Consider the following 260,701-nt stretch of genomic DNA (forward strand, 5'->3'; position numbering starts at 1 on the left):
GGAGCCATGTATCGTGAGATTTTGAGTGCAAACCTCCTTCCATCAGCAAGGGCATTGAAGATGAAACGTGGCTGGGTCTTTCAACATGACAATGATCCAAAGCACACTGCCAGGGCAACGAAGGAGTGGCTTCGTAAGAAGCATTTCAAGTTCCTGGAGTGGCCTAGCCAGTCTCCAGATCTCAACCCTATAGAAAACCTTTGGAGGGAGTTGAAAGTCCGTGTTGCCAAGCGAAAAGCCAAAAACATCACTGCTCTAGAGGAGATCTGCATGGAGGAATGGGCCAACATACCAACAACAGTGTGTGGCAACCTTGTGAAGACTTACAGAAAACGTTTGACCTCTGTCATTGCCAACAAAGGATATATTACAAAGTATTGAGATGAAATTTTGTTTCTGACCAAATACTTATTTTCCACCATATTATGCTAATAAATTGTTAAAAAAACAGACAATGTGATTTTCTGGATTTTTTTTTCTCAGTTTGTCTCCCATAGTTGAGGTCTACCTATGATGTAAATTACAGACGCCTCTCATCTTTTTAAGTGGTGGAACTTGCACTATTGCTGACTGACTAAATACTTTTTTGCCCCACTGTATATATATACATACACAGCTCCTGCACTTATCCCCATTAGCATGCCTCCTTTATTTGCAGAAATCGCTCTGATTCCTATCTTCCTTACAATTACTTTTTGCGTGGCTGCACAACGCGCCTGCTCTGTCTTCATCCTTATTGCGCATGCGCACTATTCATCACGCCGGTCAGGCTTCTGTGCCTGCGCCCCCTGCCTTTACAGGCACTTCTGGTCTGCCGGCTGGATTATCACACACTGCTGTTTCATTGGCTAATCACCACCGCTATTTAGAGCGGTCTCCTTGCCCTGGAGAATCATCCTCCCTGACGAAGCTGCATAGCTGCAGCAATACACGTGGGATTCTCCCACACCTTCTCCCTCTTCGCCCACTGACCTGCCAGCATGGGGTCTTCTTTATGGTGGCTGCTCTCACGTAACTATCTGAGTCTCCATTCCTTGTGAGCGTTTTTTCATATGGCTCAGCTACATTTACAGTGGGTATGCCATTTGGCTGTGTTTGCATAGTGATCTCATACAGCATTATGCTTGACACTATCTCACAGGTTGCGTATGCAAGCACACTTTGTGCTGGTGCTCCCTGAACTTTCGCTGTAGGGACTTATCCAGTCATTATCCCCTAGCACCGGGTCTGGTGTGTGCATTTTGCAACAACTTTGGGGACGCCCTCATGTTGTCATTACTTGTGGTTGCATATATCTATAATATAACGCTGGGAGCGTCACTCTGTCCGAAGCCTTTATAGACTGCGCAAGCGCAAGTGCCGGCGCAGTCTGGACCCCACAGAGTGACGCTCCCAGGAGATCGCGGTATGCGTAAGCACTGAACGCACACCGCGATCTCCAACGGAGAGGAAGGGACGTGCCAGGAGGGTGAGTATGCTATATTCACCTGTCTGTCCCGTTCCAGCACTGCGCGCCGCTCCATCTTCTGGGTCCTCTGCCTGTGACTTTCACAGTTCAGAGGGCACGATGACGCGCTTAATGCGCGCCGCCCTCTGACTGAACAGTCACAGCCAGAGGACCCGGAACACGGAGCGGCGCGCAGCACTGGAACGGGACAGACAGGTGAATATAGCAAGTGCTGGGGAGCCTGAGCTAGCGGCAACTCCGGCACCTGACCCCCACAGCGCGCCGGTGTCCCCGCCTGCTCAGGCCCCCCAGCACTCGGCGCCCAGCGACGATAGGTGAGTATGGTATTTTTTTTTTATATATCGCAGCAGCATACGGGGCATATACTGTGGAGCATCTTATGGGGCCATCAACCATAATGGAGCAGTGTATGGGGGCATATACTATGGAGCATCTTATGGGGGCCATAAACCATAATGGAGCACTGTACGGGGCATATAATATGGAGCATCTTATGGGGGCCATAAACCTTTATGGAGCACTGTACGGGGGCATATACTATGGAGCATCTTATGGGGGCCATAAACCTTTATGGAGCAGTGTACGGGGCATATAATATGGAGCATCTTATGGGGGCCATAAACCTTTATGGAGCAGTGTACGGGCATATACTATGGAGCATCTTATGGGGGCCATAAACCTTTATGGAGCAGCGTATGGGTCATATGGATGGGAGCAGCAAATTACAGAACGGTGGCGCAGGATGGGAGCAGCACATGACAGAACGGGGGAGCAGGATGGGAGCAGCACATGACAGAATGGGGGCGCAGGATGGCAGCAGCACATGACAGAACGGGGGTGCAGGATGGAAGCAGCACATGACAGAACGGGGGTGCAGGATGGCAGCAGCACATGACAGAATGGGGGTGCAGGATGGAAGCAGCACATGACAGAACGGGGGTGCAGGATGGCAGCAGCACATGACAGAACGGGGGTGCAGGATGGGAGCAGCACATGACAGAACGGGGGCGCAGGATGGCAGCAGCACATGACAGGATAGGGGCGCAGGATGGGAGCAGCAAATGACAGAATGGAGGCGCAGGATGGCTGCAGCACATGTCAGAATGGAGGCGCAGGATGGGTGCAGCACATGTCAGAATGGGGGCGCAGGATGGGAGCAGCACATGTCAAAATGGGGGAGCAGGATGGGAGCAGCACATGACAGAATGGGGGTGCAGGATGGGTGCAGCATATGACAGAATGGGGGCGCAGGATGGCTGCAGCACATGTCAGAATGGAGGCGCAGGATGGGTGCAGCACATGTCAGAATGGGGGCGCAGGATGGGAGCAGCACATGTCAAAATGGGGGAGCAGGATGGGAGCAGCACATGACAGAATGGGGGTGCAGGATGGGTGCAGCATATGACAGAATGGGGGCGCAGGATGGGAGCAGCACATGACAGAATGGGGGCGCAGGATGGGTGCAGCATATGACAGGATGGGGGCGCAGGATGGAGCAGCTCATGACAGGATTGGAACACAGGATGGAGCAGCACATGACAGGATGGGGGCGCAGGATGGAGCAGCACATACCAGGATGGAGACCATATACCAATATAAATGCTCGCCACCCAGGCGTAGAAAGGGTTCAATAGCTAGTACATATGTATGGTACCAGGAATTTTATTTCAGGCAAAAGTGTGTACTTTATATTGCATTTAATTTTTCTGTATTTGCATATACATTTGTCATCGCACTAGTATTTTACTTTCTGTCTTTTTCTGGTCCAGTATCATATTAGGGGAATGGTGTGTTTGTTTTTGATCCTCATGGGTCATGTTTTAAATGGTTTTATATTTTGTATGTCCTTTGTTTCCATTTAATAAAGTTGTATTTCATATCTGGGTATATACAGGTGTGCACACATCTATGCAGTGTCTTTTTCTTCTTTTTTGAGTATTTGCATTTCCATGCATTGTGTAGCACCCTGATTTATGTTTTGAATTTGGCAATAGTAGTGCTCCTGACAATCCTTTTTTGACTATGTTGTGCATAAATATGTGATTCTACAGAATTTGTTTTAGTCTTTGCCTGAGGAAGAGACCTGTGTAGTCTCGAAAGCTTGCAATTTGTTACCATCTTTTCAGTTAGCCATTAAAAGGTATCAACCACTGAGGACTCTCAATTCTAAATATTTTTCTATCTACTGGCTAACACGGTACCAATATATATTTCTTTCCTGCATCTTTTTTTTGTTTTTCTGTATATATATTATGGCAGAGCATATATTTTGCTTGCCCTCATAGTCGGTTTATTAATAGATCACAGATTGCAAATGAGTCAACAGTGCAATGCAAAAGCAAAAAAGGCAAACACAATTCTGGGATGTATTAAAAGAAGCATAGACTCTGGATCACGTGAAGTAATTATCACCCTCTATACCTCTTTGGTCAGACTTCATCTGGAATACTGTGTCCAGATCTATGCACCACATTTAAAAAAACATAAAAAACTGGTGCAAGATTAGTGAAGAGCAACCAGGATGGTGAGGAAACTGCACATGAGTCAAGAGTGTAATGCAGCAGCAAAAAAGGCAAACACAATATTGGGATGTATTACGAGAAGCATAGACTCTGGATCACGTGAAGTAATTATCCCCCTCTACACCTCTTTGGTCAGACTACATCTGGAATACTGTGTCCAGTTCTGGGCACCACATTAAAAAAAAAAAAACTGGAGCAAAATCAGAGAAGAAGAGCAACCAGGATGGTGTGGAAACTGCAAACTGTGTCCTATGAGGAGTGGTTAAAGGATATGGGAATGTTTAGCTTTAGCAAAAAAGTGGGATCATCCTTATTCTCATTTGCACAAGGAAACACAAGTTGCAATAGAATGAAACTGAAAGGGAGAAGATATAGATAATATATTAGAAAAAACTTCTTGACATGGATGGTGTTTAATGAGTGAAACAGGCTGCCATGAGAGATGGTGAATTCTCCTTCAATGGAAGTCTTGAAACAGAGTCGGGACAAACATCTGTCTGAGATGGTTTAGTGAATCCTGCATTGAGCAGGGGGTTGGATCAGATGATCCAGGAGGTCCCTTTCAACTCTAACATTTAAATCCTATGATCTATGTACGCAAAATGTACGTCAGGGTAGCATGCTCGTGTTGCTTTTTGGTAGCAGCAACCAGTTGATAGTCATGATGGGTAAGAGCATAATTTCTATATACCTTTGACAAATTTAATTCATGTATAGGCACTGATATGTTCTGTGCTTTGTGCTCTCAGTACTTTGACCACTGTGTCCACTATTAATGACTTGTTGTTTATTACATCATATGTACTGCTTAGGCTACGTTCACATTAGCGTTGTGCGGGGCAGCGTCAGCAACGCAACGCACAACGCATGCAAAAACGCATGCACAACGCAGCTTTTTGTGATGCATGTGTTCACTTTTGCATGATTTTTGGCGCAGAAAAAACTGCATCATGCAGCATCCTCTGCGCCCTGACAGTTGCGCCACAGTGACGCATGCGTCACAAAACGCAAGAGCAACGCATGTCCATGCGCCCCCCATGTTAAATATAGGGGCGCATGACGCACGCGTCACCGCAGCTGCCCCCGACGCAACGCTAATGTGAACGTAGCCTTAGTTAGTAAAAACTCTATTTGTAGTCGGCTCATATGTATTTAATTATTCTGTTCAATATATGCATATTTGCAATACAGCAATCATTTAAGCTATAAAAACTCCTTCCTTTTTGTTTAATGTTCTCAGTTTGCATAGAAAAAAATGATGATAAATTACCTTTAAACGGTCCACCATAATAGTTTAGTGAGATCTCAAGAAGACTTTTATGCATGCCATTCGAATATGCTGTTCTCAAAGGGTTAAACAATTCAAAGCCAGGACAAAAGTGTTTTGTTTCATCCATGTGAAATCTCTCCAAAACCATTGGCTGACCAATCAGTGGTTAACAAATATTTGATGTGCCTGTTCCCTGTACAATGTCCATCTTGTATGTTCAACTACAAGACTATTCGGGAGTGTGAAGATAAAACTCTCTTAGCTTTTTTACAATGGGACACTGGATATTCTGTTTGGGGATAGTCATATTGCAAATCTTAGCAGTGTTTGAAGCAAAACTGTAAGTGAAATTTATTTTACTTTGTATTGTAAAAATATGATACTTCATAGAGCACATGCAGATTAGGCAGATTTCTCAGTGGTAAAGCTTCTGCATATTTAGCTATAACATTGCATGCAGTTATTGTCAATGATTTGCCACAGATTTCACCTGTTGGATGGCAAATGTTGAAACTCGCAATGCATTCTACACAAAATCCTTTCAATCTACAAATCTCATGCTGTAATTTCAGAAAAGCATTTGCCCATTTCTTTTTTACAAAATACTCTAGTGAGCTATATGCCAAATAGGATTGTCATAGGGGTACATAACTACTTTCCTGGTACCTCTGTATGACTCCAATTTGATATCTAGGTGTAGAAGGGTTCAAAAAGGAACTATTGCCATCTTCCAGATAGGACTTAGGTTGCAAAAATCTGACTTTTGTGTTTTGGATTGTCAAAGACTGCGTTAAAATTTATTAGGCTACTTTCACACTAGCGTCGTACGACGCATGTCGCAATGCGTAGTTTTGGTGAAAAAACGCATCCTGCAAAATTGCTTGCAGGATGCATTTTTCTCCATAGACTAACATTAGCGACGCATTGCGACGCTTTGCCACACGTCGCAACCGTCGTGCGACGGTTGCGTCGTGTTGCGTCGGACCGTCGAAACCAAAAAACGTTGCATGTAATGTTTTTTGGTGCGTCATGTCCGCCATTTCCAACCGCGCATGTGCGGCCGGAACACCGCCCCTCCTCCCCGCAGCTCAGAATGGGGCAGCAGATGCGTTGAAAAACTGCATCCGCTGTCCCCGTTGTGCAGCGTTGTACGTTGTGCGTCGTACGATGCTAGTGTGAAAGTAGCCTTAGTTGCTTTTCGGGTGCTGTGACCCTGTTTTGATTGCTACCTGACTATCTACAGTAAGTTGCCTAATTATTATGAAAATTTCTTATTTGTGCAGTATTTTGATACGCAAAGTAATAATATATATTGGGTTTTCCCTACGACTTTTCGGGAGAAGTATGCACTATTGCTAGGAAAAAACTTGGGGGAAAAGTGGATATAAATCTGCGTTGTCAGAGGTCAAATGTGGCTTGTCCTGATGAAGAGTCTTGAACGCCTCGAAACATGCTGACAAATAAAAACCGCATCCATACTATTTTGGACCTCATGGACCTTTCCCTCCAAGTTTGTATCTCATCTTATTGGTGGATCTGCGGCATCCTTTTCTAACAAGCCAGGATAGGAGTTGTGACTGTTACAACCCCATCATGTTAGCAAATTATTTTTTATTATTTCATTTGTAAACTGGATGAGACCTTATTTTGCTCTTTGCCATTCCAGTTTTTAATTTATTCACTCTATTGCTAGGTAGCATGATGCTCATACTGTTCTAAATGCACTGTAATTCTTATTTGTAATACTCACTACTGCTTTATGTGTGTTTTTATGCAAAAGTACAACAGATACACTGTACAATAAACGATGCAGTAATTTACAGAAAAGCCGCATGAGCTTCAATAAAGCCCTGTCAAGATACTATTGGTAGTGGTTACGAGGTGTAGGTGCTTCTGAGTAGGATTAATGACTGCATTATAAGAATTAATTAAATGAGCTGCTAGTGAGACATCTGTGTTAGAGGACTTGGTAAGGTCAGCCCCATTAGCACATCTACACCTCTATAAAATGTTGCAGAGGCCAGAAAGGGCTTATGTTTCCCACTGGCAATGGTCAGACACACACATATGGTGCCGCATGGTAGGAGGAGAAGTATCTGCCTCCTAGCTACCTAGCTGGCAAATGGGGGAGAGTAGAAGGCACCATATTAGTCGCCAATCAATAAGTGATCAATTAATCTGTGGAAAGGTGATTACTTTTTTCCCTGGAGAACCCTTGTAAGTGCAACTCTACTGCGGCATTCCAAGAATTTAATCTCTAATGGAAATAAAGAATCTTCTCCTGATTAATATAAGAGAGAACAAATGACTGCTATTTACAACAAAATCCACCAGACCAAGACCAATAAAACTACATATAAGGGAGAAATACCCCAACACACTGATCAGACCAAATAGTGACCGAATAATGCCACATATAAGGAACAAATACCATCACACCATGACCAGACCACATATTACTAGTGCATAGTGACAAAATAATACCACATACAGGAGATAAATATCACCTCATCTTGGCCAAACCACATATTACGAGCATATAGTGACCAAATAATACCACATACAAGGAACAAATACCATCACACCATGGCCAGACCACATATTACCACCACATAGTGAGCAAATACAACCACATACGGGGGATAAATATAGCAACACAATGACCTGACCACATATTATCAGCATATAGTGATCAAATAATGCCACATACAAGGGAGAAATGCCACCGCACCATGACTGGATTACATATTCCATCACATAGGGACCAAATAATACCACATACTATACAAGGGAGAAATACCATCATACCATGACAGGACCACAAATTACCACCTCATAGTGAACAAATACTAGAATACTGATTCTGAATAAAAACCACAATATTAACAACACTGTTATTACCACCAGTGACATTATACTCTTTGCTTTGTACATAGTATACAGAGTATAGTGAGCATGTATATGTGATACACTGACTTACCAGTTACTTCTCTAGGTGAAGTCCTTCATCTTGGCTTTTCTTCTTCATCTGGCACAGACCACCATCACTTCTTCTAACCAGGACTCATCTCTTCAGATAATAGCACACAGTTATCAATAGCTGATCACCGCTAGAGCACATTCTCCACTTATTATCCAACTTATACTGTCTTCCAGATGAATTAAAAAGGTGACATGGTGCTGCCTTGCACAGTAACAAGACCTCCCTTTTGTTCCCCCATGGAAAACAGTCTCCTAAAAAATAAATTGTATTACAGCAGTAATTTTCCCTAATTGTCCCCTACAGTAATTAAGCCCATCCACTTGCCACCATAAACTAATAATGCATGATCCTCATTATGACCCCATAAAGTAATTCAGTCCCTTATCCTTGTCCCTTTTATATAATAATGTGCTCCATCCTAGACCCCTATGTTGTTCCATCTTTGGCCACTATGTCCCTTGGCCATCCTGGTCCCAACATATCCCTTGGTTATCCTGGCCCCCATATGTCACTTGTTCATCCTGGCCCCATATGTCCCTTGTCCATCCTGGCCCCCATATGTCCCTTGTCCACCTTGGCCCCCATATGTCCATCCTGGCTCCTCATATATCCATCCTGGTCCCTATATGTACCTTTTCCTGGCCCTACATCATGCCGCATCCACAGAAGAAAAAAATATTCTCTTACCTGCCTGCTCTCCCATGCCTCCCTTGGAAAACAGTCACACTGGTGTTAATATGGCTGCTGATCTAGTAGAGGCCAGCGTTTGATGTGAGTGCCCCTGGAGCAGATGGCACATGACAGTGACATCATACACCAGAGACGTAATACGCACCAACTTCAGAGTTCATTGTGACGTGCGATGCAGCTGATCAAGTAATGAATGCCATGTGTGTGTGCCCCTGCGCATACTCTACCTGCGCTTTTAAAGGGCCCATGCCCTCAATCTCTCTTCTCCACAGCAATGGCCCTTCAGGGATTTCCCCGATACCCCACTAGGCCAATCCGACCACATCCGCCTCCTCCTCCACTTGGACCAGTTCTTATTTTTTATTTCTACTCTGCTTAGCGTAGGGATAGGACACAGCTGTAGTGAGGGACAGTATTAGGGGTTGCATGTGTGCAATTTTCTAAAAACACTCTCTATGTATACTGTGCACCCTGTGTCTGTGATAGTATCGTGCGTAAAGAAAAAGTTTTTATAATCTTCAACTATGTTGGTGGGAGTGATGTACATCTAAACATATTTTCTACTCTTATGCAAGCATTTTTTGATCCTACAAAGTAAATGGAGCAATTTGCTCTCAATAACTGTGGTGAGCCAATTGTATTATCCAAAATCTATCATTTTTATTAGTAACTCACTCACAAATATAAAATACAGTAACAACATCCAAGTACATTGCCAAGTGAAGAGGAAGGGAAGAGATCCAGATCCAACACGTCTCCAACAAATTCAATAAATGCCACAAATGATGGCACACAATCTCAATACATCAGTATAGTTAACTGTTGTGAATTCTGTGGCAGAGCTCCCTCCTGTGGTCACAAGTGGTACTTCGGCTGATTCTCTCTGGGAGCTTCCGTTTGTGGAGGAAACTGGTACTGCTGCTTCTGAGTTTCCTTCCTCAGGTCATCTGGTGAGGTCGTTAGGTGCTTCTCTACTTAACCCCACCTAATGCTTTGATTCATGCTTCCTGTCAATGTTCCAGTGTTGGACTTGTGTTTCTCTGGATCATTCCTGTGGCCTGCTGCTCTGCATAGCTAAGTGCTTCTTTGCTATTTGTTGCTATTTTTTCTGTCCAGCTTGTCTATTTGTTTTGCTGGAAGCTCTGGGACGCAAAGGGTGTACCTCCGTGCCGTTAGTTCGGTACGGAGGGTCTTTTTGCCCCTTTGCGTGGTTTTCTTTAGGGTTTTGTGTAGACCGCAAAGTTATCTTTCCTATCCTCGTTCTGTCTAGAATATCGGGCCTCACTTTGCTGAATCTATTTCATCCCTACGTTTGTCTTTTCATCTTACTCACAGTCATTATATGTGGGGGGCTGCCTTTTCCTTTGGGGTATTTCTCTGAGGCAAGGTAGGCTTATTTTTTCTATCTTCAGGCTAGTTAGTTTCTCAGGCTGTGCCGAGTTGCATAGGGAGCTTTAGGCGCAATCCACGGCTGCCTCTAGTTGTGTTTGGAGAGGATCAGGGATTGCGGTCTGCAGAGTTCCCACGTCTCAGAGCTCGTTCTATTATTTTGGGTTATTGTCAGATCACTGTATGTGCTCTGACCTCCATGTCCATTGTGATACTGAATTGCCTTTCATAACAGTTAACTACCATAGGGGACAACACCAGTCTAACCGTAGCATAGGTATAAATATAAACACAATGAGGCTTAGTAATATCTACATACCAGTGTTACTCCACTATCTACATATCAATATATATATGTAAACTCAAAGGGGTATGGTAAGTACCTGCATGCAAATGTTGCTGCCTTGTCTACATAGAAAGTGCCGATCATAGTGCAAAACACAAAAAATTCTTACCCATGTGGGGGGAAAAAAACGTGGATAGATGACCCAGGAAGTGTATATCGATAGCCCCGACATGCGTTTTGCGTTTTCGGGCTTCTTCGGGAGGCAGGCATGTCTGTGATAGTAGTGTGCCAAAAGCTACTGTGAGTATTCTCAAACCCATATCTGTGGGATTACTTTCCCAAAAGATGCTATGTATTCTTTAAACTATATCTGTGGGAGTACTTTGCCAAAAGCCACTGTGTGTATTCTTTAACCCATATCTGTGGGAGTACTGTGCTTGTAAGCCGCTGAGTGTACTTTGTAACCTGGCATGTGGGGGTACTGTGCCCTATTGTCTGGGTGTGAAATTTTTAATCAGCTTCTCTGTATGAAATGTGGAAACATGCTTTGCGGGTGAAATTTGTTATCAGCTTCTGTGGGGGAAATGTGAAAACTTGCTATGTTGGTAAAATTTGTTATTACCTTCTGTGTGGGTACTGTGGCCAAAAGCCTCTGTGTGGTGATGAGCGAGTATACTCATTGCTCGGGTTTTCCCGAGCACACTCGAGTGGTCTCCGAGTATTTGTGACTGCCTGCTTGGAGATTTAGTTTTTGTTGACGCAGCTGCATGATTTACAGCTTATAGCCAACCTGAGTACATGTGGGGGTTGCCTGGTTGCTAGGGAATCCCCACATGTAATCAAGCTGTCTAGTAGCTGCAAATCGTGCAGCTGCGGCAAGGAAAGCTAAATCTCCGAGCAGTCACAAATACTCGGAGACCACCCGAGTGTGCTCGTGAAAACCCGAGCAACGAGTACACTCGCTCATCACTACCTCTGTGTACTCTGCAGCCATGTCTGTATGAGTAGTGTGCCTAAAAATATGTTTCTCTACTTTTGTGGCCAGGCCTAATGCTTGGTAAAAGATTTAACTACTCAATTACAGAACCTCTAAATTGTCATGGATGGCTATTCTGTCTCACTACATCAGTTGCTGACTCAGTTGAGAAGCGGTTAATTTTGCTTGATTGCTGCCTTCCTTGGATGTGGTTCATGTTTATCAGGTCGTCTCTCCAGAATAGAACCCAAATTCTCCCTACTGTGTGTACTCTGCAACTCTACCTGTGGGCGATTTGTCATTGAATGGCTAATAAGAGTGCCTCCAGTTCCTTCACTTATAAGAGTGCCTCCAGTTCCTTCACTTTGTGTTCCACTCGATCCCCTCTTAATCATGGCACCAGTTCGAATAAACAAGAAAATAGAAACTGAGTATAATTTAATTATCCCTAGCTGAAGTATTCAGGCTTGGTTGCCTGCTTTGAACACAATTTTTTTCAAGTGAAACACTTCTGGCACCTGGGACCAAAAGGCAACATCGTTGGAGAGGCGACCCAAGGCAATGGGGCTGGAACTGTTGGTGGCAAGCCTCGAGGCAGACCGCCAGCTGTAACCAGAGTCAAACTACGAGCTTTTTATCTGTGGTTGCTCTATTGTACATTACTGAAGATAGAAGTTTGGCTCTGTGGGTGAAATTTGTAATCTGCCTCTGCAGGGGTTCTCTGCCCCATGCTCTGTGGGTGAAATTCTTAACAGGACTGTTAGTTGCAAGTCTCAACTGCGGACTGTCAGTTCGATCCAAGATCATGCTACCAGATTTTCATTGACGGCATTTGTAATGTACACAACTGGAGCTGAAATTTTGAAGCTCTGGGGAAATGTGAAAACATTAATTTGTAAAGCGCTGCGGAATATGTTGGCGCTATATAAATAAAATTATTTTTATTATTATTATTATTACTATTAAAACATGCTATGTTGGTGAAATATTTAAGAAGATTCTGTATGGGTACTGTGCCCCATGGTCTATGGGTGAAATTTGTTACCTGCTTCTGAAGGGGTACTCTGCCCCATGTTCTGTGGGTGAAATTTTTAACTGGACTGCCAGTGTCATGCATTGTGGCGGACCGCCAGTTCGATCCAAGATCATACTACCAGCTTTTTGTTAGCGGCTGCTGGTAAAATTTAGGAGCTGTGGGAGAAATGTGAAAACATGCTCTGTGGGTGAAATTTGTAATAAGATTCTGTGGGGGTACTCTGCACCATGCTCTGTGGATAACATTTTTAAGAAGATTCTATGGGGGTACTCTGTCCCATGATTGGTGGGTGAAATTTGCAATCAGCTAATGTAGGGGCACTCTGCCCCATGCTCTGTGGGTGAAATTTGTAAGAAGATTCTGTGGGGATACTCTGCATCATGCTGTCGGTGAAATTTGTAAGCTGCTTCTGTGGGGGTACTCTGTCCCAGGTCTTGTTAATTACATTTTTAAGAAGATTCTTTAAGGGTACTGTGCCCCATGGTCTGTGGATGAAATTTGTAAGCTGCTTGTGTGAGGGTAATCTGACCCATACTCTGTGGTTGAATTTTTTAACTGGACTGGTGGTGGCAAGCCTCAGTCTCTGTGAGGGCACTGTTAAAATATTTCTGTTGTTCATTTACATCCTATTTTAACATGATTGCTATTGGTGACAGCCATTTTCCTATCCGCATTTGGTTACAGGACAATTGTCCTGCTTTTACCCCTATTTGTCTTCCTTTTGCAGCCCTCTAGCCCTTACTCCGATCATTTTACATCCATTTTACAGCACTGAAGTACAGGTCCTCATTGACTTGAATGAGGTTCAGAGTCTGAGGTCAAGTTCGAGTCCCAAACCGTACTTTTGAGTCTAAGAGAACTAGAACATCCACAAGTTTACTCATCACTATTGACCCATATATCCTGAAATATAACCTTTCCTGCTGCTTCCTGTCTCCTCATTTTCTTTATAACAATATCTAATCTTATATGTCTTCCTTGCCAGGCACTATGCCGTCCTCTTCCCATCAGAGTTGCATAGCCAGCAGATAGAAAACATCTGTCTACAATTGCAGAATGCTGAAGGAGAGAGCAACTTGAAAATATCTCTAAATCTGAGTAACAAGGACACCATACTCTTAGAAAAAATATTCCAGCAAGACACCACATTCACTTGCTTCAGCCTTCAGGTAAAAGTGGTCACTGTGGACTTTAAAGGTACCTTCACACTCAGCAACTTTACAACGAGAACGACAGCGATCCGTGACATTGCAGCGTCCTGGATAGCGATCTCGTTGTGTTTGACATGCAGCAGCGATCAGGATCCTGCTGTGATATCGCTGGTCGGAGCTAGAAGGCCAGAACTTTATTTGGTCGTCAGGTCGGCGTGTATCGTCGTGTTTGACAGCAAAAGCAACGATACCAGCAATGTTTTAACATGGAGCTAACAACCAGCGAGAACGAGAAGTGAGTCGCCGTTACGTCACTGGATCGCTCCTGCATCGTTCTGGAGCTGCTGTGTTTGACGTCTCTACAGCGACCTAAACAGCGACGCTGCAGCAATCGGCTCATTGTCTATATCGCTGCAGTGTCGCTGAGTGTGACAGTACCTTAAGAGGTCACTGATTATCTTTCGAAATTCCATAAGAAAAATGCATATAATACAGTACAGGGTGGCCCAACAAGAGGTATGCAGATTACATGAGGAAACATTCACACTGACACACAACAAAAGAAGTTTATTTGCATTTTATTACATTGTTTGATGGTTATATTTACATATGTTTAACACTGTTTAATCTGGTCAGCACTCGAAATGTCCTCCATCAACTTGCAACATTCTGTATCTGTACCTATCTTTGAGCCACCCTGTATATAAGCTATGTGATATATATTTTCTGAACTGCTATTTTAGACAACTAAAGGAGAAGACCTAAAGCATGAACACCCTCGATGCAATCCAAAATCTCCAGCAAAACATGTTTTTTTTCCATGAGACAAACCCTTCAAATTAAAAACAGCAGAAAAAAAGCTTAATAGCTAAAAAAGTTATAAAGATGATTCTAGAGACTAGTTAATGTCATAAACCATTAAGCTGCTTCATACATTAGTAATTGTGAATGTTTGAAGTTACATTATCATTGATTCATTTTTTTCTTTAGCCTTACATATTTGTACTATTTTATTTCTGTAGGTTCCCATTGCTGAAGAAGATGTGTCGGTTGGCATATTAACGATCTCTATTGAGAGTTCAGGGGAATTAATTAATAAAAGTAGTAAAGTTCTAGTTAAGAAGCAACTCTACAAAACTCTTGTCCAGACAGACAAACCTGTGTACAAACCAGGACAAACTGGTAAGAAAAATTTAAAGTACGTTAAAAGCGTGTAGTGGGTCTCTTGTATCAGAATGACTAGATAAATGTGTTTAGTGTGCAGCCTTACTTTTTTTTATTTGGTGAACTACTTGACACACACAGCACACCACAAAATGGACATGGTGGTAGCCGTACTGAGGGATTGCTGCTGCTTCCTCATCACACCCTGACGTTCCTGTTTGGACCTTAAGTCCCGGACATCACGGGAGGTAACCCACAGACAAGCCACCGACCCTTGCAGACTGCCTCGCTTTTCACGTGCTTCAAGATCTAACATCTCCACACCTGCTTCCCTCAGTGCTTCTTCTGTCTCTTTTATCTGTAACTCACCACACAACTACTACCACTCCTTCTAGAACAATTCCTCTCACTCTGCTCTAGCTCCTCCCACTACCTCAGAAAGGCACTCTCCCTGCCACTACACTGGCTCCGCCCCCTTTCTCAACCGTCACTACTCTGACTGAAACCAGTTGTCATCACAATCTAATCTCCTACTCTACAGCGCCCCCTAGCACTAACCCACAACTACACTGCCATAACCCTTACCAATGCTGACCTACCACTGCCACTGACTGTCCTTATTCCTGTCCCTAACACACAGATATCAGAACAGTGTCAGCCATTATCATATTAAACAGTGTCAGCTTTCATAAACTGGGCACACAGCAAACACAAAACGTACCCAGTTTCATTAGGTAGGCATGCACAGGAATGCAGGGCTCAAACCAATGGCCTGCACACCCCCTTACAGACTCAAATTAGTTAATGCAAAAATGTGTACACCCCCCATTAAAAGCAACATCTAGCATTTTGTACGATCTCAATGATTTTTAATGACACCGCCAAGTTTTTTAGGCATGGAATGAACGAGTTGGCAACATATTGCAACAGCTACCGTTTTCCATTCTTCAAGAATGAGCTCTGAGTCTGGATGCAGGATGGAGAGTGATGCTCATTTTTCTAAAATCATTTTTTCTAAATGCATACTGCCTACAGTGAAACATGGTGGTGGCAGTGTCCTTATGTTGGGCGACATGAGTGCTGCTGATGTCGGGGAACTATATGTCATTGATGATACCAAGAATTCAGAGATGTGCTGCTGTATATTAAAAGATTAGGTCTGGGCTAGAGATGAACAAATGAATTCGAGTGAAAATCAATTCGAATAAAATTTTCAAAAATTCACATTTATCAAAATGTATAGTTTTTGTAATACACCTCCGCTTGGATTCAGAAACATGGTGGGGCTGGCTGCCATTTTGCAAAATCATAAAGGTCCATCAAAAATAAAAATATAAAACACTTATTCTAACCTTACCACTCCCCTATCTAGCCTCTCACTGTTCCCCTTCAATCTCTGTCGTATCTTCTTATCACCACCACTCATGCTGAAATCCCATGTGCACACAAGATCACATTGTCAAGACATGCGGAGTGACCTTTTGTACGCAGAAATGTACTAGAGCCAGAAGTTGCTGCCTTAAGGTACCGTCACATTTAGCGACGCTGCAGCGATCTAGACAATGATGCCGATCGCTGCAGCGTCGCTGTGTGGTCACTGGAGAGCTGTCACACAGACAGCTCTCCAGCGACCAATGATGCCGAAGTCCCCAGGTAACCAGGGTAAACATCAGGTTACTAAGCGCAGGGCCGCGCTTAGTAACCCAATGTTTACCCTGGTTACCAGCGTAAACATAAAAAAAAAAAAACACTACATACTTACATTCCGGTGTCTGTCCCACGGCGCTCTGCTTCTCTGCACTGACTGTGAGCGCCGGCCGGAAAACACAGCGGTGACGTCACCGCTGTAATCTGCTTTCCGGCCGGCGCTTACGCTGGTAACCAGGGTAAACATCGGGTTACTAAGCGCGGCCCTGCGCTTAGTAACCCGATGTTTACCCTGGTTAACAGTGAAGACATCACTGAATCGGCGTCACACACGCCGATTCAGCGATGTTTGCGGGAGATCCAGCGACGAAATAAAGTTCTGGACTTTCTGCTCCGACCAACGATGGCACAACAGGATCCTGATCGCTGCTGCCTGTCAAACTCAACGATATCGCTATCCAAGACGCTGCAACGTCACGGATCGCTAGCGATATTGTTCAGTGTGACGGTACCTTAACATAAACAGGCAGGGATTTCGGTGCATGCAGTGGTGATAGGAAGATGCAACGATGATGGTAAGTACAGTAGCACAGAGGCCAGAGAAGGGAACAATTTGATGAATATAAGGAGTTTTTTAAATTTACATATTAAGTCTTGGGTTTGGAAAGACTACAGAGCATAATAAGACATTCCATAACTTCTTTCCAAATCAAGTTTCCTTGGAAAATTTGCACATGTCTGATATGCTCATCTCCAGTCTGCGCCACTGAAAAAAACCATTATGTTGGCTACTAGATCAAAATGTTTCCTAAAAGACAGTAAGGGGTTTTATTTATCACAAGATTTGGTACCATCCTTTTTCCAATTAATTCGAGGGCAGCTGCTCTGTAAGGTTTACATAGCCTGCTGGTTGTCCTGCTGAGCATCGGGGGTACTGTATCATCACATTTACAGATGTATCTGCCAGCATAAACACTATAGGGACTTTCAAGAAATATTTGGTCAACCTTTATTTAAAGGATTTTTCAGTGATGATGATTTTTTTTTTCTTGTCATAGTAAACTTCAGAATTCTGTCCATTAATGAAGATTTTAAACCAGAAAATATTTCGGTAAGTCACAAATAAAAGTGAAAAAAAATGTTTTTGGCTGGTGTTAGGTCTTATGAGCGCAGACAAAGTAGTGGTCCACACAGTGCCAGGTACCAATGCTCCAAATGTACGTACAATATATAAAAATAAATAAGTAAAATAGCAACATTTTGCATTTCTGGAATATTTTAAAACAAAAAAAAACTGTGTTTTTTTCCTTAGATCCCTGTGATAGAAGTACAGGTAAGAAAATATATCAAGAAATAATAGCAACAACAATAATGTAAGGCATCATATTGGATGCGTAGATCAAATGATTAGAAACTGAAACTTCATTAATCTTTTTGATTTGTGTAATTTTTTTAACGATTTTTTTTTCAGAATTAGTTATTTTTGTTAACATTTTTTAAAAAATGTTAATTTATAAGTTTGATCATTGTCTAAATTGAGTTTGATACTTTCAGGACCCAGAAAAAAACAGGATTGGTCAATGGTTAAATGTGAACCTCCATCAAGGGATTGCTGAGTTCTCTCTCGTCCTCTCCTCTGAGCCCACCCTGGGGGAATATTCCATTAAACTGAAAGGCAAATCCTATACCTTCACTGTAGAGGAATATGGTGAGGAAATCGTTTGTCCAATATCTAACATGTGTTTTCTCAAAGGGGCCATCCGGGTTTAATGTTTGATTGCCCATGGCAGAAAATAACAAACTGACCACTTTTCAGATGCAGCTCCCCATGGCTGCCAGGGAGGGTGAATATTGGCACGTTTGTTATTTTCTGATTCTGCAATCCTACTGGGAATTAAAACTTAAAACCAAAACAACCTCTTTCATGGTTTTCAACTTGTGTCTATTATGTCTCTTCAGTTCTTCCAAAATTTGAGGTCGATATCCAGTTTCCTAAGTATGTTATGTTTAACAGTAAAGAGTTTCCAGTTCAAGTTTGTGGCAAGTAAGTAAAAAAAACTGGGACCTTGCTCCATACAATTGTATTGAGCGATTCCACGGTCACTAGGTGGTCACACCCACTGGGCAGCATCACTAGACGCTCGATGCAAGTGTATGGAGCGAGGCCGCACTCACCAGATGGGCTCTGGCTGTGAGTGTGTATAACGTATACGTACCCAATGGTCCTGGCTCTGAAACTGCAAATCCTCTTAGTGCACAGTGCGTGCGCTGTGGGTTTTCATAAGTCTGCAGTCATACTGAGTGACTGCAGACTTATTAATTTGGACCAGACAACCATTTTCAGTCATAGGTCAGGGTGAGTAATATAGATCAAAGGTGATGGTGCAGAGGAGCGGGCCTTGATGGTCGGCACGTGTATTAGTGGGGCCTAGTCCAGTAGGTCATACAGAAGGGCAGATAGACAAGCGGAGCAAGGAACCATACATAAAGTGGACCACAATGTGTAGATACATACAGGAACATTATATCTATAGGCAATCCTTGACTTCCCACGGGCAAATGGTTAATAGCAGAGCCGTATTCAGGGACTTGAAATAGGCAGATTGTTAATGGCAGAAATATATGCAAGAACACACAACAGCCGCCCTTCAAACCTGAGACAACTGGAGAACTTTGCTCAACAAGAGTGGGCCAAAAGGCCTGTGTACTGATGTAGAAGTTTCAGTGAGAGTTACAGAAATCGTTTGTTTGTGGTTATTGTAATTGTGCAACAAAATATTGAGTTAACTTCGGTTAAAGTAAGACAAACCCTCAATGGTCACTGAATTAACTTGAATCTGACACAAGTAATTTTCCATTTAAGCTTACTGAATATCAGCTAATGAAAATCTGACATTACTTTTGAATTTTGGTTCAAAAGAAAAATGTAAAAAAAAACTAATAAAAATGACCTTAATTTTGTTTGTGTGTATGAATAAATATAACCACCATACCAAAACTTAGCTATCACTTAGTACAAAATTTAAACATAGAAGCAATCCCTTGCCTAATATATTTATGTAGAATGCCTAATCATGCTTTCGTACTTTACATCTGGCATGATAGGATGCGATAATTTTCATTTGAAACATTTTTTGCAACAACGATCTTACTTTTATATCTTTTATATCTTTTTTGAGGGGTCATAAAAGTAGAGAAAACCAGAATTTCTGAAATAATCTTTTAGTGAGTAAATTATATAACAATAAAATATTTCTTGTCAAAGCTTCTAATAGCAGTTTTTCTTTTTTCATAACATGATGTATTTGCCATTTATTTCTTATTTTCCAGTTATGTATCTTTATATGAGTTGTTGTGTGGTATCAATGCCTATAATTTTATTCTAATCTTTCTAATATCTTAGATACACATATGGGAAACCAGTCCAGGGAAATTTTAACGCTTCTATTTGTCGTGAAGCTTTTTTATACCGTTATTGGAGGGTGCAACCAAAGGTGCAAACTTTATGTGCTAATTTCAGAGGAAAGGTGAGGTCATATTTTTTATGTCATCAACTTTAAGGCATCAAAGAAGTAAAAAACAAATTCTCCCCAAATCATAGGGTCATAGAATGTAAGAGTTGGAAGGCACCTCCAGGCTCATCATCCCAACTCCCTGCTCAATGCAGGATTCACTAAACCATCTCAGACAGATGTCCGTTCAGCCTCTGTTTGAAGACTTCCATTGAAGGAGAACTCACCACCTCTCGTGGCAGCATATTCCACTCATTGATCCCCCTCACTGTCAAAAAGTTTTTTCTAATATCTAATCTGTATCTAATCTGTATCTTCTCCCTTTCAGTTTCCATTACTTCTCATATATCCATGTGCAAATAAGAATAAGGATGATCCCTCTACATACTGTGACATCCCATCAGATATTTGTAGACAACTATTGTCTTCTCTTAGCTCTCTTTGTTTGCAAGCTAAACATTCCCAGATCCTTTAACCATTCCTTGTAGGACATAGTTTGCAGTCCGCTCACCATCCTGGAAGCTCTTCTCTGAACTTTCTCTAGTTTTCCAATGTCTTTTTTAAAATGTGGTGCCCACACAGTATTCCAGATGAGGTCTGACCAAGGAAGAGTAGAGGGGGATAATTATTTCACGTGATCTAGACTCTGTGCTTCACTTACATCCCAAAACTGTGTTTGCCTTTTTTGCTGTTGCATCAGATTGTTGACTCATGTGCAGTCTGTGATCTATTAGTATACCTAAGTCTTTTTCATTCTTGCTGTTGCTTAGTTCTATTCCTCACATTCTTTAGCTGTAATTTTCATTTTTCTTGCCCAGAATCTTGCATTTCTCCCAATTAAATACCATTCTGTTAGTCGCTGCTTATTGTTCAAGTTTATCTAGATCCTTCTGAATCCTTTCTCTGTCTTCTCTAGTGTTAGCTATCTCTCCTAGCTTTGGATCATCTGCAAATTTGATTAGTTTACCTTCAGTTGCCTAATCAAGATCATTTTTTAAAAATGTTGAACAACACTGGGGCCAGCACAGAGCCTTGTGGTACCCCACTTAAAACACTCTTCTAATTAGATGTACCACCATTTGTCACCACTCTTTGAGTACAATTACTGAGCCAGTTATGAATCCACCTAAACATAGCCTTGTCATGAGATACTTTATCAAATGCTTTGCTGAAGTCGAAATATACTATATGTACCGCTTTTCCCTGATCCACCCAGCCAGTGATTCCATCACTGAAGGAATTTAGATTAGTCTGTGGCATGACTTGTTTGCTACAAACCCCAGCTTGCTCTGGTTAATTACTGTATTCTTATCCAAGTACTTACATACGTGTTGTTTAATAATTTGTTCAAACTTCTTTCTTGGTATAGACGTAAGGCTCACTGGCCTGTAATTTCCTGGCTCCATCTTCTTTCCTTTTTTGAATATGGGGACAACATTTGCTCTTCTCCTAACTTCTGGGACTTCTGTTCTCCAGGAATTTTCAAAGATTTTAATACTACACTGATACTAAAGATATCTGATACTTCTTATTCAATCTTCAATCAAACTAGTTGATTGCCCCATCTTGACCTTGTCCAGACCATAAGCTCTATTGAGCCAAATGGGCATCACATAAATTGGTGATACAACTTTGGAGGTCTTGGTATGACTTTTCTCCTACTCTTGTAATCTGGTTCGAGGGGAGCAGATTAACCTTAATTATATACTAAGTTTTTACATTACTTCCCAAATATTTTTCAGTAGGGATAAAAATTAATGTCTATGTTTCTCCATAGTAAGGTGATTTTTATGCATTATTACTTTGAGATCAAAATAAGTTTTTTTAAACTTTAAAGTATTTTCCTAGAGAGATCCTAATCTACTTTAAAATTAACTTACGTATTTATAGATGCTAGAAAAGGAAAAATTGTAAGAATCAAAAGGAAAAATAGAATTTTTCTGAAGGTTTCATACTTAATTTTGCCAAAACTTATTTACCATGATTCAGAAAGTGTTAATATATCTATAGATTAGATATTTTCCAAAAAGATTCACAGGACCAAGCTCAAGTAGTCACGTCCGTACTCTGTAGCTACCGGACAAAACCTCATACTTGCTAGAATCTTTGGCATCTCTTCACATTGGGCTTACAATCAGCAGATTACAGCAGGTATGATGCACTTTGAGGGCTTTGGACCAGGCTCTTCACATCTTTTTGAAAATCTCTCTACCAGAGATCTGTTAGTAAATAGAATTTTGTAGGAAACATTATCTGTTATGTGTTATATTATGTTTCTGTCTGATATGTTTTATCTGACCTTTCATAATACAATAAATACAGAATAGAGTTCCTGTTTAGAATATTTACAATAGCCATCAGCTAATGTTTTTTGCTTTGGAGAACCCAGCACATCTGAACATTACTTTTGGAATCCAAATGATTTCAATTGACTATGTGTAAAGCTTTAACTTTCTTGTGGTGGCGCTATTGAGGAAGTTATGCTTAAATACCTTTGATTGCTGAGGTTTCTTAATGTAGAATACTCAATCTTCAGAATATATATTTTTCTAACATGATAAAGGACCAAATTCATAATTTGAATATTTTCAAGTCACTTTTCCTTTTTTGTATTGCGGTATTTATTGACGTATTTTGTACCAAATATTTCAAAAAGGCTCATACAATTTATGAATTCTATGCAATATAAGAAAAAGCTCTTTATTTTTGTGTTTTAACCTGTGTTATAACTTTAATTAAAATGTCTCAAAATTTTGCATCAAAATGTCGGGCATACCAAAAATTACTCCAGGCATGGATTGGAGAATATTTCCGTCAAAATTTTGCAACTTTTTAGAAAGTTTTGCAAGTTTTTAGAAAGTTATACATGATGAATTAACCAAAAACATCAGGAAAATCCAAATCATAACCACAATGGCAAATTTTAAAAACAAACAGAAAACAAGTGATCACATATTTAATAGATTTTTATTTTTTTTTTAGAAACGTGCAAATCAAAAGAATAAAAGGGCGCAAATAAAAAACAGATGCAGAGCAAAAACTAGATAAGAATAAAAGAAGTGTAATTATATAGAAAATATGGTACACAAGAACCAAAATATGCACAAAAAAGCGATGAGAAAATAGAAATGTTTTCAGTCTTTGACAATACGGAAAAGATAAAAAACATAAACACTAAAAAGTGAGAAACCACAAGACGGTGCCACAGTCCCAAAGATTATAATTGCGGGCATTGAAATATATACAGTCTAAACATAGTAGTAAGGTTATTTGTGGAAAAAAACACTAAGGCTATGTGCACACGTTCAGGATTTCTTGCAGAAATTTCCTGAGCAAAACCGGACATTTTCTGCAAGAAATCTGCATGCATTTTTTGTGCGTTTTTGAGGCATTGTTTTTCGGTGCTTCCCAATGCATTAAATAACGGGAAAAACGCGAAAAATCTGCAAAATTAATGAACATGCTGCGTTTCTTACCGCAATGCGTTTTTTTTGCACAAAAATTGCGGAATGCATTCTAAATGATGGGATGCATAATGTATGCGTTTTTTATGCGTTTTTATAGTGAAAAGACGCGAAAAAAACGCAACGTATGCACACAGCCTAATAACAGTATTAACTGACACTGAAAAAACAACCCCATATGTGATCCCATATGGAACAAATCCTAAGGAAGTAAACAATAAATTAGATGTCTAGAGTCATGTTATAACAAGGAGCCATGGAATAGAGGGTAAATAGATTCCTGCTTAGGGTCTTAGAAGGCACACATGAAATAATGAATCGGGATGCTTTTTTACATTTACCCTGAAAGGGGTTGTCCACTTTCAAGACAGCCCCTTTTTTAAGTCTAATAGTCCCCCTTGCAAAAATAAAAAAAAACAATATACTAACATCCCACACCAGGATTTGTCCCCAGAGGCATTGTTATGACATATGAGCCAAGTATGCAACCAGCAGGCGCCATTTTCGGCTGAGCTATCACTTCTTCCGCTTGTCCAAAATAGTTCTTCTGCTTGTTCGCTCTAAGTAGTAAGAACGCAGTGGCCCAATCGTGACATAACAATGTTACGTCAGCCCCTGGAGACACGGTGTCATTACAGGAAGCAGGCATGTGGTATTTTATTTTATTTTTGTTTGTGTTTTTTTTATAAATGAGACTATTTATTTTAAGGATAGGTTGTCCAGGTAATAAATTGAAGGGCTGAAATGAACAGATGTGTTAAATATATGGTGCTCTGGATTCATATGTCTTCAATATACTATTATCTGATGCAGATTACCTGCAATGATGCTGGTGTTCTTATTTCTTAAGGGTTGCCTCATTCAGGCACCCTGTTTTTATTGTTGAAGCCAGTAGACCCATCTTTGTTTCCAACTGGCTTTGATGCATCCGACATTGTTTAAATCATTATATCTCCTGAAACCTGGTTCTTCATGAGGAGATGCAGCTGGTCTGGCAGACAATGCTTCGTAAGTATCTGAAATGTTCACTAGCTTGGTTTATTGTAACTCTTATAGACTTGAATGGAGAACCGTGCACATGCAAAGCTACCTGCCCGTTTATTCTCAGCCTGAATAGGAACCTTGTGGCTGCCATTAAAACATTGGAAAGGAATCCAAGGTTCCTTATGAGAAATAAAATGTAAAGGGGCAATAATTGTCTATATTGTGAGAAATACTTGCTTATTGAATACCAAGTGATCACAAGAACAATGAGAGCCATATTCACAGCTGGTGTCATTGCATAGTTCAGATGTTTCTGTCTGGTCTTTTTAGCATTTCCTATAGCTATATTAATTTAATGGCTGTTGAATCCGAGTTTTGCTATTCTACACAGTTGGACAGATCTGGCTGCCATACGATTGTTGTCAATTCTGGATTTTTTAAGCTCAATGAAACTGGTCTGAAAAAAGAACTGAAAGGTGCTGCTTCTGTTACAGAGGAAGGGACTGGTAAGTCTTAGTCTAGACTGTTAGATGCTTCCTAACATGCTATTAGATTGCAAACAGACTGTGCTCTTTTATGTTTTTTGTTTTATGACATTGATGTAGAGTATAATTTTATGTAACCAGTGACAGCAGTTTAGTTGAACTTTAAGAGGGTGCAGAAAAAGCAGTCATACCTGGGCTTGGGTATCTTAAATGGCCCATAATTTAATCAAACACAAGTTCTCTCACAAAATGTTAAAATGGCTTATGGTACACATACCAGAGTAATATATCCAGGAGCTTTCCTGAATTTCATGCTCTTTAACATGTAATCCAATCTGTTTCACTGGGCAGTTCCTCATAATCATAATTTTGCCAGGAGCTGAAACTTACTTTCCATTACCTCCCACACTACATTGCTCCTATCATTGTCTAATATCTGTCCTGAACTGAAAGTCCGCCTATGTGTTATGACTCTATGTAGTGTTACAGACTGGAGAAAAGGAACAGAGAGAAAAAGACCCACACCCACTTCCTGTAGAGAGACAAAGCCCCAACCCCACTTCCTGTAGATCAGGGGTAGAGATCCTCAGGCCCGTAGGCTGTTTACAGCCCTCGATGAACTTTTAAACAGCCCCCAGGTAGGTTCTTGGGAATCACAGTGAGTGGGCTGGCAGCTGAATTTTGATGGCTGCTGGCTCATTTATTTCTTCTTGTTCTGTGAACACACACACGCAATGCTCACTACTGAACGCTGAGGCGCATGCAATGAAAGATTACATCCTGACACCAGTGCCAGTGTTAGGTGGTACTTTGGGCAGAGTTAGTATGCAATTTGTACAGTCCCCGAAGAAAAGAATGGTATGAATATCCGAATCGCCCTTGGTAGAAAAATGATTCCTCACTAGTTTTGTAGAGAAATATAGCACCGATCCTGCTTCCTATAATGTTGACAAGTGTAAGAGATGGATTACACTTGACGACAATCAATGAAAAATCACTCAAAATTGCGGGCCACCAGTTGGCTTGCAATTTTGAGTGATTTTTCAGGCCAAAATTAATTTTGGATAAATATAGTACTTTGCAATTTGTTAGTTATTGACTTGAGCATCAGATAAGCTTAAGGTTATTGATCTGACCTTGAACATTTAAGCTACAAGGGTGGTCAGAAACTTCACTTGTATGGCCCAACGCAAAAATATTCTTGTTGTAGCCCATTAAACAGGTTTTTAAAAACATAATATACTGTATATGAAAACTAATAAAGTGTGTCATACCAATACTACATAGAATACTCTTATATTCTGAACTGTTTGTAATAGTTATAAAGTAAGCTCGGAGATAGCGGTCAGATGCACAGTTCTTAAGTAGACAGCAATCAACCTTGATAGATTCAGTAGGTTGCACGTTTGGCTATGATGAGCATGTACTGTATATTGTGAATTGTCCACGCCTGCAATGTTTGCGCATGTAACATCCATGGATATATGTATAGCTGTGGCATCCTGCCTTATTAATACTCAGACTCACTCAGTTTGACTGCATAGGGAGGTTCAAATGCAGAGTTATAATATTTTTTTTTAATAAAAACAATGCAAATGAAAGATACATCATAAGACGTTTTTCCCAATATTCCCCCTTGATGTAGGAGTGGAGTTGTCATCAACCGGTCAAACAATCATAAGCAATGTCATCAATAAAATATCTTTTGTTAATGCTGACACTAACTACAAGGCTGGCATTCTATACAGCGGTTTGGTGAGTCATTTTTTCCCCATGTACCATGTTTTGAAGGTCAAACTCAGTTTTTATGCAATATCATATCCTTTTGCAGATTAAAGTGGAGGATGCTGGAGGTGTTCCTAAATCAAACACAACGGTATATCTAAAACATAGATATGATTCGGAGGGCCAAATCTTAGTGACCGAAGAGAATGGCCAAGTATGGTTTACTCTGAACACAACCAACTGGAAGGACAACATATACTTGACGGTATGAGTATGTTCATCAGCTGTAGGTGAAACTCATATTTAACATTAATTTTTATGAAAAGAGTGCAGATGACAATACAGAAATACAATACATAAGAGAATATTACATTTCAAGTAACAGCAATGCAAAATGTCAAGAACATATTGTACAATCTTTTATATGACCCTTTTCCTTTATCTTATTTGATGTTTTTCGCTAAGAAGGAGAAAAAATCAAAAGGGTCACAGACCCTAAATGGCATTTTTTTTAAATCACTTTTCTTTTTTGCCTTAGCACAGCTGTTAATACTATTTGGAGCAAAACTTTTCAAAATAGTGTAAGGTGCTTTACAAATTTTGCACAAAATCAAAACTGCTCTTTTATTTGTCTTCCACCACTGCAAAATTTGCTTAAAAAAATTACTCTAAGAGTGGACTGGAGTCTATTTTCGAACAAAATTATTTTGCAGCTTTTTGAAAAGTCTCAGTTGATGAATCAGCAGCATCTAGAACACCCCAAACCCTGTTCGTAATGACAAATGTAAAAAAAAAGTAACAAGCTACAACATGTAAGATAGATTTTGAAAAAAGTATAAATAGGCATAAAATACTAAAAAGGAGGCTAAAAAAAAGGCACAAGTGAAATAATGAATTAGGCCCTAAGACTATTAATGCAACTAAAGACACCAGTTCAGTTTGGAAATGTATTCATAGAATTAATGTTTGTCATGCTAAATATTGAAAACTCAATGGTAATTGTGAAATTACATGATATTTTGGATTTTTGCAGAAGATCTAAAAATATATATATATATTTTAAAGGCTCGAACAGACTTGAAGAAGAATATATATGTTTATGGTAAATATCAGCCTGATTTTGGTGAAGCTTCAATACGTATCGTCCCCTTCTACTCTCGGAGCAAGAGCTACTTGAAACTCAGTTCACAGGATCGTGTTCTCCCATGTCAGGGGCATCAAGATGTCCATGTGGAATACATCATTAGTCGCACAGAACTGAATGAGGTCAAGAATTTATCCCTGCATTACCTGGTGAGACATGTAAACTATAAGGTCCTAATTAGTGATGAGCGAGTGCACTCACTGCTCGGATTTTCCTGAGCATGCCCGGGTGACCTCCGAGTATTTGTTAGTGTTCAGAGATTTAGTTTTCATCACCTCAGCTGAATGATTTACAGCTATTAGCCAGCCTGAGTACATGTGGGGGTTGCCTGGTTGCTAGGGAATTCCCACATGTAATCAAACTGTCTAACAGTCGCAAACCATCCAGCTGCTGGGAGGAAAACTAAATCTCCGAGCAGTCATAAATACTCGGAGACCACCCTAGCGTGCTCAGGAAAACCCGAGCAATGAGTATACTCGCTCATCACTAGTCTTAATTAATACTTTAATCAGGACATCAATGTTGCTAGTGATGATTGGATGAATCAAATATAAGCCGGGATACGGAATTTATTGGTGAGAAAACAATTATTCTATTGTTCAGTGCTGTGGTGTAAGAATAACAACTTCACATTGGAATTCCTCTTCAATAAGTTTATTGGATGCACAATCACAAAAGCATGCACACAGCACTAGACCACACAAGTCCCTTTGGCAGATTGATGTTCTTCACCGTATTTTCTAATATATATAGTCCATATAGACCATTATAGGTTCCATGTAATCCTATAAGGTCTACAATTCTGATCCCATCGGTGATTGCTATTTCATCATGTGCCTTGCTACTTTCTCTGGGGTCAGATTTTTTTAATATTCAGGTCTTCCTTGGGTCATTGGAGCCTTCTGAATGTTCCTGATAGATGGATTATGGACATAATGATTCAGCATGTCCGATTTTGGACTGCTGATCCTTTTGTTTTCAAAGAGATAAGCTGCTGCCAGAGATGACTGGCAGCGGCTCTCTCATAGAGAACACAAAAGTGTTCCATCAGCTGAGTGCTCCTACATAAGGGGGAGTTGGGGAAGGCAGCTGCTGGCCAAATGGTGGTTTTGCCAACAGCCACCTAAAGTGTATGGGGAGCTTTTCTGATGGAATTGCTGGAATATGCTATAAATGTCCAATCTACTAAAATAAAGTAGCAACAAAAGGGGCATAAGCAACAAGCAAAGTAGTGACTTTTTCTAGAATTTTTTTAAATGTAATTTTAGCCCATTGTAATATCACCAAATAGTGTCAAGATAATGTTGCTACAGTATGTGTGTGCAGTGTACATAATATCACCATTTAGTGGCTAAATGATGATAAAGTAAAGACTAATTATGACGTGCTTTCAGACATCTAGCCCACAAGAAAGTTGGCCGGAAAAGTAAAATTAAGCTAAATGTATCTTCTTGAAACTATAACCCTGGGTCATCGAAGCTTTTATGCCAGAATTCTGGTTGAAAAAGTCTTGTGATGTTGCAAAATTTTTGCCCAACTAATTTTTGGTCTTCTACAACAAAATGGGTGGAGCTCAGGCACAGCAGGGCATGACAACCCCCACTTGTTAAAAGATTTGTGGGGAGGTGCACCCAGAGGTACAAGTCACTTTTCGTCTTGCCTGATTCACTAAGAAGGATGAATCATGCTCTTTATAATCCTCCCGATCCCCTCATCGAGACTGGCATGAAAAATGCCAGTCTTAATGAATTGGGACCTATATGTTTAATAAATGATACAATAAGTGGACACGAGAAATGTTTTATATTCTTAGATCCATCAATTAACCCCTTCATGACCCAGCCTATTTTGACCTTAAAGACCTTGCCGTTTTTTGCAATTCTGACCAGTGTCCCTTTATGAGGTAATAACTCAGGAACGCTTCAACGGATCCTAGCGGTTCTGAGATTGTTTTTTCGTGACATATTGGGCTTCATGTTAGTGGTAAATTTAGGTCAATAAATTCTGCGTTTATTTGTGATAAAAACGGAAATTTGGCGAAAATTTTGAAAATTTCGCAATTTTCACATTTTGAATTTTTATTCTGTTTAACCAGAGAGATATGTGACACAAAATAGTTAATAAATAACATTTCCCACATGTTTACTTTACATCAGCACAATTTTGGAAACAAAATTTTTTTTTGTTAGGAAGTTATAAGGGTTAAAATTTGACCAGCGATTTGTCATTTTTACAACGAAATTTACAAAACCATTTTTTTAGGGACCACCTCACATTTGAAGTCAGTTTGAGGGGTCTATATGGCTGAAAATACCCAAAAGTGACACCATTCTAAAAACTGCACCCCTCAAGGTACTGAAAACCACATTCAAGAAGTTTATTAACCCTTCAGGTGCTTCACAGCAGCAGAAGCAACATGGAAGGAAAAAATGAACATTTAACTTTTTAGTCACAAAAATTATCTTTTAGCAACAATTTTTTTATTTTCCCAATTGTAAAAGGAGAAACTGAACCACAAAAGTTGTTGTCCAATTTGTCCTGAGTACGCTGATACCTCATATGTGGGGGTAAACCACTGTTTGGGCACATGGTAAGGCTCGGAAGGGAAGGAGCGCCATTTGACTTTTTGAATGAAAAATTATTTCCATCGTTAGCGGACACCATGTCGCGTTTGGATAGCTCCTGTGTGCCTAAACATTGGCGCTCCCCCACAAGTGACCCCATTTTGGAAACTAGACCCCCCAAGGAACTTATTTAGATGCCTAGTGAGCACTTTAAACCCTCAGGTGCTTCACAAATTGATCTGTAAAAATGAAAAAGTACTTTTTTTCACAAAAAAATTCTTTTCGCCTCAATTTTTTCATTTTCACATGGGCAGTAGGATAAAATGGATCATAAAATTTGTTGGGCAATTTCTCCCGAGTACGCCGATACCTCATATGTGGGGGTAAACCACTGGTTGGGCACTCGGCAGGGCTCGGAAGGGAAGGCGCGCCATTTGACTTTTTGAATGGAAAATTAGCTCCAATTGTTAGCGGACACCATGTCGCGTTTGGAGAGCCCCTGTGTGCCTAAACATTGGAGCTCCCCCACAAGTGACCCCATTTTGGAAACTAGACCCCCCATGGAACTTATCTAGATGCATATTGAGCACTTTAAACCCCCAGGTGCTTCACAGAAGTTTATAACGCAGAGCCATGAAAATAAAAAATAATTTTTCTTTCCTCAAAAATGATTTTTTAGCCTGGAATTTCCTATTTTGCCAAGGATAATAGGAGAAATTGGACCCCAAATATTGTTGTCCAGTTTGTCCTGAGTACGCTGATACCCCATATGTGGGGGTAAACCACTGTTTGGGCGCATGGCAGGGCTTGGAAGGGATGGCACGCCATTTGGTTTTTAAATGGAAAATTAGCTCCAATCATCAGCGGACGCCATGTCACGTTTGGAGAGCCCCTGTGTGCCTAAACATTGGAGATCCCCCAGAAATGACCCCATTTTGGAAACTAGACCCCCAAAGGAACTAATCTAGATGTGTGGTGAGGACTTTGAACCCCCAAGTGCTTCAGAGAAGTTTATAACGCAGAGCCATGAAAATAAAATAAAAAAATTATTTTCTCAAAAATGATCTTTTAGCCTGCAATTTTTTATTTTCCCAACGGTAACAGGAGAAATTTGACCCCAAAAGTTGTTATCCAGTCTCTCCTGAGTACGCTGATACCCCATATGTGGGGGTAAATCACTGTTTGGGCACATGCCGGGGCTCGGAAGTGAAGTAGTGACGTTTTGAAATGCAGACTTTGATGGAATGCTCTGTGGGCGTCACGTTGCGTTTGCAGAGCCCCTGATGTGGCTTAACAGTAGAAACCCCCCACAAGTGACCCCATTTTGGAAACTAGACCCCTAAAGGAACTTATCTAGATGTGTGGTGAGCACTTTGAAACCCCAAGTGCTTCATAGAAGTTTATAATGCAGAGCCGTGAAAATAATAAATACGTTTTCTTTCCTCAAAAATAATTATTTAGCCCAGAATTTTTTATTTTCCCAAGGGTTACAGGAGAAATTGGACCCCAATATTTGTTGTCCAGTTTCTCCTGAGTACGCTGATACCCCATATGTGGGGGTAAACCACTGTTTGGGCACATGCCGAGGCTCGGAAGTGAAGTAGTGACGTTTTGAAATGCAGACTTTGATGGAATGCTCTGTGGGCGTCACGTTGCGTTTGCAGAGCCCCTGATGTGGCTTAATAGTAAAAACCCCCCACATGTGACCCTATTTTGGAAACTAGACCCCGAAAGGAACTTATCTAGATGTGTGGTGAGCACTTTGAACCCCCAAGTGCTTCATAGAAGTTTATAATGCAGAGCCGTGAAAATAATAAATACGTTTTCTTTCCTCAAAAATAATTATTTAGCCCAGAATTTTTTATTTTCCCAAGGGTAACAGGAGAAATTGGACCCCAATAGTTGTTGTCCAGTTTCTCCTGAGTACGCTGATACCCCATGTGTGGGGGTAAACCACTGTTTGGGCACACGTCGGGGCTCAGAAGGGAAGTAGTGACTTTTGAAATGCAGACTTTGATGGAATGGTCTGCGGGCGTCACATTGCGTTTGCAGAGCCCCTGGTGTGCCTAAACAGTAGAAACCCCCCACAAGTGACCACATTTTAGAAACTAGACCCCCCAAGGAACTTATCTAGATATGTGGTGAGCACTTTGAACCCCCAAGTGCTTCACAGACGTTTACAACGCAGAGCTGTGAAAATAAAAAATCATTTTTCTTTCCTCAAAAATGATGTTTTAGCAAGCATTTTTTTAGATTCACAAGGGTAACAGGAGAAATTGGACCCCAGTAATTGTTGCGCAGTTTATCCTGAGTACACTGATACCCCATATGTGGGGGTAAACCACTGTTTGGGCACACGTCAGGGCTCGGAAGTGAGGGAGCACCATTTGACTTTTTGAATACGAGATTGGCTGGAATCAATGGTGGCGCCATGTTGCGTTTGGAGACCCCTGATGTGCCTAAACAGTGGTAACCCCTCAATTCTACCTCCAACACTAACCCCAACACACCCCTAACTCTAATCCCAACTGTAGCCATAACCCTAATCACAACCCTAACCACAACCCTAATTCCAACCCTAACCCTAAGGCTATGTGCCCACGTTGCGGATTCGTGTGAGATATTTCCGCACCATTTTTGAAAAATCCGCGGGTAAAAGGCACTGCGTTTTACCTGCGGATTTTCCACGGATTTCCAGTGTTTTTTGTGCGGATTTCACCTGCGGATTCCTATTGAGGAACAGGTGTAAAACGCCGCGGAATCCGCACAAAGAATTGACATGCTGCGGAAAATACAACGCAGCGTTTCCGTGCGGTATTTTCTGCACCATGGGCACAGCGGATTTGGTTTTTCATATGTTTAAATGGTACTGTAAACCTGATGGAACACTGCTGCGGATCCGCAGCCAAATCCGCACCGTGTGCACATAGCCTAATTCTAAAGGTATGTGCACACGCTGCGGAAAACGCTGCAGATCCGCAGCAGTTTCCCATGAGTTTACAGTTCAATGTAAACCTATGGGAAACAAAAATCGCTGTACACATGCTGCGGAAAAACTGCACGGAAACGCAGCGGTTTACATTCCACAGCATGTCACTTTTTTGTGCGGATTCCGCAGCGGTTTTACAACTGCTCAAATAGAAAATCGCAATTGTAAAACCGCAGTGAAATGCGCAGAAAAAAACGCGGTAAATCCGCCATCAATCTGCAGCGGTTTAGCACTGCGGATTTATCAAATCCGCAGCGGAAAAATCCGCAGAGGACCAGATTACGTGTGCACATACCGAAACCCTAGCCCTAACCCTACCCCTAGCCCTAACCCTGGCCCTAACCCTACCCCTAACCCTAGCCCTACCCCTAACCCTAACCCTACCCCTATTCTAACCTTAGTGGAAAAAAAAAATGTCTTTATTTTTTTATTGTCCCTACCTATGGGCGTGACAAAGGGGGGGGGGGGTCATTTATTATTTTTTTTATTTTGATCACTGAGATATAATCTATCTCAGTGATCAAAATGCACTTTGGAACGAATCTGCCGGCCGGCAGATTCGGCGGGCGCACTGCGCATGCGCCCGCCATTTTGGAAGATGGCGGCGCCCAGGGAGAAGACGGACGGGACCCCGGCAGGATCGGTAAGTATGATGGGGTGGGGGGGGATCGGAGCACGGGGGGGGGGGGGAATCGGAGCGCGGCAGGCGTGGAACGGAGCACGGGGGGCTGGAACGGAGCACGGGGGGTGGAACGGAGCACGGGGGGTGGATCGGAATGCAGGGGGGGTGATTGGAGCACGGGGGGGGTGATTGGAGCACGGGGGGAGCGGACAAGAGCACGGGGGGAGCGGAGCACTGGATGGAGGGGAGCCGGAGCAGTGTACCGGCCAGATCAGGGGGCGATCGGTGGGGTGGGGTGGGGGCACATTAGTATTTCCAGCCATGGCCGATGATATTGCAGCATCGGCCATGGCTGGATTGTAATATTTCACCAGTTATAATAGGTGAAATATTACAAATCGCTCTGATTGGCAGTTTCACTTTCAACAGCCAATCAGAGCGATCGTAGCCACGAGGGGGTTAAGCCACCCCCCCTGGGCTAAACTACCACTCCCCCTGTCCCTGCAGATCGGGTGAAATGGGAGTTAACCCTTTCACCCGATCTGCAGGGACGCGATCTTTCCATGACGCCACATAGGCGTCATGGGTCGGATTGGCACCGACTTTCATGACGCCTACGTGGCGTCATGGGTCGGGAAGGGGTTAATAGCACTTTATAGATTGGTTAAATTAACCCAACCTGTGTATTGCTATATGCAATGTTATAATCAGGACTGATTAGCGTGTTTCAGTAGAAGCATTTTGGAAGCTCCCTTGAAGAAGCCAAATATTCCTGCATTATTATTCGTATGTTTATCACCATCATACTGTGACTATTACTTTTTATAGTTGGTCTCCAAAGTTAAAATTAAAGACTCTGGAACTGTGGAAATTGAAACTGACAGCACAAATGAAGGTAAGGAAGAAATTATTGTCTGGCAAGGGCCGCAAATTTTGGCAATTTTTTTGATTTCTGGCTAAGGGTCTATGCATATGGCATTGCCACATGAGAGCTGGAATTTGTATGGTTGATGCCTTGAATAAGCCATTGTGTGGAAATTTCTTCAGTGGCATGCGCTTTCCATATGCCATGTTCACACATTCAGTATTTTACATCAGTATTTGTAAGGCTAGGTTCCCATTGCGTTAATGGGACAGCGCTAACGGACAGCGTTGTACGGCGAAATTAATGCCGTGCAACGGGTCCGTTAGCGCACCCATTGACAGCAATGTTATTTGTTTTTGTAGCGCATCGCTAGCGCGTGCCATTTTCGGCACACGCTAGCAATGTGCCGTTCTTTTGTGACGCGCATCCGAGGTCCGTTCCTCGCTATCGCAGATCGGGGATCTGCGCTAGCGGGGACGGCGAACGTGGCCCCTAAATTAACCTTGCACTAGCGCAATCCACTAGCGCTATGCGCTTAACGGATTGCCCTAACGCAATGGGAACCTAGCCTAAGCCAAAACCAAGAGTCGGTGATATATACAGAAGTGGTGACGTGTTTCTATTATACTTTTCCACTGATTGTACCACTCCTGATTTTGGCTTACAAATACTGATGTAAAACACTGACCAAATACTGAATGTGTGAATGTGGCCTTATGGTGTATCATATAGTGCTCAAATTATGCAATTATACTGAACCAAATTAACTCAGGTATACACAGTTGCCTAAATAACACGTTCCAATCAATGTCATCAAAACATTTTGGATAAGTATGGTATCAAGGTTCCCAGGTTGGAAGTGCTCTCCCAGTAATGACAACAACCTCTGTGAGGTTTCCATTTGCCTCTTAACAGTTTTTCCTTTTGAGAATAGCAACATAATAAGAAATGCAATTAAGCCTTACACACATTCTTACATGAAACCTATAAGAATTAGGAAATTCTGTAGAGAATTAGGGTAATGTGACTGTTATTTATTTAATTATACATATATATATATATATATATATATATATATATATGTATGTATGTATATACTTTTTTATATCATAGATCTCTATGGAAGAGTCACTTTAAACCTCCCTTTGAGTGCTGGTACTTCTAAGATTGTCCATGTCCTTGTGTACATCTTTCTGCCTAATGGAGAAATGTTAGCCGATACTGCGAAATTCAACATTCTTAAATGTTTCAAGAATAAAGTAAGTAGACTTTGGTGTATAAATTGTGTTAAAATATATAATGTTTTCATTGGCCACATCACATGTGATGAATAGCGTGAATTTATGCTCAATAAATGGGACAGTTGTCTATTTGTTATAATATAAATCTTTAAAGAGAACCTGTCATTAACGTTAACCCTCATAAGATAGCTACATGGCTAAGTGGGAATTAAAGGGTTATTTTCATAATAGCATTCTTTTTCACAAAGTACAGTAACTGCATACCTGTTGTTACTATACAGACTAAGCCAAAGATAAAGATTATTTCTTGTACCATTGTGTCTTTTTCCATATTCATCTATCTTTGTGTATCCAGGTTCACAAACCTGAATGTGCCTTTTCTTAAATTCTACTAAAACTACATTTGCCAGCAGCACACTGCTTTTCTTCAGTGCAGCAGAGCCCTCCCTTGATCTCTTGTGTGCTTATGATTATCCCAATATCACGAGATTGTCGTGACAGAGAGAAGCCAGAAGACAGCAGCATCTGATTTCTCCTACTCCTGCACTAATTAGAAGCACTTCACCTTCATATTAAACTGTGTAAATTTCTTTCGGCAGTTCAGGGGTTAATGTGCTTAGTTGAGGGCTCCTGGAAGCTTTCCTGCGTTAAGGCTTGCAGCTGTGCACTGATAGCCACGCACGTCTCCTATATAATTGAGGTCCTGGTTAGCACTCATTGTCAGAGCTAGCTTATGCTGCATGGCTGTAGGTTGTTGTTGGTTATTACTGGAAAAGGGATTTAGTGGATTTATCTGTGACTGTAGCTATTTTTTGGGGGTGTGACAATTCCCTTTCTTCTCCTACTTTGGTATTACTCAATCCTTCACTCCCGGTGCATTCCTCTGTTATATGTGTGAGTTTGGTATTTTTTGTTACCCCTGTTCATATTACCTTGTTAGTCTGGTTGGTCTCCTACGGTACACTACTGCTTCCTTTTCCCTTGGTGGGTGAAGGGTAGAGACTGAGGGCGGATTCAGCAGCTAATGCAAGGAACGTGGCCAAAGCATCTTCACCATCAGAAGTAATCTAGGTGAGCAGGGCAAGCTAGGGTGCCCCTATCAGTAGGGACAGGGAAGGAGCTCCTGGTACCGGGACTCCCGATAACAGAGCTGTGACACACAATGTCTTAAAGATAATGTGCTCAAAGCAGACTGACTGATGAATATATAAAGATAACACAGGCTTCTAACACAGCTCTACTATGCTGAGTTTAGTTCAGATGTATCTACACCACAAATATTTGGCACATTAATCTACATTTAGAAGACACTCTATTCTTCTACACAATTAATAGTACTGTACACTAGTCTGCAATACTGATTTTTTCTCCAGGTGTCAACTGAGTTTTCTCCAGGTGAAGTTCTTCCGGGATCAGATGTGTATCTCCAGGTCCAGGCTGCCCCTGGATCCCTCTGTGGTCTGAGGGTGGTAGATGAGAGTGTAGTACTGATGAAGCCAGATAAAGAACTGACTGCTGAAAAGGTGAGTGATTATGTCGTTTACAGGATGGCAAGTGTTTATACTAAAGATGAGCAAATTATTTGAAATTCGAGCTTGCCGAAAAGCTGAAAAGCTTCTATTTGCTTGGAAAATGCATGTCTTAGGCCGGGGTCACACTGAGCGTAGGAAAATACGCAAGGTTGCGAGAAAAAAATGCAGTATGGATGCCATACGGATTACATACGGAGGATGCCATGCGTAAAATACGCAGCCACACCCTGCCTACGGATGACATACGGATCACTGTTTTGGGCTCATTTCTGCGTATTACGCCTGTAAAAAACGGACCGTATTTTCCCTACGGCAATTGAATTACCAGCTTTTATGCTATCTAGCTCTGTATTAAATATAAATATATATATATATATATATATATATGTGTGTGTCTCACTGACATACTGTATATATATATATATATATATATATACCTATACTATGTGTAGACATTTATTTTAGCTATTCTATTCTAACCTGTCAGTGTGATTTTACTGTACACCGCACTGAATTACTGGCTTTTCTCTCTAACACCGCTGCGAATTTCTCGCAAGTCACACTGATGGTCTGTGAGTAGGGTTGAGCGACTTTTGTTTTTATAGGATCGGGTCGGATTTCACGAAACCCGACTTTTTCAAAAGTCGGGTCGAGTGAAATCGGCCGATCCTATAAAAAAGTCGGAGTCGGGGTCGGCCGAAACACGAAACCCAATGCAGTGCATTGGGTTTCTAATGGTTCCCAGGGTTTGAAAGAGAGGAAACTCTCCTTCAGGCCCTGCGATCCATATTAATGTGTAAAATAAAGAATAAAAAAAAAAATATTGCTATACTCACCCTCGGACGCGCCCTGGTTGTAACCGGGAGCTTTCCTTCTTAAGAATCAGTGCTTGAAGGACCTTTTGATGACGTTGCGGCTTGTGATTGGTCGCGTGAGCGGTCACATGGGCGTCACGTGACCAATCACAAGCCGCGACGTAATCGAAAGGTCCTTCAAGCGCTGATTCTTAGGAAGAAAGGCTGCGGGTTACAACCAGGGCGCGTCTGAGGGTGAGTATATACCTATTAGGAATATACTCACCCTCGGACGCGCCCTGGTTGTAACCCGCAGCCTTCCTTCCTAAGAATCAGCGCTTGAAGGACCTTAGATAACGTTGCGGCTTGTGATTGGTCGCGTGACCGCCCATGTGACCGCTCACGCGACCAATCACAAGCCGCGACGTCATCGAAGGCCCTTCAGGCGCTGATTCTTAGGAAGGAAGGCTCCCGGTTACAACCAGGGCGCGTCCGAGGGTGAGTATAGCAAGATTTTTTTATTTTTATTCTTTATTTTACACTTAAATCTGAATTCCGATACCGATTCCCGATATCTTAAACATATCGGGAATCGGTATCGGAATTCCGATACCAGATTCAGAAGATCGCCGACTTCATGGCCGACCCCACACAGGGGTCGGGTCGGGTTTCATGAAACCCGACTTTGCCAAAAGTCATCGACTTCTGAAAATGGCTGACCCGTTTCGCTCAACCCTATCTGTGAGTAATCCGTATTTTTCTCGCCCCCATAGAATTTAATTGGCGGATTTTTTGCACAATACGCTGACAAACGCAGCATGCTGCAATTTTCTACGCACATAAAATACAGCTGTGAAATATACGGCAGATAGGAGCTGCCCCATAGAGAATCATTGGTCCGTGTGCAATGCGTAGTTTTTGCGCCTCTCATACGTCTGTAAAACTCTCTAGTGTGACCCCGGCCTATCACTAATTTTTTTTGTAAAGAGTGAGAGGAAAGAGGGAAATAAATAGAAAGAATTTTGATAGAGAGTATTTATCATAAAAATCCCTGGTTTTCTTCTGCAATTCTGGAGTCCTCTTCCATGAAGAGCACGTGCTGTTGAGATCCCATATTTATGAACTTTATGACCCTTTGCCCACCACTTGTTGATTGAAAGCTATCACCCTATACATAGAAACGGTAAGCTGCAAATCATTAATACAAAGATTTTAGCACTGCAGATAAATCCCAGTGATTTTATGAAAATGTCTGCAGGACAGAAAGGTAAATAATATAGAGTTGGAATCATGGTCTCTATCACTAGTTTACAATATGTCAACCTCTAAAGCAGAATCACTCAATTTAAGGAAAGGGTTGAGATTCCCTTGACATCAAATAAATTGGATGCAAATGGAATCTACTGGGAAGGGGTTAAAAAATTTTAAATGTTGTACTTACCTCTCCTTGGCCAATCCCGGACTTCAGAATCCAGCAAAATTACGCATGGCTGTAAACCTTTCTAGTGGATTTGTGTGCATCCAATCCTGAAAAATTTGTATTTTGGTGATCTAAATTTTTCAGAAAAGTGGTAATAAATTCAATCCATTAGAAAACAATTTGCTCATTTCTACTGACCTCAGAAATAACAGCATAATCCTAATTACAGATTATCTTTAACTTAAAAGGGGTATACTATATGATATTAGAATCAAATCCACAACTGTCTATGAGATGTTTGGCATTGCGGTTCACACCAATTTAGGTGAATGTGTAAAGGGATATTTGGTATCAAGATACAGACATAGATAAATGTGTTCATGCAATAGGTACCTATTCTGGATGCCTTTCAAACATCTAAAATTTTCTTTCCATTTTTTTTACCAAGGTTTTTGACCTCTTCCCTTTGGTTGACCTTAAACGATATGATTATCGCATCCAGGAACATGAAGACAGATGTAGTTATAAACCTTTTCGCCAATCTTCTCCTTTTGTGGTTCAATCCATTACAAGACCAAGAAGACCAAGGTTCCATGAAGATGACAGTGTGGATATAGACAGTTTGTTCGAGGTAAATCATAGGATCAAATGAATGCAAAATTACATGTAGCTTCATTATGCTCAGCTATATGAATTCAAGAAGAAAAAGCGATCCAGCTTCTGATCCAGGTATCATTTAAAAAAATGTCCTTTATTATAAATGAGTAAAACAAATAAAATACATAAAAAAGTTGTCTTGAGGAATCAATTATTTTTTACTAAAAATAAATAAATTTAAAGGGAACCTGACACTGTGTTGGGCCGATATGAGATGCGGCCACCACCTTTCTGGACTGATAAACAGCATTCCATAATGCTGTATATACGCCCCCAACCCGACCCGGAAGAAGTGAAAAATAAGTTTTATTATACTAAACTTGTGGGGCAGTCCGGTCTGAGGGGTGTCGCTCTTGGTTCGGCGCCTCCCATCTTCTTGCGATACCGCCCTCCTGCTTGCTTCATGTGGATGACGTGTCCCTGTATCATCCACACAGTCTGCTCAGCATCGCGCTCCTGCGCAGGTGTACATCTGCCGAGGAGACTGTATGGATGATGCAGGGATCAACATGAACCAAGAAAGAGGGCGGCATCGCCAGAAAAAGGGAGGCACCGGAAAGTGACACCCCTCAGACCAGACCGCCCTGCAGGTGAGTATAATAAAAGTTATTTTTCTTCTCTTACAGGCCAGTTTGGGGGCAGATATATAGCATTATAAAATGCTGTATATCAGCCCTGAAAGGCGGTGTCCGTAACATGTATAGGCCAAAACTGGTGACAGGCTCCCTTTAATTGTGACTCCTTAGCTTAACATAAAGATCAGGTATATGAATGGGGTTATTGGGAGCATTAGCATATTCCCCTCAGATCCATTCTTTAATACAGCACTAGATCAGAACCTGATGGTTCTTGTAAAACCCAGATGACTTTTTCATTGCCTGACATTAATTCTTCAGATGTATCAACAGTAGAGTTGAGCGACCTTGACCTTTTTAGAGTCGAGCCGGGTTTCGCGAAACCCGACTATCTCAAAAGTCGGGTCGAGTGAAATCGGCCGATTATGACGTAAAGTCGGGATCGACCGAAACACGAAACCCAATGCAAGTCAATGGGGCAGCATAGTCGGCAGTGAGTGGGGGCCAGGAAAACACCTAGAGAGCCCATTTTAATGTCAAAACCATCCATTCTTCTTAATGAAGCTTGTCAAGCGTAATTTACCTTATAATAATTGGAAGGCATTTGAAATTGGGGGTCATTTGGCTAAAGTTGTGGTGGGTAGGGCTGGTTCAAGTAATTAGTGGGCCCAGGAAATCTGGACCACGTCATGGCAGTGGAGCAGGGAGAGGTAAGTATTTCAACTTTGCAAGTGCTGTGAACCTGAGCAAGCAGGGGGGGCCCACTCGTTGGCATTGGCACTGGCACAGGGCCCCTCAAAGTACAGCGGTGTGTTTGCACGGCGGGGGCGCCTCCCACCGGCAGCAACACTTTTGCGTACCATGAGAAGCCCTGTGCCAGTGACGTCGCAAACTAGTATTCCTCCCCCCACCTGATGAAGGAACCTGCACTTTCATCTGCACCTTCCTGTTTGTCCCCGTGTAAGGTGGTATGGTATGCGGGAAGGGGGACCTGACTTTCAGCAGGGTCACAATCTTGCAGTGTAGCGTGCACGGGAAATGTTGCGTTATGGGTCAATGTACCAGCAGACTCATCTATCACTGGCTGGGCAATGGGCAGGATGAGGAGGAAACACAGATATAGGCCCAAAGAATAAAGTGGGCTAAATGCAGTTCAAAATTGGTAACACAGGACTAATCAGGGGGCATTGCAGTGGAGGACAACTGGAATGAGAGGCTGACACAGAGAGTAGGCCCAAATCAGTAAGTAGTCGAAATGCAGTTCAAAATTGGCAACAGTAGTAAACAGGCGGCACAGCTTTGTTCAGTGGAGGAGAACAGCAAGGAGTGGCAGACACCGATAGTAGGCCCCAACCCAACTAGTAGGCCAAATGCAGTCTAACATTAACAACTACTTAACGAGCGCCTGAAAACGGAATTTCAGGACAGGAAACCAGGAGAACAGCAAGGAGCGGCAGACACCGATAGTAGGCCCCAAACCAACTAGTACGCCAAATGCAGTTGTTCCGTTTAACCACAATTTAATGAGAGCCTGAAGATAGAAGTTCAGGAAAGGCAACCTGGAGAACACCTTGGAGTGGAACACACCATCTCTCTACACCCCATACCCAATTTGTAGGTCTAATGCAGCGTAGTTTCCAACAACTACTAAACGAGAGCATGATGATCGAAGCATTGGCGAGGAAACCTGGGGAACACCTTGGAGTGGAACACACCATCTCTCTACACCCCATACCCAATTTGTAGGCCTAATGCAGCGTAGTTTCCAACAACTACTAAACGAGAGCATGATGATCGAAGCATTGGCGAGGAAACCTGGGGAACACCTTGGAGTGGAACACACCATCTCTCTACAGTGGAACACACCATCTCTCTACACCCCATACCCAATTTGTAGGCCTAATGCAGCGTAGTTTCCAACAACTACTAAACGAGAGCCGGAAGATCGAAGCTCAGGAAAGGCAACCTGGAGAACACCTTGGAGTGGAACACACCATCTCTCTACACCCCATACCCAATTTGTAGGCCCAATGCAGCGTAGTTTCCAACAACTACTAAACGAGAGCCGGAAGATCGAAGCAATGGAGAGGAAACCTGGGGAACACCTTGGAGTGTAACACACCATTTCTCTACACCCCATACCCAATTTGTAGGCCTAATGCAGCGTAGTTTCCAACAACTACTAAACGAGAGCCGGAAGATCGAAGCAATGGAGAGGAAACCTGGGGAACACCTTGGAGTGTAACACACCATCTCTCTACACCCCATACCCAATTTGTAGGCCTAATGCAGCGTAGTTTCCAACAACTACTAAACGAGAGCCGGAAGATCGAAGCAATGGAGAGGAAACCTGAGGAACACCTTGGAGTGTAACACACCATCTCTCTACACCCCATACCCAATTTGTAGGCCTAATGCAGCGTAGTTTCCAACAACTACTAAACGAGAGCCGGAAGATCGAAGCAATGGAGAGGAAACCTGGGGAACACCTTGGAGTGGAACACACCATCTCTCTACACCCCATACCCAATTTGTAGGCCTAATGCAGCGTAGTTTCCAACAACTACTAAACGAGAGCATGATGATCGAAGCATTGGCGAGGAAACCTGGGGAACACCTTGGAGTGGAACACACCATCTCTCTACAGTGGAACACACCATCTCTCTACACCCCATACCCAATTTGTAGGCCTAATGCAGCGTAGTTTCCAACAACTACTAAACGAGAGCCGGAAGATCGAAGCTCAGGAAAGGCAACCTGGGGAACACCTTGGAGTGGAACACACCATCTCTCTACACCCCATACCCAATTTGTAGGCCCAATGCAGCGTAGTTTCCAACAACTACTAAACGAGAGCCGGAAGATCGAAGCTCAGGAAAGGCAACCTGGGGAACACCTTGGAGTGTAACAAACCCTCTCTCTACACCACGGAAGGGCTGATTCTTAGGAAGGAAGGCTGTCGGAAAGAAGCAGGGCGCGTCCGAGGGTGATTATATTCTTATTAGGTATATACTCACCCTCGGACGCGCCCTGCTTCTTTATTTGTAATGAATGTTTATTTGCAATGTGGTTTTGACTTACTCTATTTTTTTGGTAAATAATGATTTTATTATTTTCATTGTTTTGCATCTTCTTGGCAATAATATAAAGAAGACGCGACAGGACAACACTCGGTGGATGCCATATCTGTGTTTAAAATTGAAAAAACCTTTCAGTTAACTACTTGCAGGAGAAAGTTATTGTAGCTGGTGGCCATTTTTAGTACTGTACCAGATTTTTGTTGTATGTGTTTGTTTTTAATGTTAAAATGTCTGCATTTGATATCTCTCCAGTATTTTCTTTTTTATAAGCAAAATACTTATTTTTATATTTTCTGATGTTGGTTCCAGGGGTACACGGGCAGCAGTGGTGTGGTCAGTGGAGGCCTAGTGGAAGGAGTGACCGCAGACAGGCATCGAAGGCCTAAAATAATAACACATGGCTGTAGGCAATTTTAAATTGGTTACAGGGGTACACGGGCAGCAGTGGTGTGGTCAGTGGAGGCCTAGTGGAAGGAGTGACCGCAGACAGGCATCGAAGGCCTAAAATAATAACACATGGCTGTAGGCAATTTTAAATTGGTTCCAGGGGTACACGGGCAGCAGTGGTGTGGTCAGTGGAGGCCTAGTGGAAGGAGTCACCGCAGACAGGCATCGAAGGCCTAAAATAATAACACATGGCTGTAGGCAATTTTAAATTGGTTCCAGGGGTACACGGGCAGCAGTGGTGTGGTCAGTGGAGGCCTAGTGGAAGGAGTGACCGCAGACAGGCATCGAAGGCCTAAAATAATAACACATGGCTGTAGGCAATTTTAAATTGGTTCCAGGGGTACACGGGCAGCAGTGGTGTGGTCAGTGGAGGCCTAGTGGAAGGAGTCACCGCAGACAGGCATCGAAGGCCTAAAATAATAACACATGGCTGTAGGCAATTTTAAATTGGTTCCAGGGGTACACGGGCAGCAGTGGTGTGGTCAGTGGAGGCCTAGTGGAAGGAGTGACCGCAGACAGGCATCGAAGGCCTAAAATAATAACACATGGCTGTAGGCAATTTTAAATTGGTTCCAGGGGTACACGGGCAGCAGTGGTGTGGTCAGTGGAGGCCTAGTGGAAGGAGTGACCGCAGACAGGCATCGAAGGCCTAAAATAATAACACATGGCTGTAGGCAATTTTAAATTGGTTCCAGGGGTACACGGGCAGCAGTGGTGTGGTCAGTGGAGGCCTAGTGGAAGGAGTCACCGCAGACAGGCATCGAAGGCCTAAAATAATAACACATGGCTGTAGGCAATTTTAAATTGGTTCCAGGGGTACACGGGCAGCAGTGGTGTGGTCAGTGGAGGCCTAGTGGAAGGAGTGACCGCAGACAGGCATCGAAGGCCTAAAATAATAACACATGGCTGTAGGCAATTTTAAATTGGTTCCAGGGGTACACGGGCAGCAGTGGTGTGGTCAGTGGAGGCCTAGTGGAAGGAGTGACCGCAGACAGGCATCGAAGGCCTAAAATAATAACACATGGCTGTAGGCAATTTTAAATTGGTTCCAGGGGTACATGGGCAGCAGTGGTGTGGTCAGTGGAGGCCTAGTGGAAGGAGTCACCGCAGACAGGCATCGAAGGCCTAAAATAATAACACATGGCTGTAGGCAATTTTAAATTGGTTACAGGGGTACACGGGCAGCAGTGGTGTGGTCAGTGGAGGCCTAGTGGAAGGAGTGACCGCAGACAGGCATCGAAGGCCTAAAATAATAACACATGGCTGTCGGCAATTTTAAATTGGTTCCAGGGGTACACGGGTAGCAGTGGTGTGGTCAGTGGAGGCCTAGTGGAAGGAGTCACCGCAGACAGGCATCGAAGGCCTAAAATAATAACACATGGCTGTAGGCAATTTTAAATTGGTTACAGGGGTACACGGGCAGCAGTGGTGTGGTCAGTGGAGGCCTAGTGGAAGGAGTGACCGCAGACAGGCATCGAAGGCCTAAAATAATAACACATGGCTGTAGGCAATTTTAAATTGGTTCCAGGGGTACATGGGCAGCAGTGGTGTGGTCAGTGGAGGACTAGTGGAAGGAGTGACCGCAGACAGGCATCGAAGGCCTAAAATAATAACACATGGCTGTTGGCAATTTTAAATTGGTTACAGGGGTACACGGGCAGCAGTGGTGTGGTCAGTGGAGGCCTAGTGGAAGGAGTCACCGCAGACAGGCATCGAAGGCCTAAAATAATAACACATGGCTGTAGGCAATTTTAAATTGGTTACAGGGGTACACGGGCAGCAGTGGTGTGGTCAGTGGAGGCCTAGTGGAAGGAGTGACCACAGACAGGCATCGAAGGCCTAACATAACAAAAATGTCAATACAATGGTATTGTCAGTGGCAGGCATTGAAGGATGTCAGCGCATAGACTAAACATTGGTGGAGCTGTGAGATAATTTTGCAAGTGGTAGAGCACTGTTTGACCTGGGGTGGGGGGAAACTGTCTTGTGGCCGGCGGTACAGGCCCAGGGCCCCTCATATTACAACGGTGTGTCTGACGTTGGGTGCGCACCACCACCGCCAGAGACACTTTATTGTACTAGGAGGGACCCAGTGGCAGTGCCGTCGACCAAAAGCGGGCTCACCCACCTCTTCAGACAAACTGCACTCTCACGGGTGCTGTCGCCAAGTGTCGATACCACGGCCCCGTGTGGGGAGTTTGGCCATTTAGTGAGGTGTAAACATGTCGTATGCTGGACAATCAGGTGCAGAAAATTACGAGATTAGAAAAGGCATTCAGAATAGTCCACAGGCAAGACCTTTTCATAGGAAAGCTAGGTGTCAGCCGGGCAAGGTGGGGCAAAAGATTTTGAAATCCAGTTGTGGTTCATTTTAATGAAGGTTAGATCATCTACATTTTGGGTAGCCAGACGAGTCCTTTTTTCTGTTAGTATTGAACCTGCAGCACTGAATACTCTTTCTGATAGGACACTAGCTGCCGGGCAAGCAAGCTCCTGCAATGCATATTCTGCCAATTCTGGCCAGGTGTCTAATTTTGATGCCCAGTAATCAAATGGGAATGACGGTTGAGGGAGAACATCGATAAGGGATGAAAAATAGTTTGTAACCATACTGGACAAATGTTGTCTCCTGTCACTTTGAATTGATGCTGCAGTACCTGTCCTGTCTGCGGTCATAGCAAAATCACTCCACAACCTGGTCAGAAAACCCCTCTGGCCAACGCCACTTCTGATTTCTGCCCCTCTAACTCCTCTGGTCTGCTGGCCCCTGCAGCTCGTGTGAGAACGATCACGGGCGCTGTGTGCAGGGAATGCCAGAAGCAAACGGTCAACAAGAGTTGATTGTTTGGTTGCTAATATTAGTTCCAAGTTCTCATGTGGCATTATATTTTGCAATTTGCCTTTATAGCGAGGATCAAGGAGGCAGGCCAACCAGTAATCGTCATCATTCATCATTTTAGTTATGCGTGTGTCCCTTTTAAGGATACGTAAGGCATAATCCGCCATGTGGGCCAAAGTTCCAGTTCTCAAATCTGCGGTTGTGCTTGGTTGAGGGGCAGTTTCAGGCAAATCCACGTCACTTGTGTCCCTCAAAAAACCAGAACCCGGCCTTGCCGCGCCACCAATTTCCAGTGGCCCCGGAAAAGCTTCCTCATTAAAAATATAATCATCCCCATCATCCTCCTCGTCCTCCTCCTCCTCTTCGCCCGCTACCTCGTCCTGTACACTGCCCTGGCCAGACAATGGCTGACTGTCATCAAGGCTTTCCTCTTCCTCAGCTGCAGACGCCTGATCCTTTATGTGCGTCAAACTTTGCATCAGCAGACGCATTAGGGGGATGCTCATGCTTATTATGGCGTTGTCTGCACTAACCAGCCGTGTGCATTTCTCAAAACACTGAAGGACTTGACACATGTCTTGAATCTTCGACCACTGCACACCTGACAACTCCATGTCTGCCATCCTACTGCCTGCCCGTGTATGTGTATCCTCCCACAAAAACATAACAGCCCGCCTCTGTTCACACAGTCTCTGAAGCATGTGCAGTGTTGAGTTCCACCTTGTTGCAACGTCTATGATTAGGCGATGCTGGGGAAGGTTCAAAGAACGCTGATAGGTCTGCATACGGCTGGAGTGTACGGGCGAACGGCGGATATGTGAGCAAAGTCCACGCACTTTGAGGAGCAGGTCGGATAACCCCGGATAACTTTTCAGGAAGCACTGCACCACCAGGTTTAAGGTGTGAGCCAGGCAAGGAATGTGTTTCAGTTGGGAAAGGGAGATGGCAGCCATGAAATTCCTTCCGTTATCACTCACTACCTTGCCTGCCTCAAGATCTACAGTGCCCAGCCACGACTGCATTTCTTTCTGCAAGAACTCGGACAGAACTTCCGCTGTGTGTCTGTTGTCGCCCAAACACTTCATAGCCAATACAGCCTGCTGACGTTTGCCAGTAGCTGCCCCATAATGGGAGACCTGGTGTGCAACAGTGGCAGCTGCGGATGGAGTGGTTGTGCGACTGCGGTCTGTGGACGAGCTCTCGCTTCTGCAGGAGGACGAAGAGGAGGAGGAGGGGGTGCGAACGGCTACAGCCAATTGTTTCCTAGACCGTGGGCTAGGCAGAACTGTCGCAAACTTGCTGTCCCCTGTGGACCCTGCATCCACCACATTTACCCAGTGTGCCGTGATGGACACGTAACGTCCCTGGCCATGCCTACTGGTCCATGCATCTGTTGTCAGGTGCACCTTTGTGCTCACAGATTGCCTGAGTGCATGGACGATGCGCTCTTTAACATGCTGGTGGAGGGCTGGGATGGCTTTTCTGGAAAAAAAGTGTCGACTGGGTAGCTCGTAGCGTGGTACAGCGTAGTCCATCAGGGCTTTGAAAGCTTTGCTTTCAACTAACCGGTAGGGCATCATCTCTAACGAGATTAGTCTAGCTATGTGTGCGTTCAAACCCTGTGTACGCGGATGCGAGGCTAAGTACTTCCTTTTTCTAACCATAGTCTCATGTAGGGTGAGCTGGACTGGAGAGCTGGAGATCGTGGAACTAGCGGGGGTGCCGGTGGACATGGCAGACTGAGAGACGGTGGGAGATGGTATTGTTGCCACCGGTGCCCTAGATGCAGTGTTTCCTACTACGAAACTGGTGATTCCCTGACCCTGACTGCTTTGGCCTGGCAAAGAAACCTGCACAGATACTGCAGGTGGTGCGGAAAATGGTGGCCCTACACTGCCGGAAGGGATGTTGCGTTGCTGACTAGCTTCATTGGCCGAGGGTGCTACAACCTTAAGGGACGTTTGGTAGTTAGTCCAGGCTTGCAAATGCATGGTGGTTAAATGTCTATGCATGCAACTTGTATTGAGACTTTTCAGATTCTGTCCTCTGCTTAAGGTAGTTGAACATTTTTGACAGATGACTTTGCGCTGATCAATTGGATGTTGTTTAAAAAAATGTCAGACTGCACTCTTTCTAGCATCGGATACCTTTTCAGGCATTGCAGACTGAGCTTTAACCGGATGGCCACGCTGTCCTCCAACAGGTTTTGGCTTTGCCACGCGTTTTGGGCAAGATACGGGCCCGGCAGATGGAACCTGTTGCGATGTTGATGCCTGCTGCGGCCCCTCCTCCTCCGCTTCAGAACTGCTGCCGCCTGCACCCTGTTCCCCCAATGGCTGCCAATCGGGGTCAAGAACTGGGTCATCTATTACCTCTTCTTGTAGCTCGTGTGCAACTTCGTCTGTGTCACCGTGTCGGTCGGTGGTATAGCGTTCGTGATGGGGCAACATAGTCTCATCAGGGTCTGATTCTTGATCAGCACCCTGCGAGGGCAATGTTGTGGTCTGAGTCAAAGGACCAGCATAGTAGTCTGGCTGTGGCTGTGCATCAGTGCACTCCATGTCAGATTCAACTTGTAATGGGCATGGACTGTTAACTGCTTCACTTTCTAAGCCAGGGACGGTATGTGTAAAGAGCTCCATGGAGTAACCCGTTGTGTCGCCTGCTGCATTCTTCTCTGTTGTTGTTTTTGCTGAAGAGGACAAGGAAGCGACTTGTCCCTGACCGTGAACATCCACTAACGACGCGCTGCTTTGACATTTACCAGTTTCACGAGAGGAGGCAAAAGAGCTAGAGGCTGAGTCAGCAAGATAAGCCAAAACTTGCTCTTGCTGCTCCGGCTTTAAAAGCGGATTTCCTACTCCCAGAAAAGGGAGCGTTCGAGGCCTTGTGTAGCCGGTGGACATGGCAGACTGAGAGACGGTGGGAGATGGTATTGTTGCCACCGGTGCCCTAGATGCAGTGTTTCCTACTACGAAACTGGTGATTCCCTGACCCTGACTGCTTTGGCCTGGCAAAGAAACCTGCACAGATACTGCAGGTGGTGCGGAAAATGGTGGCCCTACACTGCCGGAAGGGATGTTGCGTTGCTGACTAGCTTCATTGGCCGAGGGTGCTACAACCTTAAGGGATGTTTGGTAGTTAGTCCAGGCTTGCAAATGCATGGTGGTTAAATGTCTATGCATGCAACTTGTATTGAGACTTTTCAGATTCTGTCCTCTGCTTAAGGTAGTTGAACATTTTTGACAGATGACTTTGCGCTGATCAATTGGATGTTGTTTAAAAAAATGTCAGACTGCACTCTTTCTAGCATCGGATACCTTTTCAGGCATTGCAGACTGAGCTTTAACCGGATGGCCACGCTGTCCTCCAACAGGTTTTGGCTTTGCCACGCGTTTTGGGCAAGATACGGGCCCGGCAGATGGAACCTGTTGCGATGTTGATGCCTGCTGCGGCCCCTCCTCCTCCGCTTCAGAACTGCTGCCGCCTGCACCCTGTTCCCCCAATGGCTGCCAATCGGGGTCAAGAACTGGGTCATCTATTACCTCTTCTTGTAGCTCGTGTGCAACTTCGTCTGTGTCACCGTGTCGGTCGGTGGTATAGCGTTCGTGATGGGGCAACATAGTCTCATCAGGGTCTGATTCTTGATCAGCACCCTGCGAGGGCAATGTTGTGGTCTGAGTCAAAGGACCAGCATAGTAGTCTGGCTGTGGCTGTGCATCAGTGCACTCCATGTCAGATTCAACTTGTAATGGGCATGGACTGTTAACTGCTTCACTTTCTAAGCCAGGGACGGTATGTGTAAAGAGCTCCATGGAGTAACCCGTTGTGTCGCCTGCTGCATTCTTCTCTGTTGTTGTTTTTGCTGAAGAGGACAAGGAAGCGACTTGTCCCTGACCGTGAACATCCACTAACGACGCGCTGCTTTGACATTTACCAGTTTCACGAGAGGAGGCAAAAGAGCTAGAGGCTGAGTCAGCAAGATATGCCAAAACTTGCTCTTGCTGCTCCGGCTTCAAAAGCGGATTTCCTACTCCCAGAAAAGGGAGCGTTCGAGGCCTTGTGTAGCCAGACGACGAACCTGGCTCCACAGCTCCAGACTTAGGTGCAATATTTTTTTTCCCACGACCAGCTGATGCTCCACCACTACCACTACCCTCATTACCAGCTGACAATGAACGCCCCCGGCCACGACCTCTTCCACCATACTTCCTCATTGTTTTAAAAACGTAAACAAACTAACGGTATTTGTTGCTGTCACACAAATTACACGGTGAGCTATAACTTCAGTATGATTTAGCTACCCCTTTACATGTGAGTGAGACCACAACGAAAATCAGGCACAATGTTACACACTCTGTTGTTGGTGGCAACAAATGAGAGAGATGCCACACACGCAGGACTGTCACTGAAGCACAAATGTAAATATTAATCTCCCACTGATTTGATTTTTTTTTTTTTTAAGGGAGACTTTAGGAAAAAAAAATAATAGAATAAAATGATTTTTTCAGGAAGAATTTAGAAACCAAATAAAATAAAATGATTTTTTCAGGGAGAATTTAGAAAACAAATAAAACAAAAAAAGACTTTCTATGGCCCACTGAGTGAGAGATGACGCACACAGGAGTCAGGAGTGGCACACAAGCCCAGAGGCCAATATTTATCTCCCACTGATTGATGTAGTGATTTTTTCAGGTAGATTTTGGAACCCAAATCAAGCTAAAAAAATAATAGGCTTTCTATGGCCCACAATTGGAGAGAGAGAGAGAGATGGCACACCCAGGAGTCAAGACTGGCACACAAGCAGAAAGGGCAATATTAATCTCCCACTGATTTGTTTTTTTTTGTTTTTTTTCAGGGAGACTTTAGGAAAAAAAAAAATAGAATAAAATGATTTTTTGAGGAAGAATTTAGAAACCAAATAAAATAAAATGATTTTTTCAGGGAGAATTTAGAAAACAAATAAAACAAAAAAAGGCTTTCTATGGCCCACTGAGTGAGAGATGACGCACACAGGAGTCAGGAGTGGCACACAAGCCCAGAGGCCAATATTTATCTCCCACTGATTGATGTAGTGATTTTTTCAGGTAGATTTTGGAACCCAAATCAAGCTAAAAAAATAATAGGCTTTCTATGGCCCACAATTGGAGAGAGAGAGAGAGATGGCACACCCAGGAGTCAAGACTGGCACACAAGCAGAAAGGGCAATATTAATCTCCCACTGATTTGTTTTTTTTTTGTTTTTTTTCAGGGAGACTTTAGGAAAAAAAAAAAATAGAATAAAATGATTTTTTCAGGAAGAATTTAGAAACCAAAGAAAATAAAATGATTTTTTCAGGGAGAATTTAGAAAACAAATAAAACAAAAAAAGGCTTTCTATGGCCCACTGAGTGAGAGATGACGCACACAGGAGTCAGGAGTGGCACACAAGCCCAGAGGCCAATATTTATCTCCCACTTTTTTTTTTTTGTTCCAGGGAAAATTTATAAACCCAATAAAAAAAATAATAAATAGGCTTTCTATGGCCCACTATCTGAGAGACAGAGAGAGATGGCACGCTTAGGACTGGCACACAAGCCCAAAGGCCAATATTAATCTCCCTTTTTTTTTTTAAGGGAGAATTTATAAAACAAAAAAAAAATAAATAAATAGGCTTTCTATGGCCCACTATTTGTGAGAGAGATGGCACGCTTAGGACTGGCACACAAGCCCAAAGGCCAATATTAATCTCCCACTGATTTGTTTTTTTTTTTGTTTTTTTTCAGGGAGACTTTAGGAAAAAAAAAATAGAATAAAATGATTTTTTGAGGAAGAATTTAGAAACCAAATAAAATAAAATGATTTTTTCAGGGAGAATTTAGAAAACAAATAAAACAAAAAAAGGCTTTCTATGGCCCACTGAGTGAGAGATGACGCACACAGGAGTCAGGAGTGGCACACAAGCCCAGAGGCCAATATTTATCTCCCACTGATTGATGTAGTGATTTTTTCAGGTAGAATTTAGAACCCAAATAAAGCAAAAAAAAAAAAAATGGGCTTTCTATGGCCCACTGAGTGAGTGATGATGCACACAGGAGTCAGGAGTGGCACACAAGCCCTGAGGCCAATATTTTTCTCCCACTGATTGATGTAGTGATTTTTTCAGGTAGATTTTAGAACCAAAATCAAGCAAAAAAATAAATAGGCTTTCTATGGCCCACTGAGTGAGTGATGATGCACACAGGAGTCAAGAGTGGCACACAAGCCCTGAGGCCAATATTTTTCTCCCACTGATTGATGTAGTGATTTTTTCAGGTAGATTTTATAACCCAAATCAAGCAAAAAAATAAATAGGCTTTCTATGGCCCACTGAGTGAGAGATGACACAGACAGGGATGGCACTCTAGCAGAAATGTCAATCTTAATCTCCCACAAAAAAAAAAAAAAAACAGGGAGTGTCCTTCAATTACTATCTCCCTGCAGTAATCTCAGCCAGGTATGGCAGGCAGCAATAAGGAGTGGACTGATGCAGAAATTAAATAAAAAGTGTGTACAAACCAAAAAGATAGCTGTGCAGAAAGGAAGGAACAAGAGGATTTGTGCTTTGAAAAAAGCAGTTGGTTTGCACAGCGGCGTACACACAGCAATGCAGCTATCAGGGAGCCTTCTAGGGCAGCCCAATGAGCTACAGCGCTGAGGGGAAAAAAAAAAAAATGTAGCTTCCACTGTCCCTGCACACCGAAGGTGGTGTTGGGCAGTGGAAATCGCTACAGCACAAGCGGTTTGGTGGTTAATGGACCCTGCCTAACGCTATCCCTGCTTCTGACGAAGCGGCAGCAACCTCTCCCTAAGCTCAGATCAGCAGCAGTAACATGGCGGTCGGCGGGAACGCCCCTTTATAGCCCCTGTGACGCCGCAGACAGCAAGCCAATCACTGCAATGCCCTTCTCTAAGATGGTGGGGACCAGGACCTATGTCATCACGCTGCCCACACTCTGCGTTTACCTTCATTGGCTGAGAAATGGCGCTTTTCGCGTCATTGAAACGCGACTTTGGCGCGAAAGTCGCGTACCGCATGGCCGACCCCGCACAGGGGTCGGATCGGGTTTCATGAAACCCGACTTTGCCAAAAGTCGGCGACTTTTGAAAATGAACGACCCGTTTCGCTCAACCCTAATCAACAGAATGTTCTTAAGGTGACCAAACCTCTAACAATTTACAGTCCCATTATTATAAAAAGTCACATTCGAATCCTGTGTCATTGAAAAATACCCCTAGATTTCATCAATCTTTCTTCTATTTCCCTTACTGAGGCTAAACGGAGTTTGTTATCATGAGGTCTAAATTTTGCCTTACAGACAACACACTGGGCATTTTTTCTGTTATCAAGGATATAAACCGGTGCGTCTGAGACCTCACTATCAGGAAACACTTTTGGTTTTCAAAGGAATGAACTTCAAGGAGCAAATGAACCTTACGTGCCTCATGTATCTCACTCAACAAGAGACACCTTTACAGGACGTTAATACGATTATTACTTTTCCAGCAAAAAAATCTTCATTTTTACTCTATTCAAACATTGACGCAGGCATGGACTGACCCACAGGAGAACAGGATAATCCTCCGGTGGTCCACTGTGCAGGAGTGGGCCACCACCCTCTTTTATAAGCAGTACTTGAATATACTTGAATCTTGGTGTACAGACAAAGGCAGCAACCTATTCATTTAATAGTCTACCTAGTTCATTGTTATATTAACTTGTGACTGAGGATGCCACATTTGCATGTAGTTGAATAATGCAACCCTGGAGTTAGTTATTGGTGTGGGCCTTGGCACCCCAGTCCGACACTACACGGATACCCGGTTACAGGATAAAATGGAGAGGGACCATAAGAAATTACAACTGGATCCAGGGTTTTCTCCAAAAAAAAGTCAATTTGTCTAAACCTGGATATGACGTTTTGGAGAATTTATGTGCCAGAATACACATAACCGTTTTTATTTTTGTAGCAATATGGCCATATGAGGGTGTTGTATTTTTAAATAACACCATTGATTTTACTATATAATGTATTGGAAAACGTGAACAAAATTCCAAGTGCAGTGAAATTGCAAAAAAGGGTGCAATTCCACAATTTTTTGTGTTTTTTTTTTAACCATTTTCCTATATGGTAAAACTGACCTGACAATATAAATTTCTGGCCGGTCTGATCCTGGTCAGATTTATATGGTCACCTGTCTGCGCCCTAATAAGAATCAGCTTTGTAAAGCCACATCTGATGGTACATACCTCCGGGTGAAAAGGAGAAATACAGAGATACAGCAGAACCAGATAGACGGTATATTGATGTTCTATTTTGACTTTGTTAGAAGATTTAAATTATAGAGTTAACTAATGATCAAAAATATATGAATAGTCTCATGCACATCTGCTAACCTTCCCTTATTAATAATTTCATGGTTGGTTGCCTACCTTCCTGTTTGAGATTCTTGTCATTTATAAATCAATGGACCATAGGAATATAGACAAGCTGACCAAAGAGCATTCTGATAAAGTATGTGTTAAGAGATCTAAGAGGTCAGCAACATTGGAAAATTTTAAATATCTTTAAGATTGTAAGTGATATATGGCTAAAGACCATAGTTCTGATATGAAGACATCAGCTGCATTAATTGTGAACTTAAAAATGTACAGATTATTGTGACTGTAATTATCATCAAGTTTACCAAAAATCAAAGACCCATAAAAAATGTTACAGAATCGGGGAAAAAGTGTCCTATTTTTACAAGATATCCAGAAATTTCTAAACGGTTGGTGTCCCTAGATACTTTGCTTCCTAGTACATGAAGGAAAGGTACATTTTAAAGAGTTGTCTGCTATTGTACAATTTCAGTTTAATAAATTCAGTGCCCTATGTATGCATATATATGTATGCACTGTATAGTCACCCTTCACAATGGCACCATTCCAGTTGCTATTCCTGGCATTTACATTACATTCTTGAATCACGTTCCTGCTTTAGTCAATGAGTGGCTACTTTTCAGCTGCTGCCGTTAATGTTACGTCAGAGTGCATGTTCATGAGGATACAATATTGATGAGCTGTAGCTGATGAGCAGCCACTCTCTGGTGGCAGTCGGCACGTGATACAATAGAGTTATATCTAGTGTTGAGCGATACCTTCCGATATTTGAAAGTATCAGTATCGGATGGTATCGGCCGATACCGGCAAAATATTGGATCTCACCGATACCCGATACCAACACAAGTCAATGGGACACAAATATCGGAATGTATCCTCGATGGTTCCCAGGGTCTGAAGGAGAGGAAACTCTCCTTCAGGCTCTGGGATCCATATTAATGTAAAAAATAAAGAATAAAAATAATAAATATGGCTATACTCACCCCTCCAAAGAACCCTGGCTGTCACCGCTGCAAGCGTCCGCCTCCGTTCCTGAGAATTGCAGAGAGTGAAGGACCTTCGATGACGTCGCGACCTGACCGCTCACGTGACCGCTCACCTGACCGCGACGTCATCGAAGGTCCTTCACTCACTACATTCTCAGGAACGGAGGCGGACGCTTGCAGCGGTGACAGCCAGGGTTCTTCGGAGAGGTGAGTATAGTCATATTTTTTATTTTTATTCTTTATTTTTTACATTAATATGGATCCCAGGGCCTGAAGGAGAGTTTCCTCTCCTCCAGACCCTTGGAACCATACGCACCGCACACTCCGATACCGATTTCCGATATCACAAAAATATCGGAACTCGGTATCGGAATTCTGATACAGCAAGTATCGGCCGATACCCGATACTTGCAGTATCGGAATGCTCAACACTAGTTATATCACTTTCCGGAAATAGTGGCGCTGACATTGCTGGAATGATGCCGCTACATGAAGTGAGTATACAGTGCATTTATTTTAGAGGGAACCTGTCACTAGAAATAACTCTGTTAACCTGCAGGTTTGGGGTTAATCTACAGGTTAACAGCATTTTGTGGCTGTCCGTTGCCTGCACTCAGCAGAATGCAGCGAGGAGAAAATAATCTTTATTCTCCCCACCAGCATTCGTTATTCAGTCATAGGGCCGGGGGCAGCGCCGTTTCAGTCACCGCTCTGACTGTACAGAGCAGCCAACCATTCTCCCGGCCCTGACTGACAGCCAGCTGCAATGTAGAGCAAGTTTCAGTCTGGCCCAGGGGTGCGGTTACAGCGGCCGCTTTGAGTAAACAAAGCAGTAACTAAACCAACGCTGCCGCCTTTAAGACTGAATACTGAATGCTGGCGGGGAGAATAAAGATAATTTTCTCCATGCTGCATTCGGTTACGTGCAGGCACCGGACAGCATAGTTACGCTATTAACCAGCAGATTAACCTGCAGATTAACCAAATATCTGCAGGTTAACAGCATTAATCCTGCTGACAGGTTCCCTTTATTAAGTAGGGCAATGAATTGTGTAACCTGGGGTTGTCCATTAGTGGATAACCCCTTTAAATTGCTTTTTTAATCCAAGAAAATACATGTAATAATAAAAGTAATTGCATTGTTGAAAAGATCCTTTCACATATCTCTATCTGTGCATGTATACAACCAACTCACATAACTTTGCATTTCTTTATAGGCCATTCGTCTAAAGATAGTAACAAGTGCAGACATTAAAAAGCCTTTGAATTGTTCTGAACTTGAAATGGTGGAAAGAAAAGTTAAGTTAAGTAAATTAAGGACACTTACCAGTGGTAAGTTATAGTAACTCTATATAAAATTGAACAAAGGAGAAATGTAGAATATACAGTATTTTTGTGGGTATATATGATAAATTTCACCGATCATTGTAAAATCCAAATACTCATGTTCACAATTTTCAAGATTTCTGTCATTGAATGAAATCATGGTTTTATAACTATTGCTGAAAAAGACTGATGGGTGGTCTAGGATTTATATATGAGGGGAAGGAGGGTGGGATAGTGGCTCGCAACTTGTTGCAGCAGATTTTGCTTTACTTGGTCATGACTAGAAATGAGCTAACTTGTTCAGAAAACATTCGAACAGTCAGAAATTTGGCACAAACGTAGCTCATTTGGATTCGTGTTTGGATTCCTGAGCATTTTCCTAAAAATCGTCAAAAGACGGCCAAAGTTCGGTAAATGACCAAGTTCCCTAAGGGCTCTTTCAGAAGTCAGTGTTTCCGGTACCAACAAAACGTCCAGCACACATGCACAGTGATGAAACATGGAGGAAATCCCAGTGTCATCATTGTAACATATACCGGCGCCAGGGAATTAGCAGCACTGTTCTCTGGTGCCAATTGTTGAAGTGAAGACAGCCCACATCAGGGTCCCCTGCTCGCGCTGCGATCAGCACTAGCAGGGGACGATGTTAAGAGTTGTATTCAACTGCTAACAGCGAGAGCAAGTGGCAGCTGATGGGAGTATTCATCAGCCTCCAGGTGTGCTATAAATAAATAAATAATAATAAAAAATGGTGCGGGGTTCCCCTTTATCTTTGCTAACCAGCCAGGCATAACTGACAGCTGTGGGCTGCAATCCTCAACTGTCAGCTTCAGCACGGCTGGTTATCAAGAATAGAGGTGTCCCCATTCTGTATTTTTAAATTATTTAATAATTTAATTTAATGGTGTGGGGTCCCCCCATTTTTGACAACCAGCCAAGCTAAAGCAGACAGCAGGGGGCTGGTATTCCCAGGTTGGTAAGGGGCCATGGATATTGGCCTCCTCCAGCCTAAAAATAGCAGCCCAATTCTGGTACTTTACCAGGCTCTTCCAACTTGCCCTGAGGCAACAGAATGTGGGGTTCATATTTGTGGGGTTGATGTCCCCTTTGTATTGTCAGGTGACATCAAGCGCATGGGTTAGTAATGGAGAGGCATCTATTGTTCAACTCTATGAATACAGCACTCAAAAATGTATAAATGATAAAAAATTATGTCTGCCTTTCTGCAGGGAGTCTAGCTCTGAGTTACAGCTGGCTTGCAGCCCCCACAGTTGCAGAATGTGTGCCTCAGCTCTGTTGTGCGTTCATGTCTTAGAACTGGCTAAACAACAAAGGGCAGGGTGCACCACAGTATATATTTCAAATGCAATTATAATAGTCATAAAAAGGAGGAGCAATAACTGGAGGAAAGACTAATGCGTATGTAGAAAGTGCACAACCAAGGTACAGAAAATATCAAAAACTACTTTATTGTCAACAAAGCACAAACATGATTAACCCCTTAGCGACCGCCGATACGCCTTTTAACGGCGGCCGTTAAGGGTACTTAAACCACAGCGCCGTTAAAGTGAATAGCGCCCCCCAGAGTCGGATTTTCTCCGGGGTCTCGGTTGCCGGGGGTAGCCGAGACCCCAGAGAACATGATTCGGGTTTTTTTTTACTGAAACCGCTTTTGCGATCGCCGGTAATTAACCGTTTACCGGCGATCGCAAAAAAAAACAAAAACGCGATTTCTTTTTAATTTCTCTGTCCTCCGATGTGATCGCACATCGGAGGACAGAGAAAAGGGGTCCCCGATCGCCCCCCAATACTTACCTATCTCCCCCGGTGCTCTTCGTGTCTCCCGGTGGGCGCCGCCATCTTCAAAATGGCGGGCGCATGCGTAGTGCACCCGCCGGCCGGCCCCGGGAGAATCTTTGGGGTCTCGGCTGCCGGGGGTAGCTGAGACCCCAAAGAACATGATCGGGGTCGGTTTTACCGACCCCTGTTTTGCGATCGCCGGTAATTAACTGTTTACCGGCGACCGCAAAAAAAAAAAAAAAAAGTTAAGTGTAATTCTCTGTCCTCTGATGTGATCGCACATCAGAGGACAGAGAAATATGGGGATTCGGGGACCCTATCATACTCACCTGTGTCCCTGGATCCTCCTGCTGCTCCTCCTGGCTGCCGGGGAAAACAAAATGGCGGGCGCATGCGCAGTGTGCCCGCCATCTATCGCCATCTGCCGGCCGGCAGGAGAAGAGCAGTTGGGGCTAAAATTAGGGTTAGGGCTAGGGTTAGGGCTAGGGTTAGGACTAGGGTTAGGGTTAGGGCTAGGGTTAGGGTTAGGGTTAGGGCTAGGGCTAGGGTTAGGGCTAGGACTAGGGCTAGGGTTAGGGCTAGGGTTAGGGTTAGGGCTAGGGTTAGGGCTAGGGTTAGGGCTAGGGCTAAATTTAGGGTTAGGGTTGGGGCTAAATTTAGGGTTAGGGTTGGGGCTAAATTTAGGGTTGGGGTTGGCGCTAAATTTAGGGTTAGGCTTCTTTCACACTTACGTCGGCACGGGGCCGTCGCAATGCATCAGCCCGACATACCGACGCACGTTGTGAAAATTGTGCACAACGTGGGCAGTGGATGTAGTTTTTCAACGCATCCGCTGCCCAATCTATGTCCTGGGGAGGAGGGGGCGGAGTTACGGCCATGAATTCGCGGTCAGAATTAGTGGATGCGACATACAAAAAAAGTTACATTGAAAGTTTTTTTGTGCCGCCGGTCCGCCAAAACACAACTGATCCAGTGCACGACGGACGCGACGTGTGGCCATCCGTCACGATCCGTCGGCCATACAAGTCTATGGGCAAAAAACGCATCCTGTGGGCACATTTGCAGGATCCGTTTCTTGTCCAAAATGACGGATTGCGACGGATGCCAAACAACGCAAGTGTGAAAGTAGCCTTAGGGCTAGGGTTAGGGTTGGGGCTAAAGTTAGGGCTAGGGTTGTGGCTAAAGTTAGGGTTAGAGTTGGGATTAGGGTTAGGGTTTGGATTAGGGTTGGTATTAGGGTTAGGGTTTGCATTAGGATTACACTTGGGATTAGGGTTAGGTTTGGGATTAGGGTTAAGGTTAGGGTTGTGATTAGGGGTGTATTGGGATTAGGGTTAGGTTTGAGGTTAGGGTTGAGATTAGGATTAGGGGTGTGTTGGATTTAGGGTTTTGATTAGGGTTATGGTTAGGGTTGACATTAGGGTTGTTTTGGGGTAAGGGTTGTGATTATCGTTAGGGTTAGTGACTAGGATTATGGATCAGGTTGGGATTAGGGTTAGGGGTGTGTTGGGGTTAGGGTTGGAGCTAGAATTGGGGGGTTTCCAATGTTGGTACATCAGGGGGTCTCCAAACACGACAGCCAATTTTGCGCTCAAAAAGTCAAATGGTGCTCCCTCCCTTCTGAGCTCTGCCGTGCGCCCAAACAGTGGGTTACCCCCACATATGGGGCATCAGCGTACTCGGGATAAATTGGACAACAACTGCTGGGGTCCAATTTCTCCTGTTACCCTTGTGAAAATAAAAACTTGGGGGCTACAATATCTTTTTTGTGGAAAAAAAAAATATTTTTTATTTTTATGACTCTGCATTGTAAACTTCTGTGAAGCTCTTGGGCATTCAAAGTTCTCACCACACATCTAGATAAGTTCCTTGGGGGGTCTAGTTTCCAAAACGGAGTCACTTGTGGGGAGTTACTACTGTTTAGGTACATCAGGGGCTCTGCAAACGCAACATAACGCCCACAGACCATTCTGTCTAAGTCTGCATTCCAAATCCGCGCTCTTCCCTTCCGAGCTCTGCCGTGCGCTCAAACAGTGGTTTACCCCCACATATGGGGCATCAGCGTACTCAGGATAAATTGGACAACAACTTTAGCAGTCCAATTTCTCCTGTTACCCCTGTGAAAATAAAAACTTGAAGGCTACAATATCTTTTTTGTGGAAAAAAAATATTTTTTTATTTTCACGACTCTGCATTCTAAACTTCTGTGAAGCACTTGGGCATTCAAAGTTCTCACCACACATCTAGATAAGTTCCTTGGGGGGTCTAGTTTCAAAAATGGGGTCACTTTTGGGGGGTTACTACTGTTTAGGAACATCAGGGGCTCTGCAATCGCAACATAATTCCCACAGACCATTCTATCAAAGTCTGCATTCCAAAACGGCGCTCCTTCCCTTCTGAGCTCTGCCGTGCGCCCAAACAGTGGTTTACCCCCACATATGGCACATCAACGTACTTGGGATAAATTGGACAACAACTATTGCAGTCCAATTTCTCCTGTTACCCTTGTGAAAATAAAAACTTGGGGGCTACAATATCTTTTTGTGGAAAAAAAATATATTTTATTTTCACCACTCTGCATTCTAAACTTCTGTGAAGCACTTGGGCATTCAAAGTTCTCACCACACATCTAGATAAGTTCCTTGGGGGGTCTAGTTTCCAAAATGGGGTCACTTGTGGAGGGTTTCTACTGGTTAGGTACATCAGGGGCTCTGCAATCGCAACATAACGCCCACAGACCATTCTATCAAAGTCTGCATTCCAAAACGGCGCTCCTTCCTTCCGAGCTCTGCCGTGCACCCAAACAGTGGTTTACCCCCACATATTGGGTATCGACGTACTCAGGAGAAATTGCACAACAACTTTTGTGGTCTAATTTCTCCTGTTACCCTTGTGAAATTAAAAATTTGGGGGCAAAAATATCATTTTTGTAGAAAAAATGCGATTTTTTTTTTTTTTCACGGCTCTACGTTATAAACTTCTGTGAAGCACATGGGGGTTCAAAGTGCTCACCACACATCTAGATAAGTTCCTTAAGGGGTCTAGTTTCCAAAATGGTGTCACTTGTGGGGGGTTTCCACTGTTTAGGCACATCAGGGGCTCTCCAAACGCGACATGGCGTCCAATCTCAATTCCAGCCAATTCTACATTGAAAAAGTAAAACGGCACTCCTTCTCTTCCAAGCTCTGCGGTGCGCCCAAACAGTGGTTTACCCTCACATATGGGGTATCGACATATTCAGGAGAAATCGCACAACAACTTTTGTGGTCTAATTTCTCCTGTTACCCTTGTGAAAATAAGAATTTGTGGGCGAAAAGATCATTTTTGTGTAAACAAAAGCGATTTTTTATTTTCACGGCTTTACGTTATGAACTTCTGTGAAGCACTTGGGGGTTCAAAGTGCTCACCACACATCTAGATAAGTTCCTTAAGGGGTCTAGTTTCCAAAATGGTGTCACTTGTGGGGGGTGTCCACTGTTTAGGCACATCAGGGGCTCTCTAAACGTGACATGGCGTCCGATCTCAATTCCAGCCAATTCTGCATTGAAAAAGTCAAACGGCGCTCCTTCACTTCCAAGTTCTGCGGTGCGCCCAAAAAGTGGTTTACCCCCACATATGGGGTATTGGCGTATTCAGGAGAAATTGCATAACAAAATTTATGGTTACATTTCTGTTTTTACACATGTGAAAATAAAAAAAATGGTTCTGAATTAGGATGTTTGCAAAAAAAAGTTAAATGTTCATTTTTTCCTTCCACATTGTTTCAGTTCCTGTGAAGCCCGTAAAGGGTTAATAAACTTCTTGAATGTGGTTTTGAGAACCTTGAGGGGTGCAGTTTTTAGAATGGTTTCACAATTCGTTATTTTCTATCATATAGACCCCTCAAAATGACTTCAAATGTGATGTGGTCCATAAAAAAAAATGGTGTTGTAAAAATGAGAAATTGCTGGTTACCTTTTAACCCTTATAACTCCCTAACAAAAAAAAATTTTGGTTCCAAAATTGTGCTGATGTAAAGTAGACATGTGGGAAATGTTATTTATTAACTATTTTTCATGGCATATCTCTCTGATTTAAGGGCATAAAAATACTAAGTTTGAAAATTGCAAAATTTTAAAAATTTTCGCCATATTTCCGCTTTTTTCATAAATAATCGCAAGTAATATCAAAGAAATGTTACCACTAACATGAAGTACAATATGTCACGAAAAAACAATCTCAGAATCAGCGGGATCCGTTGAAGCGTTTCAGAGTTATAACCTCATAAAGTGACAGTGGTCAGAATTGTAAAAATTGGCTCAGTCATTAAGTACCAAATTGGCTCTGTCACTAAGGGGTTAAAAACATTAAAAAACAACAATGATAACACCACCATCCCTGTACTATAATACATCTATGTGACCCTAGGACATGATACCACAGCAACATAGGCACTCATAATAGAAGTGCAATATGCATGAATAATGTAAACACCAAAAAGTTATCATAAGGTCATAACAATCCAGCCGTAAATAATAAAATAACAATCAATTAAGTCAATATAGTTGGCTGAGTGCACATACCATGGACCCTGGAATGTGGGCGTCCCCACAGGTGTAAGCTCTGTGTCTGAGAAAGCTAAACCAATTGTCCAAAGAAGAGGGTCACATACTGTGGGATTTAGGATGGCTTCCTGTCACAGTATGTGACCCCCCTTCTTTGGACAATTGCTTTATCTTTCTCAGACACCGAGCTTACACCTGCGGGGACCCCCACATTCCAGGGTCCATGGTATGTGCACTCAGCCAACTATATTGACTTAATTGATTGTTATTTTATTATTTACGACTGGATTGTTATGACCTTATGATAACTTTTTGGTGTTTACATTATTCATGCATATTGCACTTCCATTATGAGTGCCTATGTTGCTATGGTATCATGTCCTAGGGTCACATAGATGTATTATTGTACATGGATGGGGGTGTTATCATTGTTGTTTTTAATCATGTTTGTGCTTTGGTGATAATAAAGTAGTTTTTGATATGTTCCATACCTCGGGTGTGCACTTCCTACATACGCATTAGTCTTTCCTCCAGTTATTTCATGTCTTAGAACATCGCCGCAGAATATTAGGGCGGTCCTGAAGAAGTCAAAGGGGTTATCCAGAACTATACTATTTGTTCACTTTGAGTGTAAAAGATGTTCTACTCGCTGCCAGCTCAGACTTGAATCCTCATGCTGGCAATTTCATGGCATTATGTGCACTGATGCTTACGGTATTCAGTTTTTGGATAGCTCTAGTACCTTGTGCAGGGGCTTCAGGAGGGAAAAGAGAGCCTGGGATTGAAAGAGGTAAATGTAAAGAGAAGGTTAGTTAGGGGTCTAAATGTGTAGTTCAGGATTGGCCATTCAATGGGGACGCAGCACCCCCACTGTATAGCTGAAAACCACTACAACAGAAGCCAGAACTACGTGATGTGTGGGATGGCACACACCAGCCTTGCACATTGCTTAGTGGTCCCTAATAACTTTGGAATCTCCCATTCTAGTGAAGAACCTAAGTTCCCGATAATGGTTACTTAGTTGCTGTGTTCATCATTTAGTTCCAACCACTACTGGAGCTGCTTTCTAATGAGCAGTATTCAAATGAATGGAGATAAAGTGCAATACTCGGCTGCTAGAGCTGGTGGCAGTTGATCAGTAAGGGAGTCAAGGGTTGGACTCCAAACAAACTCATATTGATGGCAAATCTGATATCTTGCTTTTTAAAAAATGTTTATGTTTTTATTTCTAAGACAGTGACCATAGTGGACGTAGACGTGGATCTAAAACTGTAACTAAAGTCATATCTTCAGAAAATGATCCACCACCAGAGCCATCGCAACAGCCAGAAGAAACTGAAAAAGTAAGAGCATATTTTCCTGAGACCTGGATTTGGGAACTCGTTGCCCTTGGGTAAGTTGTAGTCTAAAGTCTCTATAGAAATATACTTTTAGTAACATACCCGGTCTGTCTCCCAATAAGTAAACCACACAGACAGTTATTGCTTTATACCTTCTTTGATATTTCTTTAAGTTCAAGGGGTTTTCCAGGCTAGATAAGGGACTGTGCAAGAAAAACTCAATTTGACTAGTTGTACATGATTTTGTAGCTCTGAACTATTCACTTCAACTGATTGCAATAATGTCAATTTACATGCAATCATGAGAAAAACTAAGTACACTCTCCTTGAATTCTGTGGCATTACATATCAGGACATAACAAAAAAAAACCTCATGGTTCTTAGAAGGCCTTAAAATTAGGGAAACACCACATCGGATGAACAGCAACACATGAAAAATTATACTGTGTCATTATTTATTTGCCAAAAACTGGGTCAAAATGCAAAAGCAGTGTGAAAAATTAAGTACACCCTTACTGTTTCCATTGAAATTAAGAGGATAAGAAGCAGCTAAACAAATGCACTTGTTCATCGTGGTGAAGTCAGTAACACCCCCAGCTTTACAGTAGGTAAGAGTGTTTGTGCTCATATGCTGTCTTTGGTTTTCGCCAAACCTAGTGCAGGGCAAATGCCAAACATCTCCACTTTGGCCAGTACAAAGGATATTGCTCCAGAAGTTTTGTGGTTAGTTCAGATGCAACTTTGCATTCAAGCATGTACCTTTATGGATATTCCTGGAGGATCTATTTTCTGAAAAGTGTCCCTTCACATTTCCCTCCCTATACTGCAGGTAGGTGAAAACTTGACATCTTGGCACAACCCTTTAAAAGTGATGCTGAAATGGGTCAGCCTAGGTACATTGACGATTCTGCAGCTGTACTGCAAGCTGCAAATTGCAATGTTCTGCATCTTTCTATCATAACCAGCATTAAATTGTCATCAATTTGCACTAAAATAGCTCTACCGTAAGGACAATCGTGGTGGGCTAGTCTTCATTCCCATCAATAGTCTTTGAGAGCATTAGTGATGAGCGAATATACTCGTTACTCGAGATTTCCTGAGCACGCTGGGGTGTCCTCCTAGTATTTTTTAGTGCCCAGAGATTTAGTTTTTAGCGCCGCAGCTGAATGATTTACATCTGTTATCCAGCATAAGTACATGTGGGGGTTGCCTGGGTGCTAGGGAATCCCCACATGTACTTATGCTGGCTAACAGATGTAAATCATTCAGCTGCAGCAAGAAAAACTAAAACTCTGAGCACTAAAAAACACTCGAAGGACACCCGAGCGTGCTCGGGAAATCTCGAGTAACGAGTATATTCGCTCATCACTAGGTAGTACTTAAATATAGACTGTGCTCTGTAGTTTGTTTTTTAAAAAGAGCTCAGTGCGAGCACAAAGCTCGTAAAAATAAAAACTACAAAATTGCTATCTCACTCTCGAATTGCTTCCTTCATACAGCACAGCGGTTTATTCTGAAATGCCAAACTCCTTTTTCTACTTTAAGAGCACATAACTTAGATCATGTGTTGTCCTTTTTTGGATCACTTTTTGTATATACTAACTACTTTGTACCAGGAACACCTAACAAGTCCCGTCATTTCGACATTCTCTAATGTTCTCTTAACATCTTAAAGTTGATACTCGTAACTTTCGTCAAACAACATAGCAAGTTCACAACTTGCATTGTCACATCAGAAGTCTCGGAGAAGAATAAAATTGTTCTAAAAGCCAGAGAGGACATTATGCATACAGACTCATAAGAGAGCTTGGAGAGAGGGGGCTCCTGGAATAAAAAGAAAAATAAATTCAGGAGAATAAAACATTTTTGTAACATTTGAGGCAAATTCCATTTCTCTAATGTTGACACTTGGAACTCAAATTCATATGCTTGCCTAGTTTTCCTGCTTCCAACACCAAAACTTCAAAAACTGACTGTTGACTTGCTACCTAATATATCCTACCATAAGATAATCTGTCATTCATTTCACCTGTTAGTGGTTTTACTGAATTCTACAGCTTTTTTTAATAACAAATTTAGCTTTTATTCATATGAAACCAAAGAAACTTTTAGACAATGTTAATGGATCTGTGGATTTATATTAAATTATGACATCATGCTAGGATATGTCATTACTTCATGACTGGTAGATGTCTGACCCCAGGGAATCACATTGATCCCATGAATGAAGACATAAAAGCCCCTTCAGTAATGTCTCTGTACATCGCTGTTTTATTTATAATGAGGAATGCTGGGGTTCTTCTTGCTCGAAGCACTATCAGTTAGGACATTGCACTTCGTTATATGCTTCTTCTGATAGGGAAACCCCTTTAAATCAATTGCTACACTATTACTGGAAAATAAGGCAATCTTCTTGTTTAATTTAGAGAATCTGGAAAAATTGACATCCAACATAAGGTTCCGGATACCATCACTGACTGGAATGCAGGAGCCATATGTATGGGACCCAATGGATTTGGTCTTTCTCCTTCATCATCCCTACGGGTTTTCCAACCATTCTTCGTGGATCTTACCCTCCCATACTCTGTTGTCCGTGGAGAGACATTTACCCTCAAAGCTTCAGTCTTTAACTACCTGAAACAATGTATAAAGGTAAATACTTGTACAATGTGTAAGGTATAACTTTTTATCTCCAAGTTTGAGTGCACATGTTGCAGATTTGGTGCATTTTTGTTGGGTTATTTTCTGCGCAGATATGTGACAAAATCTGATGTCAGCAAAGTGAATGACAAAGCTGAACCATTATGCAAACATTGAGTATTTTTGACTTGTAGATTTGGTGCAGAAAATAATCAGTATCAGTTTTCAGGAAGACCTAAGGGACATTTCAAGACCTGGCTCAATCCTGTAAGTGCTGACAATCTGATACTGCTAAAAATTCTCAGATGCAGCGCAAATCTGAGACTCTGGAAATTCCCCAGCCGACATCTCCTAAAAGAGACTTCAATATCCTACATCTGACTCAACTTAGTTATCTAATCAAGAAGATGAGTCCTGACTTCCTCCCAATGATTTAAGGTACCGTCTCACAGTGGCACTTTGGTCGCTACGACGGCACGATCCGTGACGCTCCAGCATCGCTCCAATATCGCTCCAGCGTCGTAGACTTCGGTCACACTTCGCAATGCACGACGCTGGAGCGATAACTTCACGACGTATTTGCGATGTAGAACCTGTTGGTTACTATGCGCACATCGTATACAATATCGTGCACACCTTTGTTACACCATGCGATCATGCCGCCACAGCGGGACACCAGACGATGAAAGAAAGTTTCAAACGATCTGCTACGACGTACGATTCTCAGCGGGGTCCCTGATCGCAGGAGCGTGTCAGACACAGTGAGATCGTAAATATATCGCTGGAACTTACACCTGAATACTACATTTGTTAGCAAATATATTGTGAGCAGCTTGTCTGCCTGACATAGTCTGCCCAGTACATCACATACATGTATTATACAAGTGTGATGCCCATAATTAGCCCAGAATTTAACCAGAAGGGAACTGAAGGTAACTGGCTAGACAGTCACAGAAAACAATGTTTCTGTTTGTTTTCACTCTCACCCCACAAGTCTTCTACTTTCAACAAACCTCCCTAGTCCCTACACCTAATTAAGAAATGGCCATCTCTCCCTCCATCCTCCCCATCCATCTCACTTCCTCTTCAGAAGTGTTCCTCAACATGCAATCGTCAGTCACCAAACACAGACAGCCACCTCATGCCCTCTCCTGCTCCCACCTTCTAACAATTTGGCTGCTCCTCCTCACTGCCATATAAATAATATGAACAGAGCCACATGCAAGTCCAAGGGCGGACAGAAAAGACTCCCAGGCAATACATATATAATCAGAAAAGGAGTCACCAAACTGCTATTAAAGGTATATAAAAATCCATCATTTATTAATAAACATAACAGTAAAATACTAAGATAACATACAGAAAACTCAAAGTCATAATCGGATAATCACGTGAATAACGGACATAGGTAACAGGCACCAAATACCACACCTAGAGTCTACGACTAGAGGTCACAAGTTCACTGACCAAGTTCTCCCATACATGGTAACACATAGACAATCCCTATGAAAGATGTAAGTCTACAGCAGTATATAGGACTGGACCTCACCCATGTTAGTCGTGGTGTGTATATGGCAGCGCCAGCCCCTACGCGCGTTTCACATAGGCTTCTTCGGGGGGCATGTAGCCAAATCAGTTCTCATGCTTCGTCCTGACAAGGGCCAACAGCCCGAAACACTGTGTCTACGAATTGAGATACTGATTTGGCTTTTATCTTAAGTCATATTGCAAAACTCGTTAAAGGGTTGTAGGATCGCTACTACCAACAGGTGGCGCCATAGAGTTCAAGTCCTCTTTTTCTCTGAAGAGGCAATTTGCACACTAACGGAGAATAATTGCAGATCTCACAGAGGGAAACCACATCAACAAATGTCCTCCCAAAAAGCTTCCCCAAATTAAAAGGATACAGTAAAATGTCTAAGTTTCCCAGGGTCTATTTCCAGAGGAAAAAAAGAGACAGGGCTCATAGCAGAGAATAAAGAGGAAACCTCTACCCACATTAAAGAAATTAATGAGGATAAGGAGGTAAAAGATGTTAAAGATGCATCCAACTTGACTTTTACTCACATGTCAATGGGTAACAGGCAGAAATAGTTTTAATTCTCCAGATTTCAACCCATTCTCAATTGGAGTTTTGAATACTTCAGAAATGGAAAGAGTGTGTATTTTTGCTTGATTGTTTAAAAGTGTTAAAATTAATAAAAATGATTGGAACAAAAAATAAATCACTAATTTATCAGATTGTATACTCCAACAATTGCAAAACAAAACTACATGTACCCAATTATGACAGGCTCATTGCAGGAGCTTCTGCTAGGTCAGTTCAACCCAGCCTTTGTTAAAGATTGTTAACAACTAGTGATGAGCGAGTGTGCTCGTTACTTGAGTTTTACGAGCATGTGCGGGGGTTCTCCGAGTATCTTGGACGTGCTCGTAGATTATCTTTGTGTCGCCGCAGCTGTATGATTTGCAGCTGCTAGACAACCTGAACACACGTGGGGATTCCCTAACAAACAGAAACTCCCTGCATGTGTTCAGGTTGTCTAACAGCCACAAATCATGCAGCTGCGGCGACACAAACATAATCTACGAGCATGCCCATGATACTCGGAGAACACCCGAGCATGCTCGGAAAACTCCATTAACGTGCACACTCGCTCATCACTATTAACAACAAAAGCTGAAAACTGGAGCTTTAGTTAGTTGTGTCAGAATGTGTGGTTTTTACACCTTTATTTTTCAGGTGCGCACCACCCTGCAGACCACTGATGAGTTAGAAGAAACGCATTGTGCTGACTGTGAATATAACAGCTGTATCTGTGCGGATGAGAGCAAAACCTTCTACTGGAGCCTAAAAGCCTCTAAACTGGGTATGATTGGGCCTTGTAATCTATGCTTGCTGTGATGTCTTCTCACAACTGACCTACGGATGTATTTCAGCACCTCTCATATGGTTGCAACACTTGCCTTCAAAGCTTTTACAGATCTAAAGTTAGGTCACTGGAGGGTTACACTCTGGCTAGTTGCATTAGATATCAAGTTTGGAATTTATTTTGTCATTGAGTACTTAATCAACTTAAATGGACTCAGTAGGGCAACCTCATGTCCTAATACGGCATATAAACAATGGACATCATAGAGCAGCACCCAATCTGGTTGTCACTTCAGTAATATACAAATCAATTAAATTTAAAAAAAAGTTTGCACTTAATGCAACTTGCTTATGACTAGTCTTCTGGAAGCAGTTTGGGAAGGTTCAGTCCGGGGTCCAGACTTATTCTTTTAAGTCTTGATTTAGATTTCCTGACCGCTCTATATTAGCCTTCTACTATTCTTGGGTATGTGCTGTTGGCTTATGATCCCCAGTTATGCATTATATAACGATGTGTACTGTATCTGGCTTCATTTTTTTGAATATGGAATTTCTCCACTGACAGATCCATTTAAATCAATACAGCGATGAAGCCAGGCACACTACACTGTGCTGCAATGTGCATCCATGGTGAGTGTAAGACAGCCTCTGAGAATTCAAATACCGTAGGCTGGAAGTAACATTGGACACACCGGGGTTATCCGCCAAAACTAGCCTGGCAGGTCTATACACTAGAGTGCCGACTCTTCCTATAAGTGGAAACAACCAGATGACTCTATGCTTGTAATTAAAGGGCGTGCTCTTTTAAAACTTGATATTATTGGTTTGCTGCACCTGAAATAATTTCCTGGGATTTTATCGGAATGTTTTCCTTTTAAAGGGGTTGTCCACTATTCTGATAACCCTTTCTCAATCACTATGTTTCTCCTAATTAAAATAAAAACACTTATGCTCACTTCTGGTGCATGTGCTGTGCCAGCATTGTCGGCACTGGCTCTTTCAGGGCTCAATGTCAAGTGATCCTTGCAGCCAATCAGCGACCATTTCTGCCCTTCTTTGAACACATCTGACATTCCGAGGTAGTGGAAGAGCAGCCGCAGTGCTAACTTCCTCCGGATGTCAGTTTTGTCCAAAGGCGGTAGCATTGAATCGGCCGCTGTTTGGCTGCATAGAACAATACGCGAGCCCCGGGAGGATATGACTATAGCTGTTAATATTTTAATAGGTGGAAGTACAGTATGTGAGAAGGGGTTGCCCCAGTAGTGGACAACCCTTTTAAGCTCCTATTTTCTATTACAAATGTAAATTCTAAACCCAATTGTTACAACTTTAGTTATTCAATTTTGACACACTTTTTTTTGCAACCCTACTTCTAAAAAAGTTGGACAAAAAGAATGCAATGATTTTGAAATCTCTTATAGCCATAGTTTATTCTTAACAGAACATTGAACATATTTCAGAAGGTAAAGGTTAGACATTTTTCAATTCATTTAGTTTGTAAAAATGAACTACTTTAGAAATTGATGGCCGCAACACATCTCAAAAAAGTTGGGACAGCATTAACAAAATGCTGGAAAAGTAATTTGTACTGATCAAAACAGTTGTCGAATCAACATTCAAGTAAGTCATATGACTCTGTATAGAAAAAAGCATGTTAGAGAGGCAGGGTCTCTCAGAAGCAAAGATAGTCAGAGGTTCACCAATCTGTCAACAACTTCATCTTAAAACTGTGGAAAATTTTCAGATAATATATTCCTTAATGTAAAGTTGCAAATACTTATGTAATGAAAAATCCAGCAAAGTCCCCAAACTGTGGAGCAGCGAGAAACCTACATAAGATGAGAGTGGGACAACATTCCACTCCCAAATCTCCAGCAATTGGTCTCTTCAATAACCAGACATTTAAAGACAGTTGTTAAAAAAAAGGATAATACATAATGATTGATATGGCTCTGTCCCAACTTTTTTTTAGATGTTTTGCTGCCATCAATTTTAAAATGAGTTCACTTCTTCAAGTGAAATTGAAAAATGTCCAACATTGAACTTCTGATCTGTGTTCTACGTGCTGCTGCGAGTAAAATATGGCTATAAAATATTTACAAATCATTGCATTCTTGTTTTCTTTAAATTTTAGCCAGCATCCCAAAGTTTTTAGAAATGGCATTGTACACAATTTACTATATGAATCCCATTTCAGGAGATGTGAACATTACTGTAAAGACAGAAGCTCTCGACACAGAAGAATTTTGTGGAAATGAGATCCCGGTTGTTCCTAAACAAGGCAAAACTGACACCATTGTAAAGACAGTACTAGTACAGGTAAGTGTAGAAAATGAGTTTAAAAATAATTAAATTATTTCTACTATACTATTTTGTGCATTTGATCTAGATTTTCCTTTACTGGGTTTAAGATTTAGTTCTTTAGTCCTGCATTTTATTAATCTAGCCCTGGAGGATTGTCTTGTTAGTGACCCCTTTGCTCCCATCAGCAAATACCCTGCCAGACGCCTTGAGCTTTGCTCCTGTTTACTCTATTTTAGCAATGGGAATTTTTTTTTTTATAATGTTCAAGTACCTTGTTTATATTTAAAGGGAGTCTAAAGATTTGCTTAATATCTAAATAAAAATCAACTTTTATTTTATATGAACATGAGGACACTTTGGTGCACCCTTGACATGGTCTATGCCTTTGTGCATCATCACGCCCTCCTAATTGCATAATAAAGTCGGTACCTTACATTAGTTGTCTTGTTTCTAATGCTCAGACCGAATACTGTGTCTTCTGTCTGCGCCTGCGCACTGACACTGTATGGTCGAGACAGCATGCTAATAGTGTCAATGTGGGCATGCACACGATGGCTGCAGGCACATACTATCTCCTTGGATGAGAAATTAGAGTGCACCCAACCATTGTGTGGAGAAGCCTTGATCATCCAGTGTCAGTGGGCAGGTGCAGACAGGAGACAGTGTTTGCTCTGGGCAATAAAGACAAATCAATCAATGTAGGGTACCAGCTTTATTATGCAAATAGGAGGGCGTGACGGTGCATCAAGGCATAGGCCACACCAAGGGTGCGCCGAAACAACTTAATTTGCATATCAAATAACATTTTATTTTTAAGTAAATAAATCAATCAATCTATACTTGCCTAATATAATATAAATAGGGGCTAGGTGCCCATTATGAATGTTTAGACAGCTTTAATTGCCATTTCAGGGGTAAAAGACATCCTTTGTTTGAAAAATATTCTAGATTTTAGTCAAGATGAACATATATAAATAGTTAACTAAAGAAATGCTAAGAATAATATCATTACTAGTAAAAAATATATACAATACCAATGCATACCACAGTATTTTACCATCCAGTATACCTTTGTAAGGAGAGCAATGCATGATAGAAGACAATAAGACCATGTTCAGAGTGGGAAGATTTGTTGCTGATTTCCAGTTGGAATTCTGTCTTGAAACTCTATTATAAAAAATGAAAATACTATATATATAGGGAGGAAAAAAAGTGCAACTTCCACGGTAACTTTCAGGGCATACTGTAGATTCCATAGCATGCTTATTATCTTGCAAAATTGTCAATGGAGTTTTACTCTGAGTTTAAATACCTGACAAATCTGCAGTGAAATCTGTAGCAAAAATTGCATTTACCAAGTGCATTTTTTTTTATTGATTAGCGGCAGAATGACAGAAAAACTCTTAAAAAAACTTCTGTTGTGTTTGAACTTACCAATAAAAGAGTTGGTTTCTTTATATGATAGAAGTGGGAATGACTCTTTTATAAACGCTGATGTGGCGGTATGACCCTTGGTATCAGTATTGTTCCTCCACTCAAGAATGGTACAATGAATGCAGCTATACACAGGAAACCCTTCAACAACTTTACTCACAATCGTGTACTTGAGGGTTACAGTCTTTCATGAGCCAACACACTTGAACAGTTTGCATTACAATATTGATCTCGCACATGAGAAAACATAACTTCTGCTTGCCTCAGATTGCAGGCAATTTCCTCAGCAGCTCCTCCTTCACACTGGCTCAGTGTCTCTGTCTCTCACATTGTAGCCCAACACATCCACATTGTTGGTCATATCCCCTCCTCACAGTCACCTGTCTTGGCAGTAATGTCCTGCAGTAGCTCTTGTTTGGCAGTTTGCACATTCTTGCAGAATACATTTTTAGTTATCATGTATCTGTCCCTCATAGACAGGCACTAGTGATGAGCGAATATACTCATTACTCAAGATTTCCCGCGCATGCTCGGGGGTCCTCTGAGTATTTGTATGTGCTCAGAGATTTAGTTTTCCTCACCTCAGCTGAATGATTTACATCTGTTAGCCAGCTTGATTGCATGCGGGGATTCCCTAGCAACCAGGCAACCCCCACATATACTTATGCTGGCTAATAGCTGTAAATCATTCAGATGCGGCGATGAAAACTGAATCTCCGAACACTAAAAAATACTCGGAGGACCCCCGAGCGTGCTCGAGAAATCTCGAGTAACGAGTATATTCGCTCATCACTAACAGGCACCAGTCCCTGGGTTATTGTGACGTGACAATCCTCTTCACACACTTTGGCATCAGCACTTAGACTTCTCTGTTTTGACAATTTTGCTCCCTTTTGCTTTGCAGATCTTTGCCCTATGAACAGATTCACTCCTCACTTACAGTAATAAGACTCTAAAGACTCATAGATCCCCTTAGCTGTGACAATTCTTGCCCTTTCTTGGGAACCGTGATACTCCAGCTAGCTGGACAGGTGTTCTTAACCTGGGACATACTATATCAACAGGGTGGAGGTCATTACATGTTCCCCTTTTACTCTCCCAAAAGCCCTAGGTTAGCACATATTAATAAAGCATGCTGCTCATACCTACTTGCTAGCTAGCATTAAATATAGCATCATTGTGCAAACTCAACTGAAATGCCATTTATTCTGAAAAGCAAGCAATAGTACATTACTGGAGGTATACAGCAGGTGCAGTATAACATGTTATATCATGTGGCATTAGGCATCACATATAATAGCATAAAAAAGATACCGTATTTGCATAAAGAAAATGCAACATAGGTAGCTAGTTGGTATTTTAGCTGCAGCAGGTTCAATAGGGAATTTTGATAGGGTCAATAGCTACGAATAATTGTTTATGAGCCCTGTGCAGTTCCCAACATAACAGACTCAGACCCATGCTTAACCCTCTTTCATACAGATCTAAAATTGTAATAATGTCCATTATGCTGAATTATTTAATAACTTATTGGTATTCTTAGCCTGGAGGTGTCCTGGAAAAGAAATCACACAGCTCTCTAATCTGCATCAAAGAAGAAGGTAAGAACACATTTTATTACCTAGTGATGCTTTGGGGGAGATTTATGGAGCAAAGTGTAAAATAATTCTGGTGAAAATTACTCTGAAAAACGAAACACTAAAAATAGAGTAAAGAAAATGTGGTAAAGTTATTTCTCCCTTTTTAAAAGTGTCTTAGAAAGGGGTGTACTATAGAGAAGTTGCAAAAGGTGCAATAAGTATTAAGTAGTGATGAGCGAGTATACTCGTTGCTTGGGTTTGCCCGAGCACGCTCGGGTGGTCTCCGCGTATTTGTGACTGCTCAGAGATTTAGTATTTGTCGGCATAGCTGCATGATTTACGGCTGCTAGCCAGGCTGAGTACATGTGGGGGTTGCCTGGTTGCTAGGGAATCCCCACATGTATTCAGCCTGTCTAGCAGCCGTAAATCAAGCAGCTGTGTCAACAAAAACTAAACCTCCGAGCATTAACAAACACTCTGAGACCACCAGAGCATGCTTAGGAAAACCCGAGCAACAAGTATACTCGCTCATCACTAGTATTAAGATTATGAGTTGGCATAGCAAACCTCGAAATTACTTAAAATAATACATTCATTTATATTTTGTAGGCTAGTGCTCCTTGGCGACATGGGTTGTGCGACACTGAAATCGCAGTGACACATTGCAACTTTGGATGTGATGATTTCCCATTATGTCACATTGCGACTTGCAAAATGCTGTGACAGAATCGCATATGGTTCCAAAAGTGTTGGATTATCGGTCTCTAATTGCAAGTCGCACGCGACACACTTGCCGTAGTCATGTCTGTGAGTTGCAGCAAGCAGCTTGCATGTGACTTATCTGCTTGGCTGTTTTATTTAGAGCAAAATCAGAGTGCTAAAATACACATGCAACAGCAAGCTGCACAGATCTTTTTATCACGCAACTTTTCAGAAAACTGCAATCATGCAACGCACGTCGCCATGTAGCCCCAAGCCAAGCTTTGACTTACATTTCTGGCTTTCAAATCAGTCTTTCTACTTCTTAACAACTTCCATATACAGCATATTTTTATAATAATTAGCAGATTATTCAAATGTTAATTAGCTTAGAAAAAGAAAACTCAGGTGAGAAAATAATCATTATTATATTTGTGAATTCCCACCTGTAACCCTGACGCTTGATCTCACGGTTGTCAATTTTAAGGTCTTGTGTAAAAATCTGCTTCTGTTTCATGAGGTTCTACCAGCAAATCCTCTTATTCTGTATTTGGCTATTGTCTCTGTATATTAATTATTAACCAGATTGTTTCTTGTTTCTTGTATATGATGTAAGGCTGTTAACAACTATATCACTGTCTGTGACGTGTACGCTACTGCGCATGGTGCAGCCTGTAGCCTCCCCCATGTCTTACTTTAGGCTGGTATTTGTTGCTCTCCAGTATCCTGCCCACATTTAGGAGTAATCTTTGGAAATTTAGCTCCTGTCTCATATGATCTAAGAAAAAAATTAAGGGACAGAACTATTGCCCCTGCCTCCAGTCATCTTTGCAAGTTAGAAGTGATATCCAGGGAATAGACAGAAACTATTATGTGCCTGCTGTCTTTATGGATCTCAATGTGAATAATTATAGTCTTCTAGCAAATTATTTGTCAATTGTTAATGGGTTTCAATTATATTCACCTTATTCATTCCCTTCTTCTCCTCTTCTTATACTGCAAAGGTCTCGGTGCTTATTAATTTCAACATGTCACTGCTGTGGCCAGTAATTGGCATATTTCCATTTCAGAGCAAAAGGATACACACAGCCAATGATTGGCTGCAGTGGTTACATGATTGCCCAACATGGCAGTTTTAGAAGAGCTGTTCCAGGACATTTTAAGGATATATATATATATATATATATATATATATATATACATATATATATATACCTATATATATATATATATATATATATATATATATATATATATATCGGTATATATCGGTATATTAATTTTTTTTCATTTGGGTGAACATGTTGGGTGGGCTTACAAAAACAAAAAAATCAGATGTTACGATGCGTTTTAAGCTTTTGATATGTAATTTTTAGTTGTTAATGTTGTACTATAAATCCTTTTATATTTCAGACCAATCTAAAGTAGAGGATATATATTTGAGGATCCCAGATAATATTCTGGAGGATTCTGCAAGAGCCCATATAACAGTGTTGGGTAAGATGAACAGTGTATGAATCTCCTTAACCGGAAGCCATCGGAAAGATCTTGGACCCATGTCGGCACAAAGTGCCCCTAATCCTCCTACTATATCTATTAGCCCAAATCGTTTACAGTATTTTCTAGGTACCTGAGGCAGTTAGATGAGTTTTGTCAGTTATATGTAAATCAAGCTCAATAATCTGTAGCATAGCTGGTTTGGCCATGATTAAATTCCAGCTCTGCTGTGTTTGATTAAAGCACCTGCAGTGTTTCTCTAAGAAGTAGGAAGTAGGTTCATTGTGTGCAGTCTCCTGTAGGAGTGTCCTTCTGTTGAATTAATCAGAGGCGAATGTGTTAGCTGGTGAATGCACAGACCTTCTGCACTAGAATGGATGTGTCTTGGAGCTGAAGAGAGAGCCAGGCCAGAATCCTTCTGAAGAGTCTGCACAGGCCGTTTGCCAAGAAGCGCAAGTATCAGTGGTTACTATAGACAATAGCTGTTTTGCTTGACCAAGCTGTGGCTAGCTCATTCGTGTATGAATAGCCAGGGCCTGGACAAGGCTAGGGATTTATACTTATGATTTTATTTTGGTGTTACGCAACCTGTAGAAAGCAATAAAAATTGCTCATGTTTGGACCACATTGCCTGTGTGAATGCAGCATAAGGCCTGATGCCTACTGTATAAATGAGACGTTTTGCAAATTTCCAAAATACTTTTGGACTAGAGTTGAGCGACCTTGACCTTTTTAGAGTCGAGCCGGGTTTCGCGAAACCCGACTAACTCAAAAGTCGGGTCGAGTGAAATCGGCCGATTATGACGTAAAGTCGGGATCGACCGAAACACGAAACCCAATGCAAGTCAATGGGGCAGCATAGTCGGCAGTGAGTGGGGGCCAGGAAAACACCTAGAGTGCCCATTTTAATGCCAAAACCATCCATTCTTCTTAATTAAGCTTGTCAAGCGTAATTTACCTTATAATAATTGGAAGGCATTTGAAATTGGGGTTCATTTGGCTAAAGTTGTGGTGGGTAGGGCTGGTTCAAGTAATTAGTGGGCCCAGGAAATCTGGACCACGTCATGGCAGTGGAGCAGGGAGAGGTAAGTATTTCAGCTTTGCAAGTGCTGTGAACCTGAGCAAGCAGGGGGGGCCCACTCGTTGGCATTGGCACTGGCACAGGGCCCCTCAAAGTACAGCGGTGTGTTTGCACGGCGGGGGCGCCTCCCACCGGCAGCAACACTTTTGCGTACCATGAGAGGCCCTGTGCCAGTGACGTCGCCAACTAGTATTCCTCCCCCCACCTGATGAAGGAACCTGCACTTTCATCTGCACCTTCCTCTTTGTCCCCGTGTAACGTGGTATGGTATGCGGGAAGGGGGACCTGACTTTCAGCAGGGTCACAATCTTGCAGTGTAGCGTGCACGGGAAATGTTGCGTTATGGGTCAATGTACCAGCAGACTCATCTATCACTGGCTGGGCAATGGGCAGGATGAGGAGGAAACACAGATATAGGCCCAAAGAATAAAGTGGGCTAAATGCAGTTCAAAATTGGTAACACAGGAGTAACCAGGGGGCATTGCAGTGGAGGACAACTGGAATGAGAGGCTGACACAGAGAGTAGGCCCAAATCAGTAAGTAGTCGAAATGCAGTTCAAAATTGGCAACAGTAGTAAACAGGCGGCACAGCTTTGTTCAGTGGAGGAGAACAGCAAGGAGTGGCAGACACCGATAGTAGGCCCCAACCCAACTAGTAGGCCAAATGCAGTCTAACATTAACAACTACTTAACGAGCGCCTGAAAACGGAATTTCAGGACAGGAAACCAGGAGAACAGCAAGGAGCGGCAGACACCGATAGTAGGCCCCAAACCAACTAGTACGCCAAATGCAGTTGTTCCGTTTAACCACAATTTAATGAGAGCCTGAAGATAGAAGTTCAGGAAAGGCAACCTGGAGAACACCTTGGAGTGGAACACACCATCTCTCTACACCCCATACCCAATTTGTAGGTCTAATGCAGCGTAGTTTCCAACAACTACTAAACGAGAGCATGATGATCGAAGCATTGGCGAGGAAACCTGGGGAACACCTTGGAGTGGAACACACCATCTCTCTACACCCCATACCCAATTTGTAGGCCTAATACAGCGTAGTTTCCAACAACTACTAAACGAGAGCATGATGATCGAAGCATTGGCGAGGAAACCTGGGGAACACCTTGGAGTGGAACACACCATCTCTCTACAGTGGAACACACCATCTCTCTACACCCCATGCCCAATTTGTAGGCCTAATGCAGCGTAGTTTCCAACAACTACTAAACGAGAGCCGGAAGATCGAAGCTCAGGAAAGGCAACCTGGAGAACACCTTGGAGTGGAACACACCATCTCTCTACACCCCATACCCAATTTGTAGGCCCAATGCAGCGTAGTTTCCAACAACTACTAAACGAGAGCCGGAAGATCGAAGCAATGGAGAGGAAACCTGGGGAACACCTTGGAGTGTAACACACCATCTCTCTACACCCCATACCCAATTTGTAGGCCTAATGCAGCGCAGTTTCCAACAACTACTAAACGAGAGCATGAAGATCAAAGCAATGGAGAGGAAACCTGGGGAACACCTTGGAGTGGAACACACCATCTCTCTACACCCCATACCCAATTTGTAGGCCTAATGCAGCGTAGTTTCCAACAACTACTAAACGAGAGCATGATGATCGAAGCATTGGTGAGGAAACCTGGGGAACACCTTGGAGTGGAACACACCATCTCTCTACAGTGGAACACACCATCTCTCTACACCCCATACCCAATTTGTAGGCCTAATGCAGCGTAGTTTCCAACAACTACTAAACGAGAGCCGGAAGATCGAAGCAATGGAGAGGAAACCTGGGGAACACCTTGGAGTGTAACACACCATCTCTCTACACCCCATACCCAATTTGTAGGCCTAATGCAGCGTAGTTTCCAACAACTACTAAACGAGAGCCGGAAGATCGAAGCAATGGAGAGGAAACCTGGGGAACACCTTGGAGTGTAACACACCATCTCTCTACACCCCATACCCAATTTGTAGGCCTAATGCAGCGTAGTTTCCAACAACTACTAAACGAGAGCATGAAGATCGAAGCAATGGAGAGGAAACCTGGGGAACACCTTGGAGTGGAAGACACCATCTCTCTACACCCCATACCCAATTTGTAGGCCTAATGCAGCGTAGTTTCCAACAACTACTAAACGAGAGCATGATGATCGAAGCATTGGCGAGGAAACCTGGGGAACACCTTGGAGTGGAACACACCATCTCTCTTCAGTGGAACACACCATCTCTCTACACCCCATACCCAATTTGTAGGCCCAATGCAGCGTAGTCTCCAACAACTACTAAACGAGAGCCGGAAGATCGAAGCTCAGGAAAGGCAACCTGGGGAACACCTTGGAGTGTAACAAACCCTCTCTCTACACCACGGAAGGGCTGATTCTTAGGAAGGAAGGCTGTCGGAAAGAAGCAGGGCGCGTCCGAGGGTGATTATATTCTTGTTAGGTATATACTCACCCTCGGACGCGCCCTGCTTCTTTATTTGTAATGAATGTTTATTTGCAATGTGGTTTTGACTTACTCTATTTTTTTGGTAAATAATGATTTTATTATTTTCATTGTTTTGCATCTTCTTGGCAATAATATAAAGAAGACGCGACAGGACAACACTCGATGGATGCCATATCTGTGTTTAAAATTGAAAAAACCTTTCAGTTAACTACTTGCAGGAGAAAGTTATTGTAGCTGGTGGCCATTTTTAGTACTGTACCAGATTTTTGTTGTATGTGTTTGTTTTTAATGTTAAAATGTCTGCATTTGATATCTCTCCAGTATTTTCTTTTTTATAAGCAAAATACTTATTTTTATATTTTCTGATGTTGGTTCCAGGGGTACACGGGCAGCAGTGGTGTGGTCAGTGGAGGACTAGTGGAAGGAGTGACCGCAGACAGGCATCGAAGGCCTAAAATAATAACACATGGCTGTAGGCAATTTTAAATTGGTTCCAGGGGTACACGGGCAGCAGTGGTGTGGTCAGTGGAGGCCTAGTGGAAGGAGTGACCACAGACAGGCATCGAAGGCCTAAAATAATAACACATGGCTGTAGGCAATTTTAAATTGGTTCCAGGGGTACACGGGCAGCAGTGGTGTGGTCAGTGGAGGCCTAGTGGAAGGAGTGACCGCAGACAGGCATCGAAGGCCTAAAATAATAACACATGGCTGTAGGCAATTTTAAATTGGTTCCAGGGGTACACGGGCAGCAGTGGTGTGGTCAGTGGAGGCCTAGTGGAAGGAGTGACCGCAGACAGGCATCGAAGGCCTAAAATAATAACACATGGCTGTAGGCAATTTTAAATTGGTTCCAGGGGTACACGGGCAGCAGTGGTGTGGTCAGTGGAGGCCTAGTGGAAGGAGTGACCGCAGACAGGCATCGAAGGCCTAAAATAATAACACATGGCTGTAGGCAATTTTAAATTGGTTCCAGGGGTACACGGGCAGCAGTGGTGTGGTCAGTGGAGGCCTAGTGGAAGGAGTGACCGCAGACAGGCATCGAAGGCCTAAAATAATAACACATGGCTGTAGGCAATTTTAAATTGGTTCCAGGGGTACACGGGCAGCAGTGGTGTGGTCAGTGGAGGCCTAGTGGAAGGAGGGACCGCAGACAGGCTTCGAAGCCCTAACATAATAAATTGGGCTGGCTGTAGGCAATTTTAAATTGGTTCCAGGGGTACACGGGCAGCAGTGGTGTGGTCAGTGGAGGCCTAGTGGAAGGAGTGACCACAGACAGGCATCGAAGGCCTAACATAACAAAAATGTCAATACAATGGTATTGTCAGTGGCAGGCATTGAAGGATGTCAGCGCATAGACTAAACATTGGTGGAGCTGTGAGATAATTTTGCAAGTGGTAGAGCACTGTTTGAGCTGGGGGGGGAACTGTCTTGTGGCCGGCGGTACAGGCCCAGGGCCCCTTATATTACAACGGTGTGTCTGACGTTGGGTGCGCACCACCACCGCCAGAGACACTTTATTGTACTAGGAGGGACCGAGTGGCAGTGCCGTTGACCAAAAGCGGGCTCACCCACCTCTTCAGACAAACTGCACTCTCACGGGTGCTGTCGCCAAGTGTCGATACCACGGCCCCGTGTGGGGAGTTTGGCCATTTAGTGAGGTGTAAACATGTCGTATGCTGGACAATCAGGTGCAGAAAATTACGAGATTGGAAAAGGCATTCAGAATAGTCCACAGGCAAGACCTTTTCATAGGAAAGCTAGGTGTCAGCCGGGCAAGGTGGGGCAAAAGATTTCGAAATCCAGTTGTGGTTCATTTTAATGAAGGTTAGATCATCTACATTTTGGGTAGCCAGACGAGTCCTTTTTTCTGTTAGTATTGAACCTGCAGCACTGAATACTCTTTCTGATAGGACACTAGCTGCCAGGCAAGCAAGCTCCTGCAATGCATATTCTGCCAATTCTGGCCAAGTGTCTAATTTTGATGCGCAGTAATCAAATGGGAATGACGGTTGAGGGAGAACATCGATAAGGGATGAAAAATAGTTTGTAACCATACTGGACAAATGTTGTCTCCTGTCACTTTGAATTGATGCTGCAGTACCTGTCCTGTCTGCGGTCATAGCAAAATCACTCCACAACCTGGGCAGAAAACCCCTCTGGCCAACGCCACTTCTGATTTCTGCCCCTCTAACTCCTCTGGTCTGCTGGCCCCTGCAGCTCGTGTGAGAACGATCACGGGCGCTGTGTGCAGGGAATGCCAGAAGCAAACGGTCAACAAGAGTTGATTGTTTGGTTGCTAATATTAGTTCCAAGTTCTCATGTGGCATTATATTTTGCAATTTGCCTTTATAGCGAGGATCAAGGAGGCAGGCCAACCAGTAATCGTCATCATTCATCATTTTAGTTATGCGTGTGTCCCTTTTGAGGATACGTAAGGCATAATCCGCCATGTGGGCCAAAGTTCCAGTTCTCAAATCTGCGGTTGTGCTTGGTTGAGGGGCAGTTTCAGGCAAATCCACGTCACTTGTGTCCCTCAAAAAACCAGAACCCGGCCTTGCCGCGCCACCAATTTCCAGTGGCCCCGGAAAAGCTTCCTCATTAAAAATATAATCATCCCCATCATCCTCCTCGTCCTCCTCCTCCTCTTCGCCCGCTACCTCGTCCTGTACACTGCCCTGGCCAGACAATGGCTGACTGTCATCAAGGCTTTCCTCTTCCTCAGCTGCAGACGCCTGATCCTTTATGTGCGTCAAACTTTGCATCAGCAGACGCATTAGGGGGATGCTCATGCTTATTATGGCGTTGTCTGCACTAACCAGCCGTGTGCATTCCTCAAAACACTGAAGGACTTGACACATGTCTTGAATCTTCGACCACTGCACACCTGACAACTCCATGTCTGCCATCCTACTGCCTGCCCGTGTATGTGTATCCTCCCACAAAAACATAACAGCCTGCCTCTGTTCACACAGTCTCTGAAGCATGTGCAGTGTTGAGTTCCACCTTGTTGCAACGTCTATGATTAGGCGATGCTGGGGAAGGTTCAAAGAACGCTGATAGGTCTGCATACGGCTGGAGTGTACGGGCGAACGGCGGATATGTGAGCAAAGTCCACGCACTTTGAGGAGCAGGTCGGATAACCCCGGATAACTTTTCAGGAAGCACTGCACCACCAGGTTTAAGGTGTGAGCCAGGCAAGGAATGTGTTTCAGTTGGGAAAGGGAGATGGCAGCCATGAAATTCCTTCCGTTATCACTCACTACCTTGCCTGCCTCAAGATCTACAGTGCCCAGCCACGACTGCGTTTCTTTCTGGAAGAACTCGGACAGAACTTCCGCGGTGTGTCTGTTGTCGCCCAAACACTTCATAGCCAATACAGCCTGCTGACATTTGCCAGTAGCTGCCCCATAATGGGAGACCTGGTGTGCAACAGTGGCAGCTGCGGATGGAGTGGTTGTGCGACTGCGGTCTGTGGACGAGCTCTCGCTTCTGCAGGAGGACGAAGAGGAGGAGGAGGGGGTGCGAACGGCTACAGCCAATTGTTTCCTAGACCGTGGGCTAGGCAGAACTGTCCCAAACTTGCTGTCCCCTGTGGACCCTGCATCCACCACATTTACCCAGTGTGCCGTGATGGACACGTAACGTCCCTGGCCATGCCTACTGGTCCATGCATCTGTTGTCAGGTGCACCTTTGTGCTCACAGATTGCCTGAGTGCATGGACGATGCGCTCTTTAACATGCTGGTGGAGGGCTGGGATGGCTTTTCTGGAAAAAAAGTGTTGACTGGGTAGCTCGTAGCATGGTACAGCGTAGTCCATCAGGGCTTTGAAAGCTTCGCTTTCAACTAACCGGTAGGGCATCATCTCTAACGAGATTAGTCTATCTATGTGTGCGTTCAAACCCTGTGTACGCGGATGCGAGGCTAAGTACTTCCTTTTTCTAACCATAGTCTCATGTAGGGTGAGCTGGACTGGAGAGCTGGAGATCGTGGAACTAGCGGGGGTGCCGGTGGACATGGCAGACTGAGAGACGGTGGGAGATGGTATTGTTGCCGCCGGTGCCCTAGATGCAGTGTTTCCTACTACGAAACTGGTGATTCCCTGACCCTGACTGCTTTGGCCTGGCAAAGAAACCTGCACAGATACTGCAGGTGGTGCGGAAAATGGTGGCCCTACACTGCCGGAAGGGATGTTGCGTTGCTGACTAGCTTCATTGGCCGAGGGTGCTACAACCTTAAGGGACGTTTGGTAGTTAGTCCAGGCTTGCAAATGCATGGTGGTTAAATGTCTATGCATGCAACTTGTATTGAGACTTTTCAGATTCTGTCCTCTGCTTAAGGTAGTTGAACATTTTAGACAGATGACTTTGCGCTGATCAATTGGATGTTGTTTAAAAAAATGCCAGACTGCACTCTTTCTAGCATCGGATACCTTTTCAGGCATTGCAGACTGAGCTTTAACCGGATGGCCATGCTGTCCTCCAACAGGTTTTGGCTTTGCCACGCGTTTTGGGCAAGATACGGGCCCGGCAGATGGAACCTGTTGCGATGTTGATGCCTGCTGCGGCCCCTCCTCCTCCGCTTCAGAACTGCTGCCGCCTGCACCCTGTTCCCCCAATGGCTGCCAATCGGGGTCAAGAACTGGGTCATCTATTACCTCTTCTTGTAGCTCGTGTGCAACTTCGTCTGTGTCACCGTGTCGGTCGGTGGTATAGCGTTCGTGATGGGGCAACATAGTCTCATCAGGGTCTGATTCTTGATCAGCACCCTGCGAGGGCAATGTTGTGGTCTGAGTCAAAGGACCAGCATAGTAGTCTGGCTGTGGCTGTGCATCAGTGCACTCCATGTCAGATTCAACTTGTAATGGGCATGGACTGTTAACTGCTTCACTTTCTAAGCCAGGGACGGTATGTGTAAAGAGCTCCATGGAGTAACCCGTTGTGTCGCCTGCTGCATTCTTCTCTGTTGTTGTTTTTGCTGAAGAGGACAAGGAAGCGACTTGTCCCTGACCGTGAACATCCACTAACGACGCGCTGCTTTGACATTTACCAGTTTCACGAGAGGAGGCAAAAGAGCTAGAGGCTGAGTCAGCAAGATAAGCCAAAACTTGCTCTTGCTGCTCCGGCTTTAAAAGCGGTTTTCCTACTCCCAGAAAAGGGAGCGTTCGAGGCCTTGTGTAGCCTGACGACGAACCTGGCTCCACAGCTCCAGACTTAGGTGCAATATTTTTTTTCCCACGACCAGCTGATGCTCCACCACTACCACTACCCTCATTACCAGCTGACAATGAACGCCCCCGGCCACGACCTCTTCCACCATACTTCCTCATTGTTTTAAAAACGTAAACAAACTAACGGTATTTGTTGCTGTCACACAAATTACACGGTGAGCTATAACTTCAGTATGATTTCTACCCCTTTACAGGTGAGTGAGACCACAACGAAAATCAGGCACAATGTTACACACTCTGTTGTTGGTGGCAACAAATGAGAGAGATGCCACACACGCAGGACTGTCACTGAAGCACAAATGTAAATATTAATCTCCCACTGATTTGATTTTTTTTTTGTTTAAGGGAGACTTTAGGAAAAAAAAAATAGAATAAAATGATTTTTTCAGGAAGAATTTAGAAACCAAATAAAATAAAATGATTTTTTCAGGGAGAATTTAGAAAACAAATAAAACAAAAAAAGCCTTTCTATGGCCCACTGAGTGAGAGATGACGCACACAGGAGTCAGGAGTGGCACACAAGCCCAGAGGCCAATATTTATCTCCCACTGATTGATGTAGTGATTTTTTCAGGTAGATTTTGGAACCCAAATCAAGCTAAAAAAAATAATAGGCTTTCTATGGCCCACATTTGGAGAGAGAGAGAGAGAGATGGCACACCCAGGAGTCAAGACTGGCACACAAGCAGAAAGGGCAATATTAATCTCCCACTGATTTGTTTTTTTTTGTTTTTTTTTCAGGGAGACTTTAGGAAAAAAAAAATAGAATAAAATGATTTTTTCAGGAAGAATTTAGAAACCAAAGAAAATAAAATGATTTTTTCAGGGAGAATTTAGAAAACAAATAAAACAAAAAAAGGCTTTCTATGGCCCACTGAGTGAGAGATGACGCACACAGGAGTCAGGAGTGGCACACAAGCCCAGAGGCCAATATTTATCTCCCACTGATTGATGTAGTGATTTTTTCAGGTAGATTTTGGAACCCAAATCAAGCTAAAAAAATAATAGGCTTTCTATGGCCCACAATTGGAGAGAGAGAGAGAGATGGCACACCCAGGAGTCAAGACTGGCACACAAGCAGAAAGGGCAATATTAATCTCCCACTGATTTTTTTTTTTTTTTTTTTTCAGGGAGACTTTAGGAAAAAAAATAATAGAATAAAATGATTTTTTCAGGAAGAATTTAGAAACCAAATAAAATAAAATGATTTTTTCAGGGAGAATTTAGAAAACAAATAAAACAAAAAAAGGCTTTCTATGCCCCACTGAGTGAGAGATGACGCACACAGGAGTGTTATGGCTGGCAATCAGGCAACACAGCGTGCAGTAATCAGCGCACATACAGAGATCTGGCAATAACCAAAAACAATAGGACGAGCTCTGAGACGTGGAATCTCTGTAGACTGCAGTACCTGATCTATCCTCACACAACTATAAGCAGCAGTGGATTGCGCCTATCACTACCTATGCAACTCGGCACTGCCTGAGGAGCTGACTAGCCTGAAGATAGAAATACAAGCCTGACTTACCTCAGAGAAATACCCCAAAGGAATAGGCAGCCCCCCACATATAATGACTGTTAGCAAGATGAAAAGACAAACGTAGGAATGAAATAGATTCAGCAAAGTGAGGCCCGATATTCTAGACAGAGCGAGGATAGCAAAGAGAACTATGCAGTCTACAAAAAACCCTAAAACGAAAACCACGCAAAGGGGCAAAAAGACCCACCGTGCCGAACTAACAGCACGGCGGTGCACCCCTTTGCTTCTCAGAGCTTCCAGCAAACGTTAATAGCAAGCTGGACAGAAAAAACAGAAAACAAACTAGAAGCACTTATCTAGCAGAGCAGCAGGCCCAAGGAAAGATGCAGTAGCTCAGATCCAACACTGGAACATTGACAAGGAGCAAGGAAGACAGACTCAGGTGGAGCTAAATAGCAAGGCAGCCAACGAGCTCACCAAAACACCTGAGGGAGGAAGCCCAGAGACTGCAATACCACTTGTGACCACAGAAGTGAACTCAGCCACAGAATTCACAACAGTACCCCCCCCTTGAGGAGGGGTCACCGAACCCTCACCAGAACCCCCAGGCCGACCAGGATGAGCCACATGAAAGGCACGAACAAGATCTGGGGCATGGACATCAGAGGCAAAAACCCAGGAATTATCTTCCTGAGCATAACCCTTCCATTTGACCAGATACTGGAGTTTCCGTCTAGAGATACGAGAATCCAAAATCTTCTCCACAATATACTCCAATTCCCCCTCCACCAAAACAGGGGCAGGAGGCTCCACAGATGGAACCATAGGTGCCACGTATCTCCTCAACAACGACCTATGGAATACATTATGTATGGAAAAGGAGTCTGGGAGGGTCAGACGAAAAGAAACCGGATTGAGAATCTCAGAAATCCTATACGGACCAATAAAACGAGGTTTAAATTTAGGAGAGGAAACCTTCATAGGAATATGACGAGAAGATAACCAAACCAGATCCCCAACACGAAGTCGGGGTCCCACACGGCGTCTGCGATTAGCGAAAAGCTGAGCCTTCTCCTGGGACAAGGTCAAATTGTCCACTACCTGAGTCCAGATCTGCTGCAACCTGTCCACCACAGAATCCACACCAGGACAGTCCGAAGACTCAACCTGTCCTGAAGAGAAACGAGGATGGAACCCAGAATTGCAGAAAAATGGAGAGACCAAGGTGGCCGAGCTGGCCCGATTATTAAGGGCGAACTCAGCCAACGGCAAAAATGACACCCAATCATCCTGGTCAGCGGAAACAAAACATCTCAGATATGTTTCCAAGGTCTGATTGGTTCGTTCGGTCTGGCCATTAGTCTGAGGATGGAAGGCCGAGGAGAAAGATAGGTCAATGCCCATCCTACCACAAAAGGCTCGCCAGAACCTCGAGACAAACTGGGAACCTCTGTCAGAAACAATATTCTCAGGAATGCCATGTAAACGAACCACATGCTGGAAGAACAAAGGCACCAAATCAGAGGAGGAAGGCAATTTAACCAAGGGCACCAGATGGACCATTTTAGAAAAGCGATCACAGACCACCCAAATGACCGACATTTTTTGAGAAACGGGAAGGTCAGAAATGAAATCCATCGAAATATGTGTCCAAGGCCTCTTCGGGACCGGCAAGGGCAAAAGCAACCCACTGGCACGTGAACAGCAGGGCTTAGCCCTAGCACAAATTCCACAGGACTGCACAAAAGCACGCACATCCCGTGACAGAGATGGCCACCAGAAGGATCTAGCAACCAACTCCCTGGTACCAAAGATTCCTGGATGACCGGCCAGCACCGAACAATGAAATTCAGAGATAACTTTACTAGTCCACCTATCAGGGACGAACAGTTTCTCGGCCGGACAACGATCAGGTTTATTAGCCTGAAATTTCTGCAACACTCTCCGCAAATCAGGGGAGATGGCAGACACAATGACTCCTTCCTTGAGGATACTCGCCGGCTCAGATAACCCCGGAGAGTCGGGCACAAAACTCCTAGACAGAGCATCCGCCTTCACATTTTTAGAGCCCGGAAGGTATGAAATCACAAAATCAAAACGAGCAAAAAATAACGACCAACGGGCCTGTCTAGGATTCAAGCGCTTGGCAGACTCAAGATAAGTAAGGTTCTTATAATCAGTCAAAACCACCACGCGATGCTTAGCACCCTCAAGCCAATGACGCCACTCCTCGAATGCCCACTTCATGGCCAGCAACTCTCGGTTGCCCACATCATAATTACGCTCAGCAGCAGAAAATTTCCTGGAAAAGAAAGCACATGGTTTGAACACTGAGCAACCAGAACCTCTCTGTGACAAAACCGCCCCTGCACCAATCTCAGAAGCATCAACCTCGACCTGGAACGGAAGAGAAACATCAGGTTGACACAACACAGGGGCACAGCAAAAACGACGCTTCAACTCCTGAAAAGCTTCCACGGCAGCAGAAGACCAATTAACCAAATCAGCACCCTTCTTGGTCAAATCGGTCAATGGTCTGGCAATGCTAGAAAAATTACAGATGAAGCGACGATAAAAATTAGCAAAGCCCAGGAATTTCTGCAGACTTTTTAGAGATGTCGGCTGAGTCCAATCCTGGATGGCCTGAACCTTAACCGGATCCATCTCGATAGTAGAAGGGGAAAAGATGAACCCCAAAAATGAAACTTTCTGCACACCGAAGAGACACTTTGATCCCTTCACGAACAAGGAATTAGCACGCAGTACCTGGAAAACCATTCTGACTTGCTTCACATGAGACTCCCAATCATCTGAGAAGATCAAAATGTCATCCAAGTAAACAATCAAGAATTTATCCAGATACTCACGGAAAATGTCATGCATAAAAGACTGAAAAACAGATGGAGCATTGGCAAGTCCGAACGGCATCACCAGATACTCAAAATGACCCTCGGGCGTATTAAATGCCGTTTTCCATTCATCTCCCTGCCTGATTCTCACCAGATTATACGCACCACGAAGATCAATCTTAGTAAACCAACTAGCCCCCTTAATCCGAGCAAACAAGTCAGAAATCAATGGCAAGGGATACTGAAACTTAACAGTGATCTTATTAAGAAGGCGGTAATCAATACACGGTCTTAGCGAACCATCCTTCTTGGCTACAAAAAAGAACCCTGCTCCCAATGGTGACGACGATGGGCGAATATGTCCCTTCTCCAGGGACTCCTTCACATAACTGCGCATAGCGGTGTGTTCAGGTACGGACAAATTAAATAAACGACCCTTAGGGAATTTACTACCAGGAATCAAATCGATAGCACAATCACAATTCCTATGCGGAGGTAGGGCATCAGACTTGGACTCTTCAAATACATCCTGAAAGTCCGACAAGAACTCTGGGATGTCAGAAGGAATGGATGACGAAATAGACAAAAATGGAACATCACCATGTACTCCCTGACAACCCCAGCTGGTTACCGACATAGAGTTCCAATCCAATACTGGATTATGGGTTTGTAGCCATGGCAACCCCAACACGACCACATCATGCAAATTATGCAATACCAGAAAGCGAATAACTTCCTGATGTGCAGGAGCCATGCACATGGTCAGCTGGGCCCAGTACTGAGGCTTATTCTTGGCCAAAGGTGTAGCATCAATTCCTCTCAACGGAATAGGACACCGCAAAGGCTCCAAGAAAAATCCACAACGTTTAGCATAATCCAAATCCATCAGATTCAGGGCAGCGCCTGAATCCACAAACGCCATGACAGAATACGATGACAAAGAGCACATTAAGGTAATGGACAAAAGGAATTTGGACTGTACAGTACCAATAACGGCAGAGCTATCGAACCGCCTAGTGCGTTTAGGACAATTAGAAATAGCATGAGTAGAATCACCACAATAGAAACACAGTCTGTTCAGACGTCTGTGTTCTTGCCGTTCTACTTTAGTCATAGTCCTGTCGCACTGCATAGGCTCAGGTTTACTCTCAGACAATACCGCCAGATGGTGCACAGATTTACGCTCGCGCAAGCGACGACCGATCTGAATGGCCAAGGACATAGACTCATTCAAACCAGCAGGCATAGGAAATCCCACCATTACATCCTTAAGAGCTTCAGAGAGACCCTTTCTGAACAAAGCCGCTAGTGCAGATTCATTCCACAGAGTGAGTACTGACCACTTCCTAAATTTCTGACAATATACTTCTACATCATCCTGACCCTGGCATAAAGCCAGCAGATTTTTCTCAGCCTGATCCACTGAATTAGGCTCATCGTAAAGCAATCCCAGCGCCTGGAAAAATGCATCAACATTACTCAATGCAGAATCTCCTGGTGCAAGAGAAAACGCCCAGTCCTGTGGGTCGCCGCGCAAAAAAGAAATAATAATCAAAACCTGTTGAATAGGATTACCAGAAGAATGAGGTTTCAAGGCCAAAAATAGCTTACAATTATTTCTGAAGCTCAGGAACTTAGTTCTGTCACCAAAAAACAAATCAGGAATCGGAATTCTTGGTTCTAGCATCGATTTCTGATCAATTGTATCTTGAATCTTTTGTACATTTACAACGAGATTATCCATTGAGGAGCACAGAGCCTGAATATCCATGTCCACAGCTGTGTCCTGAAGCACTCTAATGTCTAGGGGAAAAAAAAGACTGAAGACAGAGCTAAGAAAAAAAAATGATGTCAGGATTTCTTTTTTCCCTCTATTGGGAATCATTGGTGTGGCTCCTTGTACTGTTATGGCTGGCAATCAGGCAACACAGCGTGCAGTAATCAGCGCACATACAGAGATCTGGCAATAACCAAAAACAATAGGACGAGCTCTGAGACGTGGAATCTCTGTAGACTGCAGTACCTGATCTATCCTCACACAACTATAAGCAGCAGTGGATTGCGCCTATCACTACCTATGCAACTCGGCACTGCCTGAGGAGCTGACTAGCCTGAAGATAGAAATACAGGCCTGACTTACCTCAGAGAAATACCCCAAAGGAATAGGCAGCCCCCCACATATAATGACTGTTAGCAAGATGAAAAGACAAACGTAGGAATGAAATAGATTCAGCAAAGTGAGGCCCGATATTCTAGACAGAGCGAGGATAGCAAAGAGAACTATGCAGTCTACAAAAAACCCTAAAACGAAAACCACGCAAAGGGGCAAAAAGACCCACCGTGCCGAACTAACAGCACGGCGGTGCACCCCTTTGCTTCTCAGAGCTTCCAGCAAAAGTTAATAGCAAGCTGGACAGAAAAAACAGAAAACAAACTAGAAGCACTTATCTAGCAGAGCAGCAGGCCCAAGGAAAGATGCAGTAGCTCAGATCCAACACTGGAACATTGACAAGGAGCAAGGAAGACAGACTCAGGTGGAGCTAAATAGCAAGGCAGCCAACGAGCTCACCAAAACACCTGAGGGAGGAAGCCCAGAGACTGCAATACCACTTGTGACCACAGAAGTGAACTCAGCCACAGAATTCACAACACAGGAGTCAGGAGTGGCACACAAGCCCAGAGGCCAATATTAATCTCCCACTTTTTTTTTTTTGGTTCCAGGGAAAATTTATAAACCCAATAAAAAAAAAAAAATAGGCTTTCTATGGCCCACTATCTGAGAGAGAGAGATGGCACGCTTAGGACTGGCACACAAGCCCAAAGGCCAATATTAATCTCCCACTGATTGATTTATTGATTTTTTCAGGTAGAATTTAGAACCCAAATAAAGCAAAAAAAAAAAAAATGGGCTTTCTATGGCCCACTGAGTGAGTGATGATGCACACAGGAGTCAGGAGTGGCACACAAGCCCTGAGGCCAATATTTTTCTCCCACTGATTGATGTAGTGATTTTTTCAGGTAGATCTTAGAACCAAAATCAAGCAAAAAAATAAATAGGCTTTCTATGGCCCACTGAGTGAGTGATGATGCACACAGGAGTCAAGAGTGGCACACAAGCCCTGAGGCCAATATTTTTCTCCCACTGATTGATGTAGTGATTTTTTCAGGTAGATTTTATAACCCAAATCAAGCAAAAAAATAAATAGGCTTTCTATGGCCCACTGAGTGAGAGATGACACAGACAGGGATGGCACTCTAGCAGAAATGCCAATCTTAACCCCTCTGTGACCTTAGACGTACTATCCCGTCGAGGTGCCCTGGGCTTATCTGACCCTGGACGGGATAGTACGTCATAGCCGATCGGCCGCGCTCACGGGGGGAGCGCAGCCGATCGCGGCCGGGTGTCAGCTGCTTATCGCAGCTGACATCCGGCACTATGTGCCAGGAGCGGTCACGGACCGCCCCGGCACATTAACCCCTGGCACACCGCGATCAAAGATGATCGCGATGTGCCGGCGGTGCAGGGAAGCACCGCGCAGGGAGGGGGCTCCCTGCGGGCTTCCCTGAGCCCCCCGCAGCAACGCGATGTGATCGCGTTGCTGCGAGGGTCTCCTCACCTCCCTCCCTGCTCGAGCCCCGGATCCAAGATGGCCGCGGATCCGGGTCCTGCAGGGAGGGAGGTGGCTTCACAGAGCCTGCTTAGAGCAGGCACTGTGAAGGCTGCAGCGCTGCATGTCAGATCAGTGATCTGACAGAGTGCTGTGCAACCTGTCAGATCACTGATCTGTGATGTCCCCCCCTGGGACAAAGTAAAAAAGTAAAAAAAAAATTTTCCAAATGTGTAAAAAAAATAAAAAAAATATTCCAAAATAATGAAAAAAAAATAAATATATTATTCCCATAAATACATTTCTTCATCTAAATAAAAAAAAAAAACCAATAAAAGTACACATATTTAGTATCGCCGCGTCCGTAACGACCCGACCTATAAAACTGTCCCACTAGTTAACCCCTTCAGTAAACACCGTAAGAAAAAAAAAAAAAAAACGAGGCAAAAAACAACGCTTTATTATCATACCGCCGAACAAAAAGTTGAATAACACGCGATCAAAAGGACAGATATAAATAACCATGGTACCGCTGAAAGCGTCATATTGTCCCGCAAAAAAAGAGCCGCCATACAGCATCATCAGCAAAAAAATAAAAAAGTTATAGTCCTGAGAATAAAGCGATGCAAAAATAATTATTTTTTCTGTAAAATAGTTTTTATCGTATAAAAGCACCAAACCATAAAAAAATGATATAAATGAGGTATCGCTGTAATCGTACTGACCCGAAGAATAAAACTGATTTATCAATTTTACCAAACGCGGAACGGTATAAACGCCTCCCCCAATAGAAATTCATGAATAGCTGGCTTTTGGTCATTCTTCCTCACAAAAATCGGAATAAAAAGCGATAAAAAAATGTCACGTGCCCAAAAATGTTTTCAATAAAAACGTCAACTCGTCCCGCAAAAAACAAGACCTCACATGACTCTGTGGACCAAAATATGGAAAAATTATAGCTCTCAAAATGTGGTATTGCAAAAAATATTTTTTGCAATAAAAAGGGTCTTTCAGTGTGTGACGGCTGCCAATCATAAAAATCCGCTAAAAAACTCGCTATAAAAGTAAATCAAACCCCCCTTCATCACCCCCTTAGTTAGGGAAAAATAAAAAAAATGTATTTATTTCCATTTTCCCATTAGGGCTAGGGTTAGGGCTAGGGCTAGGGTTAGGGCTAGGGTTAGGGCTAGGGTTAGGGCTAGGGTTAGGGCTAGGGCTAGGATTAGGGCTAGGGTTAGGGCTAGGGTTAGGGTTAGGGTTAGGGCTAGGGTTAGGGCTAGGGTTAGGGCTAGGGCTAGGGTTAGGGCTAGGGTTAGGGCTAGGGTTAGGGTTAGGGCTAGGGTTAGGGCTAGGGTTAGGGTTAGGGTTAGGGCTAGGGTTAGGGCTAGGGTTAGGGTTAGGGCTAGGGTTAGGGCTAGGGTTAGGGCTAGGGTTAGGGTTAGGGTTGGGGCTACAGTTAGGGTTGGGGCTAAAGTTAGGGTTAGGGTTTAGATTACATTTACAGTTGGGAATAGGGTTGGGATTAGGGTTAGGGGTGTGTCAGGGTTAGAGGTGTGGTTAGGGTTACCGTTGGAATTAGGGTTAGGGGTGTGTTTAGATTAGGGTTTCAGTTATAATTGGGGGGTTTCCACTGTTTCGGCACATCAGGGGCTCTCCAAACACGACATGGCGTCCGATCTCAATTCCAGCCAATTCTGCGTTGAAAAAGTAAAACAGTGCTCCTTCCCTTCCGAGCTCTCCTGTGTGCCCAAACAGGGGTTTACCCCAACATATGGGGTATCAGCGTACTCAGGACAAATTGGACAACAACTTTTGTGGACCAATTTCTCCTGTTACCCTTGGGAAAATACAAAACTGGGGGCTAAAAAATAATTTTTGTGGGAAAACAAAAAGATTTTTTATTTTCACGGCTCTGCGTTATAAACTGTAGTGAAACACTTGGGGGTTCAAAGTTCTCACAACACATCTAGATAAGTTCATTGAGGGGTCTAGTTTCCAATATGGGGTCACTTGTGGGGGGTTTCTACTGTTTAGGTACATTAGGGGCTCTGCAAACGCAATGTGACGCCTGCAGACCAATCCATCTAAGTCTGCATTCCAAATGATGCTCCTTCCCTTCCGAGCCCTCCCATGCGCCCAAACGGTGGTTCCCCCCCACATATCGGGTATCAGCGTACTCAGGACAAATTGGACAACAACATTTAGGGTCCAATTTCTCCTGCTAACCTTGGAAAAATACAAAACTGGGGGCTAAAATATAATTTTTGTGGAGAAAAAAAATATTTTTTATTTGCACGGCTCTGCGTTATAAACTGTAGTGAAATACTTGGGGGTTCAAAGCTCTCACAACACATCAAGATGAGTTCCTTAGGGGGTCTACTTTCCAAAATGGTGTCACTTGTGGGGGGTTTCTACTGTTTAGGTACATTAGGGGCTCTGCAAACGCAATGTGACGCCTGCAGACCATTCCATCTAAGTCTGCATTCCAAATGGCGCTCCTTCCCTTCCGAACCCTCCCATGCGCCCAAACGGTGGTTCCCCCCCACATATGGGGTATCAGCGTACTCAGGACAAATTGGACAACAACTTTTGGGGTCCAATTTCTCCTGTTACCCTAGGGAAAATACAAAACTGGGGGCTAAAAAATAATTTTTGTGGGAAAAAAATTTTGTTTTATTTTTATGGCTCTGCATTATAAACTTCTGTGAAGCCCTTGGTGGGTCAAAGTGCTCACCACACATCCAGATAAGTTCCTTAGGGGGTCTACTTTCCAAAATGGTGTCACTTGTGGGGGGTTTCAATGTTTAGGCACATCAGTGGCTCTCCAAACGCAACATGGCGTCCCATCTCAATTCCTGTCAATTTTGCATTGAAAAGTCAAACGGCGCTCCTTCCCTTCCGAGCTCTCCCATGCGCCCAAACAGTGGTTTACTGCCACATATGGGGTATCAGCGTGCTCGGGACAAATTGGACAACAACTTTTGAGGTCCAATTTCTTCTCTTACCCTTGGAAAAATAAAAAATTGGGGGCAAAAATATAATTTTTGTGAAAAAATATGATTTTTTATTTTTACGGTTCTGCATTATAAACTTCTGTGAAGCACTTGGTGGGTCAAAGTGCTCACCACACCTCTAGATAAGTTCCTTAGGGGGTCTACTTTCCAAAATGGTGTCACTTGTGGGGGGTTTCAATGTTTAGGCACATCAGTGGCTCTCCAAACGCAACATGGCGTCCCATCTCAATTTCTGTCAATTTTGCATTGAAAAGTCAAACTGCGCTCCTTCCCTTCCGAGCTCTCCCATGCGCCCAAACAGTGGTTTACTGCCACATATGGGGTATCAGCGTACTCAGGACAAATTGGACAACAACTTTTGAGGTCCAATTTCTTCTCTTACCCTTGGAAAAATAAAAAATTGGGGGCAAAAATATAATTTTTGTGAAAAAATATGATTTTTTATTTTTACGGTTCTGCATTATAAACTTCTGTGAAGCACTTGGTGGGTCAAAGTGCTCACCACACATCCAGATAAGTTCCTTAGGGGGTCTACTTTCCAAAATGGTGTCACTTGTGGGGGGTTTCAATGTTTAGGCACATCAGTGGCTCTCCAAACGCAACATGGCGTCCCATCTCAATTCCTGTCAATTTTGCATTGAAAAGTCAAATAGCGCTCCTTCCCTTCCGAGCTCTCCCATGCGCCCAAACAGTGGTTTACTGCCACATATGGGGTATCAGCGTACTCAGGACAAATTGGACAACAACTTTTTGGGTCCAATTTCTCCTGTTACCCTTGGTAAAATAAAACAAATTGGAGCTGAAGTAAATTTTTTGTGTAAAAAAGTTAAATGTTCATTTTTATTTAAACATTCCAAAAATTCCTATTAAACACCTGAAGGGTTAATAAACTTCTTGAATGTGGTTTTGAGCACCTTGAGGGGTGCAGTTTTTAGAATGGTGTCACACTTGGGCATTTTCTATCATATAGACCCCTCAAAATGACTTCAAATGAGACGTGGTCCCTAAAAAAAAATGGTGTTGTAAAAATGAGAAATTGCTGGTCAACTTTTAACCCTTATAACTCCCTAACAAAAAAAAAATTGGTTCCAAAATTATGCTGATGTAAAGGAGACATGTGGGAAATGTTACTTATTAAGTATTTTGTGTGACATATCTCTGTGATTTAATTGCATAAAAATTCAAAGTTTGAAAATTGCGAAATTTTCAAAATTTTCGCCAAATTTCCATTTTTTTCACAAATAAACGCAGGTACTATCAAAGAAATTTTACCACTATCATGAAGTACAATATGTCACGAGAAAACAATGTCAGAATCACCAGGATCCGTTGAAGCGTTTCGGAGTTATAACCTCATAAAGGGACAGTGGTCAGAATTGTAAAAATTGGCCTGGTCATTAACGTGCAAACCACCCTTGGGGGTAAAGGGGTTAATCTCCCACAAAAAAAAAAAAAAAAACAGGGAGTGTCCTTCAATTACTATCTTCCTGCAGTAATCTCAGCCAGGTATGGCAGGCAGCAATAAGGAGTGGACTGATGCACAAATTAAATAAAAAGTGTGTACAAACAAAAAAGATAGCTGTGCAGAAAGGAAGGAACAAGAGGATTTGTGCTTTGAAAAAAGCAGTTGGTTTGCACAGCGGCGTACACACAGCAATGCAGCTATCAGGGAGCCTTCTAGGGCAGCCCAATGAGCTACAGCGCTGAGGGAGAAAAAAAAAAATGTAGCTTCCACTGTCCCTGCACACCGAAGGTGGTGTTGGGCAGTGGAAATCGCTACAGCACAAGCGGTTTGGTGGTTAATGGACCCTGCCTAACGCTATCCCTGCTTCTGACGAAGCGGCAGCAACCTCTCCCTAAGCTCAGATCAGCAGCAGTAACATGGCGGTCGGCGGGAACTCCCCTTTATAGCCCCTGTGACGCCGCAGACAGCAAGCCAATCACTGCAATGCCCTTCTCTAAGATGGTGGGGACCAGGACCTATGTCATCACGCTGCCCACACTCTGCGTTTACCTTCATTGGCTGAGAAATGGCGCTTTTCGCATCATTGAAACGCGACTTTGGCACGAAAGTCGCGTACCGCATGGCCGACCCCGCACAGGGGTCGGATCGGGTTTCATGAAACCCGACTTTGCCAAAAGTCGGCGACTTTTGAAAATGAACGACCCGTTTCGCTCAACCCTATTTTGGACTGATTCATCTAACAGTTTTTCACAGGATTCAGGCTTAAATCAGTTTGAAAAGTCATCAAATGCTTCCATAACTTAGAGTTGTGCAAGCATTTTGCAAATTTTGACATTTTTACTACAGTGGCGGACAGATCCACCAACCATTTGAAAAGTGATTAAAGCCTAGCCGAGAGGGAATGTGGCTAAGCACAGCTGATAAATGCAACAGCTGTAAGTTTCTTTTGTCGTTGGCCACAGTCTAGACTGAAACGGAAGTTTGGATGACTTTTCGATTCCTAAGGGTTCAAAGAGTCACGGCTGAATGCATTGGTAGTTAATAGTGATGAGCGAGTATACTCGTTGCTTGGGTTTTCCCCCAGCATGCTCTGGTGACCTCCGAGTATTTATGACTGCTCAGAGATTTAGCTTTTATCGTGGCAGCTGAATGATTTACAGCTACTAGCCTGCATGATTACATGTGGGGATTCCCTAGCAACTAGGGAACCCCAACATGTACTCAGCCTGGCTAGTAGCTGTAAATCATTCAGCTGCCGCAATGAAAACTAAATCTCCGAGCACTAACAAATACTCAGAGGTCACCCGAGCGTGCTCGGGAAAACCCGAGCAACGAGTATACTCGCTCATCACTAGTAGTTAATCATGTGTAATAATACTCCATTCAATCTAATTTCCATTTTCCATTTTCGGGATTGCTGGGGTCCACGGTGGTCATATAACCAAGGGATCGGAAAGTTATACCCTATCATCTGAATAGGGTATAACTTTCAATCTTGAGAATACTTCTTTAGGTTCACAGAACATTGTCTAGACGAGATGCAATTGCATTCAATTTTCAGTGAAGAGCAGAAAAAAGTACGTACAGGATTTTCTATTACTAACTCTGATAAAACAAATTGCAATCATTCACCGAAAAATAGAAATATAAACATATAAGTAAAGTTTTATATTTTCTTCCTGCTCTCTGGGGGAAAATATAAAGAAAAAATGGAAATATGTCTCTGTTTTTCACATGTGTTGCTTTGTTTTATGGCCACAAAGGACCACTAAAACACATTTTAAAATGTGTTCTCCTACCAATTATTTTTATATTTTAGACATATGTTCTTTTTTATGGTTTGGTGTGCATGGCTACAAATAGCTATGAAGACATGCAGTTCCTTTGCTTTTTATTTGGAAATTCTGTTATAATTATCTTTTAGGTGATTGTTTTTAAATAAATGTTTTCCACTCATTTTATACCACACATTGTGCATCTATTAAGGTCCTAAAATAACATTTTTGGGAGTCATTTCAATATTTAAATACATTTTTATTATTGCTGATTTCCAATGTAATTGGGGCTGGTATATTATCCCCAGTTACAGGGCAAATTCAGATTCCTGAGTCCACTGCTGAGCTGATCTGGGTCTGCCGAGGTGTAAGACCCAAAAGCCCCTGACTTCTCCTGAGACCTAATGATCACATAATCACTGAGACTGGAAACACGTCCAAATCTATATGCATGTTGTTCATTCATAAAGACAAAGCAAAAGGAGAACACTGTACCAGATACAGGCTGCACAGTGAGCAGGTGGTAACTAGGTTAATGCACTCATTCCTAGAAGTGATATTAATATAAGAATTGTCTTATTACCATGCAGGAGATCTGATGGGCACGGCCATGCAGAACCTAGATCGTCTCCTGGCCATGCCATATGGATGTGGAGAACAGAACATGGTTCTCTTTGCTCCCAATATCTTCATCAAGCAATATCTGGAGAAGACTCATCAATTGAACAATGAAATCCAGAGCAAAGCCAAGAAATTCCTGGAGAGCGGTGAGAAGTTCTACATTGATTTCTATTGTATTGCTTTTTTTTTGCCTATTAGTAGATGCTGACACTTAGGGACTCCAATAAAACCCATGAATCCTACACGGTAGAATATGGATTACAGGGAAGATGTTTACCCCTTAAGCTGCCCATTGAAGATCTCTCATCCAGGGGTCACATTTCTTCGCCTGGGGAGAGCACCAAAATGGCATAGGGAAGCCATGGCATATAAAATATGCAAACTTTTTTTACTGATTTTTTCTTGCTTCTCACAGGTTATCAGCGTCAGCTGACATACAAACGCGATGATGGATCATACAGTGCTTTTGGAAAAAATGACAAAGAAGGAAACACATGGTTTGTCTATTTCGTTATATATGTATTTTCAGAGCTGGATTTAAATAACAGGATTAAAGGGGGTGTCTAGGATTTTAAAATATGGCAAATAAAAAAATATTGCATAGATATGTACAGCACGTAAATTTGTTTCTACAGGTTGACTGGATTTGTAGTGAAGTCCTTCAGCAAAGCTCGACCCTATATCTTCATAGATGAAAGTCACCTCAACCACTCCTTCTCATGGCTGAAAAAGAACCAGGAAGACACCGGATGTTTCCGAAGTGTTGGGAGACTCTTCAATAATGCCATGAAGGTAGACCAAGAGCAGATTAGTTATTAAGTTGCAAATCTAAATAAAAGGAGTAAAGCAAATGTAAAGGCTTTGAAATAAAATTTAAAGAAGCCAGCTGAGATATCAGCAGATATGTCTCCCGTAACCCTGCAGCCAGCCACGTACAGTTATGGTTGAATGAGTTGGCATCATTGAAGTTGTTCAGGAAAATTAAGGATTTCTCCCAGAAAATCAATGCAAGTACACACGTTGTATTGCACGCATGTTTATTTCCTTTGTATGTAATTGTAACAACACAAAAAAAAGAGAAAAAAGGCAAATTGGACATAATTTCACACAAAACCTCAAAAATAGGCCTGCCAAGATTGTTGACAACCTCAGATTACTATTTGGTCCACATAGTGATGGTTGTTCTGGTACTGTATTCATATACTACTAATGGCTCATAGTGATGATGGTTCAGGTGATGTCTTCACAACCAAAACCATCATCAATACATAAATATGAACCCAAAATAATTTTCAGTACATACATTAAATAGAACAACAGAGCCATCAATAATACTTGAGTATGGCACCAGAAGCATCACCAGTAAACAAATAGGTCACGAGAACCACAATCTGTAGATGAATACTTCACTAGAACCACAATCAGTACATGAATATGGCACCAGAAGCATCATCAGTAAACAAATAGGTCACCAGAATCACAATCGGTACATGAATACTTCACCGGAACCACCATGAGTACATGAATATGGCACCAGAAGCATTATCAGTGAATAAACACAGCATCTGCTCTCAATCATCATTGTGCTTAATGTAAGCACTGTCAGTTTTTTTCAAAGAGGGAGGTAACATCCTAGGTGGATTCCTATCCTACTTACCACTTGTCCCAGCCATGACCATGTCCATAAAGCATAACAAAATGCAAAAGAAAATGGTTATCTTTCAGCACTTTTCTAAATAGCAATATAATCAATAAATAAGGTGATACTTTCCTAACTCTGTGTTTCAGGGAGGAGTAGAAGATCACGTTTCTCTCTCTGCATATATAACTATCACTCTTTTGGAGGCCAATGTATCTACACAAGTAAGTTATAAAGTTTCGATAGTGAAAATAATTTTACTACGAGCCAAAATTTACCATATTTTTCAGACAATTACACTTGTTATTGCAAAAGGGGATAACACCATAGATGTCTAAAGAAGGTGGGCCAAGGGGAAGGAAGACTCAGTGGCTGTTACTGGCATAACAGCTGCAATGGGGCCTCATTTTAAAACTGGGTGGAGAGAACTTGAACCCTCTTCACAGGTTCTGCAATGATTCCAAATAAGTGATGGAAAAACAAACCAGGTATCATTTCCTAACAGTATTGGTGTGGTTTCACACACAGCATTTTTGCAGTGTTTTGTTACTTCTTTTGACAATTTTTGAACAAGGCAAAAATGCTACTGGCAAACGTTAGCTGTCAGTCAATAGAAAATATTGAAAGAGCTTTAAACCACATTTAATCTTCCCATGTATGTTACCTTTTAAGAAAATGTAATTTCCAAGTAGTTTTTTATTAAGGGTACTTTCACACTGGCGTTTTTTGTAATACGTCACAATGCGTCGTTTAGGGGAAAAAACGCATCCTGCAAAGTTGTTTGCAGGATGCGTTTTTGCCCCATAGCGTAACATTAACTACGCATTGCGACGTATTGACACACGTCGCAACCGTCGTGCGATGGTTGTGCCGTGTTGTGGCGGACCGCCAGGAGCAAAAAACTTTAAATGTAACGTTTTTTGCTCCAGACGGACCGCTTTTTCCGACCGCTCATGCGCGGCCGGAACTCCGCCCCCACCTCCCCGCACCTCACAATGGGGCAGCGGATGCGCCGGAGAAATGCATCCGCTGCACCCGTTGTGCGGTGCTAACAATGCTAGCGTCGGAATCCAGTTTTCAGTCATATGGGCGGAGTTTTTGGGTGTTTGATTCACCCTTTCCTTACCCTCTGGCTGCATGCTGGCCGCAATATTAGATTGAAGTTCATTCTCTGTCCTCCGCAGTACACGCCTGCGCAAGGCATGATTGCATGCAGCCAGCGGGTAAGGAAAGGGTGAATCAAACACCTGAAAACTCCGCCCATATGACCGAAAACCGGTCCCGCCAAATTCAGGTGACAGGTTCCCTTTAAAGGGACCCAAAAAGATCATGAACGCTGTAAATATGAAAACTACAAGGAAAAGTGAGCAGATGGTTCTTTCAACAACAATGAGTCTGGAAAAAAGTTCGGCAGCACAGCTAAGTTGGTTAAACTTAAACGTCAATTTAAAAATAATACAATAAGTGCAAATTAGGACTTTTCTCATCTTGACTTCTAGGTGCAAAACAGGTGTCCAGTTCTCCATTAATCTACACCGCATCCTATCATTAAGTTTCAGGTGCCGCCTTTCTCACCTATCGCAAAATAAGGTAGAAGGGGGACATGTCCTCCTGATAGTGAAGCTCCAGGGAGATTTGTTTGCTGCAAGAAAGCTTTTACTATGTTCACAGAATAGAAACGCGTATCAATATACATATAAAATTGTCGTAAGGCCAGCTGGCGACTCAGAGTTTTGACATTACGGTTTCTATGGCCCTTGGGAGGAGCCATAATGGCGAAACTCTGAGTCAGGCAGCCAACATTACCATCTTTTTACATGTGCATTGTAGCAAGTTTTTATCCTGTGAGTATTATACAAACTTCCTTAAGGTAAACTAATTTGCATGGTTTACCTATTGAAACGATGTGTCCATCTTCTATCTTATTTAGCAATATGTGATACAGGACCCACCAACACTAGATGGTGGATGTGGTGAAGATTAAAGATGAACTGTTTGGTAGATATCTATGGATAATAAATATTAAAATGAACTCCATTATCATATTATCATCGTAGGTTGTCAGAGACATTAGGCTTTAACCGCTATACCAGTGTAGGTAACAGGATGTATGTCAGGTATACTAATGAAGGTGGGGAGGAAGAAAAATTTGACGTTTCTCCCCCTGACGTGAAAAATGTAGCAGTGGTGCGTCAGGAAGCACCATGGCAAACCACTTGTAAAAACATTTTATCACTAACATTCCTATATTTTTAAATTTCCTCTTAGGATCCCTTACTGAGCAATGCTCTTTCCTGTCTGGTGAAGGCCTCTATGAATGTCAGCAATGTATACACCCAGGCTCTGCTGGTCTATGCCTTCACATTGTCTGGAGAGACTGAACTCAGGAAAACAATAATGGACAAATTGGATGAAAAAGCCGTACGGGGAGGTAAGAAAATCTAAAGCTACAAGCACGCTGCATGATATATGCTATAATATGCCCTATATCAGTCCTGCTCAACATACTGCATGCCGCCCGTGGAGCTGTCTGGTAGACCCCGCTTCCTTCTTTCTGCATTCAAACGTATTCATTCTTTCAGACACTAATACATTTGAACACTGTGGTGCCGGGACTGGGGTAGAAGAGTTTCTGTCATCCCCGGTTCAGAGGAGCAGAGACGGCACAGGCAACAGTAACGGCTCCATCATGGAGCCGAAAATTGAATGAAAATCATTGTAGATTGGGTTTAATGTTTCTGTGAGGGCTCATAATGGGGGGACAATTCGGAAAGGGGGCACAGTTTTGCGAGAGGCAAGAAGGGGTACGTTGCTCAGAGGGGCAGTGTGTGTTTGTGGGGGAATATTTTGGAGATGGTCAGTTAGGGGTATTTTGCAAAGGAGCAGTGTAGGGGGCATATTTTGGAGAAGGCTAGTGATGGGATATTTTGGAGAGCAGCAGTGTGTGGGGGATATTTTGTAGAGGGGCAGTGTGCAGGGTATATTTTGCAGAGGGGCAGTATGTGGGGGATATTTTACAGAGGGGCAGTGTGCATGGGATATTTTGCAGAGGGCCAGTCTATGGGAAATAATTTGCAGAGGGGCAGTGTGTGGGGGATATTTTGGAGAGGGACAGTGTGGGGGGATTATTTTGTGCAGCAAGAAAAGTGAGGGGCAATTGTTTATTCAGGGGCACAACATGGGAGATATTTTTATTTATGGGGCAGTATAATGATACGTTCGTTTTTAAGATCATCATGTAGGGAAGTGCTGCAGAAGACTAGAGAAGAGGGAAGTCTGCAGAAACAAGCTCTGGGCATTAAATCTCATCATTGCATATCTGTTGCATGAAGACCAAATGGGTGGGAACAACTTCAATCAGAGAAGATGTCAAATATAAGGTACCTGGAGGAAAATGTTTATTTGTGAATCTGACTACATCTCATCACTAGTGTGGTTCATTAATAGTCCACAGGCTGATGATGACTATTAAAAACAGCTCCCAGTATCTCCTTACCCTTGTTAACGACATACTGGGAGTTGTAGGTTCATGCAATACAATTGTACATGTGGCTGACCTGACATTGCACTTGATTGCTCTGCAATCATGTACTGAGGGTGGCTTTGACACTGCATTCATGTACTGACTATGGTTCTGACACTGCATTCATACGATGATGGTAGTTCTGGCAGTACATTCATATGTTGACGGTGGTTCTGGTGCTGCATTTATGTGCTATTGGTGGTTCTGGCACTGAATTCATGTGCTGACAGTGGTTCTGATCTTATACAGCTTTACCAATGTGCTTAGTGACTTTGTTTAAACTTAAAAATCTTCAAAACTTGAGATTATGAGTAGGACTTGGTGAGATTCTGCTCAGTTATTGATCCAAAAACTCAGTGCAAGCTATTGCATATTCATACTTCTTTTTAGAGCAGAAACTGAGCAGAATGCCTCCAAATCCTCCTCATATACTCAAAATTTGGTTCTGGTGATGTATTCATGTAAGTAGCCCTTTACAAAATTTGCGGCCTTGGGATTGGTTTGTAAGGCATTGCGGCCTTTGGGCCAAAAATATGTAGTACGTGCAGCACATAATCATAGAAAACAATGAGTATTGAGTTAATGTACTGTAGCTTGCAATAATAATTAATAGTAATGAGTTACATTATTCCTGATAATATGTATCAAAGTTTCCACAGAACCTTTCTGTACACCAATACCATAATTCAAATTATTTAAAAAAAATGGTGTGCAGCGTCTTATAACTGTATTCTGTTGCAAAAAAAGCTGGCTAACAGAACTGTATAATGTACACTACAGCTGCTGAAGAACTTTTTTTTCAAAGACACATGATGACTTACATGTCAATCAGTCAGTCACTGTCACAGAACTCCCTGTAAAAAAGGTATTTGTGACAGACTGCATCTACAAGATGACATAAGTTGCGTCTGGGTTTCGCTGCTTATGTCTATAGAACTGTCAAGTCCTGACATCAGAATTCATGTTTAAACAAAAAGTATTTATATTAATGTTTATTACAAATTAATAAGTAATCTTTTCAATACTGAAAATTATGGACGTAACAGTGCAGTATATAATCCTGTTATATTCCATGCCACCATCACACCCATCCTCAAAAAAACTAACCTTGACCCAACTGCTATGCCCAGCTATCGCCCCATATCACTGCTCCTGTTTGCTTCAAAACTTCTTGAGCAGCATGTCCATGCTCAACTTTCCTCCCACCTCTCATCTAACTCTCTCCTTGACAACCTCCAATCTGGCTTCCGCCCCCACCACTCCACCAAAACTGCCCTGACCAAAATTACTAATGACTTACTCACGGTCAAAACTAACAGACAGTTCTCCATCCTCCTCCTTCTCGACCTGTCCTCTGCTTTTGACACAGTCGACCACTGCCTACTGCTACAGATTCTTTCTTCCCTTGGCATCAAAGGCCTTGCCCTGTCCTGGATTGCCTCATACCTTTCAATCGCACATTTAGCTTTTCCCACTCGCACACTACCTCCTCATCCCGCCCTCTCTCTGTTGGAGTCCCTCAAGGCTCTGTCCTGGGGCCCGTACTTTTGTCCATCTATACCCTTGGCCTAGGACAACTCATAAAGTCCCATAGCTTCCAGTACCACCTGTATGCAGACGACACGCAGATCTACCTCTCTGGCCCAGATGTCACCTCTCTGCTGTCCAGAATCCTGGAGTGTCTATCAGCCATATCCTCCTTCACCTCTCGCTTCCTAAAACTCAATGTAGTAAAAACCGAATTCATCATCTTTCCCCCACCTCACGTATCCCCCCTACCTGATCTATCTATTATGGTAAACGGCATCACGCTCTCTCCTGCACCTGAAATCCGCTGCCTCGGGGTAACTCTCGACTCTGCCCTGTCCTTCAAACTGCATGTCCAAACTCTTGCCACCTCCTGTCACCTCCAAATCAAAAATATTGCCAGAATCTGTCCCTTCCTCAGCCCACAATCTACTAAAACTCTTGTGCATGCCCTCATCATCTCCCGCCTCGATTACTGCAACACCCTCCTCTGTGGCCTCCCCACTAACTCTCTTGCGCCACTCCAGTCTGTCCTCAACTCTGCTGCTCAGCTAATCCACCTCTCTCCTCGCTTCTCCCCTGTTTCTCACCTCTGCAAATCCCTCCACTGGCTCCCAATTCCCCAGCGAATCCAGTTCAAACTACTAACACTGATCTACAAAGCCACCCACAACCTGTCCCCTCCCTATATCTCTGAACTAATCTCCCACTATCTTCCCTCACGTAATCTTCGATCCTTAAAAGACCTCCTACTCTCCTCCACACTTATTCGCTCCTCACACAACCGCCTCCAAAATTTCTCCCGAATATCCCCCATCCTCTGGAATTCCATGCCTCAACACATCCGATTATCCACCACCCTCGGATCCTTTAGACGGAACCTAAAGACCCATCTCTTCAGGAAAGCCTACAGCCTGCAATAACCATTCTGCCACCTCATTACCATCCGAGCTGCCACCTCACCAGCACCTGAGCTGCAGCATCACCACCACCAGAGCTGCCGCCTCACCAACACCAGAGCTGCCGCCTCACCACCGCCAGAGCTGCCACCTCACCACCAGAGCTGCCGCCTCACCACCAGTGCTGCAGCACCCCGACCGCCTGTCTCTTCCCCAGTATCCCGTAGAATGTAAGTCCGCAAGGACAGGGTCCTCTCCCCTCTGTACCAGTCTGTCATTGTAAATTTGTTTACTGTAAACAATATCTATAACTCTGTACGTAACCACTTTTCTCATGTACAGCACCATGGAATTAATGGCGCTATATAAATAAATAATAACAGGATGTCTGTAAAAGACTGTTTATCTCCTCTACAGACGGACAATTGCACTGGAAGCGGAACTCTTCTCCTACCTCTGAAGTCTCGTACTGGCGCCGAGCTCCCTCTGCAGAGGTGGAGATGACCTCCTATGTTCTCCTGGCTCTTCTGTCTGGTCCAACTCCAGATTTAGGCAGATGTTCAGAGATTGTGAGCTGGCTGAGCAAGCAGCAGAATCCGTATGGAGGTTATTCTTCTACACAGGTACAGTAAGGAATCTAAGCAGTAGAGAATTTACTGATCCTAATGGACACGATGAGCTTTAAGAATTCACCAGGGAATGCTTTTACATGCATAGAAAAAAGTGTGCAAGACACTCACCCTTGCCAAAATTGAGTCACTCCCTGATTGGTCTTAGGACATTTCTGGTCTCCGCATAGCAATAGAAAATTGAAACGTAGTGAATGTTTGAGTCTGGCATTGGGATAAAACTCATTTAATAGGGCTCACTCAAACGACCATAAATTCTCTCATCCAAGAGAATCAAATCAAATATGTTAATGACACTCTGATCAAATTCTGATCCAAGTTTGATCAGAGTGTCAGCTTAGTGTGATTCGATGTTATCAGATGGGAGAATCATAGCATACTGTCAGAAGACAATGGTGAACAAGATTTCTCCATCTTCTCCATTTTGTGAGACTGCGGAAATTGGACAGCACTCAGATGTCACCCGAGTACAGTCTGATGATTTCTTCACACCCATAAACTTGAATGGCCGAGTGTGATCTGATTTTTGCAGCATGCTACAATTTATTTTAATTTTTTTATCATCCCGAATTGGTATGAGAAAAAAACGCCGTTCAGCAGTGCCCCATAGAATAACATTGGTCCGAGTACTATCTGATAAAACATTGCACTTATCTGCACCAGGCTCCAGGAAAAAGTGACGTAAAAAAATGACATCCATGATATACTGTGGTCGGGTTGCAGGTCTCCTGCACTGCAGAGTGTATCATGGATGTCATTTTTTTATGTCATTTTTTCCTGGAGACTCCTGAGGAACCATAGGACAGAGGGGAAACGAGTCAAGCCTACTATACAGGAGACGCAGATAAGTGCATTTTAAAACTAAGATGTCCTGCTGTTTGCTTATGCCCTTTTATCCTGGTTGTCCAATTAAATATGAGCCTTACATTTCAATGCCCTTATATATTTATTGCTCTGGTTTGAACTGTCATGTATTTTCCGCATCATCAGTTTTGAGTAGTATTAAATAAGGTTAGTAAATATTAGGACCAATTAAGGTCAGCCGTCGGTGAGGAAGACGCTCATTGTAGGGTACCAACCTCAGCGGTTAGGAATGGCTGCACTCTGGGGAGATATATAAAGTATTATAATTTGTTTACCTATTTTTCTGCGGTAATATGTCTATAATATTTATCTCATGAAATATCGTGTTTCCCAAGTACCTCTAGCATGGGATTGTTTACATATATAGATTTTAAGTGAACTATTAAAAGCTACATTTTATTGAGTATTTTTTGTAAGCCTTGCTTATTATTACCCTTACAATTTTGTGAGCATGAAGTTAGTCACAAAGTCAAGAAATACTTTAATGGTGTAAGTTAAAATTCTTTCATTTTGGTAAAAAAAAAATTTCTAATGTATGACCAGCTGTATCTGATATCAGTTATCTACACGTTATAAAGTAACACTTTTAGTGTTTCCCTTACTTCGGGTCTTGGGGGACACTCGCTTGGCACGGGAATAACGCATACAGGCTCGGTTTTCTTACAAAACACAGTCTCTTAGGTTTATTTCACATCCACATAAACAACATCTTCAGGAACTTGACAACAGCATGAACACCGTCTTTACATATTCAGCTTCATCACAGTACCTCACTGATCCCGATCAGCATAACACGCGGTTTTCAGACCGTTACCCGTTGGCAACCTACACGAGTTTCTGGACACCTCTTGGCCTCAGAGGTGCCCCAGACACAATGTCTCTCTCTTTCTTTCACTCTTACCCCGGTCAGTACAACACGGATCTCCATTCGTTACCTGTCATCGCTGCACAGGTTCTCGGATACCTCTCTTCCTTAGAGGCATCCTTGTGCAGCGCCCCAGAGTCCTGGTCGTTGCAGTAATGTTGTTCTTCCACCAGGGGGAGTGATGTTACGTCTGAGGGCAATGAAGGAGATCTTCTGTCCAGGTATCACAACCACAAAACACACTTCACACTCCAGTCCGCCAAGGGGAGCTAAGCTTCTATCTATTAGGGCACTCCTCACATAGGTAAAACTGGTGGGTTGGTTAGAAAGTTAGGGAGTCGAGAGACAGAAGCTGACTGGAGGGAGTAGGAGAAAGTCAGTGAGTCCCGACCGAGTTTGGCAGACGCTGGTTGGAGTGGGTTCCAGCCAGCTCCAGATTGCGGCCTGCGGAAGACAAGGGTAAACGGATCTGCGCCTGCATCCCATGCGGCAGCACCCCAAGAAAGAGATATCGAAAGGAATTGTGTTGCAGTGAGTGAGAAACAAAGTCATAGCAAAAGGAGAAGAACATCAGTGGGAGTCAAGCTAGAAGCAGGCTGACTCCTTCTGAAGCGCAGTGCCGGTAGCCAGAACACCGAGGGAGTAAGGATCTCTATGCCGTTACTTCAGAGACTGGCAGGACAGTTGATTCTACGCTGACTGCCCGACCATATACCCAGGAGGCACGGTGGCAACTTGTGGGGGCCGGGGCGTCTCTAGGGTCCCTATAAAAAGCCTCAGGCCACCAGTCATTCGGATTTGTCCTATCCGTCAGGGGGACAGAGAGGAAGAGACTTAACATCTACAATAGTTGTGAGGACCTTACCGAGTTGCTCAGCAGGGAGGTACTACAATGCTCAGCGCTAGAGGAGAGGAAGGCTATTGAATTCCACCTGGATAAGGGGAACTCTGGAATTGCCCTCAGACCGGCCGGACTCTGCCTACCCTGTGGTCCCTTCCCTGAACTGGGGATTCTGAAGCCTTCACTAAAGGTAAAGAGACTGCAACCTTGTGTCCTCATTATTCACTGCGCCTTACATCATCCACCATCTACCATCTACACCTCTCGGAAGCCCTGGGGACATACTTCACCTGTGGGAAGGTGTACCATCTGGCTGCCATAACATCACCCCAGCGGACCCCTAAGCAGCGTCGGTCACCCTGACTGAATTCCACAGGTGGCGTCACGAACATTATCCCTTTAAAGACCTTTCCCCCCATTTATTCAATGGACCTCCCGAGGGCCACAGACCGGGTCAGCCACCGTGACATCCCCAACGAGAACCGAAAGGCCCGGTACCGAGTGTCCCCTAGCCCAAAGGGGGGTGGCTACACTTCCAACATTTTCACTCTGACCCCGGTCAGTACAAGACGGATCTCCATCCATTACCTGTCGTCGCTGCGCAGGTTCTCGGATACCTCTCTTCACTGGAGGCATCCTTCAGACATTCTCACTCTGACCCCGATCAGTACAACACGGATCTCCATCCGTTACACAGCCTGGTCTGTGCGAGGTCCAGAGCCCCCGCCATGTGCTCTTCAGGGAGACAACACTCCCTACACATGGGCTCTCCAGAACCTTCCAGCACAGACCATTCAGGTCCACACTCAGAGCCCATGTGACCAGACCTCAGTCACATTATATGGTTGTAACCACTCCCCTAGATGGGAGTGTGTGGCTAGTTTGATCCTCCCATCTCTCAGAACTAGCCTTGCCAGCCTCCCTAGTTAAACAATACACTTCACTTGTAGGAGTACAGGTGCCAGAACATCCTTACTTCAGGCTGACAATGCAGAGTGTCCCCCTCTGTGACACACACATCGGCCACTCACAATAATGCCGGACTTTGACTCATCACCACACTGATATCTGTGATTACCATGCATTCCTATGGCCACCATACACCTCCATGCGCACTCTGGGAAGCCCATACAGCGTACCCTACCTGTAACAGAGGTCACTACACTACACACTGTAGAACTATAAGGAGACTTCTCATGAATAAGATCTACCAGTTGGACTCTGAAATTAAAATGGCCACAAAAACCGACCTGATTTGCCTATGAACAAAACACACAGACCAGTGTAAACATTAAATTAATTTGAGCATGTGAACCTTCAAGATGACCTAGTAAAGATGTGGTGAACCTTCAAGATGTGGTTTTATTTCCAATATCACCTAGTAAAGATGTGGTGAACCTTCAAGATGTGGTTTTATTTCCGAGATGAACTAGTAAACGTGATGCCGCCACCACCATCAGGGTCTCATATATTTATTTTCTAGTTACTTTTTAAGACATTGAGGATGGTAAAGGACCTTATCCCATGTATTATACCTTCTGTCATGTGTCTATCATGTATCAGTAGTTTGTTTAGATGTCAAATACATTTAGTACATACTTCCTTTGCAGTTACTGTAAATTTACAACTGTTACCTTTTGTAGGACACAGTGGTGGCCCTTCAGGCTCTGGCCAAGTATTCAGAGATTACATTTTCTAACAAAGGAGATGTGACTGTCGCAGTTAGTTCCAAGTCTGGATTCCTTGAGCAGTTCAAAGTGGACAAAAATAACCGACTCCTACTCCAAAGAGCCTCACTATCTAAAATCCCTGAAGACTACACTACTACAATAACAGGAAACGGTTGTGTTTTTGTACAGGTGAGGAGAAAAATATCTAACATTCTGATCTATTTACTCAACCAATTGGGAGAGTCTACATGTCAGTGGCTGCTATTGGACAAGTCAACTTGGGGTATCCTCGTGGGGTACTCTTCTTAATAATCTAGGTTTTGTGCCCCTATGAACCTGAGTATCTAATGTCAGTCTTAAGAGGCTATACATAAAGGTGGTCATGCGCCAGAAATAAGGCATAAACACTGTAATAAGTCACAATATTTTTGTGAAACTCGAAAGTTCCGCAAAAATATTGTGACTTTTTTTGTGCTTACATGCTAGTCCCAGCCAGCAACGCTGATATGGGAGAAACATGGGTGGGACGGTGTATGGTCACGACGCCAGTCAAATTCATCATGTGTCACCCCATTAATAGTGACGTAACTTACTCCAAAAATGTACGCCAGTCCCTGTGCGGCGTACACTGTGCGGCGGTGGCGTACACTGTTTAAAAGACACACCTGATTCACTAAGCGATGCATGATGCTTAGTGAATCAGGGGACTGCACTTCATTAAGACTGGCAAGAGCTATGCCGCTCCCAATGAATTGCCCCCTTAAAATATTAAACTTTGAGTAAAGCTTGAGAAGTGCCAGCTTATTTTCTAGTGTGAGGAAGTGTAGTGATGACTAGGGAGTCAGTAAAAGTATTTTCTTGATTTTGTTTAGGATACTCTCCTGATTCATTAAGAGGTGTAATGCACGCCTCTTAATGCATCAGGAGGGTCTGAAAATCGACGTGCGCCTCCATGTGGGCTTTGCCACTAATCTTGCTCTAGTCAGTGATATGGATTATGATTTGTGGGTTAAGGAACTCCACCTCTCATCAACATGCATCCATCTCACCCCAGCTCTGCCAACTTTGTCAGAGGTGCGCAAAAATGGCCTTAGACCACCAATTGTTACAAGATTTGAGTGCAGCCTTGCATTACGTAAACATGTTTTGGCTTAAGTGTGTGAAATGCTGCTTGATGGGATTGAGATCTGATGTTTGACTCGGGCATTGCATAATATTCCACTTCTTTGCCTCAAAAAACTCCTGGGTTACCTCTGCAGTATTCTTTGGATCATTGTCCATCTGTTCTGTGATGCCTCGTCCAATTAACCTTGTTGCATTTGGTTAAATCTGAGCAAAAAGTATTGCCAGGTACACTTCAGAATTCATTCAGCTGCTTCTGTCTTCAGTTACATCATCAATAGCACTAAAGACCAGTACAATTGGAAGCCATGGATGCCCATGCCATTACACTGGCTCCACATGTTTTTCAAAGAACATGATGGGCTTTGGATCAGGAGCTGTTCAAAGCCTTCTCCATACATTCTTGTTTCCATCATTCTGGTATAGTTTGACCTGAGTTTCATCTGTCCAAAGAATGCTTTCGAGAACTGAGCTGGCTTCTTTAGATGTTTTTTGGCAAAATTTAATCCAGCCTTTCTATTTTTAAAGAAGTTGTCTACCACTAGGACAACCCTTTCTCAATCTGTAATCTGTAAGTTTGCCCTCGTTAATTAAAAAACACATATACTGACCTCCATCATTACTCACGTTCCTGAGCTCACATGAGGTTGTTATGTCATGTGAGCCCTGCACTCAATCGGCACTGGCGTCACTGTCCCTTCCTTTCGAAGTGTAAATAATCAACAGGAAGTGAGAACTGCAGCTGGCAATTCCTCTTGGTTATGTATATGTCCAAAGGCGGGGACAGTGACACCAGCACTCATTGGTACAGCGCTCATGTGGCATAACAACCTCACGTGCGCCCTGGAAACGCATGTACCAATATTTTAAAGGGGCAAACATTCAGGGTGAGAAGGGCAACCCCTTTAATCCTAACTAGTGGTTTGTAACTTATGGTGAACCCTATGTATTTGCTCTCATGAAGTCTTCTCTTTTTGGTAGACTTAGATACTGAAACAACTACTCTTAGAGTGTGTTCTCCACTTGAAGGGGTTTTCCTTTTCCATGGAAAGGATTCTGTTATCATCCACCACTGTTGTCTTCTTTGGACTTTCGGACATTTATAAGTTTCCAAGCACACCAATGCACTCCTTTTTTTCAATAGAATATACCAAACTGCTGTTTTGACCACTCCTAACATTTCTGCCTTCTTTCTGATGGATTTGTTATTTTTTTCAGCCGAATGATGGTTTGTTTCACTTCCATTGAGAGCTTCTTTGACTGCATGTTGCAAATGCTTCACCTGGAATCAGCTCTAGACCTTTTCTTGATTGATGATAGATTAATGACAGAAAAGCTCATGCAGCCAATTTAAGAGCTTTTGAGATAGTTGTCCAATTACCTTTGGTCCTCTGAAAAAGAGGGAGCTACATATTAAAGAGCTGTGATTTCTATACCCTTACTCCAATTAGGATGTGAGTTCCCTCAAATTAAAGCTTAGAGTTTGCACTTCATTCCAATATTGATTATATAACTGTATCTTAAATACATTTTGGCAAACAGCTAAAATACCAAAACGTGTGTCACTGTCCAAATATTTTTGAACCTAACTGTACCTATTAGGTGTAAACAATGTTGCTTCTTCTATCAGCCTACCATGATCTAACAGGTCACAAATAAATCCTTCAATGTTTTCTTGATTGCAGTATAAGGTACCATATTGTGCTTTTTTATGTTATATGGTCTAAAAATGTTATTCTATTTTTTATGATAATTCACAGGCTGTTTTGAGATACAATGTTCCTCCTCCAAAAGGTCCAGCTACTTTTTCATTAAATGTAAAATCATCTTCAACAAAAGAATGTGTTGGGGATCCAATGACAAAATTTCAAATCCTAATCACTGCCGCGTAAGTTTTTTCTTTTTTTACACCATATACAGAAATGTTTAAGGTTGTGTCCAAATGGTGTTTTTTTAGGTTGTTGTTTCATTTCTTGAAGAGATTTTGAGGAGTTCTTGAAGCATTTAAAAAGAGTTTTCCTGTAGTGTATTGTTTTCAGCTTTTTGCTTGGATAGCAAGTAGCAACTAGATTGGAGCAAATTTCATCATAAGCCACTTCAAAAAAGTGTATTGAAATTTTTTTCTCCAGTCAGGTGTTTTTCAAATCCTGAAGAGGAAAAGCCTTCAGGTCATGTGCACACGTTGAGTTTTCGTTGATTTTTTACCTTAGTATAGTATAATAAAAATACATACACCAATTCTGCATTCTTTACCCACTCATGGTTTTAGCTTACAAATATTGAGGTAAAAAAAACTCACCAAATACTTAACGTGTGCTTGTGGCCTCAAAAGACTCAACGTAAGAACCTAACATGGAGTGTGAAAAAAAAATTACTGAGCCTTAGGTGTTTCTGATTGGGGAAGTTCAGATAGAATACATTAAATGAGTATTTATTATTAGAAAGTACCCAAAAATCTAAAATAAATCTGTTTTCATGTTTTTGAAGACTTTTTCTTAATAAAATACTTATTTACACTACATCCTGCAGAATCCACTTCCCCAACTAGAAGCACCCAATGTGCAACATTTTTTCCATACTTTTTGTTAATTTTTTTTGTGGCTACCCCAACATCACAAACACTGGTCAGGGCGTTTTCAGTGGAGTGGTGGAGACAGAAGCCAGATAGTAGGTTGTCAATGAGTGAGTTAGATGAGAGATGGGAGGAAAGTTCAGCATGACAATGCTGTTCGAGGACTTTGTAGGCAAACAGGGGCAGCAAATGGGGCTATAGCTGGATGTAGAGGTCGGGTCGAGGGATGTCTTCTTTAGAATAGTTGTGATCTTGACATGTTTGAAAGCAGAAAGGAATGTATCAGACGTTAGTGATAGGTTGAAAAGATGGATTAGAGTTGAGATACGCATGGTGTGGTGATGAGGTTGGGTAGGAAGTGGGATGGGATGGAACACAAGTGGCGAGTTGCGATTTGGACAGGAGATGACTCAGCTCTCCTGTACTGATGGTGGGAAGGAAGGTTATGGGGGAGGAGCAGTGGTCTTTTATACATGCTAGTTATGATAGATGAACAGTAAAAGCTTGCTTTGTTTGGTCGACCTTATTTTTTAAATGTGCAGCAAAGTCTTCTACAGAGATGACAGACGTCAGATGGGCAGTGGAGGGTGGAGAAGGAAGTTAAAAGTGTTGAATAACTGTTTGGGGTTGTGAGATAAAGAAGATGCAAGGGTTGTGAAATAGACCTGTTTAGCAAAGGTGAGGGCTAATTTGAATGTGAAAGTCTCTGTTTTGATTGCAGTCAATTCTTCCAGAGAGTATGTATTCTTCCAAAGCTGTTCCACATCCATGGACATTTGTAGAAGCTTTTTAGTAAGGTCATTAGGCAAGGGTTGCCTATTGATTCCTGACACTCTACCATGCACCAGAGGGGTGACTGAGTCAATAGCTGATGCCAGTGTGGTGTTATAGAAAATGGTGGCACTGTCAGTATCGTGAAGATAAGGGGGATAGCTGCAGAATAGAGCCGGGAATGTGTGAATGTCTAGGTTTGCGAGGTTTTGGCGGTGGAGTAGTAGTTTCTGAAATTGGGGGGCTGGTGAAGAGACAGGGGTGAGAAAATGAGTAGATGGTGGTCAGATAGGGGCAGAGCTGAGGCTGTGAGATTAGATAGGGAGCAGAGGTGGGTGAAGATATGCTTTAATGTATGTCCGTCCATGTGGGTGGCTGCACAGAACCACTGCATAAGACCAAAGGATGAAGCAAGGGATAGGAGCTTGGAGGCTGCAGGTTGGTGGGTGTCAGTGGGGATGTTGAAGTCACCCATGATCATGGTGGGAATGTTAGCAGAGAGGAAGTAGAGAAACCAGATGGAGAAGTGACCAATAAAGGCAGTGACCGAGCCCGGAGGTCAGTACATGATGGCTACTTGGAGGTGCAAGAGAGAGTAGATACAGACAGAATGCACTGCAAAAGAAGGATGAAGGAGAGCAGATGTGGAGTGAAGTTTCAGTTGTTGGAGAGTTAGAAAGAAGAAGACTCACTCCTCCATCATATCTATTGCCATGCCGAGGAGTGTGGGTGAAATGAAGGACACCATAACACGCAACTGGTAAGGCTGTGTCAGAGAGTGTTAACCATGTTGCAGTGAGACACAGGAAGGTTAGGTTATGAGAAGTAAAATGTCGTGAATGATGTCTAGTCTAGAATGGTGTTGTGAATTCCGCTCTAGTGCTCCCTCCGGTGCTTGTAAGTGGCACTTTTGTGAGTTCTGCTCTTGGGCTCCCTCTTGTGGTTTCTAGTGGTATGGCTGCTCCTTGGAGTTAGCTGTCTTCAGCTGTTTTCACTGATTGTCTTTTCTGTTCAACTATTTATGCCTGGCTCTGTCCTTCAGCCAGTGCCACTTGTAAATGGTTCCTGGTTGGATTCACATCTCTTTGGAGTTCCCTGTTATCCTGACCAGTTCAGCAAAGCTAAGTTTTTGCTTGCTCTTTTCTGTTCACAGTTTGTGGACTTATCCGTTCTGTGCTTCTATGTTTGTCCAGCTTATCAGTATGAATTAATTCTGTCTTGCTGGAAGCTCTGGGAAGCAGATTTACCCTCCACACCTTTAGTCAGGTGTGGAGGTTTTTAGTAAACTCTGCATGGATTTTTTGTTGTGTTTTATTGACCGCACAGTATTCCATCCTGTCCTATCTATCAAGTTACACTGGCCTCCTGTGCTCATCCTGGTTTCATTCTGTGTATGTCTTTTCCTTCTCCACTCACAGTCATTATTTGTGGGGGGCTAATCTATCCTTTGGGAACTTTCTCTGAGGCAAGATAGTTTTCCTGCTTCTATCTTTAGGGGTAGTTAGCTCTTAGGCGGTGACGAGGTGCCTAGGGAGAGTTAGGAGCACCCCACGGCTACTTCTAGTGTTGTGTTGAGCTTAGGGACTGCGGTCAGTACAGTTACCACTTCCTTCAGAGCTCGTTCCATGCTGCTCCTAAACCACCGCATCATAACAGAATGGGTTTGATGCAGAGATTGTGGTTCTTTCTACTAAGTGGGGAATGAAAGGAGGGATAATTAATGGGGGGTATCAGTGCTGGCAACGGATTAATCTCTGTACTGTCCAGTTGTTCAACAGTGTATGTTTATTTATTCATGAACAAAGATAACAGCTTACAACTGGTATTTCTTATAGCTTAGGAAGGATCTTAGCATGTTGTTTTTCAGTTTGCAAAGTGAAAGTAAAACTGTGCTTCAGCTACACAATAGTCAACAGAAACTTCCTGGTTGTTGTTTTTTTAACAGTGCTTTACTGGCAATATAACACTAGTGCAGGAAAGAGAAAATCATGCACTATTAAACATTAGTTAAAAGCAGTAGTTGCAATACATGCAATAATAAGCATTATTCCAACAATCAACTGTGGAAGTCCAGGATTGGGGGATATATGCCAGCAGTGTGGAAAAGTAGAGGGAGGGACAGGAGGTGAGAAAACGAGGGTAGCTGGCTTGTTATGTGCTTTAGTAGAAACGATGTGAGGTTAAGAAATAGATCTGTAGATGAGGTTAGGTGAGGAGGTAAGAGGGAAGGTGAGATAAACATTTCTTTGGAGAGTCTTGGGTCTGGGGATGGTGAAATTGAGTAAGAATTGGTAGAAGCCTATGGCTATAATTTCATATTAAAGTTATTGCATTAGGAGGCTCCGTGTTTCTCTTTCTAGCCCCTTTTGAATTTGTGAACAGCAGAGTGGTTTTATAATAGAAATGAATTGGAATTTTTTTTTGTGATTTTTCAGACATTTTTTGAACAAGATCCACTCCATTAAAAAACTCCTTAAACTCTATGCCCACATACCCTAAGAGTAACCAATAATCTAAAATAAATATAAAATAAAACAACACCAAGCTGAAAAACTTTTACTCTCCAAGCTGTCAATTTTCTACCTATGTTGACAAAGATGTAAGGTACAATATATGTCATGCCTGGATTTTTATTCTTACAGTTATACAGGTAACCGGGAGAAATCTAACATGGCCGTCATTGAAGTTAAGATGTTGTCTGGCTATATTCCAGTAAAACACACAATAAAGAATGTAAGTTACAGGAATAAGCATCTTTATATAAAGGAGAAAATGGTTGCACTGTAGCACTGAGTGAGACGGGAAGTTTTTTTCTTTTAATCTTTTCTTGGTCCAAAATTCCTTAAAAAGTTTGACTGTTACGCTACTTTCACACATCCTTTTTTCGCCATCAGGCGCAATCTGGCGAATTGTGAAAAAAACAGATCTGGCGAATGATGCCGCCGGATCCGTTTTATTCCCATAGACTTGTATTAGTGCCAGATTGCGCCTGATGGCCTTCCATTTCGTTCGTTTGCCGGTCCGGTGGCCGGAGAAAACGTCTAGAGGAACTTTTTTTGTTCCGGCGAAAAACCGAACGGCACCGGAAGCGGCGCCGTCCGGCTTTTCTGACAATGGGCGCCGGATGACGATATCCTGCACCGAAGTCCGGCCTCCAAACTGCGCATGCCCTGTTCTCTCTCTCTTTTTACTATTGATGCTGACTATGCAGCATCAATAGTAAAAAAATATAATGTAAAAAATAATAAACAAAAATAAAAAATTGTGATATTCTCACTTTCCGGTGTCCCCGACAGCCTTCCCGCTCCTTGTGATGCTCCCAATGCTTCCGTTCCCAATAATGCATCGCGGCAATGACCGCAGATGACATGGCGGTCTCACGAGACCGCTACGTCATCACAGGTCATTTTTGCAAGGCATTACTGGGAACGGGAGCACAGCGATGAGGGGGAAGGCTGTCGGGGCCACCGGAAGGTGAGAATATCACGATTTTTTATTTTTGTTTATTATTTTTTACATTAGATTTTTTATCCCGGATCCAGAGAAAAAAAGCTGATCCGGCGCATCAGTTTTTACACTAATTCAGCAATTAGATAGGTTCAGAAAGTAAGACATTATTATTTTAATATTTTAGGAATCATAAAACACAACAAAAAGGTTACCATAAGGGCTCGTTCACATATCCGTATTTTCGATCCAAGTTCTGTCCATGAAAATAACAGACATCACTTGGATTAATGTTATTCAATGGGCCAGTGAAGATGAGCAATTCATTTCACTGACCTTATCTGCGTGTGAATGAAATTTGCAGCATGCACTAGTTTCTTCCATAAAATCGTAATCGTATGCGTTATCGAGCAACAGTGTACCATCCAGTTTTTACAGATACATTGCAGTATTGTAACATAGGAAACTGTAAATGGTCTTGGAAAGTATTAATAGCTGCTGCTGTAAAAAAAACCATGGATGACAAGTGTGAAAAAAATCATGCAAGTTTTCTGGATGAAACTCTGAATTTTTATTATATGCTTGTGTGAATTTGGCCTTAAGAGACTGATTTTTATTTTTTGCCTTTCTTGTCCATGTACTGTGACTAATATTGCTGTTCCTGTCCATTTACTTGACCATAGGTCATATTCAGACTTACATGAAACACGGTGTGTGTATGAACAGTGATTTAGAGACTGGCATGGATCTCCCTATCTGAACTCATCAGCCTTGTATATGCCTATGAGTCTGATGTGTTCGAGACCAGAGAACTTTGGCCAGTGCATCCATCATACACGGACCTTGTGTCATGGACATCTGAATCTGACACTAACCTCATAAAATTTGTCGCTCTCTTACAATGGCAATCCAGCCTCTTTGATGAACATGGAGAAGTGTCACAAAGGTAGAAATAATGCTGAACCTCCATAAAAAATAATGAATATCAGTTTTATTTGAAATTTTTCCCTTGTAATCTCAGCTGTAACATCTGTTTCTCTTCACAGCTGGAGAAGAGCAAGTTAATACAGAGAAGTGAAATCCAGATGGACTTGGTAACTTTGTACCTGGACCAGGTCTGAATCAGTCATTGTTATAACTTTCATTTTTCTTCTAAGAACATCTGAGATCCTTCTATGATAGCTAGCCCCAAATAATAATCTTCAGAAATAGAGAGTCGAGAATCTCCCGAAATTCGGTTAGGGCAGATTCTCTTGATGCGGCCTGCAGAGTCAAATACATTTGACCCTATTTGAAAGTGAAATGAAAGATTTATTATGTTCTGATGTCTCTCGAAACTTCAAAGCATAACAATCAGATGGGAGAGAAAATGCCTTTAATACACTTTAGATCGCTTTGCTTGTTCCTATTTTGTAGTATATTTCCAATTAAAGTGGATATCTACGTCTATGATCATTCTCTTATTAGAATTATGGATCCATTAACGTTTTTTGGAAATATTATTTCACTCTAGATTGATCACAACCCAAAAACCCTCTCCTTCATGGTGGAGCAGAGCATTGTGGTGAAGGACCTAAAACCAGCTACAGCAAAAGTCTACGATTACTATGAGACCGGTAAACCTTTGTTTACTGTTAAACTATTACTATTGCTATACAAGTTCTTGCTTTTTTCTAGGCCAAATTGTGGGATGAATGATGATGAACTTGTTAATCTCTGTGTCTGTTTTCAAATTTAATCTATGACTATATTATTACAAATCATAAACGGGAGACTTCTCTACCTCCCAGTGTCTGAGTTTGTGGGGGTGGGGGTGGTATGCTCTTGAAAATTGACAATTTGGGGAGATATACATCACAGGAGACACTATGGGCCTATACATCACAGGAGACACCACGAGAGACACTGGGGCTGGAGCACATACATTAGAAGAGACACCGGACCATATACTTCACAGGAGATGCTGGGGTAGATACATCAAAGGAGACACTGGGGCATATACATCACAGGAGACATTGGTGCATATACATCAAAGGAGGGGCTGGGGCATATACAACACAGGAGACACTATGGGCCTATACATCACTGGAGACACCATGAGAGACACTGGGGCTGGGGCACATACATTAGAAGAGAGGCTGGCGCATATACTTCACAGGAGATGCTGGGGTAGATACATCACAGGAGACATTGGGGCATATACATCAAAGGAGGGGCTGGGGCATATACATCACAGGAGACACTATGGGCATATACATCACTGGAGACACCATGAGAGACACTGGGGCTGGGGCACATACATTAGAAGAGAGGCTGGCGCATATACTTCACAGGAGATGCTGGGGTAGATACATCACAGGAGACATTGGGGCATATACATCAAAGGAGGGGCTGGGGCATATACAACACAGGAGACACTATGGGCATATACATCACTGGAGACACCATGAGAGACACTGGGGCTGGGGCACATACATTAGAAGAGAGGCTGGCGCATATACTTCACAGGAGATGCTGGGGTAGATACATCACAGGAGACATTGGGGCATATACATCAAATGAGGGGCTGGGGCTTATACATCACAGGAGACATTGGGGCATATACAACACAGGAGGGGCTGGGGTAGATACATCAAAAGGAGACATTGGGGCATATGCAACACAGGAGGGGCTGGGGCATATACATCACAGGAGATGCTGGGGTAGATACATCAAAGGAGACACTGGCGCATATACATCACAGGAGACATTGGTGCATATACATCAAAGGAGGGGCTGGGGCATATACAACACAGGAGACATTGGGGCATATACATAAAAGGAGGGGCTGGGGCATATACAGCACAGAAGACATTGGGGCATATACATCAAAGGAGAGGCTGGGGCATATACATCACAGGAGACATTGGGGCATATACATCAAAGGAGGAGCTTGGGCATATACATCACAGGAGACATTGGGGCATATACATCAAAGGAGGGACTGGGGCATATACATCACAGGAGACATTGGGGCATATACATCAAAGGAGGGACTGGGGCATATACATCACAGGAGACATTGGGGCATATACATCAAAGGAGGGGCTGGGGCATATACATCACAGGAGACATTGGGGCATATACATCAAAGGAGGGACTGGGGCATATACATCACAGGAGACATTGGGGCATATACATCAAAGGAGGAGCTTGAGCATATACATCACAGGAGACATTGGGGCATATACATCAAAGGAGGGGCTGGGGCATATACATCACAGGAGACATTGGGGCATATACATCAAAGGAGGGGCTGGGGCATATACATCACAGGAGACATTGGGGCATATACATCAAAGGAGGGACTGGGGCATATACATCACAGGAGACATTGGGGCATATACATCAAAGGAGGGACTGGGGCATATACATCACAGGAGACATTGGGGCATATACATCAAAGGAGGGACTGGGGCATATACATCACAGGAGACATTGGAGCATATACATCAAAGGAGGGGCTGGGGCATATACATCACAGGAGACATTGGGGCATATACATCACAGGAGGGGCTGGGGCATATACATCACAGGAGACATTGGGGCATATACATCAAAGGAGGGACTGGGGCATATACATCACAGGAGACATTGGGGCATATACATCAAAGGAGGGACTGGGGCATATACATCACAGGAGACATTGGGGCATATACATCAAAGGAGGGGCTGGGACTGCTGTTGCTGTCGTTGATGTGACTGAAGCACAGATTACAAAATACGTCCTAATGCTGGCATGTGTCAGGTTGCAATCATGCATTGTATTATTGTGCTTGCAGTGTCAGCAGCAATTAAAGCTCTGTGATCCCCTGCCGGAGAACTGCTGTCCCCAACCCAAGCATTGCGACCCCTGGGATCCTGTCCATGGGCCGGAGGTTCCCCATTCCTGCTCTAAAGCATAGTGCCTATCTGCAGCACATGCTCTTTGCCTAGACAACCAGCCACTCTAAGATCTCAGTGTGGCCGGTAACCCTGGCAATAAACCATACACTAAAGAATTGCAATCCTCTTTACTATTAAAAATCCTTCCATTCTTGACCATGTATGGCCAATATGGCTCCCTTACTAACCATTCCAAACCCCCCAACCACCATTGCTAAAAGCAAACCCACATTCCAATAAAAAACGTAACTCCAATGTCTTTGGATAATTATGGCCACAGCGGCCAGTTTATTAACAAACAAACAAAAACATTTAAATAAACATTAGCATAATTTTTATGCAAATAATTTGAGGGGAGGTTCTTGGAGCCCACCGGGGAAAAAGTTCTGGCTTCAAATTATTTTGGCAAAAAACAAAAAACGTAAAACACCTCAATTTACCCCCAGCCGTAACACCAGCTCAGGGGCACCATAATTCCCGTTTTGGGAACAATTAAACCACCACCAGCTCCCAGGGTAAACACCCCGTCCAGAGCCTGTAACCAAAATGCCAGAACACCAAACCCGTTTAACTGTCCGGAATTTCCATCAAATTCCTTCGCCTCTGAATCCGCATAAACTCCAAGAACCCCACCCCCTCCACAAACTCGCCGCCCGGACACCTCAGGCCCGCGAGTGCCCCAAAGACACTAACGCTTTTTCAATTCCCTCCTGAATGGAAAAGGCCCATAAATCAATCCCCACCTCGTTCAAGTGCACCCCGTCGTCCCTCCAATATTCACCAACACCCGACTCCAAATCAAAGTGCCGAACACATATCCCACCATTTCTGGCTACAAACTTGGCAATTGCCCTATTCAACTTCACCCGCGCTCTGTTGATACCCTTGACTGATCGCGCACCCCTCCAATTTTTTCGAGGAACAATGTCCGACCATATAGTTAGAACACCGGGGAAGGCCGTCCACAAACGGAGAAAATCGGAACGAATGTCCCGTATCAACTCCCTCACTGGTTTGGAAACTAAATCGTTCCCTCCCAAATGAAAAACCACGATATCCGGTGCTCTATCCAGACGGACCGCACGAGAAAAACAAGGAATCGCCCTGCTCCACACCATACCTCGAAAACCCAGCCACCGAACTACCGCATCTTTCCGGCTGAGACCCAACTGCCTACCGTCCGGCCTGGCATCCGCCCGATGCGCCCCCCAATAGACAAACGAATGACCAAAAATCCAGACGAGATACGGCTCCCGACCTGCAATATACAATAACAGTAACCGTTAACATAATGCCACTTAACGTAAACAAACCAACCATTTTAGTGTCGGATATAGGACTGATAACGGCTTGAGCTCCAACGCCCAATACGCTTGATAACATCCGACCCCAAGCCCAGGCTGTCGGCCACTGACGCTGCCCCTATCCTGAAGGAATGCGAACCGAAATCGGACCGCGAAAAGCCCAAGACCCTCAAACTTTTATGCAGAATTGCTATAAATTGGAAACGGGACAAGAAGACCCCGTCCTGGTGGCACAACAATGGTCCCGTACGACCCGACCATAAAGACCAATACTCACGTAAACATTGTTCAGGGCACATCAATGACCCCGAAACTTTACCCAACACAACTCTTTTACCAACCCCTGTCTGATCCGTCTTTGAACGACGTATCCAAAAAACGATGCCCCCAGACCAGAAAGCCACATCTTGCGCCAATAAACCACCCGCTTGAACCCTGCTACGAGATACCAATTCACCTATCCGTAACGCCCCAAAAAATGCCAAGGAAAAAGCCAAACGAAACAACACCGCTTCAAAATGAGAGCAGCATATATCACCCAGAACACCACCCAAACGTTCAAGCACCTGAAACGAAATAGGCCTGCGCCCATCCACCCGTCTAACATCTCTCCTATAACCCTTCAGTGCCTGCCGCACCAAAAAATTTTTTGTCACATCTACTGAGCCCTCAAGCTTAAAACCGAAAGCTAACCCGGTCACCAACTTGTTTACTTTCGAAAACGACCAACCTGCATCCGCCGCCTTACCCACCAATGACAAAACAGCTAATGACTTGTCTTCGTCAGACACCAATTCCCCCCACTGCGCCAAAAAATTCTGCCAAACATTCCAGGAAGCTTCATAAGACGCCCAGGTCTGACTCATAACCGAGGCCCGAATCAAACGTCCCGCTCCTCCATAGGTATCTGCCACAAGTGCGAAGGGCATACTGCTCCTGCTGCGTCCGCTTCTGGTGCCAACTCCCGGAAACGCTCCCACTGTAAACGAGATAATGCATCCGCTAACGAATTCTGAACGCCAGGCACATGAACCGCAGAAATCCATGTATTGATCTTCAAACATCTTAAGACAAGTTCTCTCACTAATTTTATTATGGGTGGTGACGATGCCGATAACGAGTTGATCACGGACACGACACTCATGTTGTCACAATGGAATCTGATCCTGCGATTTTCAAACGCGTCCCCCCAAATGAATACCGCTACCACAATGGGAAACAACTCCAACAAGGCCAGATTCTTTGTAAAACCACTCGTGTGCCAGCAGTCCGGCCATGCTCCAACGCTCCATTGGCCTGCGCAATAGGCCCCATAACCCACACTTCCCGCTGCGTCCGTGTAGATCTCGCAATCAAAATTACTCACCAACTGCTGCTGCATCAGCGAGCGACCGTTATATTGCTCCAAGAAATTATGCCATACCAACAAGTCGTTTTTGTGCTCCTGCCCAAGTCGAATGAAATGATGCGGGGACCGCACCCCCGCCGTCGCCCTGGACAACCTTCGGCAAAATATGCGCCCCATGGGCATAATCCTACATGCAAAATTCAAACGACCAAGCAGAGACTGTAATTACTTCAATGTCACTTTCTTCAGCTTAGCCACGCGACTCACTTCCTGCTTCAGCGCCAACAATTTATCGTCCGGAAGCCTACATTCCATGTTTTCAGAGTCTATCAGAATTCCAAGAAAGCTCAACACCGTACAAGGGCCCTCAGTTTTTTCCCTAGCAAGGGGAACGCCGAAATGGTCCGCTACCCACTCCATAGCCGCCAAAATATTCCTGCACACATTCGAGTCAGGAGGACCTATGAACAAAAAGTCATCCAAATAATGAATGACGGATGGAACACCAGCCACTTCTCTAACCACCCATTCCAGAAACGTACTAAAAGATTCAAACAAGGAACACGAAATGGAACAACCCATCGGTAGACATCTGTCTACATAGTAACCGTCATTCCAACACATCCCCAACAACGGGATGCTATCCAGGTGAATCGGAAGCAAACGAAAAGCCGACTCCACATCCGTCTTTGCCAACAAGGCTCCTGGCCCGTAACAGCGGACCCAGTGCACCGCCATGTCAAACGACGTATAAACAACTGAACACAACTCCTGCGAAATGCCGTCATTCACAGACAACCCCTTTGGGTACGACAAATGGTGAATTAAACGGAATTTATTCGGCTCTTTTTTGGGAACCACCCCCAACGGTGAGATGATCAGCCCCTCTATCGGCAAACAAGTAAACGGACCAGCCATTCTCCCCAACTCCACCTCCTTCCTCAACTTATCATTCACCACACTTGCTTGAGCCATTGCTGACCTCAAATTCTTTTTTGAAAACGGAACAATGTGTTCCGGAGGAGGGATACGAAAACCCTCCGCAAAACCCCGTGTAATGACACCGGCCTTCTCCTGATCCGGATACCTACTTAGAAAGGGGGCCATCCTTTCCAGCCTCACTGGCGTCTCCCCCTTGACCGGCACCCACTGACGGCTTGCCTCTTGCTTTTTTGAAACATTTGGAAGCCCCATGCGAAACTCCGCTACAATGGGAACACACATGTTTAAATCTGCAGGTGTTCCCAAACTTACACTGGCCCTCATTGAATTGCCAACACGTTCCTGATTTTTCTTTAGCTCCCTGTCCCCCCTGACCACTACCGCTATGTCCCGCCTGTTGTCCAGAGGTACTTCCGCCCCCATGAAAGGACTGCCCGTATCTGCTAGGAGCCATCACTTTTAACCAGAGCCCGATGTCCTTTTGATCCCAGCGTATTTCAGGCCTTACCGCTTTCCTCTGCCTGAACTGTTCATCATAGCGTAACCAAGCCTGTCCGCCATAAGTACGATGCGCTTCACCTATCGCATCAAGATAACAAAATAAACCGGAACAATTCTCCGGGGCCTTTTCACCTATTACGCTCGCTAGTATAGCGAATGCTTGCAACCAATTAATGAACGTCTGTGGTATAAGTCGCCACCTCCTCTTCTCTTCTTCCTCTTTCTTACTATCGTCCTTTTTCCCCTTATCAAGATTAAACTTTTCTAATGGCAGCAAAGAAAAAATCTCCACATAATCATCGCGCCAAATCTTTTCTTTTACCTCCTTTTTCAAATGAGCCCCCAACGGCCCCTCAAAACAAACATATACCTCGCCTTTTGCTCTATCATCCAACTTTACCGTATCCCCTTTATTCTTCTCCGTTTGCACGGATACAGACACTCCAGACACTGATGGCGACTGTTCGCCCACTAACAGACTCCCCGAATCCAATGTAGACGAACCCGAAGCCCCGGCCCCAGGTAGCCAAGCCCTGGCCGGTGATACCCCCGCTTCCCTCACTGCCCCATTCTGTAAACTACTCAGCAATTGCGACACGCTCAGCAATACATCCCGCAGCGCAGGCTCTGACGCCCCGCTGCTCCCTCCAATGTCCGGCGCCCGCCCACCCGACGCCTGATCACCTCTAACCCCCTCACCATAAGCCCCTCTGGGCGACAAGTCAGAAATAGCATGGTACTCACCGAGCTGCGCAGGTGCTGTGTCCCTGCCAGCCGTGCGTCCCGCATCCCGCCGATCCTCCCCGGCATCAGGTTCTCCGTCCGACCACGATTCTTCGGCACCATCGTGCTGCTCCCGGCCCGCGCCCCTGGCCTCCACGTCACCAGGGGGGACCTGAGCGTCAGCTGCTCCACGTTCGACCGACCTTCTCCCGGACCTGGACCGTACTTGCTCCGCCGACCTCTGTTCCCTCTCAGGCTCCCGACCACTCCGCCTGCCAGACAGTGGGGTCCCACTGCCCGCCGCTCCTCCAGAACCGCGCTCGTTTCCTGGTGTCCTCAGCTCAGATGCCGCCTGCACCGCAGCATCCGCCGTCATCCGACCTCCTGCACGCCCTCTGCCTGGCCTTCCTCCTGCCGTCCATCTTCCGCCGCTCGCCGCACCTTCATTCGTACCCCCGGTACTCGCCGCCCCGGACGTCATGCGGCTGTGTTCCGGACTTGCCGCCGCTGCACTCCTGGTCCTCGGAGCTGTGGGCCGCGCTGCTGCCGTCCTCACTTCCGGCATCGCTCTTCCACGCTGCGCGCCTCTCCTGCTCCCCACACCAACCGGCCGGCAAGGAGGATTCCTGCCGGAGGGAGCACAGCGGGGGGACGCCGCACCGCTGCACCCAGCCTCCGGTGAGAGTCGCTGAGGAGGCCTCGTGCGCCGGCCTCTTCTGCTGCTGGGCTCCGGTGCTCCCGCTGCTCCAAGCAGCGCCGCTAGCTGCTCTTCCAGCCATCCACCTCTTCTGGATCTGGCTGCATCCCTCAAGCGCCCCACCAAGGTATCCACCGACTCCATGGCTGATCGCTCTTCAGGCCTTTTCAGGTAGGTGGAAAGGCTGTGTGGGTGGCTGCTCTCACTAAAATCCTGAACTGCCAGCTAAAAGTGTGCCCAGTTTCCCGCACTTTTACCTATATAGCCCCCACCTCCCTCTCATAACCCCTCCCACCCTACTATTGACCAATCAATGCGGCTATTTTTATTTAAAACTGGAGCCCATGACCAAGCACAGTCATGGGGGCCTCCATTTACTTCGCCTATTCCTGCCCCCTCCTAGAGATAAATTGCAAAGCTGTTTGATTTCACAAACACTCTGTTATTTTACCCATTTAAGAATTTAAGACATTTATAAAACTTACAAAATAGAACTTAATGCTGCTACTTTTGTCTCCCAGATGAATATGCCACTGTGGATTACAACCTTCCTTGCAGTTATGGTAAGCGAATTCACACTTTCCTTCAGAAATATTTACATTTATTCTGTAGAATCATTTTCAATTTGTGTGCATATTACACTTTGCATGTTTGAGCAATTTACCCAAAGTGTCATTCCGGGTCATCTCCATGTCTCATATGGTAACTAAGTCTTCGTGACAGATAGCCCTCATCCCCATGTTATTCTATGGGACTGTACACATGTCCGATTTCTGTTCCTGATACATAGCTGATCTATCTTATGAAAATAATCACAGCTTGTCCGAGTTTGAGCTGATAGTCAAGGCAAGTTAATGATTCCGTGGAAAACATTGGACTTCTCTCGGATGACATCTGACTGCAGTCCATTTCCTTGGACTGACAGAATGGAGAAGATGGAGACATTTTTTTCTCACTCTTCTCCTCATCTGAAAGACTCAGATCACACTATCTTCACACTCAGAATTTGATCAGAGTGTGATTTGCATAATTAGCCTGATTATCTAGGGATTCTCTAGGGATCCCTATGGAAAATATGACCCCCAATACAATAGACATAGGAACTCTGAACAAAGTGTGTGTTTCCTGAGGGGTACAGACAGGAGGAGACACCAGGTCATGTGATTACTGTGACCCAGGTAAGAATTTTAAAAGGCCCAGGAGAGCAGAGAAGGGGGTAGGTCGACAGCTGAACCTGTATCAGGACAGACATATGGGGCATCGAAGCTGGCTTATAGCCACAATCACCAGTGCTGGAGAAAGGAGTGAGGAAGAGTGACTGGAAGAGCTGAACCTGAACTGTGTGAGCAAAACCACAGCCATGTGAGCAGAACCAGAACCTTGCGAGCAGACCCATGTGAACAGAACCACGACTGTGGAATCCAACAAATGGGATTCAGATGAGCTGTGACCTGAGGTGTATAATACAGTACCCAGGAGATGGAGGCCATGCTTCAAGGGTTGTAGGCTGCCATTGTAACTCATCACTGTCTTCTGTTAGGGCCTGTGCTGTGATTATTATTGCAGACATAATGACTAAGCAACAAGAGTACTGACCACAAGGCAGATTGATGTATTATACACCAGGGTGTTAGAACAAGACATCAGTACTTACAGTAATCATTCATTTGTTTGCATAGAAAAATTGTATTGTTACAACAACCTCCTTATTCAGAATTGATATAGTCATATTGTAAAATATTTTACAGTATCCCAATCCTTTACTAAACCCAATCTCACCCAGCTCTATTGTCATTCCTAAAACCTGGACCCAAAATTGTGGACCCATTAAAAATATCACATGTCAGCACTAGCTTAAAAGATTCACCAGTGCTGTCACTAAAAAGCTGGTGCATAAAACAACATATAGCAATGCACAATCTGCCCTCGCGCATGCAATCAATGAACTAATAAAGAGGAAAAGTAAAATGCACTAATATGACCAGGATATGGAATGGATAAGATCAATTAAAATATAGTAAAATCCCAAATGGTTAGCAACTAGATTGTGTAGGACCACCTGCTTGTGTGTAGATCCACAATGGAGTGAAACCATAGGAATTCCCTTCTTGACAGAAACCAGGCAGCAGATGGAAAGATCAATGCAGGTACAAAGTATCAGTATGGGCAGTAAGTCCTCAGTTCAGAATCAATGCTGCGTTGTCCGTAGTGTTCACAGCGTTCCAGACAGTCACACTTGCTGAAGCACTAAATGGAAAAAGACTGCCACCGTGAACGTGCGCGATGTCACTAGCTACGGGCTTTTCCGTTGGCAAAAAAGTAAATAAATAATCTTTGGTTCAAGTTACAACTGCATCATCATCCACCAGAGATGTTTCCACCTCAACTCTCAGCCCTAATGAAGCAGCTGAATTGGATTTTATAGCCCATTCCCAGTTTTAGAACTGCAGGTAAGGGAACGGCCAATCCCACCCAGATCTATGGCCGTTCCTAAAATCCAGACCCAAAATTCCAGGCCCATTAAAAAACACATCTCGGCACTATGCATGCTTGAGCCTGCTTCTCCGTGTCATACATCACCAAGGCTTGGCACCTCGGTGACACATAACCCCCATCCAGGACTTGTCCAGCTGCCACCTTACAATATACACTATATAAATTAAAGATATTGTTAGTTTTTTATAGCCACCTAACCTATTGGATGCTCAGCAAAAGGGGGTTCAAACTTCCCAACCTCAAGAGGCTCCAAGAAAAAGGGAAAATATTCCAGACCTTCATAAGGCTTTGTCAAATATCCCAGGTGTCACAAAAACCCCTGCTTTCAAGAATTCTTTTTGTGCACGTCTGCATATGTTGTCTCAGCATCCAAACTTATATTCACAGTATAGGAAATTGGGGCATGAATTGAGTGTCTGCAAAACATGGTACGCCTCCAGGAAAGCAATTCATAAAAGTTTGCTAATATAGGTTTAATGATTCATTAATACATTATATTGTGCTACTAGTCTATATACTGTATAATCCGTATTCTGTTATTTCTTTGACTACAGATACATCTGGAAATTCAAGATAAGATGGGGCTGCTCCATATATTGTATCAGTACCTACAAGCAAAACTGGAAAAAAAACAGTCAGATAATAATATAATTGTAATAATAAAAAGAAGAAATTAAATCCTGTGTATCATATTTTGTAGAAATTTCATTTACTCTGACAGTTATTCAACTATCTAAAGGCTGTGTGCCCACAATGAGTTTTGATGCTGCGGAATTAAACTGTATCTAATAATTCTAGCAAAGTGGATGGGATTTATAGAAATTTCATGGCCTCCCTGATTTTTTTTTAACAGTGTATACTGACTTGCGGTGCGTGTTTCAAATCAGCAACGTCAATGTCTCTCGCTGGCACACTGAGTTTTATGTCTGTATTTTCACCATAGAACTGCATTAGATGCGGAAATTCCGCACATGACTATACCAATAAAGATTTGTTAATGCAACGTACTAGGAAGTATCAAATACAAAGGAGCTGTATTTAAAGTGAACCTGTCAGCAGGATTTTGCTCAGTAAACTACAGACACTGTCAGGTTGGTGCTGTTATACTGATTAAAATGATACCTTGGTTGATGAAATCCGTCTTGTGGTTGTTGTTTAATCTGTATTTGCAGTTTTAAGTTAAAGGGAAGGTGCCGCGTTTTAATATTGTAAAAAAAAAAAAAACCTCTTTAATTGCTTATTTTTATAAGTTATTTTCAAGTGCATAGTATTTATTGTTTTTTTTTTTATTCATTTTTTTTTTCTGCCACTGGGCGCCGCCATTTTCATTTGCAGGTCTGTAAGTGTAGCTGCACGACACTTACAGTCTTCACATACGGCTGCCCTGGACATAGACAGCTGCAGTCGGGAGGCGACCCCATAGCTAGCAATGCATTACACATAAGCTTCTCTCTGCTCTGATGTGGCCACGCCCCCTGGGCGGTCTCCACATCACAGCAGAGGCAGGAGATCGGCGCCATCTTGCTTCAGCCTACAGTGGAGTGTACCTGTGAGCTCCACTGTGACTGAGCTGCACTGTTGGAGGAGCAGCTCCATCTGTCTCCCCTCACACTCAGCGGCCGTTCACTGTCCTCTGCTGTCCTGTAATCTCTAGAATCGCTAGAGAGTCTGAAGTGCTGCCGTCTGATGTTCTCTTATCAGGAGCTGCAGAGAGGTAACAGAGGGGGATGGGGGAGGCTCTGTGCTGCTCGACCTCTCACTGCAGCTCCTCACAGGACATCAGACCCTGCATCTCTCACTATACTGTGCTGAGCCAAGTATCTAATCCTCTCCTGTGTGATAGTGTCTGCTGAGCCGTGTATCTAATCCTCTCCTGTGTGATACTGTCTGGTGAGCCGTGTATCTAATCCTATCCTGTGCTGACCTGTGTATCTAAGGCTATGTGCACACGTCCGGATTTTTAGCGTTTTTTTTGCGGAATTTCGCCATAAAAACGCTATAAATCCGCTAAAAAAACGCATACCGCAAAAAATCCGGACATGCTCTATCTTTTTGCGGATTTTTTGCAGATTTCCTATCAAAAAGGACATTCCGGAAAATAAAAAAAAAACGCAAAAAAACGCACAAATTCCGCGAGAAATCCGCGCGAAAAAAGCACGCGGATTTCTGGCAGAATTCTCAGGATTATGTCAGGAAAAAATCCTGACGTGTGCACATAGCCTAATCCTGTGAAATACTGACTGCTGAGCCGTGTATCTAATCCTCTCCTGTGTGATACTGTCTGCTGAGCCGTGCATCTAATCCTATACTGTGTGATATTATGCTGAGCCGTGTATCTAATCCTCTCCTGTGTGATACTGTCTGGTGAACCGTGTATCTAATCCTCTCTTGTGTGATACTGTCTGGTGAACCGTGTATCTAATCCACTTCTATGCACTCTTCTCCCCCCTGCATTTCTTTCCCCATTGCACACACAACTCAATGCGTGCGATAACAGGAGCTGCGGGCGTCATGCTGTATTATGGCATTATGTGAGATCTATATGATGGTATTATGTGATCTGTATGGTGGTATTATGGTTGATCAGTATTGTGAGAATTATATGGTGGTATTGTGTGTGATCTATATGGCGGTATTATGTGAGAACACTGGCAGCATTTTGTGTGATCTATATGGCGGTATTATGTGAGAACACTATGGCAGTATTATGTGTGATCTATATGGCGGTATGTGAGAACACTATGGCAGTATTGTGTGATCTATATGGCGGTATTATGTGAACACTATGGCAGTATTATGTGTGATCTATATGGCGGTATTATGTGAGAACACTACGGCAGTATTATGTGTGATCTATATGGCGGTATGTGAGAACACTGGCGGTATTATGTGTGATCTATATGGCGGTATGTGAGAACACTGGCGGTATTATGTGTGATCTATATGGCGGTATGTGAGAACACTGGCGGTATTATGTGTGATCTATATGGTGGTATTATGTGAGAACTGTATGACAGTATTGTGTGATCTATTTGATAGTATTGTGTGTGATCTATATGGCGGTATTATGTGAGAACACTATGGCAGTATTATCTTCAGAAAGCGGACCCATTCTATGGTGGTTCTGGCTGAGCACCTGCACGCGGGTCTGGGGTAATAGAGGGGACAGCATGACCTCCAGTTAGGTGTAGTCAGGGGAAGGCTGGTGAGGCAGCTGAAGAGAGGGGTCTCATTTTTATCGTTACTATATGGCTACATTTCCTTCCCAGCGTCACCCCAGACTGCGCCTGTCGCCTCGCTTTCACATATTGCCAGGACAGGATGGAGAAGACAGGATCTGAGGAGGGGAATGGGGTCTGCATGCAAAGTCTGGATCAGACCAGGCCATCAATCCGCAGAAATGTTTCCTGGATTTCTGTGAAGCAGATGGTCCATCCATGTGTATAAAAGACAGCGCTCTATGTACAATCCCTGGCTGCTCCGCACACTGAACAGGGGGCCCCCATAGACCAGCACACTGCTCTCCTGAAATACTCTGTGCTGCTGTCACCCTGCTCCCTCCACCAGATATCTCCCAGAATCCTTGCTGCCTGCCATCCTCGGTGACCGTAGACTTGTCAGTATAAGGCTGCTTTCACACTAGCGTCGGTACGGGCCTTTCGCAGTGCGTCATACCAACGCATGCTGTGAAAGAAATGCCCGACGTGGGCAGCGGAAGCAGTGTTGCGACGCTTCCGCTGCCTCATTGTAAGGTCTGGGGAGGATGGGGCGGAGTTTCTGCCGTGCATGCGCGGTTGAAAATGGTGGACTCGACGCACAAACGTTACATGTAACACTTTTTGTGGCGGCGGTCCGCCAAAACATGACGCAACCGTCGCACGGCAGTTACGACGTGTGGCAATACGTCGCAATGCGTCGGTAATGTTAGTCTATGGGGAAAAAACGCATCCTGCAGACAACTTTGCAGGATGCATTTTTTCTCCTGAACGACGCATTGCAACGTACAGCCAACAATGCTAGTGTGAAAGTAGCCTAAGGCTGCCGTCCACTATCAGTATTTGGTCAGTATTTTACCTCAGTATTTGTAAGCCAAAACCAGGAGTGGGTGATAAATGCAGAAGTGGTGCAGATGTTTCTATTATACTTTTCCTCTGATTGTTCCACTCCTGGTTTTGGCTTACAAATACTGATGTAAAATACTGACCAAATACTGATAGTGTGACGGCAGCCATACTCTGCAGTCACCAACAAAATGGCTGCTCACTGGGTTCCTGAATATCATCCTCTCTAATCCCTTAGCACAGGGGTCCCCAACTCCAGTCCTCAAGGCCCACCAACATGTCATGTTTTCAGGATTTCCTTAGTCTTGCCCAGGTAATAATTGCATCACCTGTGCAATGCAAAGGAAATCCTGAAAACATGACCTGTTGGTGGGCCTTGAGGACTGGAGTTGGGGACCCCTGCCTTAGCAAACACCCAGAAGGGGAGGAGAGGAGACATCACACATGTCAGCAGACTCCGCCCATAATTACTGCAGTGCAGTAATGTGAGCTAGTTGTACACTAGGTTTTTCTGAAATTTCAGCAGCTGCTCCCCCTAGTGTTGAAAAGTGGAAATTCCAAAACTTTTCAAATTATTTTTCATATTTTACTAAATTATAAACAAATGATAATATTTTTTAAGAAAATGTAATCATTAATTCTTTACATTTTTACAATTTCTGAAAAAAAATTTTTTTGATGGCACCTTCCCTTTAACCCCTTCATGACCCAGCCTATTTTGACCTTAAAGACCTTGCCGTTTTTTGCAATTCTGACCAGTGTCCCTTTATGAGGTAATAACTCAGGAACGCTTCAATGGATCCTAGCGGTTCTGAGATTGTTTTTTCGTGACATATTGGGCTTCATGTTAGTGGTAAATTTAGGTCAATAAATTCTGTGTTTAATTGTGATAAAAACGGAAATTTGGCGAAAATTTTGAAAATTTCGCAATTTTCACATTTTGAAATTTTATTCTGTTAAACCAGAGAGTTATGTGACACAAAATAGTTAACAAATAACATTTCCCACACGTCTACTTTACATCAGCACAATTTGGGAAACAAAATTTTTTTTTGCTAGGAAGTTATAAGGGTTAAAATTTGACCAGCGATTTCTCATTTTTACAACGAAATTTGCAAAACCCTTTTTTTTAGGGACCACCTCACATTTGAAGTCAGTTTGAGGGGTCTATATGGCTGAAAATACCCAAAAGTGACACCATTCTAAAAACTGCACCCCTCAAGGTGCACAAAACCACATTCAAGAAGTTTATTAACCCTTCAGGTGCTTCACAGCAGCAGAAGCAACATGGAAGGAAAAAATGAACATTTAACTTTTTAGTCACAAAAATGATTTTTCAGCAACAATTTTTTTATTTTCCCAATGGTAAAAGGAGAAACTGAACAACGAAAGTTGTTGTCCAATTTGTCCTGAGTACGCTGATACCTCATATGTGGGGGTAAACCACTGTTTGGGCGCACGGCAGGGCTTGGAAGGGAAGGAGCGCCATTTGACTTTTTGAATGAAAAATTGGCTGCACTCTTTAGCGGACACCATGTCACGTTTGGAGAGCCCCCGTGTGCCTAAAAATTGGAGCTCCCCCACAAGTGACCCCATTTTGGAAACTAGACGCCCCAAGGAACTTATCTAGATGCATAGTGAGCCCTTTAAACCCCCAGGTGCTTCACAAATTGATCTGTAAAAATGAAAAAGTACTTTTTTTTCACAAAAAAATTATTTTCGCCTCAATTTTTTCATTTTCAGATGGACAACAGGATAAAATGGATCCTAAAATTTGTTGGGCAATTTCTCCTGAGTACACCTATACCTCACATGTGGGGGTAAACCACTGTTTGGGCACATGGTAAGGCTCGGAAGGGAAGGAGCGCCATTTGACTTTTTGAATGAAAAATTATCTCCATCGTTAGCGGACACCATGTCACGTTTGGAGAGCCTCCGTGTACCTAAAAATTGGAGCTCCCCCACAAGTGACCCCATTTTGGAAACTAGACGCCCCAAGGAACTTATCTAGATGCATAGTGAGCCCTTTAAACCCCCAGGTGCTTCACAAATTGATCTTTAAAAATGAAAAAGTACTTTTTTTTCACAAAAAATTTCTTTTCGCCTCAATTTTTTTATTTTCACATGGGCAATAGGATAAAATGGATCCTAAAATTTGTTGAGCAATTTCTCCCGAGTACGCCGATACCTCATATGTGGGGGTAAACCACTGTTTGGGCACACGGCAGGGCTCGGAAGGGAAGGCGCGCCTTTTGACTTTTTGAATGGAAAATTAGCTCCAATTGTTAGCGGACACCATGTCGCATTTGGAGAGCCCCTGTGTGCCTATGCATTGAAGCTCCCCCACAAGTGACCCCATTTTGGAAACTAGACCCCCCAAGGAACTTATCTAGATGCATACTGAGTACTTTAAACCCCCAGGTGCTTCACAGAAGTTTATAATGCAGAGCCATGAAAATAAAAAATAATTTTTCTTTTCTCAAAAATGATTTTTTAGCCTGGAATTTCCTATTTTGCCAATGGTAATAGGAGAAATTTGACCACAAATGTTGTTGTCCAGTTTATCCTGAGTACGCAGATACCCCATATGTGGGGGTAAACCACTGTTTGGGCGCACGGCAGGGCTCAGAAGGGAAGGCACGCCATTTGGCTTTTTAAATGGAAAATTAGCTCCAATCATTAGCGGACACCATGTCGCGTTTGGAGAGCCCCTATGTGCCTAAACATTGGAGATCCCCCACAAATGACCCCATTTTGGATACTAGACCCCCAAAGGAACTAATCTAGATGTGTGGTGAGCACTTTGAACCCTCAAGTGCTTCACAGAAGTTTATAACGCAGAGCCATGAAAATAAAATAAAAAATTTCTTTTCTCAAAAATGATTTTTTAGCCCGCAATTTTTTATTTTCCCAAGGGTAACAGGAGAAATTTGACCCCAAAAGTTGTTGTCCAGTTTCTCCTGAGTACGCTGATACCCCATATGTGGGGGTAAACCACTGTTTAGGCACATGCTGGGGCTCGGAAGTGAAGTAGTGATGTTTTGAAATACAGACTTTGATGGAATGCTCTACGGGCGTCACGTTGCGTTTGCAGAGCCCCTGATGTGACTAAACAGTAGAAACCCCCCACAAGTCACCCCATTTCGGAAACTAGACCCCGAAATGAAATTATCTAGATATGTGGTGAGCACTTTCAACCCCCAAGTGCTTCACAGAAGTTTATAACGCAGAGCCGTGAAAATAATAAATACGTTTTCTCTCCTCAAAAATAATTTTTAGCCCAGAATTTTTTATTTTCCCAAGCGTTACAGGAGAAATTGGACCACAAAAGTTGTTGTCCAGTTTCTCCTGAGTACGCCGATACCCCTTGTGTGGGGGTAAACCACTGTTTGGGCACACGTCGGGGCTCAGAAGGGAAGTAGTGACTTTTGAAATGCAGACTTTGATGGAATGGTCTGCGGGCGTCACGTTGCGTTTGCAGAGCCCCTGGTGTGCCTAAACAGTAGAAACCCCCCACAAGTGACCCCATTTTGGAAACTAGACCCCCCAAGGAACTTATCTAGATATGTGCTGAGCACTTTGAACCCCCAAGTGCTTCACAGACGTTTACAACGCAGAGCTGTGAAAATAAAAAATCATTTTTCTTTCCTCAAAAATTATGTTTTAGCAAGCAATTTTTTATTTTCTCAAGGGTAACAGGAGAAATTGGACCCCAGTAATTGTTGGGCAGTTTGTCCTGAGTATGCTGGTACCCCATATGTGGGGGTAAACCACTGTTTGGGCACACGTCGGGGCTCGGAAGTGAGGGAGCACCATTTGACTTTTTGAATACAAGATTGGCTGGAATCAATGGTGGCGCCATGTTGCGTTTGGAGACCCCCTGATGTGCCTAAACAGTGGAAACCCCTCAATTCTAACTCCAACACACCCCTCACCCTTATCCCAACTGTAGCCGTAACCCTAATCACAACCCTAACCCCAACACACCCCTAACCACAACCCTAATTCCAACCCAACCCTAACCCTAAGGCTATGTGCCAACGTTGCGGATTCGTATGAGATTTTTCAGCACCATTTTTGAAAAATGCGCGGGTAAAAGGCACTGCGTTTTACCTGCGGATTTACCGCGGGGTTGCCAGTGTTTTTTGTGCGGATTTCACCTGTGGATTCCTATTGAGGAACAGGTGTAAAACGCTGCGGAATCCGCACAAAGAATTGACATGCTGCGGAAAATACAACACAGCGTTTCCGCGCGGTATTTTCCGCACCATGGGCACAGCGGATTTGGTTTTCCATATGTTTACATGGTACTGTAAACCTGATGGAACACTGCTGCGAATCCGCAGCGGCCAATCCGCTGCAGATCCGCAGCCAAATCCGCACCGTGTGCACATAGCCTAATTCTAAAGGTATGTGCACACGCTGCGGAAAACGCTGCGGATCCGCAGCAGTTTCCCATGAGTTTACAATTCAATGTAAACCTATGGGAAACAAAAATCGCTGTACACATGCTGCAGAAAAACAGCACGGAAACGCAGCGGTTTACATTCTGCAGCATGTCTCTTCTTTCTGCGGATTCCGCAGCGGTTTTACAACTGCTCCAATAGAAAATCGCAGTTATAAAACCGCAGTGAAATGCGCAGAAAAACCGCGGTAAATCCACAGCGGTTTAGCACTGCGGATTTATCAAATCCTCTGCGGAAAAATCCGCAGAGGACCAGAATACGTGTGCACATCCCGAACCCTAACCCTACCCCTAGCCCTAACCCTAACCCTACCCCTAACCCTACCCCTAACCCTAACCCTAACCCTAACCCTAACCCTACCCCTAACCCTAACCCTAACCCTAGTTCTAACTCCAACCTTAGTGAAAAAAAAAAAATTCTTTATTTTTTTTATTGTCCCTACCTATGGGGGTGACAAAGGGGGGGGGTCATTTACTATTTTTTTATTTTGATCACTGAGATAGGTTATATCTCAGTGATCAAAATTCACTCTGGAACGAATCTGCCGGCCGGCAGATTTGGCGGGCGCACTGCATATGTGCCCGCCATTTTGGAAGATGGCGGCGCCCAGGAAAGAAGACGGACACCGGCAGGCTCGGTAAGTATAAGGGGGGGGGGAGATCAGGGCACGGGGGGGGGCGTCGGAGCACGGGGGGGAGGCGTCGGAGCACGGGGTGGGGGGCGTCGGAGCACGGATGAGGATCGGTGTGCGTGCGGGTGGATTGGAGCACGGGGTGGGGGATCGCTGTGCAGGGGGGGGTGATCGGAGCACGGGGGGATCGCTGTGCGGGGGGGTTGACTGGAGCACGGGGGGAGCGGACAGGAGGACGGGGGAGCGGAGCACAGGACGGAGGGGAGCGCTGCACAGATCGGGGGGCTGGGGGGGCGATGGGTGGGGTGGGGGCACATTAGTATTTACAGCCATGGCCGATGATATTGCAGCATCGGCCATGGCTGGATTGTAATATTTCACCAGTTTTTTAGGTGAAATATTACAAATCGCTCTGATTGGCAGTTTCACTTTCAACAGCCAATCAGAGCGATCGTAGCCACGGGGGGTTGAAGCCACCCCCCCTGGGCTAAACTACCACTCCCCCTGTCCCTGCAGATCGGGTGAAATGGGAGTTAACCCATTCACCCGATCTGCAGGGACGCGATCTTTCTGTGACACAGCATATGCGTCACAGGTCGGATTGGCACCGACTTTCATGACGCATACGCTGTGTCACAGGTCGGGAAGGGGTTAATGAGATTCTCGTGCTCCAGGGCGGCCTGTGAGCGACCTATGCTTACATATGCCCATTTATGGGCTTATGACTGGTTACTGACCTACCCCCTATTTTACATACTGCATATATTATTGTGGGGATAGAAAAAAAAAGTGACTTCATCATAATAGTGCCAGCTCCTGCCGGGTAAAAAAGTTATCTTCATCAATGGCTAGCGCTATTTTACTGAAGCATAATATTTTCTTTTTCTTTTTCTTTATTTCTTTTTCTTCAGCGCGATAGATGCTACTGTGCAGGCGCCGCCACCATTTTCACGAAGATCTTTTTTTTACCCCACAACATTATAGGCATGTATCATGCTACAGTGCAGGCGCCGTCTGCGTCATTTTTATGATGTTACTTTTTTTTTCTAACCGCACGATAGTATATATAGTATGTAAGATAGGGGGCAGGTCACTGAAGGACCAGTGACCTGTCATAAGCCAATACAGATGAATATGTAAGCAGAGCACCACATAAAGTCCTGCCCACAGGCCGCCCTGGAGCACGAGAATCTCATTAACTGAAAACTACAAATACAGATTAAACAACAACCACAAGACGATCTTCAGCAACTATAATTCTAATCAGTGTAATAGCAGCGACCTGTCACTGTCTGTAGTTTACTAAGCAACATCCTGCAGACAGGTTCGCTTTAAAGCATGACGACATGCCAAAAAGAGCCAAAAAACGTGGCATCAAAAACACAATATAAAAGCATATAAAAAACGTACTCAAAAACACAGAAATCTGGCATAAAACACTTTGAAAAGTTGCATTTTTTTCAAGGCAAAGTTGTGCAAAAATATTGCAACTTTTGGAGATTTCATTCCAGGTTCAGCTAGTTCTACAAAAATGGGTGGAGCTGAGGTGGAACGGGGAAAGGGCGTGGTGACATCTACTCCTCCTAAAGTATTAATGACAAAATGTGGTGTACCTTACACCACAAATCTTACCCCAGTCACTAAGTGAAGTAAGATTTGTGGTGAGGCAAATGGAGGCAGACACCACTTTCTTGAATTGTCTGATTCATGAAAAGACGTGCATCTCTTAACAAGTCAGGCGTCTCTGACTCTTCCTAGCCTCCTCATCAATACTGGCGTGAGCAATGCAGGTATTCAAGAATCTGGGCCATTGTCTAATAATTTCCCCACAATAGGTGTTAAGTCTACTTTTTAGTAATTACCTGGAGAAGACCTAGAGTCGTTTTTGAAGACTGGCACAATATTTGCCATGAATCGCTTTATTGGCACTGTGCCAGCCATTGGAGAATCTCTCAACATTCTCAACACAGCAAAATAGTTCCGGGACATAGTGCGCCGGCGCATGCGCACTAATGCTTTTCGGCTTTGCTCGCAGTTGGGCAAACCATACTGCGCGCGCACAAGATTGCCTTGCGCAGGCGTGTACTACGGAGGACAGAGAATGAACTTCAATCCAATATTGCTGCCAGCATGCAAGGAAAGGGTGAATCAAACACCCGAAAACTCCACCCATATGACCGAAAACCTGTCCCGTCAAATTCAGGTGACAGGTTCCCTTTCACTTGTAAAAATAAGCTGTTATGCATGTACATGGAAAATCACTTTATTTCCTGCCATTGTGACTTGTTTTCTGCATTTTCACTAGCTTTCCTTTCTACAGGCTCTATCTCTCAATTTGCAATTTACTCTGAGCTGGTGGGAGGAGACTAGCTACTATGATGAGAAAGCAGGGAACAGAAAAGCCTCTTTTTTTCACTGGAAAATAACCAAGTTTTCAAATACATAATAGTATTATTTGTTAGGCTTACAGACATTCAGACTGATGCATTTTTAGTCCGAGACACTGACCATATAATATTTTTGTGTCAAGTCTGATAAACTAAAGATTACAATATTTTTGTGTCAAGTCTGATAAACTAAAGATTGCAACATCTACACGGCTGCATCACCTGAACCACTGTCAGTACAGTAATAGATCACCAGAACCTCCGTCAGTACAGTAATACATTGCTACAACCATCATCAGTACAGTAATAAATCACGAGAACCACCATCAGTACCATCAGTGTCGCATGGATTTATGTCTTTTTACATCGACTAAGGAACTTGCCCCTCAGACTATGAGATGTCATCATCACAACAGAACCAGACCCCAATCAGAGGACAATAAAACATTCCTTATCTAAGAACTGGTCCAATATTTATGGACATATCTGTTTACCACTCAAGGTAATTCTGCTTCATGTCACCTGTCTTATCCATGTTTTTTTTTCTGGGCTATGTTGTGCATAAATATGTGATTCTTTAGAATTTCTTTTAGTCTTTGCCTGAGGAAGAGACCTGTGTAGTCTCGAAAGCTTGCAATTTGTTACCATCTTTTCAGTTAGCCATTAAAAGGTATCAACCACTGAGGACTCAATTCTAAATATTTTTCTATCTACTGGCTAACACGGTACCAAGATATATATCTTTCCTGTGTCACCATCAGTGCAGTAATACGTCACCAGAACCTGCATCAGAACAGTAATACATCACTACAACCACCATTAATAAAGTAATAAATGACAAGACCCTCCATCAGTACATTAATACATTGCCAAGCTTAGTATAGCAACAAATTGTAGTATCAGGTCAGCCCCATATGCAATTGTAATGTTTGGGGAAAGTGATGCTTGAAGTTGCTGCTGCCAGTCATCATCAGACTGCAGACCATAGGAATATAATTATCCCTTTTACTTCACCCCTTCATGACCAGACCTTTCTTTGGTTTTGCGTTTTCTTTTTTTAATCCCCTCCTTCCCAGAGCCATAACTTTCCTACTTTTCTGTCAATATGGGCATTTGAGGGCTTATTTTTTGTGGGACGAGTTGTACTTTTAAACGACACCATTGGTTTTACCATGTCGTGTACTAGCAAACAAGAAAAAAAAGTGCGGTGAAAATAACTTGGAAAATAACCAAGTTTTCAAATACATAATAGTATTATTTGTTAGGCTTACAGACATTCAGACTGCTGCATTTTTAGTTCAATACACTGACCATATAATATTTTCGTGTCAAGTCTGATAAACTAAAGATTATAATATTTTTGTGTCAAGTCTGATAAACTAAAGATTGCAACATCTATACGGCTGCATCACCTGAACCACTGTCAGTACAGTAATAGATCACCAGAACCTCCGTCAGTACAGTAATACATTGCTACAACCCCATTGCTGCAATCCCACACTTTTTATTTGGCTTTTTTGCGCAATTTTCTGATACCCGTAGCGTCTCTATTTTTCATGAACTCTCTCTGGTTAGGTGAAAGCATATTTTTTTGTGCGCCAAGCTGACATTTTTAATAATAACATTTTGGTGCACATACGATCTTTTGAACGCCCGTTATTGCATTTTCATGCAATATCATGGAGACCAAAAAAAAGTAATTTTGGCATTTTGACTTCTTCTCACTATGCCGTTTAGTGATCAGGTTAATGCTTTATTAATTGATAGATCAGGTGATTCTGAACTCTGCAATACCAAATATGTGTATGTTTGATTTTATTTTTATTGTTTTATTTTGAATGGGGCAAAAGGAGGGTGATTTGCACGTTAATATTTTTTTATATATATTTAAACACATTTTTTTTTACTTTTGCCATGCTTTAATAGTCTCTGTGGGAGGCTAGAAGCAGGCACAACACGATCGGCTCTGCTACATAGAGGCGATGGTCAGATCGTCTCTATGTAGTAGAATTACTGAGTTGCTATGAGGGCCGACCACTGGGTGGCGCTCACAGCAATCCGGCACTGACAACCATGGTTGTCATGCTGACGAACAGATGACCCCCAATCACGTGACGATGGTCACCGGTGCGCATATTTCCGGCCCGATGACTGGAAGCACGATTTAAATGCCGCTGTCAGAGTTTGACAGCGGCATTTAGCTAGTTAATAGCGGCGGGTGGATCGTGATTCCATCCACGGCTCTTACGGGCACATGTCAGCTGTTCAAAACAGCTGACATGTCCCAGGAAAGATGTGGACTCACCACTGGAGCCCACATCAAAAGGAGGGACACTGACATCGGCGTACTGTTACGCTTGATGTCAGTAAGGGGTTTAAAGGCCGCAGTGGGGGTCTCTGGTTCTTCCCACCAGGTCACAAGACCTTTTGACAAAGTAAATCAATGCTCTCTGTTCCTCTCGTACTCTGGACAGTCTCCACCCTGTCTGTTGGTGTTGCAACATCCCCGACTTACCCCTGTACTGTACGTCAGCATCAGAAGTAACATCCCAGCTCACTCGTGCCTCCTGTTTACCACTGCAGGCATCCACCCTTGAGCGAAATTTCCTCACAGATCTTCGGTGCTTAAACAACAATTGTCTCTCATATCGGTGGAATTAGCACTGGGCCTAGGCTCTTGCATGGCGTTCTCTGGGCTTTGGATCTTGACCTGCGCAGTTCTGTGATTTGGCCCATGACTGGCATAGTCTGGGCTTTGGGTCTTGCCTGGCGTAGATCAGGTCCTCGGGTTTTGACTGGAGTATTCAGGGATATGGCTTAGTGTCTTCTGGGTCCGGTCTGCAAAGCGGCCAGCACCCTGCTGTCACTCCAGCCTCAGCATCTTCTTCGAGACATGTCTTGACCCTTCCGTCTCCTGATGCCAAATCTGCTCCTGTTGACTCGCTGGCTTCTTATATCTAGGAACTGTGTCATCGGGGCTTCATCTAGAATCATCCTCCCATGCTATGCAATTCTCCATACCAAGCCCCCATACTACCCATTTCTCCATACCAAGCCTCCCTCCATTTTCCATACTGAACCCTCCTCATGTTACCCCATTCTCTATACTGTGCCCCCTCATGCTATCCCATTCTCCATACCGAGCCCCTATGCTACCCCATTCTCCATACTGATCCTTCATGCTACCCCACTGTCCATACTAAGACCTTTTTGATGCTCCCTTATTATCCACACCGTGCCCACTCATACTACCCCATTGTCCATACTGAGCTCCTTCACGTTGCCTCATTCTCCAAATTGAGCCCCACATGCCACTCCTTCTCCATAGTGAGCCCCCTTATGCTACCCCATTCTCCATGTTGAGCCTCCATGCTACACTATTGTCAATATTGAGTTCCCTCATTTTGACTCATTCTCCATATCGAGTCCCCATTCTCCATATCAAGCCCCCCGTGCCACCACTGCTCCATACGGAGCCTCCCCTCCATTCTGAGGACCCCACTCCTTCTCCATACCATGCCACCCATTCTCCATATCAAGGTCCCCCCCCATTCTCCATGCCGAGGCTCCAACCTCCTCATTCACCATGCCGAGGCTCCAACCTCCCCATTCTCTATTGCAAGGCTCCCAATTCTCCATGTTAAGGCTCCCACTCTCTGTTCTTCATGCCAGTTTCCCCCATTTTCCATGTTGAGACCACCTCCTCCATTATCCATCTCGAGGTACCCACCCTCCATTCTCCATGCCAAGTCCACCATCTCCACAATCTCAATGCCGAGACACCCATCTCCCCATACTGGTGCCAACGTAGGCTGCCTCCCTCTATCTTCAGCTCTGTCAGCGCTTACCTTCTCCAAGCTCCGGCTTGTCTTCCTCCACAGTGCTCGGCAGGTTGTTGGCAGCGTGAAGAGCTAGCCTCATCATGCTGCCATGAAATCAGCAATGTGCGCACGCAGCCGAATGACAAGTCAAGGGGCTGATTGGTGCACAGTGGTCTCCAGCAGACCCTGGCTTGTCATGCCAAACCATCGGTGACCCACAATCATGTGACACGGGTGCCGAAGGAAGGGATTAGTATCATGCTTCTGGCGCGATCACATTAAATGCCGCTGTCAGAGATTGACAGTGGCATTTAATGGGTTCACAGCCGCAGGTGGATGGTGGATTCCACCCGCAGCTGTTAGGGGCGCATCTCAGCTGTTCAAAACAGCTGACATGTGCAAGGAAAGATGTGGGCTCACCGCCAGAGCCCACATCAAGGAGAGGGACACGACATGCGCTGTACATGTTCGGCACATGTCATTAAGGGGTTAAAACCCCTCTCCTTCCTCTGTATGTACAAACCCTCTTTCAGCTTCAGTATCACATTTAGTTGTATTATCCTCTGCTACTCTAAATTACAGTCTTTTCTTGTTTCCTTGCTTTAACCCCAATTAACACAGAGTACTCTAAAAGGTGTGCTCCGCTCTCCGGCTTCAATTCTCCTCAACCCAGAAAGTTATTTGGGGGTTAAAGTTGTTATGTTTAAAATTGCATTTGTTATTAAAAACATCCTAAATCCTTGGTCATTATGTTCTGTTACATCTTTACCTTTTGTGAGATTCTGATGAAACCTTCAGCAGACCAGTAAGTGCTTGACTAATATGTGATGCATTGTTGTGTTGTCATATTGTACAATTGCAAGACTGTTTGTATTGCAGGTTGTATATACAGATTTAGCAATGATTATCATGACTCACAAAGCACATTCTTGATAACTTGTTACAGAACATTATATCACTTAAGAGAGTTAAAGTACCACTCCAGCAATGTGTTATTTCAGGACTACAGTTGTGCTTTAAACCTAAGTCCTCTGTCTCCAGTATTATACTTACCCTCCAGCGTTTTCACGGTTTTCGGTACCGCTCAGGTTCTACAGCCCCAACTTCTGAATGCAGCTTCTGATTGGCCGCAAATTAGAAGTTATGTCACAAGCTCTCAATGTAAGTCTATCAGAGCCAGAACAAGGCTCTCATAGACTTACATTGAAAAATAATCTCCGTCTCGCTCCATGAAACACTGGAGCAGCCGGGAGGTCACAAACAGCTGCAGACCGACAGGAACGGTGGTGATAATGATAACAGATGAAGGCACCAGAAGGTGAGTATGAGATAGAGGGCATGGGACTTAAGGTACTGTTACACTAAACGACTTACCAACGATCACGACCAGCGATACGACCTGGCCGTGATCGTTGGTAAGTCGTTGTGTGGTCTCTGGGGAGCTGTCACACAGACAGCTCTCTCCAGCGACCAACGATCAGGGGAACGACTTTGGCATAGTTGAAACTGTCTTCAACTATGCCGAAGTTCCCAGGGAACCAGGGTAAATATCGAGTTAATAAGCGCAGAGCCGCGCTTAGTAACCCGATATTTACCCTGGTTAGGGTTACCATTGTAAAAGTTAAAAAAAAAAAAAAAAACACTACATACTCACATTCCGATGTCTGTCACGTCCCCTGGCGTCAGCTTCCTGCACTGACTATGTCAGTGCCGGCCGGCCGTAAAGCAGAGCACAGCGGTGACGTCACAGCGGTTACAGGTCACAAACAGCTGCAGACCGACAGGAACGGTGGTGATAATGATAACAGATGAAGGCACCAGAAGGTGAGTATGAGATAGAGGGCATGGGACTTAAGGTACCGTTACACTAAACGACTTACCAACGATCACGACCAGCGATACGACCTGGCCGTGATCGTTGGTAAGTCGTTGTGTGGTCTCTGGGGAGCTGTCACACAGACAGCTCTCTCCAGCGACCAACGATCAGGGGAACAACTTTGGCATCGTTGAAACTGTCTTCAACGATGCCGAAGTTCCCAGGGAACCAGGGTAAATATCGAGTTACTAAGCGCAGAGCCGCGCTTAGTAACCCGATATTTACCCTGGTTAGGGTTACCATTGTAAAAGTTAAAAAAAAAAAAAAAACACTACATACTCACATTCCGATGTCTGTCACGTCCCCTGGCGTCAGCTTCCTGCACTGACTGTGTCAGTGCCGGCCGGCCGTAAAGCAGAGCACAGCGGTGACGTCACCGCTGTGCTCTGCTTTATGGCCGGCCGGCGCTGACACAGTCAGTGCGGGAAGCTGACGCCGGGGGACGTGACAGACATCGGAATGTAAGTATGTAGTGTTTTTTTTTTAACTTTTACAATGGTAACCAGGGTAAATATCGGGTTACTAAGCGCGGCCTTGTGAACACATAGCTGGATCGGCGTCACACACGCTGATTCAGCGATGACAGCGGGTGATCAGCGACCAAACAAAGGTCCTGAACATTCCCAGTGACCAACGATCTCCCAGCAGGGGCCTGATCGTTGGTCGCTGTCACGCATAACGATTTTGTTAACAATATCGTTGCTACGTCACAAAAAGCAACGATATCGATAACGAAATCGTTATGTGTGAAGGTACCTTTAGATTTAAAACACAACTCCAGCGTTGCAACTAAAACAAAACAGCTAGAGTGTTATTTTAAGACAACATTGCAAATTTCACTTTACTTGTGCCTTTGTAGCCCATTTCTATGTTATCTGAATCTATGTTATCTGAATCAAGATAACCTTTGCTAGATCTATATCCTATTGAGGCAGCTATTGCATAGGTATGATAGACAGGTTAGCAGCTTCCCTTTCCACCTGGACATACAGTACAGACCAAAAGTTTGGACACAACTCCTCATTTAAAGATTTTTCTGTATTTTCAGGACTATTAAAATTGTACATTCACTCTGAAGGCATCAAAACTATGAATTAACACATGTGGAATTATATACTTAACAAAAAAGTGTGAAACAACTGAAATTATGTCTTATATTCTAGGTTCTTCAAAGTAGCCACCTTTTGCTTTGGTGACTGCTTTGCACACTCTTGGCATTCTCTTGATGAGATTCAAGAGGTAGTCACCGGGAAACCAAGATTAGACCAGATTCTAGTGGTAAGCACAGGTATTGGTAAATGTACCACCAGAGTGGTTTCAGCTTCAGGTACTGCCAGAGCGATTTCAGCTCCAGGTACTGCCGGAGCAGTTTCGGGTTCATATACCAGAACAGTTTCGGTTTCACGTACCACTGGAGCAGGTTCAGGTACTGCCAGATCGGTTTCGGGTCCATGTACCTCCATAGCGAATTCGGGTTCATGTACCATCAGAACGGTTTCAGGTTCAGGAAGGGCTGAAGCAGTTTTGGGTTCAAGTACCATAGGAGCGGTCTCAGATTCAGGTACAGCCAGAGTGGTTTGGGGATTGTCTCAGATAAGACAGATACCAGAAAGCAGAACAGGTACTGGTACAGGTTTAACTGGACTTGTACATAGACCTGAAAACAAGCAAGCAGCTTGCAGATAGAATAACTACAATTGTTGCTCAGGAACCTCCCAACAGGTGAAGGTGCCTTAAACACTAATTGCCTCCCAGTTGCAGGCTGAGGGCACAATAAGAGTGTGCACACTGTGTCTTCAAAATACAGGTAGTGCAAGTGTGCACCCTAAGCATGCTGTCAGAGGACCTGTGAGGCGCATGCCAACCCTGATTCACAGGAGCTGCGATGGAAGCAGAAGAGCAGCTGGGGCGGTGAGTATCTCCGTGCCTCTGCAGAGATGCCAACACATGGGTTACACAGTATTTGTGTTTCATTTTGTTACTATTTATGTAGAAATTATATAAAAGGGATGTTCAATACTAATAGTGAATGTCATACTATATGTCGATTGTCACTTCCGATGCATGCTCCATATGGTATACTTGCTTGCTGCACTCTTTCATTGCACTCCATCGCTGGCTCACTAGTTCCATTTACTGTGCCTGCAGTGACTAGTGAGAAGGTATAACGCACACATGGGAATTAAAACAGCCTCATGCACAGTAAATAGAACTGGTGAGCTACAGAAGGAGCGCAACAAAGAACCACGGTGAGCCAGCGAAGGAGAGTAATGAAGCAGGAAAACCAGATTGTTCATGATGTCACATTTCAGGGCACAAAAGCAACTGTGGGGAGTGACCACAATGCACTCCCGACCCCTTCCCGATGATGCTTTGCTTCTGGGACAAAAAGGATGCTAATCAAATGACATCAGGCCATGCCCCGTTATCAAGATTCATTTGCTAATCACAAGTGCATGCTAGGAGATTCAAACAGGAGAGAGGGAAGAGTAGGAAATTTGTAAATGAAGTACATTAGAAATGTAGTCAGAATAGTAATCAAAATAGGTAGACATATTGTTAGGGTTGGCGGAACGTACCGAATATATATATTTATTAGAAGAAGTTGGTGCATTCGCAACCCGGGATCCACCGTGCAGGAAAGCACCTAGAAACCAGCTAGATATGGTGGTACAATATAGTAGTATAAACAGACTCTGTTACTTCACAGAGTCTGTTAGCAAAGATAACGGTGTGCCGTTTGGCTCACAGAGGAACACAGCTACTTAGTAGAGCAGATGGTGGTCATGCAGTCAAATAAAAACATGAAACTCCTCGCCGGAGGTGCCAGCATTCTAGGGGCTTATTTCAGCCAGGTCCCTGAATACACACACACACGAAACTCTTCGCCGGAGGTGCCAGCATTCTAGGGGCTTATTTCAGCCGAGTCCCTGAATACACACACAAACATGCCCACACTGGCACTGAGCTCATACATATATTGATACTAGCGCACGGCCGTGCGGTCATGCGCACCTCTTATAGCTGCAGCAAGTACAGGACCTTCCTAGAAGGACCAATGAGAAGCTGCCACAGACGTTGAACCCCTTCAGGACCTTCCTAGAGGACCAATAGGATTTGCTGCAGTACCTGAGCATGTGACCCTTGATCTCCAATGAGAGATCTTACCCTGGGCATGCTCAGAAGGGGAAAAGTAGGACTTGGTCCCAAAGACGTCTGCTCACTGTTGACCAGTACTGGCTACAATGGCAGAAGCTGGAAGGACAGCAGTAACCCTTCGCACAGTGTCAGACTGAGCATGACGCTGGGACCGAGGCCTCTGCTGAGCAGGCTCCACTGCAGCAGGAGAAGAATGGGAGACCACAGCGGAGATGGCTCGAGATTCCCCCTGTGCGGAGGCAGGAACTCGACCCCTAACACATATAGTATGAAAATCACTATTTTAAAGCAGATCTGCACTCTTAATACACTCACTTTGACACAACGTATACCAGGATGTGTGCTTTGAAAAAAGCAACAACACAATTTTGTGATACTCTGTAAGGAGATGTTTCTGCTGTATGTGTATATGCCCACCTAGTATTTATGATGTCAGTTACAGCTTGTCAGTTTTTCTGGCATACTGTGATAATGACATATTTCATCTGTTTTGTAAGACACTGGAGACATTAACCAAACTGGAGAGTAAGGAAGGACACACCTGTATGCTGCCATGTGTATGTGCATCATATTACAGCTACAGGTCTGCATTCTATTAGCCAAAACAGGCAGAAAAAATGGCCAATAAGATCACTGAAAGTATTGAAGTTACTTAAGAGTTAGCTGTATTCATGACTGGAGCACTCCCTCCATCTCTACCTGCACCACTCAAGGGTGACTGACTAGTGTGATACAGTGGGGAAAATAAGTATTTGATACACTGATGATTTTTCCCAAAACAAAGAATGGAGAGTTCTGTAACTTTTATCGTAGGTATACTTCAACTGTGAGAGACAGAATCTAAAAATAAAAGCCAGAAAAGCACTTTGTATGATTTTTACATAATTTATTTGCATCTCATTGCATGAAATAAGTATTTGATACAATAGAAAAACAGAACTTAATATTTGGTGCAGAAACCTTTGTTTGCAATTACAGAGGTCAGATGTTTCCTGTAGCTCTTGATCAAGTTTGCACACACTGCAGCAGGGATTTTTGGCCCCCTCCTCCATATAGATCTTCTTCAGATCTTTCAGGTTTAGGGGGTGTCGCTGGGCAACATTTACTTATTTACTTTCATTGTATATATGCAGACACAGCAGTCATTGGGAGAGGTAAAGACAGAGGTTGGGAGAACTCCCCATTTATGAATACAGCAGAATAAAAATTGTGAGAACACTGATTTCTTTCATTACTTCTATTTGGCTAAATGGATCTGGTTCAGAAACCAGTGATGAATGCTGGATATCCTAAGACCACAATCTGACAATACGCTATGCTGAGTTGCCAACTCAATACTGCTGATCTGAGCCACCAACACAGAGTGCGCTGTCACTGTGCACATCACACAATGACAGTGTGCAGGGACTATCTCGTCCCTAAAACAAGCATCTGACAACTCTTTGTTTCATGGAGAAAGCAGGGGCTGCAGTAGTGACCATGGCCTCTGCTCTCTGATGACACTTTGTTTAATCATCCCAGCATGCACTTGGATTCTCCAATGAGGTGTCATTACACAGAAAGGAGGGAAAAAAGTACAACATCAGTTAGATAGTGTAGTTAGGAATCGGAAGGGAATTTTTGATGCAGTCATATTAGAAATTAGTTTAGATTATGGCACTAAATAGATAAGGAGTTAGATAAAAATTTATTTGACCTTCGGATCACCGCTTTAATGAGTTAAGTACAATTGAATGGGTTGCCTACTATTTGAAAAAAAAGTCTTAAATTCTGCAGGTCTCCATGTAAAAGGAAAGCACAATATTCTCACCTGCCCAGACCCGGCTCAGTTCCAGGGAGGTCGGTGCTGTGTTTCCTGGTGCTCGCATAACATTGTTATGTCATGTGACCATTACAACCTATCAGCTGCTACAGATTGGCAGCAGCGCTCACACTTTCATCAGAATTCTGAGCTTCATCCAAGGTTCATCCACTGATGGTCTGCAGCACTCAGGTGACTTAAGGAAAGAGTGGACCACTCATTTAATGTTTGGGTGCTATTGTTAAACATCGAATAGAAAACATGATGAAAAACAAGAAAGAGGATTATTGTAGAAATATTCTGGAGTTACAGATATGTCCTTTTCTTCACTTTGCTCCAAGCAGTGGCTCAACATATCCCAAAATGATAAAAAGTGCATCCAACCACTTATTCTGAGTCATATCTTTACTTTTTTTGATCAACCATGCTCCAGCTCACGATCTAAATTGGCCATTTATTCAGTCCACCATAATAATATAATGGAGGTCCAATGAAGACCCCCATGTACTTATACCCAATGCTATTATTTTGAGACTTCATGGGGTTAAACAGTATAAATTTGGCCTAATAGATTTGGCATACTTCTTGTGAAATCTCTCCAAAGCCTTTAGCTTAGCAGTCAGTGCTTAACAAATATTTGATGAGCCTGGTCCCTGTACAATGTCCATCTTGTGCATACAATTGCAAGACTGTCCGGGGGTGTAAACACAATATAAAATGTTAAAAAGGCCAAACGCAGAAGTCACTGTCCTGTTCACTTGCAAAATGGGACACTGGACTGTATGTGTGGGGTTGGTCATATTGCAGATCTTGGGGGCATTGGAAGGAAAGCTGTAAGTACAAAAGTTGTATTTTACTTTGTATTATATTTAATAGACCTTTCAATTTTTCTATTGTTCTAGACTGCAGTTAGTTTTTTTCAAGTTAATTTCAAAAGCAAAAGTTCATTCTGCATCTGTATTGATTGATTTTAATATGCATGCAATATCACTAAGGTTGTAATCAACACAATTGACAAAAATCCAAGAAAAAACTGCATGGTGGACACTTCTCACATACCTTAATTTATCAATTTTAGAACTATTTCCTATCTATAATTGTTTCTATAAACAAAGTATGAGCCAAAAATTGCACCAGAAAAAAGATTTTCAATATTTCTATTATTATGTGCAATTGAAGTTGATTAATCGGAAGGCCCCCATACACATTAGACTGATATCGGCTGTACCCAGTAATATTAACAGGTTTGGCCAATGGTCCAATGTCTATGGAGGAACCAATTGACGGATGGTTGAGAGAGATGTTGATCAGACTTTTCCAAATTTGATTGCATTGTTCTCCCAGAGAAAAGCCACCGGCCGATGTGTCAGCTGGCAGATGTCTCATAGAGAACACAAAGGCGCTGAGCAGAGCGAGTGAACCTGTTTATGGAAGAGTTGTATGAAATGGCTTTCGGATGAACGATCGTACTGAATCATTGTTCGGTCAACAGCCATATAACATGTATGACAAGCTTTGGTACTAAAACTTGATTGAGATCTTGGCAAGATAGTCCTTTGATGATACACTGTGTGCATAGATCTTATTTTATTTACTTAGTTTGCAATGTAAGATAATAAAACTGCTCCAAAAAACTTAAAAAATTAGGTTCTTGAGCTATAAACTTCTCCTAAAACAGCACATCTAAGGCCCGCAATTCTCTGTAAAAACATGCTATCTCATAGGCTACACCAGAAGGATATGTCAATGGATCTAACCAGAAAACCACATGCAGTTTTAGCTGAGCAATTTGTTGCAGATTTCACTCTATAAACTACCGTATTTAAAATGTCAAAATCTGCACCACAGATGTTTGAAAAATTTCAGCAACATGCCAAAGAGATTTTATGCAAATTGCCTCTTCTGAGAAAAAGAGGACTTAAACTCTATAGCGCCACCTGTTGGAAGTAGCACTTCATCTACTTAGCTGGTACCTGCTTAGCTGCCTATTTTTCAGATGCAAAGGCGCAAGGAAGATCCGCAGCAAATATGCATTTATCATTAGGGTATGTTTTCATGCTATGTTTATGCATCAATTTTTTTAGTGCATTTTTAATAGAAAAAAATGCAGTGTTTTATTGTAGCAGCAAAATGAGTAACATTTCTAAAACCTCATTCACAACACATTTTTTTTCTTTGTTTTTTTAGCTGCAGAGCTTTTGTGTTTTGCTTTTTAAACTGCAGCATGTCAATTTTTTCAGCATTTTTGTCGCATTTTTTTATCCATTCAACTGAATAAAGAAAAAAAATGCAAAAACGCATCAAAAGCACAGATGTACGAAGTGTTTTTCCTGCCAACACTCTGCCTTTCCTATTGACTGCAAGAAAACATTTGCTCAAAAGGGACAGAAGCATAGAAGGTTCAGCAATTGGTAAATTGGTAAAGGTAAAGGTGAAGGTAAAGCACTTGGTTCTTGGAGGGGTCAATAACCCCCCTGTTACTAAATAGGACAACAGTACTATAATAGGAAATACTACTACAGCTTGGGTCCCCATTAAAGATTGAGTGTTATTCAGCACATTGTTATTCTTAAGCATCAACTGTATTACTAAGCCATGCAAATATAAATTGTAGAGAAGTGCCAGAAGACCGCAGCATATGTATTCTCCTACTCCTGCACTGATTAGAAGCACTTCACCTTCATATTAAATGGTGCAAGTTTCTTTTAGCAGTGCAGGGGTTAATCGGCTCAGTTGAGAGCTCCTGGAAGCTTTCCTGCATTAAGGATTTCAGCTGTGCACTGTTGGCCACTCCCATTTCCTAAATAATCTGGGTCCTGACTAGCTCTCATTGTCAGAGCTAGGCAGGTGCTGCATGGCTGGAGGTTGTTAGTGGTTATTATTGGAGAAGGAGTTTGGTGGACTTATCTGTGACTGTTGCTAGGTATATTTGTATATTTTGTATTTTTCTTTACCCCTGTTCATATTTTCTTGTTAATTTGGTTGTTGTATTATGGTACACTACTACTACCCTCTTCCCTGGGTGGGGGAAGGATACAGACTGAGGGCAGATTCAGGAGCCAAAGCAAGGTATGTGGCTACAGAGTCTTCACCAGAAAGTAATCTGGAGAACAGGCCGAGCTAGGGTGCCCCTAGCGGTAGGGAGATGGAAGAAGCCCCTGGTCCCGGGACACCCAACAACAGAGTGGTGACAATGTGCTGAGTAAATGGTATTTACATCTAGTTCAGTTGTTGTGTATTCATAAAATGGGCCACCCTTTCAAGTCTATAGAATGGAATAGTCTTGTCCATCATTCTTTGCAGCCAAGAGTGGGTCTAATTTTAAATTCTCAACTATAGTGGGGTACCAGAGATTAAACCTTACCCATTTGCAACTAGAGTTCTGTACAATGTATGTTACTTTAGTTTCACAAAATCCTCATGTCCATAAACTAAGTCCCATGTTTGAACAACTAAGCTATACCAGGGGAAACTTACTGTCATAACCACTCCTAACAGAAGTATTGCAGATGCCATTAAAGGGTACTGTTTGCCACCAGTAAAGGTCAAACAACATGCAGATTGGCCAGCCTGGAAGAAGAAAAACTTGTGGAGCCCAGCAGAAAGGGTAGTCATACATGCTTACTGAAATTTCTCAATGGGGAATAGGGATGATTAAGTCCTGCCCCAACACTGCAACGGAAGCCTTCCCAGCCTACCTGAACTACCCATTTTGGGTGGATTTTGTGCAGATCCTCCCAATCGGAATTTACTGTGATTGTGTCTCAAAATTTGTGGACAGTTGGTAGGGATGTCTCATAGTAATCCATAGTAGATGTGCTGTGTGCACATCGTATAGTAGGGTGCTTGAATAGAATTCCACTCCTTAACGCACAGCATGAAGAAAAACTCAGTGCTCCAAATATGTAGTTCAACATGAAAATTGCTTAACTCCCATAATCCAATTACAATTTCAAGTGACGGTTTGTTCTTACATAGCGGAACTTTTTCAAGCACATGGATTGCAGGGCAGAGAAGAGGATAGAGAGCAAATAGCACTGCTAGTATACACCAGCTAGAAGGGCTATTTGCTCTCTATCCTAGGTCTGGGATATCAGTTCAAAATGTCACTTGAAACAGTAATTGTTCAGTTCCTGCAATCCAATTTTCATTGAGAACTACAAATTTGGAGCACTGAGTTCTTCTTCATACTAAGCGTCATAGCTAGAAAGTGAGAGTAGAACTCACTACTACATGTGATTATCTACCTATAGTCTTTAAAGAGGGTCAGCGTGGAGCAGGTATACAGCTCCAGTCTATTCTGCTGTTTTTCTTATTAGTCTAAGGTGGGCGAGACCAGCACAACTGGACGAGAGTACCGCCATTACTGAGAGAGAGGACAAGGATTGCCACCACTGGTAGATTAGAGAGGGGCTGAATCAAGCAAAGAGATAGTTTGCTGTGCTGCATTAAGAAAGACACCAAAACTATGCCGGAGTAAGTAGGAGCTGCTGAACACATTGCCAGCAGGCTATACACCGTATAGTATACGGTAATATCTCGTAAGTCCGATCTCACTGTTGTAAATAACAACTTACCATCTCTCTTTAAGCTGTTGCCTTTTAAAACATTATTGAAACCACCAAGCATATTGCCTCATGAAAAACTTTTTAATCATTAAGCTTGATGCCTCTTCTTTAGTAAAGCTGTTCTTTTAACCTGTCAGGTGTACACCTGTATTAATTCTGCTTACTTGATTAAGTAAACCACATTTCCACTGTATTAAAGCCTTTATTTTTAAAAGAACACATCACTACCCAAACCCTCCCTTACAGAAGCATTTACAGAGGCATATTCTGCATTATTTTATACTTTCTAATAAGACAGTATGGCAGTGGACGGAGATTGTACAACTCTCAACCAAGGAGCTACTAAGGCTACTTTCACACTAGCGTTAACTGCAATACGTTAAAATGCGTCGTTTTGCAGAAAAAACGCATCCAGCAAAATATTTTGCTGGATGCGTTTTTTCCCCATAGACTTGTATTGGCGACGCATTGCGACGGATTTGCATACGTCGGTATACGTCTTTCAACGGATGCGTCAAAATTAGGCAACACGTCATCTGGAAAAACGTAGATTGCAACGTTTTTTGGCTCCGACAAAAAAACGTGTCTCGGCGCATCCATCGGCATGCGTCTTTGGCTACAATGAAAGTCTATGAGCGACGGATGCGTCGAGACACGTCGTACGACGCAATGCAGCGCTGCAATACTTTTTTTTCTACTGAGCATGCTCAGAAACAGGATTTTTTTAGCTAATTGGCCAGACATCCCCAAATAGACGGATCCGTCGAAATGCTGTATGCGTTGCATACATTTTGCACTTTTTTGACGCATCCGTTTTTTCAGCAAAAAGACGTTTTTGTGACGGTTTGCAGTTAACGCTAGTGTGAAAGTAGCCTAAGACTCATTGTACTGCTTTACACAAGCTGTGCACAAGGCTTCGCCAAGTTTGGCAAAATTGGTACACCATCATTTAGGCCTCTTTGAGACATCAATAAGTCGTATGCAAATAAATGGTACAAGTGTCATCAGTGTTTGGTCAGTGTGTATGTAATTGTAATCAGTGGCGTTCATGTATAAATAAATTAATTAATAAATTACAAAGTTTCTCCTATTCAATGCAATGTGAATCACAGAGAGCACAGGGACTGCACATTGATGCCTACCATGTGATGTCCATGATTTTCTGGGGTGCAAAAACTTGTATTGCTGCTGCTTTTCATCCATCATCCCTATTAAAAAGCAGAAACGTCTCCATGATTTTTGCACAGATACATGGTCCACAAAAAACACATAGAAGTGCGAACAGTCCATTAGATTACAAACGGTGAATGTTCGATATCTCTTTTATCCTCTTATATTCAAATATTCCCATAGAAATATAAGTTTATACTTTTCTGTGATATTCATTTTTTATTTTTACTTCCACTCTCATTTCATTTAATAATAATTTTACCTTCACCTCCACTTTCATAAAAACTCACTTTCTCCTAATTTGTATATCACTAAAGTGCATTATATTAATGTTTACTTAATATTTTCTTTTTATCCTGCTGGATTCCATATATGTTTCGGAAATGTTAATTGTTTTCCTCTTCAATTTCACCTTCTTGTCACAATATTAAAGTTGTTCTTTCATGGACTTCATCCACGATCTTTACCCCAAAAGAAGAGAACCCATCAGGTTTTGGGTTGCTCTAGGAGGACTTTTTGTAGATTTCTCATTTAAGATTCTACAACTTTTTAATTTTTTTGCTGTTTGGTCTCATAGTATTTTGATTTACCTTATTTTGTGTGTTCTTGTAGAAATGTATTAGACTATTGTAATGTTAAACCTTGCAATACAATTTATTTCTCCCACGTTCTCTTTCCCTTATTCCCCTGTCACCATCCCTCCCCTCAATAAATAATCTTTAATTCCCTTCCCCAATCCCAGCCCTTACCAATCTTTCCTCCTTTTACCTTCTCATAGTTACTCTTAAAAAAGTTTAATAAAAAATATTGAAAGACAAAAGGTGCATGTTCTATTCATGAAAATCACAGATACAACACGTATGTGAAAAATTGACGTCTCAATGAGACTTTCGATGCACCTGTTTGTTTTTTCAACCCAAAATATTACAGGGTATTGCAGTTCAGTAGCAATCATATTGCTTACCGGTATATCTGTATACATACAGGTGAGCAAATAGGAGGGAGATGTATCAAAACAGAAGAAAAGTGGAAAATTTTCCCACTGTGCCGCACAGATTTTTTCCTTTTTATTTTTCAGTTTTCTTTTAATAAAATGAAAGTCTGGGCAACTGTTTCATTTTTTGCAAGTTTTAATACATCTCCTCTAATGTTTCTGCATCACTTTTGTATCTTATAAGCCATTACAAAAAAAAATAATAATAATTATAATAATAATAATAATAACCATGCGTCCTGCAAAGCTCGAGCTTTTCTGCTGTCCCTTATTTTCTCGTACTCTTTATAATGATATCCTATCTTCTATGTCTTCCTTGCCAGACACTATGCCGTCATCTTCCCATCAGAGTTACGTAGTCAGCAATCAGAAACCATCTGTCTGCAATTGGAGAATGCTGAAGGAGAGACCAACGTGAAAATGTCTCTGAACCTAGGAAACAAGGACTCCACTCTCATAGAAAAAGCATTCCAGCAAAACACCCCATTCACCTGCTTCAACTTCCAGGTAAAATTTGGACAATCCTTTTATATCACATCTGTCAACAGATTTCCAGATTTCACATAGTAAACTGAATACATTAATAAATAGATATCTTAGACCTAATGATCTTGTTGTTTAAGTGTATTAAGTCTCCACCCACCCAGCTTGACTGACAGCTGCAGCTTGTACTGAGCAGTGTGAGATCTCAGCAGTGAGGAGGGACACTGAGAAGCTAAGTGGCTGGAAATTGAGTTAAAATTTCAGAGAGGATTATATAGCCATACTGTCATGGATTTTCAAAGTAACTACATCATCCCCATCAGGTCTTACAGACCTACTTAATCATGTATACAGGTTGTATTTTGAAACCTGGTGACAGATCTATTTTATGGTAAAAAAAAAAAATCTACAAAATAGCTAAAGAAGATATATTACAAAACTGCTGGATTTCATTAACCAAACAATGTAAGAAAACACTGAGATGCTTTTGTATATTAGCAAAATATATATGTTTATGGTTTAATTTTATTTTGGCAGGTTCCCATTCCTGAAGAAGATGTGTCAGTCGGCACAATAACTCTCTCCCTTGAAAGCTCAGGGGAACTAGTTACCAATACTAGTAAAGTCCTTGTAAAGAAGCAACTATCCAAAACTTTTGTCCAGACAGATAAACCTGTGTACAAACCAGGACAAACTGGTAAGAAAACATATGTAACACAATATCACACCATGCTAGCAAAACCCCTAAGGTTTCAATTCATATTATACCTATACATACAATATATCATAGCCATCTCCTGACCGACTAATGCAAAATCATGATTTTTTTAAAAAGTAAAATAGTTAATAGACAGTCTTTTGTTGATGTTGTGATCTCTTTATAGGCTAATTTTCATTGTTGATAATGTTTATTGGGTTGTGCAAGGTGTTTGTGGTGGCATGTACATCTGTAAAATGCATATACTTTACCCCTGCCTGGCTATTAGAGTTCCAGTGTTAGGGGTATGTTAATGGGGTTGTCCACTACTAGGACAACCCCTTCATAAACTAAATATTTGGCCCCTATAAAATAAAAAAAACGACATTCACCTCCCGTGCTGGCTCCATTCCAGCAGCATGAGCACTCGCGGTCCCTGGCCTGTGATGCGGTGAAATGACACGTGGTGCCCGACACCCAATCAGCACTGGCATCACTGTCTCCACTTCCTGTCGAATTGAACAAGAAGAGGAAGTCAGAAATCAGCTGTAGCCCGGAATTCTGCTTTATGCTCAGTTCGTACGAAGGCCGGGACAGTGACGCCAGTGCAGATTGGGCACCGGGCATCACGTGTCATTTCAGAGCATCACAGCAATCGGACCGCAAGTGCCGACCCCACTGGAATGCTCCGGCATGGAAGGTGAGTATAGGTTTTTTTATTTTATCGGGGCCGAACGTTTCATTTAAGAAGGAGTTGTCCTAGAAGTGGGCAACCCCTTTAATACTTCAGTGTCTCAGTCCCTGCCTCTACAGAAGACAAGTTTTTGGCAATCACATGAAGTACCAACATTATCACTTTCTCCGCGGTCCCTAGGCTGTATCCTCCTATACGTAGGTTTTGAACAGTAACTGGCTACGTTTAGCTCATGCACATACACAGACTGCAAAATCTATACATTTACTGCCTAGATACTGTACAGTAGATATACATAGAAAAATGGCTGGATGATTGGCCTGGCTTTATATGGATACGGGAACTGCAGTTTTGCATGATTTATAAAGCCTATATTGCGGGGGCCTTCCAATGGACATCTGGGGTGAAGTATGATCACATTTACACATGTATTTGCCACCACAAACACTTTAGAACATTCTAGTGAAAATGTTGTCAATGGTCAATCCCTTTAGGCTATGTTCCCTAGATGATTATTTGGTTCGTTTTGATGTAGCAGATTTTCTGCAGCATTTCTACATCTATTAGCTTAATTAGGTTACTTGCAGGTTTAAATGCATTTTTTACATGCATTTTTATTGCGTTTTTGATGGTTTTTGTCTCTTTTTGGCATGTCATGTTTTGAACCATGCTGCTTCGTTTTTTTGATGCTTCCTGGTATTTGCTTTTGTTAAAACTTTATTGATACAGTCATGCATTTTTAGCTCGTTTCTACAGCAGAAACACACTAAAAACGCAGATGCAGATTTTCAGAAACTAATTCAATTCTATAGAGAAAGTCCACAAATAAAATTCAGCATACCCGCAAGAAAGATTGACTTTCTACGACTTTCAAAAAAAGCACCACAGAGTAAAAAAGAAAAATCAGAGCGGGCGTGAAATTTCTATAAATTCCATCCACTTGTTTAACGCTGAGTTTTTTGAGCAGCGAAATACAGAGCATCAAAAACTCATTCAAAATTAATTGTGGGAAAATTCAAAAAGTTTTAGTGACTGTGTTTTTTTTTTTGTCACAGTGAAGTTCAGAATTCTATCCCTTAATGAAGATTTCAAACCAGAAAATATTTTGGTAAGTCTTAAATAAAACTAACAGCAACAAAAAGAAAAATAAGATAATTTTGTAATTTATTGGTGATGGACCTTATGGTGGTAATAGTGGCCCATACACTTCTACTGTATAACTCCAAAAAATGATGTAATGTTTAATCAAATCCCAATATGAAGGTATTTTCCCTTCGCACCATAATTAACAAACCATTGTGATTGACTAATAAACTCAATAAAAATGTACATTTAACAGCATTTTATATTTTAGAATTTGTATTCCCTTTATATTTTGGAAATGATATTCCTTTCAAAAAGCTGCAAAAATTCTAAATATCTTTTTTTTCTTAGATCCCTGTGGTTGAAGTACAGGTAAGAAAATACATATAGGGAAAGTAATATTGATGTAAGACATCATTTATTGTAAGCATGAATGGATAGAATAAAAACGACAAAAGCCTTTTTGTGTTTTTTTTATATAGTTTTAGAATGAAAATTTTTTAGTTGATCTTAAAAAATGTCATCGATCGATGTGGTTGTTGTTTTCTGGTTGTTCTTTTTAGGACCCAGAAAAAAACAGGATTGGTCAATGGTTGAATGTGAAGCTTAATCAGGGGATTGCTGAGCTCTCGCTTGCTCTTTCCTCTGAGCCCACCTTGGGGGAATATTCCATTAAATTGAAAGACATATCCCATACCTTCACTGTGGAGGAATATGGTGAGGAAACTTTTTTATTTCCAATATGTAACATGCGTTTGCTTATTCTAATCTAACCGTTGGCTGTTCTCTTTTCAGTACTTCCAAAATTCGAGGTCAGTGTCCAGTTCCCTAAATATGTTCTGTTTAACAGCGAAGAGTTTCCAGTTAAAGTTTGTGGCAAGTGAGTAAAAAAAAAACTAAAACATTTTTAATACAATTTAGGCTTTGCTTGTATTTTATGAAAGGATCAGGATTCTAATAGATTCATAATGGGGTGTTTTTAACGGTTAGAAACGGAAATGTAAAGAATCCTGAATTTGTTGACAGGTTTCCAATTTTAAAGAGTAAAATTGCATAGAAGATGTTGCTTGATAACCTTATAGAAAGCCTAACTAAAACAACTAATTGTTAGGACTGGCGGAACGCGTTTGCAGTCCGGGGTCCACAGTGCAGGTGAAAACCTGCTGCTAGTAAATGGCAGTGCTATATGGCGGTGAAAGCGAACCCTGTAAAGCCACAGGTCCGCAATACCGCACTAATGAGTGGAAGCTGTGACGCTGTAAGAATCTGGTTGCACTCGGATGTCACCCGAGTGCAGTCCTATAGAGCATGTAGATTCAAACAGTGAAAAACGGAGAGTGGACCCACTGGACCGTGATGACGAACCCCTCTCGGACGAGCTGACCAGGTGGACCGCCCCCTATACAGGGAGAGTTAGGGGCAGGCCCGTGAGGGACTTTCGCCACGGAAGCTGGAGGGTCGACTGAAATCAGATGGTTACACAGCAGGCACAAAGGGAAAGAGGGAACAGAAAGGAACTACTGAGTCAAGGGAGAAGATGGGAACGCTACAGAGGCACGGAGGCTGGCAGGACAATATGGAGACACTGAGGCTGACGGGAGCAAGGAAAAGATATAGGAGCCGGGAAGGTACCGCAGAGGAACAGGAACTGAAGGAACAAGGCAGGAACTCAGGAAACAGGCAGGCACTGCAGAGGGCGGGGGAGACCCAAAGTCAGAGAGCTAGGAACGCACAGAGACCACAGGTGACCAGAAGCACTTGTAAACACAAATGAACATCAGGCACAGAGAAGCAGCAGGAAGCAGTTTACATAGCAGCATGGGAGCTACTTCCGGGTTACAGTCCTCCAGGATGACGGAGAGGACAGGAAAGAGCGCCAACAGAGGAATCAGATGTGCGCACACGCAGAACTGAATGCGACGCGCGCGCGCACCCGGCGAGCTGCAGTGGGGAGTGGCGGCGGCAGCAACGGCATGACAGAAGCAAGGATTCAGCGAACTCAATCCCAAGACTCAGGGTTGAAGTCCGTTCAGACTACTTGCGCACAACACCACAACTGGGTGTGTTAGATAATCCAGTTAGAGCACTGAAGTGTGAACTGTGCCGTGCTGGCAGACACCACTAAGCACCCGGACGTGGGACAGGAAGCGCACTACTGGCGCGTGGCGCTGCACTGGCGGTCACAGCAGTAGACGCTGATTCGTGTGTGACACGTTGAGTGATTAGTCGGGCGCTAGGTAGCAGCCATACACCTTACGCGAACAGTCATACAATAGTGTAGGGGTTTTTAATGAACGACTTGCACTCACAACAAACACACGTATACAATTGTACACTAGCGCATGGCCGTGCGGTCATGGGAAGCTTATATAGCTGCAGCACGTTCAGGACCTTCCAATAAAGGACCAATGGGAAGCTGCCTCAGAAGTTAGCACCTTCAGGACCTTCCAGGAGGACCAATGGGAACCGCTGCAGCATCTGAGCATGTGACCCTCGATCTCCAACGGGAGATCTTACCCTGGGCATGCTCAGAAGGGAAAAAGCAGGACTTAGTCCCAAAAGCATCCGCTCACTGCTGCCCAGCACTGGCTTTAATGGCAAAAGCTGGAAAAGCAACAGCAAGCCTAATCACAGAGTGAGAATGAGCCAGACGCAAGGACCGACGTCTCCGCTGAGCAGGTTCCACTGCGGCAGGAGAAGATTGGGAGACCGCAGCCAAAACGGCATGAGATTCCCCCTGTGCAGAAGCGGGAACTCGACCCCTAACACTAATGACAGTTACCTTCAGTATTAGTAAGGCCTCATTCAGTTGTCCATTTTTTTTCACATACGATAAAAACAGACCCATTTTTGGGGATCAGTGTTTCATCTAAGTATCATTAGAATTTGGTCCAAGTGTCATCAGCTTTTCTCATATATGAAAAAAATGCTATTCTTTTCCTATCTAGCAGTCTATGAAAATCGGACCAAACTTGGACAACATCCAAGTGCTGTCCAATTTTTTCTCAAACCCATAGACTTGCATTCCCGATTTTGATCCAACTCTCGGATCAATATTAGACATGTCTCCACTCCATGATTTTCTGTGGACTACTCGGTCCATGAAAAATCATGGACATGTGAACAACCCCGTTCACTATTATGGATAGGAGAGCTGTCCCTGAAAAACACAGATAGCACTAACATGCAACAAAAAACTGATGTCTTAGTGAGCCCTAAGGTGGGCCAAAGAATGTGACTCATATTGGATTTGAGATATCTTCAAGCTGCTGTGACTACTCTCTGAAATGGGGATGTTGATCCTATTCATTTTTTAAGCTAGACATTTTTATTATTATTATTTAATGGCCTTCAGCTCTATCTTGAGCCATGGTGATTAAATGGATGAACGATCTGTAGGAAGATCGATCTTGTGCAAGCCTAGATAGGTCCATCAGGGTCTTTTCCGCCGTTATCTTGATAGTATCAAGCCATCGTGTTGCTGGTCTTCCTCGTCAGCTTGTTCCTTCTATTCTTCTGACCATGATGTCCTTCTCCAGTGATTGAAGCTAGGCATAGTGCATGTTCATTCTGCTATCGATCTGAGAAGCAGGACTAATGGTCCTCCATTTAGAAATAAAACTCACATTTATCTCTGATTAAAAGGTTATTAATGTAGGGTCAGAATTTTATTAATGTATGTCTTATACGAGGTTCTTCAATTTTTGTTGGTGCTTTTCGTAAAATTATATTTTGGCCATTTTTCAATGTCACACCTTTTATGCCCTTTCTATGTATTGAATTTCTTGTCTGTTATTAAAATTAATCCGTATAATTTTTGTAATATTCCTTTAGATACACATATGGGAAGCCAGTCCAAGGGGATTTTACAGCTTCAATTTGTCGCGAACGTTTTTCCTATTTCTATTGGAGGGTGAACGCAAATGAGCCTCCCATATGTGCTAACTTCAGTGGAAAGGTGAGGTTCTATTTTCCATTTAATAAAGTAGAAGCTATTAAATAAGGAAAAAATATCTCCCATTTTCTCACATACAGCACATTATTCAATCTTTAATAGAACGAGTTGATTTATCCAACTTGACTACTGACATAATCTATGAGGCTACATAAATAGGACCACATTTCTTTACTTCTTGTAGTCTTGTGGACCTATCTATAACTAACTTTGTCCTAATTTATTATAAAATTACTTCTTACAAAAAACCTTTAGAAATAGTAGTAAAAGTCTATGGAGCTAATTCATGAAGATGGGTGATTTCTATCACAATTTTGATCCACATTGCACAGGATAAAGACATGCAAAATTAAGGGGCATGCGCCATGTAATTAATTTGTTCCATCTTCCAGCTGCTTTGCATCAATATCAGAAATGTAATCCAGTAAGGTCCCATAGAAAAATGAACAAGTCCTGGAAAACCCCTTTAAGGGCTCATGCAGAAGACCGTTTTTTCGCTTTAAGTATGATCCAACAAAACATCGGATCGCACTTGGGCCAATGTTATTTTATGGGGCTGTGCACTATTTTTTTACATCCATAATTTGGATTGTACTATACCATGGAAGTCAATGAGTTCATGGAAAAAATTTAGACTGCACTCCGAGTACCGCCTAATTTTCATGTACAGACAGAATGGAGAAGATAGAGAATTTTTTTCCCATCTTCTGCTCATCTGAAAAAATCAGACCACACTCTAATCATACTCAATCAATCTCTAATCAGAATGTGAATAGCATAATCAGACTGATTTTCTTGGATAAAAAATACGGTTGTAATGACACTGACGGTGTCACTGGCGCAGCCTAGGGGGTGCCATCAGAGAGCACAGGAATGAGGGCAGGGAGTGGGGGAACAAGGCATGCAATGCGCAAGGACCTGAGACTAAGCAGTGAGCACAGGACCTGGAACAAAGCAGTCAAGTGATAACAGGGGGCGGAGTCACTGCGTGAGTGGCCAGGGAAGGCAGCTGGGAGCGTGGAGTACAGGACACAGAACGTAAACATAGTCAAAGGAGAGCCGAGGGTCAAAAACCAGACGAGAGCGTGGTACCTAGAGATTAGACAGAGAGTAAACCGAGACGAGCCAAGGGGTTAGATAAACAGGAAGGACAGGGCAGTACAATGCAGGATACAGAGGCAAAAGTCAGGGGACAAACCGGGTCATACACAGCAAAAACTCACACGCACAGAGGCACAACAATTACGGATGGGTAACCTCGGTCAGCAATAACAAACCGAGTATACGGAAGTATCACCGACACCAAACCCAGGAACTACCAACATTAAATAGCTGCCCCAGAACCAAAGAGAGGCGGACTAGAATTAACCCTGACCTGACCAGGATGGAGGCAGAACTATCCTGTCAGACTCATAACAATGGTCATGTGACCTTAGTCCAATTCTGACTTTTCATACAGTTGTTATTAATGACCCTCTATCATGACACTTAAAATTGACTATACATTTGTCATGTTTATAGTAATCCTACGTGGCGCCTTCCATTTCTTTATTTCAGTCTCCTTGACTGAGAACGATCTTCTGGTCTTCCTGAATTCAAGATGGCCAACACAGTGGCATGGAGAGCACAATGGTAAATTTAAACCATGCCTTGCTTGGCTTTTCCATTGGTTTAGACTTATCACTGCTCTCTCTGCCACTGTGGTGACTTTCTTAGGTGCAGGAGGTCTGGGACATTGGACATAGTGGAGGAGGCAGCGAGAGGCAAATAGGCGATGCCAGGTAGGGTTATGTTATGATTAGGCAATTCAGTACCACAATGGACATAGAGGTCAGAGCACATACAGTGATCTGACAATAACCCAAAAACATAGAACGAGCTCTGAGACGTGGGAACTCTGTTGACCGCAATCCCTGATCCTTTCCAACAACACTAGAGGCAGCCGTGGATTGCGCCTAACGCTCCCTATGCAACTCGGCACAGCCTGAGAAACTAGCTAGCCTGAAGATAGAAAATAAGCCTACCTTGCCTCAGAGAAATACCCCAAAGGAAAAGGCAGCCCCCCACATATAATGACTGTGAGTTAAGATGAAAAGACAAACGTAGAGATGAAATAGATTTAGCAAAGTGAGGCCCGACTTTCTGAACAGAGCGAGGATAGGAAAGGTAACTTTGCGGTCAACACAAAACCCTAAAAAACCACGCAAAGGGGGCAAAAAGACCCTCCGTACCGAACTAATGGCACGGAGGTACACCCTCTGCGTCCCAGAGCTTCCAGCAAACAAATAGATAAGCTGGACAGAAAAAACAGCAAACAAAATAGCAAAGGAAAACTTAGCTATGCAGAGCAGCAGGCCACAGGAACGATCCAGGAGGAAACAAGTCCAATACTAGAACATTGACAGGAGGACAGGAACAAAGCACTAGGTGGAGTTAAGTAGAGCAGCACCTAACGACCTCACCACATCACCTGAGGGAGGAAACTCAGAAGCCGCAGTACCACTTTCCTCCACCAACGGAAGCTCACAGAGAGAATCAGCCGAAGTACCACTTGTGACCACAGGAGGGAGCTCTGCCACATAATTCACAACAGTACCCCCCCCTTGAGGAGGGGTCACCGAACCCTCACCAGAGCCCCCAGGACGACCAGGATGAGCCACATGAAAGGCACGAACAAGATCGGGAGCATGGACATCAGAGGCAAAGACCCAGGAATTATCTTCCTGAGCATAACCCTTCCACTTAACCAGATACTGGAGTTTCCGTCTTGAAACACGAGAATCCAAAATCTTCTCCACAATATACTCCAACTCCCCCTCCACCAAAACCGGGGCAGGAGGGTCAACAGATGGAACCATAGGTGCCACGTATCTCCGCAACAATGACCTATGGAATACGTTATGTATGGAAAAAGAATCTGGAAGGGTCAGACGAAAAGACACAGGATTAAGAACCTCAGAAATCCTATACGGGCCAATGAAACGAGGTTTAAACTTAGGAGAGGAAACCTTCATAGGAATATGACGAGAAGATAACCAAACCAGATCCCCAACACGAAGTCGGGGACCCACACAGCGTCTGCGATTAGCAAAACGTTGAGCCTTCTCCTGGGACAAGGTCAAATTGTCCACTACCTGAGTCCAAATCTGCTGCAACCTGTCCACCACAGTATCCACACCAGGACAGTCCGAAGACTCAACCTGTCCTGAAGAGAAACGAGGATGGAACCCAGAGTTGCAGAAAAATGGCGAAACCAAGGTAGCCGAGCTGGCCCGATTATTAAGGGCAAACTCAGCCAAAGGCAAAAAGGACACCCAATCATCCTGATCAGCAGAAACAAAACATCTCAGATATGTTTCCAAGGTCTGATTGGTTCGTTCGGTCTGGCCATTAGTCTGAGGATGGAAAGCCGAGGAAAAAGACAAGTCAATGCCCATCCTAACACAAAAGGCTCGCCAAAACCTCGAAACAAACTGGGAACCTCTGTCAGAAACGATATTCTCTGGAATGCCATGTAAACGAACCACATGCTGGAAGAACAATGGCACCAAATCAGAGGAGGAAGGCAATTTAGACAGGGGTACCAAATGGACCATCTTAGAAAAGCGATCACAGACCACCCAAATGACTGACATCTTTTGAGAAATGGGAAGATCTGAAATAAAATCCATAGAGATATGTGTCCAAGGCCTCTTCGGGACCGGCAAGGGCAAAAGCAACCCACTGGCACGAGAACAGCAGGGCTTAGCCCGAGCACAAATCCCACAGGATTGCACAAAAGTACGCACATCCCGCGACAGAAATGGCCACCAAAAGGATCTAGCCACTAACTCTCTGGTACCAAAGATTCCAGGATGACCAGCCAACACCGAACAATGAACCTCAGAGATAACTTTATTCGTCCACCTATCAGGGACAAACAGTTTCTCCGCTGGACAACGATCAGGTTTATTAGCCTGAAATTTTTGCAGCACTCGCCGCAAATCAGGGGAGATGGCAGACACAATTACTCCTTCCTTGAGGATACCCGCCGGCTCAGACAAACCCGGAGAGTCGGGCACAAAACTCCTAGACAGAGCATCCGCCTTCACATTTTTAGAGCCCGGAAGGTACGAAATCACAAAGTCAAAACGGGCAAAAAACAGCGACCAACGAGCCTGTCTAGGATTCAACCGCTTGGCAGACTCGAGATAAGTCAAGTTCTTATGATCAGTCAATATCACCACGCGATGCTTAGCTCCTTCAAGCCAATGACGCCACTCCTCGAATGCCCACTTCATGGCCAGCAACTCTCGGTTGCCCACATCATAATTTCGCTCAGCAGGCGAAAACTTCCTGGAAAAGAAGGTGCACGGTTTCATCACTGAGCAATCAGAACCTCTCTGCGACAAAACAGCCCCTGCTCCAATCTCAGAAGCATCAACCTCGACCTGGAACGGAAGCGAAACATCTGGTTGACACAACACAGGGGCAGAAGAAAAACGACGCTTCAACTCTTGAAAAGCTTCCACAGCAGCAGAAGACCAATTGACCACATCAGCACCCTTCTTGGTCAAATCGGTCAATGGTTTAGCAATACTAGAAAAATTGCAGATGAAGCGACGATAAAAATTAGCAAAGCCCAGGAACTTTTGCAGACTTTTCAGAGATGTCGGCTGAGTCCAATCATGGATGGCTTGGACCTTAACAGGATCCATCTCGATAGTAGAAGGGGAAAAGATGAACCCCAAATATGAAACCTTCTGCACACCAAAGAGACACTTTGATTCCTTCACAAACAAAGAATTAGCACGCAGGACCTGAAAAACCGTTCTGACCTGCTTCACATGAGACTCCCAATCATCCGAGAAGATCAAAATGTCATCCAAGTACACAATCAGGAATTTATCCAGGTACTCTCGGAAGATGTCATGCATAAAGGACTGAAACACTGATGGAGCATTGGCAAGTCCGAATGGCATTACTAAATACTCAAAATGACCCTCGGGCGTATTAAATGCAGTTTTCCATTCATCGCCTCCCTTAATTCGCACAAGATTATACGCACCACGAAGATCTATCTTGGTGAACCAACTAGCCCCCTTAATCCGAGCAAACAAATCAGATAACAACGGCAAGGGGTACTGAAATTTAACCGTGATCTTATTTAGAAGGCGGTAATCTATACAAGGTCTCAGCGAACCATCCTTCTTGGCTACAAAAAAGAACCCTGCTCCTAATGGCGAAGATGATGGGCGAATATGCCCCTTCTCCAGGGACTCCTTCACATAACTGCGCATAGCAGCGTGCTCAGGCACAGATAAATTAAACAATCGGCCTTTTGGGAATTTACTACCAGGAATCAAATTGATAGCACAATCACAATCCCTATGCGGAGGTAGGGTATCGGACTTGGGCTCATCAAATACATCCCGGTAATCAGACAAGAACTCTGGAACCTCAGAAGGGGTGGATGACGAAATTGACAGAAATGGAACATCACCATGTACCCCCTGACAACCCCAGCTGGACACCGACATGGATTTCCAATCTAATACTGGATTATGGACTTGTAACCATGGCAACCCCAACAAGACCACATCATGCAGATTATGCAACACCAGAAAGCGAATAACCTCCTGATGTGCAGGAGCCATGCACATGGTCAGCTGGGTCCAGTACTGAGGCTTATTCTTGGCCAAAGGCGTAGCATCAATTCCTCTCAATGGAATAGGACACTGCAAGAGCTCCAAGAAAAACCCACAATGCTTTGCATACTCCAAATCCATCAAATTCAGGGCAGCGCCTGAATCCACAAATGCCATGACAGAATACGATGACAAAGAGCAGATCAAGGTAACGGACAGAAGAAATTTTGACTGTACCGTACCAATGGTGGCAGACCTAGCGAACCGCTTAGTGTGTTTACGACAATCAGAGATAGCATGAGTGGAATCACCACAGTAGAAACACAGCCCATTCAGACGTCTGTGTTCTTGCCGTTCAACTCTGGTCAAAGTCCTATCGCACTGCATACGCTCAGGTGATACCGCCAAATGGTGCACAGATTTACGCTCACGCAAGCGTCGACCGATCTGAATGGCCAAAGACATAGACTCATTCAGACCAGCAGGCATAGGAAATCCCACCATGACATCCTTAAGGGCTTCAGAGAGACCGTTTCTGAAAATCGCTGCGAGCGCACCTTCATTCCATTGTGTGAGTATGGACCACTTTCTAAATTTCTGACAATATACCTCTATCTCATCCTGACCCTGACAAAGAGCCAGCAAATTTTTTTCTGCCTGATCCACTGAATTAGGTTCATCGTACAGCAATCCAAGCGCCAGGAAAAACGCATCGATATTACTTAACCCCTTCCCGACCTTTGACGCCACGTAGGCGTCATGAAAGTCGGTGCCAATCCGACCCATGACGCCTATGTGGCGTCATGGAAAGATCGCGTCCCTGCAGGCCGGGTGAAAGGGTTAACTCCCATTTCACCCGGTCTGCAGGGACAGGGGGAGTGGTAGTTTAGCCCAGGGGGGGTGGCTTCACCCCCTCGTGGCTACGATCGCTCTGATTGGCTGCTGAAAGTGAAACTGCCAATCAGAGCGATTTGTAATATTTCACCTATTATAACGGGTGAAATATTACAATCCAGCCATGGCCGATGCTGCAATATCATCGGCCATGGCTGGAAATACTAATGTACCCCCACCCCACCGATCCCCCCCCCCAGCCCCCCGATCTGGCCGGTACACTGCTCCGGCTCCCCTCCGTCCAGTGCTCCGCTCCCCCCCGTGCTTTTGTCCGCTCCCCCGTGCTCCAATCACCCCCCCGTGCTCCAATCACCCCCCCTGCACTCCGATCCACCCCCCCCCGGTGCTCCGTTCCACCCCCCGTGCTCCATTCCAGCCCCCCGTGCTCCTTTCCACGCCCCCGTGCTCCGTTCCACCCCTCCCGCGCTCCGATTCCCCCCCCCGTGCTCCGATCCCCCCCCCCCGTGGTCCCCCCCCACCCCATCATACTTACCGATCCAGCCGGGGTCCCGTCCGTCTTCTCCCTGGGCGCCGCCATCTTCCAAAATGGCGGGCGCATGCGCAGTGCGCCCGCCGAATCTGCCGGCCGGCAGATTCGTTCCAGAGTGCATTTTGATCACTGAGATAGATTATATCTCAGTGATCAAAATAAAAAAAATAATAAATAACCCCCCCCCTTTGTCACCCCCATAGGAAGGGACAATAAAAAAATAAAGAATTTTTTTTTTCCACTAATGTTAGAATAGGGTTAGGGGTAGGGTTAGGGGTAGGGTTAGGGGTAGGGTTAGGGGTAGGGTTAGGGTTAGGGTTAGGGGTAGGGTTAGGGTTAGGGTTAGGGGTAGGGTTAGGGCTAGGGTTAGGGTTTCGGTATGTGCACACGTATTCTGTTCCTCTGCGGATTTTTCCGCTGCGGATTTGATAAATCCGCAGTGCTAAACCGCTGCGGATTTATGGCGGATTTACCGCGTTTTTTTCTGCGCATTTCACTGCGGTTTTACAACTGCGATTTTCTATTGGAGCAGTTGTAAAACCGCTGCGGAATCCGCACAAAGAAGTGACATGCTGCGGAATGTAAACCGCTGCGTTTCCGTGCAGTTTTTCCGCAGCATGTGTACAGCGATTTTTGTTTCCCGTAGGTTTACATTGAACTGTAAACTCATGGGAAACTGCTGCGGATCCGCAGCGTTTTCCGCAGCGTGTGCACATACCTTTAGAATTAGGCTATGTGCACACGGTGCGGATTTGGCTGCGGATTGGCCGCTGCGGATTCGCAGCAGTGTTCCATCAGGTGTACAGTACCATGTAAACATATGAAAAACCAAATCGGCTGTGCCCATGGTGCGGAAAATACCGCGCGGAAACGCTGCGTTGTATTTTCCGCAGCATGTCAATTCTTTGTGCGGATTCCGCAGCGTTTTACACCTGTTCCTCAATAGGAATCCGCAGGTGAAATCCGCACAAAAAACACTGGAAATCCGCGGAAAATCCGCAGGTAAAACGCAGTGCCTTTTACCCGCGGATTTTTCAAAAATGGTGCGGAAATATCTCACACGAATCCGCAACTTGGGCACATAGCCTTAGGGTTAGGGTTGGAATTAGGGTTGTGGTTAGGGTTGTGATTAGGGTTATGGCTACAGTTGGGATTAGGGTTAGAGGTGTGGGGGGGTTAGTGTTGGAGTTAGAATTGAGGGGTTACCACTGTTTAGGCACATCAGGGGTCTCCAAACGCAACATGGCGCCACCATTGATTCCAGCCAATCTCGTATTCAAAAAGTCAAATGGTGCTCCCTCACTTCCGAGCCCTGACGTGTGCCCAAACAGTGGTTTACCCCCACATATGGGGTACCAGCATACTCAGGACAAACTGCGCAACAATTACTGGGGTCCAATTTCTACTGTTACCCTTGTGAATCTAAAAAAATGCTTGCTAAAACATAATTTTTGAGGAAAGAAAAATGATTTTTTATTTTCACGGCTCTGCGTTGTAAACGTCTGTGAAGCACTTGGGGGTTCAAAGTGCTCACCACATATCTAGATAAGTTCGTTGGGGGGTCTAGTTTCTAAAATGTGGTCACTTGTGGGGGGGTTTCTACCGTTTAGGCACACCAGGGGCTCAGCAAACGCAACGTGACACCCGCAGACCATTCCATCAAAGTCTGCATTTCAAAAGTCACTACTTCCCTTCTGAGCCCCGACGTGTGCCCAAACAGTGGTTTACCCCCACTCATGGGGTATCAGCGTACTCAGGAGAAACTGGACAACAACTTTTGGGGTCAAATTTCTCCTGTTACCCTTGGGAAAATAAAAAATTGCAGGCTAAAAGATCATTTTTGAGAAAATAATTTTTTTTTTTTTTTCATGGCTCTGCGTTATAAACTTCTGTGAAGCACTTGGGAGTTCAAAGTCCTCACCACACATCTAGATTAGTTCCTTTGGGGGTCTAGTTTCCAAAATGGTGTCATTTCTGGGGGATCTCCAATGTTTAGGCACATAGGGGCTCTCCAAACGTGACATGGTGACCGCTAATGATTGGAGCTAATTTTCCATTTAAAAAGCCAAATGGCGTGCCATCCCTTCCGAGCCCTGCCGTGCGCCCAAACAGTGGTTTACCCTCACATATGGGGTATCAGCGTACTCAGGACAAACTGGACAACAATATTTGGGGTCCAATTTCTCCTATTATCCTTGGCAAAATAGGAAATTCCAGGCTAAAAAATCATTTTTGAGGAAAGAAAAATTATTTTTTATTTTCATGGCTCTGCGTTATAAACTTCTGTGAAGCACCTGGGGGTTTAAAGTGCTCAATATGCATCTAGTTAAGTTCCTTGGGGGGTCTAGTTTCCAAAATGGGGTCACTTGTGGGGGAGCTCCAATGTTTAGGCACACAGGGGCTCTCCAAACGCGACATGGTGTCCGCTAACAATTGGAGCTAATTTTCCATTCAAAAAGTCAAATGGTGCGCCTTCCCTTCCGAGCCCTGCCGAGTGCCCAAACAGTGGTTTACCCCCACATATGAGGTATCGACGTACTCGGGAGAAATTGCCCAACAAATTTTATGATCCATTTTATCCTACTGCCCATGTGAAAATGAAAAAATTGAGGCGAAAAGAATTTTTTTGTGAAAAAAAAAGTACTTTTTCATTTTTACAGATCAATTTGTGAAGCACCTGAGGATTTAAAGTGCTCAATATGCATCTAGATAAGTTCCTTGGGGGGTCTAGTTTCCAAAATGGGGTCACTTGTGGGGGAGCGCCAATGTTTAGGCACACAGGAGCTATCCAAACGCGACATGGTGTCCGCTAACGATGGAAATAATTTTTCATTCAAAAAGTCAAATGGCGCTCCTTCCCTTCCGAGCCTTACCATGTGCCCAAACAGTGGTTTACCCCCACATGTGAGGTATTGGTGTACTCAGGAGAAATTGCCCAACACATTTTAGGATCCATTTTATCCTGTTGCCAATGTGAAAGTGAAAAAATTGAGGCTAAAAGAATTTTTTTGTGAAAAAAAAGTACTTTTTCATTTTTACGGATCAATTTGTGAAGTACCTGGGGGTTCAAAGTGCTCACTATGCATCTAGATAAGTTCCTTGGGGCGTCTAGTTTCCAAAATGAGGTCACTTGTGGGGGAGCTCCAATTTTTAGGCACACGGGGGCTCTCCAAACGTGACATGGTGTCCGCTAAAGAGTGGAGCCAATTTTTGATTCAAAAAGTCAAATGGCGCTCCTTCCCTTCCAAGCCCTGCCGTGCGCCCAAACAGTGGTTTACCCCCACATATGAGGTATCAGCGTACTCAGGACAAATTGGACAACAACTTTCGTGGTTCAGTTTCTCCTTTTACCATTGGGAAAATAACAAAATTGTTGCTAAAAGATAATTTTTGTGACTAAAAAGTTAAATGTTCATTTCTTCCTTCCATGTTGCTTCTGCTGTTGTGAAGCACCTGAAGGGTTAATAAACTTCTTGAATGTGGTTTTGAGTACCTTGAGGGGTGCAGTTTTTAGAATGGTGTCACTTTTGGGTATTTTCAGCCATATAGACCCCTCAAACTGACTTCAAATGTGAGGTGGTCCCTAAAAAAAATGGTTTTGTAAATTTCGTTGTAAAAATGACAAATCGCTGGTGAAATTTTAACCCTTATAACTTCCTAACAAAAAAAAATTTGTTTCCAAAATTGTGCTGATGTAAAGTATACATGTGGGAAATGTTATTTATTAACTATTTTGTGTCACATATCTCTCTGGTTTAACAGAATAAAAATTAAAAATGTGAAAATTGCGAAATTTTCAAAATTTTCGCCAAATTTCCGTTTTTATCACAAATAAACGCAGAATTTATTGACCTAAATTTACCACTAACATGAAGCCCAATATGTCATGAAAAAACAATCTCAGAACCGCTAGGATCCGTTGAAGCGTTCCTGAGTTATTACCTCATAAAGGGACACTGGTCAGAATTGCAAAAAACGGCAAGGTCTTTAAGGTCAAAATAGGCTGGGTCATGAAGGGGTTAATGCAGGATCTCCTGACGCAAGAGAAAATGCCCAGTCCTGAGGGTCGCCACGCAAAAAAGAAATAATGATCCTAACTTGTTGAACTGGGTCACCAGAGGAGCGAGGTTTCAAAGCCAGAAATAGTTTACAATTATTTTGAAACTCGGTTAGGAATTCTCGGTTCTAACATAGAATTCTGAACCACAAAGTCTTGAATATTTTGTACTCTTGCCGTGAGCTGATCCACACATGAAGACAGACCTTTAATGTCCATTGCTACACCTGTGTCCTGAACCACCCAAATGTCTAGGGGAAAAAAAAGGCAAAACACAGTGCAGAGAAAAAAAAATGGTCTCAGAACTTCTTTTTTCCCTCTATTGAGAATCATTAGTACTTTGGGCCTCCTGTACTGTTATGATTAGGCAATTCAGTACCACAATGGACATAGAGGTCAGAGCACATACAGTGATCTGACAATAACCCAAAAACATAGAACGAGCTCTGAGACGTGGGAACTCTGTTGACCGCAATCCCTGATCCTTTCCAACAACACTAGAGGCAGCCGTGGATTGCGCCTAACGCTCCCTATGCAACTCGGCACAGCCTGAGAAACTAGCTAGCCTGAAGATAGAAAATAAGCCTACCTTGCCTCAGAGAAATACCCCAAAGGAAAAGGCAGCCCCCCACATATAATGACTGTGAGTTAAGATGAAAAGACAAACGTAGAGATGAAATAGATTTAGCAAAGTGAGGCCCGACTTTCTGAACAGAGCGAGGATAGGAAAGGTAACTTTGCGGTCAATACAAAACCCTAAAAAACCACGCAAAGGGGGAAAAAAGACCCTCCGTACCGAACTAATGGCACGGAGGTACACCCTCTGCGTCCCAGAGCTTCCAGCAAACAAATAGATAAGCTGGACAGAAAAAACAGCAAACAAAATAGCAAAGGAAAACTTAGCTATGTAGAGCAGCAGGCCACAGGAACGATCCAGGAGGAAACAAGTCCAATACTAGAACATTGACAGGAGGCCAGGAACAAAGCACTAGGTGGAGTTAAGTAGAGCAGCACCTAATGACCTCACCACATCACCTGAGGGAGGAAACTCAGAAGCCGCAGTACCACTTTCCTCCACCAACGGAAGCTCACAGAGAGAATCAGCCGAAGTACCACTTGTGACCACAGGAGGGAGCTCTGCCACAGAATTCACAACAGGGTTAATATAGATGTGAAATGCATTGTCACTTTTTAGTGCCAGGCTGGAGGATCATTTTAGTTGCATGACTCTTGAATCCCAGTTGTTTCTTCCACACAGTTGGACAGATCTGGCTGCCATACTATTGAGGTCACGTCTGGACTTTTTAAGCTAAACGAAACTAACATGAGAAATGAACTTAAAGGCTCTGCTTCCATTACAGAAGACGGGACTGGTAAGTATAACTTATTCTAGACGTTTAGATGCTTTTTAACTATTACGAAGTAATTAGATTATGTTCAAATATGTTAAAAGTCAAAGTGGGATATGATCTTATGTAATCAGTGTCTGAATTTTAACTGCCCTACAGCTTTAAGATGAAGCAGAAGAAGGAGTTGCGTCTTGGTTTTCGTATCTTATGGGGGCCCAAAAATAGTTGGTGTTCTGGTAGATGCATTACATTAGGGAACAAATGCTTTAATTTTGTCTCCGATTGTCATTTCACTAAAAATAAGAGTAGTCATGTTCTTCCGGACTTCCAACGGCACAGGTAAAACAATTTAGGTGCAAATACCAGTCAGCCCCTGAACTGTACCAATTCTCATGGTCTGTAATTTGCCATCCACTTTTTTTGAGTAGGCAGTTTCTCTTCACCAGCATTCTGCCAGCATGACGTTCCCATAACTACCCAACATGCATAGAGTCTGCCTTTGTCCAATCACCTGCTCTGAACCGAAATCCTTCCTCTCAATTATGTCTATATGCTTGTCAAACAGACAGAAAAGGAGCAGAGAGACAAAAAGCCTAGCTCTGCTTTCTGTAATCCATCTCAACATCTCTGCTGCTAGGGATGGATTATATTTTACAACAGGCAGTGATTTCCCAAAATGCAAAGAGCTTGCCAATGTTCAATGACATGCTAGCGCTAGATTTAAATGTCCATCATTCGTTTTTGTGTGCATGCAGTTTGTTAGACAGAAAATAAGCCAATCTCCACTTTCTGCAATTTGTCTCAACATCTCTGTTGATAGAGATGGATTACACTTGACAACAGGTAGTGGATAGCTATGCTAACAGACAGGAGAAACCTGGTGGTCAGCACTTTGTAGTGATTTTGGGGGCTTAAAATGTCATATTTGAGTAATAAGGAACTTTGCAATTTTGCTAGTCGTTGCATTGGCCATCCTATAAGATTACATTGGCTCAAACAACAGTGACCATTTAAGCTAAATGGTAAGTTAGAATGTTCTGTATTGAATGGAGTTTCCACCCCTTTGATTCTGATGACTTACGCTTATGAAAGTTTATCCATATCAGATTGATGGGGGCCTGACATTCGGCCTCCCCGCTGCTTGCAACTCATTGATTGATTAACTGCTTTCCACCCTGGCAGATGCTGGATGTAAACAGTGTATGGATCAAAATTCCACTTCTCCTTCACACTGTTTAATGGATGCTACCAGATATTGCAGATCAGCTCCCGTTATAATAGTCAATATGACCAAAAACACCATGATCAAGCAACACAGGGTTCTCCTTGATAGTATGTGAATTAGGCCGGAATCACGCGACTGTAGATTCCTTCATCTGAGGGAATTGGGTCAATTAAGCTAATGACACTAATCAATTCAGAGTTTGAGCTGAGTGTCAGCTTAGTGTGATCCGATTCTTTCAGATGAGAGAATCAGCGCACACATGAGAAGAAGCTGGAAAACAAAATTCTTCCATCCTCTCCATTGTTTCAGATGTCATCCGAGTACAGTCCAATGATTTCTACAAACCGGTAAACTTGAATGGGCAAGTCTTGCCTGATTTACGAATGAAATTGCAGCATGCTGCCATTTTTTTTCTCACTCCGAATCTGTATGAGAAAAAAAAATGTTAATCTGCACTGCCCCATAATATAGCATTGGTCCAAGTGCTGTCCAATAAAAAATTGGATAGCACTTATCCGATTAATATGGTACTGTGAGCGACTTTAGGTTGTTAACATAAGAGAAAAGGAAGGAGTGAAGATGGCAGGGAGTAAAAAAAACAGCAACCCTGAATTGTGCTCTACAAAGAGGTTAAAAGGGGAAATACAGGTAAGAAAAAATGGTCGGGACTAAAAAGTTAATTAGTACGCTGCTGCTGATTTCCCTACTCTGATCTCCTTGACATATTTGTGTCTATAATAATTAAGTTCTCAAAGAAATGTAAGAATACAAATGAAATGATACATTATAAGATTTTTCTCCCAACGTTCTCTCTTGATGTAGGAGTGGAGCTATCATCAACCGGACAAACCAGTGTAACCAACGTCATCAATAAAATATCATTTATTAATGCTGACACTAACTACAAGGCTGGCATCCCATACAGCGGTTTGGTGAGTCGCTTTGTCCTCCTGTTCCCTGTTATGAAGGTCAATTTCAGATTTTATAAGCTGTATTTTAATTTTCCTTTTAAAGATTAAAGTGGTGGATGCTGGAGATGTTCCTAAACCAAACATTAAAATTTCCCTGATGCATAGATATGGATCGGAAGGCAAAATCTTAGTGACCGATGAGAATGGACAAGCATCGTTTACTCTAAACACAACCGACTGGAACAACTCCATGTACTTGACGGTATGCTTATTTGTCAGCAGTAGTTAACATTTATTTTTATGTACTTTTAGAATATAGGTGATAAATTATATAAAAAATACATTATTATAGGGGACTAAAATGTGTAAGGAAATATTGCCTTTGAATCGACTGTACTGCAAATTGTCAAAATATTATTCCATTATTGCTGCCTTTCACTTTGACCAAACTCCCATGCCAGTGATGGAAAGCTCCTACAGTGGGGGAAATAAGAATTTGATCCCTTGCGGATTTTGTAAGTTTGCCCACTGACAAAGACATGAACAGTCCATAATTTTAAGGGTAGGCTAATTTTAACATTAAGAGCTAGAATATCGAAAATAAAATCTAGAAAATCACAAGACCAAAGAGCTTTCTAAGGATGTCAGTGAATAGATCATAGACCTGCACAAAGCTGCAATGGGCTGCAAAACCATAAGTAAGACGTTGGGTGAAGAAGAGACATCTCTTTGGTGAATTAGTAAGAAAATGGAAGAAATACAAAATGACTGTCAATCACATTGATCTGGGGCACCATGCAAAATTTCACTTCATGGGGTATCCTTGATCATGACTAAGGTGAGAGATCAGCTTTAAACTACGCGGCGGGAACTTGTTAATTATCTCAATGTAGCTGGGACCAAAGACACAATGAAAACCATTGCTAACACATTACACTGTAAAGATTTAAAATCCTGCAGTGCCAGCAAGGTCTCCCTGCTCAAGAAGGCACATATGCAGGCCCGTCTGAAGTTTGTCAATGAACACCTGGATGACTCTGTGAGTGATTGGGAGAAGGTGCTGTGGTCAGATGAGACAAAAATTGAGCTCTTTGACATTAATTCAACTTGCCGTGTTTGGAGGAAGATAAATGATGCATATGACCCAAAGAACACCATCTCCACTGTCAAGTATGGAGGTGGAAACATTATGTTTTGGAATGTTTCTCTGCTAAGGTCACAGGACTATTTCACTGCATCAATGGGAGAATGGATGGAGCCATGTACTGTAAAATCCTGAGTGACAACCACCTTCCCTCCGCCACGACAATAAAAATGGGTTGTGGCTGGGTCTTCCAGCAAGACAATAACTCAAAACATACAGCCAAGGCAACAAAGGAGTGGCTCAAAAAGAAGCATATTAAGGCATGGAGTGGCCTAGCCAGTCTCCAGACCTTAATCCCATAGAAAACTTATGGAGGGAAGCTTCGAGTTGCCAAGCGACAGCCTCAAAATCTTAATGATTTAGAGATGATCTACAAAGAGGAGTGGACCAAAATTCCTCCTGACATGTGCGCAAACCTCATCATCAAATGCAAAAAAAGTCTGACTGCTGTGCTTGCCAACAAGGGTTTTGCCACCATGTATTAATTCTTGTTTGCCAGAGGGATCAAATACTTATTTCTCACTGCAAAATGCAAATAAACTTATATAATTTATACAATGTGATTTTCTGGATTTTATTATTGAAATTCTATCTCTTAATGTTAAAATTAACCTACCCTTAAAATTATATACTGTTCATGTCTTTGTCAGTGGGCAAACTTCCAAAATCAGCAAGGGACCAAATACTTATTTCCTCAACTGTATTTAATTCTTTGGTTTCAAAAGATAAAGCAGATGTCACCAGAATTTTGGCACAAAACTGTAGAAAATGTTAAAAGTTTTAGAAAAATGTTATGACTTATCGTTTTTACTCTAGTACTATCGCTCTGCAAACTTTTTATAAAGTGGATGTATTTCTGACGGGATGGGAAACGGCCTAGTGTGCCCAAGAAATTAATCACAATTTATACCATATTGGTAGCATACATTGCAACAGAAATATACTCCAGCTTCTAACTTCTAACACATTTCCAGCTTTGGTGAATAACAGTTTAAAGATTTACCAAATTCAATAAATAGGCACCAACTTCTTAAGGACTGCACCCTTCCTTTTTCTGAGACTGTCATAAAAATGGAATAATAAGTGAAAACAGAATGACAAGTGAGAATTAAAATGGTGCTATATATTTGTTTTATTTAAAGGCTCGAACAGACGTGAAGATAGAACCATATATTTATGGTAGATCCCAAGCTAATTATGGTGAAGCCTCACAACGTGTCGTCCCCTTCTACTCTCGGACCAAGAGCTTCTTGAAACTTGATTCGTTGGATCACGCCTTACCATGTGAGGGCCGTCAAGATGTCCACATGAAATACATCATTAGTCACACAGACCTGGACGAGGTCAAAACGTTATCCCTGCATTACCTGGTGAGACATATGACATATGAATTTGTATGATTTTAATTACGGTAATACTTTTATCAGAATACCAATGTGACTCTTCTTTTGCCCTATGCCATAACATGCCCCACAAAGATCACATCAGAAATGAATGCTTTGGCAATAGCTACAGTAATTTCAATGGCATCCAGCTCCTTATATTTCATCTAATCAGAAAGTAAATTGTTGAGGAAAGGGGTTATGGAGGAAGCTAATGTAGTTGCCAGGCCCCTGTACAGTAGATAAAGTTGGCCATATATATTGAATTGCATCATATGCCATATTTAATTAATACAAGGCCTACTTACTAATTAAATTGCTAGAATACATCATCAATGTTTATTGGTTCATTGCTAGAACAAATGGGGCAAAAAAGCAATAGAGGAATTTAAGCTCACATACAGTAATACCATCATATAGTGCCGAGAAAATTCTACCATATACAGTCCACATACTGTCACCATCTACTAACCAAATGTTATGGAGTATCCGAATAATACACTCAGAAAGAGGAGAGTACATTTTAAATAAAGTGTTGAATTCATTTAAAATCCTCATTCGCATGTGCAGAGATTTTATGTTAAAATGCAGTGGATTCGTACATGTGAAAATTGGCTCTTAAGACAGGAAGAAGGCTTGAACTCTAGCTCCACCTATTGAAATTAGAAATCCTAAAAGGGAAATATCAACCCTTAAGAGAAGCACTCCTGTGAAAGTTTTTATCCTCTTAGTTTATTGCAATCGTCATATTATATAGCCATGTGGGCTTACAATTGCTTATTTTACCTTTCTACCCAGCTAATTCTTATCTTTTCTCTGCTCTGTGTAGAAACAGGAAGTCTTTTTTTTCCTTGTATGAGTCATCATTAGAACTACAATTATACATCATGGCAAAGTCCTTGGCAGGAGGAAAAAGCAAAGCCGCTCGGTCAGGAGTTGAAAGGGTAGAGCTGGACTGCCAGAGAATTTGCAGTGATGGAGAACTGTAGATCTAATGATGACTAATGTAGGGAAAATAGACTTCCTGTTTCTACACAGAGCTTAGAAGAATTCAGCTGGTCGGTTTTTAATGACGCGATGTCATAGACCTAATAGAAAACATAGGAATTAACTGCGTAGAAAGGCAAAATGAGCAGTTGTGAGTACACAGTGCTGTACAATATGATGATTGAAATACATTAGTAGGATAAAAAATGTTGATGTTGAATGTTGATATCTTAGAATGAAAGCCAAACCCAGAATCTCAATATATGATCATACTAACCTATCAATAATAGGTAGAGTAAGTGCACAAAGTTATAAAAAAAAGCTATAATGACGAGATTCCAAACTTCTAGCACTAGCTCCCTTCTCCAGTCTCTTTAATAACGAATGTATTAAGTAGACACGATACATTTTTTAAAATAATACAATCGATAATTAATTGCATTTAATATAACTTGTGTATGGCTTTATGCATTTTTATAATATAAAATTACATTCATACAGTGCTATTTGGCTTAGGTTATTTCTAGGATTCTCTAAGTAAGGAGGTGCTAGGAAATTTTTTTTCTGTCCTTAAGAGAAAAATGGCAAAATTTCAATGGAAAATGTTTAAAAAATATCTCAAAGGAAACTAGACTCTAATATGTTATCCTCTTCATTATTATCATCATCCTCATTATTAGTCTCATACTTATCACCACCATACTTATGACCATTGACCAGAGATGAACAAATCTTTTTAAATTGAAATATGCCAACTTTGTTACGTTTTTTTCAAAAAGATTAGCAGCGCAGAATCGCAAGTACTACAATTGCCCTGAAAAAATGTGTATAACACTATGAGATCTCCTAGGACTGTATCCAGTCTCTTTAAAGTTCTTTAATGCAAACACAGCCATAATAATGACAAAGTGACCTCAACATGTATGGCTGGCTATTCAGAAACAGGTGGTAACCATTCTTCACTTCTGTGCTATCAAACACTATGTCTATTGTTAAGCTGTGACGTCATCTCACTATCCAGATTCACCACAAAGTGGCTACTACATTCCCTGCCTCTGCTTTTATACAGTCTATTATAGTTCCTCCTGATTTGTTGTATTATATCAAGAGATGTTATAGCTGCAAAGTATTTGCCAGGCTTAGAGAATTCCTAAAAAAAATCATTGTGAGGTCGATTTGCATCTCATCATCTTGCTCATCTCTACTTATGATTATTTTTTTTTATAGTTGGTTTCTGAAGTTACTATTAAAGACTCAGGCACAGTGGAAATTAAAACTGAAAACACTAATGAAGGTGAGGCATTCGTTTAAAATGATAGTTGTTGAATTTAATACATAAAGTCTACATTGATGTTCAATCTTTTTTTATAGCAAAAAATATATATCAAAATGTCACTTTATTCTTTGAGATAATCATAGGATATCATAGAGAGTATAGAGCAGTGTTCACCAACTCCAGTCCTCAAGAGTCACTGATAGACCCTGTCTGTTTTCAGGATTTCCTTATTATTGCCCAGGTGATGGAATAACTACCCGTGCAATAGTATGGAAATCCTGAAGAAGGCATGGACTGTTGGTGACTCTTGTGGACTGGAGTTGGTCAACACTAGTATAATAGAGCACTAATCTGCTCTTAAAATTTAAGTCTAAAGTCTACTTATGCTGAGACTAATCACATATGAATAATGTATGAGCAAAAAAATAATAATAGTACCCAAAAGTATTTACACATTCTAGTAAATTCATTGGTTGCTAAACTTTTTGTTCCTACCACTCACACTACTTAACTACTTAGCGAAGAATATAATGTACTCATATACAAGAAATAAGTAATCATAAAGCATAAGACCATTTTTTCGTCTTTCCAAATTTCTCACTGGACCTGATGAGGATGGTGTGTTGAAGTCAGACACTTGTGATTCATCAAGAGGTGCACCCCTCTTCACGAATCTGCACCGTCTGAAGAGTGTCGTGTTCCTCACTGCATGCCATCCCAGAAATCTTACTTCAATCTCCTTCTGGAGTAAGATTTCTGTCATAGGGAATGCTACAGCTCGGCATGAGTTGGGCTACTTTCACACTAGCGTCGGACTCGGCCCGTCGCAGTGCGTCGGGCCGAGGTTCCGACGCTAGCAGTGAATGCGCCACACAACAGAGGCAGCGGATGCATTTTTCCTGCGCATCCGCTGCCCCATTGTAAGGTGCGGGGAGGTGGCGGCGGAGGAAAAAGTGGTCCGTCGGCAGCAAAAAACGTTACATGTAACGTTTTTTGCTCCCGGCGGTCTGCCACAACACGGCGCAACCGTCGCACGACGGTTGCGACGTGTGTCAATGCGTCGCAATGCGTCGCTAATGTTAATCTATGGGGCAACTTTGCAAGATGCGTTTTTTCCCATAAACGACGCATTGCGACGTATTGCAAAAAACGCTAGTGTGAAAGTAGCCTTAGACAAGCTGTGGCATCACGCCCCTGTCACACCCTTTCATATTCAGGTGCACCCATTTTAGTACAGCTAAAAGGTACTGGCATGAAAATGTCAAAAGTAGAAAAACTTTTTCTCAACGTCGATTTGCATAAACATTTTTAACTTTTCATCAGAGTTCTGGTGAAATTGCTTTGATGAATCGGAGCCTAAATGGTCCACCAGGAATTGCCATATGCAGCTTAGCCTTAGATTGGGTGATTGTGGAATAACAAACAGTGCCAAAGTAATGCAACCATACTGTACCCAAAAAATCCTGACAGTTGCCTAAAGAACACCTAAAGAACACTCTCCAACTGACTAACTAATGGAATGTAGCTGCATTTGTTCCATATGTTTGGATCAGTAGCTAGACTGCACAACCAAGATGAATTGCAGTGTAGAGCTCCAATAACTGAGCTAGAAGCTCAGAAGTTTGGATGGCCTTGTGGAAAGATACATTGGACACCAAAACAAAGGCATTCTGCATTTTGATCTTCATAAAACCAAAATGTTATTAAAGCTCTCTGAAAATGCATAAAAAAGACGCTTATATTTTGGATCCTATCTAGGTCCTTGGTCATAGCTGTGGTCTGACTTAGTGAAGAATGTCTGATATCTTGGATTTAAAGATGTCCAGACCAGATTTGTTCTGTGCGACAGCAACTTGGTCACTTGGTGACTAAGCTCAAAGCTAGCACCATGCAAAGTTCAGACAGTGGCTCAGATTCTATGATCTTAGATTATATTCTAATTCTTTAAGCAGATGATTCTACAGTATATGAAAAAGGTAAAATTCTGCAGTAAAATAGGATAAAGTATGAAGTAAATGTTTTTTAACAAGTGATTTTTTTCATCACAGATATAAGTGGAGAACTTACCGTAACCCTGCCTATACAAGCAGGCAATTCCAAGATTGTCCATGTTCTTGTGTACATCCTTCTGCCTAATGGAGAAATGTTAGCCGATGCCACAAAATTCAACATACTTAAATGTTTCAAGAATAAAGTAAGTAGACTTTGATGTTGAAATTATATCAAAGGATATATTGTTATTATTGTCCATATTATACACTATGGATTCATTTTTTGAGCTTTTGGGCCGAGTGACGGCTTATTTTTTGCAAACCGAGCTGACATTTTTATTATTATTTTGGAGTAGACGCAATGTTTTGATCGCCTGTTATTGCATTTTATTGCAATGTTGCGGTGACCAAAAAACCTAATTCTGGCATTTTGATTATTTTTCTTGTTACACCATTTACCGATTGGATTCATTATTTTATTATTTTGATAGATCGGGCGTTTCTGAACTCAGTGATACCAAAAATATGTATTTTTTTATTATTGTTTTATTTTGAAAGGTGTGTGATTGAACTTTAATATTTTTAAATATTTCTAAAAACATTTTTTGTCTACTTTTTACTTGCTTCAATAGCCTTTTTAGGAGACTTGAAGCTGTGATCTTCTGTTCACTTGAGAACACATAGCAGGGCTTCTGCAAAAATAATCATCTTTTGTGAACGTCGGCCACGTTCGGCATTCATAGCAGATTAGCAATGACAAACACGGGGGTCTTCTGCAGACCCCCGACTGTCGTGTCAACCTTTGGCCCCCGCGATCATGTGACACGGGCTCCGATGGGGGAGCTCTACCGGTGCTATCATGTTAAATGCTGCTGTCAGAGATTGACAGCAATATATAACATGTCAGCAGCCGTGGGAGAATTGAGATGCCACCCACGGCTGTTAAGGGCACAAGACAACTGATCAAATCAGCCGTCATGTGCAGGAAAAGATGTGGGCTCAGTTCCAGAGCCCGCATCAAAGGGGAATACATGATCTATGATGTAACTATACGTCATAGGTCATGAAGGGGTTATCAACATTTTAAACAATATATCTTTAAATAATAATAACTTCCACAATTGGATGTATTTAAATAAAGTGTTCCTGTGCTGAGATAATCTTATAAATGTGCCCCCACTGTGTACTGTGTAATGGCTGTGTCTGACCGTACAGGGGCATGGTCTTATCACACCACAGCTCGTGGCCAGGGGAGGAAGCAAAAGACAATACAGATAGTACACCACGGGGATCACATTTGATTCTTTCTCTGAGGTAAAACATTGCTAACAAAATGGCAGTGAAAAGTTTCACCTCACAAAAAGAACAGGCTATGATACCCATGATGTGTTAGAATCTGTTTAGTTTGTGACTATCCGCCATTTTCTTGTGGAGTTCTGGCTGCCGGTCTTTTTCCTCTGGTGCTGGGTTTGTCTCGGGTCAGGTGTTTGTTTCACTCTTTATTAACCAGCACCTGCCTCCCAGTCCTTGCTGGACAACAGTGTTAATCTGCTTGAGTTCTGGCTTGGTGCTTTGCTTTGTCTTCTGTGTGTGTTATTTGTGCAGTGCTGGGACCTCTGGTTCTGCTAGCCTTAGTTTCTGTTTTTTATTGGATTCTGCAGCCTTCTCTTTGTTTTCTATTAGGAGGTGACCCATTTTTGTACCCAGTCCTTAGTTCTTTTAGGGAACCCCTTCCCCTTATCTATAGGTCTTCGCATGAGATTAACCTAGGATCGTCGGTGGGTCTATTCGCAAGGAATGGGTCGCCCACTCCATCGTAGGGTTTCAGCCTAGTCATAGTGCAGGGTCAGTTTTCCCCCTTCTACCTTTGTCCTGTGTTGCAGATCCGTAACATGATGTAATGTCTGTATTCTCTTTTGCTTCCTCCCCTGCCCAGGAGCTGTGGTACGATCAGACCATGCTCCTGTAGGTCAGACACAGCCATTACACAGTACACAGCAGGGGCACATTTATAAGATTATCTCAGCACAGGAACATTTTTTTAGAAAAACATACAATTGTGGAAATTATTATTATTCCACAAGATCTATTTTATAAAATGATCTTTGTTCATGGAAAAACCCTTTTCAAAAGACCCCTGCAGAAGGAATTAGTTTTACATGGCAGTCATTCAGAGTGATTGTCAATGTAGTATATGAACAGCGTGAGTCTTTTTACACTCTATACTGGATGTTTGGAGAATTGGATCACTTTATGTTTGATAAGGGCTACCACCTGTCAGCAGAACAGTGAGCTGCGGAGACTTCTTGTGGTCTGGCAGAATTCGAGTGTCTCTCTTGACAAGTAGTATTTGGGCTACTTCCAGCCTCATCTAAAGGATCTAGTTTCATTGGTTACTGAATTCATTAAGTGCAGCCCATGAATTCTGTCTGACTGGTTTCAGACCATTTTTGGAATATTTATCGATAGTGCATGATTGTCTGATCACTCCCCAGTAACAACTGTGACCAGAGACTGACCCAAACCTGTAGTGCTCTTAGTATTTGCTTTGACTGAATGACAATTACTTTGAAGCTGGTGAGCATCTGTGTCAACAAATTGTAACCCCCTAGTGTTGATCGAGCACTGAAATACTGAAATGCTCGAGTGTTTAGTACTCGAATCGAGCACATCGGACACTCGGACGTGCTCGACTCGAGTAGCGAGCGTAATGGAAGTGAATGGAAAACTCAAGCATTTTCATCAGGAGGAAAAATACTCTCTTTCTCTCTCTGTCTCTCAGTGGTTTTATTTCAATATTTTATTGTAACTTTTTAAACTTTTTTTCCAGGTGTCAACTGAGTTTTCCCCAGATGAAGTTCTTCCAGGATCAGATGTGTCTCTCCAGGTCCAGGCTGCTCCCGGATCCCTCTGTGGTCTGAGGGTGGTGGATCAGAGTGTGGTACTGATGAGACCAGAGAAAGAGCTGACTGCTGAAAAAGTGAGTGATGGTGTGATTTATAGAACAGCAAGTGTCTGTATTACTTTTTATATATTCATAGTGCCAACATATTCTATAGAACTTAAAGGATATCTGTCATCAGGATTTCACCACCCAATCGGTTTTTATGTAATCTTTCAAAAAACAAGTTCATCCATATCTATAGCTAGTTAGTCTGTTCCTCCTGCTACTGAGAAATCATCATTTAAATCAGTATGCAAATAAGGGTGAAGTGCTTTAGATGTGTGAAAACCCTTCCCAAGCTTCTACTCTCCCCAGTTCTAGTCACTGCCCATTGCTGCCTCCTTCTGCTTGAGTGACAGGTCCTCTGCTTGAAACCACACAGCAAAAAAAAAGCTGCCAGTCAAGCTGAAGGCAGCGTTAAGAAAGGAATAGAGGTCATAACTTAGGATAGCATATTTAGGTGACATATCAGCTTTAAAATAAAAAGTGTAATTATTATGATCTATATGACCTATCCTTATGGGTCATCAATATCAGATAGGTGGACGTGTGATTCCTACCACCCTAACCAATCAGCTGTTAGAAATTCACGTATGCTGGCCAGAAATTCACGTATGCAGACCGAATACAGCAACCCCGTCAAAACAATAGCAGTCATGGCCAGCTACTATAGATCCCCCTTATTCAATTGTATTTGTTCAGGGCAGTACAGTATTACAGTTGGTTCCTAAACTGGATATTATTTATATTCAAGCTTTTAAAAATGCTCTTTCATTTTTTTCTCTATAAGGTTTTTGACCTCTTTCCCTCCTTCGATTTTGGAAGATACGACTATCGCATCCAAGAAAATAAACCTTCCTGTGGGTATGATGGACCTTACTTCCCACTTCCTAGTTTCCCTGGTGGCCCCATTAGAAGGCCACATATCCCACGGTTCCCTAGAGATGAAAGTGTGGATGTATACAGCTTGTTCAAGGTAAAACCTTTGACTAAATTAACACAAAATTACATGAATTACCATTAAATGAGAAGTTTGTCCTCAATATAAGTCCAATGTACAACAAAATCTCTAATAAAGTAGGCATATTTTTCAGATCTAAAGCAGGAAAGCATTTTAGCTGTGATTAGTGCATTGAAAACCAAACACTGGTCTACATTTAAAAATTAAATACTGCTGAACCAAGTATTTTTGATGATTTTACCCAAATGAAAGGTGCTGATTCCAGATATGAAGTAAAAAAATATGCAAGATTTAAAAATTTTTCACAAATGAGAAATGTTTGATTAAAAGTTTTAAAGCTGAATATTAGGGGCAATAACATAAGTGTGCATGTACGGGCAATTCACATTACTTTGCATTTCCTCATAGGCCATTCGCTTAAGAATAGTAACAAGTGCAGATATTAAGAAGCCTCTGATATGTGCTGAAGTCGAGCTGCATCATAGGGTATATGCTATGTCACCTAGTTTAGGTAAGTTATTTGTAGTAATCATTTTATATAATGTCTATTTATTGTAATTTGATAGAGAAAATGCATATTTTGCATTTTCTACTTAATATTTCATTTTCCTGATCAATTTTAAATTAAAATACACTGTCCTCAAAACTTCATTTTGCTTTCAGCGAGCACTGTAAGTGTGTTCTTTAAATATAGTGATGAAAACAATGAATGGATCTGTAAGGGGTTACAAGGACTATGCGGTACCCCCCAACCCCTTAAGACATGTGTAATATTTTAATACAGTGTATTTTATAGGGATAGTGCATTATACAGTTTAGACACTAGATAGGGGCACAGAGTTCTTGATTGTTAGCCTCCCCGTAGATAGTTAACATAGGAGGGGTTAACTGGGGAGTAAAGGTACCGTCACACTGAACAACATTACAACGATAACGATAGCGATCCGTGACGTTGCAGCGTCCTGGATAGCGATATCGTTGTGTTTGACATGCAGCAGCGATCTGGATCCTGCTGTGACATCGCTGGTCGTCGCTGAAAGTCCAGAACTTTATTTCGTCGCTGGATCACCCACTGACATCGCTGGATCGGCAAGTGTGACACCGATCCAGCGATGTGTTCACTGGTAACCAGGGTAAATATCGGGTTACTAATCGCAGGGCCGCGCTTAGTAACCCGATGTTTACCCTGGTTATCATTGTAAATGTAAAAAAAAAAAACACATACTCACATTCCGGTGCCTGTCACGTCCCCCGACGTCCGCTTCCCTGCACTCCTGCATCCTGTGTCAGTGCCGGTCGGCCGTAAAGCAGAGCACAGCGGTGACGTCACCGCTCTGCTTTACGGCTGGCGCTTACACAGGATGCAGGAGGAATGCAGGGAAGCTGACGCCGGGGGACCCGACAGACACCGGAATGTAAGTATGTGATTTTTTTTTTTACATTTACAATGGTAACCAGGGTAAAGATTGGGTTACTAAGCGCGGCCCTGTGTGACAGCTCTCCAGCGACCACACAAGGACTTTCCAACGATCACGGCCAGGTCGTATCGCTGGTCGTGATCGTTGGAAAGTTGCTGAGTGTGACGGTACCCTAAGATAGCTGAACTTCCTGAGGCTTAGTCGGTTAGGGGCAGGAAGGCAGTAGTGCTCGGATAGGCAATATGCCCGAGCCACCTAGCACCCCACAACGTTGAAGTAGAAGAAAAATTAGGAGGTTAAGGGAGTACTTAGGGTATAAAGAGTATTTTATTGTGAAAATTTAATAAAGTGTAACACACAGTAAAAATTACAACAGGATGACATGAAAGATCATGAGTGCCATATACCCCACGTAGCTGCCAGTATCACATAAATCAGGAAGGCATGCCATAATGAAAGTGCTAATATAGTGCAATAGTATGATCTCATGGAATAATTCTTATACAATAGCACTTCCCTGCAGCCAGCACCAAACGAAATGAGTAGCACTAAAGAAAAAAAAAAAAAAAGGGATGAAGTGCTAACCCAAAGTAACCATATAATCATCAAAGCAAATAGCTGTAAATGGTGCTTACCAGCAGCTAACACCAGAAAGGGGTGGATGGCACCAGAGGAATCCAACAGAGCGTATGTTTCGCTTGTTTGTTTGTTGCTTTCTCAAGGGGATCATTGCACTATGTTAGCACTTTTTTTATGGCATGCCTTCCTGATTTATGTGATACTGGCAGCTAAGTGGGGTATATGGCACTCATGATCTTTAATGTCATCCTGTTGTAATTTTTACTGTGTGTTATACTTTATTAAATTTTCACAATAAAATATTCTTTTTAACCTAAGTACTCCCTTTTCCTCCTAATTTTTCTAGATAGTATATGGAGTTGGTTTCCTTTGCTGTCCTCTCTTTTGAGGCTTTGTTTTGCATAATTTTATGCAAGGTATTTAGACAATGTGGGTATCTGGTATCTGTGTCTCAACGTTGAAGTAGAAGCCCAGCCATCCAGAGACAGCGGGTCACCTAGCAGAGTGACAGATGCAGAGAGAAGAGATTGAAGGAACAAAGGATTGAGTTTCCCAGGAATACTGCAGGACAGAAAAGGCAGGACAGATGGCCGGGTACCTCAGGATGTGGAGATTGCTAGCATGGCTGGACTCCCTTGGTGCCGGTGCGAAACGGATGAGGGTCCATCTGCAAACAGTGAGCATACACAACGAGGATGCTGGAAAAACGTACAGTGAGGTACGACCCGATCTTGAGCTGTGTGACAGGGAGAAAAGAGAAGGGAGAGATGCAGTATTGTGTAACATAGAAACTGTTGTTGTTGATGGAATGTATCTGGATGTGCTGCGAAGATCCGAAAGCAAAGTTTTGCATTTTGAGTTATACTTGGACTGTGTCTCTGCTCATTCAAATGAAGCCAAAAGCCACCCCACTAAAAGGGGGGTAGGCCTTGTCAGTGCCAGGAATGAAGAGGCAAGTAGAGTACCAGAGAAATGTTAATCTTCTGTAAGGGAAGGCCAGGGTATATCTTGCCAGAGATACCCAGCCACGACTACGGCCCTGGCCGACCTTTACAGATCCATCACTGAAACATAAATGGAAGGCAACTAGTGAAGCGTGATGCTCAGAATCTAAAGATGCATCTAGAGATAAGCAAATTGATTTGCTGGACCCTGGTTCAGTGGCTGCATCAGTTGTTCGTGGCCACCCGACCAGTGTAATGCAGACCTCCTCTGCTTGGATCCCTGGCCCCATTTATAATTATCTGGCACAATTCATAGAGATGCGTGCTTCACGCTACAAAATCGATTGCCTAATAGGCCTATTAATTAGTAGAGATGCTCAGGAACTAAGCAAAAAGGAGGAGGTTTGTAGGGCTCCCATACAGTGGCCATATACTCCTGATGTGGCCACTCACTAATCTTTGTCAGCATTTATTTTTAATTTCCCTTATGGAAGATAAAAGTGAAACATAGAAAAACCTAAAGAGGGACACCAATGTGATGATTAATGTGACCATTAAAGGAGTTATCCAAGATGGAGATAAAATGGAGTCCCTGATATATATATTTCTGTTGACAGTGGATTCATCTCAGTATTGTCCAGCCGTTCAACAGTGTATATACATTTATTCTGGAGCAAAGATGACAGCTAACAACTGGTATCTCTTATAGCTTAGGATCTTAGCATCTTGTCTATCAGCTAAACACACTGAACAGGAACTTCCTGTTTTTATGTTCTTTTATTAACAGTGATCTGCTGGCAATATAACACTATTGCTGGAGACCAAAACTGCAGCCACTATTTTCTGTTGTCAGCAGATTATATAGCAAAAACCTGCTGACATATTCCCTTTAAAGTAGATCTGTTGAGCTAGATGTTCCTTACCGGGAATGAAAAGGAGGGAATAGAGGGCATCTCTGCCATGTCCCTCTTTGTATCTTAAACAATAGAGATAGCTGACACAAGAATATAGCTATTGCCAGTGGGCAAAAGTATAACATTTGTACAGCAAATAAGAAGGATCCCTCAAATCCCATATGTTTAGACAATAATTGGAAGTATTCCCTCACATGGAGTCCAAAGTAAGGCTTAAGTAAGGCTTAAGAACAGCAAATGTCTTTTGTGAGCACTAGCATGTGAGATTATTATTATTACTATTTATTTTAGAGCACCATTGATTCCATGGTGCTGTACATAAGGGGTTACATACAAAATATATATATAAATTACAATGAACAAACTAACAATGACAAGCTGGTGCACAGGGGAGTGGGCCCTCTCCATGAAGGTTTACAGTCTAAAGATTAGAGGGGAAAGAGAACAGTAGGTTGGGCGGTGGCGGCAGCTCCAGTGGTGGTGACGTGGCAGCAGAGTTATTTCAGGCTGTAAGTTTTCTTGAAGAGATGGGGTTTCAAGTTTTGTCTGCAAATTGCCTCTTCAGAGAAAAAGAGGACTTGAACTCTATAGCGCCACCTGTTGGAAGTAGCGATCCTACAAGTCACTATCAACCCTTTATCGAGTCTTGCAATATGACTTATGATAAGAGCCAAATCAGTATCTCAATTCACAGACATGGTGTTTCGGGCTGTTGGCCCTCATCAGTGCGAAGCATGAGAACTGATTTGGCTAGGTGAGAGGCTCTGGACTGGGGTTTAAGGGGTAAGATTTCTCCTTGTGGAGAGTGACATACCAGCTCATGTTTTGCCTGAAATTTACATTTGTGGTGGATAATCAGAAAGGTTAGCATACAGAATTCCAGAGAAATGGGGATACTCTTGGAGGCAATTAGGTGAGGAACACGAGTGTGGAGGAGAGAAGAAGGTCTTAGGAGGACTGGAGATTAAGTGTGGGAAGATCTCGGGAGACTAATTAGGAGATATATGGAGGGGACAGGTTATGGATGACTTTGTAGGTCAATGTCAGTAGTTTGCACTGGATACATTGGGGAATTGGAAGCCAATGAAGGGATTTACAGAGTGGAGATGAGGAGGAGTAACGAGGAGAGAGGTGGGTTAGACGGGCAGTCGTGTTAAGGACTGACTAGTGTGATGCTAGATGGTTAGATCAGGTTGGTTCCTAACCTAATATTATCTGTGTATATTCTGAAAGCAATTAAACCAATTTTGTAAGTTTGTTCTGGGGGTACTTTCAGGATATACTATTCTATTTCGCTAACCTGGAAGACAACTTTATTTTTTTTTTTTCAAAGATAGAGGTCTTCCAGGTCCTCCAGGTGGGGTCTTACCTAACCGAGTAAAAACGTTTACCACAGAAGTTGGACCACCACCACTAGAGCAAATAGAGATTGAAAAAGTAAGAACATATTTTCCCGAGACCTGGATTTGGGAACTTGTTGCTCTTGGGTAAGTTTTACATTGAAGTTTCTAAGGAAATGTGATTTTAGTAAGATAACAGATTGTAAAATAGAAAGGAGAACCTCAAAATAAAAAATCACTTTAAGAAATCACAAAAGCTTTGCACACAATTTTCATGACAGTTTTAGCGTTGCTGGGGTGGGACAGTGACGTGACGCCACAGCTAATTTAATTCAAATCGAGCTATGGCGTTCCTTATTACAAAAATCTTACTCCAGTTTCCGACTGGAGTAAGATATGTGGCTATGCGTACTAAGGCGCACACCACTTGTCAGATGCTGCTGGTTTACTAAGAGGTTTGGGCCTCCTAATGAATCAAAAGTGTATAACTCCAGCATAGCCCATCATCAAAACTAGTGTTAACATCGCTGTTCACGATGAATAGGGGTCATAATGCTTTCAATCTTCTATGCCATTTTTCTTGTAATTTTACAGGTTTATTAAAAGATTTCTAGTTTCTTTTAAAGAGGTTGTCCAGGAAGTTAACATTGATGGCCTATCCGTAGGATAGGTCGTCAATATCTTATCAGTGGGGTGGGGGTCATATAATCAAGGTGTTTTATTAGATGGATTTTCCTTTGAGATTTTTTTCTCAGTTATAAGAAGTGCCTAATTCTTAATGTATTAAATGTTAAAGCAGATTTTTGATCAAGATGACCATGTCTCCAAAAGTAGGCACTCCTCTGAGCTAAGCAGCCAACTCTTGATGATAGCCAAGTATTGCCAAGGCTAGATAAAATGTTGTCCACTCCCTTGGTCTTTACTTTTTTACATCTTCTTTATATAGATGTGCTTGGACCCATTCACTCACAATAAACTCAGATTTCAGTAATTTTGAGTGGACAAAGCAGAACATATCGTATATTATAAAGCTCTATAACATTTTAGTTTAAAAAGATTAAATGGTGACTATCTTCGAAACAAAGTTTGTATAAAGCAATAGTGCAAGCAAATATAGGAAACTTAGTACTATATCTTATAATAGAAATCCAATTCTTCCTCAATTCATGAGCCATGTTTTCCCCTCCCTTCTGTATCCTGAAGTCATGATCCACTCTGAAATACAGCTAAAATCTGTCCTCCGCTAAAACAAGTCCCACTGCCAGCTCACTGAGGTATCACATTACAGTGCCTAATGAAATTTATGGTGAAAGAAGTGGTTAAGAAGGGAGCAGCCAAGTAAGGCTCATTCACGCATCTGTATTTTTGCTCTGTCTGTGAAAAAAATGGACAGCCTCTGACCAATATTATTCAATGAGGCAGTGTAGATGATTGATTTTTTTTTTTCAATGACCGAATCTGAGCATGAAAAAAATCTCAACATGCACAAGTTTCTTCCATACGTCAGATGAGACTCACCCATTCAAGTCTATGGGTGCGCAGAAAAAAAATCAGATGCCACATACAGCCACAGCATAGCATCCGTTTTTATTGATACATTCTGTAACATAGGAAACTGTAAATAGTCTTGTAAATTACTAAAAGCCGCTGGTGTACAAAAATGGATTGCGCACAGATGACATGTGAGAAAAACATCATCAGAGTTTTCTGGATCAAACTTTTAATATTTTTGTTATTTGCTTTTGTTAACCAGCCCTACAGAGACAGATATAGGTTTGTACTGCTACTTTCTAGTTTATCTCATTGCATTGCCACCTTCACAGCTACACTGCTCAATACTTCTGTATAATCTTCTCCATGCTGCTGGTGCTTCTAAACCTGTGCTTCACAGAGACAGTAGAGTCGATAATCCCTAATTTCTGTGTGTAATATGAATGGAAGATATCACAGCAGTGTGTCTCCCCCAGTACCTAAGGAGAATTAACAATTAGAAATGGAAACCCCATAGATAATAGTGAAAAAAGCCATATGTACCCCCAAAATATTGTTATTCCTAAAATATATAAACAAAAAAAAATCAACAGGCTACAAGACTGCTTAAATAGTATATCCGGGATTTAAAAAAAAATTAATGTGCCAAAGCATTAACAGGTAGGAAGTTGCTATCTACCTTCCTGTTGTGCCCGGTATTGTTCTCCACTGGTGCAGACTTCCACTGATGTCATGTCAAAGGAGAGGCTGTTTCCTTTTCTGTTGACAGGGCAGGACTACTGATGTCATGCTGATTTACAGCCGGATCCCTGCTGCCTAATTGGGGAAGGTGCTGTCAATCAGCAAGACGACACCAGTCCCGCCCTGTTGACAGAGAGCAACTGAATCTCTGACAGGAGCGGTCAATGACCGGCATCAGTTACAACAGTCAAGTGCTTGCCTTTGTTAGCAATTACATGACTTTTTTAAAGTCCTGGATAGCTCCTTTAACACTCTATTTATGTAAAACAAGTGAAAACTTTTAAGACTGAGTAACATACGGCAACATTTGTGAATTTATGTGATCTGTTTTTGCTAGAACAAGCCATTAATACATGAGAGATGGATGTTCGATCTCTGGGACGCACACTAATCCCATAAATAAAGGTGTAATTCTCCTTCCGCAGCTTTCAAGCACAGGATTGATCTCATAAGGAGAAATGCCTAACTGTATGGCATCACATCTTCATTGAAATCAATATATAAAATATTACTGCAAAAATCTGTTTATTTTCTTGTTTTATCTAGAGAATCTGGCAGAACTGAAATCCACCATAAAGCTCCAGATACCATCACTGACTGGAATGCAGGAGCCATTTGTATGGGACCCAGTGGATTTGGACTTTCTCCTTCATCGTCCCTTCGAGTTTTCCAACCTTTTTTTGTGGATCTTACCCTCCCATACTCCGTTGTCCGAGGAGAGACCTTTACCCTGAAAGCTTTAGTCTTTAACTACCTGAAACAATGTATAAAGGTAATTATTGTGACAATATATAAAGTATAACCTTTTTTTTTTTTAAGGGAATCTGTCAACAGGTTTTTCCTATGGAATCTGAAAAGCAGCATGGTATAGATTCAGAGAGCCTGATTCCAGCGATGTGTCACTTACTGGACTGCGTGGTGCAGTTATGATAGAATCCCGTTTTCTCTGCTGTAGCTCTAGCAAAGTTCTGAATGCTAAGTTGTGTATAACCCCGCCGAAACCAATGATTGGCAGTTTTATGTGTAACCTGTGCATTGCCAGCAAGTTGACAACCAGTGGTGGGAGCAGTATTACAGAGAATAGCCTGACTGGCCTGCATGTGAGACCTAGTCCTGCACTGATAATCTGCTGATAAACCACTGATTGTATTAAAATTACAGAAAACTGCAGAGCAAGTGACACATCTCTGGAATCAGGCTCTCTTCCCCTATATTTTGCTGCTGTCAGGTTAAATAGCAACAACCTGCTGACATATTCCCTTTAAAGTGCAATGGTTAGTCGTGCCAAAGACTGGTCTGGGCCTTAGTCCAAAATAAAGTGCTTGATTTACATACCTGGGGTAGTGGTAAGCGAACGTGCTCTGATAACATGTTATAATAATAATAATTTTTATTTATATAGCGCCAACATATTCCGCAGCGCTTTACAAATTATAGAGGGGACTTGTACAGACAATAGACATTACAGCATAACAGGAATACAGTTCAAAACAGATACCAGGAGGAGTGAGGGCCCTGCTCGCAAGCTTACAAACTATGAGGAAAAGGGGAGACACGAGAGGTGGATGGTAACAATTGCTATAGTTATTCGGACCGGCCATAGTGTAAGGCTCGGGTGTTCATGTAAAGCTGCATGAACCAGTTACCTGCCTAAGTATGTAGCAGTACAGACACAGAGGGCTAATACTGCATAAAGTGAATGAGAACAATTTTTTTTTTGTTTGTTTTTTTGTTTTAAATAGGCCACACAGGGATCCTTACATTAATGCATTGAGGCGGTAGGCCAGTCTGAACAAATGAGTTTTTAGGGCACGCTTAAAACTGTGGGGATTAATCGCATTAACCTAGGTAGTGCATTCCAAAGAATCGGCGCAGCACGTGTAAAGTCTTGGAGACGGGAGTGGGAGGTTCTGATTATTGAGGATGCTAACCTGAGGTCATTAGCGGAGCGGAGGGCACGGGTAGGGTAGTAGACCGAGACCAGAGAGGAGATATAGGGTGGTGCTGAGCCATGGAGAGCTTTGTGGATGAGGGTAGTAGTTTTGTACTGGATTCTGGAGTGGATGGGTAACCAGTGTAATGACTGGCACAAGGTAGAGGCATCGGTGTACCGATTGGTGAGGAATATGATCCTGGCTGCAGCATTCAGGACAGATTGGAGCGGGGAGAGTTTGGTAAGAGGGAGGCCGATTAGTAGAGAGTTACAATAGTCCAGACGAGAATGAATAAGTGAAACAGTAAGAGTTTTTGCAGAGTTGAAAGTAAGAAAAGGGCGAATTCTAGAAATGTTTTTGAGATGCAGATAAGAAGAGCGAGCCAGTGATCGGATGTGGGGGGTGAATGAAAGGTCAGAATCAAGGATGACCCAAAGGCAGCGGGCATGTTGCTTTGGAGTAATGGTGGAACCGCACACGGAGATGGCAATGTCAGGCAAAGGTAGGTTAGTAGAAGGAGAGAACACGAGGAGTTAGCTGAGCAAGCTCACTTGTTATCCCAGTATTTTGGTCGTGCTTGTATATTAGGTCTGAGTCCGTGCAGTTGCATGTTTTGTGGCTGTTAGACAGCCGCAACACTTGATGGGATTGCCTAACAAACAGGCCATACCCACATTTGTTGAAGCTGTCTAACAGCTGCAAAACATGCAACTGCAGGGACTCGAACATATTATCCTAGCACGCCAAAGACACTGGGATAACACCCGAGCATGCTCGGCTAACAACTTAACGCCTTAGCACGTTCATCCACCCTTTACACCATGGTTTTCACTATGCACTGATCCTACCATTAACATAGACAAGTCAATTATTTTTTAGCTAAAAATATGTGATCAACATCAGCAGTTGCTCAAATTTCTGGACACAATTTAGGCTGGCTTGTCCAAAACAGGATGCTTTGGTCATTTAACCACAATTCCTTAGCAGCCCAGCCTTGAATGAAGCATGTGTTTCTAGTTATATTTGGTTAATAATTGACACGTGACGCTACTGTAACTTATCACATTATGGAGCCAGCCGATCAACCGATGGCCAAACCATCAGAGAAACAATTCTCCCTCGATGTAAAAAGCTCTCAAAAACTTTAATTTTCTATGCATATGGGGCCATATAGACAATATAGACTAGCACATTATTTGTTTTGAGCTATCCAAGAAAAAAGATGATGAATTCTAGCATGGCAGAGCCACTGGAAGATCTTCTGCCGGCCGAGTCCACCTTACGTAAAACTGTTTAAAACTTCAGACATCTAGATTTTACTTGGAGATGCAGCTTTAGGTCATTCTGATTGTATAGCTTGTTTTTTTCATTTTTAAACCTTTATTTTCCAGGTGCAAACGACCCTGCAAACCACCGATGAGTTAGTAGAGACGCATTGCGCTGACTGTGAATATAGCCGTTGTATCTGTGCAGATGAGAGCAAAACCTTCTACTGGAACCTGAAAGCCTCTAAACTGGGTATGATGGGACCTTGTAATCTATGCTGGTCATGCCGTTTCATATCTGTATTTCATCACCGGTCACAGCATATTAAACCAAAGGATTATGGAAAAAATAAACTTAGATCACCATAGGGTTGTCGTTAAAGCAGCTAGATTGCATGCCAAATTTGGAATTTATTCTATCATTGGGCATATAGATGGAACAGCTGAAATGGCTTCCATAGGGCAATCCCTGTACATATGCTAATTTAGGAACCATGGACATTGTAGAGCAGGAGCCTCCTGCCTACAAAACTGCAGCTCAGGGTCCCAGATCAATCAAATATTACATAGTTACCCATGGAATGACAACGATGCACTGTGCATGCACGGGAAATAAAAAACAACAGCACATGCCTGAGATTTGCAGAAAAGCAGTCTTGCTAATGGCTCTTAGCGTTGTTGAGGGGATATAAGTCAAGACTGAAGGGGTAAATTTAGGGACAGAACTGCCTTGCTGTTTTGAGAGCCAATGCTCAGATGACCCTTAATCAGTAATCTGCGCTGAATTGATTTTACTGTTTTGTGCTGTATCTAAAACATACACGGGCCTGATGAAAATGGCAAATTATCTATTAGGGTATGATGATGATTTATGTAACAAAAGAGGCTCCTTTTAATGCTAATATTTTCTAAAGGCAAGGACCAAAGTAAAGAATGCCAGCACTACCACCACACCCAAGCAAAACATATCCAGATAATAATAGCCATGTCTTGTAGTGTTCAGCATCATACATGTAAAAGATCATAAAAATTCAGGGGAGAGCAAGAGAAGTGGCACTCACCACCAGTAATTTCAGTAAATTCATTTTATTTTGTTCATAGATTGCAGATTGAGAATTCAGTGAAACGAGCAACAGCTGTTTCGCTAGAGTACACACTTCTTCCAGCCCACAAGAAGCGGCCTGGAAGAAGCTTGTACTATCGCGAAACAGCGGTTGCTCTTTTCACTGATTTCTCCGTATGCAATCTTGTGAATAAACTAAAGTGCATTTTACTTGTATTGCTGGTGGTAAGTGCCACTTCTCTTAACCTCTTAATTTTCATCATATTTTCTAAAACCAATATTAATTTTATAAGAATTTGCTACAACTTTAAGTATTAAAACTATGACATACTAATGGTCTTTTGTTTGCTTTTCTTTTTTAAAAAATAGTTTTTATGCAATTTAATATCTGGATTTCTTACTAGGCGAAGTAAATATCACCGTAAAGACAGAAGTCATGGATACAAAAGAGTTCTGTGGAAATGAGATCCCTGTCGTGCCCAAGAAAGGCAGAACTGACACCATTGTAAAGTCAGTACTAGTACAGGTGAGATGGTAATAATTAGATAACAAATGGGTTGTTGGGCATCAGACCTAGATTCTCCTTCTGGGGCAAAGATTTAGTCCACAAGACTCTTATCCAATGAAGTTAGCTGAAGCAGAGTGGCTTTTTGGCCCATATGCCCTGCCTGCCCCCTCTAGAGAAAGAAAACGTATCAGTATATTCAAGATTTTCTACATACATTTTATTAGAAAAATAATAAGATTTAAGGAGAACCTATCACTTTACTCCATACTGTCCAAACCATGGGCAACATTATCACAGCCTGGTTGCACGACTACAGGTTGTTACATTTTTCTCTGAAATGCTCTTGCTTTTCAGAAAAAACATAGTTTGATCGTTTGAAGATCCGTCCGCGTACCATGGGCAGATAAAGGACTAGTTTGGCTCCTCATTAGGTGACTGATAAGTCTCTTCCTAAGCACACATGTGAGGGAGAGACCTGTCAATCACTTCAAACAGCGCTGGGAAAGGCCGGCCGGCGGCACTTGACTAGTTTAGTCTCTGTCTATGGTCCCCGAATGGATCTTCAATCTACACATATAACGCTGAGGCATTTTTGAGAAAAATATTCCTGGCTGCAGTTGTGATTCATGCTACCCATGGTTTTAACATGCATGAAAGATGAAAAAATGCTGACAAACTTCAGCCACATGAAGCCTAGCATTGTCATACATCAGAAGGAACCCGGGGCCCACTGCACCTGCATATGGTCTCACAAGGGGTCTGAGGATCTCGGCCTGGTACCTACTGGCAGTCAGGCTACATCTGGCGAGCACATGGAGGGCTGTGCCAAAGTAATGCCTCCCCACACCATCACCGACCCACTGCCAAACCGGTCAAGCTAGTGGATGTTACAGACAGCTGAACATTCTCCACGGTGTCTCCAGACGCTCTCTCTTTTGTCACATATGTTCAATGTGAACCTGATCTCATTTGTGAAGAGCACAGGGTGCCAATGACAAATGCCAGTCATCCTGCACAGTGTTGAGCTTTAGCCACAACACCCACTTCTCGACGTCATACCACCCTCATGGACTTAGTTTCTGACAGTTTGAGCAGAGGCATGGATGTTAGTGCCCTGCTGGAGGTCATTTTGCAGGGCTCTGGCACTGCTCCACCTGTTCCTCCTTGCACAAAGGAGGAGGTCGCGGTCCTGCTGCTAAGCTTTTGCCCTCCTACGGCCTCAATGTCTTCTGATGTACTGGCCTGTCTCCTGGTATCTGATCTATGATCTGGACATTGTGCTGACAGACAGAACTACCCTTCTTGCCACAGATCGCATTGGTGTGCCATCCTGGATGAGCTGCACTACCTGACCATCTTCTGTGGTTTGTACTGTACACACTGCATCATGTTACACTACTTCTAGGTGTGAAAGCAATTGCAAACTGCAAAAGTGACCAAAACAACAGCCAAAAGGGATAAAAACAGAGAAATGGTCTGTGGTCACCCCCTGTAGAATCACGCCTTTATAGGTTGTCTTGTCACTTGCCGATCATTTCTACTTGTCTGTTCCATTTGCACAACAGCAGGAGAAATCGATTCACAATCAGTGTTGCTTCATAACTGGACAGGTTGATTTCACAGAAGTGTGAATAGATTTGGAGATACATTGTGTTGTTTAAGTGTTCTCTTTATTGAGCTTTGTATTTATAACGTAACGTTCTGTGGCACAATTCACATTTACACATGCAGGTCATTCTGGATTTGCTGCCTGCAAAATCAATAGAAATTATTATCGCTATTTGCCAAACTTGCTTTAATATTTTGCATTTCATAAATATATTCATTACGTATAAATGTTTCATCATTTATTGGTATTTTAGCCAGGAGGTGTCTTGGAAGAAAAGTCCCACAGCTCTCTGATCTGTATTAAAGAGGGAGGTAAGGAAACATATTATCTAAGAATAAGAAATTTATTTAGCAAAAACACACCAAAAAAATTGAAAGTGAAGTAAAAGGAAATGGAGTACAGAAAGATTTGCCTTTATTAGTCATTTTAGTATTAATGCTATTTTTTATTTCAGCAAGACTTGGACTGGCCCACCGGAGAAAAGTAGAATCCTCCGGTGGGCCACCTCCCTCTTATATGAGCAGTACTTGGCACAATATACATGAATCTACCCAGTTCATTGCTATATACATTTGTGATTGAGGACAATGTCACATTTGCATGTAGCTGAAAAGTGGGGCCCTGGATTTGTTACTGGTAGGCCCTTCGACCGAACATAGCCAGCATAAATCAGAGACTTAACTCTGATCGCTGTGATGTTTCAGAGAAAAATATAGTTGAAAGTGAGACCATAGACGACATGACTAGCCCAAAAGGCTTATCCCCAACAGATTTCTCCCAATCTGCACAGGTGGCTCCTTAAGGCCATGTTCCCACAGTGAGTTTTTGATGTTGCAATATTTCTACTGTATTTCTGCAACTACTAGGCTATGTTCACACGTTTCTTTTTTGCTGCGTTTCTTTTCTGTAGCCAAAACTTGCTTTCTTGGCAGTAAAAAAAATCTGCTTAAAAAAACAGGTTTTGTTACATTTTTGCTGTTTTTTTTTTTTGGTGCATTTTTGGTGCAGATTACGTGTCGTGTATGTGTCCACAGAACATATTTAATAAAGCTACTTTTATTCACTAAAACAGCAGCATGAACGGTGAACATGAAATCTCATAGTTTTTGCTGGTACTGTAAAAAAGTAGCTTTTAATTTGCATAAAAAAGCATTAAAAAAAGCTGCAAAAAAATGCAATGTGTAAACATACCCTTGTATAAATAAGGTTACTTATGGTTTTTCGTTGAGTTTTTGAGTGCGTTTTTTTAGGAATTGTCTAAATAGCTTTAGTTTCTGATAGACATGAACTGAGCAAAGCATCATGGGAAACAAGGCCTTGAGATATTGGTTTATCCAAGTGAAAAGCGGCATTAAAGAAAGGGAATAAATCTGTTATGCGTCTACTATGAATGTGAATAATAATTAGAATGTGAATAGTTAAGGTTTTTGAAATGTATATTTATAAGTGGCTATTCTGACAGATGATAACTTTTAATGTTGAGAATAATGCTTTAATAATTTTGTATTATAAACAGCGATTTTTTTCTGTTTTATTTTAGATGAACCAAAAGTGGAAGAAATATCTCTGAAGATCCCTGATAACATTCTGGAGGATTCTGCAAGAGCTCATGTAACAGTGCTGGGTAAGTCATCCGGACCGCCATCAGAAATATCTTGGCCCCAGATGGGAAGTGAGTCAATGTCCCTACACCTCCCTTTATGTCCATTAAAGGGGTATTCCCATCTCCAAGATCCTATGCCCATACTGTATGTAGCACTATAGGTGTAATAATAATAATATTAACAAATACTAGAAATGTAGCATAGTTCTTCTGATTTGCTATGTCGCTTACCCAATGTACAGGATATTGCAGTAGCTTAGGTATCTATGGCTTATTTCTGCACCCAGATCTGCCGTTTTTACTAATATTATTTTGAGGTATATGTGATCTTTTGATCTCTTCTTATTTCATTGTATTCCAATGTTTTGGCAGCAAAAAAAAACCTAATTGGGGCGTTTTATTTATTTTTTTTAATTACACTATTTACCGATTGGAGTCATTTATTTTATATTTTCATAGATCGGAAATTTCTTATGCAGGAATACCAAATACCGTATGTGTATGTATATATATATATATATATATATATATATATAGACTGCATGTATATATATATATATGTATATATACACATATTTACACATGCTACATATATATATATATGTGTGTATATATATATATATATATATATGTATATACACACATATTTGGTTTATTTGATAAAAATAGTGAAAAAAAATGCCTAGACTGGGCAAAACTGTCTCCACTTCCCAGCTGAGAGCAAGACTAACAACTAGATTGTGAAAATGAAGCAATGAATGGAAGCATAAATTGCAGAGGAATTTAAAAAATTCTAGACTGAATCATTTTGAGTTATACACCTGTATTGCTGTATTGTCATTTTAGTGTATCGCCTGGTCTCGGAGACATTCGTTAGGCCCCCAGCTGCAATGACAACTTTGGATAAAGCAGTGGGGTGCTCAATAAAGACATGACCAGTATAATTCTGTGTTCTTAGTTTACTTAGATTGTGGTTTATTAGATTATAGTGGAACATATCGATTTTCTTAGTGACCAGTGCAGAACTGTATGTAATTCTAATGGTACACTCACATTTATAGAGATGCGCATAATAATAATAATAATAATAATAATCTTTATTTATATAGCGCCAACATATTCCGCAGCGCTTTACAGTTTAACAGTTTCAAACACAAAAGTCATAAGTAACAACGTTAACAATACAATAATTAAAGCAAAATAAGACGACCCTGCTCGTGAGAGCTTACAATCTACAATGAGGTGGGGGAGATACAAAGTACAGGTGTGTATTTACAATGATGTATTTACAATCATGGTCCAGCCATCTTCAGGGGTTGGGGAATAGATGGGGATAGTGAATGGGCTACACACAAACATAACATAACTTTGATTAGTGAACGTGATAGGCCGCTCTGAACAAATGTGTTTTGAGCGAGCACCTAAAACTATGCAAATTATGGATGGTCCTAATATCTTGGGGTAGAGCATTCCAGAGGATTGGCGCAGCACGGGAGAAGTCTTGGAGTCGGGAGTGGGAGGTACGGATTAGTGCAGAGGTTAGCCGAAAGTCATTTGCAGAGCGCAGTGGTCTGTTAGGCTGATAGACAGAAATGAGGGAGGAGATGTAAGGGGGTGCCGCACTGTGGAGAGCTTTGTGGGTGAGAACAAGTACTTTGAATTGTATCCTGTAATGAATGGGCAGCCAGTGTAACGACTGGCGAAGAGCGGACGCGTCCGAGTAACGATTAGCCAGATGGACGACCCTGGCTGCTGCATTAAGGATGGACTGGAGAGGGGAAAGTCGAGTGAGGGGGAGGCCAATTAATAGAGCGTTACAGTAATCCAGGCGGGAGTGGATCAGGGCGACCGTGAGGGTTTTAGCTGTCTCCATGGTGAGAAAAGGGCGGATTCTAGAGATGTTCTTTAGGTGTAAGCAGCACGAGCGGGCAAGAGATTGTATATGGGAGGTGAAGGAGAGATCGGAGTCAAACATAACACCCAGACAGCGCGCCTGCTGCCGGGGTGTTATTATGGTGCCACCCACGGAGAGGGAAATGTCAGATTTAGGGAGGTTAGTAGATGGTGGGAGCAGAAGAAGTTCAGTTTTGGAGAGGTTGAGTTTCAGATAGAGAGCGGACATGATGTTGGAGACTGCGGACAGACAGTCAGTGGCATTCTGTAGTACAGCGGGGGTAAGGTCAGGGGATGACGTATATAGTTGTGTGTCGTCGGCATATAGATGGTACTGAAAGCCAAATCTGCTGATGGTCTGTCCAATTGGGGCCGTGTAGAGAGAGAACAGAAGGGGGCCAAGGACTGAGCCCTGAGGTACCCCAACAGTGAGAGGAAGAGGAGATGAAGTGGAGCCAGAGAACAGAACACTGAAGGAGCGGTCGGAAAGATAGGAGGAGAACCAGGAGAGAGCAGTGTCCTTAATGCCTAGTGACTGGAGCCTAGAGAGCAGGAGAGGGTGGTCAACAGTGTCAAAAGCTGCAGAAAGGTCGAGAAGAATGAGCAGAGAGTGGTCACCATTACGTTTTGCTGTCAGAAGGTCATTGGTCACTTTGATGAGTGCAGTTTCTGTCGAATGTAGGGGGCGGAAACCGGACTGTGAAGGGTCTAGGAGGGAGTGAGTGGAGAGGTAACGGGTAAGGCGGGAGTATATCAGGCGCTCCAAGAGTTTAGAGATGAAGGGGAGATTGGAGACCGGTCTGTAGTTGTTTGTGCAGGATGGGTCGAGGGTGGGTTTCTTTAGTAATGGAGTAATGATAGAGTGTTTGAAGGAGGAGGGGAAAATGCCAGAGGAGAGGGAGAGATTAAAGATTGTAGTTAGGTGATTTGTGACAACTGGAGAGAGAGACTGGAGGAGATGTGAGGGAATGGGGTCGGTAGTGCATGTAGTCGGACGAGAAGAGGAGAGGAGCTTGGAGACTTCTTCTTCTGTGATGGGATCGAATGTGGAGAGTGAGCCAGGGGCAATGAGGGGAGGGATGGGAGTCACTGAACTTAGTTGTTGGGAGCGGATTTCCTGACGGATATTGTCTATTTTCTCTATAAAGTGGGAGGCCAGGTCACCAGCACAAATATCTGTGATAGGGGCTTGTGCTTTTGGCCTGAGGAGGGAGTGAAAGGTGTCAAAAAGTTTCTTGGGGTTGTTGGATAGTGAGGAGATCAGAGTGGTAAAGTAGGTCTGTTTAGCGAAGTGAAGGGCAAAGTTATAGGTCCTTAACATAAATTTGAAGTGTATGAAGTCTTCTGGTGTGCGTGTTTTCCTCCATAAGCGTTCAGCACACCTAGAGGATCGCTGGAGAAATCGGGTTTGCGATGTGAGCCAGGGCTGTTTTATTCTGTGTTTGGAGGTCCTGAGGGTGAGGGGAGCTACTTGGTCAAGGGTGCTTCTAAGAGTGTCATTGAAGTGATGTACCGCCAGATCAGGACAGGAAAAGGAAGAGATTGGGGACAATGATAAGCGTAGGGAGTCTGAAAGTGTAAGAGGGTTAATGGCTTGTAGATTTCTGACTGAATGGTGTGTAGGAGGGTGCTGGGGTGAGCGAGGATATGTGAGTGTGAAGGAGAGAATGTTGTGGTCAGAGAGGGGAAGCGGTGAGTTATCTATGTAGGAGATTGAGCAGAGCCGGGCAAAAACCAGGTCCAGGGTGTTACCGTCCTTGTGTGTCTCAGAGGTTGAGAGCTGTGAGAGGCCGAGAGAAGTGGTTAGTGACAGAAGCTGGGATGCAGATGTGGAAGTGGGGCTGTTAATGGGGATGTTGAAGTCTCCCAGGATAAGGGTTGGTAGTTCTGAGGACATGAAGTGCGGCAGCCAGGCAGAGAAATGGTCCAGGAAGCGGGTGGGTGAGCCTGGGGGCCGGTATATGACCGCTACTCTGAGGGAGAGGGGGCGAAAGAGCCTGATGGTGTGGACCTCAAAAGAAGGGAATGAGAGTGATGGAACTGAGGGGATGACCTGGAAAGTGCATTGTGGGGACAGGAGTATGCCAACTCCACCACCAGGTCTGTTTGTTGGTCTCGGGGAATGGGAGAATTGTAAGCCACCATGGGTAATGGCAGCAGGAGAGACAGTGTCAGAATCCTGAATCCAGGTTTCCGTGAGGGCCAGCAGATTCAGAGAGTTTTTCAGAAAGTAATTGTGTAGGAAAGGAAGCTTGTTACATACAGACCGTGGATTCCAAAGGGCACAATTAAAAGAAGGAGGGGATGAAGGAGTGCAATTAATATTAGTAAGATTAGTAAGGTTTCGATGTGAGGTAGGGTAGGGGTTGAGGTTGGTGGATGGTGGACCGGGGTTTGGGGAGATGTCTCCTGATATCAGCAGGAGTAGGAAGATAAAAAGCAAGTAGCTTTTGGGATTGTATGAAGTTTTTTTATGCAGTCTGTTTGGGTAAGATGGACTGAGGTTTTTCAGGAAGGTGAGAAGTGCATGGGAGCTGTACATGGGAGAGGGAAGGAGAGAGGAGCTGATGTATATGAGTCGTGATTGAGGGGGGATTGGGCGGTGAATGTGGATTGCAAGGGAGCATAGGATGATAGGAATAATGCACATGGATAGAAGGGAGAGCAGAGTGTGGGTTACCTGACTCCTGCCCTGACTAACTGCCATGGAATAACTGCGGTGTCACGACGCTTATCTTCTGTGACGCTTTGCTTATGGGACGCTAGCGTGCACCCCTAAGGAAGGTTCTAAATTTATAGCCCAGAAGAGATGGATTGTGGGAACTGGTTGAGGATAATTTGGCAGCTGGCTAGCACACCAGGGTTTTTTTTTTTTTTCTTTGAAAAGATGATCAAAGACACTCAGCCTGGTAAAATCTACTTTCACACCTTCCACCAGATAAGATCTACACTGATCCCAGTCATGGATAGTAAGTGGACAGTAAGTTTTAAGTGCAATGCAACAGATAAATTATACCAATGAATTAGCAAACACATTAAATTATGTTTCTAGATGGTAAAGCAGCAGATGACAGACAGCAAGCAGAGGAGGGAGTTAATACCATTAGAGTCTATTGCAGCAGATGGGACAGCTATCAGAGGTAGGAAGTTGCACCATTTGATTGCAAAACAGGAGACAGCAAGCAGAGGGAGTTAATACCATTAGAGTCTATTGCAGCAGATGGGACAGCTATCAGAGGTAGGAAGTTGCACCATTTGATTGCAAAACAGGAGACAGCAAGCAGAGGGAGTTAATACCATTAGAGTCTATTGCAGCAGATGGGACAGCTATCAGAGGTAGGAAGTTGCACCATTTGATTGCAAAACAGGAGACAGCAAGCAGAGGGAGTTAATACCATTAGAGTCTATTGCAGCAGATGGGACAGCATATATAGATATATCCACATGTATAAAATATGTATCACACATTCATTTTACTTTTATTATGACTTCAATAATAATATAATATTAATATAATATAATATTAATATAATATAATATAATAATGACTTCATATTAATTACCATAATTATTTTAATCATGTTATCACCATGCAGGAGATCTGATGGGCACGGCCATGCAGAACCTTGATCGTCTCCTGGCCATGCCATATGGATGTGGAGAACAGAACATGGTTCTCTTTGCTCCCAATATCTTCGTCCTGCAATATCTGGAGAAAACGCATCAACTGAACAGTGAAATCCAGGGCAAAGCCAAGACATTCATGGAGAGCGGTGAGAAATTCTGTTGATTTCTTGCGTTCTATATTTGTAAGTAGATTCTGAAATTCAGGGATTGAATTAGTTTAGGCATAAATCCTCATATAATCCTACCCTGCAGATTATATGTTGGCGGTAGAGATAAAATATAGTAGATCGACATATTACAATATCACACTTACCGGTATTTGTTGCTAATGTAATGACTGCTTTTACATTACACACTCTTATAATATGAGGATTGTGACATCTACACATTACACCTACAGTAGCTTTTAGATATTAACCTAAATGGTCAAATGTATTTGTAGGGGTCAACAACAAAAATGAAAAAAAAAAAATATATGCAACTGGAAATGACTCCTCTAGGGGACAAATATATAAGAATAATATAATAAGAAATCAAACTTTATTAAATAAATAATGTAGTGTTTCTTAGTAAGTTGATGCTACAGTTCACATGAAGAAATATATGGAATCAATCATATTAGAAAAAGTATTTTAAATAGTGTTAATGTAAGTGTATAGTGTAAATAGATAAGGAATCTCTGCCGGCATAGAATGGTCCCGGACTGCTCCTGCCTGTAATTCAGCTTCTTTTTTTGACCTTACGGCAACTGAGCACCTATACCTTTTCCCACTCTGAACTGTCAACAGGGAGTAACTTCAGACATCATAGTGATTGACAGACGGATCTCTGCAGTTAAGCAGTAGGGCGCCAGCGGTCAATAAGCATGACATTGGCTATGACGCCCATCAACAGAGCAGAACAGAAGAAGCTGCTCTGTTAATATGACATCACGGGAAGTCACCGATTTGCCGGCATGAGCAGTCCGTGACCGATCTAAGCCGGCAGAGATCGTAGTTCTCAACTACCTGCTTGAAAGTTCTTAACCTGATTGGGGGAAAAATAAAATGTCCTGGATAACTGCATTAAGAGATGTGTGTACCAATATTTTATTCCAATAAACTTTTTATCTTTTTTGTTAGCTTACTTACCGTATTTATTTTCTTGCCTTTCACAGGGTATCAGCGTCAGCTTTCATATAAACATGGTGATGGATCATACAGCGCTTTTGGAAACAGTGACATAGAGGGAAACACATGGTCAGTGGATTTGGCTATGTTTGTGTAACGCCTGGGTACAGCAGCAATCCTTGTAATATAGATAATTTGTCTTACTATTTATCTATATACAATGCTTTCATCAGAGTATTGCTTAGAGGAGGAGTCTATTACTGGGAATAAATGAGAACATCTGCATAACGCCCACTAACTGAGCTAACATATTAAAGGGATATAGCAGCTAACTATATCACCTTATTCAACGTCTGTTAAACATTCCCTAAATCCTTATAACACCCCCTTTTACACTCCTAAAAAGCTTTTTCAATTTCTCCCACACGTAATCTTCTCAGTCCGGCCTGACAGGCGTGGTCCCGGGGCTCTACATCACTCCCATCGGCTGTTGCTCACCATCCTGCTTCATGGAGGATGCCTCTTGCGCGGTGCGACATCTCGCGCCAGCTCAGAAATATTGTGTTTCGTACACGCACAGTATGCTTTGCCAAACTGTGGTCAAAGCCAAAAAACAGAAGTGTCATGCGCTGACACATGAACTTCTGGCTCATGTACCGTAATTACATTTGTCAGCACATGCGCACTTCTGTTTTTTTGGATTTGCCCGCAGTTGGGCAAAGCATAATGTGCAGGTGCAAAATGCAATATTTCTGAGCAGGCGTGATATGTCGCATGGCGATGTGGATAGTTATAAATGTGAGGAGGACGGTGAGCCGAAGCCGGGGAGGAGGAATGCAGAAGCCTGCAACAACGCCCAATGGACTGGACTGAGAAGATTACGCGAGAGAAATTAAAAAATGTTTTCGGGAGTCAGGAGGTTCTATAAGGATTTAGGGAATGCATTGAATAAGGTGATTTTTTTAGCTGCTATTTCACAAAACTGGTGACAGGTTCCCTTTAAGTGCTAAGTTCAGACAAGCTAAGTGCACAACACAATAGAAGAAAGTTCTCATCCAGAATCTCTAATCAAAGGGGAGAGCCAATGCAAAAAAACCCTCTAAGACTATGCTCACATGTCCAGTATTCATCCGTATACGAGCATATAACAGGCCTGAGTGCTATGCGATAAAACATTGCATAATTTTGTCAGGTCATTTTTACCTTACAATGAACATAAAAAAGAAAAAGAAAACAGTGGCGGAATTACTTTTTCTTCGCTATTTCATCCAACTTAGAATTTTTAAAAAACACACCATGACTAAGGCTTGTTGCTGAAACGCGTCGGTTTCATCTGTGTTGTTACCTACACTGGTTGTATGATTTTAATGGTCTAATTAAAGTTAAGGTTTCTTTTATACTTTACCTCTGAAGTTGAGCTATTCATCGCTGGAGACCACTTTTTCTCTTTGCCCCACTTAGAATTTTTTCCCAATTGTTCAGTATATTTTTTGGTAAAATTAATTTTGTCATTAAAGACTACAACTCATCTCACAAAAAACAGCCCTCATATGGCTATGTTTATGGAACAATAAAAAAAAATTATGGATATTGGAAGAGAAGACAAAAGTATAAAATGAATATGATTTCGGTATAGAAAATAATAACATTGAATCTATAGTATGGTTGCATGGTGCTCATTGGGTATCTTAACAAGCAAAGATAAATTTTTGGTATGTTTTTTTTTATTGTGTGAAAATGGCCATTTTTACAACTCCAATATGTTGCTACAGGTTGACTGGATTTGTTGTGAAGTCCTTCAGCAAAGCTCGACCCTATATCTTCATAGATGAAAGTCACTTGAATGACTCCTTCTCATGGTTGAAAAAGAACCAGGAAGAAACCGGTTGTTTCCGAAGTGTGGGGAAACTCTTCAATAATGCCATGAAGGTAGGTTGAGTTACTAAGTAACTGTATTGTAGAGATGTGATATGGGACATCATTGTCAAACTATAAACATAGTTAACAGAAAGAGTATAGAAAATACAATATGAATCGAATTAAAACAACCTCTTTTTCATACATTTCCACTATGACCACTTTTTGCTTTACGATTAGATTTTTCCTCCTCTTCTTTTAAGAGAGTTTATTTTTTTCTATCAACCTATCTATTATTATTATTATTATTATACATTTTTATAGCGCCATTTATTCCATGGCGCTTTACATGTGAACAGGGCAAATATAGACAAGTACAATAAACATGAGTAAAACAAGGCACACACAAGTACAGGAGGAGAGAGGACCCTGCCCGTGAGGGCTTACAGTCTACAGGGGATGGGTGAGGATACACTAGGAGAGGGTAGAGTTAATCATGCAGCAGTTCAGCAGAGGATTGTTGCAGGTTGTAGGCTTGTCAGAAGAGGTGGGTCTTCAGGTTCCTTTTGAAGGTTTCCATGGTAGGCGAGAGTCTGATGTGTTGGGATAAAGAGTTCCAGAGTAAAGGGGAAGCACAGGAGAAGTCTTGGATGTGGTTGTGCAAGGAAGAGATGAGAGAGGAGTCGAGAAGGAGATCATGAGAGGATCGAAGGTTGCGTGTAGGTAGGTACTGGGAGACCATGTCACAGATGTATGGAGGAGACAGGTTGTGAATGGCTTTGTATGTCATTGTTAGTGTTTTGAACTGTAGCCTCTGGGCAATAGGAAGCCAATGAAGAGCCTGGCAGAGAGGAGAGGCTGGGGAATAATGGAGAGACAGATGGATTACTCAGGCAGCAGAGTTTAGGATAGATTGGAGTGGTGACAGAGTGCTAGAGGGGAGGCCAGAGAGTAGGAGGTTGCAGTAGTCGAGGTGGGAGATGATAAGGGCATGCACTAGTGTTTTTGTGGTTTCATGGTCAAGGAATGAACGGATCCAGGAAATGTTTTTGAGTTGGAATAGGCAGGAGGAGGCAAGGGTTTGGATATGTGGCTTGAAATAGAGGGTAGAGTCAAGGATCACCCTGAGGCACCGAGCGTGCGTGACTGGGGAAAGTGAGCAGCCATTGACATTGATGGATAGATTGGGTGGAGGGATAGAGTGAGGTCGGGGAAAGATGATGAATTCTGTTTTGTCCATATTCAGTTTTAGAAAGCGAGCAGAAAAGAAAGATGAAATAGCAGACAGACATTGTGGGATTTTGGTCAGTAAGGAAGTGAGGTCAGGTCCAGATAGGTAGATCTGCGTGTCATCAGCGTAGAGATGATATTGTAAACCGTGGGATTCTATGAGCTGTCTGAGGCCGAAGGTGTATATGGAGAAGAGTAGGGGTCCTAGAACTGAGCCTTAGGGTGCACTGACAGACAGGGGGAGAGATGAGGAGGTGGTGTGGGAGAGGGAGACACTGAATGTTCGGTCAGTTAGATATGATGAGATCCAGGATAGGGCCAAGTCTGTGATGCCAAGAGATGAAAGAATCTGTAAGAGGAGGGAATGGTCTACAATGTCGAAGGCAGAAGACAGGTCAAGGAGGAGGAGGACAGAGTATTGTTGCTTGCTCTTGGCGGTTAGTAGGTCGCTTTAGTTAAGGAAGTTTCAGTTGAATGATGTCGTCGGAAGCAAGATTGTAACTGGTCAAAGAGGGAGCAGGAGGAGAGGTGGGAGGACAGTTCAAGATTGACATGCTGTTCCAGTAGTTTTGAGGCATAAAGATAAAGGGATATCGGGCAAAAGCTGGACACAGAGGATGGGTCGGGGGAGGTTTTTTGAGGATATGTGTGATTGATGCATGTTTGAAGGATGAGGGGAAGACACCGTTTGTCAGTGATAGGTTGAAGAGTTGTGTTAGGGTTGGGATGAAGACTTTGGCAAGGTTAGGGATTAGGTGGGACAGGAGCGGGTCAAGCGTGCAAGTGGTAAGATGTGATATTGACAGCTTCAGCAGAAATGATAGGAGAGAGAGGAGGTGCTGGTGGACGGAGTAGAGAATTGAAAGTGTTGAAGAGCTGTTTAGGGTTGTGAGTCAGGGTGGATATGAGAGATGAGAAATAGGTTTGTTTTGCTTCAGTGAGAGTGGACTTGAAGCTTGTGAGGGACTGTTTGTGTGCGATAAAGTGCTCAGCAGAACGAGATCTCTTCCATCTCTGCTCAGCGACCCTGGAAGCCCGTCTCAGTTCTTTCGTCAGACTGGTCATCCAGGGCTGTCTGTTTATTGTATGAGTGTTCTGCTATGCATGAGGGGGGCAGCCGAATCAAGTGTAGCTGTTATTGTGGTGTTATAAAAAATGGCAGCAGCATCTATCTAAGTTTCTTGCTTCTACAGGATAAGTCTTAGTTTTGAATGATACAGTTTGTTTTACCATAGATTCTAGTGGAAAAAAATTCTAAATGTGGTAAAATGGTGAAAATAAATGCAATTCCACCATTGTTGGTTGAGTTCCATTTTTGGGGTATTCTTCATGTGTCAAAAATGATAAAGTAACATGATAGTCCTGGTCGGTATGATTACAGCATGTTCAAACTTGTAATGGTTTTTTTTTATGTAAAAATTATTGGAAATTTGTAAAACAGAAAAATTGGCTTGTATCCCGATATTCTGAGAGCTGTCATTTTTTTCATTGTTGGAGTTGATAATATGTTTGGGTACATATGACTTTTGTTTGCTTTTATTGGAATTTTTATGGCAGTGTTGTGACAGATAAACAGAGTCCCACGGAGATGGTCTTCTTGAGATGTTTCACTGTTAATTTATTAAATGATATGTTTTAACAAAAATATTAAACTTTTTTATTTCAGGGAGGAGTAGAAGATGATGTTTCCCTCTCTGCTTATATAACTCTTGCACTTTTAGAGGCTGGAATATCTCTGCAGGTAAGTTATAAAATTTTAAGGAAAAAAAGGCAAAAATAATAATTTTTCAGACCATTACATTTATTTCTAGAAAATAGACTAAGACCAAACCTGTTTAATGGTCTTAATTTGATCCATGGTGATACCATGTTTCTCTAAAAATAAGACAGGGTTTTATATTATTCTTTGCACCGAAAGATGGTTTAGAATTTATTTTCAGGAGCTGTCTTATTTTTTTCCTATGAACAACAATCCATATATATATATACACTTGATCAAAATGTCAATATTTAATCAAATGTAATCTTGTCACCACATTTTTGATCATGAACATAACTTCAAAACCTGAATTCCGTCTGCATTTTTTTTCAATCATTCTACTTCCTTTTTCTATGTACAACAATCACCTCTTTACACAGGCTAACAAAGAAAGGTGGGATTAGAACGATCACTAATAGATCTGATACATATCATACTATTGGCAGCACATCTGTGCGATATGCTAACAAGAACATTGGCCCTCATTCATTTCGACTGAACTTGTGCAGGCCACTCATAGTGAAAGGGGCCACTGGAGTAAGATGCACCTAATTCATTAAAAGGCGCACACCCTGTTAGCTGTCGAGTTCCCACCTCTACACGGGGGAATCTCGAACCACCTCCGCTGTGGTCTCTTATTCTTCTCCAGCCACAGTAGAGCCTGCTCAGTGGAGACGTCGGTCCCAGCGTCTGGCTCATGCTGATACTGGGCGACTGGTTACTACTGTTCTTCCAGGCTCTGCCTTTGTAGCCAGTACTGGTCAGTGGCGAGCAGACGTCTCTGGGACTAAGTCCTGCTTTTCCCCTTTTGAGCATGCCCTGGGTAAGAACTCTCATTGGAGGTTGGGGGTCACATGCTCAGATACTGCAGCAGCTCCCATTAGTCCTCTAGGAAGGTCCTGAAGTTGCTCAGGTACTGTAGCAGCTCCCATCGGTCCTCTAGGAAGGTCCTGAAGTTGCTGCAGCTATAAAAGGTTCGCAAGGCCGCACGGCCATGCGCTAGTATGAAACCAATGTCTATGAGCTCAGCGCCAGTGTGGTCATATCTGGATGCGGTTAGGGTTTGGCTGAAATAAGCCCCTAGAATACCGGCACTTCCGGTGAGGAGTTTGTATGAGTGTATTCAGGGTCTTGGCTGAAATAAGCCGCTGGAATACTGGCACCTCCGGTGAGGAGTTGTTTGTCTGTTTTGTCTGACTGCATGACCACAGTTTGCTCTGGTTGGTAGCTGTGTACCTCTGTGAGGTTAACAGGGCACAGCATCTTGTTCCTAGCGACTCTGTGGAGTTAACAGAGTTCGCTTATACCGCCATATAGCGCTGCCATTTGCCAGCAGCAGGTTCCTCTCCTGCACGGTGGACCCCGGGTTGCGAACGCATCTAATAATACATATATATATACTCAGTGCGTTCCGCCAACCCTAACACACCCCTTAATAATTTAGGATTCTTATGAGTGCCGTGCGCCTGTGGCAGAAATGTGCATACACATGCATATATGTGCATGTGTACACACGCTGCACATACATACACATATATACATATACACACTGCACTTACACACCTATACACACACACTGCACATACACATGTATATACACACACTGCACATACATACACATATATAAACACACACTGCACATACATAACAGCCTGTCTCCTCTTCAGTTCTAGACTCCTGCAATTAAAATACCTTTGGTGATGTCATGGTCACACGACCGTGATGACACCAAAGGTCCTCAAGCAGTCTTAGCCTTGTAATAGAAACACTGGGGACCTGAACAATTGCCCGGTTTGCTCTTCCTTCCTCCTAACTCCGGCCCTGCATGCCAGTCTATCTCTTGTTCAGTTCCTCTAGGTTCCTGCAGTTAATAGAACTTTGGTGGCATCATGGTCACATGACTGTGAAGTTACCAACGGTCCTCAAGCAATCTTAACTTTGGAATGGAAATGATGGGGGCCCCTAAGAGAGTGGGGCCTTGGGTGATTGCTCAGTTTGACTACCCCTAAATCAACCCTGACTGTAACTAGGGGTTATCTTTGGAGTAGGGCTTATATTTCAAGCATACTTCAAAAATCCTGTAAAATCATGCTAGAGATTATTTTTTGGGGTAGGTTTTCTTTTTGGTGACACAAAGTAAGTAAAGAGGAAAAGAAGGTTTAGTTATTTCAGAGGGCAATTATACACTTACCATAGAAGAAATGTCCAGGTGTTGCCAGCGGTGCAGGAAATTCTCTGTGATGGATCAAACAACATGAGCAAACAACCAAGAGTCATGCAATGATAATATCACCACCATGAAAGAAGACCTCTTGAAAGTTTTGATGCATGGTGCCCTTTTCTCAATATATAAACCCTTGCTACGTGGATGTTTTCTGTATCTAATCCTATACTTTTTTTGCAGTCTAGTTATACAGAACAAATCAACTAGGTGCATTTTTCAAAGTATCATCCTTTGCGTCTGAAAACAAGCTCATAAAATATTCTAGAAACAATAATAGCTCGCTCCTCAGTAGTTTAAAGCAAAAGCAGAAAAAGAGCTTTTTTAAGCTACAACAATATTTCCTGTATGATATACAGTATGTGTGTGTGTATATATATATATATATATATATATATATATATATATATATTGTACATATATTAAGCTTTATTATAGCTATGCATATTCATATATATTATAAAGTGTGAAATGAATCAAAATCATAGGACAACGGAATTGAGAATATTAGCAACAGAGCAGTGCATATCACACAATTAAGTCAGGTACAAAAAGATATGGATGTACAAAAAGGGCCTTAAATAGCAGACAGAGTGGTTAAAGTGTTGTATGCACAAGCATATATAAATCAACTAGTTTACCCTTTTGTCATTTCGATTTGCAATGGTAAATGTGTGCCTCATAGTTTAACATTAAGAATAATTTGTTTTTAATTTCCTCTCAGGATCCCTTATTGAGCAATGCTCTTTCCTGCCTGAAGAAGGCCTCTATGGATATTAGCAACGTATACACTCAGGCTCTGCTGGCATACACCTTCACATTATCTGGAGAGACTGAACTCGGGGAAAAGTTATTGAACAAATTGGAGGAAAAGGCCGTGCGGGGAGGTAACCAAATATAAAGCTACAAACACTCTGCATGATATATGGGATAATTTACCCCATAACTAACCTATTTTACTTTGAGAGCAAGAGTTAGCTCTAAGAGAGGGCCACAAGGCAGATCATGACCCCACGAGTAATGACATTTAGCTCCCGACCTGCTTACAAAGGATAATAACATGTCCGACCTTCTACCATGTAGTTCCTGCTAAAATTTGCTAGCTCTGTCTTTTTGATTCTAATGTGTATGTTCAACAATATTTTTAACCACTTATTGCTCTACGATGTACTGGTACGTCATATGCCACTTTGATGTGGGCTCGAAAGCCGATCCCGAATCTTTCTCAGTAGATGATGGCTGAATTATTCATCTACCTCCAACAGCTGCGAGTGGACTGAAGCTTCACCAGCGGCATTTACCACGAGCTGGCAGGAAGGCTTGTTATTCCACATGCCCATCGGCACACGCATGATGAAATCACGTGATTTTCACTATACATTGCGGTGCTGATGCACCACTATGTACTGTTCAAGCGATCGGATGATCAAAGCTTCAAGTCCCTTGAGTTGACTAATAAATACAGTAAAAAGTGAAAGAAAAATGGTTTTAAAAATATGAAAAGAAATGAAAAAATATGCAAAAGTTCAAATCACCTCCCTTTTGCCCCATTAACAATAAAACAATTAAAAAGAGAATACACATTTTTGGTATTGCTGCATTCATAAAAGTCCGATGGAGCAAATAATGAAATAAATTAATCAGATCAGTAACTGGCGTAACTAGAAAAAAAAATCTAAACTTCGTAATTACCTTTTTTTTGGCTACTGCATAATTACAACAAATGCAATAAGACGTCATCAAAAAATCATATCAACCCCAAAATGGTATTAGTAAAAAAGTCAGCTCAGGGCACAAAAAATAAACCCTGACAGCCCCATACACTGAAAATGTTAAATTTGACGGGTCTCGAAAAATACAAAAGAAAAAGCAAACATGTTAAAAAAAATTTAATCACTTAAATAAATTTAAAAAATACATGTTTGGCATCTACTCACACTGACATGGAGGATCATATTTCCAAGATAATTATACCCTATGGTGAATTTAGTAAATAGAAAATCCAAAAAATAATTGTGGAATTGCACTTTTTTTGCTTTTTCAACACATTTGGATTTTTTTATCTTCCTATCTCCAGCTTACGATACTGAACTTATTTCTAAACTTGCAAAGCCATTATATGGGCATCCAGATCTGCATTTCTGTGTGCGAGTGTGATGCGAGAAACTCGCGCATCATTACCTGGCACTGCCGCCGGCACTCGGGACCAGAGCGCGCAGCCACACAATCCGGTCCCGAGTGCCGGCAGCAGTGCCAGGTATTGATGCGAGTTTCTCGCATCACACTCGCAAGTGTGACCTCGGCCTAAATGTCACCATTTGCTCGAAACACAAAATAAGAGCCCCATTGATTGAAAAATAAAAATTGCATATAATCAAAGTTCAACCAATAATTTTAAGCCACAATTAGAAAAAAAGACTATAAAATTTTTGTATTGCTGCAATCAAAGTGACATAAACAATCATATTGACAGGTTACTTTTGCTGCTAAATTAATAACTAAAAAGAAAACATACAAACAAAATGCAGGATTGTGTTGTTTTTTCATCATTTCACCTTACTTGGATTTTTTGCCTGTTTTTCAGCATATTATAAGTTAAAGTGAATGGTGTAATTTGAAACTACAAATAGATGTGGACTGGCGTACATTTCTTTTTTAGGCCACGTTCACTCCTTCAGTATTTGGTCAATATTGTACATCAGTATTTGTAAGCCAAAACCAGGAGTGGGTGATAATACAGAAGAGGTGACGTGTTTCTATTGTACTTTTCCTCTGATTGTTCCACTCCTGGTTTTGGCTTACAAATTTGGTTAGTATTTTACATCAGTATTTGTAAGCTAAACTCAGGAGTGGAACAATCAGAGGAGAAGTATAATAGAAACATATGCACCACTTCTGTATTTTCACCCACTCCTGGTTTTGGCTTACAAATACTGATGCATAATACTGACCAAATACTAAACGCGTGAATGTGTCCTTATGGAATTACATCAAAATGCTTATTTCATGGAAACCCCTTTTAAGGAGAGCTAATTTTTGTTGAGATGCCAGGGATCTCCAGCTCTGCCAATGTTGGTCAAATTCAAAACAATGCATTGGATAAAAGAACAGACACAGCCAATGTCTGTCAGTGTACAAGCCATGTCTGAATCTCAGATACCCTGTCACAACTTTTTATTACATCCACAGAAGAAAGGGGAATGGCTTAATACATTACCCAAAAGGGATTATGCAAGTTTGGAGACAAACAGGCCATAAATTATGGATTCTGCTGAAATTCTTCAAATTAGTTATATCCAGCTGACAAGGCCTTCAGCAACTTTAAATAAAGAAAACACACCCTGTGCCATTGTTTTTATGAATAACACTTAGAAAGCTAACACAAAATACAAAGTTATCAAAGATATATAGAAGTATAAATTGCTTAAATTTTAATAAAAGCAAGGTATATTAACCCTAACACTTATCTTCTCTACAGATGGTCAATTGCATTGGAAGCGGGACTCCGCTCCTCCCGCTGAAGCCTCATACTGGTACCGAGCTCCCTCAGCAGAGGTGGAGATGACCTCCTATGTTCTCCTGGCTCTTCTGTCTGGTCCAACTCCAGATTTAGGAAAATCTTCACAAATTGTGAACTGGTTGACTAAACAGCAGAATCCATATGGAGGTTATTCTTCAACACAGGTAAAGTAAGGAATTTAAGCAGTAGACAATGTGCTGTTCCCAATGAAAACAGGGCGCTATAATGGTTGACCAGATACTGAAACTGGCCATATACAGTAGATGTAACAGTAGTCAGCTAAATAGTGGTTTGGCCAGGAATTTCACTTACCGTCATCATTCCCATTATACTCGTCCAAGTCAGCATTTTTTTTTCAACAACAGGCAAATAAACCGCTACCAGACTCCTCTACCGGATGAACAAAGGATGACAACATGTCTGACCTTCTACCATATGCCATTTGGGCATGTCGGAAAGCCAAACTGGGCTATCTCTTCTGCTAAAATTTGCTAGTGCAGTCTTTTTTAATCTTTAGTGTATGTTCAGCAATATTTTTAAAGGTTATCACTATCATCATGTAGCACTTTTTGACTATGTTGAGACTTATTACAGGGAGTCTGACAGCTCAATTTGACAGTTTAAACTAAGCACATAGCCTTGTAACTAATGATGAGTGGATTGTTTGAAATTCAGATTCGCCTGGTTGTACGAATTTCCGCTGGAAATTCCATTTTCCGCTAAATTATCTGCTACTAATTTAATGTTCCTTATTATGAACTGGTGCCTCTGCAGACCACATAGGATAATAAGCCTAAGATACAAAAAGGAAAAAAAAATATTGCTCACTTCACTTCTCACCTCAACCACTGCTTGGTGCCCATCTGGTTCTCAGGGCCTCTTCTTTCAGCTATCGCACGCCCATTTGATTGTTTTTTGCTAAAGGTTGGGAATTCTTTGGCTACCAGGGCTCAGGGGTTACTGGTCCTTGTAAGGTCGTGGTACATGTTGTTAAATAAATAGGGCAGCACACTGCAGCGCCAAAACATGTAAACTTGAAAAAACGAAATTTGAACTGCATTACTGCACTAGAAATATGAAAAATGAGAGCTTTTAGCGCACAAAAATGGCCAATTTTATGTGTACCTCGTAGCCACGTTAAGGCATCTCTCTTATACGAGGTCCTAAGTTTGACCTACCTCACTGAGAATAAACGTCTCCATCTGAATGGGTACATGCAAAAACCTCTTCTTGGACTCAAATTCTCTCTCTATGTGGAGGGGTATTGGACCTACTATAATTAAAACACCTGGAGCTAGGAGGCGGGGAGTGCACGATCAGAAGGCTAGAGAATACATTTCAAAAACCTGACCTGCACATCCAAACATAGACTGAGTGTGAACAGGTGCTGAACCCAGAGTCGCCAACTCGTATATAGTTAAATAAATAGGGCAGCACACTGCAGCGCCAAAACATGTAAACTTGAAAAAACGAAATTTGAACTGCATTACTGCACTAGAAATATGAAAAATGAGAGCTTTTAGCGCACAAAAATGGCCAATTTTATGTGTACCTCGTAGCCACGTTAAGGCATCTCTCTTATACGAGGTCCTAAGTTTGACCTACCTCACTGAGAATAAACGTCTCCATCTGAATGGGTACATGCAAAAACCTCTTCTTGGACTCAAATTCTCTCTCTATGTGGAGGGGTATTGGACCTACTATAATTAAAACACCTGGAGCTAGGAGGCGGGGAGTGCACGATCAGAAGGCTAGAGAATACATTTCAAAAACCTGACCTGCACATCCAAACATAGACTGAGTGTGAACAGGTGCTGAACCCAGAGTCGCCAACTCGTATATAGTTAAATAAATAGGGCAGCACACTGCAGCGCCAAAACATGTAAACTTGAAAAAACGAAATTTGAACTGCATTACTGCACTAGAAATATGAAAAATGAGAGCTTTTAGCGCACAAAAATGGCCAATTTTATGTGTACCTCGTAGCCACGTTAAGGCATCTCTCTTATACGAGGTCCTAAGTTTGACCTACCTCACTGAGAATAAACGTCTCCATCTGAATGGGTACATGCAAAAACCTCTTCTTGGACTCAAATTCTCTCTCTATGTGGAGGGGTATTGGACCTACTATAATTAAAACACCTGGAGCTAGGAGGCGGGGAGTGCACGATCAGAAGGCTAGAGAATACATTTCAAAAACCTGACCTGCACATCCAAACATAGACTGAGTGTGAACAGGTGCTGAACCCAGAGTCGCCAACTCGTATATAGTTAAATAAATAGGGCAGCACACTGCAGCGCCAAAACATGTAAACTTGAAAAAACGAAATTTGAACTGCATTACTGCACTAGAAATATGAAAAATGAGAGCTTTTAGCGCACAAAAATGGCCAATTTTATGTGTACCTCGTAGCCACGTTAAGGCATCTCTCTTATACGAGGTCCTAAGTTTGACCTACCTCACTGAGAATAAACGTCTCCATCTGAATGGGTACATGCAAAAACCTCTTCTTGGACTCAAATTCTCTCTCTATGTGGAGGGGTATTGGACCTACTATAATTAAAACACCTGGAGCTAGGAGGCGGGGAGTGCACGATCAGAAGGCTAGAGAATACATTTCAAAAACCTGACCTGCACATCCAAACATAGACTGAGTGTGAACAGGTGCTGAACCCAGAGTCGCCAACTCGTATATAGTTAAATAAATAGGGCAGCACACTGCAGCGCCAAAACATGTAAACTTGAAAAAACGAAATTTGAACTGCATTACTGCACTAGAAATATGAAAAATGAGAGCTTTTAGCGCACAAAAATGGCCAATTTTATGTGTACCTCGTAGCCACGTTAAGGCATCTCTCTTATACGAGGTCCTAAGTTTGACCTACCTCACTGAGAATAAACGTCTCCATCTGAATGGGTACATGCAAAAACCTCTTCTTGGACTCAAATTCTCTCTCTATGTGGAGGGGTATTGGACCTACTATAATTAAAACACCTGGAGCTAGGAGGCGGGGAGTGCACGATCAGAAGGCTAGAGAATACATTTCAAAAACCTGACCTGCACATCCAAACATAGACTGAGTGTGAACAGGTGCTGAACCCAGAGTCGCCAACTCGTATATAGTTAAATAAATAGGGCAGCACACTGCAGCGCCAAAACATGTAAACTTGAAAAAACGAAATTTGAACTGCATTACTGCACTAGAAATATGAAAAATGAGAGCTTTTAGCGCACAAAAATGGCCAATTTTATGTGTACCTCGTAGCCACGTTAAGGCATCTCTCTTATACGAGGTCCTAAGTTTGACCTACCTCACTGAGAATAAACGTCTCCATCTGAATGGGTACATGCAAAAACCTCTTCTTGGACTCAAATTCTCTCTCTATGTGGAGGGGTATTGGACCTACTATAATTAAAACACCTGGAGCTAGGAGGCGGGGAGTGCACGATCAGAAGGCTAGAGAATACATTTCAAAAACCTGACCTGCACATCCAAACATAGACTGAGTGTGAACAGGTGCTGAACCCAGAGTCGCCAACTCGTATATAGTTAAATAAATAGGGCAGCACACTGCAGCGCCAAAACATGTAAACTTGAAAAAACGAAATTTGAACTGCATTACTGCACTAGAAATATGAAAAATGAGAGCTTTTAGCGCACAAAAATGGCCAATTTTATGTGTACCTCGTAGCCACGTTAAGGCATCTCTCTTATACGAGGTCCTAAGTTTGACCTACCTCACTGAGAATAAACGTCTCCATCTGAATGGGTACATGCAAAAACCTCTTCTTGGACTCAAATTCTCTCTCTATGTGGAGGGGTATTGGACCTACTATAATTAAAACACCTGGAGCTAGGAGGCGGGGAGTGCACGATCAGAAGGCTAGAGAATACATTTCAAAAACCTGACCTGCACATCCAAACATAGACTGAGTGTGAACAGGTGCTGAACCCAGAGTCGCCAACTCGTATATAGTTAAATAAATAGGGCAGCACACTGCAGCGCCAAAACATGTAAACTTGAAAAAACGAAATTTGAACTGCATTACTGCACTAGAAATATGAAAAATGAGAGCTTTTAGCGCACAAAAATGGCCAATTTTATGTGTACCTCGTAGCCACGTTAAGGCATCTCTCTTATACGAGGTCCTAAGTTTGACCTACCTCACTGAGAATAAACGTCTCCATCTGAATGGGTACATGCAAAAACCTCTTCTTGGACTCAAATTCTCTCTCTATGTGGAGGGGTATTGGACCTACTATAATTAAAACACCTGGAGCTAGGAGGCGGGGAGTGCACGATCAGAAGGCTAGAGAATACATTTCAAAAACCTGACCTGCACATCCAAACATAGACTGAGTGTGAACAGGTGCTGAACCCAGAGTCGCCAACTCGTATATAGTTAAATAAATAGGGCAGCACACTGCAGCGCCAAAACATGTAAACTTGAAAAAACGAAATTTGAACTGCATTACTGCACTAGAAATATGAAAAATGAGAGCTTTTAGCGCACAAAAATGGCCAATTTTATGTGTACCTCGTAGTCACGTTAAGGCATCTCTCTTATACGAGGTCCTAAGTTTGACCTACCTCACTGAGAATAAACGTCTCCATCTGAATGGGTACATGCAAAAACCTCTTCTTGGACTCAAATTCTCTCTCTATGTGGAGGGGTATTGGTACATGTTGTGACATTATGATAACGCGACCTTATGATGCACAATGTCCCCTGAGGCCTGGACATGGCCATAAATTCGAGCCTATAGTGAAAAAAGGATGATGAATAGTAAACGGCTAGCTGGAGAGGTGAGCAGTGAACTAAGTATTAGGTTTCTTTTTACCATTTACCAGCTATTTACAGTTCACCAAATGGCAGCTGGGCATTTTATTATTTTTCTTTTCAATTCATACAAATCAAATTGTAGTGTTCGAAATTGCCACGGAACTGCAAATTTCAGGAAATTCAACACTGTGACTGGTGATAAAATGGAAAATTGCTAAATTTATTTGTACAATTATAACATAAGTTTTGTAAAAATTTAAAAACTTAAAGCAGTTTTACAATAGAAAACTTGCCAAAAACTGCTTGATAAATTGGGGTTTTCATATTCTATATTCATTAGATGTTAAATCAAGTAAAATAATTAGGGTGCTCGGTGAACCCTTAGTGTGGCCAAGAGGCTCAATGCACCATTTACCAGCCACAGTTTTTTTTATTCCCACGCCTTCCTCACAGGTGATCGACAGAGCCGACTTGCTTGTAGTGAGCATTGTCAGCAGAGAAAGCTCAAGCAAGCCATTACTGCCCATCACCAGTGAAGCATGTGAAACGAGTGGGTGGAACAATGCACCGAGCAGCCTAGCCACACCAAGGGTGCACCAAGCACCCCAATTAGTGTACTGGATTTAACATCTGCTTATGCTGAACAGAGGCAGTGATTAGAATACTAAAAGTGCAATTTGTATAAGGGCCATATGTTCTATAGGACAATATGTTTAGCTTATACTAGAAGTTTGGGTTAGCAAACTCCTTTTAGGAATAAAAGGTACCAGTTGGGCTGTCTCGAAGGAAGGGAGACGGAATGAGACTTTTGTATTGCCTATAGAAGATACAGTACTTGATTACACTATGCAAAATGCCAAATACATGGATTCATGTGCTTTCTGCTCTTTGCTTCCAGTAGTTAGTAACTGCCTGGTTCCATGGATCACAGCTTGCCAAATTCTCCTTGACATATAAGATAACATTTTAGCTAAACTTAAAGGGAACCTGTCACCAATTTTTACCATAATCTATGGCAACCACCTTTCAGCCCCATGTGATATCATTCTATAATGCTGCACACATGACTCCAACTCGCCCTGCAAGGCAAAAAAAGACCTTTTATTATACTCACCTATGGGGCGCTCCGGTTCTATTGGCGCCATTTGTCTTAATCAGGTGCTTCCTCTCTTTTTGTGATGCTGTCCTTTTGTGCTTCGTGTGGATTACATATCCTATGTCATCCATAGTGTTCTCCTTCACGCTTTTGCACAGACACAATTCTCTCTGCCTTGCCGATGGTGGAGCAAAGCTGCAGTGTGCATGTGCCAGGAAAGGTCAAAAGAGCCCCGGTGCATGCACACTGTAGTACTTTGCTTTGCCATCGGCAAAGTAGAAAGAAGTGTGTCTGCATTGAAGCGCGAAAGGGAACAATGTGTCGAAGACATAGGTCAAGCCATCTAAATGAAGCAGAGGAGGAGGATGGCATAGCAAGAAGAGAGAAGGCACCTGATCAAGACCAGCAATGCACATTGGACTGGACCACCCCATAGGTGGCTATAATAAAATAATTATAGAATGCTGTCACAAGGGGCTGAAAGGTGGTGGCCATAGGAGGTATCGGAAAAAAAGGTGTCGTTATTTTTAACATATGCTTCCCTTGTACGTATTGAAAATGTACATTTCCATTTTGAAGGACACAGTGGTGGCTCTTCAAGCTCTCGCCAAGTATGCAGAAAATACATTTTCTGACAAAGGAGATGTGACTGCGGTGGTCACCTCGAAGTCAGGATTCCTTGAGCAGTTCCATGTGGACAAGACTAACCGGATCCTACTCCAAAGGGCAACACTATCTAAAGTTCCCGAAGATTACACTGCCACAATAACAGGGATCGGTTGCGTGTTTGTTCAGGTGAGCAGAAAAATTATAACAAGTTGCAACCAATTCTGATAAATGACCCTGACAATCAATAGTTGCCTAGTTGACAAGTAGTGTTGGTCCTTATGTTATGTGCTTCCTGATTAGCCTAAGGTGATGTGTCAACTTAAGGTTTCATACCCCTTTGCAGATGTGGGAATCTTGAGCTTTGGTCTAGGTAGACAACAAAAGCTTTGGCAAGGGGGTCCCTTCTCCTTGACCAATGCAGATCACTTTCACATTAAAAGTTGGTCAATATGTTTCAGAAAAGACTTCATTGTAATGCAACTTTTTTAGACCTAGGTTGAAGAAAGATTGTTCTTGGACTTTCAGCAACAAAAATGTTTTGGAAATGCTGGCTTGTTTTTCTGCATTAAAGATGGAGTCATAATTTCATCTCTATGTTCAGGAAGAAATCATGATGAGCATAGCTAACTGAAAGTTGTGCAGCAGATAAGTCTGCGGTATATGAACAAATATTCCAAAGAATGATAAAAGTTTATCATACTGTATATTACAAACACATAACTGAGGATTGCCTGCTCAAACTTTTTATGTCACTTATGTTCTGGAATATTACAATCTGTCATTTAAAAGCATAAAGTCTCATGTAACGTTATACAAAACATGTTTATGGAAATTTGTATTGTATACTTTTTATTTTATTTACTATATTCAACTTTTTACCATCACTTTTACAATAAAATAAAATTAGAGATTCAGGATTCCCTATGACTATATAAACTCATTTTTAGATTCAGGCACGCAGAGCCAAGAACAACACTAGTCATATCTATCATTTCCATCCACAATGTAGCTCCATCTATAACTTTGCAATTCCTAAGAGGTCAGCAATTAAATCCTTCAACTGTGTATGATGTTCCAAGGACTGACAGTATGGCGCCTATTCACAAAAATGGCATAAAAGCTTTGAACAATCGCACTATATTTGCACAACGCGTAGTTATTCAACTATTTTGCAACTTTTGGATTTTCCATGCCATTTTGTAATTAGCTAGATCAAAATAGGAGGAGCCGGGGCAGAGATTGCATAGCCATGCCTGCCTATCCAATTCATCAAAAGTGCAGGCGTTTTCTAAGCTATAAATGTATTTTTGGTGCTGCACATGGAAACACACAACACACAGAATGAACCGCAAATTTATTAAGTGCCATGTGCCTTTAATAAATTTGGCACCCCGTGCTGCAACATGAACGGAGTAATGCAAGTATGCGCCACATCAGTCTTGATGACTCGGCCCCTATGTGTTTTATTCATTGGGACGGATATACCATTAGTGCTACCGCTGCAGCTGCACTTGTGGCTCCTGGGGTAGAATGACGAGTTATTGGGCTGCAAAGGGTCCATTTACATTTCTTGCGCAGGCAGCCGTTTCTGTTTGTGTCTGCTCCTGTTGCAGTGTAATATTGAGCACTGTGTATTGCCTGGTAAAATTTTGCATCTGTTCTAAATACCATTGGCTGATTTAATATTTGATGTGATATTACTTCTTTAAATCACAGGCGGTCTTGAGGTACAACGTTCCTCCTCCAAAAGGTCCAGCCACCTTCTCATTAAGTGTAAAATCATCTTCACAAGGAGAATGTCTCCAAGATCCTGTGACTACATTTGAACTTCTCATCACTGCCGCGTGAGTTATTTTTCCTCTTTAATTTCGTTTCCCTTGTTCTTTTTCATATCATGCTTGGAAATTTCTAATACTGACCCAATGAGCTTACTAAGCAAATTCTTTAAAAAAAAAGTATGTCAAACTGAATACTACCATTCTCAAAGCTGTCAATATTCTTCTTATTTTGGCCAATATGGAATGCAACCAATAACAACGTTATAGATGTGTACATCATGTCTTTGTTTTCATTCACACAGATATACTGGTACCAGAGAGAAATCCAACATGGCCGTCATTGAAGTCAAGATGTTGTCTGGATACATTCCAGTAAAAAACACAATAAAAAAAGTAAGTTACTGGACTCACAGGCTCTGCAGTAGGAGCAAAATTGTAGAACTGTAGTATAGAGGTGACTTGAGTCTATTCTTCGTGAGCATTTATGGTCATGTACTAAAATCAGGGTATTCAAAAATTATGACTGAGAGAACCAGAGGAGTAACTATATCAAGCGCTAAAGTTGGAACCATAACCCTAACACAAAGAGACTTTAGCATCTTGGGAAACCAGAATTATAAATGACACATAATACATAGGTGACCGTGTTACAGCTTTAACGCTGGGACCCCAACAGCTTCTAATTTCACTCTTCTGGTGAGAGCTCTGAGATTTAACAGTATACAAGAAAGGAAATTATTTTTTTACTGAGGTGAAATGATTTTGTGATTTTAATCATTGTAAGTCCATAAAACTTAAATGGAACATGTTGCCTGGTGTCACGTAGTGACTAGGGACCGTGCGTGCCTACTTGATTGCTAGAACTAGGGGGCACCCTAGTCTACCCCTGTCACCCAGATAACCCTGGAAGATGAAAATGCCGGTATCACGTACCTTGCTATGCTCTTATCTTAAAACTCATCTGTTCCCTCTCCCACTCAGGGAGGTGTGAGGCTGAAGGGTGTAGGATTACGCTAACCAGACAGACAAGGCAAGATAGACAGTGATTAAAGGAAACTACAATCATACAAAAATCTCACAAAATAACAGAGTGGAACACAAGGGAGGAAAAGTTAGGATAAACCAAATAGGAGAGGATGAGGATAAGCTTGCAAACCAACTCCAAACAGAAATCTCCTGAACACTTTCCAACCGCCAACTCCAAACACTGACTTACTCCTCCAACACTTAAAGAGGATATAGAATTTGCCAGTGGTGAGCATATATACCAGAGGGGAGTGACCAACACAGAAAAGCTGAGGCAATTCAGGATGGAGAGCTCTAGGAGATCAACTAAACTGATTAACCCTTGCAATGACAGAGCACGGAAAAAACTGCACTGCTTATTAAGAAGCTGAAGCAAATCTAATCAGTGCAGGAAATCATGTGACCAGACACTGCAATCTTCTGGCCCCTTTCTGTCGCTATATACCCTTGACACCAGGTTTTTTACCTATATAAACTGTATCTACGATCCTTGTTCTGTATTTACTAGCACTTTCTAAGATCATAGCTTCCTGCCTACCAAAAATAATTACATTTTTATTTGTCCCACACCATATGCTAATCAGCACCCATGTCATGGGTTTACCACGACAGAGAGGAGCCAGAAGACTGAAGCATCTGATTTCTCCTATTCCTGGACAGATTAGAAGCACTTCACTGGCTTATTAAATGACGTAAATTTCTTTTAGCAGTGCAGGGGTTCATCTGCTCAGTTAAGAGCTCCTGGAAGCTTTCCATCATTAATGCTCTCAGCTGTGCACTATTAGCCACTCCCATCTCCTATATAAACTGGGTCCTGGATAGCACTCATTGTGAGAGTTAGCTTATTTATGATGCATGGTGGTTGTTATTGGAGAAGGCATTTGGTGGATTTATCTGTGACTGTTTCTAAGTTTTGAGTGTGTGATAATTCCCATTCTTCTCCTACTTTGGTTTAACTCCATCCTCCACTCCCCGGTGTTTACCTCTGTTGTTTATGTGTGTATATTAGTATGATTGGTATTTTCCTTTATCCCTGTTCATATTACGGTACACTACTACTCTGCTTTTCCCTGGATGGGGGAAGGGTACAGACTGAGGGCGGATTCAGGAGCTAAGGCAAGGTACATAGCCCCGGCTTCTTCACCATCAGAGTCATGACAATACAGCAGTTTGATGGATGTCTTCAGACTGTTCTTTTTTTAATGGCTTTCGGCTTGATCTCAAGTTATGGCAACTTGATGGATGAACGATCTGTGGGAAGATCGATCTTGATAGGCCCACCACGGTCTTTTCAACCCATTATCTTGATACGTCTAACCAGAAAAGTGGAGTACAGATCCAAAATGGTGAAAAGATTAATATAAATTTATTACAAGATTACATCAGACAATTAAGATTACATAGAGAATTCATCAAGAACACAAATGCTCAGCGAGGAAAAACAAGATGGACAGAAACCATGTGGCCGCCTAACACTGCAAAATATACGAAGTAAAGTGCCAAGTGCTATATAAGTAAATAGGATAAGGGAACACTATAAGGCATCTTGATTAGTGTACCACATGTAAAGATCCATGACACAGATCACATACATAAATATTTCATCAGCCTAAGTACAAGCTCAGTCATAAAGGTCCCTTACCCATATTGCAGTGACAGGAGATCCACACGGTGCAGCCCCAACGCGCGTTTTGCATCGGCTTCGTCATTATCTTGACAGTATCAAGTCATCAGGTTGCTGATCTTCCTCTTCACCTTGTTCCTTCTTTTCTTCTGACCATGATGTCCTTCTCCAGTGATAGCTTTTTTTGTATGATGTGTCCATAGTTGCCAAGTTGTAGTTTGGTAGTTCTATCTTCGAGTGACAGGCCTGGCTTGGGCTGGCATAATAGGCACCCCCTTTGCCCTCTTTCAATTGACATCTCTCCCGCTTTGATTGACATAACTAATGTCATCCAACCAGCCTATTGCACATGTGCAGCTCTTGTTCCCTGCTATGCAAGCATCTGCTCTGTAGATGAAGTAGGAGACATGTGTCATGTCAATCAAGGCTGTAGAGATGGAAGTATAAATTGGGCAGAAGCTCACAGATTTATAGTGTGGTCAAGCAGAAGACACATTATAGGAATCGTGTTAGTGTCAATGAGGCAGGAGGAAGGATGACTTGGAGTGTATCATGCCATTCTATATCTGGCTGGAAATTAGGTTCTTGTTTGATAGCAAAGGACTACAAAGACTTTGATATGTGTCATAGGTTTGCATCTCCCAATGGGAAATTTCCTACAGTCTAGAGATTCCGTTGTATTTATTGATGAATAATGGGAATTTTTTTCTGATTTGAAGTGTAGTTTCATTATACAGTGGGCAGCAGCTAGTAAGGCTTTGAGGGTGATGATGTAGTGACTTGGAGTATTGGAAGGAAATAGAAAGAGGAGGCCAATTTCAGAGAGACAAGGGAGCAAATGGTTACTTGTGAAATTAAGAATTTTGAAAACCGGATACCGAAATGTATGTAGTAGGTTGCATTTCCACCAGATATGCCCCTGACAGAGTTAAATCGCCAGGAGAAGATTTTCTCATTTCTAAAGATAATAGTATGTTATTTTAACGTTTGGAAATTACTTGTTTTATTGCAGTTCCAGTTCTAATGCCCATTTTTCTCCACAGCTGGTGAAGGATAAGTTAATACAAAGAAGTGAGGTCCAGACTGACATGGTGACTTTGTACCTGGACCAGGTCTGTATCAGTCATTGTTATATATTTCATCTTATTCTCTTTCTTCTATGAACATACAAAACCTAAAGTAGAAGAAAAATTAAAATATACCTAGCTGTAAGTAACTAAAAAAGCAATAGTGCATATATATAACATAGGGTACTTAGTAAAACCTATTTTGATTAAAAAAAAATGCATAAAGCCATTCCACCAGCGCCAAGGTGTACCTAATTGGGACAGTCCTAACCTCTATTATTAAAGCTTACCATGTTTCAAGAATGACCTCAATGTGAATAAAAGCCAAGCACGACCACGCCCCAACTATGGACAACTTCTATGAACATCTCAGATTCCTCCATGATAAATACTAATCTTTAGCAGTTTTCTTGTAAAGTGGATATCTGCATCTTTGGATTATTTTCATGACTTTCAGATTCACTGAGGTTTTTATTATCTTCTTATAGATTGATCACAGTTCAGTCATTCTCTCCTTCATGGTGGAACAGGACATTGTGGTGAAGGACCTAAAACCAGCTACAGCTAAAGTCTACGATTACTATGAAACTGGTACATATTTTTTTCAAAAATGCTAAATTAGAGCTATTTCTATACTTAATTTCTATATTCTTTTATTATATCCCTGAGCTTATGCTGTATTTGCGTGCTTGGATAGACTTTTTGCTTTCTTTTAGTCAGTCTTGGATGGATCTGTGTCTGTTTAACCTTAGTATATGATTGTTATTGGAAAGCTTAAAGAAGCACTCCCTTCAAAGTTTTTATCCTCTTAACAAAATGCAATCATCATATTATATGACACTGCACACTTACAATTGCTCATTTTACCCTTCTACCCAATTTATTATTCTCTTTTCCATTAGATCTATGACATTACATGATTAAACATGACACTAGCTGAATCCTTCTAAGCTCTATGTAGAAAGAGGAGGTCTTTTTCATGTCTCTGCATCTATCATCCCTCTCTTCAATTCTTGATCCAGCTTTTACACTCCTCAATCCCCCTTCCATCCCTGCCAGCGACCTTTGCAGTGATGACTCATGCAGAGAAAAGAGACTTCCTGTTTTTAGGTAGAGGTTAGAAGGATTCAGCTGGTCATTTTTTTATCACATGATATCATAGACCTAATGGAAAAGAGAACAATTATTTGGGTAGAAGAGCAAAATTAGCAACACAGGGCTGTATAATATGATGACTGCAACATATTGAGAGAATAAAAAATTTGATAGGAGTTCTTCTTTAATGCTACTGCTGCTACTTTGTCTTTCAGATGAGCATGCCACTGTAGACTACAACCACCCTTGCAGTAATGGTAAGTGAGTACATACTTTTAAACGCTCTATTCTATAGGATCTCTACAGTATGTGTACACAAAATTATACTTTTATTGCCTGCTAATTTACTTGTCTTCCTTATGTCTCAGACCATAAAGAGTCTTGGCTAAATTTACTATATAAATGTAATAGATTGGCTAAACCCTATCTTCCAAAATTAATTTTGGCAAGATTCATTTGATTCAGTCTGAAAAAAATCGGTCTGAATCAAAAGTAAATTATTGCCATGAAAAGATATTTATTATGCTTTGACAAAAAAAACACATTATAGTCACCTGTCCTAGAGACTCGCCTGTCCTTACACCTCTACTGCTTCTGCAAATCTTTAGTTTTTCCATAGCTGAAGTCAATGATTGGTCTCAAGTGGTCATATGGGGGGTATGGAAGTCTTTGACATTAGTGATGTACATCACCCGCAATGACGGATCTCAGCGCCAGAGGAACCAAAGACTAATGTGAAGAACAAGGAAGCTGCAGCAGAATCCAACATTTTGGGGAAAATTATAACAAATTTGGGTTGGATCGATTCAGTTAAAGGTTACCACAATTTTTGGTTGGATCAGCAAATAATGAGATGTATATAAAGCTGGACATAAGCCCCCATTAGCAGATATTGGATACAGGTTCACTAAATTGTAATCCAATATTGGGCACATTGTAACCAACATTGGCGTTAAGAAGGATCAGACAGATCCTGTTGGATTTCAACATGTTCAGTCCGTTGTTCTTGTGAGACATAAATGGCATCAGACGTGTCTGACAGCTATATACAGTGGGGCAAAAAAGTATTTAGTCAGTCAGCAATAGTGCAAGTTCCACCACTTAAAAAGATGAGAGGCGTCTGTAATTTACATCATAGGTAGACCTCAACTATGGGAGACAAACTGAGAAAAAAAATCCAGAAAATCACATTGTCTGTTTTTTTAACATTTTATTTGCATATTATGGTGGAAAATAAGTATTTGGTCAGAAACAAACAATCAAGATTTCTGGCTCTCACAGACCTGTAACTTCTTCTTTAAGAGTCTCCTCTTTCCTCCACTCATTACCTGTAGTAATGGCACCTGTTTAAACTTGTTATCAGTATAAAAAGACACCTGTGCACACCCTCAAACAGTCTGACTCCAAACTCCACTATGGTGAAGACCAAAGAGCTGTCAAAGGACACCAGAAACAAAATTGTAGCCCTGCACCAGGCTGGGAAGACTGAATCTGCAATAGCCAACCAGCTTGGAGTGAAGAAATCAACAGTGGGAGCAATAATTACAAAATGGAAGACATACAAGACCACTGATAATCTCCCTCGAACTGGGGCTCCACGCAAAATCCCACCCCGTGGGGTCAGAATGATCACAAGAACGGTGAGCAAAAATCCCAGAACCACGCGTGGGGACCTAGTGAATGAACTGCAGAGAGCTGGGACCAATGTAACAAGGCCTACCATAAGTAACACACTACGCCACCATGGACTCAGATCCTGCAGTGCCAGACGTGTCCCACTGCTTAAGCCAGTACATGTCCGGGCCCGTCTGAAGTTTGCTAGAGAGCATTTGGATGATCCAGAGGAGTTTTGGGAGAATGTCCTATGGTCTGATGAAACCAAACTGGAACTGTTTGGTAGAAACACAACTTGTCGTGTTTGGAGGAAAAAGAATTCTGAGTTGCATCCATCAAACACCATACCTACTGTAAAGCATGGTGGTGGAAACATCATGCTTTGGGGCTGTTTCTCTGGAAAGGGGCCAGGACGACTGATCCGGGTACATGAAAGAATGAATGGGGCCATGTATCGTGAGATTTTGAGTGCAAACCTCCTTCCATCAGCAAGGGCATTGAAGATGAAACGTGGCTGGGTCTTTCAACATGACAATGATCCAAAGCACACCGCCAGGGCAACGAAGGAGTGGCTTCGTAAGAAGCATTTCAAGGTCCTGGAGTGGCCTAGCCAGTCTCCAGATCTCAACCCTATAGAAAACCTTTGGAGGGAGTTGAAAGTCCGTGTTGCCAAGCGAAAAGCCAAAAACATCACTGCTCTAGAGGAGATCTGCATGGAGGAACGAGCCAACATACCAACAACAGTGTGTGGCAACCTTGTGAAGACTTACAGAAAACGTTTGACCTCTGTCATTGCCAACAAAGGATATATTACAAAGTATTGAGATGAAATTTTGTATCTGACCAAATACTTATTTTCCACCATAATATGCAAATAAAATGTTAAAAAAACAGACAATGTGATTTTCTGGATTTTTTTTCCTCAGTTTGTCTCCCATAGTTGAGGTCTACCTATGATGTAAATTACAGACGCCTCTCATCTTTTTAAGTGGTGGAACTTGCACTATTGCTGACTGACTAAATACTTTTTTGCCCCACTGTATCTCCCTAATCCTACTTAGGGGGAACCTTTCACTTGGATTTCCCAATGTAAAGTATGGTCAGCAATTGTAAGTCTCCCTTATGTGACAGCATTCTCGTATGCTGTATGCATGTCCCCAATGACCTCTGGAAGGCACAAAAAAATTGCTCTCATTTTGCTCATTAATGGTGCGATCCAGTCCAATTGGTACCTTGATCTGCAGCCTCCTCTCTTACAATCGCCGTCCTCCTTCCTTGCTTCATGTGAATGACGTGTCCTGTGTCATCCTCACAGTGTCCTCCATTGCGCTCCTGCGCAGGGGCACTTTTCTCTGCCCTGCCAAGGCGGAAAAATGTAATTTTTTGATTTGTCACTTACACAAAAGTTCATAGGTGAAACTGGACCACACAGTTTATTGCACAATTTGTCCCAAATGCGGTGCTGCCCCATATGTTGCCAGAAACTACTGTTTGGCCACAAATCAGAGCTGAGAAGGAAGGCGCGCTATTTGCCTTTTGGAGCCTTTTGGAATATTTTGCTGGTATCATTTGCAAAAGTAGAACAGCAGAAAAAAAAACCAAAGTGAACTAACTGTAGACATTGAACCTCTCAATAAATTCATGTTTGATTCCAGCGAATTTTTTGTAACATCCATGCCTGGCTTTTTTTCTGGACAACTGCAAATATACCAGTTTTGTGCCCATACATTGTGCCGCCATACAATGTAGAGCCCCCATATATTGTAGCGACCCCATACATTGTACCCGGCTTGTGCTTCTGGAGACATGCACCCCATAATTGGCATTATTCTAGTGGAAAGAGCTCAATTAACAAACACTGTAGTTTAGGCAAAGTGGGGCTCAGAAAGAGGGGGGGCATTTGGATTTATAAGCGCAGATTTCACTGGATTTTATTTCAGGGTTTGGGAGCCGTGTCGATTTTCCATATTTTTTGTTCTATCAGTAACATGGTAAATACAGTTGTAAAATTGTACTTTTTTACATTTTTGCAATTCTAATGCAATTGGAATATTTTCCTTGCTTTCCTGTGCATTACATGATAAATGTAAAAGTGTCACTCAAAAGTACAACTCATCCTGCAAAAAAAAGAAGTGCTCTTACGGGCATATGGATTAAAAAATAAAAATGTTATGGCTCTTAGAAGAAAGGGAGAAAAAAATGGAAATTGGCCACGGCCTTATGGAGCTTAAAAAACATCTCAGCTTTACAGATGAAATCCACAGTTCTACCAAAAATCTAGGCTAAACAGAGCTGGGATATATAGTCATCTTGGGAGTTTTGATTTGTTGATAAGAAACTTCATAGCTGACTATCAAAATGTATAAGGCTAGGTTCACATTGCGTTAGTGGGTGTCCGCTAAGGGACTCCGTTACATGGTGCAATTGTCGCAATTAACGCTATGTAATGGATCGGTTAGCGCACCCATTGACTGCAATGTGCTAACAGATCCCTAACGTATGCCATTTTTGGCATGCGTCTGCGATGTGCCGTTAGTTTCGGACAGACCTCGAACGCTGCTTGCAGCGTTCAGGGTCCGTTCCTCGCTAGCGCAGATCGGGCATCTGCGCTTGCGGGATTGCCGAACGCAATCCCTTTTTGGACATTGCGTTAGCGCAATCCGTTAGCGTATCCGCTAAACGGATTGCACTAACGCAATGTGAACCTAGCCTAAGACAAGAACCTAGGTGAAGTATACACTACTTCAGTTTTCCCTGGAAAACAAACTTGCAGCATGCTCTCAATTTGTACCCGATATTCTGATCCACCTAGACCACGCAAGTTATTGAGTCCATGGGAAAAATAGGACTGCACTTGGATGACATTTTAGTGCAGTTTGATTTTTATGGACCGGTAGAATGGAGGAGATGGAAAAAAAATTTCCCATCTTCTTTTGATCCGAGAAAATGGAATCACATTCTGATCAAAGCGTGATTAGCATAATCATCCCGATTGTCTCTGATGAGTGAAAATACCGTTGTGTGACCCTAGCCTAACAATAAAACAAGTTGGGATGATGCAATATATCATTATATTGTGTTACTAAGCTAAATACTGTATAATCCTTCTTCTGTTATTTCTTTGACTACAGATAAATCAGGAAATTCAAGATGAGACCGGGCTGCTCGATTTACGGCATCAGTACCTACAACCAAGCACTGGAAACCAACAGTCTGATCATACTAATAATAATAAAACTGTAATAATAACAATAAAAACAACAAACATAATGACAAACATGTCCCACATCTTGTAATTTGCTTACTCTTACTAGTCAACTGTCTTGGAGAATTCTAGGGAAAAAAAAGAATAAAAATGTAGCTCGTATAAAATCAGCGTACAGAGCTTTTGTCCACTGGTTGTGCCTTGCATTGCAATGCAGTCCCATTCCAGTAAATATAATTTATTCATATTTTTATACTTTACATATTTAAATATTAAATGTTCCAAAATTCAAAAGACGGTGTGGTATAAACCAATGAGACAAGGCCAAAGAGATACATCAGATATAAAATACTTTCTTTCTGTTAGAGTTTATAATCTCTAAATTACAGCTCTAGAAATGTCATATAGAATTCGAAATATTGCTAGACTGGGTTTTAGGGTGCATTTGAAAATGTTGATAGCTCCAGATGAGAAAGGAAGCAGGAGAGAAGTGTTATATACAGGTGCATCTGACAAAATTAGAATATCATCAAAATCATTTTTTCAAGCTGGTGTTATGAAGTATTCTAATTTTCTGAGATAATGACTTTTGGGTTTCAATCGGCTGTAAGCCATAATCATCAACATTAACGGAAATAAACACTTAAAATAGATCACTCTGTGTGTAATGACTCTATATAATATATGAGTTTCACTATTTGTATTGAAGAAGTGAAATAAATTAACTTTTTGATGATATTCTAAATTTGTCAGATGCACCTGTACATGATTGTGAGAAGGTGATTATAGGCATTCTGCTCTGCCGACATTACTACATAAAGATCCTCTTTATAAAACAGAGTTTAGTTTTCTTTATGTACAATAGACTTAGTGGCTGCAGTTCATTGTACACAGCACATTAAGCTTGGTGATTACTAAACATTCCTAATGGCATGGAATATTTGAAGTTCTCTAACACAACTTTAAAAGTTCTTTTATTTTGATACTTAGAGTCTTTTTCCAAATAAGTGAAGGTTAACTTCACAATCACCCCAGGTCAATGTTGCCTTCACACAGACATACAGTACAGTGGGTACAGAAAGTATTCAGACCCCTTTAAATGTTTCACTCTTTGTTTCATTGCAGCCATTTGGTAAATTCAAAAAGTAAAAAAAAAATCTCATTAATGTACATTCTGCACCCTAACGTGACTGTTAGGGCTAGCAGAATGCACCGAGTAAATATAGATGTTTATTATTGGTGCGTTCGCAGCCCAGGGTCCACCGTGCAGGAGGAACATGCTGCTAGTGAATGGTGGCACTATTTGGCGGTATAAGCTTGCTCTGTTACTTCACAGAGTAGCCGTGAAAGGAAAGCACTGCGCCCTGTTAGACTCACAGGAGCACAAGCTAACTGCTGAGCTGATAGCAGTCAGTGGTCATGCAAACACACAATCTCCTCACCGGAGGTGCCGGTATTCTAGGGACTTATTTCAGCCGGGTCCCTGAATACATACACACATAACCACACTGGCACAAAGCACATAAGTTAGATTGATACTAGCGCATGGCCGTGCGGTCATGCAAACCTTTTATAGCTGCAGCAACTACAGGACCTTCTCAGAAGGACCAATGGGTGGCTGCCACAGAACTTGAGCAACTTCAGGACCTTCCTAGAGGACCAATGGGAGTTGCTGCAGTACCTGAGCATGTGACCCTTGATCTCCAATGAGAGATCTTACCCTGGGCATGATCAGAAGGGGAAAAGTAGGACTTAGTCCCAGAAGCGTCTGCTCACCGCTGACCAGTACTGGCTACAATGGCAGAAGCTGGAAAGGTAGCAGTAACTCTTTGTACATAATCAGACTGAGCAAGACGTTGGGAAGAAATACCTCCAGAGATCAGGCTCCACTGCGGCAGGAGAAGAATGGGAGACCGCAGCGGAGATGGCTCGAGACTCCCCCTGGGCAGAGGTGGGAATTCGACCCCTAACAGACTGTAAAAAAACAGAAATGTAGAAATTTTTGCAAATTTATTAAAAAAGATAAACTGAAATATCACATAAGTATTCAGACCCTTTGCTCAGCCACTCATATTTAAGTCACATGCTGTCCATTTCCGTACCCACAGTATGTAACCTATGCCAGCCATAGGGCCTAGTTACTTCTGTGTAGTTTTCCCCAAATTACCAGCAATTCCAGTACAATTAGAACAAGCGCCACTCCATACGATGCAAAAATAATTCATCTTATTCAGATAAAGCCATAATGGAAAAACAGGCAGGTGACCTCACTACTTTGTGACATTGTAACAAGTGTTCATTTTGTGAATATAATAAAAGCTTTCTTGTATAGTATAACTCCACGGAGTATCGCTATTGGGAGGACATGTCCCCCCTTTTAACTTATTTCCCAATAGGTAAACAGCAGATGCCAAACTTTATGATGTGGATGACTGAGAGACTTGAGACTTGTTTGTGTCATGTATCCACTGTTTATAAGTCGCCTCCAAAATGGCTACCACAAACATACTTGACACAAGATACGTCATTTCCCAGAACCCAGGGGTTGCCAAAGCCTTCACCCTTTAGGCCATGTACAGATATCTGGACTTACATAGGAGTCCCTGGGCTAGTCCCACAGAGTCAGCTTCTGTTCGATGGCACAAGCTGGCAAGGATAGTCAGGTAGCCGGGTCAGATCCAGGAGGTCACATCAGGGATAGAATCATGAAACAAGTGTTTAGTTAAATGTCAAAACCAAAGTCAAAGAACATAAATAAACAGGAAAAAACACAGAAGTACAGCACAAACTTATATAGCGGAACTATTGGCTGGCAGTAGTCAGTGCTTCCGGGGTTTAAATAGCTGACTGCCTTGCCCAGCTCTCTCATGAAGGACAGGTCGAAACCTAGACCAAAATTAACCCCATAGCTCCTAAGACACAGTGAGGGGTAAGGTGCTGGATGGGAGATATATTCCTTACAGCGAATGCCTCTCGCACTGGTGAACAACAGGAAAGGAGGTCAAGCAACACTGGTGCTGTCCTACGAGTCACAAGCAACAACGGTGTACTACTGCCCAGTGGCCAAAGCAGAAACAGAGACTGCCCAGACCATAAACACCACCTACCCCGCTTTCCCCCGACACAAAGAAAGAAACATTCTTATATTTAACATATAAATTTATTGGAGAATACATGGCAAAACAATTCTCATGTTTTATAACAAAAACCCTTCTTTGTTGGAGGGGTAAGGTCGCAGCTCTCTTTCAGATAACCACTGGAAGTTGTGGAGATACGCCGCCGGACTCCCGACACATGTTACCCATCTTGTTCTTCCGCCATCGCTGCGACTTTCATCAAACTTTGCGACAAAATAAACCAAAATGACAACCAATTAACCACTTTCAGTAAAATGAAAACCAAAACAAGGTTGACATCAAGTTCAAAGAGGGAAAAATGCCTCAGGCACTGCTTTATATACCCCGCCAAAGGGAAGTCATAAATCCCCAAACCGGAAGTGACGCTGCCCAAATGCTAACCTGCCTATTAGAAAAAGGAGAAAAATGCCAACATTAACCCCTTCCCTGTGCACCGAAAAAAAGCAGGGGGTGGGAATTTTAACATAACCAGGCCGGCCAGTCAGGGGGTTCACATTAAATAAAGCTGCGCCCCCGCAGGAGGCACAAATCGGCACAGTTGTTACAGTTTGGCTAACACTCAGGTAAAAGTATGGACAAACTTCAAAACTGACCCGTTTGCTTAGAAGAGAGCCCTTTCAAATTAAAGATATGTCCTGTATTTGCACACATTATAGTGATGTATTATACCTAACATTATATTTTCCAAATCTCATAACACAAAATAGTCCAAAACTTTAAATATACATTCACATTTCCATATACCAAGGTTTCAAAAATTTCTTTTTCGCTCAGTAAGAAGAAATAAAACACAAATGTTGATATAAAAAATGTAATCTCTTATTAGATGTATTTAAAAAAAATACTGTATATTAAAATCAGAAAGGTGCTTACACAAGAGGGATATGAACACCATCATTCAAATACATGCCTTGCACATTAAAGAATTATCATAGCAGGTTAAATAAATACCACTTTCAAAGTAGATCTTATCCAATTTACAGAAAGTGAAAACTGAAAGTGACATGCACCATGAATATATCATATTAAATACAGCTGTTTTAGACCATAATTCTATACATAGATAGTGTGATTAACTACTGACAGATGGGCTCACATTTGAAATAGAATATTGTGGAGCTACACATATCTAGAAACACTCCTGTGAGATGTCACATAGATGGCATTTACTATAACGGTCACAAACTGTGGGTATACAATGATTAAAGTGGCTTAGTGCTTCAGCCTACAAAATAACATTGCATGTATCACATGAAAAGCAATGTACAGTGGGGCAAAAAAGTATTTAGTCAGTCAGCAATAGTGCAAGTTCCACCACTTAAAAAGATGAGAGGCGTCTGTAATTTACATCATAGGTAGACCTCAACTATGGGAGACAAACTGAGAAAAAAAAATCCAGAAAATCACATTGTCTGTTTTTTTAACATTTTATTTGCATATTATGGTGGAAAATAAGTATTTGGTCAGAAACAAACAATCAAGATTTCTGGCTCTCACAGACCTGTAACTTCTTCTTTAAGAGTCTCCTCTTTCCTCCACTCATTACCTGTAGTAATGGCACCTGTTTAAACTTGTTATCAGTATAAAAAGACACCTGTGCACACCCTCAAACAGTCTGACTCCAAACTCCACTATGGTGAAGACCAAAGAGCTGTCAAAGGACACCAGAAACAAAATTGTAGCCCTGCACCAGGCTGGGAAGACTGAATCTGCAATAGCCAACCAGCTTGGAGTGAAGAAATCAACAGTAGGAGCAATAATTAGAAAATGGAAGACATACAAGACCACTGATAATCTCCCTCGATCTGGGGCTCCACGCAAAATCCCACCCCGTGGGGTCAGAATGATCACAAGAACGGTGAGCAAAAATCCCAGAACCACGCGGGGGGACCTAGTGAGTGAACTGCAGAGGGCTGGGACCAATGTAACAAGGCCTACCATAAGTAACACACTACGCCACCATGGACTCAGATCCTGCAGTGCCAGACGTGTCCCACTGCTTAAGCCAGTACATGTCCGGGCCCGTCTGAAGTTTGCTAGAGAGCATTTGGATGATCCAGAGGAGTTTTGGGAGAATGTCCTATGGTCTGATGAAACCAAACTGGAACTGTTTGGTAGAAACACAACTTGTCGTGTTTGGAGGAAAAAGAATACTGAGTTGCATCCATCAAACACCATACCTACTGTAAAGCATGGTGGTGGAAACATCATGCTTTGGGGCTGTTTCTCTGCAAAGGGGCCAGGACGACTGATCCGGGTACATGAAAGAATGAATGGGGCCATGTATCGTGAGATTTTGAGTGCAAACCTCCTTCCATCAGCAAGGGCATTGAAGATGAAACGTGGCTGGGTCTTTCAACATGACAATGATCCAAAGCACACCGCCAGGGCAACGAAGGAGTGGCTTCGTAAGAAGCATTTCAAGGTCCTGGAGTGGCCTAGCCAGACTACAGATCTCAACCCTATAGAAAACCTTTGGAGGGAGTTGAAAGTCCGTGTTGCCAAGTGAAAAGCCAAAAACATCACTGCTCTAGAGGAGATCTGCATGGAGGAATGGGCCAACATACCAACAACAGTGTGTGGCAACCTTGTGAAGACTTACAGAAAACGTTTGACCTCTGTCATTGCCAACAAAGGATATATTACAAAGTATTGAGATGAAATTTTGTTTCTGACCAAATACTTATTTTCCACCATAATATGCAAATAAAATGTTAAAAAAACAGACAATGTGATTTTCTGGATTTTTTTTCCTCAGTTTGTCTCCCATAGTTGAGGTCTACCTATGATGTAAGTTACAGACGCCTCTCATCTTTTTAAGTGGTGGAACTTGCACTATTGCTGACTGACTAAATACTTTTTTGCCCCACTGTACATATTTATAATTTCATTATTCCTTACAAAGTATTTATTCCATGAATGACATGCACCGCAAATAAGTCACAATGACTATCACCTGTTCTTGGCCATAACAAATATCATAGAAATTGTAGCATTGGCATTCCTGTACGCTTCCATTCTCCTCTCCCCCAGACAGGACACCGACTCACTCACCACCCCAGATCTAGTCCCATGCTTACTCTTCCTGCTTCTGTCTCCTAGGGTCTGCGCATGCCAGCAGATCCCCAAGCACTGTGCTCAGGGTGACAGTGAGCCAAGCTAAAGTGTCCCCAGTCAATGGCTGGGTGACACTTATTATTTGAGGCACTTCCACCTCTTGGGAGGTGCCTGAGCAAGGTGTTCACTTTACTTGTTTGCATGCTTGCTACTTCTGAGGTCCACTATTCTAGCATATCTTACAGTGCCTTCTTGCATATCTTCCTTGCCTGCCCGTACACCAACCATACCCCTTTACATCTGCCATGCCTGACTGTATACCAGCCTTACCTGCCTGCACATGCCGTGCCTGCTTGTATACCACCTGTACCTGTTTGCACTGCTGTGCCTGCCTGTGTACCTGCCGTATCTGCCTGCACATGCCGTGCCTGCCTGTGTAAGAGTCATACCTGCCTGCACCTGCCGTGCCTGCCAGTATACCAGCCATACTGCCTGCACCTGTCATGCCAGTCTGAATACCAGCCACTCCTGCCAGCACCTGCCATTCCCATATTCCTGCAATGTCTGCCAATACCAGCTCAGCCTTCCCATTACAGCTTCCTGCCCCATAGAGGGACTGCTACTGTATGTCCGAGGTACAGTGGGGCAAAAAAGTATTTAGTCAGTCAGCAATAGTGCAAGTTCCACCACTTAAAAAGATGAGAGGCGTCTGTAATTTACATCATAGGTAGACCTCAACTATGGGAGACAAACTGAGAAAAAAAAATCCAGAAAATCACATTGTCTGTTTTTTTCATCATTTTATTTGCATATTATGGTGGAAAATAAGTATTTGGTCAGAAACAAACAATCAAGATTTCTGGCTCTCACAGACCTGTAACTTCTTCTTTAAGAGTCTCCTCTTTCCTCCACTCATTACCTGTAGTAATGGCACCTGTTTAAACTTGTTATCAGTATAAAAAGACACCTGTGCACACCCTCAAACAGTCTGACTCCAAACTCCACTAAGGTGAAGACCAAAGAGCTGTCAAAGGACACCAGAAACAAAATTGTAGCCCTGCACCAGGCTGGGAAGACTGAATCTGCAATAGCCAACCAGCTTGGAGTGAAGAAATCAACAGTGGGAGCAATAATTAGAAAATGGAAGACATACAAGACCACTGATAATCTCCCTCGATCTGGGGCTCCACGCAAAATCCCACCCCGTGGGGTCAGAATGATCGAAAGAACGGTGAGCAAAAATCCCAGAACCACGCGGGGGGACCTAGTGAATGAACTGCAGAGAGCTGGGACCAATGTAACAAGGCCTACCATAAGTAACACATTACGCCACCATGGACTCAGATCCTGCAGTGCCAGACGTGTCCCACTGCTTAAGCCAGTACATGTCCGGGCCCGTCTGAAGTTTGCTAGACAGCATTTGGATGATCCAGAGGAGTTTTGGGAGAATGTCCTATGGTCTGATGAAACCAAACTGGAACTGTTTGGTAGAAACACAACTTGTCGTGTTTGGAGGAAAAAGAATACTGAGTTGCATCCATCAAACACCATACCTACTGTAAAGCATGGTGGTGGAAACATCATGCTTTGGGGCTGTTTCTCTGCAAAGGGGCCAGGACGACTGATCCGGGTACATGAAAGAATGAATGGGGCCATGTATCGTGAGATTTTGAGTGCAAACCTCCTTCCATCAGCAAGGGCATTGAAGATGAAACGTGGCTGGGTCTTTCAACATGACAATGATCCAAAGCACACCGCCAGGGCAACGAAGGAGTGGCTTCGTAAGAAGCATTTCAAGGTCCTGGATTGGCCTAGCCAGTCTCCAGATCTCAACCCTATAGAAAACCTTTGGAGGGAGTTGAAAGTCCGTGTTGCCAAGCGAAAAGCCAAAAACATCACTGCTCTAGAGGAGATCTGCATGGAGGAATGGGCCAACATACCAACAACAGTGTGTGGCAACCTTGTGAAGACTTACAGAAAACGTTTGACCTCTGTCATTGCCAACAAAGGATATATTACAAAGCATTGAGATGAAATTTTGTTTCTGACCAAATACTTATTTTCCACCATAATATGCAAATAAAATGTTAAAAAAACAGACAATGTGATTTTCTGGATTTTTTTTTCTCAGTTTGTCTCCCATAGTTGAGGTCTACCTATGATGTAAATTACAGACGCCTCTCATCTTTTTAAGTGGCGGAACTTGCACTATTGCTGACTGACTAAATACTTTTTTGCCCCACTGTATGTCCTGGAATAGTACCTGGTGTCCATCTGGAGCTATATGCAACTTGTCTCGTCAGAGAGAAAGAGGACTTGAACTCTATATAGCACCACCTGTTGGAAGTAGCAATCCGGGAGCTAAGCATAAACCCTACATAAGGGGCTCTAGGAAAAAGCCAGGTGTTTGCCTAGTCATGCCCCTCAAGACCCTTCATCGGGTCACGACAGAGGAGCATCATGGGTTTAAATATGGTGGTTGTCAAATGAAATGCTGCCTTTTAGAGGACAGTGTTGCTTTTCTGCATATCTATGGCGCATGCATCAGGATGCAGTGCCTTTCGTCCTTTGGCAACCTAACCTCAAACCTTTGGTCATGTGATTACAACATGTGCCCGATCCTTTCAGAGAAAGTGGAGGAGGCATGGACTCACTTTGTCCTCACTTTGTCGCCCACACATGCACACCAACCCTAAACAGGAAAGGGCAAGTTGAAGTGGAAGTGAAGGAAAATGACAAATTCATGTACAGTTATATGAAAAAGTTTGGGCACCCCTATTAATCTTAAACTTAATGTTTTATAAAAATTGTTTTTTTTTTGCAACAGCTATTTCAGTTTCATATATCTAATAACTGTTAGACACAGTAATGTTTCTGCCTTGAAATGAGTTTTATTGTACTAATAGAAAATGTGCAATCTGCATTCAAACAAAATTTGACAGGTGCATAAGTATGGGCACCATTATCATTTTCTTGTTTTAAATACTCCTACTTACTTTTTACTGACTTACTAAAGCACTTTTTTTGGCTTTCTAACCTCATTGAGCTTTGAACTTCATAGCCAGGTGATGCAATCATGAGAAAAGCTACTTAAAGTGGCCACTTGCAAGTTGTTCTCCTGTTTGAATCTCCGCTGAAGAGTGGCATCATGGGCTCCTCAAAACAACTGTCAAATGATCTGAAAACAAAGATTATTCAACATAGTTGTTCAGGGGAGGGATACAAAAAGCTGTCTCAGAGATGTAACCTGTCAATTTCATCTGTGAGGAACACAGTAAGGAAATGGAAGAACACAGGTACAGTTCTTGTTAAGTCCAGAAGTGGCAGGCCAAGAAAAACATCAGAAAGGCAGAGAAGAAGAATGGTGAGATCAGTCAAGGACAATCCTCAGACCACCTCCAGAGAGCTGCAGCATCAACTTGCTGCAGATGGTGTCACTGTGCATCGGTCAACTATACAACGCACTTTGCACAAGGAGAAGCTGTATGGGAGAGTGATGCGAAAGAAGCCGTTTCTGCACGCACGCCACAAACAGAGTCGGCTGAGGTATGCAAAAGCACATTTGGAGAAGCCAATTTCTTTTTGGAAGAAGGTCCTGTGGACTGATGAAACCAAGATTGAGTTGTTTGGTCATACAAAAAGGCGTTATGCATGGCGGCCAAAAAACACAGCATACCAAGAAAAACACTTGCTACCCACAGCAAAATTTGGTGGAGGTTCCATCATGCTTTGGGGCTATGTGGCCAATGCTGGCACCGGGAATCTTGTTAAAGTTGAGGGACACATAGTGTTAGGGGTCGAGGACCCTCCTCTGCACAGGGGGAATCTCGGCCATCTCCGCTGCAGTCTCCCATTCTTCTCCTGCCGCAGTGGAGCCTGCTCAGCGGAGACGTCGGTCCCAGTATCTCGCTCAGTCTGACCCTGTACAAAGAGTTACTGCTGCTTTTCCTGCTTCTGCCATTGAAGTCAGTGCTGGGCAGCGGCGAGCAGATGCTTCTGGGACTAAGTCCTGCTTTTCTCATTCTGAGCATGCCCAGAGTAAGATCTCTCAGTGGAGATCAAGGGTCACATGTTCAGATACTGCAGCTAAAGCCATTAGTCCTTCAGGAAGGTCCTGTAGGTGCTCAAGGTCTGTGGCAGCCTCTTGTTGGTCCTTCTAGGAAGGTCCTGTACGTGCTGCAACTATTTAAGGCTCGCATGGCCGCACGGCCATGCGCCAGTATCTTTCTATGTTATGTGCTTTGCGCCAGTGTGGTCATGTGTGTTTGTGTTCAGGGACCCGGCTGAAATAAGCCCCTAGAATGCTGACACCTCCGGCGAGGAGATTTTGTGTATATGTATTCAGGGACCTGGCTTAAATAAGCCCCTAGAATGCTGGCACCTCCGGCGAGGAGTTTTGTGTGTATGCATGACCACTGACTGCTCTCACTTGGGTAGTTAGCCTGTGCCTGTGTGAAGTCAAACAGGGTGCAGTGCGTTGATTTCACAGCTACTCTGTGAAGTAACAGAGTTAGCTCATACCGCCATATAGTTCCGCCGTTTGCTAGCAGCAGGTTCTCCTGCACGGTGGACCCCAGGCTGCGAACGCATCAATTACAATAAAACTTCTATATTTACTTGGTGCGTTCCGCTAGCCCTAACACATGGATTCCTCTCAGTATCAGCAGATTCTTGACAATAATGTTCATGAATCAGTGACAAAGTTGAAGTTACTCAGGGGATGGATCTTTCAGCAAGACAATGATCCAAAACACCGCTCCAAATCTACTCAGGCATTCATGCAGAGGAACAATTACACTGTCCTGGAATGGCCATCCCAGTCCCCAGACCTGAATGTCATTGAACATCTGTGGGATCATTTGAAGAGGGCTGTCCATGCTCGACGACCATCAAACTTAACTGAACTGGAATTGTTTTGTAAAGAGGAATGGTCAAAAATACCTTCATACAGGATCCAGGAAATCATTAAAATCTACAGGAAGGACTTCCGGGAGGCGGAGCCTGGGAATGGCCGCCTTTTAGATGAGCTCCTGGATAGCGGGCTCTTTATGAAGTTAAAACCCCAATAGCCAACTAACCTAGCGCCAGGATAAGGTCTGGACAAGGGTCGGTACAGTTGACCCAGCTCTCTGGCTGCCCCGGAGGCACAGGGTGCAAGCAGCGCCGAAGAAAAAGCCGCGCGCAGAGAGGCCGCCACAGCGGGAACACGAGACGGCAGGGGAAACATAGAAACTTACCCACCGTGCTCTCATTCAGCTTACCGGACAGGTGCGGCATGACGGGGAGCAGCTCCGACAAGAACGAGGGTTCCTCCCGGCTAGATAAGCGGTAAGAGCGGCGCAGGAGAGGAGAAGGCAGGAGGCGGAGTCAGACCGGCGCCATTTTACAACCCCTCGTGGTGGGCTCCAGGTCACCGCACAGCGTTGCGGCTCAGTGTGCCAGGCATCAGCACATCAATCTTGTGCCATCCTAGCAGCGCAGCCCCTTCAGATCAGACACCACTGACTGTACCTATACACAGGCTGCAGGCGGATTATTATCCGGATTAAAGTGGATCCCACATAGCACTTCAGCACAGCATTGCGGCTCAGTGTGCCAGGCATCAGCACATCAATCTTGTGGCATCCTAGCAGCGCAGCCCCTTCAAATCAGACACCACTGACTGTCCCTATACACAGGCTGCGGGCTGATTACTATCTGGATTAAAGTAGATCCCACATAGCACCTTTGCACAGCGTTGCAGCTCAGTGTGCCAGGCATCAGCACATCAATCCCGTGCCATTCTAGCAGCGCAGCCCCCTCAAATCATACACCACGGACTGTCCCTACACACAGGCTGCAGGCTGATTACTATCTAGATTAAAGTGGATCCCACATAGCACCTATGAACAGCTAAAGTGGAGAGAGGAGAAAGAGGGCAGCACTGATATATAGGACTCTATAATCTAGCATCTAGATGTAAGCGGCACTCATCAAAACATCGCTGACTCCTTTATTTAATATAACAGACTCTCATTTCATCTCATTATGGATAAATACATGGGCAAAAATATTAAACCTGGCAGAAGCTCCACGCTTAAACCGGCAAGCGCATCTCCAACTCCACAAGCATCTGAGATCAACAGTGAGAACACACAATCCATAGCAGATGCCATTTTGGACCGGTTGACGCCCGTAATTGATAATCGCCTGGCGGCCTTCCAGTCTTCTTTAGATTCGATTCTGTCACAAGTCAATGCCCAGGGAGTGCGCATAACAGAAGCAGAACAGAGAATCTCAGACTTAGAAGACTCCACTAAGGCTCTCAAGGACACACTAACCAATAAGGAAAAAGACATTTCAGACCTCCTTCATAAGGTGGATGATCTTGAGAACAGATCCCGCCGCAATAATCTGAGACTCATAGGCATACCTGAATCTGTCTCCCCATCAGAATTGATTAAACTAACTTCAGAATGGCTTCCGAAGTCTCTTGGCATCTCAATACCATCAGGTGCATTGGCCATAGAGAGAGCCCACAGGTTGGGACCTCTCAGGGATGGAGACGGAGGAAGACCAAGACCAGTCATTTTCAAAGTCCTTGACTTTCAAGATAAAACATGCATCCTATCAGCTTACAGGAAACAACGATCCCTGTTATATGACAATCATAAGTTTCTTTTGTTCCAGGATTACTCGGCTACCGTGGCAGCCAAACGCAAAGCTTTTAACCCTGCCTGCAAAATTCTCGTGGAAAATAACATCTGTTTCAGTTTGCAGTACCCCTCAATTCTGCGATTCAACTCGGTGGGGAAAAACTGGGCCTTCAATGACCCAAATAAGGATTTGGAGTTTCTCCGTGGAGAGATCCATCCACCTGCTAACTCTAGCCCTACTTGAACGATGTGATCTACCATGATTCCTTCACTGTCGGCGATGTTGGGTTTATGATGCTGTTCCGTTGCCCATTGAGTGGCATGTCTTTATTCTATAAGTTGCTCATTTTACAGTTGAGCTTACTGATAATTGTTAAAAAAGTTAATTGGGTGGGGGGGGAGGGGGAGGGACTTCTGTGTGCACATCCAATCAGTATCTGCAAGTCGAGGTCCCAAGCTTACTCGCTGGGATGGGCGGGGATCTCATTTAGAGCACTCACATGTTGGTCAATTGTTTAATCGTACAGGTGTGGGCTGATGACTGGTCAAGATATTGTTATAGATACCACTATTCGTTCGCTACATTGGTGTTCATGGAATGTAAATGGGTTGAACACTCCAATTAAGAGAAAAAAGGTTTTGAATTTTTTACATAAACAAAACTTTCATATTATCTTTCTACAAGAAACACATTGGATAAAAAACAACCACCCATCTTTGCTTAGTAGGAAATACACACTTTGCGCAGAGGCATCTTACTCCAAGAAACAACGAGGTGTGGCTATATTAATCTACAATGGCCTTAAGTATGAGGTTATTGATACCTTTGAAGACCCACAGGGCAGATTTCTTCTAGTCAGGATTGTAATTGAGGGGATAAACTATAGTCTAATTAATATCTATGCTCCGAACACACCAGATGCACAGTTCCAAGTCAAAATACTGGAGGGTATGGCGGGGTGGGATACATCTAGGGTGATTATGGGTGGCGACTTTAACGAGGTGGCTGATGCCTCTATGGACAGATCTGGTTCGAAAGTCACTCATGGATCAGCACAAGGAAACAACATTCAATCACTTTCAAAACATCTAGATCTGGTGGATATTTGGAGATTGCAACACCCTCTGGAAAGGGATTACTCCCATTACTCCCACGTGCATGACTCCCACGCAAGGATAGACTGTTGGCTACTACACTCCTCAATACTCCCCACATTAATTCAAATGGATATACTCAACATCCATATCTCAGACCATGCTCCAGTGACATTTAAATCTAGATTGACATCCCCAATACATCAGGAGAGGGGGTGGCGTTTTCCCTCCCATCTTTATCAATCAGATGACTTTAAGAAACATTTGCAAATGTCATGGGAAGTTTATAAACAGGATAATCATATTCATTTGAATGACTCACATTTATTCTGGATGGCGTCAA

General features: G+C 42.7%; 2 protein-coding genes across 2 annotated transcripts; both read left to right on the forward strand.

Annotated features, from left to right (window-relative positions):
• The first annotated feature begins 5,470 nt into the window (after window positions 1-5,470).
• LOC138667805 (alpha-2-macroglobulin-like) lies at window positions 5,471-135,957 on the forward strand. Its single transcript, XM_069755896.1, has 36 exons — window positions 5,471-5,600; window positions 13,606-13,789; window positions 14,794-14,953; window positions 17,641-17,693; window positions 17,895-17,915; window positions 18,137-18,290; window positions 18,542-18,626; window positions 19,986-20,109; window positions 24,934-25,048; window positions 26,673-26,782; window positions 26,859-27,017; window positions 27,818-28,045; window positions 34,900-34,966; window positions 36,050-36,195; window positions 37,551-37,700; window positions 40,372-40,554; window positions 58,126-58,240; window positions 65,812-65,971; window positions 68,345-68,570; window positions 71,302-71,428; window positions 73,628-73,749; window positions 76,712-76,769; window positions 78,861-78,944; window positions 102,490-102,666; window positions 102,936-103,017; window positions 103,156-103,312; window positions 104,309-104,383; window positions 106,428-106,590; window positions 110,526-110,731; window positions 114,951-115,166; window positions 117,860-117,987; window positions 122,085-122,175; window positions 123,936-124,004; window positions 124,403-124,505; window positions 132,850-132,891; window positions 135,379-135,957. The coding sequence occupies exons 1-36, from the start codon at window positions 5,533-5,535 to the stop codon at window positions 135,399-135,401; spliced, it is 4,431 nt and encodes a 1,476-aa protein (XP_069611997.1). The 5' UTR covers window positions 5,471-5,532; the 3' UTR covers window positions 135,402-135,957.
• Window positions 135,958-157,772: 21,815 nt separating this feature from the next.
• On the forward strand, window positions 157,773-246,598 carry LOC138665903 (alpha-2-macroglobulin-like). Its single transcript, XM_069753856.1, has 36 exons — window positions 157,773-157,859; window positions 164,082-164,265; window positions 164,779-164,938; window positions 166,688-166,740; window positions 167,067-167,087; window positions 167,279-167,432; window positions 167,511-167,595; window positions 170,550-170,673; window positions 182,997-183,111; window positions 185,135-185,244; window positions 185,327-185,485; window positions 187,510-187,737; window positions 189,964-190,030; window positions 192,061-192,206; window positions 194,834-194,983; window positions 195,738-195,923; window positions 196,317-196,419; window positions 201,097-201,250; window positions 203,882-204,107; window positions 206,661-206,787; window positions 208,002-208,123; window positions 209,968-210,025; window positions 211,255-211,338; window positions 216,807-216,983; window positions 217,994-218,075; window positions 219,719-219,875; window positions 222,700-222,774; window positions 225,738-225,900; window positions 228,492-228,697; window positions 234,996-235,211; window positions 236,742-236,869; window positions 237,106-237,196; window positions 240,497-240,565; window positions 241,009-241,111; window positions 241,831-241,872; window positions 246,361-246,598. Exons 1-36 carry the CDS (start codon window positions 157,792-157,794, stop codon window positions 246,381-246,383), a joined length of 4,416 nt encoding a protein of 1,471 aa, XP_069609957.1. The 5' UTR covers window positions 157,773-157,791; the 3' UTR covers window positions 246,384-246,598.
• The last annotated feature ends 14,103 nt before the right edge of the window (window positions 246,599-260,701 follow it).

The sequence above is a fragment of the Ranitomeya imitator genome, chromosome 2, assembly GCF_032444005.1.
Source record: "Ranitomeya imitator isolate aRanImi1 chromosome 2, aRanImi1.pri, whole genome shotgun sequence".
NCBI classification, from domain to species: Eukaryota; Metazoa; Chordata; class Amphibia; order Anura; family Dendrobatidae; genus Ranitomeya; species Ranitomeya imitator.

Coding starts and splice junctions, on each gene's coding strand:
- LOC138667805 (XM_069755896.1), top strand. CDS start 5,533: ATGGGACACTGGATATTCTGTTTGGGGATAGTCATATTGCAAATCTTA. Junction 58,241..65,811: donor ATTAAGGACACTTACCAGTG/GTAAGTTATAGT, acceptor TTTATTTCTAAG/ACAGTGACCATAGTGGACGT. Junction 76,770..78,860: donor AATCTGCATCAAAGAAGAAG/GTAAGAACACAT, acceptor TTTATATTTCAG/ACCAATCTAAAGTAGAGGAT.
- LOC138665903 (XM_069753856.1), top strand. CDS start 157,792: ATGGGACACTGGACTGTATGTGTGGGGTTGGTCATATTGCAGATCTTG. Junction 240,566..241,008: donor TGACTTTGTACCTGGACCAG/GTCTGTATCAGT, acceptor ATCTTCTTATAG/ATTGATCACAGTTCAGTCAT. Junction 241,873..246,360: donor CAACCACCCTTGCAGTAATG/GTAAGTGAGTAC, acceptor CTTTGACTACAG/ATAAATCAGGAAATTCAAGA.